At 48.0% G+C, this 288,358-nt stretch overlaps 1 protein-coding gene across 1 annotated transcript; it reads left to right on the top strand.

Moving 5' to 3' along the window:
• Positions 1-120,492: 120,492 nt before the first annotated feature.
• LOC147710136 (uncharacterized) lies at positions 120,493-269,335 on the top strand. Its single transcript, XM_086920832.1, has 9 exons — positions 120,493-120,687; positions 153,695-153,841; positions 219,071-219,745; positions 223,016-223,204; positions 226,573-226,639; positions 227,728-227,806; positions 233,296-233,375; positions 258,999-259,095; positions 264,346-269,335. Exons 1-9 carry the CDS (start codon positions 120,603-120,605, stop codon positions 264,421-264,423), a joined length of 1,497 nt encoding a protein of 498 aa, XP_086776958.1. The 5' UTR covers positions 120,493-120,602; the 3' UTR covers positions 264,424-269,335.
• The last annotated feature ends 19,023 nt before the right edge of the window (positions 269,336-288,358 follow it).

The raw sequence follows: 288,358 nt of genomic DNA, 5'->3' as shown, positions 1-288,358 counted from the left end.
CTCGAGTCACTGGAGAATCGGGTTCCATCACCACTAAGGTTCAGGAAGGGTCGTCATCTAACGTTTTATTCACATAACACATTATATATAGTAAAGCCATACAATTGCAATGAATAGAGAAGGCGGAACGCTCCAGGCGGAGCAAGTGAAAGAGAGAGATAAGAACACATGGGCGTGAAAGAAGGCGTGTAAGAGGCGTACACGTGGGTGTTTACTTGATGAGTCATAGGTGTGTCATAGATGGGTGGATGCATAGAGGAGGTCTGCAGGGTCAGCAGGAACCTTTACCCTACTTGTGCGCGCAAAACTGGTCATGACGTGAAATTGACGTGTAACTGGGGAGAGCTGGGGGAAGCTGACTTTAGCACTAGTAGAGGAGTCTGGGATGTCAGAACGACCTGCACCTTTGGCATATCTGATATCTTGTGTTTGGAGGATGTATTGTCTGAAGTAAAGGACTCTCGAGCAAAAGCTGTTCATCACTAAATGCTAATGTGTGCATATATTTCTTCGTGCATTACGTGGGGCCATGGGCCTTCTATAGCAACGGGATCAGTAAATCACTGGAATGGAGACAGGAAGGCTAGGCCCTATCCTCTGCAGGCGGAATATGTTTACCCTGTTCACTAGACTGGAATGTGTTTTTGCGGAGCTGAGCAGATAACCGTAGGCAAAATACCGTCTTGGCAGGCAGGCCAGGCCGGGCACCTCTCGGCTGAGCAGGGAGTAAGGGAGAGGTCAGGGATGCATACCTAAACTGCAGCTTTCAGAGTCAGAAGAGGCTCGGAGCCTGAATTCAGGGCCTGGCTCGGCTGGGCCACAAAAACGTGTGCTTCTCGACTTTTAAACGTGTACCATGTAAATGCATTGGCAACGTAGGCCTCAGTGCAGAATTAACGTCTCATTCATGGAAGGCCTAATAACTGACATGTTAACATTAGACGGAAATGCAGGAGCATTATTACTACAGGCACGAGAAAGGAATTACATGATAACATGGACATACATGGGGCATAGGTACATGGATAGGGGGCGAGTGGGGGACACACTGGCCACATAAAATTTCTATTTCCTCATTCCCTCCTTGTCCCCTACTGCGCCCTTTAGGACACATCTATATTCATGAGACCATCTATTTGTTCATATAACATCATTTGCTCGTCTTTTTTCATTTGTGCACGGGAACGTGAACGTGGACGGGGAATACAGGCAGTGGCACACAAGCCGCAAATCGCTGGGACACATTGCAGACAGAGACAGCAACTGAATACTACGAGCAGTATTATTCCTAGGAATGACAATACTTTCCATCCCCAGGCTGATATCACACTCCAGAGCCAACCGGACCAAGTCCAGGTGCCTGGGTTCTGGTGTATCTCGTGAGCTATCTTATGGAGCCTTGTGATTGCTGCATACACTGATGGTGCGTTATTAGGAATAAACACACAACAACTGGAGCCGATCACTCTACAAGCTCCGCCCCTATCGGCCAGGATGACGTCAAGAACAAGGCGGTTCTGAAGGACAACAAGTCTCATAGCAGACTGTTCCTCTGTCAAGTTACCTAAGGTAGAAGTAGTCTCATTCACTACTGCTTCCAATGTTCTGGTTAATCTACGTATTAATTTACTGTTTTGGATAGGACCTATGAAGAAAAAGAATCCTTTATTGAAATCTGTATATTGCTCCAATGCTGTCTCAGTCTGATCGACAACCGGGGACTCGGTCTCCCTCTTGTGTCTTACATGTACGAGTCGGGAGTCTCGGTTATAATGGGATGGGGCTAGAAAGACAGGTGGCAGTAGGAACGCAATATAACACGTTCCACCCCAGTCTAAGGGCAGACGTACATAGGCTGTCTGGCCGCAAATGAAATAGGAATGGCGGGAAGCTTTGAAAGTAGACTTTCCTTTATCATTGAATTCAACCACAGTATTACAATCACTGTGTCCCAAGTGCACTGAACCATTTTTTCTAACACATAATTCACCTCTTACTGGTAAGACTGTTATAAACGGTGAACCTGTATTGGTCTCGGACTGGACGTTCAGAATCATGAGGTTAAGGGAAACATTTCCTAATTCGTGCACTTAATTTTCTAGATCTGTTCCTTTCCTTTGGGGAAAACCATCTTTATCGGGAAAACATGCCTTATTCATGACTATATTCAGATCCCCCCAAATCCATTCGCTCTGGGAATTTGTGAACTGTCTGTCTTGTGTTGATGACATTAAAGCAAACCAAGCTCCGCACGAACCATTGTGCGAAAACGGATAAGGAAAGAGGGGCAGAACTCCCTTTATTTTCTGATAAGGTGGGAGTCGGCCACACACCCAGCAATTTGTTACATTGCTGGTCTGGTGAGAATGGTGTAACATACGAATAAAAGTATTGTTGCGCAGTGCTAGTCAATATGACAATTCATGGGGTGGCAGGTCACTAAATGTGTGCTCTACAGTGTCATTGAAGGAAGAATGTATTTGTGAACCAAGAGGGGGGAAGAAAACATGTAGCGTCAAGCTTATACATATAATCGATATACTTAGAAAAAACATAATGATCAGAGTTACTATGCATCTACTGCGTAAGGTTTTGCAGTACTTCTTTTTCATCTCTTTCTGCCTATCTCTCTGGCTATTTGGGTCTACGATCTTATACATGTCAGGAACCTGTCTAACCGCTTCACCCGAGGGGGACTTAAACAATTAAACGCTGTCTGACTTACTAGACCGTAGTTTCTGTCTATATTCTTGTTGCAGAGTCTTTTCTAGCAAAGGGAGTTTAGAGTCAATGTTTTCGGGGCAGTCCTTAGAGTCTTTTACTGAACCAAGTCCATGGAAGCGTTTCACGTGATGGGCATGGAGCCAGCCCTTCCTCCCCTCGACCTTGACGGCGGTTCTCGTTGTTAACAGGACCAGCTTGGGTGCGCGCCAGCGGGGCTCCAGAGGGCTTGAACGGTCGAAATTGCGGACAAACACCAGGTCTCCCGGAACAATTGAATGAGTCTTCACCTGGGTGTTGTCGGGGAAGGCAGCTGCAACCTGTGAACGACAAGAAAGGAGTGCAGACATCAAGGAAGCCAGGTAATCTGTCAGCATAGTACTGTCGACATTGGTTAGTTTTCTCGGCATAGGCGTACCCCACATATTCGGCGGTCTACCAAAAACCACCTCGTACGGGGATAGTCCGGTTCTGGAATGAGCTACCATACGCATGTAAAAGAGGGCAACCGGCAAGGCTACCATCCAATCCACGCCTTTGTCTGCACAGACCTTCGCTAACTTTGTTTTGAGTGTCTGATTGTGTCTCTCTACGAGACCTGCTGCCTCTGGGTGTCGTACGCAATGGAATTTCCACTGGTACCCTAACAGAAGAGATACTTGTTTCATTAGTTCAGAAGAGAATGGCTGACCATTATCTGAGTACACAACACGGGGCAAGCCGTATCGCGGGAAGAATTCTCGGACCAACTGCTTGGCAGTGGTCACAGCAGTGTAATCTGGGACTGGGTACGCTTCTGTCCATCTAGATAGTGCACATACAACTACGAGGACATACTTGAATCCTCGACATCTGTCCATCTGAATATAATCCATCTGGAGGACTTCAAAAGGGTGGTCAGGAGGATGAAATCCACCTTGTTCCACTGGAATGCCTTTGCCTGGATTGAACTGACAACAGATCATGCAGGTACGCACTTTCTGTTTCGCTGCTGCACGTAAATGTTTGTTGAACCAGATATTTTGTAAACTGTCTAACATGGCCTTTTCTCCTAAGTGTGCTGGACTATGTGTTGTATTAATGATAGCTTGAACCATGGAGTCATGGAGGAACCACGTGGCTTTGCCTTTTGTCATCCATCCCTGATCTGTCTGGACCCCTCCTTGTTCAGTCCATTTCTTGATTTCGTCTGGAGTGGCATGTGTCTGTATGTCGAGTACATCTTGTGAGGGATCCCTGACTGTCAGCAAATTCGTCAGTGATGGTACTTCTGTCTTTGTCGTGTCAGTTGGAATGTCTACTTGAGTCTGGGCTGTAAGTTTAGCTGTTCGATCTGCCAGGTTGTTACCCTGGGAAATGGTGTCTGTGACTTTAGTATGTCCTTTGCACTTCATGATAGCTACGGCTGTAGGCAAGTGTATTGCATCTAACAGTGCTTGAATGAGGGGACCATGCTGAATCTTGGCCCCATGAGAGGTCAGAAAACCTCTCTCTTGCCAAAGGACTCCAAAGTCGTGTACGACTCCGAATGCATACTGTGAATCTGTGTATATGTTTACTTTCAAGTTCTTGGCTCGTATACAGGCTTGGGTCAGAGCGATGAGCTCTGCTGCTTGGGCTGACAGGGTGTCAATTCGATGTGTCTCTATGACTGCAGTGTCAGTGGTCACTGCATATGCGGCCACTAACTCTCCTGTGCTTGTTCTCATGCATGAACCATCTACATAAAGTGTCAGGTCTGGGTCGGATAATGCAATGTCTGTCAGGTCTTGTCTTGGTTTCGTCACGGTATTAACTACTTCCACACAGTCATGTGGTGCAGGGTCTACTGTGCTCGAGGGCAAAAGTGTAGCAGGGTTTAACGTGTTGCATCGTCTGATCTCTATGTGTGGCTGGAACAATGTCAGTTCATATCCTGTCAGTCTTGCTATAGTCAGGTGCTGTGTCTGTGTCCTGTTCAAGAGAACTTCCACTGAGTGTGGAACCTGTACTGTCAGGGGATGTCCTAACACTATGGAATCGCTTTGTCTGATTGCTAGAGCTGTCGCTGCAACTGATTTTAGGCACGCAGGCAGAGCCTGGGCCACTGGATCCAATGTACCTTCGCGTTCAGTGACAAAAAGTGTAAAAGGTTTGCTGTAACATGGTGTCGCTAAAACTGGTGCTTGACATAGAGCTTTCTTCAATTCATCAAATGCAAGTGTAAGTTCCTGAGTCCAAGGGAGGACAGTCGAAGTCGCTGCCTCCTGTGTTGTCAACTGTATGAGTGGTTTGGCTAGATATGCGTACTGAGGAATCCATTGTCTGCAGTAAGAAGTGAGACCAATGAAGGCCCGTACTTCCTTTTGTGTCTTGGGCTGTGGAAGGTGTGCGATTAACTGAATGCGGTCAGGTGTCAACTGTCTACCCCTCTTGGACAGCAAGTGTCCAAGGTACACCACTTGCTGGGCACAGAATTGTAGCTTCGAAGGGGACACTTTGTGCCCCTTTTCTGCCAGGAAGTATAAGACTGTCAGTGACGCACGTTCGCAGTCTCGTTCTGTTCGTGCTGTGATCAAAAGATCGTCAACGTATTGGAGTAATGCAGTGTCAGTGGGCATGTGAATACTGTCTAGTTGTCTTTTCAATGCTTGACTGTAATATACTAGGACTTTCTGTGACTTTCTGTGAACCATTGAGGAGCCCTCGTAAATGTGAAGCTTCGTCCATTTAAACCGAATCCGAAGAGGTATTGGCTCTCTGGATGGATCAGGACACTAAAGAAGGCGTTCTTGAGATCTATGACAGTAAAGAACGTCGCTTCGGAATCAATTGCAGTCAGTAGTGAAGAAATGTCTGGGACCACTGGGTACTGGGGTATTATGCATTTGTTCAATTCTCGGAGGTCAATCACTAGTCTGTAGACCGGTGGTGCATTTGGGTCAGTTCGTTTAAGAATCGGCATGATAGGAGAATTACATACATTGGAGTCAGTTTCTACAACCACTCCCTGTGCAATGAGCTCGTCAACAATTTTCAGTAATGCTATAACAGCATCAGGTGGTAACTTGTATTGTCGGATTCGTGGCAGTACAACTCCTTGCTTGAGTGTGACACGGTATGGTGTAATGTGCATGTAACCTACATCAGTCGGACCTCGCGCCCATAAATGCTGTGGTACATTCTGGAGTCTGGGGTCAAAATCTCTCAACACATAATGTCCTTTAAAATCACGTAAAAACAATCTCACTCCTTCCGGAGAACAACAAATCACTGCTCCTAGTTCTTTCAATGTCTTTATACCAAGCAAGTTTTCTGGACATGATTTAGTAAGCAACAAGTCTGTAGTGTGGGACAATGGACCAACTCCTAGGGAAACTGGCTTTGACACTTTGTTAACAATAGGCTTTCCTGAAAATCCCAGGGAAATATTCTGTGAGCCTGAGAGGGGTGCTCCTGGAACCTCGTCATGACTGATGGTAGTTCTGCTCGCCCCTGTGTCAATCAGAAATTTTCTGTCTTTCCCCAATACATGACTATGTACATAGGGACCCTCTTGATCCACAGGAACCTCAATAAGGGGCAAGCCGACTTCCCTCTCTAGGCTGTTTCATGAGTACTGTTGATAGTCTGGGTTGTCTGACTGGGCATACTGGTACATTTGTTGCGTGACATGTTGTGTGGCAGCAATGGGTTGGGGTACAGCTACTGTCTGTTGCGTGTTCTGTGGAGTTTGCGTGTTCTGTGGGATGTTATCCTGTCTAGGAGGACGCGGTCTTTCTTTTGTCTTGCCTGTAGCTATATTGTGTTTCAGGACAGCACATTCATTTATATAGTGACCTGGCTGTTTGCAGTAATTACAGTTCCCTTTGACAGGTGCCACGCCCTTTTTCTGGCCATCAGCTGGAACAGATTAAGCAACTAGTACTTTCATTTTCGTATCTTTCATGCGTCTCTTTTCGTGTTCCTGTTCTTCTCTAATTCGGTTCTGGTGATACTGTAACATTTGTAACATTTGGGAAGGGCTATTTGCTTGCCAGGTACTTTCAACCTTCAGTACTCTTTTTTTGATCGAGGGTAAGGAATTCTCTACTAATTTGCTCACAAAAAGATGGGGGTACGATTCACTACTTGTCTTCAGGCCACTGTTAATAATAAAAAAAAAATCGAATCTAGAATAAAAATCACTAGTGTCTTCATCTTGTTTCTGTTTGCAGGCTGAAATAGCATCCCAATCTTCCTTTTTAGTAGTCAATAATCTCGGCAAAACCTGTATTTATAGTTCGGGTAGTTCTTTAGCTTTGTCCCCAAGACCAACACCCGGGCCTCGGAGTTTATCCTCGTCTTCTAATTCTGTCCAGCTGATCTTTTTCTCTCCCACCTCCCAATCTTTTTCTTTAAGCTTTTCGTAAATGCCTGCTGGTAACAGTACTTTCAATAATTTAATGGTATCAGCATATGTGTAATCCCCCATGCGGAGCATGTCTTTTAATTCACGGTGGAACCCCCCTGGGTCTTTATCGTGACAGGGCAGTAATTTTTTCATTTCCAATAATTCCATTTTCGTCAAGGGCGTGTAAACGTATACTCGTTGAAGCGCACCCCCTGCAGTTCTAACCGGATGAACCTCTCGTAGGGGATTGTGTCTGTCTATGTGAAAGGTCTTTCTTTCTCGATGTGGGGCAGGAATCAAGTGCGGAGTCAGAAAAGTCAAGTACTTATGTCGTTGATCTAGAATGACATTAATTAACTCGGTACCTAGACCTCTCCATCTCTCTAGGAGTAAATCGTCCAGTAATTTATACAAGGGACCTGGATCAGAATGCTGACTCTTGTACAATGTGATAAGATGTTGAATCATGTAAATACTAGCTAAACGCTGTTCTTCCGGAGGAAGGCTCAAAAATGTTTGCGCTACTATGTCATCCTTATATATGTTAGAATTACAAGCCCATTGAACTGCTGACCGGGATAGTTCCTGTTCATGCATAGTACAAAGTTCACTACTCCCTACTCGTTTTTTCAGTGCATGTTCAGTAGCTTGGAATAGGTGTTCGAGGGAATATCTTTCTGGTATTGGAGAGAGGGAACGTTTATTGTAATCTAGGCCTATGGGTCTGTCAAACGGTCTTGCCCTGCCTACGTAATTCATTTTATTTATTTCCTCTGTTACTGTATCATCCTCATCTGAGACTTCGTCGTCCCCTTTCTCAGCTTGTTCTTTCTTGTGTATATCCAGAATTTCTTTACAAATTTTCCTGTACATGCATTCTATTCTGTTTTGTGTATCATGTTTACCAACAGCTATATTGTCACTCCAAGTCATCATACCTTTAGTTACTTCTTTATCTGGCTGGTCTTGTTCCCTGATCAAACAATTAATCAAAAAATCGTAAAAGCATGCATTGAAGCTCCACCTTTCTATTTTCACCTGGTACTGGATCATATATACAATCGGAAAGTGATTGTCTAAGAGATGCTGGTGTCGTTGGTTTTGGCGTGCGTTGTAGTGCTAATTCTCGTAATGTTCGTGATAGTGGTGGTGGGGTGTGCGGTGTGTGTGGTATGTCTCTAGTGGGCCCCCCTCCCGATGCCCCTAGACTTGAGTCGCCTTGGCTTGAGTTGTCTTTCACTGTCAGTGCTGCTGCTAATGCGGGTTGATCTTGTGCTACGGGTGGTTGGCGAAAAGGATTGGTAGGGTTGACAGGAGGAGGAGGAGGAAAGTCTTCATTTACATACTCCGGAGCAGCGTCGTCTAAATAGGAGGAAAGAAAAATGTCCACTGCTGTCTGTTTATGACTATGGAGTTTAGTCGGAACCAGTGATGGCGGCAAGTTACTGGGTACTTCCGGGGTCACTTTAGGTAGGCCCTCGGCGAGGATGGGATACATGCCTTTAATAAGGGCATTTCTTTGTCTATCTACTTGTTCTGCCTTAACCCGTTCACCTTCTTCTTTTAGCTCTTTTTCTTTGGCTTTTTCTGATGCTTCCCTACTTCTCTCTGCTTTGTGGATTTCTTTCTCTGTTCTTCTATGCGCTTCTTTACGCCACAACTCTATGGCATCTTTCTGGGATTGTCTAGCTTTCTTTTTCCACAGTGCTTCCTCTACTCTCATGATGCAATCAGCATCCCATGTCCCTGAGACAGGCCATCTATATTTCTCTTCCAGATCCTTCGTGTAATCTGCCCATAAATCTAAATACAGTATGGCATCTAGGCCATGCTTCTGGTACATAAAATGACCAGGAGTGTCCCTAGGCGGGACGGGAACTGCCTCTTCGAGTATCCCTTTCCTGGTTCCTATCTGACGTAATTTCGGAAACAGCGGCATGTTTGAACTAACTTGAACAACAATACAATGAGCACAATAATAGACTGAAAACAATCATTCATACCAGGACATTAAAACATTTAGAAACAGATACTAACTAGTACATAGAAAGAACACAATCCTGAATTACTTGTTACTTTATGCACTGCTAAACAGTACAGTCATACCGGTCTCATGAAGAGACACGTCTTTACCGCATCCACCTAAATGGACGCATCTGTACCGGATCTGTGTACCCAGACCCGTCTTGACCGGGCTCAAATAAATGAACCCGTCTCTATGCGTTCCCAACAACGGTACTCACCGGGAAGCAAAACTGAAGGCCTCAGAAACTCGATACTGGACTGGACTGCTACGACTTCTTGCTGCTACTGCTGCTTGCTGCGCATGCGCCTCGGAACAGGTGGGCCTCGGGATACCTCGGACCTTGCTCTCTCGGCTTGGGCTCTGGTCGGGATGGTCCGCAATCCTCACCGCCTCGTGTGGATGCCTGGTCGCAGTCTCCGTCTCCTCCGTGGGCCTGAGGGAGTTGGCAGGAAATCCCGCTGACGTGTACACTTGAAGTCCGTCACGGCTATAGAAGGGGTCAGGGGGCTGAGCTTACATCGCCGGCGCGTGGGGAAGGGGACTAGTCCCTGTTCGGGCACCAGATTAATGTGGTAAATAAAACATTACCCTGTCATAATTTCTATACATTAATAAGGAATAAGGATAGCTCATAAAATGAGAGGCAGAGTCCGTGGTGTCCGAGTCAAAAGGGCTTTAATACAATGACTCGAGTCACTGGAGAATCGGGTTCCATCACCACTAAGGTTCAGGAAGGGTCGTCATCTAACGTTTTATTCACACAACACATTATATATAGTAAAGCCATACAATTGCAATGAATAGAGAAGGCGGAACGCTCCAGGCGGAGCAAGTGAAAGAGAGAGATAAGAACACATGGGCGTGAAAGAAGGCGTGTAAGAGGCGTACACGTGGGTGTTCACTTGATGAGTCATAGGTGTGTCATAGATGGGTGGATGCATAGAGGAGGTCTGCAGGGTCAGCAGGAACTTTTACCCTACTTGTGCGCGCAAAACTGGTCATGACGTGAAATTGACGTGTAACTGGGGAGAGCTGGGAGAAGCTGACTTTAGCACTAGTAGAGGAGTCTGGGATGTCAGAACGACCTGCACCTTTGGCATATCTGATATCTTGTGTTTGGAGGATGTATTGTCTGAAGTAAAGGTCTCTCGAGCAAAAGCTGTTCATCACTAAATGCTAATGTGTGCATATATTTCTTCGTGCATTACGTGGGGCCATGGGCCTTCTATAGCAACGGGATCAGTAAATCACTGGAATGGAGACAGGAAGGCTAGGCCCTATGCTCTGCAGGCGGAATATGTTTACCCTGTTCACTAGACTGGAATGTGTTTTTGCGGAGCTGAGCAGATAACCGTAGGCAAAATACCGTCTTTGCAGGCAGGCCAGGCCGGGCACCTCTCGGCTGAGCAGGGAGTAAGGGAGAAGTCAGGGATGCATACCTAAACTGCAGCTTTCAGAGTCAGAAGAGGCTCGGAGCCTGAATTCAGGGCCTGGCTCGGCTGGGCCACAAAAACGTGTGCTTCTCGACTTTTAAACGTGTACCATGTAAATGCATTGGCAACATAGGCCTCAGTGCAGAATTAACGTCTCATTCATGGAAGGCCTAATAACTGACATGTTAACATTAGACGGAAATGCAGGGGCATTATTACTACAGGCACGAGAAAGGAATTACGTGATAACATGGACATACATGGGGCATAGGTACATGGATAGGGTGCGAGTGGGGGACACACTGGCCACATAACATTTCTATTTCCTCAGCTATACTGCTGGAGATGGGTGCCCTGGCCTACCTGTGCCATCTGTCAAACATATGCACCAAGGCACATACGTAAGGGTGAGATATGGGAGGAGTGGGGAGCTGTCGGCTCCGTTCCTGGTGGAAAGCGGAGTGAGGCAGGGGTGTGTCTTGGCCCCCACGCTCTTCTCCCTTTTCCTTAATGGGCTGATAGACCACCTACTGGGAACAAGAGACCTGGACTCTCCAAGCTTAGCGTGGCTTAAGATACCTGCCCTAATGTTCGCTGATGATACCCTATTATCGTCAAAATCATCTACGGGCATACAGCGTACATTAGAGGCACTCTGCTCCTTCTGCAGATTGAGGAACTTGGAGATTAACCTCTCTAAAACCAAGTTCACGGTTTATAACACCAAACTAGCCAATTATCCCCATCCCCACTTGGATGGAGCGGCGTTGGATCCAGTGTCTACCTTCGACTATTTGGGGGTTACACTAAACGACAGAATGGATTGGGGGTCTCATATGGTTAAGGCTAACCTGAAGCTGGCCCAATTATCAGGCGGTATCTTAAAGGTTTTTAACGACACCTCTCTTAAACTGCCGGGTCCGCCCGTGGAAATTTATAAAGCCCAGGCGAGAGGGGGTGCACTTTATGGTGCAGATTTATGGGTTTATGTCAGTGCTGCCCCCTTATCCCTTACCGAGAATAGCTTTATTAGGCGTCTTCTGAGACTCCCCATGAGCACTCCCTTGACCCCCCTACGGCTGGATGTAGGGTTGGTACCTATCCAGGGGATTGTCTCAAATCTCCCCCTGCTGTACTGGAGACGTATTTGGTCCACCCCCAAGCTCTTGAGCTACAGGGAGGACCTGGGGGATCTTCTGTCCGGGGGGGGGGGGGGGGGGAAATCCCCTGGCTAAACCACATTAAGCAACTCTGCCACGCTCTAGGTAGGGGGCATATGTGGTCGTCCCCTGTGGAGACCTGTGCCCTGTATTCCAAGAAATTATTGAGTCTGGCACTCAAGCGCTACCGAATGGAACTTATAATAACAAACTCATCCATGGGTAGGCCGACCAATACCTTTCTGGATACCAAGGCCCATCCTCACTTTGAGAAATTTTTGGATGATATTCAGCCTCCCCTGGCTAAGAAACTATTTATCCAGTTGATGGTTCATTGCCTCTTAGGGCCGTAACACACAAGTGGTCAAATGCCCTTCATACCACGAGTTCTTGCCCAGGGTGTACGAGGAGCAGAGAGGCAGATCTGCACGTTCTGCTCTTCTGCCCCTTCTACTGTAAGGCAAGAGCTAAATGGATCATTCAACTCTGTAAGTCCAGGGTACTTACGACTACAGGGAGGTATTCAGAATCCTTAAATATGACACTACCCCCTGATAGTGTTTGCAACTGCTAGATTCCTGAAAGCACACAAATTACCACTCCTGCAGTAGCATTAACATTGTAACGAATGAGGTTCTCTACAAATATTATGGCCAGGAATTGTTCATTGGGAGTGCTATCTTATTTTAACACTTCTAAACAATTTGTATGATTGTTTTTTAACCATTCTATGAATTTACTGTGTGCTAGGATTGTTATGTACTATCTCTTAAATATCCAAACTTTTAGCTGTAATTGTGTATTTTTATCTGTAATTATGTACAGATGGCTTTTTATGGTTTTTAACCGATAATAAAAGCTTTTGACTGACTGACTGACTGACTTAATAAAGGATTTGTCCAGTCCGTGCTTTTTTAGAAAATGAAAAGTACATTTATTACACACACACAACCCAATTTATAAATATACATAAGGCTGATGGAAAACCCCTTTGATAACTTTGCATTTGACCCCTAAAGGGTCATGACTCCACAAATCACAGTAGCCCTCTCCCGTACAATGTAGCACAGAGCCCTGTAGAAGGGTGCCACTCAGGGGTTAGAGGCGGCAGACCCGGAAGCTGAGATCGGTCCTGGACAGGGTTCAATTCCCCGCCTCGGCGGGTCTTGGGCTAAAAATTCCACGGACTCGATAATTCTCGCTTCGGTGCCTTCTCGACTCACGGGTTCACACTCTGCGACTCTGGGCAATAGCTTGCTTAATCTCCACAACGGCCCCTCGCGGCGGGAAGCCTGACTTTCACCTTGTGGATACCCGCTGGGGCTATCACACAGGGGAATATCAGGACGGGTTCCCTAAGCAAGCGCCGGGACACCCACTGCGGGTAGCTGTGCGCTATATAAGCTCAACTACATTTACATTTACAATCCTGTCAGTGTTACCCCACTTAAAGACCAAAATCACGTCATTCTACATTATTCCGTCTCTGACCTCGGTAACCATAATCTATCGACAATCATTATAAGTAATAAAGCATTGCAAATGAGCACACATTATAAATAATAAAGCAGCGCAGCCTTTCAGGAACAATCATTACTGTCAGTAAGAACATCTTTAAATGAAGCACTGCATAAACAACACCTTTAAATAAAGCATTGCCAAACATAATACGTGTCTGTGTCTTTCTTAAACAAGTCTAGACTACAAAACGTGCAGCCATAAAACCAAACAAGAGATCCCTGCACTCCTAGACGGCACAACAAAGTTGCAGCCTTACTGTTATCATTTGTCATTTAGTAAAGCGCGTGGCTACCTGTAAAGGTTTCCCAGCGCTGGCATCATCGCACAATCTACCAAAGTTACTGAAGCCACAGGGAACTATTAATGTGGAGATGGGAACAGCCACGTTTTAAGCTGCTTATGAAAGGCAGTCAAAGATTTACAAGTTCTTAGCAATTCTGGCAAGGTGTGCCATAGTTTTGGTCCCCTAAAAGCAAATGCCTGACGACCACGTCGGGTGTTTTTTATTCTGGGCATTTCTGATTAGTCCAAATGACTGGAACGGAGCTGCAGTTTTGGTGTATACCAGAACACCAAGGATCTCTGATAGTATCGTCCTGCATTGAAGAGATATTTATGCATAAAGCTTTAAATTGAGCCAGAAATGGGTTTGTAACATACTGGCTGCAGCAGTGAAGTGGGGCGGATGGAAAAGGAGTCGTGTGGCTGTATTCTGAACCAACAGTTTGCAGCCGGTTAAGCAGAAAAGTCACAGCACCTAGATATAGAACAGTTCCGTAGTATAGTCTAGATCAGAGCTTTCCAAACTGTGTGTCCCGACACAGTACTGTGTCGCCTGCAAATGGCGAAGAGTGTCTCGGATTCTGCCGCAGCAGCGCGTACTCCGAGACACTCTGCTCTATGGGGCCGGGCGATTCACAACAAAGCCTCATTAATAAGTAAATGGTCTTTTAAAGACCTGCGAAGTACTCGGGTGCTGCTGTGGGTGTGTCCGGGCAGCTGGGGTGAGGTGACAGAGGGTGACAGACAGAGGGAGACAGACAGAGGGCGACAGGCAGAGGGAGGGAGACAGAGAGAGGGAGACAGAGAGGGAGAGAGGGAGGTAGATAGTGGGACAGAGACAGAGGGATGGAGACAGAGGGAAGGAGACAGGGAGGGAGACAGAGGTTAAGAGAGAGGGAGGAAGGGAGACAGGCAGAGGGAGACAGACAGAAGGAGGGAGGCAGAGGGAGGGAGACAGAGAGAGGGAGGCAGAGGGAGAGGGAGACAGAGGGAGAGAGAAGGAGGGAGGGAGACCGAGGGAGAGGGAGAGAGACAGAGGGAGACAGAGGGAGGGAGACAAAGAGAGGGATACAGAGTGACGTAGACAGAGAGAGTGAGACAGAGAGAGGGAGAAAGACAGAGGGAGACAGACAGAGGGAGGGAGACAGACAGAGGGAAGAGGGCGACAGAGAGATGGAGACAGAAGGATGGAGACAGAGGGAGGGATACAGATAGAAGGAGACCGATAAAGGAAAACAGATAGAGGGAGAGAGACAGAGGGAGGGAGACGGTGGGTGGGAGACAGACCAGAGGGAGACAGACAGAGGGAGGAAGACAGAGGGAGAGAGAGGGAGGGAGACAGAGGGGGAGAGAGAGAGAGAGGGAGGGAGACAGAGAGAGGTAGACAGAGGGAGGGTGACTGTGGGAGAGGGAGACAGACAGAGGGAGGGAGAGGGAGGGAGACAGAGGGACGCAGACAGAGGGAGACAGAGAGAGGGAGACACACAGAGGGAGACACACAGAGGGAGGTAGACCGACAGAGGGAGGGAGACAGACAGAGGGAGGGAGACAGACAGAGGGAGGAGGGCGACAGAGGGATGGAGACAGAGAGAGGGAGACAGATAGTGGGAGACAGACAGAGGGAGACAGATAGAGGGAGGAAGACAGAGGGAGAGAGACAGGAATGGAGATAGACAAGAGGGAGGGAGAGAGAGGGAGGGAGACAGAGGGAGAGAGAGAGAGAGAGAGATAGGGAGGGAGACAGAGAGAGGTAGACAGAGAGAGAGAGAGGAGACACGCAGAGTGAGTGAGACAGAGGGAGGGAGAGGGAGGGAGAGAGATAGAGAGAGGGAGGGAGACAGCAAGAGAGAGAGGGATACAGAGAGAGGGAGGGAGAGAGAGAGGGAGACAGAGGGAGGGAGGCAGATGGAGACAGTCGGGGGAGACAGAGGGAAGGAGAGGGAGACAGAGGGAGGGAGACAGAGAGAGACAGAGAGACATTGAGGGAGACAGAGGGAGAGAGACAGAGGGAGGAAGACATAGGGAGAGAGAGAGAGAGGGAGGTAGGGAGACAGACCGAGGGAGGGAGACAGAGGAACAGAGACAGAGGGAGGGAGACAGAGGGACGGAAACAGAGGGAGACAGAGAGCGGGAGACAGAGAGCGGGAGACAGAGGGCGACAGACAGAGGGAGGGAGACAAACAGAGGGAGACAGACAGAGGAAGGAGGGCTACAGAGGGAGGGAGACAGAGGGAGCGAGACAGACAGAGAGAGACATAGGGAGGTAGACAGACAGAGGAAGACAGAGAGAGACAGACAGAGGGAGACAGAGGGAGGGAGACAGAGGGAGACAGAGGGAGGGAGACAGAGAGAGGGAGACAGTTACAGAGAGAAAGAGAGAGAGAGAGAGAGAGAGAGGGGGGGAGACAGACAGAGTGAGTGAGAACCCCCCCAAACCGCCCTTAGGTAGTTCGGGCTCGCTACGCTACTCTCGCTACACTGCCTTACTGTGTCCCAAAATGATGCATCTCCAAAAAGTGTGTCCCCAACATGAAAAGTTTGGAAAGCTGTGGTCTAGATATTACAAGAGCCTGGACTACCGTTCTGTGGGCCGAGGTCAGAAGGCACACCAACATTTTTCTTAGCCACTTAAGAAGGCCAAAACCGGTGACTACTACATGGTTAATCGGGTGGCTCATCGACAACTGATTGTTGAGCCATACTCCTAGATTTTTTACTACCTGGACTGCTGAAGAAGTATACCCCATGGCAGATGGCCACAAAAGCGGGGCCCAGAGATGCTTGCCGACCAGCAGAACCCCGTCTTGTCTAAATTCAATTTTAGTGATCAGGCAACTTCAGCAAGAAAGCTGTTAAGAGATTCTGCCGTGCGGTTATCCTGAGATGACAAGGCTACCACAATTTGTGTATCATCTGCGTAGGCCTTAGAGTGCTTGACTCACCAGAAGTGAGCTGGGGGGGGGGGTAATTTTCTCTTAGACCCAACAAACTTAGAATCACCTTTAAAAATCTGTTGGGCTTCCTTTGGGGGGAGCTGCTGCACTCCAGCAGCCCCCATGTTCTATTTTTCTCGTTGGTGGGGCCCTGCCCACCACCACAAACAGCAGGAAAACGTGGTCACGATCAGCCGCACAGGGTATTGTGGGCCGCTCCCTCGCAGGAAGTGTGAATTTTGATTGAGCGCTGCAGCTTTTCTCTTTCATACTGTTGTGCGGCCTAGTGCAGCATGCCTTCCTTTGGCTTTTTTTTCTTTTATAAATTGTTAGGGAGGGGCTGCCCGGTCCCACACAGGCACCCCAGTGGCTCCCTTGGTTGAGGGCTGCTCGGGGAGCCCACCCCTTGGCTTCCCCATCCAACTCTCCGTCCACCCGGTAATCTCTGCCGACAACACTCTTGTTCCCTGCCGGCTATTGCGGGTAGGGTATCATCATTGTGGGGCCGCCCTGCTCCCGCCAGACATGGGCACAGAGAGTGGGGCCAAGCCTTGTTCTTGCCCAGGGTGTGCGAGGAGCAGAGAGATGGATCTGCATGTTCTGCTCTTCTGCCCCTTCTACTCTAAGGCAAGAGCTAAATGGATCATTCAACTCTGTAAGTCCAGGGTACTTAGGGACTACAGGGAGGTATTCAGAATCCTCAAATATGACACTACCCCCCTGATAGTGTTTGCAACTGCTAAATTCCTTCTGTCCATGTGGCACTTAAGGTGTGCAAAATTAAAAACTGAAAGCACACAAATTACCACTCCTGCAGTAGCATTAACATTGTAACGAATGAGGTTCTCTACAAATATTATGGCCAGGAATTGTTCATTGGGAGTGCTATCTCATTTTAACACTCCTAAACAATTTCTATGATTCTTTTTTAACCATTTTATGAATTTACTGTGTGCTAGGATTGTAATGTACTATCTCTTAAATATCCTAATTTTTAGCTGTAATTGTGTATTTTTATCTGTAATTATGTACATATGTCTTTTTATGGTTTTTAACCGAAAATAAAAGCTTTTGACTGACTGACTGACTTAATAAAGGATTTGTCCAGTCCGTGCTTTTTTAGAAAAGGAAAAGTACATTTATTACACACACACACAACCTAATTTATAAATATACATAAGGCTGATGGAAAACCCATTTGATAACATTGCATTTGACCCCTAAAGGGTCATGACTCCACAAATCACAGTAGCCCTCTCCCGTACAATGTAGCACAGAGCCATGTAGATGGGTGCCACTTCAAATCCTGTCAGTGTTACCCCACTTAAAGACCAAAATCACGTCATTCTACATTATTCCGTCTCTGACCTCGGTAACCATAATCCATCGACAATCATTTTAAGTAATAAAGCTTTGCAAATGAGCTCACCTGTGTCCCAACCCTCCTACCCAGCATGCTGGGAGAATTCAAAGATGGTGCCATCCAGGAATTACCGCTCCCATTTCCTCTGGTGGCCTTGGCTACTCCCCTCGCTGACATCACTGTGTTGACTCCAGAGGACTGGGCTCCCTTCTTTATTTTGTGAACCTGGGCTCTCCCATCCCTCATACAGTGAGACAAATAAATAGCGGATGCAGATTTTCTTCCCCACCCCATCCTCCTCAGGAGCTGAGTGAAGCGCTGTTAATGTTAATTGCTCCCTTTGTGTGGGGAGGCCGTTGTTCCTCCTGCTGGAGAGCAATTTAATTAACTTTACACACCAGGGTGACAAGAGACCTGGACGCTGATTCCGAACCGAGTCAGAGAAATATGACATTTCTGGAAGACCTATATAAGATGTACACATATCTATTTAGGACTTGCATTATCCGTCTTGTGACACAGTTCACCCCATTTTGATATATTGATGAACCAACGGAAAGGAACACTGCACTCTAAGGCAGATGTCCCCCTTTGTATATAATAAAGACTCACTGCAGAGAAAACAGTAAACCCCACTGACCTTCCCTATGAGTATTTACTCATTTGATATAGCGTACCCCAGGTCAGTGGTTAACCCTGCAGAGTCTCCTCGGCACCAGGTTTTCTCTACTCAGTTACCAGGCTTCGCACGACAGTAGTCTCAGACAAGCAAACCCCATAGATGTGCACGTGTTAACAAGTAACCAGCCATGGGCTCCTTATCCTTGCTGTGTTGCAGCGCCTTATCTTAAGAGGTGCACACTGGCGGTAAACATGCACAGTCCATTTGCCATGTGATTACTGTGGATGAGACACTGGTTGTGAGGCTCACCCACAGTAAAAAGACAAACAAGCATTTGCAATGCAATAGGTCTCGCATTATTAAAATTAGAGTTTTTGGCGTAGCAAATATTAATGCAACATTACTAGCTCGAATTTTGTTAATGTAGACCTATAGTGTGGTACAGTGAAGTGGTGTAGTACAGAGTACAGGAAATTGTTATACAGTGTAGTGGAGTTGAGTAGTTTAGCGTGGAGTGGTGTTGAGTAAAGTGGAAGATAGTTTATAGAGTGGGATTGTGTGTGCTTGTATTATAATAAAATATAGTAATATTATGTAGGAATGACCGTGTGAGAAATATAGGTTGGTGGTACTACATTTGCTGTACCCATTTATGTATAATGTGTTTTGTTGTGCAAGGTGACTACTTGGAACTGCTTGTTTAGGTGCCTGTTTAGGCTTTAAGCAGTGCATATAAAAAAATAGAATAATAAGGAATTTTCGATAAGCGGAAATAATAGGGAAACATTTTGTACAGCATGCATAAAGCTGGTAATGTAGTTGGAAAGAAATCTGTTTATAACATTTGAAGTGTATAAAGGTGCATAAAAGGCAAAAGGTTAGTAAGCAATGTTGAGCAAGCAAAAACTGTTGTGTAATAATGAGTACAGTATAAGGTTTTTGGCAGCCCCCAGGTAATAGGGAGTGTTTGTAGTGTGATAGGGGGGCCTTGGGGAAGCCTATTTAAGATATAGTAGAGCTAAAAAATACATGGGGAACAATAAAAAAAGGTGTAAAAGAAGTTGTGTATGGGTATAGAAGACATTAAGGCGTTATTGTATGCCGAAAAGATTAAAAAAATAATCATATTGAAGAGGGGGAAAAGATTAAAGGGTATTTGTGTGGGTATTGATATCTAAACCAGCTTTGAGAAAGGAAATGGGGCTTCGGTACTGGCTTGTACATGCTCTGGTTGTTTACACTGCAAATGCTGAAGAAGTTTCTGGGCCTCCTGCCAAAGGCAGAGGTGAAATGTATGCCAAGTTTGTATAACATTTGTTACTAAGGACATGTGATTGCGCACAAATCTCAAACACGTAGACAGAGAAAAAGCCGAGCAAGCTTGACTAACAGAGATTTGAGGACGTAACCAATCTAAAGGGAGAGAATGCAGCCAATGAGCAAAAAACTAAAGAAAGAGTACCAGCAGATGCAAGACACAAACAATAAACCGAGAGCGACAAGGTATAGACACATAAACAAATAATAGTCAAGAGGCAGAAAACAGCAAGGTTCTGCATATGGGAGTGGTCAGGGCCAGTCTCACTCCCAATGATCGTGTTGTGGAACAGCTGAAACACCACAAGACTTCAGAGCCATACATTCCTCCATATGGCTCCAAGCTTTGTAATCCGTCCCGCATTTACTCTCAATGTACACATGGAATATTGAATTTCAAGTCCGAACCTCTGAGAGCTGCAGAACAGGAGTTTTTATGCCCAAGCAGCGTTACACAACAGAGCAGTTTTGTTCGGCATGGACGCGTGACGAGCCAAGGATGACAGTTCATTCCTGTAACCCCTGTGGCTCCAGCGTGGACCGTCCCACTGCGGCGAGGACATGGCAGTGGAGCTTGATGCCATTCGTCATCTACGACAGATCTCGCATTTACAAAAGTTTGATCTAGTGGCATTGGAAACAACAATCAGGCACATGCATCAATATTGCAATTTGTGATTCCTTTATTGCGAAAAATAAGGAATTGCAGAATGCAATACATCAAGAAATTGTAAAAAAAATTGCGATTTCTTAATATTCCTTAATTACGACTCGCAATTTGAGACTCGCAATTAAGGAATACCTCCCCATTCATTCCTATGGGCCTAGAGGCCCATAGGAATGAATGGGAAGACATTCTCAATTTGCGATTAGCAATTAGCGAATCGCAAATTGAGAATGCGATTTCAAGGGTGCAGGGGTGTCCAAAGGACACCCTGTTGCACCCCTGAAATCAATCTGTGCACATATGTTGTGTTCACACATGCCCTTAGGGTGCACAACATGAAACTTTGAAAAATGCACAAAAGTGCATTTTTCAAAGTTTTCGCAAATTACCATGAGGTTCAACCTCATAGTAATTTGCTCCCCCTAATTGCGAAATCGCGATTTTTTAAAGTTTCATGCATTGCTGCCTCATTTGGACTTCCTGTGCTCCATAATTCCAGTGGCCCTGTTCATAGCCAATTCCGTAATCCATTTCAATGATGTAGGTCAGGGGAAAATGTGCGCCATTCTAGATCTATGTAGCGCCGAAGAGTGAATGTTTGACATCCTTATGATGGAAACTCCTAGAACTTACTTTGCCAGGCTAGACCAGCGCTTGAAATAAAAACATATGTACTTCTAGTAAAACGTGAGACGCCTGGCAGCACAGACCGGACAAAAGCAGCCTCAGCCACCAAGTTCAGGCATTACATTTAGAAAACCTTTTATAACAGTGGGCATTTCAGAAAGAACTAACATTTACTGATGTTAATAAAACAGTACTCACAACCGCCTCCTATTTAGTATCCGCAAATGTGACTGATAAGTTTCAACCAAATGACACTATGTGCAAAGCGGAATCCTGCGCTTCCGCCTGCCACATGCTGTAGAATACAGCCCGTACAAACGCAACGGTGCCCTGGCTAAAACACGCTTTAAAAGTAAGCTTTAGATTTACTACAGGAAACACATGAAGCAACGCAAATACGTGCCAGGCATACCTGCACAAAAGGCTCCTTGCCCACCCCTGCACAGTAGATAATTTTAAGGTTGAGGGGCATGGTCCGACTCCTCATGGCTGCAACGGAAGCATTCTTGGTTGCCTGCAGACTACAATTTGCCGTGCGCACAGTTTCATCACTTTCTGAAAGCACTTTATAGGATGCAAACCGTGTTTAAACAAGGAACATGACCGGCTAACGTTATTTTGCAAGGACTTGAAGCTACACAGCTATCTAAACAACAGGATTCTATCAATGTGTATAGGTGAATAATTTTAAATCAAGTGATAGTAGTCTAATTGTGAGACAAGGCGCTCTCTTGAGATGACAAAACGAGGGCACTATGTTACGTCTACACTTCCTCTACTGTTGTTTTGGAGCTACACAGCTATCAACACATTACCATTGACACGCAATGTTTCTAGAACATTGGCTGTGTAAAATCAAATGAAGGGGAGGGGGGGAGGGGTGGCGGGGGATCTCGGTGCGCTTGTGTGTGTGTGTGTGTGTGCGCACGTGTGTGCGTGTGTGTGTGTGTGTGTGTGTGTATGTGTGCGGCGGCGGGGGGGTGTCTCTGTATGTGTGCGTGTGTGTATGTGCGCTCGTGTGTGTGTCATTGTGTGTGCGCTCATGTGTGTGTGTGCACGCTCCTGGGAAGCTGAGCCGGTGACTATAGGTCTCTGGTGAGACCGCGCTTTTGTGCGGTAATCGCCACGAGACCTAAAAAACCAGGTGATCAAAACAGGAAAAATCCAGGCGGTTTAAATGGGCAGAACCCATTTCATTGGACTCTTGCTATAGCTCACGATAAACAGATCAAACCTATGGCATCTGATAAAACCTTTCCTAATGAAGCAATCAGGTCTATAGGACACAATCATAAATAAATAATGTGTGCATAATTACAACTGACAAAGCAACGTACAGTTGTGAAAAGGGCCTCAGAAGGATTATAACATTGCATATCTTCAACTCCCAGTGTTTGTCAGAGGGGTAACTACAACCAAACCCCTTGCCTACTATGGGGATGGTAATCTGTGAGATGATTCAATATAACAGCCTTTAACATAGTATAATGAAAAGTGACCACTAAAAACATATTGGTTTTAAAGATGCTTTTCACAATAAATGTGTCTGGCTCACTGCCTTTGTTGTAACCTTTCAAAATAAACGTATCAGACCTATGACATCTGACATAACTTTCCCCAATCAACCATTCAGGCCTGTAACCTTTATTATTGGTTTGTTACCATAACTAACCCAGACCTACTGATATATCAGGCTTACACTCAGAAAATGATAACTATACACAAAAGTGGCAAACTAATATTCAACCCCTCCTAGGCAGGTTCATAAGGATTATCAAAGTGCAGATCCTCCACCAGAAGTGTTTGTCTGTTGGGAAAGCCAGTGGGGGAAACAGCACCAAACCCTGCCTACTACAGTAGCCGCCGAGGAGCCATGCAAGACAGTACAGAGGGAGAGGTGTGGTGCAGCAGCCAGGACGGCTGACCTCGGAGCATGGGGTTTATGGTTCGATTCCCCGCTGCAGTCAGCCCAGCACACCATGTGACTCTGGGCAATAGTTCGCTCAATCTCCACGACGGCCCCCAGCGCCTTGAGACCCTTAGGGGTGATTAGTTTGTGCTTCATAAATACCGGGTTACTTACCTTTTATCTGTCTACATGCTTTAGCACAGTGAAGGGCATCCACACTAAAATGTCTATTGGCCATGACATGATTTTCACAATAAAATAAGTCAAGCTTACCGTTTTTGTCATAAATTTCCACACTTAGAAGATACAATCTGTGGCCTCTGTCATATTGAATGCTAGTAAACCATTCTGGCCTACTATCTTTACCACTGGCCTATCACCATTACCAACTCGGGCACACTGTATTGTGCATTCTTCCCCCATACCCCCCCCCCCCCCCCCCCCCCGGGCAACTATCAGTTTACGGTCAGAAAAATACAAATATAAACAAAATCATAGTTGATGAAACAATATACAACTCTTCTTAACCCCTTGGCCATAGTGGTAATTCCACCGCGGAGCTGGGGGGGAGGAGGTGGGGGCCGGGCGGCACCGCCATGCTTGTGACGGAACCACTCCGTCACGAGCCACGGGCACGCTGTGCTTGTGACAGAGTGGTTCCGTCACGGCCCAGGGAGCTCAATAGAACGTTCAGCGCAGGCGCGGAATTGATGCCACGCAGGCGCGGCGGCCGGGCGGTGACGGAACCACTCCGTCATTAGCACAGCGCATCCGAGGCTGGTGACGGAGTGGTTCCGTCACCAGCACGCAAAGGGTTAATAATACATTACAAAGATTCTCAAAATGAGAATCTGCTATCCCGAGGGTTTGTCACAAGGGCTAGCCGCCACCAAAACCTTTGCCTCTATGGTGATCGTTAAGATCTCCTGTAAATAAAATCCTCTCTTAGAGTCCTGTTGGCTTTAAGATATGCCTTTCAACGTAAAGTCAAGCTTAGGTCCTTTGTTGTAACTTTTCATAATAAAGAGACCGGGCCTACAGTCTTGATCATTGGTTTGTCACCGTAACCAACTCAACCTGCTGTGTTGAGCATAAGCTTTCCCACAAGGCAATTAGTGCAATAGAAGTGGAAGCACACGACATACCCAATCAGAATCTGTACTCAGGGCAAAGTACATTTGGGCAGAACCAAAGCCTCTCTCCCACTAGTGCTTCTTAAAGCTCTTTTTCTGTTGATCACATTAGTTCCATGGACAACTAAGATGCCACGCAAGGCATAAAACGAGAGAAGACCAGCTCCCATTGGGGGGTAGTTGAGTGTAAAAGACCATAAAATGAGCACTGAGCACAGCCAAAGTCGAAGGCATTAGGTCCAACATTATTCAATAACTTTCACTTCCTGGACGTGTCCATAAAGGACACATGTCCTTGTCTATATAGCTGCCTTTGAACCTTTGTTGGTTTTTGCCCTCATCTTCTTGCATCTTCATGGCCTTCGGGATTCAGAATCTTGGACCCAGGCCTGGTGGTCCCACGTCTCTCCAAATACCTCATTCTGTGTAGCCCAAAGTTTCTGATTGTTCTGGTTTTAGTGAAAAGCACCTAATCCAGCTTTTTACACTTCTTTCTCGAAGGACGTTACATTGGTTGGGCGAATTACACAATATCTTGAGCACCTCAGAGCCCAGTTCACTAATACAAATGGCTGAAAACTCTTTAAATGTCTGATGGAGGTAGGAAATGGCCAAGTGGTGCCCACACCTGCTCACCCACCCAGCTGCAGTACAAGACTCCCTCTGAAGTAGACATCTCTGGTCCATCCTTTCCCCAAGCACACAGAGCTGGGAGAGCAGCTGTTCAAAGGTCTCTACGTTCGAAGGAGCAGTGCACACTTTCTTCTCACAGAACAGGCACAGCACAGACAGCAGCAGTGAAAGGTTCCTTCACAGAGAAGAGCTGCACAGGAAACAGCAGTGAAAGGTTCCTTCACAGAGAAGAGCTGCACAGGAAGCAGCAGTGAAAGGTTCCTTCACAGAGAAGAACTGCACAGGAAGCAGCAGTGAAAGGTTCCTTCGCAGAGAAGAACTGCACAGGCAGCAGCAGTGAAAGGTTCCTTCACAGAGAAGAACTGCACAGGAAGCAGCAGTGAAAGGTTCCTTCACAGAGAAGAACTGCACAGGAAGCAGCAGTGAGTCCTTCACAAAAGGATACATAGACGCGGTGCATTAACCATTCACACTTTCCTGGGCAGAGGCTGGGAGACAGCAGGGAAACAGCAGTGGGGATCCGCAGTCATGTAAACAAGCATGTGTGCAGGGGGGGATGCTTGCCTGCTGGGGAAGGGGGGGGGGTCACCACTGGTAGGCAGGGTCTTATCAAGCCCACCTATGTCAGTGGTGGGGAGTTTGGAAGTCTTCCAGGCACTTTGAGCCTGCTCCTCTGGACTCCACTCTACACAGGCAGCCACAGGGTTTGGGATGGGTGCAATGTTTGGTTCTAGCCTGGAGGAGGCCGGCAGCGCCACAGCTTACACATCCTGGAATGGACTGCACAAGACCTTGCTAAGGTGAAGTTCCTCTGTGAGCTGGAAGGCAGATCCCTCTTTTACTTACAGTCGGTGGCAATTGATCAGCTGATTGAAGACAGTGAGGGCAACTGCAATGTTTGAAGTTTAAATTGCCTGCCACTTGTGATGGTGCTTCAGTTTCAGATGTGTGTGGCTCTGAGGCAGGGGGTTTGCTGGGCATAGGAGTGTTAGCTTCCTTGTAGCTTGCACGGTGGTTGCCACCTAACTGATAGAACTCCAGGGAGGCTTCTCTGGTCAGCTCTGAGACAGACACCAGAAACAGCCCTGAAGAAGGGAATAGAAGAAGAAATATGGGGTGGGCAAACCCTGCTTTTAAAGTGAGTAGTGCTTTGCTGCAGCCAGGGCTGGTGGCTTAGTGGATTAACGCGTCCACTATAGGGGCCAGTGTTTGACCTCATGGTAACAAGTTCAAATCCTGCTGAGTCCACTCAGCCTTTCATCCTTCTGGGGTCGATAAAATGAGTACCATTGAGTTGGATAACAATAAACATGTTATTCAGTGCCAAGATAACCTTGGGTGAACGTGCATTTACAAATACACGTTATTGTATTCACAATTTCTTGCTCAAAGAGATATTTACAGATCCAGAGCAAATAGCAGAGAAAGGGCCTCATTGGTGTTCTCCATCATCCATTCTTTCAGAGCCATTCTGGTGCCTATGATTGCTGTGTGGTTCACAATCATTCCTGCGCACTGACCTACCTTCTGGCGTTGGTTTGCACGCCCCTATCTCCATTTCTACCAGAGGTGGTCAGGGATTGTTGGTGCCAGGGGGGCCTTAGATCTGGAGGTCACGATGGGGCAGGTCAGAGGGCATCAGCTGGATAGCTCAGCCCGTAAGGGCAGCGGCGAGAACCTCTCAACACCTTCCATCTATGGAAGACCAGCAGCAGGTGACCCCAGAGATGGGCTTCTTGGGCCACGGTGCGCCCTGAAGTCACTCAGAGAAAGAGCGATCTACGGCGTCCAGAAAAAAAAAATTCAACATCCGGCATTGGCATGGCTCTTCCGGCAGACAGGCAGTCCCTGGATCTGGCTACGTCAGATCTGGGTAGAACCAGTGCTGAATTTGAGGCGGTGGTTTCCGGGGCTCGGCACTTAATTGTCAGCACTGCTCTAGTGACAGTTGACCACATGGTGGCGCTGTCTATTTAATTTTGAGATGAGCACAACGAACCGTTTATTAAGTCAATTTGCATTGAGAATGAATAATTCCAGCCTCTCACACCATTATTATAGCTTTGTATTGCCTGAAAGGGTGTGATTTGTCGCACTTGTACGAGTGCAATAGTTAGGTGTCATGTTGGTACGGTCTTTGGCAGCACTGGCCGAGGCAATGGTGGTGCAGGCTACAATGGTTTTTCGAGTAGGGTCCTGGCACTGAATGTTCTACAAATTAAGCACTGGGGAGAACAATGTCCTGAGAGCATTTGCATTTAAGGTGAAGAATTACATGGATAGTGCAGGATGAGGAAGCCTCGGAGTCAATGCTCTGTCGGTCCTCAAGGTGAACCTCCCCAGCACCTAGTAGGTTCGCCACTCGAGCCATTTCGCTGCTTCTCCACGTGACTTTCATTGAGCATCAGCTTGCATCAAGTCAGGCTGCTCAGCTGGGCCTTGGACACTGAGGTGGGGTCATATTGACCTTAGGGCGCCTTGTCCCTGGTTGTGCTGAGGTGAACCTTAAAGGAGCTGCGCCAGGAGCAAACAGGGACAGTGCACCTTATTACAAATAATGTGGTGCCCCAGGGTAGACGCACACTTGTGGCTGGACTGGGGGCAGTGCAATAGTGAAAGGTACAGCGGCTTTTTGAAGCACCCGCTCCATCAAACAGAGTGCAGGTGGCACCTAGCCTGCGCTTTAAAGAGGAAGAGATGTAGTGAGTGACCGCACTTCCTGCAGGGGGATGTCTGGGGTGCTCAAAGCACCTCCTTTCCCACTTGAAGCACTCGCCCTCAGGGCGCACTGAGTGCACCACCTTTTTGTGGCACACAATCAGTGTGCTTCCTGATGGCTTCCTTGCCCACACTGAGGTAAACACGAAGACCATTGCAACTTGGCGACGATTGGTTAAACTACAACCTCAACACGACGACAATTGACCAATTTTAACTCTCCTCCAGCGGCTGTATTTGAAAGAAAGGAAGCATTGTCTTCACGGCGGCTGTATATGTCTGAATAACTGTTTACTAAACTCGTTAAACTCACGGTGAGGAGAGCGGAGGGAGGATTGAATCGTTTTCAAAAGAAATGCTGGCTGTAATTTTAAAATAAAAGGTTTTGGGACTTTGCGCGTAGGTTATGCGCGAATAAGCTGATGACGTAAGCTTTCTCTGCGTGTCATCACACGCATCTCACGTTGCGCTTTCCTTGCGTTCCCACCTTACGTTGTCAGGAAGACGCTGTCTTGCGTTTCAACCTTACGCTACGTTCCAGTCATACGTCTCCCTCTTCATTATGACACATGTCTTTCTTCAAGCGTTCTGACTTGAAAGGAAAAAAGAACGTGTGCATTTCAGACTGACATTGTGACTTGAGAAAATAAAAAAGAACGTGTGCATTCAAGACCAGCATTGTCACGTAATAATAAATAAAGTCTGCCTCTCAACCTTTGCAAAGTCACACAACAAAGGATCTTTGTGACAAATACTCTTGTCAGGTTAAAAAAAAACTATTGACATACGATTAGTTTATAAAGAGAAAGTATCAGAGAAAAAGCATTTTTTAATAAATGAAGATTTGCAATCTTACTCACCTCAGTTTATAATTCAAGAAAATGCAAATAAATATTAACGGAATATATATATATTTTTAAAGAAAGATAATTTCTATTGAATATATATATAGAAATATTCTAAAAAAAACGAAGAACAATAAGTGCGAAAATAAAGATAAATAAATAAAAAAAATGCAGAATGCCTTTTTCTTAACGAGCCCAGGTGAACCAAATGTAAAATGGAAAAAATTGAAAATAATCTTTGCAAATTATGCAAGGGTTTGTGGAATGATTTTGAGTGCTGAAAGGAAACATTCACTACTTCTTCATTGTCTTGGTGGAGAAGGACAGGATGTTTTGGAGCATTTGCCTGATCTATCTGCGGCAGAACAAAGAATCTTAAATGAATATGAGATTGCTATTCTTCAGCTAGATCGACATTACTTGCTGAGACTCAGCACTATAATGGAGAGATATCACTTTGGATTAAGAGAACAAAAAAAAGATGAAACAGTGGAAGAATATGTGTCTTCTCTAAGGAAGTTAGCATCTTCATGCAATTTTGGTCAAACTTTGGATGAAAGAATTTGTGATCAATTTGTTTTAAGGTGTGCGCATGATGACATTAGAAAAGAACTCTGGCTAAAGGATGAACCTCCTCTCGAAGAAGTGTTGGTTATTGCAAAACAAGTTGAACATATGACGAAATGTGTTGGTGAATTGAAGAAGGAGAAAGGGAAACCATCTTGTTCTGATTCAAAAGAAGAAACAAAAGTAGAGGAAACTGTATGCCAAATTAAGAAACAGGAGGGTGCAGGATTACAGGAGAAACAAAATACTTTTCCTAACACCTCTAATGTCAGTTTGAGTAACAAGTTTTCCTGTTTTAGGTGTGGACAAAGTAGTAATCCAGCTAACTCCCCTATATGTCCTGCCTTAAAGTTGTATGTAACTTGTGTGGTAAGAGAGGGCATTATGCTAAATTTTGTAGAATGAAAATGTATAAGGGTGATAGTTCTAAGAAGAAGTGGTCTCAACCACAAGTAAGATCTGTATGTTTTGAGGTGTCTGCTGACAAGTCAGATCATCCCTCTCATTTAGTTAGTGTTGAAAATTCAATGATAAATTTCAAATTTGATTCATGTTCTAAAATAACGATAATTGATGAGAAGCTATTTAATGAATATTTTTCAAAAAAGGTGAAGTTGATGAAATGTGATATTTCCCCCTTGGGTATTAGCGAGAAACCTATTAGAATGTTAGGCTATTTCATGGCTGAGATAGAATTGGGAAGCCACATCATTGTTGGAAAAGTTTATGTTGCAAAAAAAGGTGATGCACTGTTGGGGTGGCTACATCAACGTCAACTTGGGGTAAAACTTTATCCTAATGCTTCACCACAGGTACAAATTCAAGAAGTCTCAGATTCGGTTCAAGTCAAAAGTAATGATAATTTGTCAAATGTCTTAGCTGAACAGTTTCCAAATGTTCTTAAAGAAAGTTTGGGGTGTTTACGAGGCTATAAACATTGCATTAAGATAAAAAATAATGCTGTCCCTGTTGTAGCAAAAGTAAGGAGGATTCCGTTAATGGAACAAGCAAAAGTTCAGGAAGAAATAGAGAAACTTGTAAAGAATGATATTATTGAGCCCGTCGAAGCAACAGAGTGGCTCGCTCCTGTTGTGATTGCTAAGAAACCTACACGAGAAATTCGTCTGTGCATAGATTTAAGATCTTTAAATAGAGAGGTTGTGGTGGATAGATTTACCCTTCCCAACATTGATGAGATGGTTAGTACTCTGGAAGGTGCGAAATATTTCACTACTCTTGATCTAGCTTCCGCTTACAACCAGGTGGAGCTAGATGAGTCCTCTCAGGATCTAACTGCCTTCATTACACCCATGGGCACTTTTAAGTTTAAGAGAATGCCCTTTGGTCTTGTTTCAGCGGCCTCAGTTTTTCAACAAATTATGTCTAGAATTTTGAAGGGGTTGATGGGTGTAAAATGTTATCAAGACGATCTTTTGATTTATGGTAAAGATATCCAGGAGCATGATAGACGTGTGCGTGCGGTGTTGAAACGCTTAGATGAGGCGGGGATGTCTCTTAAAAAGACTAAGTGCAAGTTTAGAGTAGAAGAGGTTAATTATTTAGGACATCGCATTACTGGTAAAGGTGTGTTTCCGAAAAAAGATTTAGTTGAATCTATAGACAAGGTAAAAGAACCACTTAATAAGGAGGAGTTACTCTCTTTTCTTGGAATGGTTGAGTTTTATGGGAAATTTATTGTCAATTTTGCAGATAAAACTCATAGTTTAAGAAGGTTGACGGCCAAAAATGTTGTTTTTGAATGGTCCCCTGAGTGCATGAGTGAATTTGAAAAGTATCAAGAAAGAGTTAAACAAGGCTCCCTCTCTTCATGCATTTGTTCCTGGTCTTCCTACTGTTTTATTTACGGATGCAAGTGATAAAGGTCTTGGTGCAGTTTTGGTACAGAAGAAAGATGGTAAAGATTCTCTTATCTGTTGTTCATCAAGGTGTCTTAAAGGGTCGGAGCTTAAGTACACTGTGATAGAGAAAGAATCTCTTGCAATTTTTTGGGCGTTAAGAAAATTTAAAAACTTGATTTGGGGTTCCAAAGTGTGCATTCTGTCTGATCACAAGCCTTTGAGAGAGGTTTTCTTGAAGAAAGGTTTGGATGCTATATCTTCAAGGATCAGAAGATGGGTTGTTTCTTTACAAGAATTCGATTTTGAAGTTGAATATATTCCAGGTGTGGCTAATAGGTCAGCTGATTGTTTATCTAGATTGGTTGATAAGGATAATTTTCATGAGGATGATACGTATTGTTTGGATGAATACATCAATGTATGTGAGGTCACTGATGGGGCAATAGAAGAATCTGAGTGGATGAAAGAGTTGGAGAAGGATGAAGAGATTGTTCGGGTTATTTCTTCTTTAAAGAGCAATTCTCGTTTGGAAAAACCATGGTTGTTGGTCTCTGATGAACTTTCTGTTACTGAAGGTTTGTTAACTCATGGAACTAAACTTGTTCCTCCTCTTGGTATAAGAAAGAAATTGTTGTCGCATGCTCATTGTGGTCATTTAGGTATTGTGAAAACAAAGGAGATTCTTCATATGCAATTCTGGTGGCCTGGCATGGATTTAGAAATAGAAAGGATGGTCAGGGAGTGTGTGGAGTGCTGTGCAAGTGACAAAATCTTAAAGACGAAACAAATGCCTATGGTTAAAAGAGTGTTGCCGTATCACCCTTGGGATGAGGTTGCAATTGATATCTGGAGTTTCAGATACTCCGTATTTGATTGTCCTCATTGACCTTTATTCCAGATGGATTGAAGTTTCTGCGGTTAGTGAGATTACTTCTGTATCTGTGATTACGTTTTTGGAAGGTCTGTTCAACAAGGAAAGTTTTCCCAATAGTTTGTTGTCTGGCAATGGGCCTCAATTCTGCTCTTCTCTGTTTGCTGAATTCTTAAAAACTTGTGGGATTGTACATAAGAAGTGTTCTTTATACCACCCTGAAACAAACGGTGCAGTTGAAAGAGTCAACAAGACTCTTAAGGAGTCAATATAGTTAGCTCGGTCTTCTGGTTTGAATTGGAGGACAACTCTTCAGGATAGGATAAATGCTTCTCGAGTTGCTCCTCATTCGTCTACTGGGAGGTCTCCATTTGAATTATTCAAGGGGAGGGTCCCTAATACTTTGTGGTGTCCTGGTTGGATGAAAAACAATAAAGGTCTGGTGGATAATGATATTGGTGAATGGAGAAGCCAAGAATTGGATAAACAATGTTCTCGTAAAGAATATTTTGATAACAGAAAGTGTGTAACATATCAGGAAGTCAAAGTGGGTGATTTTGTTAAGATTAAGACACCTGTTGGATGCAAGCTGTGGTCCAAATACACTGATGTTAGAGCTGTTATTAAGGTTTTTAGGAATGCCATTAAGACGGAAGATGGGAGGAAATGGAATAAGAGTCGTGTTGTTGTGATTGATCCTAGTTTATTTGTTTCTGATGCTCCTATGCACAATGATGTTTTTTCTAGCAAATTTCATCATGTTAACAACTGTTCTCCCAATGGGTCCAATATGTTATTAGCACACAAGAGGAGTCAAAGAGTACGTAGGGCTCCTACTTACTTGAAAGACTATGTCTGATTATTAATGCGTTGTTTCTTCACATGAAAGTTGTTTCTTTATTGTTTTGTTTCTTTTCTTTTTTTTGTGTTCTTTATCTTATTTCTGTTTTGTTAGGAAGGAAGGTGTGTAATAAGGTTGTACTTTTCCTTTAACACCTTAGCTGCCTGTAAACATTTCTCCCCAGTGCTGCGCTGTCCATTGGAACTAGTGCTGAATGGACGTTCAATGGTCGTGCGCAGCACTGGGGAGGTAGCGCTGCTGACGACCATTGGCCGTCAGCAGCACTTAAGGGGCTAAGTTTATAGAACCTATGTTCTGCATTCCTTCTTGGAACATGATATTTCTTCTGTCAGTTGATCTGTGTCTGTTGGTGGATGAGGTTAATAAACCCACTTACCTACTTCAAGTTATCCTGTTTCCTTTTTTTATGTGGAAGATACCACACTTTGTTTCCGCGCTCTGCTATCAACAAAACATTCATCAACTCAGAGATATGTTGCGTTCCAGTGTGTGCTCCAGATGCCAAACTCAGGCACACAACCCCTTCGGCCCCAGCATAGAACAGAAAGCGCCATCATGATCCGGCCCCAGGGGCTCTCTGCCTGGCAGGGGGGGTCTGATCTGACACAGTAGCTACCTTCTCATGGGGTCTGGTACAGCAGAGATGGGCAGCAGCAGCAGACACTCAGCCACCCCTCATCCTAATGGTGAGAAGCAGCAGGGCCCTGTCATGAACACCTGTTCTCTAATTAACCTTCAGAGTCTCTTTACAAGTCAAAGCCTGGCTCCATGTGCCAGCCCAGAGGCTCTCTGCCAGGTCTGATCTGCCATAGCAGCTCCTTCTGAATATGTCTCTTTACTACGAATACACTACAACGCTTTCCATTACAACACAGTTGTTACAAGACCGCGTTGTTTCAATGCATACCGTTACAATGACTTTCTGTAGGGGGCGCGCTGTACTTCGGAATAGTATTATTTCCTATTCCTACTCCAGTTTGTGTGACAGCAGGGAAATACAACACCAGTGCGCCCCCTACAGCAAGTCGTTGAAACGACTTGCGATGTAATGGTTTTTGTTGAAACAACGCAGTCATTGTAACAACCGCGTTGTAATGGAATGCCTTGTAGCGCATTCGTAGTAAACAATATCTCCCCTCCTTCTCATACAGTCTGGTACAGCAGGGAGGGACAGGCAGCAGCAGACACTCGCCGCCCCTCAGCCTCAAGGAGAGAAGCAGCAGGGCCCTGGCATGAACACCTGTTCTCTAATGAACCTTCAGAGTCTCTTTACAAGTCAAACCGTGGCTCCATGTGCCAGCCCAGGGCATCTGGCACTGGCATCCTCCAGGGCATTGACACAGAGCAGTGTTCCGGTAGTGTCAAAGGTCACCTTTACATTTCAGGCAGCTCCCAAGCAGCACAGGCGGTTGGTCGCCTTTGTAGGATGTTAGTTCACACGACAGAGGGGGCAGGTTGTTTGGTGTAAAGCTTGGAAAAGTCCCATCCACTGGTATTAGCTGGGAGACACGCCCCCGCTTTGCCCACTGTGCCACTCAGAGGTAGACCAGGTGTATGCAAGTTAGACGAGGTCCTGCTCCAATAGGAACGCTCCAGCCTGAACTGCCAGGCCATGTCACCTGACGATGGGAATACAAGCCCCCTCAGACCCTTGGTACCCTACTGGACCTCATCAGTGAGGCGGAGCTTGAGTCCAGTATGACTGTGAGCCGGTCCCAGTGTCTGTCAGGACATCACGCTTTGGGTGTGACACACTGGAAACATAAGGGGGTGGTGGGTGCTTGCAAAAGGGGAAACATCACTTACAACGCAACTTTTACCACGCAGTGCCTTTACGACGCAACTTTTACAACGCAAACCATTACAACGCATTGCGCTGGGGGGCGCTCTGGGATAGGGAATAGGTTTAATGTACTGTCCAACACCTTCCCTACTATCCACAGGGACTGGAGTTGGAATAGTAAATTAAACTATTCACTATCCAGCGCCCCAAAGCACTATAAGTTGTAATGGTATGCGTTGTAAAACCCACGTTGTAAAAGCATGCGATGTAAAAGCATGCGTTGTAATGTCGTACATCCTTGCAAAAGTCTCAGCCAGTGGCCACTGCTTGGGCAACATTTTTGTGGAACATTTATTTGCCCATTGGACCACTCCAGGGAGGGGGGGCAACCAGCCGATGCCATTGGTGCTTCTCCAAAAGGGACAATATCTACACAATCAGTACAGTGCAATGCACAAACTGGATATTATCACCTAAAGTAGCTTCATCAGAGAAAAGCGTAACACTCACAAGGCCAGTTTAATGGCATTTTATCATAGCGATCTGCTATCAAATACAAGATTAGGAAGGCATAATAATCTGTATAAACAGTTTTACAAAATGAAAAAAAATAATGGGGGAATGAAGTAATATTCTATTCCGCTGCATAGGTTCTAATGAAATACCTCTGTTTCTAACTTCTACACATAAAGAGCAGGGCGTAAACGGAACATGCTGATGAGCAGCAAGTAATATGCTGTGTATTACCATTGTTGTGCGAGGGTTTGGGGCATCATGACCCACCCAAGGCTCTGCCTCTTGTGAGTTATGGCCTCACAGTGTTCTAAGTGTTATTAGAACATTGGAATGTTGAGCGCTCCATTGAAGACAATGGAGTGCTCCGGGCTTCTAATGGATGTTAGAAGCCTGAATCATCAATATTCCAATGTTATTATTTCATAGCTGTTGCTGTGATCAAAGGCCTCACTGAGTTGGAGGGGATTTCAACCCCGGGGCTCTATGAGGCTTTTCTATAATTAATTAGAACATTCTGCCCTCTAGTGGCAGAATGTGCTAATAGCCCTTGCTAAAAGCCCTCGCCTCTGGCTCAGGCCTTTAACGTTGGAGCGGGCCTTTAATGGCCGGTATAGTCTGCTACAGTGGGCTATAAGCCTATATTAAAACATCATAATGTTCAGATAGCCACTGAAGACATTGGAATGGCTCTGAGCTAATAATGGCAGACATACGCCGTCTCCTACAACAATCAAATGTTTGTATATTTTGGGTCCTTTTTTAATTTAGAAAATTCTGCTCTCACCCAGGTTGAATGTTCTAATAGCCTTATGGTTTTTCTTCCTCTGGATATTCTGGTACTTAAAAACTCTGTAGCTCGAGTTCAGGGTATTTAACAACATGGTTAGCCCTTAGCATCTGTCTGTGATACATGGGGGCCATTCGATCCCTATATGAAAGCACATCTTTAATTTCCTTATTAGTGTTGAGTTCTTTTTAGTTCAATAAGTTTATTAGAATTAAACGAGCATACAAAAATTTGAATATCATAAAGGTGATACATAGGAGGAAAAATTGGAATAAAAAGAATAAAATAGCAATCCTGAGAAATGCTAATATGAATTCATCATGAGTTACTACTGAGATAATACTGTTGAGTTCTGACGTCTTTAGTCACCCAGAATAATTAATTGACATAGCTGCTTAACTGTAAAGTTTATTACAGTTGAGTTGTGATATCATAATATCTACCGCTAGCAGCCAAGATCAAAGGCACGTCTGACAGCATAATTACAGGTGCAGTTGAAATGAGAACAGGCTTTCCGTTCGTGTGATCTGTTGTTTACAAAAATAACAATGATCAGCAGAAAGGAAACCTATATAGCATGTTTATTTTCTACAACTGTAGGTCATTACAAGAAAGATAGAATTTCTCTGCATGCTTGTACTCATTCTGAGCAACATCATTTAAATCTGACTTAGATTAAACTAATTCTATTATATTTTTGCACCAAATTACTAACAGCTTGTTGATGTGTTTAATTTTGCACTACAGATCCTGCATTTATTCTTCATGTTTGCAACCATAATGTCTCAGTCATCTGAAAGAGCGAGGCACCTACGGCCTCATTTATGAAAAGTGACGCATTGTTGCATGAAAACAGAGATGCGTCACTTTTCACTGCGCCCTCCTTGCGACACCAATGATGCGTCATATTTACAGTTTGAAGCATTATTGCGCAAGGATTTACAGATACGTCAGTATTTCTGACAGGCGTAAGAAATTGATGCATTTGTGTCTTAGAAGTGGCGCAGTGAAATCTCATAGATTTCACTGCGTCACTTCTACGACCCTTTCTTGCGTCAATACACCCCCCTTGCATACATTATACCTGGCGCAGGTATAATGTGGCGCAGGGGTTTACAAAGTGACGCATCTACCTAGATGCGTCACTTTGTAAATATGGCACAACAAGGCGCATTTTTTACGCCACTGGTGTGTCACAAAAAGTGACGCACCAGTGGCGTAAAAGTGACGCAAGGGCTCATAAATGAGGCCCCTAGGATTTAAGCTGTTTGTGGGAAGAGTGATGTTTTGTCTATGTATTATAAGTAAATACCCCCAGCAGTACGCTAAAAGGATATTGCAAGTCATCTCAGAGTTGCATGACCTTATGACCTTATAAAAGAATTCAGCCTTCAGCCTCGTTCCTCTATTTAGTCATGGAACTTCTTAGTGACTTGAAATATCCTTATAATATATGGCAGGGGAACTTCACAGCATATATAATTCTATAGAACTTCAGAATCTTTAGAGCTGAATTGCCGACAACGGAGTAGCAGTTGGGCCTATAAATGGTGGCATAAACATCAGCACCAACAGGTCAGTGTTCCTCTTCTGTTCCTCCCGCTTAATCTTAAGCGGTGTCTCCTTTGCATGTTTGTGGATCATGTGTAACCCACCATCTGCTGTATCACCTGCAGAGGTTAACACCATTCCAGCTCCAACGGAACAAACGTTATTAAAAATATGATGTGATGTTCTCTCGCAGTTGCAGGTCTTTCGCAAACGTTGACTGGTCTCTTTCAGTTGCCTCTTGCTTTGTTTGGTTGTTTAATACTTACTAATGAGGTGACATTTTGGCCCAGACAGTGTTACCATGAGTACAAATAACAAAATAATGATTTATGCCTCATGATTTGTATTTTCTTGCTGCGTAATTTAGTTCAATCTGCCACATAACGCGGTGCTCCCTTGCTGCATACGTCCAGTGGCCCTGGATATTCTATACTGCACTTACTGCATCTGCATATACACTCTTTACATAATGCTTTCATGATTTTGGATGTTGTGCTGAGCCAGTTCCAATGCTTGTTTTATACTGCATCTCACAAATGAATGAGAGTTAATTCATTGAGGCGTTCGATTCTAAAAGCATCTAATTCGCTTATATGGGGGACAGGTGTCTTATAGTCACAACAAGCACCTGCTAGAGTCAGTGTTTGCCATGAGGGATGTTTCTTTCAATTATGTATTTTTAATGTGTTTGACATGTTGATGATACTTTACTTGGGAGCAGGTGCCAGTAGTGGTCGTAGTGACTTTGTTCCGTGGACCTTTCTGGTATCCGATGGTGCAGTGGCGGCTTGTCGTCGAGTCTGCGGTCTGCACAGAGTCCACGCATTGAGTCTGCCTGTCCTGAATGAATGAATGAATGAATGAATGAATGAATGAAAGTAAATTTCTATAGCGCAACTAAGCCCAATGGGCGTCAAGGCGCCTAACCAAAAAATACCAGCTATTAGAGTATACTCTTACTGTGGGTAGGCCTTGATAAAACACCAGGTTTTCAGCGCTTTTTTAAAAAGGAACAGGGATGGTTGAGTCTTAATCTCTTGGGGAAGCGAATTCCATAGTTTGGGAGCAACAATGGAAAATGCCCTATTGCCCCAGCGTACCCTTTTGGCACGAGGAACCACCAGCAAATTCATCTCCGAAGATCTAAGAGATCTACAGGGCAGGTAACGAATCAGCAGGGCGCCTAGAGGATCGAGTGGCCCATCTGTCAAAGCTCTGTAAGCTAGACATAGGATCTTAAAAGAGATCCTCAGATGTATGGGGAGCCAATGGAGACTCTTTCTGGTCATTGTAGCAGAGGATGCATTGGGAAGTGCAAGGACAAAACGAGCAGCCGCATTTTGCACCACCTGAAGTCGATGAATGAGTCCCTTGTTGGAGTCTGCATAGAGTGCATTGCAGTAGTCCAACCTGGAACCCACCAATGCCACCACCGTCTGCTTACGTACTGAGGGAGAGAGATAGTGAATGATTCTCTTGAGAATTTTTATGACCCCCCAGCAGGTAGCAACCGTTCGGTTGACCTGTAGAGTCATGGACAGAGAGGTGTCAAAAATTACGCCTAGATTTCTAGCTGACTGGGAGGGCGATGGACAGGTTCCCAGCGTTGACGGCCACCACTCATTAGACCAGATATCCTGGTCTTTGCCAAAGACCAGGATCTCAGTTTTGTCGCCATTCAACTTCAGGGAATTCTGGAGCATCCAGTCAGAGACTGTTTGCATACAGATCCTGAAGTTGGTGGCGGATGTAGAAACTGAGTGGGCCAGTGACACCATGATTTGTGTGTCATCGGCGTATGACACCACTTCCATCCCCTGAGATTTTACTAACCTAGCCAGGGGGGCAACATAAATGTTAAATAGGGTTGGACTAAGGGCCGACTCTTGTGGCACCCCACATTGCAAGGATTTGACAGGGGAAAGGAATTCGCCAAGTTTGACTCTCTGCTCTCTGTGCTGTAAAAAGGAGTGCAGAAGGTTCAAAGCCGAGCCGGCAATCCCTGCCTCCCTCAACCGAGATGTAAGAGTAGAGGGAGACAGGGTGTCAAAAGCTGCTGTGAGGTCCAATAAGACCAGCACCGTGGTTTGGCCTGAATCCACCTTCATACGGATGTTATTTACCACCATAGTCAAAGCTGACACCGTACTATGGGCCTTTCGGAATCCATGCTGGGAGCTGTCAAGAAACCCAGATGAATCCAGAAAGGTAGAAAGATGGAGATTGAGGTGAGATTCAAGCATTTTTGTGGGAGCGGGTAACAGTGAAATAGGTCTAAAATTTTTCAACTGTTCCGGGTCCAGCGTGGGCTTCTTTAGTAAAGGCTTCACTATCGCCCTCTTCCAGACTAAGGGGAAAGTACCTTGAGTTATGGAACCATTCATCACTTCCAGAAGAGGCAGGAGAAGTGTGGATCTACATTCCTTCAGGGTCTTCAGAGGGCAGGGATCCAGCGGGGAAGAGGATTTAGTTCTATCAAGCAGGAGCTCAAGTCCTTCGAGGGTAAGAAGCGGGAAATCCGTTAGACTATTAGAGTGATCTTTAGGCCAAGCTTCTAAGTTGACCAAAGTTTGGAGAGAGGAATCACCCAGGGTCTTTCTCTGGGTTTCCAAGGCAAGATAGATATCCTCGATTTTCTTGTAGAAAAACTCTGATATGTTGTCACAGAGCTCCTGCGAACCCACAACTGGGTCAGGCACCTGAAGGGAGCAAAGGGAGTCGACGATCTTGAAAAGCTCCCTCGAGGAGGTGAGGGAGGCAGTGAGATTCGCGAAATACTGCTGTTTTTCCCCAATAACACTAGATTTATAGTCTCTTTGCAGACCCTTATGGACCTCCCTTTCAGTAGGGTCCCACGTCTTCCTCCATTTTCTTTCCTGTCTTCTGCAGCCTTGTCTAAGAAGTCTTAGTGATTCCGTATACCACGGGGAAGTGGGCTTACGGCGGGCCGAATATCTAAAGGATAAAGGAGACAACTCATCAACCGCCTTGGTGATAGAGTCAGAATATCGTTCAGCTGCTTCATCCACATCTCCCAGGGAAGATTAACTACTCCTCTCTATATATGGAGCCAGGGCGTCATTAGTGATGTTCCTGAAACTCCTTTTCGGACCTCTGGTATTGGGAGGTGGTTCAGACATTAATTCCGAAGGATAGGCCATCAGGAGAGGGACAGCCAAATGATCTGACCAGACTAGGGGCACCGGAATATCGACAGAGAGTCTTTCGTCATTAGTAAAAACTCCGTCCAAGGTGTGGCCCGCCAGGTGTGTCGGGTTGTTAACAAGTTGGATACATTCACATGCTGCAAGTGCGTCCACCAACCTAATAGTGTCTGGATCCCTTAGGCTATCTAAATGAAAATTAAAATCCCCAAGTGTAGTCAAATGAGATTTGCCAAAATAGGGTTCAAGAATTCTAAGAAGGTCCTCAGAGAAAGTAGCTCTGGGTCCTGGAGAGGTCAATGCCCTCATCTGGGCAAGGCTGAACTCTGGGCCCACTGAAGGCCTTTTCTGTCGCAGACTGGTCATGCCACAGACTTTGTCCTCTGTTGTCAGCAGAAATCAGGGGTTCAGCTGTTGAGAAACACAGAAACATGCACAAGAGAGGGCTAGGCTTCCTGTGACTTTATTGTGAACAGTGACCAGCCCGTACCCCATTTGTGAGCAATCCCAGGTCACAAGAATGATGGCATCTGAGCTGCAAGTGTACATTTTCTCACACTCTGGAGAGAGTTTTTTGAACACTTGCCAGGGATACTGAAGAACGAACAAGGTAAACTGATACATTTCCACAGAATAAAAACATCTCTAGCTTACCCGACAATCATTTTCAATTCTATTCAGGACACGGAGGCGAGGTTCATGCTTCTCTGTCTTTACTGCATGTTTTCACAGCAGCCAATGACAGCCAAGTAATCTTAGCACTGCATTTCCCAAGAACAGTTTAATGACATCATTCATCATATGCTCTAAACACCATGAAGGTAGTCCTTAAGTGCTGTCAGCACCATTTTGATTCCTCTTTCTTCACCTTCATATGCAACTAGCAGCCGTCCCGACGTTGTCCGGGTATGAATTGCTGCCGGCCAGTAGTATATTGTTTTGTAGGATTTCGTTTTGATAGCATTTCTTATCTGTGACAGGCCTGTGAAACGCTCCGATTCACAGTGCACTGCTGATGCACTTAAGAGTGCGCGTTCAGTAGTGTGTGAACTCGAGTTTCCCTACTTTATTTTTCCTTGCAATATTATATAGCGCAAACTCGACAACATGGCATGAGCACAATTTACATTACAGAAGAACACATTCATTTGTGGGAGGCGCGGGGAGACAAAGCGATTTGCCTGGAATCACAGGATGTTGAGCTGATGCTGAGATTCAAACGTAGCTCCCCAGCTCTAAAGTTCTCAATTCTAGAACTTGTGGCGGGAGGTGTGTCTAAAAGTGTATGTCGGTGCTGGCCATCAATGAGAAAGACCTGTGCATTTTTCAAATCAGTGGTGAAAAAATAGGAGTATGTTGCTGGAGATGTGGGCCGCCGTGCCACCAATGTACTTACCGGGGGACGGTAAACACCCATTATTCCGCAACTTTCTTTCCGCATACCATCACTCCGCATACTTTCATTACGAAAGTACCATGACTCCGCAATGCCATTATAACGCATGGCATTACATTTTAAATGCTTTTACCACGCATACATTTACAACGAAATTCGTTGTAAATGCATGAATGGTAAAAGCATATTTTTTTATGTTTGGATAAGGTAAGTATGGGTATAGGGGTATATGTTTTGGGGTACTGAGGTATATGTTTTGGGGTGTTTGGGTATTTTAAGGGTTCAGATATCGTTTTGGGTTATTAGGTACAGGGGTAGTTTTAGGGTTTAGGGATAGGTATGGGTTTTGGGGTACTGGTGGAATTTTTAGGGTTCAGGGCTAGGTTTGGGTTTTGGGGTATAGGGGTATTTTTAGGGTTCAGGGGTAGGTTTGGGTTTTGGGGTACAGGGGTATTTTAAGGGTTCAGGGCTAGGGTTGGGTTTTGGGGTACAGGGGGTATTTTTAGGGTTCAGGGGTAGGTTTGGGTTTTGGGGTAGAGGGGTATTTTAAGGGTTCAGGGCTAGGTTTGGGTTTTGGGGTACAGGGGTATTTTAGGGTTCAAGGGTAGGTTTGGGTTTTGGGGTACAGGGGTATTTTTAGGGTTCAGGGCTAGGTTTGGGTTTTGGGGTACAGGGGTATTTTTAGGGTTCAGGGGTAGGTTTGGGTTTTGAGGTACAGGGGTATTTATAGGGTTCAGGGCTAGGTTTGGGTTTTGGGGTACAGGGGTATTTTTAGGGTTTAGGGATAGGTTTGGGTTTTGGGGTACAGGGTATATTTATAGGTTTAAGATGGGTTAGTGTTTAAGGGTGTTGGGGTATTTTAAGGAGTACGGGTGGGTTATGATTATGGGGTGCAGGGGTATTTAAAGGGAGCAGGGTGGAAACCCGGAGCTGGATTGTACAGAACCTGCGAAGAAAAAACAATGAAATATTGGGCACAACGCTCGCTTTTTTTTCCGTAATCCCGCACCCCGCACCCCGCACACGTCCACGCCCCCAGCACACGCTCACAGCACACGATATGAGACATGGCATGAAGAGCGGAATGTACCACACGCCCCCAGCGTTTATCACGTCCCCAGCACACGCCCACAGCACAACGCAGACACGCCCACAAGGGACTACTTTGCTGGCACGGTTCTTTTACCTTTTAAATGTATATGGTGTGCGTCTGCATAGCCTATGTCCTTCTGCTGCAACTGCCATTTCCAATGCTGTATTGGGTGTTGTGATTGGTGCTGTGGTTCCTGAGATTACCCGCCTCAAAGGTTTGGGCTCTCTCTTTATTATATTAGTATGGATAAGATATAGATAGATATACCGCCATCCTTTGCAAATATTAAGCCATCATTCAATTTACCTGACCCATGTCCACACTTCAAACCAGGACCAACTCGTCCCAACATCAAATGTGGCAAATTCGATATGGAACAGGAACGGACTCCTCCTCCTATACGCCGAGTCGTGGATCCATCGACAAGGAATGGACGTAATCTCTGTATCACATTCTTCAACCTGCTTCTGCATTGAGAAATTCTTTCTCAGCTGTGCTTCTGCTCGTTTCCTGAAGACGAAAAACAGAGAGCCTTAAACCCTGCGCCCCTGGGGTGTACACTCAAGTAACTTTACAATACAGAGTGGGTAGAAACATATCAATACAGCACAGCCTATGATATCTTATAACATAATAATCAAATTACATCCCTATGTAAACATGACAGGGTGGGATAATCCTCGTCTCCGTGGCCTTAATAGAATTGAAAATTCTCGTCACGTAAGCTATAATTTGTTTTATTCTATGTCAGGTCCAGAAGCTCTGATTATGCATTGTTAAAGCTGTGCTACAGCCACTGATGCGTCATTCACATTCAGTTTGTTATAGAAAGTTTTAAAAGTGGATTCTGAGGACCTATCTGCCACCCTCCTAAAGTCTTCTAGTCGGGACCCTAACAGTGGCGGTTCCTTATCTTGAGCACGTTGCCGCCCCCGCCTGCGAGGCCCCACAGGTGTATAATTTAAATAATCTCTAACTCCCGACACTCCATATGACTCGACTCGACCTTGCTGCTGGATTTGTATATTGAGAGTATACTGGGAGTGGGGGGCTGGGCGTGGCATATCTTGTTGCTTTGGAATAGTACCTGTCTGAAGTCCGGTGCGTGTGTCTGGTTGGACATGCTTCTAGCTCTGTCCAATCCGGCACGCGCACTATGGGCCTCTGAAATTCATGCTCTACTAGGGCGTCGAGGTAAACCCAGCACAGTCCCCTCGGTGCCCATAAGAGCGCTAGGCTCACCTGCCCAAACCAATCCTTGAGGTCCTCTCATGCAGTTTGAAATAATAGACGCATGGGAACAAAGTCCAGACTGGTTGTGGTCAGGTTGTTCTATCCCTGCGGGACACTCTTGAAGGTAGTGAGAGGGCGGGATGATTGAAGAGCATGACCAATCACTGTATGTCTTTATTCTAAAGCTGCACAATGATTAGTCATGTTTCTTTACGCGTGATGCAATGGTGTTACTTTTCCCTGTATGCACAGCGCCAGTGACGGCATAGCACAAGAGGGGGGTGGATGACTCCAGAGGCCATAGAGACCATATGAAGACAGGCCTGAGATGTAGTATCCTCTTTGGACCTGTTCTTTTGCCATCTCCACATCTGTGACTGACTATGGGTAACTCGACAAAGTCCATTGTCATGGTAAGAGTATTAAATAATTTATAATGAGGTTTCTCACTCCCCACTCCCTCTTCCTGCCCTCCCCTTAGCCTTCCAGGTGGATCCATCCACATGTTCTCCCTGAGGGTTTAGGGCCATCTGAAAGATATTTATGTGCAGTGTTGTCCAGAAAAATGTACACTTTGGTTTCAAAAATTGGAAAAATGCGTTCTCTGGATTGTGTTTTTGTTTAGAGTTTTTGCACCATGAAGCAGCCCAAGGGCATCTGCATGCTATACATCATGAACATTAATTGCATTGCACAAGGTCAGATGTATTCTTGAGGCAAAGCGGGAATCGAAACCCTGCTCCCCCAGCTCCTAAGCAAATATCCCAGGTCGTAAGTAAACCTGGGCAATGAACTCCGCTCCGCCAGCAGACGTTGCAGAGGTTTGGTAACTACACATTTCATTAAATACACGGAATTCATGTAAGAGCTATGCAATGGAATTACCTCCTGTACCCACAACCCTTTGGTAAATCAACTTTATCTTTACATGCTAAAAAAGCATACAACCAATTCCCAAAAGTGAACTTTGAAAAACATCAGGCAATGAGAGAGGTGATGATTTTGGGGCCACCCCTTACCTAGGGTGAGGGCAAGCAGATGCCTTGAACACAAAGAGCATATCATGCTGAACGATTCAGTGGTGGTCCAATCCTCCTAGGACCACCCCAAGCAAAGTTATGGGCAAAAATACAATGGCAACCAAAGACCCAGCAAAGCATTATGGGGTGAGATTCTAGAGTTTAGTGAATATTATAGTAATAGCTCCCAGCTGCGCCCAAGAGCCTTCCCCTTGAGGAATGTTTTGATATTGGATACTATAATATATTTACTGCACCCTAGAATATTGTCCCATAATGCTTTGCAGGGCCTTTGGTTGGGATTGTATTTGCCCATAACCGTGCTTGGGGTGGTCCTAGGAGGATGGAACCACCACCAATCGTTCAGCAAGATGTGCTCTTTGTGTTCAAGGCATCTGCTTGGTCTCTGCCTAGGTTAGTGAGGACATCAAAATCAGCACCTCTCTCACTGCTTACTATCTTTACATCTTCACTTCTGTGTGATGCTTATATGCTTTTTCATATGTAATAATTGAGTTACTTGACATCTTACCAGGGATATGTGAGGTTTCTGTTTGATTAATTGTGGTGAAACGGAATGGATTTGCGGAGCGGAATTCTCTGAGTTTTTGATCAATTCTGCAGAATTCCGTGTTGTGCTACTCCGCCAACTACGCCCACCTTTAGTAAGGCCACACCCCCTCCATATATGTCCACGGGAAAATGCTACATACAATAAATCTCGAATGCCCAGGTACAGCAGAGGAATTAAACTGCTTTTTAAATTGAGATACCAGTGTGAAAACCTGATTGAGATGTGTCATTGCTGTGTGCCAGTGCTTATGAAAACATGACGCAGTGGCCTCGCGTTCCTGATTCAGCTCCAGTAACCTGCCTTGCTTTGCCTCGGAGAGCATGTTTTTTACAGGAATCATGTGTATGCAGTTTTACAGGAATGATGGCCGGGACTAGCAATGATTAACTTTTAGTGCACGGCCTTCACGAGGCACTCAAAACGTGCAACTTTATGAAATTCAAATTGTGGGGAAGCTGCCGCTGTTTCACAACAATGTATTTTTGTGTGTTTTTTACAGAGTTTTATAAAGCGCAAACTTGACCAGAATCGGGTATCAGAGCGCTTTACCAGTTGCATTACATGAGGACCAATGCTTTAAATGGACCAGTACTATTTGGTACAGAGTACCGGCACTTTTATTTTTGAGAGGGAGAGTACCGGCGCTTCTCAGAAACAAGCAGGTACTCTGGTACAGAGTCCCTGCACTTCTATTTTTCCATTTCAAGCATTTCGGTTAGGCAGGGGAGATTAAGTGATTTGCCCAGATTCACAGGATGCCCAGCGTCATTGCCGAGACTCAAAACCAGTTCCCCAGATTCGAGGTCGACCGCCCTAGCCGTTAGGCCAACTCCTCTCCTCAGTTTATGAATAATATTATCTGGTGTTCCCTCCATGAGACAAGGTTCATTATGAAAAGGGACTGCACTGTGTTTTAGGACCCTTCTTCCTTATTTTTACTAGAATCTACATAGTTAACGGTAAAAAACCCTGGCTTCAAAACAAAGGCAGATTCAACAATAAAATGCCTGCTCTGCTTCGATAGCTAGACACACACCTCACTCCACCCCCAAAACGAGGGACAAGCTGATACGTTTCTGCGTTTGCTGGATACACGGTTCTCTATAACGAGACCCCTTTCTATCTGATCCCCGCTGACAGCAGAGGGCTGTGGACTGGAGAGAACACCAGAGGGGTATTTCCAGTGGCGACCTAAGAGTGCACAAAAGGGGCCTAATGTTTTTCATTGCTAATTATTTATTAATTGGAAATTATTTTTAATTAATTGGTAATCAAGGTTTCATAAAAAGTATTATTTGGTATGAAAAATAATTTTGTTGTTTAACATTTTTTAATTGTGAATTAATTTTAAATAATTACATTTTTATTGTAATGGAAAATATTTTATTGTTAAATATTTATTATTTGGTGACTAATATTTATTAATTAATATTTATTGGTATTTATTGTGAATTTGTTGTTAATTTATTATTAATTAATTATTCAATTGTAATTATGTTTTTAATAATTATTAATGGGTATTCGTAACTGATGTAGTTACGGAAAAATTAAATTATTTATTATTTTAAATACACATTTTTTTTATAAGTATGTTATATTTAAATTCTACGCTATCCAATGTTTTCCCTACTGTTTCACTCTCTGGAGTTAGAATAGTAATTTTTACTCGTACGCTATCCAACGCTTTCCCTATTGTTGCACTCTGTGGAGTTGAAATAGTAATTCTAACCCCTACGCTATCCAATGCTTTCCCTACTGTAGCACCCTTTGGAGTTGGAATAGTAATTTTTACCCCTACGCTATCCAACGTTTTCCCTACCGTTGCACCCTCTGGAGTTGCAATAGTAATTTTTACCCCTACGCTATGCAACGCTTTCCCTACTGTAGCGCCCTCTGGAGTTGGAATATACATTTTTACCCCTACGCTATCCAACACTTTCCCTACTGTTGCACTCTGTGGAGTTGAAATAGTAATTCTAACCCCTACGCTATCCAATGTGCTTTCCCTACTGTAGCACCCTTTGGAGTTGGAATAGGATTGTTTACCTCTACGCTATCCAACGTTTTCCCTACTGTTGCACCCTCTGGAGTTGGAATAGTAATTTTTACCCCTAAGCTATCCAACGCTTTCCCTACTGTAGCGCCCTCTGGAGTTGGAATATAAATTTTTACCCCTACGCTGTCCAACGCTTTCCCTACTGTAGCATCCTCTGGAGTTGGAATAGTAATTTTTACCCCTACGCTATCCAACACTTTCCCCACTGTAGCACCCTCTGGAGTTGGAATAGTAATTTTTACCCCTACGCTATCCAACGCTTTCCCTACTGTTACCTCCTCTGGAGTTGGAATAGGATTGTTTACCTCTACGCTATCCAACGCTTTCCCTACTTGCCCCCTCTGGAGTTGGAATAGTAATTTTTACCCCTACGCTATCCAACGCTTTCCCTACTGTTGCCCCCTCTGGAGTTGGAATAGTAATTTTTACCCCTACGCTATCCAACGCTTTCCCTACTGTAGCATCCTCTGGAGTTGGAATAGTAATTTTTACCCCTACGCTATCCAACGCTTTCCCTACTGTTGCCCCCTCTGGAGTTGGAATAGTAATTTTTATCCCTACGCTATCCAACGCTTTCCCCACTGTTGCATTTTCTGAAGTTGGAATAGTCATTTTAAGTGTTGCACTATCTAATGTTATCATCACTGTAGTTTTTTGGGGACTTTGAATAGTAGTTTTATTTATTTAGCTATTTAATATTTTTATTATTATTTTTGATAATGTAGTATATTATTAATTTTAAAAATATTGAAAGTATATTTAATTTTTTTAATGTATTAAATGTATTAAATATAATTATTTACTTTTTATTTATGTTATTGTTTGTAGATGTATTTGTAATTTATAATAGTTTTTAATAATTTATAAGTTATTAAAATAATTATTGAAACTTATTATTAGGTAAGTATGTATTATATATTTATGTATATGTTTAATTAATGTTATATTATTGTATATGTATTATTTATTAATTTTAAACATTATTAAATATTTTTAACTATGTTTATTTGGTTTATAAGTATTATTTACTTTATTATACACTTTTTTTATTTAAAAAAACAATATTTTTAATTACGATATTTTTAACTTCGATATTTTTGTTTCGATATTTTTGTACTTACCATGTTGTAGATAGGCTGTCGATATTCTTGCTTCCGATATTCCAACGTCGATTTTTGTGTAGGTCGATATTTTTTCAGTCGATATTGTGTCAGTGATCCGGTCTTGTGGACTCCTTGGATGCCGCGCACCAGACGGGCATTCCATGAGTGATGGTTGAGTGCAGACCAGAAAGGAGGGACCAGCTGACCTTCCAAAGGTGATGGACCCAGTGGACTCCTGGGAGGCCGCGCACCAGACGGGCATTCTATGAGTGATGGTTGAGTGCAGACCAGAGAGGCGGTACCAGACGGCCTTCCAAAGGTGATGGTCCAGTGGACTCCTGGGAAGCCGCGCACTAGACGGGCATTCCATGAGTGACCAGAGAGGTCACACAGGAGGGGCAATGTATGGTTGAATCCCCAATTCTGACCTAAGAGTGCACAAAAGAGCCTTCTGTGGGTGATGGTGAAGCCCAGAGAGGAGGTACCAGGCAGCCTTCCAAAGGTGATGGTCCAGTGGAATCCTGGGAGGCTGCGAACCAGATGGGCATTCCATGAGTGATGGTTGAGTGCAGACCAGAGAGGAGGGACCAGGCAGCCTTCCAAAGGTGATGGTCCAGTGGACTCCTGGGAGGCCGCGCACCAGAAGGGCATTGCATGAGTGATGGTTGAGTGCAGACCAGAGAGGAGGGACCAGGCGGCCTTCCAAAGTTGATGGTCCAGTGGACTCATGGGAGGCCTCGCAATAGATGGGCATTCCATGAGTGACCACAGAGGGCACACAGGAGGGGCAATGTATGGTTGAATGCCCAATGCTGACCCGAAATTACATGCCATAGGACATTCTAGGGTGTTTGTCCAGAGCATGCACTAAGAGTAACGTTTGTGGGTGATGGTCCAATCAAGATGGGAATTTTCGAGATGGTTGTGCCATGTACACCAGAGCGGAGATTCAAATGTGGCAATTCTAGTTTTGTGGAGTGGTAATTCCTCTGATTTTTTTCAATTGTTTTGTGCGGGAGGTCACTCCCAAATCTCCCTAACGTCCATCACCCTTACTCACTATGTTCGATCACTAAGTCTAACTTGCCCCCAACATTTACATCTCACCACTTTGAAAAGTCACCAGCCACCACTGGAGCTTAAGGCAGATGAATTGCACCGCTAGCCAAGTAAGCACCAAATTTACAAACATCTACACCTGCTTCTGCTAAAATCCAATGCATCCATCTGGCGAGCATAGTCGCTGCCACAGGTTTATGAGGTTTTTGTAAAGCAATAAGTAATTGTCCCCTAGAACCTGTCTCAACTCACTCGTACATGCTTTGCACTCCTCCTGACATTGTACCACACACCACTTTGTGGTATTTGGGAAGGATAGATATGAAATCGATCTGGAATTGGACAAATTACGAATCGGGCATACTTTTGCATACATACTCTCAGAAATGGGGCAGTTCAGTTCATTGTACTCTTCGATCAAGGGTAACACAGACCGTGGTCTAGGAACTCTCAATATATGCCTATTAGAACTTCATTAATTATCTTTAGTTCGTCCATGTTCTAAAATTCGGGTATCTATGTTCATTCAAGTGTAACATCTTCATGGGCCCATAGTTTATAAATATTTTTAGGGCGCCCCCTTGTGTCAGGCCCACTTTCCTGCACATTCACGTAATCTTCCATATCTCTATGTTCATCCCCCATCCCAGCTGCTCTGTGGTTCCTAGCACACATGATATGTCACTAGGCGCTACCATCAGGGCTAGCTCTATGTTGCTGTAACCATTTAAGGATAGTTTCCCTGCATCATGGAGGATGGTGGGGTTACCATTCCCCCCTCACCCACCATGGTGCAGATCCCAAGCATCTGCTCTGTATTCACATTTATAGAACTCTTTCTAGTTCAGTTCAAATTCCAGTCTTTGTTTTCACTTTATTCTGCCACGAAAAGTACAGCGATTAGATCCCATTTTGACAAACCTTCTATCATAGCTTCTTCCTCAAGTACTGTGTCCATTGTCACCTTGCACCCCAGCGGTACCTCCTTTGTCACCTTCTACCCCAGCGATGTTGCCTTTGTCACCTTCCACCCCATCTACATCTCCTTTGTCACCTTCCACCCCAGTGACATCTCCTTTGTCATCTTCCACCCCAGCGGTATCTCCCTTTTCACCTACCACCCCAGCTATGTCTACTTTCTCACGTTCCACACCAACAATGTTGCTTTTGTCACCTTCCACCCCAGCGGTGCCTCCTTTGTCTCCTTACACTCCAGCAGTACCTCACTTGTCACCGTCCACCCCAGCGGTGTCTCCATTGTCACCTTCCACCCCAGTGGCACCTTCTTTGTCACCTTCCACCCCAGCAGCTCTTCTTTTGTCACCTTCCACCCCAGCAGTACCTCCTTTGTTACCTTCCACCCCAGCGGTGTCTCTATTGTCACCTTCCACCCAGCAGTGTCCCCTTTGTCACCTTTCACCACAGCGACCTCTCCTCTGTCACCTTCCACCCCAGCGATGTCTCTATTGCCTCCTTCCACCCCAGCGGAGGCTCCATTGTCACCCTCCTCCCCAGCCGTACCTCCTTTGTCACCTTCTACCCCAGTGATGTTGCCTTTGTCACCTTCCACCCCATCTACATCTCCTTTGTCACCTTCCACCCCAGTGTCATCTCCTTTGTCACCCTCCACCCCAGCGGTATCTCCCTTTTCACCTTCCACCCCAGCTATGTCTCCTTCCTCACGTTCCACACCAACAATGTTGCTTTTGTCAAATTCCACCCCAGAGGTGCCTCCTTTGTCTCCTTCCACTCCAGCAGTCCCTCACTTGTCACCTTCCACCCCAGCGGTGTCTCTTTTGTCATCTTCCACCCCAGCGGTGTCTCCATTGTCACCTTCCACCCCAGTGGCACCTTCTTTGTCGCTTTCCACCCCAGCAGCTCTTCTTTTGTCACCTTCCACCCCAGCAGTACCTCCTTTGTTACCTTCCACCCCAGCGGTGTCTCTATTGTCACCTTCCACCCAGCATTGCCCCCTTTGTCACCTTTCACCACAGCGACCTCTCCTCTGTCACCTTCCACCCCAGCGATGTCTCTATTGTCTCCTTCCACCCCAGCGGAGTCTCCATTGTCACCTTCCACCCCAGCGGTACCTCCTTTGTCACCTTCCACCCCCGCGATGTTGCCTTTGTCACCTTCCACCCTATCTACATCTCCTTTGTCACCTTCCACCCCAGTGACATCTCCTTTGTCACCTTCCACCCATGCGGTATCTCCCTTTTCACCTTTCACCCCAGCTATGTCTTCTTTCTCACGTTCCACACCAACAATGTCACTTTTGTCACCTTCCACCCCAGCGGTGCCTCCTTTGTCTCCTTACACTCCAGCAGTACCTCACTTGTCACCTTCCACCCCAGAGTGTCTCTTTTCTCATCTTCCACCCCAGCGGTGTCTCCATTGTCACCTTCCACTCCAGTGGCACCTTCTTTGTCACCTTCCACCCCAGCAGCTCTTCTTTTGTCACCTTCCACTTCAGCAGTACCTCCTTTGTTACCTTCCACCCCAGCAGTGTCTCTATTGTCACCTTCCACCAAGCAGTGTCCCCTTTGTCACCTTTCACCACAGCAACCTCTCCTCTGTCACCTTCCACCCCAGCGATGTCTCCATTGTCTCCTTCCACCCCAGAGGACTCTCCATTGTCACCTTCCACCCCAGCGGTACCTCCTTTGTCACCTTCCACCCCAGCGGTGTCTCCTTTGTCACCTTCCACCCCAGCAGTACCTCCTTTGTCACCTTCCACCCCAGCAGTACCTCCTTTGTCACCTTCCACCCCAGCGGAGTCTCCACTGTCACCCTCCACCCCAGCTGTACCTCCTTTGTCACCTTCCTCCCCAGCGGTGCCCCATTTGTCACCTTCCACCCCAGCGGAGTCTCCATTGTCACCTTCCACCCCAGTGGTACCTCCTTTGTCACCTTCCACCCCAGTGGTACCCCCTTTGTCACCTTCCACCCCAGCAGTACCTCCTTTGTCACCTTCCACCCCAGAGGTACCTCCTTTGTCACCTTTCACCCTAGCTGTACCTCCTTTGTCACCTTCCACCCCAGCGGTACCTCCTTTGTCACCTTCCACCCCAACAGAGTCTCCATTGCCACCTTCCACCCCAGCGGTACCTCCTTTGTCACCTTCCACCCCAGCGGTGCCCCCTTTGTCACGTTCCACCCCAGCGGTGTCTCTTTTGTCATCTTCCACCCCAGCGGTGTCTCCATTGTCACCTTCCACCCCAGTGGCACCTTCTTTGTCACCTTCCACCCCAGCAGCTCTTCTTTTGTCACCTTCCACCCCAGCAGTACCTACTTTGTTACCTTCCACCCCAGCGGTGTCTCTATTGTCACCTTCCACCCAGCAGTGTCCCCTTTGTCACCTTTCACCACAGCGACCTCTCCTCTGTCACCTTCCACCCCAGCGATGTCTCTATTGCCTCCTTCCACCCCAGTGGAGTCTCCATTGTCACCTTCCACCCCAGCCGTACCTCCTTTGTCACCTTCTACCCCAGCGATGTTGCCTTTGTCACCTTCCACCCCATCTACATCTCCTTTGTCACCTTCCACCCCAGTGACATCTCCTTTGTCACCTTCCACCCCAGCGGTATCTCCCTTTTCACCTTCCACCCCAGCTATGTCTCCTTCCTCACGTTCCACACCAACAATATTGCTTTTGTCAAATTCCACCCCAGAGGTGCCTCCTTTTTCTCCTTCCACTCCAGCAGTACCTCACTTGTCACCTTCCACCCCAGCAGTGTCTCTTTTGTCATCTTCCTCCCCAGCGGTGTCTCCATTGTCACCTTCCACCCCAGTGGCACCTTCTTTGTCACTTTCCACCCCAGCAGCTCTTCTTTTGTCACCTTCCACCCCAGCAGTACCTCCTTTGTTACCTTCCACCCCAGCGGTGTCTCTATTGTCACCTTCCACCCAGCATTGTCCCCTTTGTCACCTTTCACCACAGCGACCTCTCCTCTGTCACCTTCCACCCCAGCGATGTCTCCATTGTCTCCTTCCACCCCAGCGGAGTCTCCATTGGCACCTTCCACCCCAGCGGTACCTCCTTTGTCACCTTCCACCCCGCGATGTTGCCTTTGTCACCTTCCACCCCATCTACATCTCCTTTGTCACCTTCCACCCCAGTGACATCTCCTTTGTCACCTTCCACCCATGCGGTATCTCCCTTTTCACCTTTCACCCCAGCTATGTCTCCTTTCTCACGTTCCACATCAAAAATGTCACTTTTGTCACCTTCCACCCCAGCGGTGCCTCCTTTGTCTCCTTACACTCCAGCAGTACCTCACTTGTCACCTTCCACCTCAGAGTGTCTCTTTTCTCATCTTCTACCCCAGCGGTGTCTCCATTGTCACCTTCCACTCCAGTGGCACCTTCTTTGTCACCTTCCACCCCAGCAGCTCTTCTTTTGTCACCTTCCACTTCAGCAGTACCTCCTTTGTTACCTTCCACCCCAGCAGTGTCTCTATTGTCACCTTCCACCAAGCAGTGTCCCCTTTGTCACCTTTCACCACAGCAACCTCTCCTCTGTCACCTTCCACCCCAGCGATGTCTCCATTGTCTCCTTCCACCCCAGCAGAGTCTCCATTGTCACCTTCCACCCCAGCGGTACCTCCTTTGTCACCTTCCACCCCAGCGGTGTCTCCTTTGTCACCTTCCACCCCAGCGGTACCTCCTTTGTCACCTTCCACCCCAGCAGTACCTCCTTTGTCACCTTCCACCCCAGCAGTACCTCCTTTGTCACCTTCCACCCCAGCGGTACCTCCTTTGTCACCTTCCACGCCAGCGGTACCTCCTTTGTCACCTTCCAGCCCAGCGGTACCTCCTTTATCACCTTCTACCCCAGCGGAGTCTCCATTGTCACCCTCCACCCCAGCTGTACCTCCTTTGTCACCTTCCTCCCCAGCGGTGCCCCATTTGTCACCTTCCACCCCAGCGGAGTCTCCATTGTCACCTTCCACCCCAGTGGTACCTCCTTTGTCACCTTCCACCCCAGTGGTACCCCCTTTGTCACCTTCCACCCCAGCAGTACCTCCTTTGTCACCTTCCAAACCAGAGGTACCTCCTTTGTCACCTTTCAACCCAGCTGTACCTCCTTTGTCACCTTCCAACCCAGCGGTACCTCCTTTGTCACCTTCCACCCCAACAGAGTCTCCATTGCCACCTTCCACCCCAGCGGTACCTCCTTTGTCACCTTCCATCCCAGCGGTGCCCCCTTTGTCACGTTCCACCCCAGCGGTACCTCATTTCTCACCTTCCACCCCAGCGGTACTTCCTTTGTCACCTTCCACCCCTGTGTAGTCTCCATTGTCTCCTTATACCCCAGCGGTACCTCCTTTGTCACCTTCCACCCCAGCGAAGCCTCCTTTGTCACTTTCCACCCCAGCAGAGTCTCCATTGTCACCTTCCACCCCAGTGGTGCCCCCTTTGTCACCTTCCACCCCAGCGGAGTCTCCATTGTCACCTTCCACCCCAGCGGTACCTCCTTTGTCACCTTCCACCCTAGCGGAGTCTCCATTGTCACCTTCCACCCCTGCGGTACCCCCTTTGTCACCTTCCACCCCAGTGGTGTCTCCTTTGTCACCTTCCACCCCAGCGGTGTCTCCTTTGTCACCTTCCACCATAGCGGAGTCTCCATTGTTACCTTCCACCCCAGCGGTGCCCCCTTAGTCACCTTCCACCCCAGTGGAGTCTCCATTGTCACCTTCCACCCCAGTGGTACCTCCTTTGTCACCTTTCACCCCAGCAGTACCTCCTTTCTCACCTTCCTTCCCAGCGGTACCTTCTTTGTCACCTTCCACCCCAGCGGAGTCTCCATTGTCACCTTTCACCCCAGCGGTACCTCCATTGTCACCTTCCACCCCAGTGGTGCCCCCTTTGTCACCTTCCACTCCAGCGGTGTCCCCTTTGTCACCTTCTACCCCAGCGGAGTCTACATTGTCACCTTCCACCCCAGGGGTGCCCCCTTTGTCACCTTCCAGTCCAGCGGACTCTCAATTGTCACCTTCCACCCCAGCGGTGCCCCCTTTGTCACCTTCCACCCCAGCAGTGTCTCCTTTGTCACCTTCCACCCCAGTGGCACCTTCTTTGTCACCTTCCACCCCAGCAGCTCTTCTTTTGTCACCTTCCACCCCAGCAGTACCTCCTTTCTTACCTTCCACCCCAGCGGTGTCGCCATTGTCACCTTCCACCCCAGTGGCACCATCTTTGTCACCTTCCACCCCAGCAGCTCTTCTTTTGTCACCTTCCACCCCAGCAGTACCTCCTTTGTTACCTTCTACCCCAGCGGTGTCTCTATTGTCACCTTCTACCCAGCATTGTCCCCTTTGTCACCTTTCACCACAGCGACCTCTCCTCTGTCACCTTCCACCCCAGCGATGTCTCCATTGTCTCCTTCCACCCCAGCGGAGTCTCCATTGTCACCTCCCACCCCAGCGGTACCTCCTTTGTCACCTTCCACCCCCGCGATGTTGCCTTTGTCACCTTCCACCCCATCTGCATCTCCTTTGTCACCTTCCACCCCAGTGACATCTCCTTTGTCACCTTCCACCCATGCGGTATCTCCCTTTGCACCTTCCACCCCAGCTATGTCTCCTTTCTCACGTTCCACACCAACAATGTCACTTTTGTCACCTTCCACCCCAGCGGTGCCTCCTTTGTCTCCTTACACTCCAGCAGTACCTCACTTGTCACCTTCCACCCCAGAGTGTCTCTTTTCTCATCTTCCACCCCAGCGGTGTCTCCATTGTCACTTTCCACTCCAGTGGCACCTTCTTTGTCACCTTCCACCCCAGCAGCTCTTCTTTTGTCACCTTCCACTTCAGCAGTACCTCCTTTGTTACCTTCCACCCCAGCAGTGTCTCTATTGTCACCTTCCACCAAGCAGTGTGCCCTTTGTCACCTTTCACCACAGCAACCTCTCCTCTGTCACCTTTCACCCCAGCGATGTCTCCATTGTCTCCTTCCACCCCAGCGGAGTCTCCATTGTCACCTTCCACCCCAGCGGTGTCTCCTTTGTCACCTTCCACCCCAGCCGTACCTCCTTTGTCACCTTCCACCCCAGCGGTACCTCCTTTGTCACCTTCCACCCCAGCGGTACCTCCTTTGTCACCTTCCAGCCCAGCGGTACCTCCTTTATCACCTTCCACCCCAGCAGAGTCTCCATTGTCACCCTCCACCCCAGCTGTACCTCCTTTGTCACCTTCCACCCCAGCGGTGCCCCATTTGTCACCTTCCACCCCAGCGGAGTCTCCATTGTCACCTTCCAACCCAGCGGTACCTCCTTTGTCACCTTCCACCCCAGTGGTACCCGCTTTGTCACCTTCCACCCCAGCAGTACCTCCTTTGTCACCTTCCACCCCAGAGGTACCTCCTTTGTCACCTTTCACCCCAGCTGTACCTCCTCTGTCACCTTCCACCCCAGCGGTACCTCCTTTGTCACCTTCCACCCCAACAGAGTCTCCATTGCCACCTTCCACCCCAGCGGTACCTCCTTTGTCACCTTCCACCCCAGCGGTGCCCCCTTTGTCACGTTCCACCCCAGCGGAGTCTCCTTTGTCACCTTCCATCCCAGCGGTACCTCCTTTCTCACCTTCCACCCCAGCGGTACTTCCTTTGTCACCTTCCACCCCAGTGTAGTCTCCATTGTCTCCTTATACCCCAGCGGTACCTCCTTTGTCACCTTCCACCCCAACAGAGTCTCCATTGCCACCTTCCACCCCAGCGGTACCTCCTTTGTCACCTTCCATCTCAGCGGTGCCCCCTTTGTGTCATTCGACCCCAGCGGAGTCTCCTTTGTCACCTTCCACCCCAGCGGTACCTCCTTTCTCACCTTCCACCCCAGCGGTACTTCCTTTCTCACCTTCCACCCCTGTGTAGTCTCCATTGTCTCCTTATACCCCAGCGGTACCTCCTTTGTCACCTTCCACCCCAGCGAAGTCTCCTTTGTCACTTTCCACCCCAGCAGAGTCTCCATTGTCACCTTCCACCCCAGTGGTGGCCCCTTTTTATCGCCTTTTACCCCAGCGGAGTCTCCATTGTCACCTTCCACCCCAGCGGTACCTCCTTTGTCACCTTCCACCCCAGCAGTACCTACTTTCTCACCTTCAACCCCAGCGGTACTTCCTTTGTCACCTTCCACCCCAGCGGAGTCTCCATTGTCACCTTCCACCCCAGCGGTACCTCCTTTGTCACCTTCCACCCTAGCGGAGTCTCCATTGTCACCTTCCACCCCTGCGGTACCCCCTTTGTCACCTTCCACCCCAGCGGTGTCTCCTTTGTCACCTTCCACCCCAGCGGTGTCTCCTTTGTCACCTTCCACCCCAGCTATGTTTCCTTTCTCACGTTCCACACCAACAATGTCACTTTTGTCACCTTCCACCCCAGCGGTGCCTCCTTTGTCTCCTTATACTCCAGCAGTACCTCACTTGTCACCTTCCACCCCAGAGTGTCTCTTTTCTCATCTTCTACCCCAGCGGTGTCTCCATTGCCACCTTCCACTCCAGTGGCACCTTCTTTGTCATCTTCCACCCCAGCAGCTCTTTTTTTGTCACCTTCCACTTCAGCAGTACCTCCTTTGTTACCTTCCACCCCAGCAGTGTCTCTATTGTCACCTTCCACCAAGCAGTGTGCCCTTTGTCACCTTTCACCACAGCAACCTCTCCTCTGTCACCTTTCACCCCAGCGATGTCTCCATTGTCTCCTTCCACCCCAGCGGAGTCTCCATTGTCACCTTCCACCCCAGCGGTACCTCCTTTGTCACCTTCCACCCCAGCGGTGTCTCCTTTGTCACCTTCCACCCCAGCCGTATCTCCTTTGTCTCCTTCCACCCCAGCAGTACCTCCTTTGTCACCTTCCACCCCAGCGGTACCTCCTTTGTCACCTTCCACCCCAGCGGTACCTCCTTTGTCACCTTCCAGCCCAGCGGTACCTCCTTTATCACCTTCCACCCCAGCGGAGTCTCCATTGTCACCCTCCACCCCAGCTGTACCTCCTTTGTCACCTTCCACCCCAGCGGTGCCCCATTTGTCACCATCCACCCCAGCGGAGTCTCCATTGTCACCTTCCAAACCAGCGGTACCTCCTTTGTCACCTTCCACCCCAGTGGTACCCGCTTTGTCACCTTCCACCCCAGCAGTACCTCCTGTCTCACCTTCCAGCCCAGAGGTTCCTCCTTTGTCACCTTTCACCCCAGCTGTACCTCCTTTGTCACCTTCCACCCCAGCGGTACCTCCTTTGTCACCTTCCACCCCAACAGAGTCTCCATTGCCACCTTCCACCCCAGCGGTACCTCCTTTGTCACCTTCCACCCCAGCGGTGCCCCCTTTGTCACGTTCCTCCCCAGCGTAGTCTCCTTTGTCACCTTCCACCATAGCGGTACCTCCTTTCTCACCTTCCACCCCAGCGGTACTTCCTTTGTCACCTTCCACCCCAGTGTAGTCTCCATTGTCTCCTTATACCCCAGCGGTACCTCCTTTGTCACCTTCCACCCCAACAGAGTCTCCATTGCCACCTTCCACCCCAGCGGTACCTCCTTTGTCACCTTCCATCCCAGCGGTGCCCCCTTTGTGTCATTCCACCCCAGCGGAGTCTCCTTTGTCACCTTCCACCCCAGCGGTACCTCCTTTCTCACCTTCCACCCCAGTGGTACTTCCTTTCTCACCTTCCACCCCTGTGTAGTCTCCATTGTCTCCTTATACCCCAGCGGTACCTCCTTTGTCACCTTCCACCCCAGCGAAGTCTCCTTTGTCACCTTCCACCCCAGCAGAGTCTCCATTGTCACCTTCCACCCCAGTGGTGCCCCCTTTTTATCACCTTTCACCCCAGCGGAGTCTCCATTGTCACCTTCCACCCCAGCGGTACCTCCTTTGTCACCTTCCACCCCAGCAGTACCTACTTTCTCACCTTCAACCCCAGCGGTACTTCCTTTGTCATCTTCCACCCCAGCGGAGTCTCCATTGTCACCTTCCACCCCAGCGGTACCTCCTTTGTCACCTTCCACCCTAGCAGTCTCCATTGTCACCTTCCACCCCTGCGGTACCCCCTTTGTCACCTTCCACCCCAGCGGTGTCTCCTTTGTCACCTTCCACCCCAGCGGTGTCTCCTTTGTCACCTTCCACCCCAGCAGTGTCTCCTTTGTCACCTTCCACCCCAGTGGTGTCTCCTTTGTCACCTTCTACCTCAGCGGAGTCTACATTGTCACCTTCCACCCCAGCGGTGCCCCCTTTGTCACCTTCCACCCCAGCAGTGTCTCCTTTGTCACCTTCCACCCCAGCGGTACCTCCTTTGTCACCTTCCACTCCAGCGTACCTCCTTTCTCACCTTCCACCCCAGCGGTACCTCCTTCGTCACCTTAAACTATCCATCTGTGAATTTGGAATCCTGAAGTAGAGGGATTACAGTAATCCAGGCAGAGCTCATAGTCGAAGAAATGACAAGTCTTCTGGAACCCTCTGGCAAGAGAGAGAATAGGCCTGAGTTTACATATGGTGGGGGTGGGGAGTGGGGGGGGGGGGCAAGGATCCAGCAGAGGAACTCTGGGGGCGCCTTTCTAAATGTGAGCATTCACATACGGAAGGCTGAGGCTCCAGGCACTGCTGAGGGAAGGTGGCCAGTTGGATCCATGCAGCAGGAGGGATCCTTTCCAACTCTTGGAGCCCTGTCTCCTCCACGGTTATTAATAGCCTCTTTGAGTCATCCAGGGTTTTGCATTGATAAGGCTTCATTCTGTTACCTACAAAGCAGGCGGCTCTGGCAGGCGAACATGAGCCATGTGTCCCCACAGCCCTCGCTCCTGATAAAGAATGAAAGAGGGTCTCAGTCTCCAGAGATGGTAAATAAAGGGAGCCCTGGCCCACAGTGGGAGGAGGTGAGAAGAGGAAGCAGTGGATGGGGTGACAGAGCCTTGACCAAGATGTGTGGGGGCCCTGGGGGCTCCTCGCTTCCAACTCAGGTGGATGGGGTCTCTGAGTCTGCTTGTTGTGGTTGGACCTAGTGTGGCCTCTGAAGGGTGATGCATCAGAGACACAGCACATACGCATCACAGACTCAGTACAGACGGGAAACAGCGTTTACAGCGCCGACATTACATCGCACTACCATTACAACGCGGCCGTTACAATGACTGTGTTATAAGCGATGCATTTACATCGCAAGTCAGGACGGGTTGTCATGAGACTGCTCCATTGCTTTGTAATCCAAGCCAGCATGCAGGTAAGGAGAAATAGTGCATTGTGGGACTTGTACCTAGAGGGGCTAAAACACCTATCAACAGCCTTAATAATAACAGCTTGGCACTACAACAGTCCTTTTTTGATTACTATAGTTCATCAACCAATGGGAGTAAGCTCATGGACATACAAATCTGTCAAGCAAATCATTTACTAAAAAGCCAACATTGAGAAAGACATTGCTTGTTGAAACACGTCTATTGGTCAGTAAACTTGGATTCCTGAAAACCCGTGGAGTGCCTTGTAGTTCTTTGTCAACTGTTGTTTAGAAATATATATATATATATATAGTTAAGAAAATATATATATATTATATTATGTTTGTACGATTAATGAGGTATACTGTTTCTACTATATGTCATCTGAGTGGCACTGTGACTGGATCAATGTGAAAGTGGGTGTCTGAGGGTTGTTCGGGTGTGTGATTGTGTGTGTGAGTGGCTGTATGGGTGAATATGTAGGTACGTGAATAGCTGTATGGGTAAGTGAGTGACTGTGTGAGTGGCTGTATGGGTGGGTGAGTCTGTGTGTGAGTGGCTATATTGGTGACTGTGGTGGCTGTGTGAGTGGCTCTATGGATGGAGGAATATGTGTGTGAATGATTGTATGGGTGACTACGTGGCTGTGTGAATGGCTCTATTGGTGAGTAACTGGGTGTGTAAATAGATGTTTGGCTAAGTGAGTCACTTTTGATTGGTGTGTTGGTTAGTGAGTGGAAGTGTGAGTGGCTGTTTTGCACAGTAATTATTTGTGTGAGTGACTGTATAGATGAGTGAACGGGCGTGTGAGTGAATATATTGTTGTGTGAATGTGTATGTAAGTGGTTTTGTGGAGGAGTGATTGGATGTGTTGATGACTGTATGGGTGAGTGAGGGGTTGTGTGAGTGGCTGGGTGGGTGTGGTAATGGTTATGTGAGTGGTGTTATGGCTGTGTGAGTGAATGGCTTTATGGGTCTGTAAGTGGTTTTGTGGGTTTGTGAGTAGCTATATGACTTTGTGAGTAGCAGTATGGGTGAGTGCATGGTGTTGTGAGTGGCTGTATGAGTGAGTGAGATTCTTGTCAGTGGTTGTATGGTTCTGTGAATGGGTATGTGAGTGGGTGTGTGAGAGGGTGTATGGGAGGTGTATGGAGTGGGTTTGTGGATGATATCATCAGTGATGTAATTTGAGATGCCATCTATGATGTCATGAGTGATGTCACTGGCCATGTCATGAGTGATGTAATATGTGAGGTTATAAGCAGTGCATAGCTGGGGCATACATTATAGTTAGCCCAGGTAACTGTAACTGCTGAATTTCAATAGTGTTGTATGAGTGAAATCTGAGCTTAACTATAATGTCTCTTTAACCTTAGGTTTTTTCTGTGAATTTCTAAGGTTTTTGTAATTTCAGTAGAAGACCGGAGACTACAATTATGAAATAACCTTTTATTGCTGCCCCACATGCAGCCCTTTACAGAACAAGCATTACATCATGAATAAAACATTTCATTAAGAACTTTAAAATAACATATACCGTCATGGTAACTTGGCATCATCCTCTTCAGTTAAGTATAGCACTTTTTGAATCTAACCCTTATTGTCCATTAACTGTTTGGTTTCACCTTTTCAATTTCTGGTTGGGTTCTTTAATGTAATGTTCTCCTTTTTAAGCAAAGTTTCCTTAAGAAAAGAAAAGTCTTTAAAATGGTAATATATCAATTAGACGAGAAACAGCGTTTACAACACTGTAAGCACAACGTGGTCATTTACAACGCGGTCATTACGATGACCGCGTTGTTACCACATGTGCCATTACATCGCAAGTCATAACAACAACTTGCTGTAGGGGGCGTGCAACACCAGGGAATGTGTTGGATTTTAAATCCAACACCTTCCCTGCTGTTGCACAAACTGGAGTAGGAATAGTAATTAATACTATTCGTAAGACCAGCCTGACCAGTCGTTGATACGACTTGCGATGTAATGGCACACAGGGTAACAACGCAGTCGATGTAATGACCGCGTTGTAAACTACCACGTTGTGAACGCAAACGTTGTAACGTGCTATATTCCTATTAGACAAGTAACCCGAACAAGAGCAGGGCTTGTCGGTTCAAACGCCGGAATCGGCACTGAAAGGTCACCTTAGAATAAGCTCTCCAACCCGCAGGGCTGCGAGAACAAGAATCTGGATAGCGACCCGCTGTCCATTGCTGTTTGGAGCCACGGACACAGGCCTGTCCTGGGACCCGCTTCAGGTTAAAGCCTGTGCCCTGCTTCAGGGTGTGCCCTATTTCAGTTTAAAGCATGTACCTGGCCTGTGCTCGGCACAGCAGCTCTAAGGGGACAGGGGCCAAGCGACTCGCTGCTTGACCCCCACTACTCAAAGGAGAAACCATAATCCCAAACGATCGGGCTTGGAGTTGGGAAAACCGGCACAGCCCCCTCCCCTGTGAAGCGATGATGCACTGAAGGGGGGCATTACAAATAATTAAAATAGAAAGAGGGCTAAGGGCTCTGAGCCAAATGAGATCAAAATGCCAAATGTTCCCATGACTGCAAGAGTAGCACAAGGAAATCACGGGTCAGATAATCAAACGGAGAATCAGGTTACCCAACGCTGGAGACAAAAGAAGTAATATTTAAACCCCCTTAAAAAAAGGAGGTTTAATGAGCCTCATGGTAGCCTCTGCGCTACAGAAAATGATAATGAAGACTATCTTTTCTAAATGAGTTTTGAAGACGAGACAGACTAATATGTTTTTGATCTCCTAGAGACCCTAGATAATAACCTTGATGAGGACTTGGGCCAGCCGTCTAATTCTAAGGCCATCAAAGACCCCTCAGGTGTGGAGATGTTTAACCCTACCTGTATCACACACCTGAAAGGGTCAGATTGGTGGGCCCTGGACCATGTAGTGAACTTTATAAAGTTCTAGATTCGCAAGCCCCTTCTGAGAGAACTGAATATGTTTCTAGTTTACAGGAATTCGAAGATGGGGGGTTTCCATTTTCTAAGGGACATTCTACAAAGGACGGACTGACTTGTGAAATTAGATCTCAAAGATGCTTATTTCACAATCCCTTTGGAACAACATTTTCAAAAATATCTACGGTTCACTTGGAAAAGGATGGTTTTACCAGTTTTGTTGTCTTCCCTTTGGCCTCTCTTTAGCCCCCTTGTGCTTCACCAAGGCTCTAAAACCAGCGGCTGCCTTTCTGAGAGGAAGGGGTGTACGGTTAGTGATTTATCTAGACGATAAGTTACCGATGTCACAAAACCAGGAGGAATTGCTAAAGCACATACTATTGACAGTGGATCTCTTAGAGGGCTTAGGATTTATTATCAATGTTGAGAGATCTGTAATGACTCCTTCTCAAAATCTAGAATTCCTAGGGATTCAGGTAGATACCATCACTGCTCAGCTACAATTACCTCTAAAGAAACTGTCCAAAATAAAGAGAGAGGCAGCTTATGTTTTGTCAAAAGAAGTGGTGACTTTAGGAGACCTAGCAAAAGTGGTTGGTCTTCTGTCCTCTTCTATTAAAGCAGTTTGCCCAGGCCCATTAAATTACAGGGCTTTACAGAGATTGAATTATTTAGGGTTGAGAAAAGGTCTGTGGTACACAAACATGATCCCTTTGGAGCAGTGGTTCCCAAACTTATTCAACCTGTGGCTCCCTTGATTTGATTGGCAGTTGACCGTGGCTCCCCATCATGTCACTTTTTTTTACTGGTGGGAGGATGTAAGCCAGACCTTGGGAGTACTTCCAATTTTTGCCCTGAGGTTAATTGGGATGAAGCCAATGAATAAACTGTCTTAGTGTCACTTTTAGTTTACAGGTATTTCTTCCATTCCTCTGTCACATTCCTCTTCCCAGAAATAAAACACACGTGGCCCAGTCTGGGGTGATTGAACAGCGTGCAATCCTTTAATTCCAGGTACATCTCGGTATATATTTTCCACTTGCTTTCAGCAATCGAAAATGTGAGTAGAAACACACTTTGTTTCATTGTTTTAACTCAACAATCAGTAAAAATGGTAATTGTGCAGCGGTAATCAACCCAAAACTAAATTAGAAATAACCAAGCCAGACCACTCAGAATACGCTCCAAAATCATTAGCCCAAGTTCAGGGGGAGCTTTTCGGAATCGGATAAAAGTGGATAAAATGTAAGCACGTCCAGTGGTTTCATAACACTACATTTGCTCTAGGTGAAATACAACTTCAGCTTTAAGAAATAGCTTCAGAGCAGTGGAAGTACCAGTTCCAGATAAATGCGCGGTGCATGTCTTATCTCACATTTCAACAGCCAGGCCAACAATCTATTCTACATATATTCTTTTTTCCTGTAATTAGTGCCCATCTAGATATTTGTTGTAGCAAAATAATACTCGTCCTGACATCACCTCAGTTTGTGACTGTAGATAAGGTTTGTAAATATCATTTTATTTGGGAGGCCTTACTCTTGCTTTGAAATAATAAGTAAATTAAACATCTGTAAGTTTGTACTTGCGGCGTTTTACCTGTTAGCGCCTGTGTCTCTTCCTGAGGCAGTGGGGAGCAAATCCATCAAAAGGGAACATTTGGGCATTAACTAACAGCAAAGCAGAATAGACGAGCACTCACTGTAGTGACAATATGTATGTCATATATAAACCTCTCCTGAGCACATGTGATGCTGGAGATAATGGCATCTTAAAAAATAATACTCTTATGTAAATGTTGATTTAGCAAGAAGTAGCACAAGTAAGGTATCCTTCACAGCGAGGGTGAACCTTGCCCAGGCCAAGGCCTCTATAGCCTCCCATCTGCTGCCACAGGCAAGCAGTCGACACTACTAGAAATGAAACATGCTAATGTCCTTCCCTGAAGCTGCCATCTTGATCCCTGACATCAGGGATACAGGGGCCATCCAATACGAGCCAAAAATGCACATTTTCCCCGATCTGCAATGGGGGTCGTCAGAGGCAGAACAAGTGTTCTCTTCTGGAAAGGAATGAGGGTCACACGAGGCAGCTGGGAGGAGGTGCTGTTTCTTAGAAAGGGAACGTGTGTTTATTTCTAGCAAGTCCGACCATAAAATTACTTCAGTGGCAAACTCCTGAAATATACGGAGGGAAGAAGGGGGAACTGCTTTCACTGAGCTGGAAGGAAAAGGGTTATTATTATTACACTAATAATGTTGATATGCTTTGTGCCTGGCCTTGGCTGAGGGTCAGACTGGGTCCGGGAAACTCATCCAGGCTCCAATTGTAGCCTATTTCGAACACCACAGCGAGTTTGCCCACTGGAAATTCTGTCTGGTAATTTCTGGCGCGGACACGAATAAAGTGCAGGAAAATCAGCCAGCATAAGTAGAGGGGCTTGGCAGGTCACAAGCTTGTCATGTTCCCCCTTTTTGCAGTAAGCAAGGAGTATTTTAGTCCGTGTGAAACCAACCTGTATAAATTGTGAAGGCTCCTCAAGAGCTGCGCAGCAGAACACGGGCTGCAATAACGCTCGACAGGCTGCTGTGCGTAAGCACGTCAGAAGCACGTATGGCGGCCGTGCGCTCCTTGGCCAAACCAAGATCGCAGATTACTCAGGTGGCACTTGCAACTCCCCCGTGTGTTACGCCGCAGCTGGGTGTCATTTGAATACCATTCACTGTCTTGCTGCCTTAAAGCTGACAGGTAGCGGGAGGACGTCTAAAGACGCATCACTTGTTAATTACGCATCTTCTCACCATTACAATACTACAAGATTAGAAACTTCCTCAGCGCAGCCTATCTTCCCACTTCGTGCGCGGCGCCCCTGGTGACTCCTAACGGCGCACCGGGGTGCCGCGGCGCACAGTTCAGGAACCACGGCTTTGGAGGCTCAAGAAGACTTCCTGTGGTTGTGGAACAACTTAGACCAGTGGTTCCCAAACTTTTGACTCCTGAGGACCCCCACTGAATCACTACTGGAAGCTGGGGACCCCCAAGCAATTTGTACAATTTAAATTAAAAAAAATTAAAACAGTAATCACCGCACTAAAATGCATAGACATACATTAGCACCCCTTCCACATGACCAGCTTGCTGCCTGATGGAGCCTGCCGGGAGGCTCGATGGACGATACTGAGTGAAAGCCAGAGAAAATAGCAGCGCAGTGACTCTGTGGGCTTAATCTAATGGCCTGGCAACAAATAAAAAGCAGCCTGTAAATGACAGCTACTGGCTCTATTCTAACCCGAGGCCGTGCTAATCAGATGACGTCACATGCACCCACCTCGGGAATCAGACTCAATGCCCAGCTGCCACTCTTGTTGAAAAGTAACCAAGAGGGGAAGGAAGGAACAAGAGTTTCACGCTTGCTTGTAGCAAATCCACAGCAAGCAGCAGCAGCAAAGTGTTTGAATCCTTTCAATTGAGCAGAAATGACAAGCAGGTTTGCACGCATACATGAAAAGAAGGAAAGGCCTCTGTTTTTACAGTGCATTTTCTTTAAAAGTGTCCTGCTCAATTGAAATGTAAAGAAAGTAAGTGTCCCATTTACTTTGAAGTCTTGCTGTGGTTCTGCAGACTCTGAACACAAAGACAAAACATGCCTCTTTCTCAGGTGCTTCTACGCCAGCGTCAAAGTGCTCTGTGTTGTGCTGCTGGGGGAGAGGGGGTTGAGCTGCAGCCTGGTGCACAAAAGGCACACAGGGACAAAAAAATCGGCTGCAGCGCAAATGGGCGGCATGTTATGAAATTTGCACTGCAGTGAGGAGCAATTATGGCACCAGGGCAGTTATGATCCGTGACTTTAAATTATGAAAATGTCACACAGCAGTCTGGAACCTTGGCAGCTATGGCAGCTATGTTACACGAGGCGCTGATGAAGGGAAACACGTTTGTAAAGCATGTGCGCGCTTTTACTGTAAATGCGTGCACAACAATTAAACATGCAGTTCCAGATGGAGAAGAGCCCTGCTGCCCGGTCAAGGTGCAATCTCGAAACACAACTGTCTGGGCCAGATTGTATTGTAGTGTTGCCTGCCGCCCGGCGCCAACATTCACACCTCTTATCTGCTGTGAGGGCGATTGGGCGTTTTGTTTTTTACTAAGAAGGTGGGCAGTCAAGTCCTGCGGACCCCCTGGGAATGTTTCACGGACCCCTGGGGGTCCGCGGACCACAGTTTGGGAAACGCTGACTTAGGCAATTAGAACGGCAAGGCAATATTTGGGAATACCCTGGATTATACAGTGGAGTCAGAAGCAAGAAACCTGGGTTGGGGTGCGAAGCTTGGCCAAGAAGAAACAGGGGAAAGTGGTCTCAGGAGGAACTCTCACTTCACATAAATTGTTTAGAAATGATGGTGGTTTGAAATCCACTCTAAGAAACATGTTGTCCTGATCAGCCTAGACAATTTTACAGCTGTCTCTTATATCAATCGCTTGAGGGGGTGCAAGGTCAAAGATACTTGCAGACCTCGCCGAGAAGATTTGCAATTGCTGTTGTCGTCAGAAAATTGTGTTGAAGGCAGAGTTTATTCCTGGCCATCAGAACAAAAGAGCCCATTGGAATGCAATGTTTTTAAGGGATTCAAGAGACGGGAAGCGGAACCCATTGTTTTTCGCAAGGATTCAGAATCAGTGGGGTTTGTTTCAGGTGGATCTGTTTGCAGCAGGCTGGCTTTTCAGGAACAGCGGTATTACAGTTGGAGACCAGACCCCAAGGCTTTGTCAGGAGATGCTTTGCTCCAAACCTGAAACAAAGAGAATTGTTATGCCTTCCCTCCATTTGCACTAATTCAGAGATTATTAATGAAGGTATGGACAGAGCGATTTAGCATTGTCTTAAATCCTCCATTTTAGAATACCCAAGTATGGGTTCCGGGAGTTATAGAACTGGCACTGCACATTCCACGTTTGATCCCATGGATCTTAGTCCTTCTATTAGGACAGGAAGGGGAAGAGCATTGTCTACTACTGGAAGGAAACATGAACCTTCTTTTTTGGAGGTTTTCAAAAGATCTAGCAGATACTCAGGCCTTTCAGGAGAGGCTAAAAGTCTACTGGACGAATCGTGGGAACCAGGAACAAGGGAGAGATACACAGGTGCATGGAGGAAGTGGTGTCGTTGGTGCATGGAAAGCGACTTGGATCCCATGGATGCTCCTGTAGTAGAGAAAGCAAACTACCGTACAGGTTTATTTAGATCAGGCTTAGGTTATAGGACAGTCAACCGTTACAGATTGGACATCTCAGCAGGACACTCTCTAAAGAACAGATACTCAGTTGGTAGTGACCCTTTAATCCAAAGAGTAATGAAAGGAATAAGGCTTAGACGCCCACCCGGGGATAGATATGAGTCTTTATGGGATGTTAATCTTATTTGTGGCCAATTTGGTCTGTGGCCTGATAATCCTGACCTTTATTTTGCCTCTTTCTGAACATTTCTGACCTTTATCCTGCTTCTTTCTGTTTGTTTCAGACCTCAATCTAACCTCTTTCTGTTAGTTTCTGACCTTTATTCTGCCTCTTGCTGCTCGTTTTTTACCTTTATTCTGGCTTTTTTCTGTTGGTTTCTGACCTTTATTCTTCTCTTTCTGCTCGTTTCTGACCTTTATTCTTCTCTTTCTGCTCGTTTCTGACCTTTATTCTGCCTCTTTCTGCTAGTTTCTGACCTTTATTCTGCCCCTTTCTGTTGCTTTCTGACCTTTACTCTGCCTCTTTCTGCTCATTTCTGACCTTTTTTTCTGTCTCTTGCTGCTTGTTTTTGACCATTATTCTGGTTCTTTCTCTTTGTTTCTGACCTGTCTTCTTCCTCTTTCTGCTCATTTCTTACCTTCATTCTGCCTCTTTCTGATCGTTTCTAACCTTTATTTTGCCTCTTTCTACTCGTTGATAACCTTTATTCTCTTTCTGCTTGTTTCTGACCTCTATCAAGCCTATTCTGCCTCTTTCTGCTCCCTTCTAACTTTCCCTGGGACCGTGAGGGGAGCCTCAAGGCCCGCAGTGTCAGACGGCTTCCTGCCTCCTGAGGGAGCTGGCATTGGTGCTGCACGCAGGGAGGTGCTAACAATGCAGCTTCCTGCTTTAATCCTACATTAATCTCTTTCTCTTCCTGCAAGTCTGTAGGCAGACAAGGAGATAAAACCTCTGCTTCCAGCGGGCGGGAGCACGTTGACAGCTCCCGCCCGCTGGAACTGGAGTGTTTGCTTTGGTCCTGCCAAGGAGACCTCAGGGAGGTGGGGGTCCCCGGGTCCTATGTGGCCATAGAAGGCGCCTCACAACCCCTCTCCCTTACTTCCCCCCAAAAATGTTTGATTGCCCTGGGGAGGTGGTGCACTCCCCTCCTTCATTCTGTGAATAAAGCCTGGGGGAAGTGGTGCCCCCGGGGCTTTAAGATCCTTTGGAGAGGGCCTTGTGTGCCCCACTCCTTTTTATAAATATTGCCCCCGGAAATTGGCTCACCCACTGGCTTTTTCCAAAACAAGCATGGGAGCCCACCCTTGTTTTTTTTCTTTTTTTGATTTCCACCAGATCCACCGCATTTTTCGCTGGAAATAAATAAAAATGCTTTATGACTCTGTTGGGGGCCAAGGGGGCCCCAGGACCAGAGCTCGGGGATCAGGGTAATCCTTCCCTGCCCCCTTTTTTTTTTTATAAACGTTTTATGTGGGACTCGGCTGAAGATGGCTGTCAACAATTCCTGGCTGAAGTGTTAGCAGCAAATCAGATTTCAGCACGGGACTGTCAAATCCTCAGAGTAAGCATTACCCTATATATGCAAAAACTACTGAAGAGATTTACGCCAAATAACAGAAAGGGTTCTTTCTGGACCATTCAGTGGTTTGGGCTATAGTCGTGTCTAAAATCTCAATGGGAATTAACATAGAAAAAACACACTTTTTTTAGCCCCCTTTTTCTCGGCCCTTGCTTGATGGATCGCCCCAAAACCTTCCATGCACAACAAGACCTAACCTGACACTAGTTTGGGAAAATTTGTGACGATTCGTCAAACGGTGCCAAAGATATAGACAAGTCAAAAATAGTTTTCCTATAAAAACATGGCCCTAACTATAACTACCTACTGGCAACCGCTGTAGGTTAATATATGTGTTTATAAAAATTGTATTAAACATATAAAAATATAAAAACATGTAACAAAACAGTACTATAAAAATGTGCATTGTATAAGAGATAAAGTACCTTCTGACATACATTATTGCGGGTCACCGAAGAGTTCAATAACCATATAGAGGAACGAGGCCGAAGACAGAGAAAGTTTATGAGGTTAAGGAACTCCCAGGTGACTTGCAATATCCTTATCATGTACACCAGGGGGTACTTTATCCAAATATAATTCATGGTCACACATCACCGTTCCCCAAAACCACTTAAAATCTTGGTGTGTAGTTCTTGGTGTGGAGTAAGCATGTTTGCAAACATGAAGAATAAAAATTAAACCTTTAGTGCAAAATTTAGCACATTGAAAACCTGTTAGGTATTTGTTGCAAACAGATATTAGACAGTGCAATAGAAGTCAGTTTTAAAAAGAATAAATAAAAGCTGACCTAGTTCATAAAAACATGCAGAAAGAGTCTAGCTTTTCTCTAAATATCTAAGGAGTAAAAAAAGCATGTTCACTCTGCTTGTCATTGTAAGCAAAAAAAATAGAGCAGAAGAAGGAACGTGCCTTGACCTGCCTTTTACCTTGATTGCTGGCTCTGGCAACAGGCATTGTGAGGTCAGAACTTGACTGTAATAACTTATAATAGTTGAGTTCTGGCGTATTTTCTTTCTAATCAGCGACTAGGTGCATTACAAGCCACTGATTATAAAGAAATTAGATGTTGCTGCTTATACAGGGACAGCAGAATCCCATGTATTATAAAACAATAGTACAAATTAAAATATATAAAAATACGTGTAAATATTATAAACCTATTTACATACAATGTTCTTCAGAAGAATACATATGTGAAGAAACAAATGTGTAATGGAAAAAAATGAAAGAAGTGTATATAACATAAAAATGTATAAATGAAAAGGATACTTCAAAATATTTATAATTTGTGTAACAATTTATACAAAACAAAAACGTTGTAACATATTGCTATAGATTAGGCTATACAAAATGTATGTGTAAATCATAAATTATGAAACAGTGTATGCAAACATAATAAAGGTTTTATTGAAATCTATTACAAACTTGTATTTTTTTCTACAAATGCAAAAGCTGCACTACAATCAACTACAACTACTACAGGAGTAATACACTACAGATATCTAACACACACACTCACATAACTTGAATATCACACAAACCAAAATGCTAACTAATTTTAATACACTTAAAACCCTGCAATGGAGTATAAGTTACTTAAGATACTTGCCACTAATTAAATATAATACACTGCTCAAAATGCAACTTAAACAATCTTCAGAATGTATGGACCAATAAGGGAAGTGGTTACAATGTATGATTCCCACTCCAAAGTAAGCCATTTTGAGGAAAGTATTACACACTACAGTACTTTTCCCACACTGAACTAAACCCTCTTTGAAGATATTGGACACTAAAAGGACCATATTTGCTATTACCACTCCATCCTAAAGCATATTGGGGAAGGTGTTGGACACTAAAGAAGTCGGATTTCCTATTCTCATTCAAACTAAATTATCTTGGTGGAATGTGTTTGACTGTAAAGTGATCAGATTTAATATTCTCACTCCAAATCAAACTATCTTGGAGAAAGGTATTTGACACTAAAAGAATGAGATTTACTATTTTCACTCCTGCCTGAACTACTTTGGGGAAGGTGTTGGACAATATAGAGGTCAGATTTACTATTTCCACTCCAAACTAAAACATACTGGGTAAGGTGCTGGGTACTACAAGGATTAGATTTACTATACCTACTCCAAACTAAACCATCTTGGGGAAGGTGTTGAAAACTAAAGGGGTCATATTTATGTTGCCCACTCTAAATAAAAAACATATACACAATACATAATCTTTATAATAAATATTAAAATCTGCAACCAACTCAAAATCAAATAAAATAGATCAAATAAAATGAAATGAGAATTAAAAACGAATAAATATTTATTTTATTCGCATCCACGGCCGCCATGCAGGAGGACGTTCCTTTCCCACCCTGCAGCCAAACCTTGAAACTCCCTCCACCCCCACCCTTCACCCCCACTGAACCACTTCAGGAAGGTGCTCAAGACCGAGCTCTTTAACTGATACCTGCTGCAAAGTGCCTGGATACCCCCGGGCTGCAGATTGTTGTAGAGTGGAGTGGCATATTGTGTTGTAGAGAGACGTTGTATAGAGTGGAGTATGTATGGTGTAGTTCACTGCCATTACAGACAACACATTTCCAAGTTAAATGACCATGCTTTGAATACTTTATTTCGATCAAATAGACCATAAAAGTGCAAGTGCAATTAACATACAATACATTAAAACAATCATAATAAAATGTACAGCCCAAGTAATAAATATACTGGGGCAGATTTACAAGCCCCTTGCAACATATTTACGTCACTGTTGCGTCACTTCTGTGACACAGCAGCGTTGTAAACAATGCACCACTATGCAACATATTTACAAAGTGACGCATCTAGTGAGATTCGTCACGTTGTAAAGACCTGCACCACATTATACCTGCATCAGGTATAATGTATGCAGGGTGGGCATTCCGACGTAGGAAGACCTCGTAAAGTGATGCAGTGAAATTTACAAGATGTCACGGAGTCACTTTTACAACGCCACTGCGTCAAAACCCTACGCCTCCTTGAAGCAGGAGTAAGGAGTGATGCAGCATGGTCGGAATTGGCATTCCTAACCATTGCTGGAGTTGCTTTGTGCTTGCAACATGACTGAAGCAACGCGCTGCTTATACGTCAGAAGATGCATCACACATCTTTCCATCCTTGCGACACGGTGCGCCACATTTTAAATATGGCGCAAGGCTATTTTTCTGTGACGCAAAATAACTGGTGCAGCTCGGCTAATATGCAGAGATGTGCCAGTTGTTGTAAATCTGTCCCATAGAGTTAAAAGTTTTGTCAAAGTGTACAGTCTATTAATCCCAAATGGTCCTTAGTTGGTTATATTATTTTTCCCACCACCAACAACAGCATCACCTGCCTGCTGCTACCCATGGACAACCTGCAGAATGAAAATAATACCCCTTATTAAATAGATTTAAGTTATAAGTCACTGATCCTCTAAAATTAAGAACAACTAGGAAACAATTAAAAATGATACATTAAGTAAAAATTGGAGCTATCCCAAATGAGAATAAAAAAGGGTATCAGCCTAGGACCGTAAGTAGGTATTTAAAAACATCCTGGGCCAGATTCACAGAATAAACCTAAGACTCAATCCTAAACTTACTACTGTTTTGGTATTCACAGATTGCACTTACTACTTTTGGTATTCACAGAATGAACTTACTCATTTCGGTATTCACAGAAGTTAGGACTCCTAAATGCCTTCTGTGAATACCGAAAGTCTTAAAATTAGTATTGTTCTCAATTTAGTAGTAGTAAAGTTAGGAATCCTAACTTTAGGACTCCTAAATGCCTTCTGTGAATACCGAAAGTCCTAAAATTAGGATTTTTCACAATTTAGCAGTAGTAAAGTTAGGACTACTAACTTTAGGACTCCTAAATGCCTTGTGTGAATACCGAAAGTCTTAAAATTAGGATTTTTCTCAATTTAGTAGTAGTAAAGTTAGGAGTCCTAACTTTACTACTACTAAATTGAGAAAAATCCTAATTTTAGGACTTTCGGTATTCACAGAAGGCATTTAGGAGTCCTAAAGTTAGGAGTCCTAACTTCTGTGAATACCGAAATGAGTAAGTTCATTCTGTGAATACCAAAAGTAGTAAGTGCAATCTGTGAATACCAAAACAGTAGTAAGTTTAGGATTGAGTCTTAAGTTCATTCTGTGAATCGGGCCCCTTGTGTGCACACCACATAGAAATTAAAAAGCGCAACACTGCATATACAATTGGCATGTGGGTGTTATTTTTTGGATCCTAAATACGTCTTCACAATGCTTGGACTCTAAGTTTCTGCACAATTGGATCAGCCATCACTTTCTTTTTTATAGCCTGGACAGAAGAAAAAACACATGATGCTCTCTCTCCACCTCGCAATTGCAGGCTGGACACCCTAAAAAGGTGCCGCCTGGCCATTTATTGGCGAATTCCCGCAGGGGAACAGAGCCATATCTGAATTGTATACATAGTTTCCTGGCTAGTGCCGGTTGAATATCATCCAGAAGAGACTCTAAAATATAATAGTCCTTGGTTCTCATAAAATTAACAGTTAAGGAACCAGTGGCTGAGCTCTCCTGTAATTGAGCAGATTTGCCCACCCTATAGCACCTAACCAGTTAATTTCTTGATACTACAGGACACACTTCCTCGGGATTACTCCATAAAGTCGTTCTACCTATTCTTCGGAGTACATCCCTGATATGTACAACCCATGCTGGTTTCTCTGTGCCTGGTAGACCCAGTACCTACCTTTAGCAATGGCCCATAAGCGGCCTGTTCCGAGGTTACCCACAGGTGACGCAAATGGGTTATAGGTCTAAGACCAATTTCCTCCTTGATTGGTCTGACCCCTAGATCCAAACTCAATGGGGTGAGTGGTGTACTCGGGAGTGACCAAAAACCTGCCTGATGAAGTTATTCTCAGATTTGTTGATATTTCTTAAAGAACCATGCCCCGAAAGTTCTGCCCCATACACCCCAATAGTGGAGCATTTTCTAGCTGCCAGCCATAAAGAAACGGACTTCAAATGGACGGTCTTGTCTGGATTAGATCCACAACATAGATCGCCCAATATAGAGCAAGCACTCTTGCGCAAAGAGGCGTACCTGATACTCCGCTTTGACACCATCAATACGGGCCTTAACTCAATGAGTGAAATCTCTAGACTTTGAAGTTCACTCACAGGTAATTCAACTACAGGTCCCACAATGCACCCACAATGCACCACGGATGGTTTCCAAAATTTTCCTCCCGTGATTGGCTACATAACAGCGAGCCTCTTAGAGAGACTGTTGGAGCTGTATGCCGCTCACACTAACTGATGGAATGAGGAAGTGGAACATGCTGACACATTAGCAGGTACGTGCTGTCAAAAGACGAGCCGCGCAACCCATAGACTACCGAACGGGTGTGTTTCTAAACAAGGGCACCCGGTCCTTCTTTTCTCACTTGCAGATAAAGATAAGGATCAGTTAAGGGAAACCGGTCCGCAGCAGGACCCTCCCTCGACAAAAAGGTTGCGAAGCGGATTAACGCCAAACACTGACCACAGAATTGAAGAATCCACTTGATTCCTCCCGAATCACGTATCCAGGTAGGGATTGTTTGGTTACTTCTACGGTCATAATGAGCTGGCTAATAATCATCAATAGCACATTTTCTGACACAACCACTTGTGTCTTTTTAGAAAACGCACAGACTCGAAAAATCCTGTCGTTACACTCCGGACACACTGATCTTACCTCACGTCCCCTGAGGTATGTTTCCCTAATTTTAAGTTGTACATAGGAGAGGGTACGAGTGGGCTTAGGAGAGCAATTTATAATAAGTGTCCGCAATTATTTGTGTTTTCACTAATAGGTTGAGAAACAGGGGAAAGAATTCATTTGGCCCTGAAGAGAGTTTGTGAAGATACCCTGCAAACTCGAAACGCGTAGGCGAACAGGATTACATCCTAAGTTTGGAAATACGCCAAAACACTTGGGAATCTATAACCTTACAAACATTGTTTCCGAGGGGTTATTTTGTTTTTCATGCAGATTCATTGAAAGGCTGCTCCTTGGGCAATAATTGCTTTATGGTTTGAAAAAGTTTGCTTAATTGCGTTTATTGATGTTTTTGAAAAAATAATTTGACATCTTTCCCTCCCCACGTTCATGATATATGTTCACTTTGTTGTATACAAAAAACTTTTTCACGCACTGTTTTTCATATTGTTTATGTTTGTAAATTTATGTTTTGTGTAGCTAAATTTGGTTGGTTATTATGTAAATGACAGTGTGATTTCTCTGTACACACAAACAATTTTTCTACAAAATTTGAAAAATAAAAACGGCGCAAATAATCGCCTTGATAAACATATTAAGTTTTGTTTATCTGTTCACCGTAAACAGAATGGTGTTAAACCATTAGAAGTGTGGGTTACCTTCTTTGTTGCAAAGTTAATTGGGCCCTTACCCCACTTCTGTCCGCGTGGGCCAAACTCCTTTTTGTTACATAGTTTAGGGCGGGTTGTTACCCGAGCGAGTAGGACTGAGACAATTCGTGTCTCTTGAACATTGTTGAATAGATTAATCCCTTAACAAGGACACCTTCCTTGTTAAAATATGTCAGAGAATGAAACATTGTCATTTTCAGAAAGCCACATAAAAAATCTAATTGCCTCCAAACCCTTCTCAGGTCTTTCTCTGGGTACTTCTGCGAAACATCAGAATGAAGCAGAGAAACTAACTCGTCTCCAGAAGAAACACATAAGGACAGAATTACACGGATATTTCCTTCTGCAACATTTGCAGGCCGGCACAATACCTTGGGGCCTACAAGTCAAAAACATACCAGTGATCTTTGTAGAAGACACTGAGTATAAAAAAGGTTTTAGCTATATTAACACCAAGTGTAGCAGGGACCTCATGGTCCATACAATAGAGACCGCTCAACGTTTATGCAGTGAGGTAGAGAAAGAAATCGAGGAACTCATAAAAGCAATCGCTGACAATAAAACTGAACTAGAGGCCAAAAATTTGTTGGAAAAAATTGAAAAAGAAATTCAAACTTTTAAAGATACCACCATTACCACCAAAACTGCTCAATTTGAAAAAGACTCTAAGTCGTTCAAAATAGAACAAGTTTACCCGTTCCTGAAAGAGGACTATTACACCACTATCGACTCCAAACGAGCCCTAAACTCATACCAGGGAAGGTCGAGGTCCAGATTCACCACTTTCTCTTCGACCTCTTCGTCAGGGTCCTCTAGTGATTCCAACCAAGGTCCACAAAACAAAAAGGGCTCAAACCAACCTTTTTTAGCAAGAGGCGGACAGCAAAACGTCCGCTTCAAAGAACCATGGGAAATGCGAACAAGGAACAGATACTACAAGAGCTAGACACATCCACAATAATTAACCTCTCAGACAGAACCCTCACTGCAGACGAGAGTACCATCCTAAACTTAGGTTTAAAATTTGTACCTAACCGACAAACAGATTTTACCAAACTCAAACTTGAGGCGCTGGACTTTTGTCGTAAGATTAGACTCAAAACCTATTTTGCGGGTGCAGAGGCCACTACAAGTAGCGAAACTACAGGTCTAAGAGTTAAATCTAAATTCCTGCCCACTACAAATATACCTAAACAGGTGTATGCTTTTGAACAGGCTGTCTTGTCATCTTTAACGAAATTGGAGAAGAGCAAAACATACATTCATCATAACATCAGTAAGGGTCAGCTTAAGGCTATAAAAGATTTGAAGTCAGATCCATCTATCATAATTAAACAGGCTGATAAGGGCGGTGCAGTGGTGGTTTGGCCTCGCCCCATGTATCTCTCAGAAGGAAGGACCCACGTGGATAACCGAGAATGGTACCGAGTGGTCAAAGATGACCCATTAATAGAAATTCAAGAAAAAATTGCCCGAATCACCACTGAGGCACTAGAGAATGGATTCCTTGGTCCAAAGGAGCATGAATTTCTAAACAAAAAGTCCCCCAGAACACCAGTCCTTTACTTCCTACCAAAGGTTCATAAAAACAGCACTACACCACCAGGGAGACCAATCGTCTCCGGCTGTGACTCAGCCCTGGAGCCTGCGTCAAAGTATATAGACTTCTTCTTGAAGCCTTTCTTGCCTGAAGTCAAATCGTATCTGAGAGATACTATTGACTTCATCAATAAAATCCAGGACATGACCTTTGACTCTGACACACAATTGATGGTGACGTTAGACGTCACTTCATTATATACTCAAATTCCTCAAGATGAGGCTCTTGAGGTGATGGAATTGTATTTAGAACAACGTGTTAGACCACATAGAGTCCCAACTGCCTTTGTCTTAGCTCTGGCCCACATCACTCTGAGAAACAACTATTTTAAATTTGAGAATGAATTCTTCATCCAAATCAAAGGTACAGCCATGGGATGTCCATACGCACCAGAAATGGCTGTGTTGTACATGTCCCAATACGAGGAAAAGTTCATTCATAAAGACAGCCCCTACAGCACAAACATCATACAATGGTTGAGGTATATTGACGATGTCTGGCTCCTGTGGCAGGGGAGCCAGACAGAGCTTATAGCCTTCCATGAATGGCTTAACTCAAGACACCCCGACATCAAATTTTCTATCAACCACAGTAATCAAAAAATGACGTTTCTTGATGTGGCCGTCTGCACTCAGGGAAATAGGTTAACCACTACTCTGTTTAAAAAGGCAACAGACAAAAACACCATTTTACACTACAAGAGTGCCCATCCACAGTGTTTAAAACAGAACCTCCCTTATGGCCAACTATTGCGAATCAGACGCAATTGCTCTGAACTGGAGGAGTTTGATACTCATGCGGACAATTTCTGCCAAGAACTTACCAAAAGGGGATATCCACACAAACTCTTAAAACACTCTAAGAAAAGAGCACGATACACTCCCAGAGAAGAATTACTAACAATCAAGGAGAAGAAAGAATTGGAGAAACTGGTCTGTGTGACTACCTATGGGGCGCACACGAACAAGTTTCGCCAAATCATTTTACGCAATTGGCATTTATTGGAGGGGATGGAATTCCCTTTGCAAAAACCTATTTTTGCAATGAGGAAAAATCCAAGCGTCGGACAACAAATCATCAGAGCTGATAGCTCTCTACACAAACCAAAGAGTGACCTCATTTCCAAATGGAACCTGAAACCTGTGACAGGCCATCATAAATGTGGTACTTGTGTGGCCTGCCATAATGTTGTAGAAGGAGATGAATTCTGCCACAATGGCATCAAATGGAGACACAGTTTACATACAAACTGTAAGAGTAAAAACGTAATCTACGGGATTTTGTGTGCGTGCAACAAATTGTACATAGGCAAAACTTGTCAACAAGTAAATGTCAGAATAACGCAACACCGCTCGAGACTAAAGAAAAAAGTCCAGAACGCCCCAATGGTGGAGCATTTTCTAGCTGCCAGCCATAAAGAAACGGACTTCAAATGGACGGTCTTGTCTGGATTAGATCCACAACATAGATCGCCCAATATAGAGCAAGCACTCTTGCGCAAAGAGGCGTACCTGATACTCCGCTTTGACACCATCAATACGGGCCTTAACTCAATGAGTGAAATCTCTAGACTTTGAAGTTCACTCACAGGTAATTCAACTACAGGTCCCACAATGCACCACGGATGGTTTCCAAAATTTTCCTCCCGTGATTGGCTACATAACAGCGAGCCTCTTAGAGAGACTGTTGGAGCTGTATGCCGCTCACACTAACTGATGGAATGAGGAAGTGGAACATGCTGACACATTAGCAGGTACGTGCTGTCAAAAGACGAGCCGCGCAACCCATAGACTACCGAACGGGTGTGTTTCTAAACAAGGGCGCCCGGTCCTTCTTTTCTCACTTGCAGATAAAGATAAGGATCAGTTAAGGGAAACCGGTCCGCAGCAGGACCCTCCCTCGACAAAAAGGTTGCGAAGCGGATTAACGCCAAACACTGACCACAGAATTGAAGAATCCACTTGATTCCTCCCGAATCACGTATCCAGGTAGGGATTGTTTGGTTACTTCTACGGTCATAATGAGCTGGCTAATAATCATCAATAGCACATTTTCTGACACAACCACTTGTGTCTTTTTAGAAAACGCACAGACTCGAAAAATCCTGTCGTTACACTCCGGACATACTGATCTTACCTCAAGTCCCCTGAGGTATGTTTCCCTAATTTTAAGTTGTACATAGGAGAGGGTACGAGTGGGCTTAGGAGAGCAATTTATAATAAGTGTCCGCAATTATTTGTGTTTTCACTAATAGGTTGAGAAACAGGGGAAAGAATTCATTTGGCCCTGAAGAGAGTTTGTGAAGATACCCTGCAAACTCGAAACGCGTAGGCGAACAGGATTACATCCTAAGTTTGGAAATACGCCAAAACACTTGGGAATCTATAACCTTACAAACATTGTTTCCGAGAGGTTATTTTGTTTTTCATGCAGATTCATTGAAAGGCTGCTCCTTGGGCAATAATTGCTTTATGGTTTGAAAAAGTTTGCTTAATTGCGTTTATTAATGTTTTTGAAAAAATAATTTGACATCTTTCCCTCCCCACGTTCATGATATATGTTCACTTTGTTGTATACAAAAAACTTTTTCACGCACTGTTTTTCATATTGTTTATGTTTGTAAATTTATGATTTGTGTAGCTAAATTTGGTTGGTTATTATGTAAATGACAGTGTGATTTCTCTGTACACACAAACAATTTTTCTACAAAATTTGAAAAATAAAAACGGCGCAAATAATCGCCTTGATAAACATATTAAGTTTTGTTTATCTGTTCACCGTAAACAGAATGGTGTTAAACCATTAGAAGTGTGGGTTACCTTCTTTGTTGCAAAGTTAATTGGGCCCTTACCCCACTTCTGTCCGCGTGGGCCAAACTCCTTTTTGTTACATAGCCCCATACATTGCAGCACCCCATGTTTGCGCTTTGTATACCTCTACTATTGGTGTATAAAGGAATGAGAGGTACCCCTTAACGTAATCAAGGGAAATGAGGTTCAAACACCTAAGAAAGCGCAATCCCCTTGATCTAAATATACAATTCAACACAAGAAAGGCAATTAATTAGTGACCACTTGTTAAACAAGCATTTGCAATGCAATAGGTCTCGCATTAGGAAAGTTTGAGCTATTGTAAATGACACATTTTTTATTTATGTTTTGTTTTTAAAAATAGCGAAATTAGGGGCGTGGCTTGCGCGCCGCTACAGTATGGCGTGTCGCGCTTGAGCTCCGGGGTGAGTTGGTCCCGTAGAGCGTTTCTTTCCGCTCCTTCGTGCCCTTCTGACCGGAAAAATCACTCGACAGCAGCGGAACATGTGGTGACCTTCACGACGCTGTTTTTTCCGCGCTTTCAGCCGCCGAAGAGATGCTTTCTGAATCATCCCCCACAGGCGCTCGCATTCCTGAAGAGAGACCGCCATTTTGTCGCGCATGACGTCCCTGTCATCGGACTTCTGAGGTGCCGCCGTGGATACAAACTTGCAGTGTTCAGCGCTCGGCTAAGGGTCTCTACACACGACGTCTGACATGGTAACATTTATGCTTTTTTCTTGATGTTACTTTCCTACTTCTTGGCTGGTTTTTGGAGCTGCTCGCTTTTATTTTTCTCTCACATTCTTCATGGAGGTGTCCATATCGCTTCATTGAGGAGATTGAACTCTGCTCATATTTAAACAACTACTTTAGCTCTGCGTATTTTGAGCGTGAACTGCCTTTTTTTTTTTTTTTTTACTAAATCTGCATACTTTGCGCAACTTTGGTGTTCTAGCCTATTCCTGTGGTATTCTCTTAGGCTCCTGCTACGACACTGTCATTATGAATCGGTCCTCGAACGGCAAAGACTCTAAGGACCTGGGCGCATCTTTAAAAAGACTTAAATCAGTCTCTCCGACGCCTGAATCTCCTCAGGCAGACACTGCTTCCACATTAGACACCATTTTGGCGCGCCTTAATGAAGTTCATGATATTGCGCAGTCCACTAAAACTAATACTGACCTACTACAAGTGGAAGTGTCTGCTATCAGGAATGACTTTAAAGCCCTTTCTCTTCGTGTATCAGCGACAGAAACACGAATAAGTTCCGCAGAGGATGGTATGCGAAACCAATCCAGGTCCCTTTCTCAACTGGAGGGTTCTATGGCGGCGATGCGCAGAGACCTCACGGAGCAGGAGGACCGTAATAGGAGATCTAATCTGCGTATTTTTGGCCTACCGGAGGACTCAGAGAAATCATCCTCCTCTATGATTGAGTTCCTATCTCATTGGATCCCGGATACACTCCAACTATCTTTCCACAGAGATTTTGAGATTGAAAGAGCACACCGTGTTCCAACGTTTCGTTCTAAGGCAGCCACCCAGCCAAGAGCAATTATTTTTAAGCCCTTACGACATCAACACACTGAGCTGATTCTGTCTCATATGCGCAAGATTAAACAACTCAACTGGGAGGGTCATCGCATATCCATTTCCCAAGACTTTGCCAGAGACACAGTCATAAGACAGAAAGGTTTCTTGAACCTTCGGAAACGTCTCACCGACTTGGGCATTCCTTTTTCCTTTTCAGGTCCATCCAAGTTTCGCATCACTTATAAAGGACGTTCCAGGATCTTCGATGAACCGGCAGACTTGACAACGTTCTTAGACAACCAGGAGGAAATAGAAATGGAGATTCAGAGAGCAACTTCGCAAGCTCATGGGGCCTCAGGAACCTGATTTGTTTCTCTCTATTTATGATTGTGCTGTTTTCAAGATAGATTCCTCTTCTTTCTTTCTAGTTATGCTTACATGCTGATTTGATCCACTGCTATTATACGTTCTGTCTCTTTTCTTTTCTCCATACTACTCTTGAATTTCTCCTTCTCTCTCATATCCGACCTTTCCGCCTCTTTCTCTTGTCTATCCTTCGAGAAGGCTTTTTTCAGCTCCTTTTGATTCTTTCTTATTTCTTTCATACCCGGCTTATCTGGCCTCTTTAGTTGTTTGTACCTCTTTCTTCTTTCCTTCTTTTCTTTCTCTTAACTATTTTAGTTACGGTGTGTTTCATTTATACTGTTGCTATTTCCAATTACATGGTACCTGCCTTGTTATAAGTTTTTGGTTGCAGATTTCTTGCGTGTAATTAATATATTTTTACTTCTTTCACTAGCACTTTCTCTCCTATTTACCTTATACTAGGTATCATTCTAGTATGGCGGGGTAGAATTCTCCTTATTCTTTCTGCTCCTTTTCATCTTCCCTCTCTGTTTCTTCCTCGTCTCTACATGCTCCTCTCGTGCACCTCTCTTTTTCCTTCTACGATTCCACTTTATAGTATAGTTATTTGCCAGTGTTGTTTATTATTAATATGCGGTTTCGGTGCATATTTGTCACTGTATTTATGAAATGTTACACATTATTTAGGTTGTTTCGTGCATACTTAAGCTTTTATTGCATTTTATACTATTGTTAGTCAATATATGATCTTGTTCACGCTGTGATATCGCGTCTACTTTGAAATGTATTTTTCCTCTTATAGCAACTTCATACTTCATTATCAAAATGTATTTCCATTAATTTGGTCTTTTTCTTCCTATTGTTATTTATCTTACTGATTGTTGTTTCTCCTAATAATGGGCTGTTTCTCAGTACCAACTTTTGCTCTTAATACGGATCTCCTACTCGCCTTTTCCACGTTCTCCCTTGCATGATATGGGTCTCTTTTAGACCTCCCCCTCTGCCTCTTCTCTTTCTCTTTTCTTGTCTTTCTTCTCTTCTGGCCTTTCTTTTTTCCTGGTTCTCCCACATGGATGTTCCCGTAACATCTATTCTGCTTAATGGTTGGTCTACTATATTTTTGATCCCCGCTCTTTGTCTGTCATCAATGTTGTCTCCGTTGGTATCCCCCTTTGTTATATGCCAGGTTTAAATGTATTATCCCTTAATGTTAAGGGTTTGAATCACCCAGTGAAACGATCTAAAATCTTAGATTACTGTAAGTCGCTCTCGGCAGACTTAGTCCTATTTCAAGAATCTAAGATTACTAGTAGAGAAGCTGTATTTTTAAAGAAAGAATGGGTGTCGGATGTGTCTTGTTCGGATGCTTCTGGTAAACGCAATGGTGTGCTCATGTTAGTTTCGAGGAATTCAGGTTTAGCAATTATCTCTTCTGAGCATGATTCTGAGGGTCGCTGGCTTTTATCTAAATTGTCGGATGGACAACATGATTTGTTTGTTATGAATATATATGCTCCGAATGTTGATGACCCAGCGTTTTGGAAATCCATCTCTAAAAAATTGCATGACACCCCACATGCTGGCAATCTCATTGTTGGTGGCGATTTTAACTTACCAATGGATCCTTTATTGGACAGAAATTCTGCATTTCAGTTTCGTCCGCCCAAAGCACACAAACAGATGGTTAACATGTGTTCCATTGCTCAATTGCATGATATTTGGCGTCTCCATAATCCCACTGGCAGTGACTTTTCTTTCTTTTCCTCCCCTCATTCCTCATTCTCTCGTATTGATTATCTCCTGGTTCACTCTTCTCTTGTCTCAGCTTCTTCTTCTCCACTTATACATCCCATTGTCATCTCTGATCATGCTGCGGTCACTTTTACGCTCTTGACCTTTGCGCCGAAACCACGTGGTCGTTCCTGGAGACTTAATACAGAAGTGTTACATGACTCTTCCCAGGTGGACAAATTTTCAACGGATATAAACACTTTTTTCCGTGAAAATGAGGATTCTGTATCGTCTCCAATAACTTTATGGGACTCTTTTAAGTGTACTTTCCGGGGCCAAGTTATTGCATGCATGTCCAAACGTAACTTGGCGATTAAAAGAGAACTTACTGACTTATCTTCTAAAATCAAAGCTCTGGAGGCCTCCTTTAGACATACCAAAGATCCGACTACCCTGCAACAAGTTAAACTCCTAAAATACAAATATAATACAATTGTCACTAAAAGAGCTCATATTGGTTTCCAGGCGCAAAAGTCCAAGAAGTTACTTTTAAAGAATCGGGCTGGGAAACTTTTGGCTGCCACCTTAAAATTCCAAGATTCTTCCTATAAGTCCTCACAGATCTCTTCTATTAAAGATCACACTGGCTCTAAAAAATTCCAAACTGAGGAAATTCTTGAAGTTTTTCGCGATTTCTATAACAAATTATACACCCCCTCTAACCAAGCTTCTTTTGACAAGTGCCAAGATTTTTTGAAATCAATTCCGATTCAATCAGTCTCAGAAGAAGATCGCTCTACTCTGAATGAACCTATCTCACCTGAGGAAATAGCAGATGCTATCAAGGCCACCCGTTCGGGGAAAGCACCCGGTCCAGACGGATACCCGATATTATTTTATAAAACCTTTCTACCGTTGCTTGTTCCTAAGTTACAAGCAGTCTTTGACGCTTTTGTTCGTAATGGTTCTGTTTCTGGTACGGCTGCTGAAGCAACCATAGTCGTGATCCCGAAAGAGGGGAAAGACCATTCGGACCCTAAGAATTTCCGCCCTATTTCGCTTCTTAATATGGAAGCGAAGATTTTTGCTAAAATCTTGGCTAAACGTCTAGAATCTTTTATTCCCAATCTAGTTCATCCCTCCCAAACTGGTTTTGTTAAGGGTAGATTGGCAAGAGACAATATCCGCACTTTCTGTCATATTATTGGGGCGGCTAAGCGATCCCAATTACCTGCTGCGGCCTTGGCCCTCGATGCGGAAAAGGCCTTCGATAAGGTCTCTTGGCCTTTCCTTCGAGCTGTCTTATGTGCACATAACCTCGGGGACTCTTTTATTAACATGGTAATGTCTTTATATTCCCAACCTAAAGCTAATATTAGGGTTAATGGTTCTACATCCTCTTCTTTTAATCTTTGCCAGGGCACGAGACAAGGGTGTCCCTTATCCCCTCTCTTGTTTCTGTTATCTATTGATCCTCTCCTTCGGCTGATTGATTTACATCCTGATATCAAAGGATTTTCTTTTGGCCCTCATTGTCTTAAAACTGCTGCCTACGCTGACGATGTTCTCATTTTCTCAGATGATATAGCGTTGGCCATCCCTGCTATCTCTGACACCATTTCTTTGTTCTCTAAGGTATCCGGATACACTCTAAACAAAGATAAGACAGAAATGTTCCCTTTAAATGCCTACTGTTTTCCTGCTCATATGGGTTCGGCTGGCTTTAAGTGGCAATCTACCCATCTAAAATATCTGGGCATCTATTTCTGTTCCACGCTACATGCCACGGTTGCCTATAATGAATCTCAAACTCTTACTAAAGTTCATCGTCTTCTGGATACATGGTCTCCGAAACATATTTCGTGGTGGGGTCGCCTTCAAACCCTTAAAATGATGATCACACCGATTATCAATTTTGTCTCATCCATGATTCCGATGAAATTTTCCGACTCTTTTTTTCGGGAAATCGATGGTATCACCACCAAATTTCTTTGGAACGGCAAACGCGCTCGGTTAGCATATAAATATTTACGTAGACCTTGTGATATGGGGGGTTGTAATTTCCCGGATTGGGAAAAATACCAGACTGCTTTTCTGGCCTCTCAAGGGGCCTTATGGTTTTCTCCCCCATCCCGTCATATTCCTTTATGGCTACTCATAGAACAGGATTTAGCTGCACCTCTACCACTTGCCTCTCTTTGTACTACTTCCACTCTGCACATTCTGTTTTCCCGCTCTATAATTATTGATACAATTGTCGCAATTAAGAAAGTAGACAGGAAGTTGGCATTTCCTCTGCACAAAACTAGATGGTCTTCCATTTGGCGTAATTCCAAAATTAAACTTAATATCACTCCCAACCTCATGTCTTACTGGGCTACGAAAGGTATCTCTCTTGTACAACATCTGTATAGTGACTCTGGTGAGCCCTTACCCTTTTCTACCTTAGCGCTCAAACACTCTTTAACTAATCTAGACTTCTATACCTTTCTTAAAATCAAGGTTGCCATCTCAAAAACTCGTCTTCACCCCTCCTCCCCCACCATCTCGCTGTTTTGTATGTGGCTCAAAACGGGTCATGTTGCCTCCCACATATATAAGTTTCTATCTTCTACTTCGCTTCCTGATCAGACGGTTGCAGAGCAAAAATGGTTGCGTCATTTTGATCACAATATTACGGATCACTTATCATCTGAAGCTTGGCAGTCCATTAGCAAATTTGCGCTCCGTAACAAAATAGCTCCTTCCCTAATTCAGTCCAAGTTTTTCTCGATCAACCTACTCCATTGGACACCTGTACGTCTTCATTCCCTCAACCTTAAAGAGGATGACCTCTGCTGGAGTTGTGGCCTAGAGGCGGGTGATTTCCCTCATATGTTCTATAACTGCTCATTACTTAAACCTTTCTGGGACCTTATTCAGCAACATTTGTCTCTTATCTTTAACATTGAGCTCCAGCTCTCTTTTCCTTTAGTTATATTAGGTCCCTGGGCTGCTCCTACGCCCCTTCCCCTTGATCTGTTGCAATTACAGCTGTTAGACCTTCTTTTATCTGTTGCGGTCAAGGTTATCCTTATGGAATGGAAATCTTTCTCGTCAGTCTCCTACCATACGTGGTGGGCATGGGTTTCCTTCCTACGCAGTGCTCACACCTCAGTAGATCTAGCACACCTGTCGCCTTCCATTTCGAATGGGGTTTGGGCATCCCTGGATGACTATATGGAACTCTCCTCGCAAGGTGTAGTCCCTCGATTTCCTGTTGTTCTGTCTACTTAATTTTTGTCTGCTAGTTACGTTACATTGGATTATTCCTGTGGGATTCCTTCTTTCTTTCTCCTTCTTTCCTGTCCTCTCCTCCCGTTCTTTCTTTCTGCTGCTATTTTCCTTTCTTTCCTTCTTTCTTCCCTTTGCTCTTATTATCTTCCCCTGCCCCTATCCTCCTCTCAGAGGCTGATACGTTCTGCGTTCTAACTGATATACTCCTTTATTGGCTCATATTATTAACTCCATATTGATTGCCTTTTTTCCAATTTTACCTACATCAAGTTTAGTTACTGATCAAATGATACCCATGCTTGTTTTCATGTTCTACTCATGTTGGAATGTATCACCTCTTTGTATTTTGACTGCTATTATTTGGAACCTTACTTCTCTCAATAAAATCTTGTTGAAATCAAAAAAAAAAAAATAGCGAAATTAATAGCTTTGTCATTTACAATGCCAATAGTTATAACTTTGGCAAATGTGACACCTATAGCATTTGTAATGCAATTTATGTGACTTACATTTATTGATATTACAAATAACAATGGCTTTTAATTTTTTTAAATAATTATTACTTACATAAAAGTTATTGTAATTTATAATGGCAATATCCTAAACTTTTGTAAATAACTTTTGTGAAGATTATGTTCAGTGTATTTTATTGTGACGAAAATCCAAGAACAGAAGTGAAATATTAACATCTTTTTGTGACATTTGTAATAAAGCTTGAAACATTGAGAGAACATATTTGAACCAGTTGTTGTTGAATGGTTGCAGAGATTGATGCGGTGGTGGCGCGGAGTGATATTGTGATGGCGAACGAGTGATGCTGTGGCGTTCAGGGATGCTGTGGTAGCGCATAGTGATGTTGTGGTAGCGCATAGTGATGTTGTGGTGCCCCTGAGTGATGCTGTGGTGGTGCTGAGGGATGCTGTATGCTATGCTATGTTTTGTTTTGCTATCCTATGTTTTGTTTTGTTATGCTATGCTATATTTTGCTATCCTATGCTTTGATTTGTTTTGCTATGCTGTGTTTTGTTATGCTATGTTTTGCTATGCTATGCTTTGTTATGCTATGTTTTGTTATGATATGCTATGTTTTGTTATGTTTTATTATGCTATGCTTTGTTTTGCTATGTTTGGTTTTGTTATGCTGTGCTATGTTTTGTTGTGTTTGGTATGCTATGCTATGTTTTGCTATGCTATGTGTTGTTGTGTTTTGTTAAGCTATGCTATGTTTTGTTTTGTTTTGCTATGTTTTGTTATGCTATGTGTTGTGTTATGCTATGTGTTGTGTTATGCTATGCTATGTTTTGTTATGTTATACTATGTTTTGTTTTGCTATGTTTTTGTTTTGCTATCCTATGCTTTGTTTTGTTATGCTATGCTATGTTGTGTTGTGTTTTGTTATGCTATGCTATGTTTTGTTTTGTTTTGTTATACTATGCTATGTTTTGTTGTGTATTGCTATGATATGCTTTGCTATGTTTTGTTATGCTATGCTATATTTTGTTGTGTTTTATTATGCTATGCTTTGTTTTGCTATGCTATGTTTTGTTATGCTATGCTATGCTATGCTTTGTTATGCTATGTTTTGTTATGTTATGCTAAGCTTTGTTTTGTTATGCTATGCTATGTTGTGTTGTGTAATGCTATGCTATGCTATGTTTTGTTATGTATGCTATGTTTTGTTGTGTTTTGTTATGCTATGCTTTGTTGTGTTTTGCTAGGTTTTATTATGCTAAGTTTTGTTATGCTATGCTTTGTTTTGTTATGTTATGCATTTTTCGTTCTGCTGTTTTGTTGTGTTTTGTTATGCTATGCTATGTTTTGTTATACTATGCTATGTTTTGTTTTGCTATGCCTTGTTATGTTATTATATGCTTTGTTTTGTTATGCTGTTTTGTTCTGCTATGCTATGTTTTGTTGTGTTTTGTTATGCTATGCTTTGTTGTGTTTTGCTATGTTTTGTTTTGTTATGCTATGTTTTGTTTTGCTATCCTATGATTTGTTTTGTTATGCTATGCTATGCTTTGCTATCCTATGCTTTTTTTGTTATGCTATGCTATGCTGTGTTTTGTTATGCTATGCTGCTGAGGGTGTGTGAAGGTGAGTGAGGGTGTATAAGGGTGTGTGAGGGTGAGGGGCTGTGAGGGTGGGGGGGTAAGGGTGTGAGGGGCTGTGAGGGTGAGGGGGTGTGAGGGTGTGTGAGGGTGAGAGGGTTGTGAGGGTGAGAGGTGTGAGGGTGTGTGAGGGTGTGTGGGGTGTGAGGGTGTGAGGATGAGGGGGTGTGAGGGTGAGGGTGTGTGTGAGGGTGAGGGTGTGAGGGTGAGTGAGGGTGTGTGAGGGTGGGGGGGTGAGGGGGGTGAGGGTGCGTGAGGGTGAGTGAGGGGGTATGACGGTGAGGGGGTGTGAGGGTGAGGGGGGTGAGGGGGTGTGAGGGTGAGGGGGTGTGAGGGTGAGGGGGTGTGAGGGTGTGAGGGTGAGGGGGTGTGTGAGGGTGAAGGGGTGTGAGGGTGAAGGGGTGAAGGGGTGTGAGGGTGAGGGGGTGTGAGGGTGAAGGGGGTGAGGAGGGTATGAGGGTGAGGGTGACGGGGTGAGGGTGGGGGTGTGAGGGTGTGTGAGGGTGTGAGGGTTAGGGGGTGTGAGGGGTGTGAGGGTGAGGGGGTGTAAGGGTGAGGGGGTGTGAGGGTGAGGGGGTGAGGGGGGTATACGACCAAGGTAACCCCCTTTGGAAACAACCGTTGCAATGCAGGCTTTACAACGTATGCTTTTACCCTGCTATTACAACAAAATGGCTTGCTGTAGGGGGTATAAGGTGTTGGATTTAACTCCAACACTTTTCCTACTGCTGCACAGACTGGAGTTGGAATAGTAAAATATACTATTCCAAACTGCAGGACACCCCAACACCAAGCTGTTGTAAAAACTTGCGTTTTAACGGCATGAGGGGTAAAAGCATGTGTTGTAACGTCTATTTGACCCCGCTTAAATGACAGAAAGATATTAAGTCTTGAAAAAGATGGTGTAATTTGCTGTATCCATCGAAACGCGTCGACGCACTTTCCATGTACAATTCAGGATTCTAGCATTTTTGTTGAAAATACAGATTAAATCTATGTATACAACTGAGTGAGCTCACATGATATTGAATGTACAAATTGTATTGAACAGATCTCATGTCTTACATGTTTCTGTCTGTTTCTGTGATTATGCGGGTCATAATCGACTATGTATTAGCCTTATTTTAACTGCATTTTTGTGTATTTCTCAAGGAGTTTTCATTTTATGTTGTATATTCTATTGTGTTTTTAATATTTTTGCAAAAACCTTTTCCATTGAATAAAAGTACTAGTTTTTTAACAGTTGGTCACTAATTAATTGCCTTACTTGTGTTGAATTGTATAATTAGATCAAGGGGATTGCGCTTTCTTAGGTATCTCTACTATTGGGCCGGCGGTTTTATGGAAAGAATTCCTGAATAACTCGGCCAGCCCCCCTATTGTCTGTGCTGGTTTTAGCTATTTGCGGCCCCCATTCAATTTTTCCCGTTAGGGTAACACCTAGATATTCAAATACTGATATCCTCTCAAGCAGGATGCCATTCAGACAAGGTTTGTGTAGTGTTGTACTAGCTCCAGCCCTCTGTTTTTTACAAAAAGCATCACAACTATTGAGGATCCTCTGGATGCCCATTGGTGTCTTAGAGAGCAAGAGGGTGTTGTCGGCAAACATCATTGCCGGCACTTTTCTGTGTGCTAACTTCGGGCATCAATGTCCTTTACCTCATTTAGTTGATTGACATATAAACAAAACAGGGTAGGTGCTAACACGCAACCCTGTCTTACTCCTCTGTTAACTGCAAGTGGGGTGGTAAGTTTGCCATATTTCCCAAAACCTAATTTGGGCATAATTGCCTTAACGCAGCTGTGAGAAGTTGGCCTGGCATATGATGTCCACTATTGTAGTGGGCACCTTGCACCAGTCTATTCGACCCTTATTGATGGTGGTTGTAAAGTCAACCTTATAGACAAGCTATCCTAGTGTTAGCATGGACCAGCAGTCTTAGGATAAAACTTCAGAGAGCATGTGAAGCAAGCTGTTTTACCATATATAATCCTTTGAATACCAAATGAAAGGACACGACACAAGGTATATATCAAATATATATGTATTTATTCTAAACACAACCCCTTTGCACTCTTTATGAGATCAGAGATCGAAGTACATCACAAGTTACTCAATTGACATACGATAAATTGCGCAAATACATTGCGCACATACAGTTATGCCCTAGGGGCCTCACAAACCATATACTAAAGAAGTGGTATAAGAACCATGTGAGAGTCAGTCAGTAGGCCTAGGGCCTGTAGAATCACTGGGGCTACACTAAACAACCAAAGGTTAGGAAGTAGGAGGCCCACGGGAGACTCGTGCAGTATCTAAACACAGTCACAAGTTACCATTGACTTATAATGGGAAACGAAGAAGTTACAAAGTTACTGTTTAAGGACACTTCCGGATGGACTACGGTAGAACCCCTTTAGACTAGGGCACTTCGAGGGTCAAGACCCACGGGAGCACCAGAGTACTCGCGTTACCTCACCCAGGGTTCACCGGGTGCATTGGTGCCTTATCGTGTCGGGTTTCGTCGTCGTTTTCTATGGAGAGCTGCAAAGAAGTGCTGCAGGCGGCCAGAGGAAAAGTGTCTGGGTGGATCCAAGGGTGGATCAGTGAAGAGAAGAACCTGAAAACAGAGGGGACAGAGTCTGGGTCATAGCCAGTGACCAGGAAGGAACCAGGAAGGAACGAGGCGATGTCGCGTGCTTGAAGGTGAAGAAGGTGAGTTTGTCTCTTCAGCCACGAGGATCTCGCATCTCTTTCACTTCACCACTTCCAAATATACACCACACTCACTCACATTTAAGCAGTTTGTTAACGTTTGCTTTTGCCCTGTACATTTTTTTCCATCTTTGCATCCCCTTCACCCTAATTTCCGCAGAATTGCAATTTCAACTGGAATACTTGTCCTTAGTTCTGTGTGCTCTGAAGGGAGGCCAGCCCACTGACAGGCACTTTGCTTAGGCTTCAGCATCAGCATCAGAACTCTTGATGAAAGCCCCTCATATGCACCTGGCATGGCTCAAAGAATGCACGGAAAAAAATACAGAAACACAACATGATTATATAGCTAACTCTTGAGGAATGCAAGATTAAGTAAAATGTGAAATAAGAGAGGAACTAAATCGCTGATATGCATTGCCTAACATTTCTAACACTCATTATTCGCAAATCAATCCAGATTTTTGGCATTAATGTTGTTAAGGGCATGAAGACACAGCCAATTTTAATGTCATACAGCAGATAACTGTCTACTGTAAGCAAAGACACAGCCAATTTTAATGTCATACAGCAGATAACTGTCTATTGTAAGCACATAGCTCTTGCTTCGCAATTGACTCAGATATTTGGATCAACTTCACTAGGGAACAAAACCCTTGCCTGCTCGTCTTTTGGATGAATGTCGCGAGGAATGACCTGGGGTCTCAGCACAATATACGTAATGGAAGATTAGCATTCAAATGCTTAGTTTTACCGAGAAAAAGGCATCAAAACACACCTGCTTGCATCCTCCCTACGTGTGACAAATGGGAAAGGGTGGGATCTATGCATGTAAATGGCAGACGGCTGCTCTGACGCTGGGACGGAGACTCCAATGACTGGCCTATAGTAGATAAATTGATCTATATATTATTGTACATGAATGTGTGGACATTTCAGGGGTACAGCCCCAGAGCCCTTATGGAGGTACTGCCCCTGAACTGCAATATTCCTGATAATGATATTTCCTGCATTACGATATTCTTCCCACAGTATTCTGTTATCACAAAATTAAAAACTCAATGTTTTGTCTCTCTCTGGCTCTATCAGTCTCCATTGTCCCCTCTCTCACTCCCTCTCTTTTCTCACTTTTTCTCTCTGCTGCCTCAGCTGTGCTTCAGATTAATCTTTGATATATCTAATACCTAATGCCCCCCTCCCATCTTAATACATACACAAGTCATGAGAAAGATCATTTCAAATAAGTTGTGCATGATATTCCTTCTTTGTGCAAACACAGCTCTCCTTTCTCATCTCTCTCTCATCTCTCTTCTTCCCTTGCTCCCTGCACTCTCACTCTGTCTCCATCTCTCGCTCTTTTTTACTATCTCTCTCTCCTCTTATTCACCGTTACTCTCTCCTCCCTCTCAGTCTCCATCTTGCTCTCCTCCCCCTCCCCAGCGGCGTAGCCAGTGAGTCATGAGCCCTAGTGCAAGGAAGGAAATGGACTCCGTAGCCGCTGTTTCAATTATAAAATACAGCAATAATCAGGGTTCAGTGGTCCCCTCTGGCCTCGGGATCCCGTTGCCACTGCTGCTGCTGCACCAATTAAACCTAAGCCATTGGCCTCCACCACCTCTCTCTCTATCTGTCTCTCTACCCCCATGTGTCTCTCTCTCTCCCTCCCTCCCTCCCTCTTTCATTCTGACTCCATTGTAGCATCCTCCCCAGCCTGGGTACATGTAAATGATCACGCCACACACAGAGCTTATAATTACATGTCCTTATTCCTCAGCGTGTAACCATTAACTGAACATTCTACATCATGAATTCCATCACCCACACTTGAGCACTTAGGTCACTGTTCTACAAAGTCCATCAGGAACTAAAAGGGCCCAGTCATCTCTAGCTCACAAGACACTACATCTCCCTATTTGTTAAATAAAAAGAATAAATAGTACATATATACATATACATCACAACTCTTCAAGAAGTCGTTTTGGTGCTCAAATAAATCGGCCAGATCTTGTCATCTGAGGCTGCGTAGATACAGGAGAAGTGTCCAAGACTGCCACTGGCGACAGAGACACTGGTACCGTTTTTGGGCTCTCTGGTTTCTCGGTTGGACAAGTCTCACTTCTGACATCTGGATCTGGCGAATGTCGAGGCAGGTGCTTGAAATATGAAGAATCTCACATAATGGACCTTCTAGGACGATAAGCAGTTGCCACATGTCCTTTACTATTCCCAGCCCTCAGTGGGTCAGCATCAAAAGGAGCATCAGACTTGTGTTTCCATTTCTGCCTGACAATGACTTGGTCTCTTCATTTAAACACAATACTCTGAGCACAACAGCCTCTATCCAGATAGGTCTTTCATATTGTGTTTATGAGACGAATCAGTAGTGCAAAGTTTATCAATGTCAATGGACCTTTCAGTGGTCCATTGTGGCAATTCGGTTCCCATGGCTCTCGCAAACATTAAGGCAGCAGGGCTTTCACCTGTAGTAGAATCATGAGTTGACCTGTATTCATGAATAAGTATGGGTGAATTTTTCGGATCTGCGGTCCGCGAAATCGCAAAAAAGTCTGCGAATTTGCTGATTTTCCAGCAAACTCGTTGATTTTGTTGCGATTTCCATCTACTCAACTGGAGTACTTTCTACTGGCTAATCAGTAAGTGCTACCTCGTTGGGTAAATGTATAGTGCTTTTCTTACACTGCAGCTGCGTAAAGGGCCAGAAGATTTGTCTCCACTGACCATGTGTGCCTGTAACTTTGCCACCGCGCCAAAAGGCGCCGCGGTCCCTTGAGTGAGCTGTCCATCATAGTTGGGAAAGGGCGGGAAGACGTTTGATACCGCTAGTGTGTGGTGCGGGGCTTCTAAGCGTGTCAACATGCCTCTTTTGTATAAAGGGTCAGAGAGCGAGCAGGGCAGCAGGTGAGGAGAAAGCATCCTCCTGGTCACAGGAGCTACATGGGGATTGCGCTCGAGAAACTCATGGATTCATAGACCTCCCTCGAGTATTACAGCTAATTTTCGACAGCAGATATGGGGTTAAAGCACACTTGCCCAGCCTCAACCGCGCTCACTAATGTTTTGGGCTGATAAAAACATTACTGAATTTGAGCTTCAACTCGGGCACCTGCTTTATTTATATCTGTAAGTGCTTCCTGTTGAGGTTTAATTTTTTACGACAGGAGCCTCGTGCCAGAATGAATCCTGCCCTGCATAGTTATCCACGAAGATGCCACCGTTTTGTGCAATACCTCTACTCAGCTGGAGTACTTTCTACTGGCTAATCCAGTAAGTGCTACCTTGTTGGGTAAAATATAGTTAGGCTTTCTTGTTTTCAGTTTCTATTTTTGGTAAATTCTGGTAGGGTTTTTTCAGTGTTTTTTATACCTTAAAAAAACAGTGGTTATCAGTGGTTACAGATTTTCAAGCCATTAAAAACAATAGAAACAGTGTTTTTCCGGTGTTTACGGAATGTTTTGCTTTTAGTTATTGCTTGCTTTCGGCACTGATAGTACATATGTATATACAGTGTGTGCAGGATATACGAGGTCCAAATAAATTATAAGTTAAACTTATTGTAGTACACCATACAATACTTCTTCAGTGAGTCTTTGGTCATGCACGCCCGCTCTTACCTTCCTATGTGAACATTTATCTGTGAAAAGGCCCTCTTAACGGTGGTACTTGAGACGGGTAAAGCCAAACAGCCACTACACAATTTGCTTACTCTGGCCAATGACATAGCTATCCATTCCAATACTGGCGCACCTGAAGATTGTGATTCTCTGAGACATGTTCTGCAACATATGTGTTGCTTTGGGTGCATATGGCCTCAGTTATTGAAGCAGCTAAAAACTAAGCAATACTTTTCAAAGTTTGGAGAAAATTCAGAATAGATCTAGAACTTGTGCAGAGTACCTCAGTGAGGCTTCATTAACTTCAAATGCCATGGTTGGTGAAGGGACATTTCTATGCATCATTGCAAGCAATTTCCTACAGACTATAAAATAAAATGTCCTAAATTGCTCATCAAACATTTCTTTCCTTACCAAGTGGCAATAATTCTAACATGGAGCATGCTGCAGTGCCAAAGTCACTAAAAGTGTCACCCAGCCTACTCTCAAGGACATGCTTCACATCTATACCAATTACACTGAACACTTGGTAGACAAGGGTGTTTTCAGACTCCAGTATTTTGATTATGTCCACTAGAGCAGTCATGTTTCCTGTAAAAACCTAAGCATGCAGTAGACTGTACTTTTTTCACATCACTATCAATATGTCACCAAAGATTATCAAATGTTTTGCCTTTGGCATTATCACTTAGTATAAATTCTGTAAATGGTCGCCACATGGATAATATAGCATTCACAGTCTCTAGGGCTGAGAACCACCGGCTAAATGACACAGTTAGGATGACTCTCTATTTGATGCCACACAAAGCACAAAATTAGAAATATTTGCATTTTAGCTCCTGGGCTTAACGGAACAGTGCACCAGAATAGACTACAAAGTCAATAGCATTCTTCATTCACTCTGAAGATTGTAAGCATACCATTTAGCAAGTGACAAGGATCTCTTACATGGAAGCACTTCAGCTCAGGTATCGATTTTGACAGGTCCTCATACAACTTTTACATATATCTAGGTAAATTTCTGCAAATACAAACAATATCACTCCAATCTTTATTGAACTTGGTAGGACCTTTTGCAGCAGCATTCCAAGTGACACTGTGTTCCATGTTTATTAAACGTTTGGTCTCCTGTTTTCACCACTATCTCAGATGCTTGGTGACAACACTATTTTCACATATACCGGTCACTACACCTTGCATTGATTGTGTAAAACCTCTGGTGTTTCGCAATTCACCTACAATCAATACTGACTAGCTAGGGAAAGGGGGCTGATGTGTCAAAGGATTTCACCCATTCTCTGTCCGTGGGTAAATGTGGTGTTACATATTGGGAAAGATTCTTATGAAACCAGCCAATTTACCTGTCAGTGAAATTAAATGTAGCCAAAATATCAAATATGATTGTGATATTTTCTGAGTCTCTACAGTTTATAAAATAACTAAATAAACCCTAAAACATGCTTCTAAACATTGCACATTTAGACAAAACACCACAAAACTGAAAAAAGCAGAAGGAAGAAGAAACAATAATTTAGTGACATCCCTAAACAACAAAACTCAAGCAGAATACTGTTAGTCCAGTCTTTCTTGCTGCTGCCTTGTATAACAAAGTTACATTGTATTGCCCCCTTCAGGAAAAAATAAAAATGACTCTTTCACTCATCTTGTCCTTTGTTTGAATGGCACTTAGTTTGTGGTTGTGAAGGTTTTTTTTCAGTGTTTATATGTTTACACTGGTGATGGCTATTTTCCTTTCAGTGGGGTTTTATCAGTTATTATAGGTTTAAACCTAAAACCAGATAGCCTAATTATAGTGCTTTTCCTACACTGCAGCTACGTAGCGCCAGAAGATTTGTTTCCACTGACCATGTGTGCCTATAATTTTGCCACAGCTCCAAAAGGCGCCGAGGTTCCTTGAGTGAGCTCTACATCATAGTTGGGAAAGGTCAGGAAGACGTTTGATACCGTTAGTGTGTGGTGCGGGGCTTCTATGTGTGTCAACATGCCTCTTCTGTATAAAGGGTCAGAGAGCGAGCAGGGCTGCAGGTGAGGAGAAAGCAGCCTCCTGGTCAAAGGAACTACATGGGGATTGCGCTTGAGAAACTCAGGGATGCAAAGACCTCCCTCGGGTATTACAGCTAATGTTCGACAGCAGATATGTGCCCAGCCTCGACCGTGCTCACTAATGTCAAATGTCAAATGTCAAATGTCAAACGTTTTTATATAGCGCACATATCACTGTGAGGTCTCATGGCGCTCGCAGCAAATAAAGAACGGTAGATCAAACCACACGACTGTAGGCTGCTAAGGAAATAACCAAGTTTTTAGTTTTATTACGGAAACATTTGTGATCCGTAGTGGAAGAGATGTGTTCGGGCAGTTTGTTCCACAGCAAGGGAGCCAGGTAAGAAAAGGCGCGATCTCCGTTACGTGAGGTTCGAATACAGGGCTGAACAAGGTATGGCTTGGAGCATGACCTTAAAGTTCTAACAGGCGCATACCATGTCAATTTGTTTTTCAAGTAGTGAGGACCAGCCCCATACATTGACTTATGAACAAGACTTAAAATTTTAAATTGACATCTCTGTCGAATTGGGAGCCAGTGGAGAGTCTGGAGATACTGGGCAGATGGAGCTCTCCGGGGAGTCCAAGACCAGCCTCGCCACTGAGTTCTGAAGGATCTGGAGCTTGGTCAACAGGTCATCATTCAGAGCTACAAGCAAGGCGTTACATAATCTAAACGGCTAATAACAAGCCCTTGCACCAGTGGTTTCCTTGCTTCAGTGGGTAGCCATTTAAAGATTTTGCGAAGAGTACGTAGAATGTTTAATGTTTAATGTTTAATGTTTAAGGATTTCTAAAGCGCATGGCTGCCCGTAAGCGTCCCAGCACTGATGATAAAACAAGGGAAAACAGAAGGGGGAGAGTTACGGGTACAGCCAAGTCTTTAGAAGTTTGCGTAAGGGAAGGAGGTTGGGTTGGGCACGTAGGTCCAAAGGGAGTGAGTTCCACAATTTGGAAGCGTTGTAAGAGAAACGCCGGCCTCCAGAACGCTCCCTCTTGATCCTGGGCGTCAGGGTCAAATGGAGGTTCGTGGATCGGAGGATTCTGGAAGTAGTATAGGGGACAATGAGGTCTTTGAGGATGGGTGGAGCTTTACCATGAAGTATTTTGTGTGTTAGGCAGAGGGAGTCCCATAACAGACCCCTAACACCTGATTGACATGAGGTTTCAAAGACAAGGAGTTGTCAATGGTGATCCCCAGGTTACTCACCACTGGTTTTGGAAGAGGACAAGTGCCCAGTTCAGAGGGCCACCAGTCGTGCGACCAAAATTCTGCGGCCTTTCCAAACAAAATAATTTCTGATTTACTACTGTTGAGTTGTAGCTTGTTGGCACTCATCCAATTGTTAATATGAACCAAGCATTTCTTAAAGCGGACTTGGGTGCTACCGAGTTCGGAGTCACAAGTAACCAGCAGTTGGGTATCATCGGCGTAAGATACGGTCTGAAAACCGTACGCTCTGTTGATACCCGCCAGAAGGGTAAGGTAAAGGTTGAATAACATGGGGCTGAGTATAGATCCCTGTGGGACCCCAACAGTTACCGGGTAGCTACAGGAAGTCATTGCGCCAGCAACCACGGTGGTGGACCTGCCAGCCAGATAGCTCTCAAACCAGGCAAGGGTTTTACCTCTGACACCCACCTCCCACAGCCGATGTTTCAAAATGCTGTGGGAGATGGTGTCAAAGGCGGCCGACAGATCCAAAATGTTTTGGGCTGATTTAAACGTTACTGAATTTGAGCTTCAACTCGTGCACCTGCTTTATTTATATCTGTAAGTGCTTCCTGTTGAGGTTTAATTTTTGGCCCATAGGAAGCACTTACAGAGTTAAGGCAGGTGCCCGAGTTGAAGCTAACTTTGTAACCATTTTAGAAAGGCGCCGGCAAGCTGCCAGAGTTGCTTACTTGCAAGTTGCAACTCTGGCATCTTGAAGGCGCCATTCTAAAATGGTTGCAAAGTTAGCTTTCTTCAACTCGAGCAAATGCCTTAACTGAAATCTGCCCGCGAATGGATTTGCGGATTTTTTGGCAATTTCACGAGATACGCGGATTGCAAAATTGCCGAAAGTCCGCAAATTCCACGAGCGGAACGGATTTTCCGCCCATAGGTATTCATGAATAGTTGAGTGAAGATCTGATTAGAGTTTAGGCTTTTCCAGCTCAGCACGCTGAACGGTTTTCTTGAGGTTGCTCATAAATCTCTCGTCAGGTAGGCCATTACTAGATTTCAAAATCAAAGGAACACCCCATGTTGTAAAAATACTTTCTAATCTCTCAATGACTCTGTGATGAGAAGTTGACGACAGATCTTCCACAAGGGAGTAGCGGGAATATTCATCAACAATTAACAGCAGATGATGTCCATTGTCAGTGGTCCAAAGAAACCAAGTGCAATCTTCTCTAGTGCATGCTTTGGGAGATCAGCCATGTTTAACGAATGCAGGGTTGTTTTGCATGACAAGTAGTTGCGCAAATGACATGTCCTTAACTCTTTTTCAGTTCGAGGGAACCACACTTGTAGAGCTCGTTTAGTAGCAACAACTTCACGATGTCCCTCAAAGACAAGTTCAATGACTTGTTGTCTTAGACTCTCAGGTATGACAGTTCCCGGCCCTCATAAGATGATGCCTTCTGGAGTAACTGAAAGTTTTGCTGCACATTATTCAATTTCTGATATTCAATGTCATCATGAAGAGGTTGAGTATGTTTTCGCCACAATTGATGGGTAATAATGTCTTTGAGTATTAGCAAATCTCTGTCTGTGCTTCTGCAGTAATGATTTGTTTCACTGATATGCCAGCAGGGGTACTGGATTTCACAATGAAGTAAACATAAGCATCAGCCCGCTTCAGAAGTGTTTCCATGACACAGTACTGGCACAGGTAAGAAGTATCTTCTAATCAAAAGTGGGGAGGTGGAAAATAGATCCATTCATTTTCCAAGTAGATATATGTTGATCAAAGGAGAAAGGATCACTTGTCCTGCTCAACCTTAAGTATACAGGACTGGCAAAGGGGGTGTCCCAGAAAAAAGACCCTCATGCACGTGATGGGTATGGTGGGTTCGAAGCGGTATATCTTGGTTCTCCTCTTATAGATCACGTGTGTGCATAATCATTAGGTCTATTTTTGTTATGCAGCCTCCACCCGGAGGTTCTTACCTAAGGTTAGTGCAGTAGTGAGCCAGAGATAAAAATTATTATAAAAAAACAAAAACTCAGAGATACGGAATTTTATTCTGTCTGGTTTTGGGTCTGGTAAACTCTATTGTAGTGCATCTTGTGAACTTGATAATGAGTAATAGTTGCACTTAGAGTAACAAAATTGGGAAAAAAGGGGGGTGGTTAAAAATTTGTCGACATGTTTCTGCCTTGGTTGCCTGGATTCTAGGGCTTACGGGCATTCATCAGGACCGTTAGTGAAATAACGTGAAGGACTAAGTAAATAAAGTGCTCAAAATGTGAAAGAAAAAGGTTATTGACCTGTTCCTATGTTTGGAGGTCTTATGGTACCTGTAACGAGTAAACACAAGTTTGCAACACGCATACAGGGAGGGGGGTGTGGGGGGACACACATAAAGCTGTGATTGCTTCTCATTTCTATCAATTGATAGACATTAAACAACTATAAAATGACAATACTTTACAAGACCGGTTTTCATTCATGGCAATGTCAACTCTCTCTTATACTTTCCTTACTCATGCAGTTGGCTATAGCATGCTTCTAGGTGAATCAGCATGCATGTGTTGGCAGACAAGCGTGAATATATCTCGGTTTGTGTAGCAATACCTGTGCAATTCAAAGGTTGCTATCGGCAGTGATTGTGTCTATTTCGTCACTTATTACGCTGTGAAGTTCACTCGGGTGGCGTAGTGAGTGGGGTAGGTCTCGCTTATTAGTGCGTATTCCCTTAGGTGAGGCACTCGACTTGATGTGGGATATACAACGTGATACAAGGTGTTTTATTAGTTTTAATGCGAGTGGAAAGATTGGCAGCATTGGTAACACCGCCGCTTCCCGGGTCATTTCTTTACCTCGCGCAATTATTATGCACACTCCCTTCGGTGGTAGAGCTCTTGGAATAGGCTACGGGGAGGAAAGGATAGGTCGGCAATTAGAAGGGGCATAGTTTAATACTTGCGGTTTTGTAGAATCTCTATTCTGGTTCCTAGCCCGTTTCTTACAGTGAAGTGTTACTGCAGTTGCGCCGTAACCTGAGGCTCAGGTTACGGCGCAGATGCTGTAACACTTCAGAATACAAATCACAAGCTAACGATCTCTGTAAAAAACTAGAAGCTCGAGACTACCCGAAAAAAATCATTGCCAACTGAAAGAAACGGGCTAGGAACCAGAATAGAGATGCACTTCTGGAGAGCATTCCAAAAACACCGCAAGAGGAAATCCTAACATGTGTCACCACATATAGTCCAATGACAAACGACATCAAGAAGATTGTCAATAAAAAATTGGCGCATAATGACATCAGGCAATCTCACCTGGCCAAAACCGAGGTTTGCAAATAAGAGGAGCAGGAATCTAAAAGACATTCTAGTCCATACTAGACCAGCCCCAAAAACACCAAGAGAAAATGTTTCTCTGTGGGGCAACCCAAAAGTGACAGGCCATTACCCATGCGGCTCGTGCTCTGTCTGTGGTCTCACAAGACCAACAAAAGAAATACAGCTCTTACCGAACTTTAAATGGACTTTGAACAACCACACCAACTGCAACACGACGCACGTTGTATACATGATCACATGCCCGTGCAGACTAAATTACATTGGGATGACATGCAGGAGAGCGAAGCAGAGAATATGTGAGCATAGGAGCAACATGAAATGTAAAAAAAGCACCACAAAAATGGCCACTCACTATCTGGAAAAGGGCCACACTGTATTTGATCTGCAATGGGTGATCCTTGAAACCTTATCGAACAAAGATCATAATGCTGAGAGAACCCTATTCGAAAAAGAACAAAGATGGGTACATAGACTCAAGACCGACAGCGAAGGATTGAATGACAATATACCCTGGCTGTCTTTAGCAAGAAAATAATTATCCTGTAAAGAGTCGTAACTCTCCCCCAACATTTCTAAGACCTGAGAACACCATGATCTATACCCCACATTTCTTCAATGCACCTTTGGTAGCTACATCAGGCCAGACATTAACATACTAATTACGAACAATATACCATCGTGGTGGTAAAAAACCTTCATGTTGGCTGTTACATTTTATTGTTCCCATGAAAACCTAACACAGAGGTTTGCCCCAGGGATAAGAATAACGATAAAAACAACAGGAGGAAACAGCCCACAAATGCTATAACGCATCTGTTTACAACCTGCTGAACCCAGTTCCCCCCGCCACCCCCCCCATTTTCTACAACCAACTAGGCGGCGATTTAAGAACTAATCTGTCTAAACCGGCGCCTTACTCAATCTCCTTTGCTTAACCGTAGAGCATGCCGAGAACAACGCTTGATCACTATGGTTACATAAACAAAAGGTTCAGACCAATAGGAGATCACCAGCTATACAGCTAACGCCCATTAATGCGAAGCAACACCAACTGCTTCCGGTTCGGTAAGAGCAGCACAGCGCGCACACAGGGAAGCTGAGGAACGGGCGCAATAGGTAAGGTGAGGATACACCACGCAAACACCCTCTACAAAACCGCAAGCATTAAACTATGCCCCTTCTAATTGCCGACATATCCTTTCCTCCCCGTAGCCTATTCCAAGAGCTATACCACCGAAGGGAGTGTGCATAATAATTGCGCGAGGTAAAGAAATGATCCGGGAAGCGGCGGTGTTACCAATGCTGCCAATCTTTCCACTCGCATTAAAACTAATAAAACACCTTGTATCACGTTGCATATCCCACATCAAGTCGAGTGCCTCACCTAAGGGAATACGCACTAATAAGCGAGACCTACCCCACTCACTACGCCACCCGAGTGAACTTCACAGCGCAATAAGTGACGAAATAGACACAATCACTGCCGATAGCAACCTTTGAATTGCACAGGTATTGCTACACAAACCGAGATATATTCACGCTCGTCTGCCAACACATGCATGCTGATTCACCTAGAAGCATGCTATAGCCAACTGCATTAGTAAGGAAAGTATAAGAGAGAGTTGACATTGCCATGAATGAAAACCGGTCTTGTAAAGTATTGTCATTTTATAGTTGTTTAATGTCTATCAATTGATAGAAATGAGAAGCAATCACTGCTTTATGTGTGTCCCCCCACACCCCCCTCCCTGTATGCGTGTTGCAAACTTGTGTTTACTCGTTACAGGTACCATAAGACCTCCAAACATAGGAACAGGTCAATAACCTTTTTCTTTCACATTTTGAGCACTTTATTTACTTAGTCCTTCACGTTATTTCACTAACGGTCCTGATGAATGCCCGTAAGCCCTAGAATCCAGGCAGCCAAGGCAGAAACATGTCGACCAATTTTTAACCACCCCCCTTTTTTCCCAATTTTGTTACTCTAAGTGCAACTATTACTCATTATCAAGTTCACAAGATGCACTACAATAGAGTTTACCAGACCCAAAACCAGACAGAATAAAATTCCGTATCTCTGAGTTTTTGTTTTTTTATAATAATTTTTATCTCTGGCTCACTACTGCACTAACCTTGGGTAAGAACCTCCGGGTGGAGGCTGCATAACAAAAATAGACCTAATGATTATGCACACACGTGATCTATAAGCGGAGAACCAAGATATACCGCTTCGAACCCACCATACCCATCACGTGCATGAGGGTCTTTTTTCTGGGACACCCTTTGCCAGTCCTGTATACTTAAGGTTGAGCAGGACAAGTGATCCTTTCTCCTTTGATCAACACAGGTAAGAAGTAGTCAGCAGGGTTTTGACTTTTTTCCTAGATGATTCACAATCGTATAATCACACTCCTGCAGTCGCAACACCCACTTTTCTATCCAAGGGGGCATCTTGGCTTTAGGGTTGCGGAAAACGGTGAGCAATGCTTGGTGGTTGGTGACAACCGTTAAATGCTTCCCATAGAGGAACACATGAAAATGATAACAAGCCCACACCATGTTGAGACTTTCTTTTTCATGTTGTGAATAGGCATGTTTCATTAATGACAAACCCTGCTAGAATAAGCGACAATGTGTCCTGGTGCATTGGGATGTCCAGTGTGCTGGACAAGGATGGCACCCAAAACCACTGGGCTTGCATCAACAAAACCCCCGTCTGCAATTTTGGAACAAAGTATGTAATTTTAGTGGCATTCTTAATTGCATACTTGATTTTCTTGAAGCTTTGTTCACATTCACATGACCATCAAAATGGAACATTTTGTTTAGTTAAGTCTCTCAATGGGGCACTCACAGTGGCAAAGTCATATATATACCTTGAACAGTAACTGGCCATACCAAGGAAGGATCGCAGCATAGTTACATCTCGTGAGGGAGAAGTGGATGACAAAGCTTGTACTTTACTTGGATTTGGAGTCATTCCCCAATCAGAACAAGGGAGGTGGCCAAGCGCAAGAGGCTTACAGGAGAGGCACACTGGGCCATCCAGCCATGGTCACAAAAAATATGACCAAAGATCTTGAGTATAGTTTTGTGAAGCCCCCAGTTTGCAGCATTTAAAGTGGAACATCGAACAGCAAGTATAAGACACACTTGTGTAAGAGCTTAATCGTGTTCCTTCCTTGTTGCCCCAAAAACTAGTATGTCATCACTGTAATTGAAAGCATTTGGAACCGGCTGTATTATGCGATGAATTACATCCTAAAAGAGGTCTGAAGCTGATGACACCCTGAAACTTAGCCTTATATATCTAAATAACCCAACATGAGTCGAAAAGGTAGTAATGTACCTGCAATTTTCTTCCTCTTCTTGTTGGTGATACCCTTTGTTCAAATCAAGACAGGAAAAGACTTTATCTCCATTCAGCTGCGTAATCATGTCAGTAATATGTGAATCTGGATGTCATTCTCTTTCAATCGCCTTGTTACCTTGGCACATATCAACGCAGATGCACACAGCTTCTCCACTAACCTTCTTCAGTACTACCAATATGAGTGACACCCATGGCGCAAACCAGTGGTTCGCTCAGTGATGTCATGTTTTAATAATTCCTCAATATCTTTCTCAATAGCTTCTTGTAAATGAAACGCAATACGACAATGTCGTTGAGCAACTGACAGATTTCCTCATTTATGTTAAGTTGCACTTTCATTGTCTTAAATGTTCCTAGTCCATGAAACAAAGATGGAAACTGATTCACTATCTAATGATAGGCATTGACATTGCGGTTTACAGAAATTAGTCCCATGTCAGCAGCAGTGCTGAAACTGAGTAAACATGCACTCGATGAAGAGCCTTGCAGGACATGAATTGATGCTTGTACTTTCGTCTTTTTATGCTTCACAGTTGCTATGAATAAACCTTGACTATGCAGTGGTATTTAGGCAGACCATGCTTTGGTTTTCAACTGGGCTAAGCAGGGCACTAGAGACAGTTCATTGTACTTTTCCACTGGCATAATGTTTATCAATGCACCACTGTCTATGATAAAAGGTATGGAGCACCCATTCGCTTTCAGTGTCCAAATTAATTTTGCACTTTCACTTGTCGATCTAGCTTTGATCAGCATTCTTTCTTGGAGAAGCTAAACCTACATGCGTATGATGGCCAGTGGTTAACATTGACAACATATAGCCATCTTCCTCACTATCGCTTGACAATGACAAACTTTTAGACGAGGAATTCAATGACAATAAACGATGTTCAGTTTCTACTTGCTTCAACTGATTTGACGCTTGGCATTATGGGCTTCGGTGGAACATCTCTCTGGACTTTCTGGCATTCATGTTGTTTTCTCAAGATGACGCACTTGATCTTTCCCTCGCTTTGCAAACCATTACAAAATGGTTCTCTTTCCCACTGTCTAATAGCGGGACATTTACCTTCATGAGGAAAGAAAATCTACTTAGAAAACACAACTTCTATTTCTTTGAGACTTTACTTTATGGCCTTCTACCTTGTATTTTGGATTATTTTTCACACTCAGCGCTGATTAATTCTGGGCTGTTCAGGCCTGTTAGCTGCTTGTCTGCCCGCTCTAGCAGCCATGAATACTCATTCCGATCTGAGTGTCTCTTTCACCATTCGCCATATGAAGGATTCGGACAGACAACTATCTATTACTCTGATGTGCATGGCCTCTTGAGCCTTTGAACTTGTTAAACTTGCAAATAATGAGCGAATCAAGTCTTTCTACAAACTCATCCATTGTTTCATCAGCTTTTTGCCTTTCTTGGTTGAAAATGTACCTTTCATAGGCGACATTTGGCATTGGATTGAACTTGTTGTTTAGCACCTTGTAACTTCACCACTCTGTGGTATTTTCTTTATCACTTCTTTGACTCCTTCACCCATCGAATTCTTCAGATATTTAATGATATTTTGATATTTACTGCTTCCAGCACATCAGTGCAATCATTGAATGTTCCGATTCAGGCAGTCCATCTGTCGCCATAATGTGCTTTTTGGCGTTATCGAAAGGAAGTGGTTGGTTTCAAGAATGTGGATGTGCCGTATTTGATGCTTTTTCATAAGCCATTGAAAAAAAACGTAACTATTCCGACCGCCGATCACAGCCTTTCAGTCGGTCTGACGGAATCTACCAGCCTTGTAATCACAACCCTTGTGCTGCTGCATGGCTTGTGGTGCCTGGTGCCGAGGTCAGTTAGGTTCTGTATGCGTGATAATATTCTCAATATATCTGGTTATCGCCACCTCTAATATTTCTCTGCATTTTGTCTGCTTCTACTCACAGCCTTATCTTGCACCTGGCTGTCTTTGCTCATTGCTCGTTCCGTACCTGTTTGTTGCTGCCTTTAACATTTCTTTGTGTTAGAAATGTTTTCCGCCGTTAGCGCTTATTGTACTCAGCTGCCTTCAACGCTTCCCTGTACCTGGTGGTCGCTGCCTTTAGCCTTGTAGTAATGTATGAATGACAGCTCTGTGTTATGCTGTAGCTCATTATCCCTTGTATCGACTTTACCAGTAAATTTGTAGCCGACGGCAAACAAACTCTCTGTGAGTTCTTCACTTTCTTCATAGGCCTTGCACTTGCTGGAGTGGCTCTTTGACTCCACATCTGCCAACCGCAGATTTTCACTTTAACTGAGGCACACATGCATGCACCATCAGTCTTCTGGACTGTGGCAAACTCTCCAGGAGAGCACTCTTGGTTCATCAGATTGTGAGGTTTACATAATCCCCTATGTCGTCACCAGTTGTAGCGTCCTCCCCAGACCGGGTACATATAAACGATCCCGCCACATACGGAGCTTGGTATTACACGTCTTTATTCCTCAGTGTGCAACTGTTAACTAAACATTCTACATCATGAATTCCATCACTCACACCCAAGCACTTCCATCAATGTTCCGTCAGGGACTAGAAGGGTCCCGTTGTCTCTAACTCACAAGACTCTACATCCATCTCTCACTATTTCTCACTGTGTCTTGCATCTCATTTATCTTATTTCTCTCCTCCCTCTCTCTGTCTCCATCTCTCTCCCTTCTCCCTCCACCCCACTCTCCTTCAGTCACTCTCTACCTATCTTTTCTCTCTCTCACATCTCACTCTTTTCTACCCCTCTCTCTCTAAAACTCAACCTCCTTCTCTCTGTTTCTCTCGCTCTCTCTCTTCCTCTATCCTTTTGTCTCCTTCTCTTTTTCTCACTCTCTTCCTACGTCTCTACTCTCTCAACTGGGTCTGAGGGTCACTTTAGATGCATCTAATACCTGTTTCCACGTCTCTCTCTCTCCCTCTCTCTCTTTTTCTCACCCTCTCTCTCTCTAAGTCTCTACTCTCTCAACTGGGTCTGAGGGTCACTTTAGATGCATCTAATACCACACTCTCTCTCTTCCTCCTCCTCTCCCCCATTCCCCTCCACCCACCCCCTGCTGGGCCTGAGGTCTCCCTCCCCTCGCTGGGCCTAAGGTTTACTTTTGATGCATCTAATACCACTCTCTCTCTCTCTCTCTCTCTCTGTCTTCTTCCTTCTCCCTCCCCCCTCACGCTCTCTCCCTGCGTCTCTCTGCCTCTCTCTCCCTCTATCTCCCCCCCCCCCACTAGGTCTGAGGATCACATTTGATGCATCTAATACATGATTCCACCTCTCACTCTCTCTTCCTCTATCCTTTTGTCTCTTCCTCTCTTTCTCTCACTCTCTTCCTACGTCTCTGCTCTCTCAGCTGGGACTGAGGGTCACTTTTGATGTATCTAATACTTGATTCCACTTCCCTCCCTCTCTCTCTCTCTCCCTCTCTTTTTCTCACCCTCTCTCTCTCCTTCTCTCTCTCTCTAAGTCTCTACTCTCTCAACTGGGTCTGAGGGTCCCTTTTGATGCATCTAATACCACACTCTCTCTCTCTTGCTCCTCCCTTACCCCCCCTTCCCCTCCCCCCACCCCTCACTGGGCCTGAGGTTTGCTTTTGAGGCATCTAATTCCTGAGTCCTAAACTCTTACTCTCTGCACAAGCCATGAGTAAGGGCTGGCCCTGCTTCAGACAGACGCCCCCCCCCTTTCTCCGCCTGCACTGCCTGCTATATTAAAAATACAGCTGTCATTCCAAGCACTTCCCACCCACCTCCCATCCAGCCCCGGCCCACTGCCCCTGACTCACTCCACCTTCTGCGAGCTGCACGTTGTTGACTGTGAGTCCTCTGCATTTATTCCATTTACTGCCTCATCAAATCAGTCTATCTCACTCCCAGCAACTTCATTCACACACACAAATCTCTCGCTCCTCTCCATCCACAGCGTGAGTGTGTTATCACACCCAAGTCCCCTCAAGGATAGTAACACTAACACCCACGCACGCACTCAAGCACACGCGCACACACACACATACACTCTCTTCCTACATACATCTGGCCCTGGGCTAAAATACATTTCAGTTACTTGTAATTCCTCTAACCCACATTCCAGTGCATCATTTTGTTGTCTATTCTGCCATTCCAGACAGGGAGTGGCTAAGCCTTTGATCTTGCTCCAATAGGAACAGCCCAGCCTGCACTGCCACTCCCTGTCACTCTCTGAACGTGAGCACAACCTCAGGCCAGTGTCGGTCTGAGAAGAGCTCCTCTGTGAGGGACAGCTTGATTCCTGAGGCACAGGGTGGCCATGGGACCCACGTCACACTGAAGACAACACGATTGGGATGGGCAGAGTCAATGAACACCACATTCCCCTCCTCCATTTGTTTGTTCAGTGTGCCACTTCAGACAAGGAGCGCCATATGCAAATCAACGTTGGTCCGGATCCAATGGGAACCGTTCGTTCTGGCTTCCAGGCAAGGAAACAGGAGGTTTCGCCCTGCTGGGGCTCTTCAGAGAGGGCTTGATTCCTGTGGTGAGCTGTGGGGGGCGTATGCCTGGGGCTACCCTTGCACTTGGAGACTCACACTGAGAACAAGCATTTGCAATGCAATAGTTCTCGCATTAGGACAGTTTGAGCTATTGGTATTGTAAATGACAGATTTTATATTTATGTGTTGGTTTTGAAAATAGCGAAATTAATAGCTTTGTCATTTACAATGCCAATACTTTTAACTTTCGCAAATGTGACACCTATAGCATTTGTAATGCAATATGTGTTGTATTTACTTGACTTAGATGTATTGATATTACAAATAACAATTGCTTTTACTTCTTTTTAATAATTATTAGTTAAATAAAAGTTATTGTAATTTATAATGACAATAGCTTAAACTTTTGTAAATAACTTTTGTGAAGATTATGTTCAGTGTATTTTATTGTGACGAAAATCCAAGAACAGAAGTGAAATATTAACCTCTTTTTGTGACATTTGTAATAAAGCTTGAAACATTGAGAGATCATATTTGAACCAGTTGTTGTTGAATGGTTGCACAGATTGATGCTGTGGTGACGCTGCGTGATGTTGTGGTTGCGTTGAATATTGCTGTGGCGTTCAGTGATGCTGTGGTAGCGCATAGTGATGTTGTGGTGCCCCTGAGTGATGCTGTGGTGGTGCTGAGTGATGCTGTGGTGATGAGATAGATAGATAGAGTGTAATTATGTGGCATGTAACTATGTGGCACTGAGTGGTATTTGGAGTGTATGTTGCATTGAGTGCAGTGTAATTGTGTGGCGTGTAATTATGTGGCACTGAGTGGTATTTGGAGTGTATGTCGCATTGAGTGCAGTGTCATTGTGTGGCGTGTAATTATGTGGCACTGAGTGGTATTTGGAGTGTATGTCGCATTGAGTGCAGTGTCATTATGCGGCGTGCAATTATGTGGCACTGAGTGGTATTTGGAGTATTTGTTGCGTTGAGCGCAGTGTAAATATGTAGCATATAATTATGTGGAACTGAGTGGTTTTGTCTGGAGTATATGTTGTATTCAGTAGAGTGTAATTATGTGTCGTGTATTTATGTGGCACTGAGTGGTATTGTTTGGAGTGTATGTTGCATTGAGTGCAGTGTAATTATGTGTTGTGTAATTATGTGGCACTGAGTGGTATTTGGAGTGTATGTTGCATTGAGTGCAGTGTAATTATGTGGCTTGTAATTATGTGGCACTGAGTGGTATTTGGAGTGTATGTTGCATTGAGTGCAGTGTAATTATGTGGCGTGTAATTACGTGGTACTGAGTGGTATTGTTTGGAATGTATGTTGCATTGTAATTATGTAGCATATAATTATGTGGCAATGAGTGGTATTTGGAGTGTATGTTGCATTGAGTGCAGTGCAATTGTGTGGTGTGTAATTATGTGGCACTGAGTGGTATTGTGTGGAGTGTGTGTTGCATTCAGTAGAGTGTAATTATGTGGTGTGTAATTATGTGGCACTGAGTGGTATTTGGAGTGTATGTTGCGTTGAGCGCAGTGTAATTATGTAGCATATAATTATGTGGCACTGAGTGGTATTGTGTGGAGTGTATGTTGTATTCAGTAGAGTGTAATTGTGAGTCAGGGTGCGGAGTGTGTGAGGTTGCGGAGTGTGTGAGGGTGCGGAGTGTGTGTGAGGGTGCAGAGTATGTGAGGGTGCAGAGTATGTGAGGGTGCAGAGTGTGTGAGGGTGCAGAGTGTGTGAGGGTGCGGAGTGTGTGAAGAGGGAGCTGTTTTATGGGTACTGTAGAGGAAGAACAGCAGAGGGAGCTGTTTTGGGGGCACTGGAGAGGAAGAGCAGCAGCGGGAGCTGTTTTGGGGGCACTGGAGAGGAAGAGCAGCAGCGGGAGCTGTTTTGGGGGCACTGGAGAGGAAGAGCAGCAGCGGGAGCTGTTTTGAGGGCACTGGAGAGGAAGAGCAGCAGCGGGAGCTGTTTTGGGGGCACTGGAGAGGAAGAGCAGCAGTAGACGCTGTTTTGAGGGCACTGGAGAGGAAGAGCAGCAGCGGGAGCTGTTTTGGGGGCACTGGAGAGGAAGAGCAGCAGTAGGAGCTGTAGTGAGGGCACTGGAGAGGAAGAGCAGCAGAGGGAGCTGTAGTGAGGGCACTAGAGAGGAAGAGCAGCAGAGGGAGCTGTAGTGAGGGCACTGGAGAGGAAGAGCAGCAGTAGGAGCTGTAGTGAGGGCACTGGAGAGGAAGAGCAGCAGAGGGAGCTGTAGTGAGGGCACTAGAGAGGAAGAGCAGCAGAGGGAGCTGTAGTGAGGGCACTGGAGAGGAAGAGCAGCAGTAGGAGCTGTAGTGGGGGCACTGGAGAGGAAGAGCAGCAGTAGGAGCTGTAGTGAGGGCACTGGAGAGGAAGAGCAGCAGTAGGAGCTGTAGTGAGGGCACTGGAGAGGAAGAGCAGCAGAGGGAGCTGTAGTGAGGGCACTGGAGAGGAAGAGCAGCAGTAGGAGCTGTAGTGAGGGCACTGGAGAGGAAGAGCAGCAGAGGGAGCTGTAGTGAGGGCACTGGAGAGGAAGAGCAGCAGTAGGAGCTGTAGTGAGGGCACTGGAGAGGAAGAGCAGCAGTAGGAGCTGTAGTGAGGGCACTGGAGAGGAAGAGCAGCAGAGGGAGCTGTAGTGAGGGCACTGGAGAGGAAGAGCAGCAGTAGGAGCTGTAGTGAGGGCACTGGAGAGGAAGAGCAGCAGTAGGAGCTGTAGTGAGGGCACTGGAGAGGAAGAGCAGCAGTAGGAGCTGTAGTGAGGGCACTGGAGAGGAAGAGCAGCAGAGGGATTTGTAGTGAGGGCACTGGAGAGGAAGAGCAGCAGTAGGAGCTGCAGTGAGGGCACTGGAGAGGAAGAGCAGCAGAGGGAGCTGTTTTGGGGGCACTGGAGAGGAAGAGCAGCAGTAGGAGCTGTAGTGAGGGCACTGGAGAGGAAGAGCAGCAGTAGGAGCTGTAGTGAGGGCACTGGAGAGGAAGAGCAGCAGAGGGAGCTGTTTTGAGGGCACTGGAGAGGAAGAGCAGCAGAGGGAGCTGTTTTGGGGGCTCTAGAGAGGAAGAGCAGCAGTAGGAGCTGTAGTGAGGGCACTGGAGAGGAAGAGCAGCAGAGGGAGCTGTTTTGGGGGCACTGGAGAGGAAGAGCAGCAGTAGGAGCCGTAGTGAGGGCACTGGAGAGGAAGAGCAGCAGAGGGAGCTGTAGTGAGGGCACTGGAGAGGAAGAGCAGCAGTAGGAGCTGTAGTGAGGGCACTGGTGTGGAAGAGCAGCAGAGGGAGCTGTTTTGGGGGCACTGGAGAGGAAGAGCAGCAGAGGGAGCTGTAGTGAGGGCACTGGAGAGGAAGAGCAATAGTAGGTGTTTCTAGTGGAGATAGTACAGAGGAAAAGGAGAACAGGAGTTTGTACTAAGAGTACATTGTTTAGGGAGGGTATCAAGGAGGGTTGGAGTTTGTAATGAGGGTGCTGAGAAGGGGTAGAATATGTGGCGAGTACTGTAGACAAGGAGAGGTAGCAGTTTTGTAGTGATGGTAATGAGGAGGGGTGGACTTTTGTAATGATGGTACCGCAGAGAAAACAGAAGACTTGTAGTTTTTAGGGAGGGTACTTAGGAGGCGTAGGAGTCTGTAAGATTAAAAGGAGGGATAGGAGTCCTCCAGCCTACACACCCTCACAGGCAGGCCCTCCTCCAGCCTGTGGGGGTATTAATAATGTGCATTCATCAGAAATGTGTTCTAAAAATAGTGTCGATGTATAACTCAGTAGCAAGTAAAATTGCACCCACATGCCTTACTTCCACCTTCCACACCATCCACAGTCCTGGCTTCTAACCACATCGAACAACAAAACAAGCATCGCAAATGGGAAGAATACACAAAAGCCATATTTTGCGCTTCATTTTTGCATGATGACATATGGTTCTGTGCTGAAGTGCTATAGAAAGTTTACTTAATTCCCACACATTCTCCAGCTGTTAATTCGGGGGAAATGTTTGCAATGTAGATAGGCCCTGGGCACACCTGGTGCATGTTATTAGGGACTTACTAGTAAATCAAATATGTCCATCATAGATAAACCAATCACCAGTACAATTTAGACCGAGAGCATATGCACTTTAGCACTGGTTAGTAGTGGTGAAGTGCCCAGAGTCTTAACCCCAGCAAAAGCAGGTCAGACAAAAAGTTTGGGAATAACCTTGCAAAAATGGTCAGGTCCAACATGTACCAATGTGGGTGCATGTCATCTTGGAGGGTGGGTGTGTGTGTGTGATGCCTGGCTTGACATATGTCTTTTGAGGTTATTGAGGGGTAGGTACAGTGCCCTAATACGGTCCACTGTATCTCTTAAATCAATCAAAGCCGATCAGCTGGTAGTTGACCATGATGTGTGTCTGTTTCTTAAGAAGAGGTATGGATATTGCATATTTTAATGCACTGGTCACATGAACATGTGTGTGGGATTTATTTATCGGTTTGGTAGTGTATGTATGACGTTGGCACTGAAATTCTTTGCTTAATTGGAGAAGCATGGCAAATGTTTTCTTTGTTGTTGAATGCAAAATTCCAAGCAGATTCCTACTCCTGTTCAAAAACGTGTTCTGGTATATTGACGCAGTTACATTTGAAAATGGAGCTAATGTACAGATTCATTCTTTTGTGGCTCTGGGAATAGCACCAGGCTGGTGAATGTGAGTGGGTGCTTGAATGTCTGCCTGCTGAAGGAGTAGGATAATTATAAGAAGGAACAGCAGTGATCAAACATCTCCCTTGCTGTAGTGCCACCTTGGCATCATTGATCTGAAAAACATGAACTCGAGCCAGAACAAATAAACTTGAATGTATTGCATCGTAATATTGTAGATTTTGGACGTCCTAAATGTCCTCCATTTAAAATGAAGATCTTTTGTATTCCCGTTCTTTCACATAGTTTCCAGCAGGCTGCACATTTGCCTGATTTGACTTTCTAATGTGCCTGTAATTAATCTTCTGCGAAGGCAAGTGATGGAACACGGTCTCTGTGGCTTATTGAAAAATATTCTGTCAGTGCCGTTGATGCTGCTGATTAAAGGGGGAAAAGCGTGGCATATATTACAGCATAAAGGCAAACAAATCTTCCAAGGGGTGCGGGCACTAATAGACACCGTGGTCTGCAAAAGTACCTCGTTTACTGCTTTTTCTTATCCTTGCATCAATAAAAGTGGGCAGGTCGTTGAAGGGTTCATCAAGATGGACTTGGAGAATAAACAACAAGTGAGAAACAAAGTCAAATGGAACAGATAAAGGATATGTATTGATCGTTTGGCCATATAAAAATTACTGCAGCAGTTCAAGTGGAATATTATGGCTAGGCCGCCTTGGTTTAGGACTGAAAAGGGAAAGCATGGAAAATTATTTGTTGTGTATAAAATGTCCATAGTCTATAAGTTTACATCTCTTATTATGCAAACACTTTACTAAATACAGTCAGGCGACCTCGTTTTCATTTTTCTAGGTTTCCTATGGACTAAATTTGGTACCATCAATTAATAATAAAGTCTAAGCGTTTGTGGAAAAAAATGCTTGCAATGTAGATAGAAGCATGTCATGTAAAACTTGCTTGCAAAGTATGGCCTGGGTAAAAAGAAAGAAAACACTCCACTTTAACAACACATTCCCTAAAATATTTGAGAATGGAAAAGTGTATGTGCGTGGGGGGAGTTAAAAAAAGGGATGAGTAAAAAAGTTACCCAAAAACAGATCTTCGACAGCAAGTACAAATAACTAGGAAAGCAGGCAAGATAAACCTGTTAATGAGGGGAAAGAGAACGATGTAAGCGTGAGCGTCAGCCTTTGATGTCTGATGCGATGTTGCGAGGCACAGCAAATGGTGGTTTGGGATGTGGCCGGTGTGGCGGGGCGGGGTAAGCGCGTGCACGTCCACATGCACTGTCCAGAATCTGCCTGCCAAAGCCCTCTCGGTCAGCTTTCCTGGTGCACCTCTATATCTCTCGCCATAGCGATTGCTTAACAGCAATAGCTAGGCGGGACCTAAAAAAACATTGTCATTATTTACAACGCCAATAGCCTACTGGCGTTGTAAACGACAAGAGAACGCGTAGGCGCTAAGAGCGGAGTTGAAGGGGTGTGACAGCATGAAAGGGGCAGAGAGGGAGGTGGGGGACAGAGAGAGTATTAGAGGTGACAGAGTGCATGTCTTCCCATGCACAGGGTGTTTGGACTCTTGTCTTCCACGCCCAGCCCTAGAGGCGGCATCCGCACTTCCCACAGTGTAATTGAAGTGGTTTCCTGCTGCGATTGTGCGGTTTTCACACAAGAAATGCCCCTGGGAGCAAGATCACTGTGCTCCTGGCTCACAGCGGGAAACATCCTTTACAACTGAACTTTTACCACGCAGTGCCTTTACGACGCAACTATTACAACGCAAACCATTACAACGTATTGCGCTGGGGGGCGCTCTAGGATAGGGAATAGATTTAATTTACTATCCAACACCTTCCCTAGTGTCCACCGGGACTGGAGTTGGAATAGTAAATTAAACTATTCACTATCCAGCACCCCAAAGCACTATGCGTTGTAAAGGTTTGCGTTGTAATACTTACGTTGTAAAAGCACGCGTGGTAAAAGCATGCGTTGTAATGTCATACACCCGCTCACAGCAGGTGTTTTACACAAATTAAAACAGCCGGAGGAGGCCAGGATCTTTGGTGGGGCTGAGGGAGCATATTATACATCAAATACCGGTGGGGTGGGCAGGTTGTAGAGTGAAAATGTGTTTTTACTGGACACCGAAATACAATACAATATTTTTTTAAGGAAAACTACTCAGTTAAAGTAATGAGGTGGTGAAAAAAGTGACACATCCTGAACTGTACCACGCAATGAAGCAAAATAAATTTGGTGATAATAATGAGATCTTTGCTGCGTCTACCAAGCTTTCAAAGCATCTGAAATTGAAACTTTTGCTGATGTGATAGTTTAACAGGAAACTGATTTACACACCAATTTTTGTGTGTCTGTGATGTTACGTGTCTAGTCGGGCTGCGCAGAGACAGTAGATCACCTGAGCCCTCTATAAAACTATGAAAATGAAAGTGTTTTATCCAGGGCACAAGTCCTATAACAAGGTGTGAGCAGGGGGCGGGGGAGCGGATCCCTTTGAAGTAAGGCTCTCGGCATAATGAGCTAGAGCACGGCCTCGCAGCCGTGAAAGTGAAACAGCAGGGATGTAATTAGGGGGGAGGAGAAGTCAGGCCGAGCGCGCGCTGGGGTGAATGCCTGAGGCCGAGCGCACGCTGGGGAAGCTTCAGATGCCTGTGGGAGGGAGGCTGATGGGTTTGATGTGGACGCGTGTTCCACACGAGTGCACCACATGAACTGGACGCAATCCGCGATGGTTTCAGAGCTTAGTTTGCCCTCTATACTCTTGTCTATTTATCCCTTACGGGATAGAATAGTCGAGACCTAAAAACAAACAAGTGATGTGTGGCATGCTTGAATCAATCTCCACCCTGGAGATTATGCTGGCCCACATTCCAGTCCATCGTTTTGTTGCTTTACTCCTGTGGTACTCCATACAGGTAGTGCCTTGTGCAAAGCAGCTTTAATGCAGCTACAACGGGGACAACCTAGTGTGAACTGCCACGGCGCGGTCCTTATTCACAACAACAAGGGGACCCCAGAGCGCGTTCAGCCAGTGAGGGGCGGGGTAAATCTTATTGCTCAGTGAGCTGTCGGCCCGTGCAAGCCCCAGAGCAGCTTTAACCGTGGTGGGCCTCATCAGTGGGGTGCACCTTGAGTCATGTGACGTAGTGAGGTGCGGGTTCCGCATCTGGGGCGAGACTTTGGGGCGAGCCTTTGTACTTGAGTCACACTGATAAAAACACAGAATGTGTTGAGTGGAATGCTTGAATGAATCTCAGCAACTGATCCGTTCATCCTTCGGTTTCATCTTGTGACACTACACTCTCTCTCTCTCTCTTTCTCTCTCTCTCTTCTCTCTCTCTCTCACTCTCTCTTTCTCTCTCCTCTCTTCTCTCTCTCTCTCCCTCTCTCTCTCTCTCCTCTCTTCTCTCTCTCTTCTCTCTCTCTCTCCCTCTCTCTCCCTCTCCCTCTCTTTCTCTATCTATCTCTCTCTTCTCTCTTCTCTGTATCTCTCTCCTTTCTTCTCTCTCTCTATCTCTCTCTCCTCTCTCTCTATCTCTCTCTCTCTCTCTCTCTCTCTCCCTCTCTCCCTCTCTCTCTTTCTCTCTCTATATATATCTCTCTCCTCTCTTCTCTCTCTCTCCCTCTTCTTCTAACTCTCTCCCTTTCACTCCCTTCTCTCTGTCTGTCACCACTCCTCTCCCTCTCTCTCTTGCGCGCTCTCGCTCTCTCTCTCTCTCTTTCTCTCTCTCTCGCTCTCTCTCTCTCTCTTTCTCTCTCTCTCGCCTCTCTCTCTTTCTGTCACCTCTCACTGCTCTCTATCTTCTCTCACCTGTCTGTCACCTCTCCTTCCCCTCTTTCTCTCCCTCTGTCTTTCTCTCTCTCTTTTGCTATCTCTCTTCTCTCTGTCTGTTATCTCTCTCTCTCTCTTTCTGTCACTTACTCTCTTCCTATCACTCTCTTTCTCCCTCTTTCTCTCTCTCCCTCTCTGGCTCTCTCTCTGTCACTCACTCTCCCACCCTCTCTCTCTGTCACCTCTCGCTCTCCCTCTTCCTCTCTCTCTCCCTCTCTCTCTCTCCCCCTTCTCTCTCTCCTCGCTGTCTATCACCTCTCCTTCGCCTCTCTCTCTCTCTCCTTCTCTCTCACCACCCTCTCTCATTCTCTTCCCTCTGTCTGTCACCTCCTCTCTCTCTCTCTCTCTCTCTCTCTCCTCTCTCCCTCTCTCTTTGTCACTCATTCTCTCTCTCTCACCCCTAGCCTTATCTTTACCCCGCGGTCTCTCCTCCCATCTCTCTCCCGCGCACACACTCCCCGCCCCCGCCCAGTGTGTGCTCATCGCCCCCTCTCACTATGTCTCCTCCATTCATGAAGAAGTCGGGCCCGCCCCCTGCCTGTCATCACCCCCCCCCCCCCTCCGCCCCCGCACATCAATGAGCAGGGAGAGGTCTGTGTTTACTGGCATTAAGCAGCGGGAGGACCCTGCCTCTCAGAGCCAGCATCCCTGGGGGGCCACACTGACAGCTCCAAGGTGGTGGGGGCTCCCAGACAGAGAGACATGCAGCTGGGGCGGGGGCCCCTCGACTGCCTGGGGCCCGCCTGTCTCCTGGCGTTGATGATGCTGATGGACGGCAGCGCCGCAGGTGAGGGGGGCACGGACCGAGGGGGGGGGGGGCGGGGGGGGGGGTCTGATCCGGGGGAGGGGGGTCCTAATGTGAGTCAGCCAGTGACCAGCGCCAGGACAGAAGGACACCAGTGTGGCGACAGGAGGGAGGGAGATTGATACTTAGGTTGGTGGGGGTAGATGGGTAATGGGCTGGGGAGTGGGGATGTCAATGCGCAAAGGGGGCTTTTCTGAAGGGGGCCCTCGGGGTAAGAACACGGATGTGTAGCGGACGGAAGGTACCAATGTGTAAAGCGCCAGGGGGAGGGGCCGGTGGGCGCTAGAGTGCGGATGAGGTAGGTGATTCCAGGAGAACTCGGTATGCTTGTGTCTGGTGTCTTCATGCGAGCAGCCTGTCTGTCTCTCACTGTTGGTGCGTCTGTCTCTCAGTGTGCCTCTCTGTCAGTGTGTTTGTCTCTCAATGTCTGCCTCTTTGTTAGTGTGTCTAACTGCGGGTAAGTCAGTGATGTAGTGTCTTTCACTGTGCCTCCCTCTTAGTATATCAGTGCACCTGTCTCTCAGTGTGCATCTGTCAGTGTGTCTGTCTCTTAGGTGTCTCTCTGTCAGTGCCTGACAGTTTACAAATCTGTCAATGTGTCTGTCACTCAGCGTGTCTCTCTGTCAGTGTATCTGTCTTTGTCGGTGTGCATCTGTCAGTGAGTCTGTCTCTCAGTGTGCAGCTGCCAGTATCTCTGTCTCTCAGTGTGCATCTCTGTCAATGTGTCAGTCTCTGTCAATGTGTCTGTCTCTGTCAGTGTATCTGTCTCTGTCAGTGTGCATCTGTCAGCGTGTCTGTCTCCCAGTGTGCATCTCTGTCAGTGTGTCTCCCTGCTGTATTTGTCTCCCTGTGTCTCCATGTCAGTGTGTCAGTGCAACTGTCTCTCAGTGTGTGTCCTTGTCACTGTGTCGGTGCACCTGTCATTCACGGTGTTTCCATGTCAGTGTGTCAGTGCACCTGTCTTTCACTGCGTTTCCATGTCAGTGTGTCAGTGCACCTGTCTTTCACGGTGTTTCCATGTCAGTGTACCAGTGCACCTGTCATTCACGGTGTTTCCATGTCAGTGTGTCAGTGCACCTGTCTTTCACTGTGTTTCCATGTCAGTGTGTCATTGCACCTGTCATTCACGGTGTTTCCATGTCAGTGTGTCATTGCACCTGTCTTTCACTGTGTCTCCATGTCAGTGTGTCAGTGCACCTGTCTTTCACTGTGTCTCCATGTCAGTGTGTCAGTGCACCTGTCTTTCAGTGTGTCTCCATGTCAGTGTGTCAGTGCACCTGTCTTTCACTGTGTCTCCATGTCAGTGTGTCAGTCCACCTGTCTTTCACTGTGTCTCCATGTCAGTGTGTCAGTGCACCTGTCTTTCACGGTGTTTCCATGTCAGTGTGTCATTGCACCTGTCATTCACGGTGTTTCCATGTCAGTGTGTCAGTGCACCTGTCATTCACGGTGTTTCCATGTCAGTGTGTCATTGCACCTGTCTTTCACTGTGTCTCCATGTCAGTGTGTCAGTGCACCTGTCTTTAACTGTGTCTCCATGTCAGTGTGTCAGTGCACTTGTCTTTCACGGTGTTTCCATGTCAGTGTGTCAGTGCACCTGTCTTTCACAATGATTCCATGTCAGTGTACCAGTGCACCTGTCTTTCACGGTGTTTCCATGTCAGTGTACCAGTGCACCTGTCATTCATGGTGTCTGCATGTCAGTGTGTCAGTGCACCTGTCTTTCACTGTGTCTCCATGTCACTGTGTCAGTGCACCTGTCTTTCATGGTGATTCCATGTCAGTGTACCAGTGCACCTGTCTTTCACGGTGATTCCATGTCAGTGTACAAGTGCACCTGTCATTCATGGTGTCTCCATGTCAGTGTGTCAGTGCACCTGTCTTTCACTGTGTCTCCATGTCACTGTGTCAGTGCACCTGTCTTTCATGGTGTCTCCATGTCAGTGTACCAGTGCACCTGTCTTTCACGGTGTTTCCATGTCAGTGTGTCAGTGCACCTGTCTTTCACGGTGTTTCCATGTCACTGTGTCAGTGCACCTGTCTTTCATGGTGTCTTCATGTCAGTGTGTCAGTGCGCCTGTCTTTCACAGTGTTTCCATGTCAGTGTGTCAGTGCACCTGTCTTTCACGGTGTTTCCATGTCAGTGCACCTGTCTTTCACGGTGTTTCAATGTCAGTGTACTAGTGCACCTGTCATTCATGGTGTCTGCATGTCAGTGTGTAAGTGCACCTGTCTTTCACTGTGTCTCCATGTCACTGTGTCAGTGCACCTGTCTTTCACGGTGATTCCATGTCAGTGTACCAGTGCACCTGTCTTTCACTGTGTTTCCATGTCAGTGTACCAGTGCACCTGTCATTCATGGTGTCTCCATGTCAGTGTGTCAGTGCACCTGTCTTTCACTGTGTCTCCATGTCACTGTGTCAGTGCACCTGTCTTTCATGGTGTCTCCATGTCAGTGTGTCAGTGCACCTGTCTTTCACGGTGTTTCCATTTCAGTGTGTCAGTGCACCTGTCATTCACGGTGTTTCCATGTCAGTGTGTCAGTGCACCTGTCTTTCACGGTGTTTCCATGTCAGTGTGTCAGTGCACCTGTCATTCATGGTGTCTCCATGTCAGTGTGTCAGTGCACCTGTCTTTCAGTGTGTCTCCATGTCAGTGTGTCAGTGCACATGTGTTTCAGTGTGTCTCCATGTCAGTGTGTCAGTGCACATGTGTTTCAGTGTGTCTCCATGTCAGTGTGTCAGTGCACCTGTCTTTCAGTGTGTCTCCATGTCAGTGTGTCAGTGCACATGTCTTTCAGTGTGTTTCCCTGTCGGTGTGTCAGTGCACCTGTCTTTCAGTGTGTTTCCTTGTCGGTGTGTCAGTACACCTGTCTTTCTGTGTACTTCCTTGTCAGTGTGCCGGTGCTGTAGTTCCCTGGGAGTGTGTCTCCTATCAGTGTGACTCTGTATGTCTCTACCTATCAGTGTGCCTGTAATGTGTCTGTCACTCTGTCTGTCAGTGTGTCTCTCTCTCAGTGTGTCTGTCTGTCAGTCTGTCTCTCTGTCCGTTTGTCTCGGTGTGTGCTCGCTCTCAGTGTGCCCTTTGGCTCGTCTATGCTACGTCACTCTATTTTCTCGTCAGTGTATCTGAGGCGTCTCTCTCTCCCACCGTGCATGTTTCACAGTGTCACTGTGTCAGTCTGTCTCTATCTCGCTCTCTCTCAACGTCAATGTCAGCCCGTGTCTGTCTCTGACTCACAGCGTGTCTGCCTCTCTGTGTGTCTGCCTCTCAGTGTGTCTGCCTCTGGGTGTGTCTGTCTCTCAGTCTGTCTGTCTCTCAGAGTGTCTGCCTCTCGGTGTGGCTGCCTCTCAGTGTGTCTGCCTCTCAGTGTGCCTGCCTCTCAGTGTGCCTGCCTCTCAGTGTGTCTGTCTCTCAGTCTGTCTGTCTCTCAGTCTGTCTGTCTCTCAGTCTGTCTGTCTCTCAGTCTGTCTGCCTCTCAGTGTGTCTGCCTCTCAGTGTGTCTGCCTCTCAGTGTGTCTGTCTCTCAGAGTCTCTGCCTCTCAGAGTGCCTGCCTCTCAGAGTGCCTGCCTCTCAGTGTGTCTGCCTCTCAGTGTGTCTGCCTCTCAGTGTTTCTGCCTCTCAGTGTTTCTGCCTCTTAGTGTGTCTGCCTCTCAGTGTTTCTGCCTCTCAGTGTTTCTGCCTCTTAGTGTGTCTGCCTCTCTGTGTGTCTGCCTCTCTGCGTGCCTGTCTATCAGTGTGTCTGCCTCTCAGTGTGTCTGCCTCTCAGAGTGTCTGCCTCTCAGTGTGTCTGCCTCTCAGTGTGTCTGCCTCTCAGTGTGTCTGCCTCTCAGTGTGTCTGCCTCTCAGTGTGTCTGCCTCTCAGTGTGCCTGCCTCTCAGTGTGTCTGTCTCTCAGTCTGTCTCTTAGTCTGTCTGTCTCTCAGTGTGTCTGCCTCTCTGTGTGTCTGCCTCTCTGTGTGTCTGCCTCTCTGTGTGTCTGCCTCTCAGTGTGCCTGCCTCTCAGTGTGTCTGTCTCTCAGTCTGTCTGTCTCTCAGTCTGTCTGTCTCTCAGTCTGTCTGTCTCTCAGTCTGTCTGCCTCTCAGTGTGTCTGCCTCTCAGTGTGTCTGCCTCTCAGTGTGTCTGTCTCTCAGAGTCTCTGCCTCTCAGAGTGCCTGCCTCTCAGTGTGTCTGCCTCTCAGTGTGTCTGCCTCTCAGTGTTTCTGCCTCTCAGTGTTTCTGCCTCTTAGTGTGTCTGCCTCTCAGTGTTTCTGCCTCTCAGTGTTTCTGCTTCTTAGTGTGTCTGCCTCTCTGTGTGTCTGCCTCTCTGCGTGCCTGTCTATCAGTGTGTCTGCCTCTCAGTGTGTCTGCCTCTCAGAGTGTCTGCCTCTCAGTGTGTCTGCCTCTCAGTGTGTCTGCCTCTCAGTGTGTCTGCCTCTCAGTGTGCCTGCCTCTCAGTGTGTCTGTCTCTTAGTCTGTCTGTCTCTCAGTGTGTCTGCCTCTCTGTGTGTCTGCCTCTCTGTGTGTCTGCCTCTCAGTGTGTCTGTCTCTTAGTCTGTCTGTCTCTCAGTGTGTCTGCCTCTCCGTGTGTCTGCCTTTCCGTGTGTCTGCCTTTCCGTGTGTCTGCCTCTCAGTGTTTCTGCCTCTCAGTGTTTCTGCCTCTTAGTGTGTCTGCTCTCAGTGTGTCTGCCTCTCAGTGTTTCTGCCTCTCAGTGTTTCTGCCTCTCAGTGTGTCTGCCTTTCGGTGTGTCTGCCTCTCTGTGTGTCTACCTCTCTGCGTGCCTGTCTATCGGTGTGTCTGCCTCTCAGTGTGTCTGCCTCTCAGAGTGTCTGCTCTCAGTGTGTCTGCCTCTCAGTGTGTCTGTCTCTCAGAGTCTCTGCCTCTCAGTGTGCCTGCCTCTCAGAGTGCCTGCCTCTCAGTGTTTCTGCCTCTCAGTGTTTCTGCCTCTCAGTGTTTCTGCCTCTCAGTGTTTCTGCCTCTTAGTGTTTCTGCCTCTCAGTGTTTCTGCCTCTCAGTGTGTCTGCCTCTCTGTGTGTCTGCCTCTCTGTGTGTCTGCCTCTCTGTGTGTCTGCCTCTCTGCGTGCCTGTCTATCAATGTGTCTGCCTCTCAGTGTGTCTGCCTCTCAGAGTGTCTGCTCTCAGTGTGTCTGCCTCTCAGTGTGTCTGCCTCTCCGTGTGTCTGCCTTTCCGTGTGTCTGCCTCTCAGTGTTTCTGCCTCTCAGTGTTTCTGCCTCTTAGTGTGTCTGCTCTCAGTGTGTCTGCCTCTCAGTGTTTCTGCCTCTCAGTGTTTCTGCCTCTCAGTGTGTCTGCCTTTCGGTGTGTCTGCCTCTCTGCGTGCCTGTCTATCGGTGTGTCTGCCTCTCAGTGTGTCTGCCTCTCAGAGTGTCTGCTCTCAGTGTGTCTGCCTCTCAGTGTGCCTGTCTCTCAGAGTCTCTGCCTCTCAGTGTGCCTGCCTCTCAGAGTGCCTGCCTCTCAGTGTTTCTGCCTCTCAGTGTTTCTGCCTCTCAGTGTTTCTGCCTCTCAGTGTTTCTGCCTCTTAGTGTTTCTGCCTCTCAGTGTTTCTGCCTCTCAGTGTGTCTGCCTCTCTGTGTGTCTGCCTCTCTGTGTGTCTGCCTCTCTGTGTGTCTGCCTCTCTGCGTGCCTGTCTATCAATGTGTCTGCCTCTCAGTGTGTCTGCCTCTCAGAGTGTCTGCTCTCAGTGTGTCTGCCTCTCAGTGTGTCTGTCTCTCAGAGTCTCTGCCTCTCAGTGTGCCTGCCTCTCAGAGTGCCTGCCTCTCAGTGTGTCTTCCTCTCAGTGTGTCTGTCTCTCAGAGTGTCTGCCTCTCGGTGTGTCTGCCTCTCGGTGTGTCTGTCTCTCGGTGTGTCTGTCTCTCAGAGTGTCTGCCTCTCGGTGTGTCTGCCTCTCGGTGTGTCTGTCTCTCAGAGTGTCTGCCTCTCGGTGTGTCTGCCTCTCAGTGTGTCTGCCTCTCAGTGTGTCTGCCTCTCAGTGTGTCTGTCTCTCAGGGTGTCTGCCTCTCTGTGTGTCTGTCTCTCAAGGTGTCTGCCTCTCAGTGTGTCTGCCTCTCAGTGTGCCTGTCTCTCAGTGTGCTTGCCTCTCAGTGTGCCTGCCTCTCAGTGTGTCTGCCTCTCAGTGTGTCTGTCTCTGAAAGGGGCTGCCTCTTTGCTGTGTTCCGCGTAGCTGAAATCTGCCCAGGCTTTGTCAAGAGCCCTTTAAAGATGGCTGCCACATGTGGAGAGACCCATTGTGTCTGTAGCAGCAGAACTGTACTGGCTGTAGGAGCTGACCCATTGTGGTTGTAGTAGCAGATCCGTTGTGGCTGTAGTAGCAGACCCATTGTGGTTGTATCTGCTGACCCGTTGTGGATGTAGTAGCTGACCCGTTGTGGTTGTAGTAGCTGACCCGTTGTGGTTGTAGTAGCTGGCCCATTATGATTGTAGTAGCTGACCCGTTGTGGTTGTAGTAGCTGACCCGTTGTGGTTGTAGTAGCTGACCCGTTGTGGATGTAGTAGCTGACCCATTGTGGTTGTATCAGCTGACCCATTGTGGATGTAGTAGCTGACCCGTTTTGGTTGTAGTAGCTGACCCGTTGTGGATGTAGTAGCTGACCCGTTGTGGATGTAGTAGCTGACCCGTTGTGGTTGTAGTAGCTGACCGTCTGTGGTTGTAGCAACTGACCCATCGTGGTTGCAGCAGCTGACCTGTTGAGGTTGTAGTAGCTGATCCGTTGTGGCTGTAGTAGCTGCCCAGTTGTGGCTGTACAAGCTGGCAAATTATGATTGTAGTTGCTGACCCATATTGGTTGTAGTAGCTGACCCGCTGTGGCTGTAGTAACTGGCCCATTATGATTGTAGTAGCTGACACGTTGTGGCTGTAGCAGCTGACTCATTGTGGCTTTAGTAGCTGACCCATCATGATTGTAGTAGCTGACCCGTTGTGGCTGTAGTAGCTGACTCATTGTGGCTTTAGTAGCTGACCTGTTGTGGCTGTAGTGACAACAAAGATTTGGTAGTGGTGTTCCCTGAAAGGGAATGACCGCACCTTCACACACGAGTTAAATGGAGTAGTAGTTAGGGACACAGAGTTATTAGGGATATATTGAATCCAGTCGGAGTGCTACGTAGACCACAGTCACTCACTACCAAGAGTGACTAAAAGCAGATCTGGAAGACAAGTAAATACAACAATGTAAAATTGGGTCACTTGAGTACTATCCTATCATCAATGTCAAAAATTGATCTATTAGTCAAAACAATTTTATGTTCCAAATATCAACAACATTACACAGTTTATCAACAATATTGTCCTTGAGTTAAGATTGCCAAGTCAAAGTCCTTTTGAGTGTGTTATTTCCTTTATTCATAAATATTAGAAGAAACAGCCAACACGTGTTTCGTTGATACCAGTTTGTACCAAGACTTTCTCAAGGTTCAAAGATGACTGAAAAAATACAAGTTGAAAGAATAATGATGATGAACAAGTGGATAAATCGTCCCGGACCCGAGCAAAAGTTGTGCCCTGATGAAACAATCTCAAATGGTCGTATGATAGGAAAATGTAAACGGTAGCAACAAATGTTGTCATAGACTGACTCTCTTGATTCTCAACCAGGATAAGGATGTGATATCATCAATTCGTATGATCACCAATTACCTCTAATAGGGTTGAAAGTGTAAATCCCACTATTTGTTCAAAGTATGTCTGTTCAAAAAACTCAAAATATCGAGGATGTAAGTTAATCGATTAATAGGAACGTGGAGAATCCCAGCGAGAGCAGGATCTCGAATTGTCGCAAACGAACATCACTTTCACGATCCGGAGTGTCCAGAATCCAAACGCTTGATAACGCGACCAAGGCTGACTCATTGTGGCTTTAGTAGCTGCCCCGTTGTGGTTGTAGTAGCTGACCTTATGTGGCTGTAGTATCTGACCAGTTGTGGCTGTAGTAGCTGACCATCATTTATAATAGTAGCTGACCCATTGTGGTTGCAGTAGCTGACCATTTGTGGCTGTAGCAGCGAACCCGTTGAAGTTGTAGTAACATTGTGGCAGCAGTAGCTGACCCCCTATGGTTGTAGTAGCTGACCCGTTGTGGCTGCAGTAGCTGTCCCATTATGATTGTAGCAGCTGACCCGTTGTGGTTGTAGTAGCTGGCCCATTATGATTGTAGTAGCTGACCCGTTGTGGTTGTAGTAGCTGGCCATTATGATTGTAGTAGCTGACCCATTGTGGTTGTAGTAGCTGGCCCATTATGATTGTAGTAGCTGACCCGTTGTGGTTGTAGTAGCTGACCCGTTGTGGCTGCAGTAGCTGTCCCATTATGATTGTAGCAGCTGACCTGTTGTGGCTGTAGTAGCTGGCCCATTATGATTGTAGTAGCTGACCCATTGTGGCTGCAGTAGCTGTCCCATTATGATTGTAGTAGCTGACCCGCTGTGGCTGTAGTAGCTGACCAGTTGCGTCTGTAGTAGGTAGCCTGTTGTGACTGTAGTAGCTGGCCCATTATGATTGTAGTAGCTAACCCACTGTGGCTGTAGTAGCTGACCATTTGTGTCTGTAGTAACATTGTGGCTGTGATAGCTGGTCCATTATGGCTGTTGTAACTGACCCATTGCGGCTGAATTAGCTTACCTGTTGAGGTTGTAGTAGCTGACTCGTTGTGGCTGTAGTAGGTGACTGTTTGTGGTTGCAGTAGCTGATCCGTTGTGGGTGTAGTAGCTGACCAATTGTAGTTGTAGTAGATGGTCCATTCTGGCTGTAGTAGCCAACCCAATGTGGTTATAATAGCTGCCCCTTTGTGGTTGCAGTAGCTGACCCATTGTGGCTGTAGTAGCTGGCCCATTATGATTGTAGTAGCTGACCCGCTGTGGCTGTAGTAGCTGACCAGTTGTGGCTGTAGAAGCTGGCCCATTATGATTGTAGTAGCTGACCCGTTGTGGTTGTAGTAGCTGGCCCATTATGATTGTAGTAGCTGACCCGTTGTGGTTGTAGTAGCTGTCCCATTATGATTGTAGTAGCTGACCCGTTGTGGTTGTAGTAGCTGTCCCATTATGATTGTAGTAGCTGACCAGTTGTGGCTGTAGTAGCTGGCCCATTATGATTGTAGTAGCTGACCTGTTGTGGTTGTAGTAACTGGCCCATTATGATTGTAGTAGCTGACCCATTGAGGTTGTAGTAGCTGGCTCATTATAATTGTAGTAGCTGACCCGTTGTGGTTGTAGTAGCTGGCCCATTATGATTGTAGCAGCTGACCCGTTGTGGTTTAGTAGCTGGCCCATTATGATTGTAGTAGCTGACCAGTTGTGGCTGTAATAGCTGGCCCATTATGATTGCAGTAGCTGCCCTGTTGCGGTTGCAGTAGCTGACCCATTGTGGCTGTAGTAGCTGGCCCATTATGATTGTAGCAGCTGACCCGCTGTGGCTGTAGTAGCTGACCCGTTGTGGCTGTAGTAGCTGACCAGTTGTGGCTGTAGTAGCTGGCCCATTATGATTGTAGTAGCTGACCCGCTGTGGCTGTAGTAGCTGACCAGTTGTGGCTGTAGAAGCTGGCCCATTATGATTGTAGTAGCTGACCCTTTGTGGTTGTAGTGGCTGGCCCATTATGATTGTAGCAGCTGACCCGTTGTGGTTGTAGTAGCTGGCCCATTATGATTGTAGTAGCTGACCCGTTGTGGTTGTAGTAGCTGGCCCATTATGATTGTAGTAGCTGACCCGTTGTGGTTGTAGTAGCTGGCCCATTATGATTGTAGTAGCTGACCCGTTGTGGTTGCAGTAGCTGACCAATTGTGTCTGTAGTAGCTGGCCCATTATGATTGTAGTAGCTGTCCCGTTGTGGTTGTAGTAGCTGGCCCATTATGATTGTAGTAGCTGACCCGTTGTGGTTGTAGTAGCTGGCCCATTGTGGCTTTAGTAGCTGACCCGTTGTGGCTGTAGTAGCTGACCAGTTGTGGTTGTAGTAGCTGGCCCATTATGATTGTAGTAGCTGACCCGTTGTGGTTGTAGTAGCTGGCCCATTGTGGCTTTAGTAGCTGACCCGTTGTGGCTGTAGTAGCTGACCAGTTGTGGCTGTAGAAGCTGGCCAATTATGATTGTAGTAGCTGACCCTTTGTGGTTGTAGTAGCTGGCCCATTATGATTGTAGCAGCTGACCTGTTGTGGTTGTAGTAGCTGGCCCATTATGATTGTAGTAGCTGACCCGTTGAGGTTGTAGTAGTTGGCCCATTATGATTGTAGTAGTTGACCCATTGAGGTTGTAGTAGCTGGCTCATTATTATTGTAGTAGCTGACCCGTTGTGGTTGTAGTAGCTGGCCCATTATGATTGTAGCAGCTGACCCGTTGTGGTTTAGTAGCTGGCCCATTATGATTGCAGTAGCTGCCCTGTTGCGGTTGCAGTAGCTGACCCATTGTGGCTGTAGTAGCTGGCCCATTATGATTGTAGCAGCTGACCTGCTGTGGCTGTAGTAGCTGACCCGTTGTGGCTGTAGTAGCTGACCAGTTGTGGCTGTAGTAGCTGGCCCATTATGATTGTAGTAGCTGACCCGCTGTGGCTGTAGTAGCGAACCAGTTGTGGCTGTAGAAGCTGGCCCATTATGATTGTAGTAGCTGACCCTTTGTGGTTGTAGTAGCTGGCCCATTATGATTGTAGCAGCTGACCCGTTGTGGTTGTAGTAGCTGGCCCATTATGATTGTAGTAGCTGACCCGTTGTGGTTGTAGTAGCTGGCCCATTATGATTGTAGTAGCTGACCCGTTGTGGTTGTAGTAGCTGGCCCATTATGATTGTAGTAGCTGACCCGTTGTGGTTGCAGTAGCTGACCAATTGTGGCTGTAGTAGCTGGCCCATTATGATTGTAGTAGCTGACCCGTTGTGGTTGTAGTAGCTGGCCCATTATGATTGTAGTAGCTGACCCGTTGTGGTTGTAGTAGCTGGCCCATTATGATTGTAGTAGCTGGCCCGTTGTGGTTGTAGTAGCTGGCCCATTATGATTGTAGTAGCTGACCCGTTGTGGTTGTAGTAGCTGGCCCATTATGATTGTAGTAGCTGACCCGTTAGTGGTTGTTGTAGCTGGCCCATTATGATTGTAGTAGCTGACCCGCTGTGGCTGTAGTAGCTGACCCGCTGTGGCTGTAGTAGCTGACCCGTTGTGGTTGTAGTAGCTGGCCCATTATGATTGTAGTAGCTGACCCGTTGTGGTTGTTGTAGCTGTCCCATTATGGTTGTAGCAGCTGACCCGTTGTGGTTGTAGTAGCTGTCCCATTATGATTGTAGTAGCTGACCAGTTGTGGCTGTAGTAGCTGGCCCATTATGATTGTAGTAGCTGACCTGTTGTGGTTGTAGTAACTGGCTCATTATAATTGTAGTAGCTGACCCGTTGTGGTTGTAGTAGCTGGCCCATTATGATTGTAGCAGCTGACCCGTTGTGGTTTAGTAGCTGGCCCATTATGATTGTAGTAGCTGACCCGTTGTGGCTGTAGTAGCTGACCAGTTGTGGCTGTAATAGCTGGCCCATTATGATTGCAGTAGCTGCCCTGTTGCGGTTGCAGTAGCTGACCCATTGTGGCTGTAGTAGCTGGCCCATTATGATTGTAGCAGCTGACCCGCTGTGGCTGTAGTAGCTGACCCGTTGTGGCTGTAGTAGCTGACCAGTTGTGGCTGTAGTAGCTGGCCCATTATGATTGTAGTAGCTGACCCGCTGTGGCTGTAGTAGCTGACCAGTTGTGGCTGTAGAAGCTGGCCCATTATGATTGTAGTAGCTGACCCTTTGTGGTTGTAGTGGCTGGCCCATTATGATTGTAGCAGCTGACCCGTTGTGGTTGTAGTAGCTGGCCCATTATGATTGTAGTAGCTGACCCGTTGTGGTTGTAGTAGCTGGCCCATTATGATTGTAGTAGCTGACCCGTTGTGGTTGTAGTAGCTGGCCCATTATGATTGTAGTAGCTGACCCGTTGTGGTTGCAGTAGCTGACCAATTGTGTCTGTAGTAGCTGGCCCATTATGATTGTAGTAGCTGTCCCGTTGTGGTTGTAGTAGCTGGCCCATTATGATTGTAGTAGCTGACCCGTTGTGGTTGTAGTAGCTGGCCCATTGTGGCTTTAGTAGCTGACCCGTTGTGGCTGTAGTAGCTGACCAGTTGTGGCTGTAGTAGCTGGCCCATTATGATTGTAGTAGCTGACCCGTTGTGGCTGTAGAAGCTGGCCCATTATGATTGCAGTAGCTGACCCGTTGTGGTTGTAGTAGCTGGCCCATTATGATTGTAGTAGCTGACCCGTTGTGGCTGTAGTAGCTGACCCGTTATGGCTGTAGTAGCTGCCCATTATGATTGTAGTAGCTGACCAGTTGTGGCTGTAGTAGCTGGCCATTATGATTGTAGCACCTGGCCCTCTGTGGCTGTAGTAGCTGACCAGTTGTGGCTGTAGTAGCTTACCAGTTATGGCTGTAGTAGCTGGCCATTATGATTGTAGCACCTGGCCCTCTGTGGCTGTAGTAGCTGACCAGTTGTGGCTGTAGTAGCTTACCAGTTATGGCTGCAGTAGCTGGTCATTATGATTGTAGCACCTGGCCCTCTGTGGCTGTAGTAGCTGACCAGTTGTGGCTGTAGTAGCTTACCAGTTATGGCTGTAGTAGCTGGCCATTATGATTGCAGTAGCTGACCCGCTGTGGCTGTAATAGCTGACCAGTTATGGCTGTAGTAGCTGGCCATTATGATTGTAGTAGCTGACCCGCTGTGGCTGTAATAGCTGACCAGTTATGGCTGTAGTAGCTGGCCATTATGATTGTAGTAGCTGACCAGCTGTGGCTGTAATAGCTGACCAGTTATGGCTGTAGTAGCTGGCCATTATGATTGTAGTAGCTGACCCGCTGTGGCTGTAATAGCTGACCAGTTATGGCTGTAGTAGCTGGCCATTATGATTGTAGTAGCTGACCAGCTGTGACTGTAGTAGCTGACCCATTATGATTGTAGTAGCTGACCCGCCTTGGCTGTAGTAGCCCGCCCGCTGTGGCTATAGTAGCTGACCCGCTGTGGCTGTGTAGCTGACCAGCTGTGACTGTAGTAGCTGACCCATTATGATTGTAGTAGACGACCCGCTGTGGCTGTAGTAGCCCGCCCGCTATGGCTGTAGTAGCTGACCCGCTGTGGCTGTAGTAGCTGACTAGTTGTGGCTGTAGTAGCTGACCAGTTGTGGCTGTAGTAGCTGACTAGTTGTGGCTGTAGTAGCTGGTCCATTATGATTGTAGTAGCTGACCCGCTGTGGCTGTAGTAGCTGACCCTTCACTTTTGAAACTTTATTTCGATTCATAGAAACAGAATTATAAAAGTATAACATAACATATTATACAATTTAAAAGAACCATGCAATAGTATTCCAGACATTATAAATTTCAATACATGATTTATAAATCGATTTAAAAGAATTCATGTATATTAAAAGAAACACTTTACCAGTACAGATACAATAAATGAATATTGGTGCCCAACTCTAAACTAATCGCATTTGAGGGAATCAACAATCCATGACAATTATTAATATCGGTTTCTAATGCTAAGTGCTACTCTGATAAAACTAAGAACAGCATTGCATATTGCTGGAGTTGATAGTGAGAGTAGGTGTTCATATCCCTCTTTATAATAACGGGATCCAAGAGATAACAGAATTGGTCTAATAAATCTACTCCTTGGATCTTTGTACAGGGAACAAAAAAGTATTAAATGGAGAGTGTTTTGAGAAACTTTGTTGTTACAAGCACACAAGGGTAAACTCTCACACCAGCCCACCTGTTGTGGAAATGCAAACAGAAAATGTAATGTATTCAAACGGAACCTAGTTAAGTAAAAACGCCATTGTGTCTGCCCTATATATGAAAGGTAAGGTTGATGGTACAACCTCCCCCTACGGTAGACCGCATTCTCGCTGGTTCGCAACATACCTAAGTCTGAGCGATAGGCCTCTTTAGTTAGTTGCTTTGTTTCAGCGCCAATAGTCTCAACTTCCGAGAAGATATGGCCCAAACCTATCCTAAGGAAGGTATCCTTGACATATGATAGCCATGGGATCTTATCATAATGCTCAAGCTTAAGACAGTCTAGTAGCATTTCCTTAGTTAGTTTCAGGTCATCTGAGCGCCAAACCTTAATCCAAAGCAGTAAGGGGGAAACATGGATGATGTCACTCACAAATTTTAAGCCTGCCTCAGTGTCACAAAATATGTTAGAGGTACTTTTTGGAACACATAAGAGGCGTTTTATGAACTTGTTTTCCATTACTTGGATATTGTTGCAGGATTGCGTACCCCATACACCCGCACCGTATGTTACAACCGGGATGCATTTTGCTTTGTATAGGGATTTCAATTCTACAACCGGTTTTTGCCCCAGTTTGCTAGAGAAACGAAAAATAGCCTCAATAGATTGGGTAGCTTTTTGTACACGCGTTGATGTTAACGGATCACAGCTTAAGGTTTTATGGAATAGATTCCCCAGGTAGTTGAAGCTATCAACTTTTGCAATAATCGAGTCCCTTACCACAAGCCTGCGGGTTTTTACCCCTTTCAGGCCACAGACCATGGCAAAGGACGTGGCAAAATTGACCCTTAGATCTAACCCCTGCATGAAGGTTTCAAAAGCATTTAAACAAGTTTGCATGCTATTTGCAGTTAGGGTCATTAAGACTGTGTCATCCGCATAAGATAACATCGATATACGTTTGCCATTTACCTGTGGAAAATCAGCACAGGTTTCCAACAGAAAGGCTTCCAACCCATTGGTGTAGACCAGGAACAAAAAAGGAGCCAGTATACACCCCTGGCGGACACCCTCAGTCGATGGTATGGGCTTTGTCATCTCACCTGTAGGACTGATTCTAACCTTTACTGTAGTTGCAGCGTGGAGTCTACGAAGTAAGGTAACCAATGGCTCCTCAAACCCAATGAATTCCATCATCTGCCATAATTTTCCCCTGCAAACAGTATCAAAGGCACTGGATAAGTCCATGAAAGCCAAGTGGACACAGCCACGCTTGGCTCTCATGTACTTACCCATGATCAGCGCCAGATTTAGGCACTGCTCATTAGTGCCCTTTCCCCTCCTAAACCCATATTGGGACTCAACAATAATACCATTAGATTTGGCCCAAGTTTCTAAACGGGCCAGAATCACTCTACCCATTAATTTACAGGACGCATCTATTAGCGATATTGGTCTATAGCAGTTAGGGTCACATTTGTTACCTTTTTTAATTATCGGGACCAATACCGCTTCTTGCCATGAAGTCGAGATGCGGCCGACCACAACTGCTTTAAACAGAAGTAATAAAAGGGGTGCCCACACATCTGTGTTATATTTAAACAAGGCCAATGGCACTGCATCCGGCCCTGGAGCTTTCAAAGCTATCCCCCTTCTAAGTGCGGCCTGTACCTCAGAAAGAGTCAGTCAATCAATCAATCAATCAGTGACACTTATAAAGCGCGCTACATACCCGTAGGGTCTCAAGGCGCTGGGGGGGGGGGGGGGGGGGGAGCCGCTACTGCTCGAACAGCCAGGTCTTCCGCTTCTTCCTGAAGGAGAGGTGGTCTTGGGTCAGGCGCAGGTCGGGAGGGAGGGAGTTCCAGGTCTTGGCGGCCAGGTAGGAGAAGGACCTTCCTCCTGTAGTCGCTCTTCGGATGCGGGGGACGGCGGCGAGGGCGTGGTTGGCTGATCGGAGGTGGCGTTTGGGAGCGTAGAAGTTGACTCGGCTGTTGAGGTAGCTCGGGCCTTGGTCGTGTAGGGCTTTGTGTGCGTGGGTGAGGAGGCGGAAGGTGATTCTTTTGTTGACGGGGAGCCAGTGAAGGTCTCTCAGATGTCCGGAGATGTGGCTGGTTCGTGGGATGTCGAGGATGAGTCTGGCTGAGGCGTTCTGGATCCGCTGGAGTCTCTTCTGGAGCTTGGCGGTGGTACCGGCGTAGAGGGCGTTGCCGTAGTCCAGTCGGCTGGTGACGAGGGCCTGGGTGACGGTCTTCCTGGTCTCGGTGGGGATCCACCAGAAGATCTTCCGTAGCATGCGTAGGATGTTGAAGCATGCCGAGGAGACGTTGTTGACTTGCCTGGTCATGGAGAGGGAGGAGTCCAGGATGAAGCCCAGGTTGCGTGCATGGTCTGTCGGTTTGGGTGCGGTGCCCAGGGCGGGAGGCCACCAGGAGTCGTCCCAGGCGGAGGGAGAGGAGCCCAGGATGAGGACCTCCGTCTTGTCCGAGTTCAGTTTCAGGCGGCTGGTCGTCATCCACTCGGCTACCTCTTTCATCCCTTCGTGTAGGTTGGCTCTGGCGGCGGCGGGGTCGTTGGTCAGGGAGAGGATCAGCTGGGTGTCGTCGGCGTAGAAGATTATGCTGAGGTTGTGTTTGCGTACGATGGCCGCGAGGGGGCTCATGTAGACGTTGAAGAGGGTGGGGCTCAGAGATGATCCTTGGGGGACGCCGCAGATGACTTCGGTGGCCTCTGACTTGTACGGTGGTAGGCGGACTCTCTGTGTTCTTCCGTCGAGGAAGGAGATGATCCATTCCAGCGCCTTGTCCTGGATTCCGACGTTGCTGAGGCGCCGTACTAGGGTGCGGTGGCAGACCGTGTCGAATGCCGCGGAGAGGTCTAGGAGGATGAGGGCCGCTGTTTCTCCGTTGTCCATCAGGGCTCGGATGTCATCGGTGGCGGCGATGAGGGCGGTCTCGGTGCTGTGGTTGGCTCGGAAGCCGGACTGTGAGGGGTCGAGGGATCCGTTCGTCTCGAGGAAAGCGGCCATCTGCTTGTTGACGGTCTTCTCGATGACTTTGGCTGGAAACGGGAGGAGCGAGATGGGGCGGTAATTCTTGAGGTCGGTGGGGTCCGCTGTTGGTTTCTTGAGTAGAGCGCTGAGTTCGGCGTGTTTCCAGCTCTCAGGGAAGGTGGCGGTGTCGAAGGATGTGTTGATGATGTCTCGCAGGTGGGGTGCGATGACAGCGTCGGCCTTGTTGAAGACGTGGTGAGGGCAGGGGTCGGTCGGTGATCCGGAGTGGATGGAGTTCATCGTGCGGATGGTGTCTTCGGTGCTGATCGGGGTCCAGGCGTGGAGGGTGGTGGTGGGGGGTGGTTGTTCGGTCATGGTGTGCGTTGGTTGGTTGTTGAAGCTGTTGTGTATGTCCGCGATCTTGTTGTGGAAGTATGAAGCGAGGGAGTTGCAGAGGTCTTGCGATGGGGTGATGTCGTTGTTTCCTGCGCTGGGGTTGGAAAGCTCTTTCACGATGTTGAAGAGTTCCTTGCAGTTGTGTGCATTGTTGTCCAACCGGTCCTTGAATGCTGTTTTCTTGGCGGCGCGGATCAGCTGGTGGTGTTTCCGGGTGGCAAGTTTGAAGGAGGTCCTGTTGTCCGGTGTTGGTTCCCTTCTCCAGACTTTCTCGAGGGCTCGGCAGTTCTTCTTGGAGCTCTTGAGTTCGTCGGTGAACCATGGGGCTTTCTTGCTGCCGGGTCTGCTGGGCGGGGTCCTCAGTGGGGCGAGTTCGTCCGCGCAGTTGCTGATCCACTTCGTGAGGTTGAGAGGCTGAGTGTGACTGCTGATTCCCTCCTTATATCGGGGAGCCCTTCAGGACAGGTTACGAGAGGAGCCCCCTTTGGGTTAAAAATTCCCCCGTAATGAGCCTCCCATATGCTCCCTGGAATATGAATCTGCAAGGTATCCTTTTCGTCGCTTTTTAAGAAAGGACGACTTATGACCTCCCAAAATAGTCGACTATCCTTTAAATCTGAGGCTCTACCCAAATCGTCCCATGCTTGTCTTTTTAATTCAGTTTTACGTTTGGTGATTGCATCTCTATAAGTTTTCCTTGCTACTCTAGCCAAACCCCTATCGCGAGGCACTTGACGTAAAGCTTTCGTTAGACTAGATGGCGCTTTAGAGCATTCGGAGTCGAACCATTTATGGGTATTACCCTTTTTTCCCCCATAGGTTTCAAGAGATGGGAGGCCACATTTGTTAAAAGAGCCTCAAAGTTATCGATTATTACATCTGGCTCATTTGAGGGCGTTAGACAGGCTTCAAACCTTTGTTTGTTTTTCTTAAAGATCTCCATCTCTAAGAGTTTTGCGTCTACCTTATCCCATCTTAAAGTAACCCCCTTGTTCTGACTAAACTTAATTGGGTGTTCTACAACCAGCATTCTCTTAAACACAGGGCACAGACTCAGGACGAGTGGGTTATGATCACTTGCTGGATTAACCTGAATCTGAAAATCGTTAATAAGATGAATGTATTTTCTAGAGACTAATACAAAATCTATAACACTCATCTAACCTCCCACTCCATGGAAGGTAGGAATACTCAAAGGTCTTGAGAAACTGGGCATATCTAGAGCGCAGAGGTCGTTAATAATTATAATATTATTTAGGGCCTCACCTTGCTTTGAATGCTTAAAATGTGCAAACGGCTGCTCATTTGAATCTACCAGGCCACAGACTCTCGAACCACTACGCTTACACAAACAACAATTAAAATCGCCTACCCACATGATGAAAAGAGGAGATATACTATTTGTTACTTTAACAATCTCGTCCTGTAATTTTTGTATAACCACTGTGATTTGAGGGTCAAATATATTGTAATACCAATTAATTAAGAGTAAGGGAATCAGAAATAAATCCTTAATCAAAAGTAATTGAAACCAAGGGCACGACACCAATGTGTCAATTCTTAAACTATCATGTTTTACAGAGATGGCTGTCATAAGGCCACCCTTAGCTCTTCAGGATTGTGAGGGTTCTGCGGCAACATTAGAACATTGGTAGCCATCCAAACCAGGGGACCCCTTGCACCATGTCTCCTGGACACAGGCTATATCGAAAGATTCTACAAATCTTAACCATACCGGGTCCTCTAGTCTCCTTGACAGACCAGCTATATTCCACGAAATCAGGCGGAATAAGTGGCCATCAATCATACTATCTGGATCCTCCATATGTGTAGAAGTTTGTGACTAAGTTATCTCGTCAGCTCCCAGGGTTGCTACCAATGGGCTACTACCTGAAGCCAATGGGATAGATTCTACCTGGCGGGGGCTATTTCTTTCACCCTCTGGTGAAATACCAGCAGACTGCATCCAAATACCTGTCTGGCACCCACATGGAGTTGGTGGTCAGTCCACCATCTCAAACAACTATATCTGTTCGAAGTAGGAATTACTCTCCAGTGGCCCCTAAAGGATGGATCCTGTATGGGATATCTATTGGGATTTCCTCCCCAATCTGCCCTAGTAGTGTATCTAATGGGGTTACTGCCCCAAACCTCCCACTCTCTATCCAAAGCTCGGTGGCCTACTCTTTGCCAGTGTTGATCATAGCCTAAGTCATTGTTGGTCCCTGGGGGATAAAAAAAATGAAAGACGTTTTATACCTATCCCTTCAATAGTGTATCGGGGACCCCATGAGCAAATATGGTTCACTGTACAGGGGTCCTTAAAATTAACCAGTATGCAGTCTCCCTCAATCAATTTCTTTCCATGGCCCACCCAGGGGACTCTACGAACTGTTAAAATCTGGCTAGACCGATAAGATGATAAAGGACGATTCTTATTGAGCCAGTGTTGGACCTTATTCATTAATGCCCAAGGAGGTTCATCTGTGGTATCTGACAGCTCGGGAACACCGGTCAACACTACCACAAAGGGACAAGCCTTTGGGGGGAGATTAGCGGGAAATCTATTATAAGACATTTTCCTATATTGGTCCCTAGTATCATTCTTTGTAGGTGCTATGGGGGTATTGCTGATCACCTTATCCTGAACAACAGGGTCTTTGGATTTTTCAGTGGTTTTCTTCTCTGCCACTGCTGCTGTAGCAGGAGATTTCGATATTGTTTGCCCTGCAGCCACTACTTTTGTTACCTGTGAAACAACAGGTTTATTTGTTGACAGTTTACTTCCCCCTAGTTTTGATATCCCAGATGTTAATGGATCTTTCCTTTTGGAGACACTGACTAATTCGGCTAATTGTTTTTCAATACGTAGCAAAACAATTTCTAAAGGAGAGATGTAGGATTTAATTAACTCACCCACTCTTATTAGAAGTTGGTTATCTACCCCTCTTTCGATTTCAATTTCTTTTCCCTTTTCACCCCCTACCGGGATAGTTAAAATATCAGTGGGCATATTTCCCGGTGACTCACTTGTAGCAGGATTTAGTGAATTTTTATTTCTGTTACCCCCCTTCTTCTGTACAAAATTATTTAAATTATTTCCCTGGTGCTTTGCGGACTCATGTATCTTTTTTGACCTTTTAGTTTTCTGTTGGTTCCTTCTTTTCTTAACAGCCCCCTCCCTCTTTCCTCTCAACTCTCTTGTTACCTCTGGTGTGGTATGCAGTGATAGGTCTGGGGTTTTTTCCAGCTCCAGGCTAATTTGGGAATCTGTCAGGCATACCGATGCCGATAAGTCCACCACGTTTGGGAGGCTATGTACGTCAGCGTAAACCTCTATCAGAGAGGATTTTCTGGTCTGATCAGGGGTTTTGGCAGTAGCTATATTGCCCAAAGAAGATCGTTTTTGGAGGGCAGCAGCTAGGTCTTGAGAAACTCTGCGTTCAAGATCAGCAATGCCTTGGTCAATAAAGGAATTCGCCTTTATCAGAAAATTATCTATGGGTCCTACTATCTGACCCCCTTCAGCCGCAGTTTTGCTCCTGCTACCTCGTGTGGTCATTATCACTAGATAGAAGGTAATAAACCAACCAGTTAGCTGTATAAAAGCAATATACAAGAGTTTTATACTGGAGGTAGGAAGACATGCACACAAGGCTTTATAACATAATATCAACGAACTTAGGGGGGGCCCGGTCCGGTCTTACTCGGTCTCTAACTGCCTCAAACGGCCCGCCCTTTGCCCGGGCTTCTCCCAGGACGCTCCCGCGCGCTCCCGCGCAGCGGTATGCTATGCCTGCTATAAGGGGTGGGAGAAGGTCAAGGGGCGGGGCAGGCAGGGAGAGCGGACCAGGTGGTGCAAATTGGTCGTGCAGGGACTCCTGGGAGATGGAGTCCCTGCGTCAGCGCTCGCAGCCATGCTGCCAATCTGCCCCTCGCCTCTCGAGCCCTCAGCGCCTCAAGCGCTAGTTGGAAATCAGGCTCTTCCCCTCCTAGGTCCGCGAAGCGGGACCCGCGAAGCGGGTCCGGCGAGCAGCAGGCAGAACCCCAGGGAAAGAACCCCAAGCGAAAAGAACATCAGACGATGATCCCAGCGAACAGCTCCTCTTCTTTAGGCAAAGTCAGTAGATGGCAGTAGCTGGCCCATTATGATTGTAGTAGCTTATCCACTGTGGCTGTAGTAGCTGACCAGTTGTGGCTGTAGTAGCTGACCAGTTATCGCTGTAGTAGCTGGCCATTATGATTGTAGTAGCTGACCAGTTGTGGCTGTAGTAGCTGACCAGCTGTGGCTGTAGTAGCTGACCAGCTGTGACTGTAGTAGCTGACCTATTATGATTGTAGTAGCGGACCCGCTGTGGCTGTAGTAGCTGACCCGCTGTGGCTGTAGTAGCTGACCCGCTGTGGCTGTACTAGCTGACTAGTTGTGGCTGTAGTTGCTGATCAATTGTGGTTGTAGCAGCTGACCCATTTTAGTTGTATTAGCTGGTGCAATCTGGTTGTACTAGCTGATGCATTGTAGCTGGAATAGCCCGCGAAGCGGATCCGGCGAGCAGCAGGCAGAACCCCAAGGGAAAAGAACAGCAGACGATGATCCCAGCGAACAGCTCCTCCTCTTTAGGCAAAGTCAGTAGATGGCAGTATCCCACGAAGGAAGGAAACTCAGCAGTTTTAAATCCTATGTGGTCAAGGGGCGGGGCAGGCAGGGAGAGCGGACCAGGTGGTGCAAATTGGTCGTGCAGGGACTCCTGGGAGATGGAGTCCCTGCGTCAGCGCTCGCAGCCCTGCTGCCAATCTGCCCCTCGCCTCTCGAGACCTCAGCACCTCAAGCGCTAGTTGGAAATCAGGCTCTTCCCCTCCTAGGTCCACGAAAGCGGGACCCGCGAAGCGGGTCCGGGGAGCAGCAGGCAGAACCCCAAGGGAAAAGAACAGCAGACGATGATCCCAGCGAACAGCTCCTCCTCTTTAGGCAAAGTCAGTAGATGGCAGTAGCTGGCCCATTATGATTGTAGTAGCTTATCCACTGTGGCTGTAGTAGCTGACCAGTTGTGGCTGTAGTAGCTGACCAGTTATCGCTGTAGTAGCTGGCCATTATGATTGTAGTAGCTGACCAGTTGTGGCTGTAGTAGCTGACCAGCTGTGACTGTAGTAGCTGACCTATTATGATTGTAGTAGCTGACCCGCTGTGGCTGTAGTAGCTGACCCGCTGTGGCTGTAGTAGCTGACCCGCTGTGTCTGTAGTAGCTGACCCGCTGTGGCTGTAGTAGCTGACCCGCTGTGGCTGTAGTAGCTGACCCGCTGTGGCTGTAGTAGCTGACTAGTTGTGGCTGTAGTTGCTGATCAATTGTGGTTGTAGCAGCTGATCCATTTTGGTTGTATTAGCTGGTGCAATCTGGTTGTACTAGCTGATGCATTGTAGCTGGAATAGCCTATCAGCTGTGATTGTAGTAGCTGACCCATTGAGGCTTTTGCTGACCTGCTGTGGTTGTAGTAGTTGGCCTGCTGTGGTTGTAGTAGCCGACCCATTGTGGTTGTAGTAGCTGACCCGTTCCATGTGTGACTAGATTGGCCAGTTCTTTTTTCTTAGAATTCTGGGACTTGTCATTTTATATGATCCCACTGGAAAACCAGGAGTACAAATCCCAGAATGCTAAGGACTGGATTACCTAGCCTGGCATGGAACTGGGAAGTTTGCAGCTTTGCACTGGCAGTCGTCCATGACTACCTTGCTGTGTTCTTTTGGGGCAATCATTTGCCAGCAACAGATCTGAGCCTTCAATTAATTTCTTGTCCTTTTTGCTGTTATCTTCTGATGGGCAAGGTGTTGGACAATTAGGAAATATTTGATCTATTTATTTCGAAGGAGCTCTATGTGTAGTCAGTTCAGCTTGGGGATCTTTTTGTTTGCCATACTTTTACCTCACTCTGTGGGTGTTTTTGGCTCTTCAGTGACAGTTCCTGCCCCTGAATGAGGTAGAGTATTAGTGGGAGTAGCTCAGGAAGCTCTAATTCTAATCTCATTGCTTTAGACAGATGAGTTGTTTCCTATTCCGAATGAGGTATTCGTTTTGGAGATGGGAACTCAAAGTTTAGATGTTGTTACTGATTTGTTGTAGTTAGCTCCATTCCCTCTCTAGTGAGGTACTCTCCAAGGTTGTGGTTCCAGATTGGAGTTCCATTCCTTGTCATGTGGAGAATTAGTAAGAGGGTAAGTTTGAGGTCTTCTAAGAATAGAATCTGTGATGAGAGCAGGGTAAGGGGTGTTAGGAAAACCATTCTTAGTAAATCATACTTGTTTTCCTTGTAGGATTGAGTAATTACTTCTCATACAAGGCTTAATTCCTTCCTCAGAGAACGTTTAGGTCAGTACCCCTATATTATTACATTGAGAGAGACTTTCCCCCTCGAAGGAAGAGGGGAGCTAAAGATTCTTACTTTTCTGGATTGGTGTTCTGACTACAAGACCCAAAGACGCATCCTGTCTAGACCCTCGTTCTGCCCAGTTGAAGGAACGTCGAGACTGTACACCTTGCTTGCTATCAGAAAGTCCCATAATTATGAGATAATAACTTTGATTACAGTAAAAGGAGGAAAACCCCAAATGAGGAATGATGAGCTTTGTTATAGGCAAACTCAGCCAGCAACAGAATGGATTTAAATCCACAGCATCTTGTAAGAGTTGACAACATAAATACTATTGTAAAATCTAGTTTCTCCTCTCAGTTTGGCCATGTGTCTGGGGATGATAAGTGGGTCTCTGCCCTAGTCTCAACAGAAAGGTGTTTCCAAAACTGAGAGATATATTTTGCCCCTCTATCGGTAATTATACAGGAGGGTATGGCGTAAAGTGAGACTATTTCTGGAGCAAAGGTAGCAGCTAGTTGACTTGCTAAGGGTTAGGGCGGGCCAGTGTAGTGGAATGGCCTACCACTACTAAAATGGTGTTAAAACCTATCCTGAACCTAGGTAAATCTTCAGTGAAGTAGAAAGAGACAGTGCAACAAGTTCCTGGTGGTACCAGAACAGATCGGAGTAAACTTACCACTTGAGCCAACAAGCCTTTTAACTCTACTTATAGCCCATCGCAGAACAGTGTGGCTCGCTTCTCCTCAGGTCAGCTTGCCGCAGCACACAACTGATAGGATGAAGAAAGATAAGACACTATGGCTGGACTTATCTGTTTCAGGGTTAGTAACTTATTGTCCTCCGACCTAGGCAAGGTACTTTTTGGAATTAATGTTATCAACGTATCTTTAAAAGAGTTATGTTCACAGAGTAACGAATCACCCCTCTCGACCAAGGAAACTGACCATGAGGCAGCTTCCCTCCAAAACAGGATAGCACAAACACCACAACTAACCACTCGCCACTCAAGGCACAATGTTGACTCAAAAAATGAAGTTGCAATTATTGAAAAACATGGCAACCTTATTGGAATCTCCATAAATCCTTTCAGGGGTTACCAGCGGAGTCAGAGCATAACTTGAGTAGGGGAGGCCCTGGACACTCGAGGGCGAGGAACTGGAACTGGTACTTGTGTCAGGCTGGAAGCTCCGGAAGGTAGAAAAAGGTTGGTGGCGGAAGAATGGATCTGGGTCTGGGTTCCACCAGAGGTGAACCCCAAGGATGGATGTGAGTCTGACCCTGAGACAAGGCTCTTGTAAAGGTTTGATTCTGCATCAGTTGGCTCTGTGTTTCTTGGTTTCTAACACTGTAGCACTATCAGCTAACACAATGTTCTTGGATTTAATGCCTCTCGGGCAAGAGAATTCTTGCCTTCCTGTGAGAGCTGCCCCTTGTGAACACTGTGGACAGCACCTGACACGGACCTGATTTCACCAGTTCTCGGAAGCACCACGGTTCCTCCTTGTCCAGTACTGTCCTTGTCCCTCACTGCAGGGGATGCCTGGACAGGCCCATGAGGGTCTGACGGACCCGCAGCTGGAGGGGGCCAGAGAGGGGGTGTCTTCGGGGGTCTTGTGGTCGGAGCCCCTGTTAAGAAGGATACGATTCTTGAGGTCCACTCCCAGCAGGGTGATCTCTCAGGTCAGGCAGAGGTGTGACGTCACGATTTAGACGTAAACAACAAAGAAGCCGGGCAGTGTGATTTCTTACTCTAAATGCACCACCTAGTGAAATAAGCTACTAGGCTGAACAACCATTTGTGTTGAATTAATGCATTTTTTTATATAAAGATATTTTGCAAAAAAAGTTTTTGGCATCAAAATGAAACACAGTATTTACACCAATACACAAATACATTCAGTCAAAATACAACATATACAACTCAGTGAAAAAACAAAGCAATTGTCACAGTAATGTTAAAAAAGACAACTAAAGAATGCCTCAAATGACTCAGTTGTTGAGGCACCAGTCCTAAATGCAAAAACACAAGTGGGCTAGCTACTTCTTACAATGGCCTACTTGTAAACATCTCCACAAGATACACATACAGATTTGTATTGAAGTGCTGTGACAGGAAATAACACCTAAACTACTACGTAGTTTCCTAGTGTATTAGTTGGTTCCTATCAGGCCTATAATGTTTTGTATCTTGGAGGTGAAAAACGCCGACGCGTTTCGAACCCAAAGCAAATCTGCGGGTTCTCCTCAGGACAGGGACTGGAGGGTCGTTGTCGCTGTGAAATGATAATTAAAAATGATATCAGTAACGAAACTACCTCTCAGAAACCACTCTCTCAGACTCAGACTATAATTCAAATAAATGAACCTTGTCGGTGAAGGGTAAAAGATGCTCCCTGTGAACAAATGAGGTGGAGACAATTGTTAGGGAACTTGTGAGGCTGCGCCCAACACAGTGAATAAACTTGTGCACCCCTATTGTCAAAAACATACCTAGTCAGTATGCTTGTGATGCAGAAGCGGATGCCGGCACACGATGGAGACTCACAGTAGAATCCTACGGGGGCTCCCTGGAAGACAGTGGGGGACCTGAATTAATGTCCGTAACGTGTCTGCCTAAATAGCTGAACTGTTTAGTGAAAAACAAAGTCCTACCTTGTTTACGGGACGGACGCTTGTTTGTGCTGCGCGCGTGTGTGGCAGCAGCCGCCGCCGCACGGGTTAGTCAGCTGCAAGAGCAATGAGCATGTAATTACAGGTCTGTTATATCTGGCATTATCTCCGCTAAAGGATGAGGGCCGCACAATGGCACTTACTGAGCGGGGGCAGAAGACGTTTCAGTCCGACACCTCACTGCTTCTGAAAGGACAGGCACGTGAACCTGAAGGGGCGTGTCTGCGAGTATTTAATCTGACCGTCATCCTGATGTATACTGGGAGACGTAGTTCGCTCATGCGAGCCAAGTCAAAACGCTAAGTAATATGGGCTGCTAGTCAGCAGGGGTTCTGTTTGTCTAAAGGGAACGTGCCGATGTGTCTGGCAGCGTAGTGTACTGCAACGAATTTATTTATAGGGTATGAACTACACCAGTCATGTGAGCAGCAGGGACAACCAGCAGCGGCACGCTGCGCAGATAAGAGTTCGTTAAAAAGTCATTAAAGATTGCTGAATTCATTAAGATCATTCAGTCCAGACATGGCAGTCTGTTCCTTCTTTATGAAGTGAGACACCAGTGGTGTTGAATTATGCGTTGACGCACTTCCTGCGTGGTTTTGCCTATGTACACTTTCCCGCAGGGACAGGTTATTGCGTAGACTGCATATTTCGTGCAGCCTCACAGTGGAAGGAACACACTTCACAGATGGAAACAAACATTGGCGACATGACGACTTCACAAATTGTAAAACGAAATATGCAGTCTACGCAATAACCTGTCCCTGCGGGAAAGTGTACATAGGCAAAACCACGCAGGAAGTGCGTCAACGCATAATTCAACACAGATCCCGGATCAATAACAAAGTGTTGACAGCACCACTGGTGTCTCACTTCATAAAGAAGGAACATTTGACCAGCGACCTCAGATGGACAATCTTGGCAAGTATTAAAAACATCACAGGCGCCGGTGGTGATCCAGATGACCGATTGGCACAAAAAGAGGCGTACCTCATTTTGAAATTTGACACTGCCATGTCTGGACTGAATGATCTTAATGAATTCAGCAATCTTTAATGACTTTTTAACGAACTCTTATCTGCGCAGCGTGCCGCTGCTGGTTGTCCCTGCTGCTCACATGACTGGTGTAGTTCATACCCTATAAATAAATTTGTTGCAGTACACTACGCTGCCAGACACATCGGCACGTTCCCTTTAGACAAACAGAACCCCTGCTGACTAGCAGCCCATATTACTTAGCGTTTTGACTTGGCTCGCATGAGCGAACTACGTCTCCCAGTATACATCAGGATGACGGTCAGATTAAATACTCGCAGACACGCCCCTTCAGGTTCACGTGCCTGTCCTTTCAGAAGCAGTGAGGTGTCGGACTGAAACGTCTTCTGCCCCCGCTCAGTAAGTGCCATTGTGCGGCCCTCATCCTTTAGCGGAGATAATGCCAGATATAACAGACCTGTAATTACATGCTCATTGCTCTTGCAGCTGACTAACCCGTGCGGCGGCGGCTGCTGCCACACACGCGCGCAGCACAAACAAGCGTCCGTCCCGTAAACAAGGTAGGACTTTGTTTTTCACTAAACAGTTCAGCTATTTAGGCAGACACGTTACGGACATTAATTCAGGTCCCCCACTGTCTTCCAGGGAGCCCCCGTAGGATTCTACTGTGAGTCTCCATCGTGTGCCGGCATCCGCTTCTGCATCACAAGCATACTGACTAGGTATGTTTTTGACAATAGGGGTGCACAAGTTTATTCACTGTGTTGGGCGCAGCCTCACAAGTTCCCTAACAATTGTCTCCACCTCATTTGTTCACAGGGAGCATCTTTTACCCTTCACCGACAAGGTACATTTATTTGAATTATAGTCTGAGTCTGAGAGAGTGGTTTCTGAGAGGTAGTTTCGTTACTGATATCATTTTTAATTATCATTTCACAGCGACAACGACCCTCCAGTCCCTGTCCTGAGGAGAACCCGCAGATTTGCTTTGGGTTCGAAACACGTCGGCGTTTTTCACCTCCAAGATACAAAACATTATAGGCCTGATAGGAACCAACTAATACACTAGGAAACTACGTAGTAGTTTAGGTGTTATTTCCTGTCACAGCACTTCAATACAAATCTGTATGTGTATCTTGTGGAGGTGTTTACAAGTAGGCCATTGTAAGAAGTAGCTAGCCCACTTGTGTTTTTGCATTTAGGACTGGTGCCTCAACAACTGAGTCGTTTGAGGCATTCTTTAGTTGTCTTTTTTAACATTACTGTGACAATTGCTTTGTTTTTTCACTGAGTTGTATATGTTGTATTTTGACTGAATGTATTTGTGTATTGGTGTAAATACTGTGTTTCATTTTGATGCCAAAAACTTTTTTTGCAAAATAATCTTTTTTTGCAAAATATCTTTATATCAAAAAATGCATTAATTCAACACAAATGGTTGTTCAGCCTAGTAGTTTATTTCACTAGGTGGTGCATTTAGAGTAAGAAATCACACTGCCCGGCTTCTTTGTTGTTTACTTCATGATAGTGGTCCAGGCCGGACAGAGACAGGACCCAAGCCTTTCTTTGCTCTCCCGTCACGATTTAGACAGCAGAGCTATCTTCAAGTTATATACATCTATAGTATGGGAACTCAGGCAATACGGCCGGGTATACCTTATATTGTCCCGGCTCAGAGAGCAGAGCTATCTCTCAGCTTTCACAGATCTTATGCTGTCAGAGTGCAGACAGCAGAGCTACCCTTCATGTCGCATAATTGTTATATGAGCAGGGCTAAGGCAGCAGCGCTCTCTCACTGCATGCACAGATCTTATAGCATGAGGGCTCAGACAATGCGTCTATATGAACAGGGCTCAGACAGCAGAGCTATCACTCTTTTTACTTTGCCATTTGTGTCTTTAATTATATATATGTGTTCTTGAGTGAGATTATATCTATAGGTGGATCTATTAGTTTTTTGTGATGCTCACTGTACATTAATGAGTATCACCCATTTTTTCAATTGTAGTGCAATAGACGGTTACCTGATGAAGGCTGACAAGCCGAAACGCGCGTAGTCCCTATCTACCGCTTTGCCTCCATTGTCTTTCTTGTCTAAGGCCATGTCTATGTTTGTCATGTTTTTTATGAATTTCTATGTAGCTGTTGTATTCATAACTGATTATTTTTAAAAAATCTAACAGCATGAAATCTAAAATTATATAACAAAAATACTGATTTATATTAAAAAAAATTAAAGAATTTTTCTATCAATTTGGTGATTAGTCTTCTCCATGTGGGTTTCTTCCATTATTCTTTAGGTTATTCATTTAGTTCATTCACTGTTATTTGTTTACTTAGCTGTAGACCTTTTCCAAACTGATTGTACTTCCCTATGTATAGCAGGTTCATTCAATATATAGGGGTCCCCTACTTCTAAAACTATCCCTCTAGTTACCCAAATCTCACAGCACCAGTGCTCAGACAGCAGAGCTATCCCTCGAGCTTCACAGGTCTCACAGTATCAGGACTCAGACAGCAGCGCTACCCCTCTTGTTACACAGATCTCACAGTACAAGGGCTCAGACAGCAGAGCTATCCCTCTAGTTACCCAGATCACACAGTGCCAGGGCTCGGACACCAGAGCTATCCCTCTAGTTACCCAGATCACACAGTATCAAGGCTCAGACAGCAGAGCTATCCCTCTAGTTACCCAGATCTCCCGGTACAAAGGCTCAGGCAGCAGAGCTATCCCTCTAGTTACCCAGATCTCCCAGTACCAAGGCTCAGACAGCAGAGCTATCCCTCTAGTTACAAATACCTACAGTACCAAGGCTCAGACAGCAGAGCTATCCCTCTAGTTACAAATACCTGCAGTACCAAGGCTCAGACAGCAGAGCTATCCCTCTAGTTACGAATACCTACAGAACCAAGGCTCAAACAGCAGTGCTACCTGTCTAGTTACCCAGATCTCCCAGTACCAAGGCTCAGACAGCAGAGCTATCCCTCTAGTTACACAGATCACACAGTATCAAGGCTCAGACAGCAGAGCTATCCCTCTAGTTACCCAGCTCTCCCAGTACCAAGGCTCAGGAAGCAGAGCTATCCCTCTAGTTACACAGATCACACAGTATCAAGGCTCAGACAGCAGAGCTATCCCTCTAGTTACAAATACCCACAGTACCAAGGCTCAGGCAGCAGAGCTATCCCTCTAGTTACACAGATCCCACAGTATCAAGGCTCAGGCAGCAGAGCTATCCCTCTAGTTACCCAGCTCTCCCAGTACCAAGGCTCAGACAACAAAGCTATCCCTCTAGTTGCCCAGATCTCCCAGTACCAAGGCTCAGACAGCAGAGCTATCCCTCTAGTTAGAAATACCTACAGTACCAAGGCTCAGACAGCAGAGCTATCCCTCTAGTTAGAAATACCTACAGTACCAAGGCTCAGACAGCAGAGCTATCCCTCTAGTTAGAAATACCTACAGTACCAAGGCTCAGACAGCAGAGCTATCCCTCTAGTTACCCAGATCACACAGTACCAAGGCTCAGACAGCAGAGCTATCCCTCTAGTTACCCAGCTCTCCCAGTACCAAGGCTCAGGCAGCAGAGCTATCCCTCTAGTTACACAGATCACACAGTATATGGGCTGAGACAGCAGAGCTATCCCTCTAGTTACCCAGCTCTCCCAGTACCAAGGCTCAGACAACAAAGCTATCCCTCTAGTTGCCCAGATCTCCCAGTACCAAAGCTCAGACAGCAGAGCTATCCATCTAGTTAGAAATACCTACAGTACCAAGGCTCAGACAGCAGAGCTATCCCTCTAGTTAGAAATACCTACAGTACCAAGAATCAGACAGCAGAGCTATCCCTCTAGTTACCCAGATCACACAGTACCAAGGCTTAGACAGCAGAGCTATCCCTCTAGTTACCCAGATCACACAGTACCAAGGCTCAGACAGCAGAGCTATCCCTCTAGTTACCCAGCTCTCCCAGTACCAAGGCTCAGGCAGCAGAGCTATCCCTCTAGTTACACAGATCACACAGTATCAAGGCTGAGACAGCAGAGCTATCCCTCTAGTTACCCAGCTCTCCCAGTACCAAGGCTCAGACAACAAAGCTATCCCTCTAGTTGCCCAGATCTCCCAGTACCGAGGCTCAGACAGCAGAGCTATCTATCTAGTTAGAAATACCTACAGTGCCAAGGCTCAGACAGCAGAGCTATCCCTCTAGTTACCCAGATCACACAGTACCAAGGCTCAGACAGCAGAGCTATCCCTCTAGTTACACAGATCACACAGTACCAAGGCTCAGGCAGCAGAGCTATCCCTCTAGTTACCCAGCTCTCCCAGTACCAAGGCTCAGACAGCAGAGCTATCCATCTAGTTAGAAATACCTACAGTACCAAGGCTCAGACAGCAGAGCTATCCCTGTAGTTAGAAATACCTACAGTACCAAGGCTCGGACAGCAGAGCTATCCCTCTAGTTACAAATACCTACAGTACCAAGGCTCAGACAGCAGAGCTATCCCTGTAGTTAGAAATACCTACAGTACCAAGGCTCAGACAGCAGAGCTATCCCTGTAGTTAGAAATACCTACAGTACCAAGGCTCAGACAGCAGAGCTATCCATCTAGTTAGAAATACCTACAGTACCAAGGCTCAGACAGCAGAGCTATCCATCTAGTTAGAAATACCTACAGTACCAAGGCTCAGACAGCAGAGCTATCCCTGTAGTTAGAAATACCTACAGTACCAAGGCTCAGACAGCAGAGCTATCCCTGTAGTTAGAAATACCTACAGTACCAAGGCTCAGACAGCAGAGCTATCCATCTAGTTAGAAATACCTACAGTACCAAGGCTCAGACAGCAGAGCTATCCCTGTAGTTAGAAATACCTACAGTACCAAGGCTCAGGCAGCAGAGCTATCCCTCTAGTTACCCAGCTCTCCCAGTACCAAGGCTCAGACAGCAGAGCTATCCATCTAGTTAGAAATACCTACAGTACCAAGGCTCAGACAGCAGAGCTATCCCTGTAGTTAGAAATACCTACAGTACCAAGGCTCAGACAGCAGAGCTATCCCTCTAGTTACCCAGATCTCTCAGTACCAAGGCTCAGACAGCAGAGCTATCCCTCTAGTTACCCTGATCACACAGTATCAAGGCTCAGACAGCAGAGCTATCCCTCTAGTTACCCAGATCTCACAGCACCAGGGCTCAGGCAGCAGAGCTATCCCTCTAGTTACCCTGATCACACAGTATCAAGGCTCAGACAGCAGAGCTATCCCTCTAGTTACCCAGATCTCACAGCACCAGGGCTGAGACAGCAGAGCTATCCCTCTAGCTACCCAGATCTCACAGCACCAGGGCTGAGACAGCAGAGCTATCCCTCTAGCTACCCAGATCTCACAGCACCAGGGCTGAGACAGCAGAGCTATCCCTCTAGCTACCCAGATCTCACAGCACCAGGGCTGAGACAGCAGAGCTATCCCTCTAGCTACCCAGATCTCACAGCACCAGGGCTAAGACAGCAGAGCTATCCCTCTAGTTACCCAGATCTCACAGCACCAGGGCTAAGACAGCAGAGCTATCCCTCTAGTTACTCAGATCTCCCAGTACAAGGGCTCAGACAGCAGCGCTGTCCCTCTAGTTACCCAGATCTCCCAGTACAAGGGCTCAGACAGCGGAGCTATCCCTCTAGTTACCCAGATCTCACAGCACCAGGGCTCAGACAGCAGAGCTATCCCTCTAGATACACAGATCTCCCAGTGCCAGGGCTTGGACAGCAGAGCTATCCCTCTAGATACCCAGATCTCCCAGTGCCATGGCCCCGTCTTCTGTCTGCACCTGTGACCACCCTGTGTTTTTGTCTCCTTGCACCCAGACGTGTCTCCGTGCCCCAGCCGGCTCTCCTGTCTCCTGGACCGGCGCTACCCCTGCGCCCCCGGATCCCGGGAATGCGGACCCTGCCTCGCCAAGTACCAGGAAGACCCGGGCGGGAAGTGCACCCTGAGGACGCCGCGGACACAGGGTAAGATGTATCGTCGTACATCCATTACAAACGACTACATAGCTCAGAGCCGTGCCGAATGCCTCCCACTTGATAGTGTGTGTACATCCTGCGGTCAAGCCAGAATCCACAGTGCAGCCCCACGGGTGCCACAGATCTCACGGGCGAGAAACAGCAGAGCTATCTCTCACAGGCTCAGGCCAGGAACAGCAGGGCTATCTCTCACAGGCTCAGGGCAGGAACAGCAGGGCTATCTGTCAGGTTACTCAGCTCTCACAGGCTCAGGCCAGGAACAGCAGAGCTATCTCTCACAGGCTCAGGCCAGGAACAGCAGAGCTATCTGTCAGGTTACACAGATCTCACAGGCTCAGGCCAGAAACAGCAGAGCTATACGTCAGGTTACACAGATCTCACTGGCTCATCCCAGGAACAACAGAGCTATCTGTCAGGTTACACAGATCTCACAGGCTCAGCCAGGAACAGCAGAGCTATCTGTCAGGTTACACAGATCTCACAGGCTCAGCCAGGAACAGCAGGGCTATCTGTCAGGTTACACAGATCTCACAGGCTCAGCCCAGGAACAACAGAGCTATCTGTCAGGTTACACAGATCTCACAGGCTCAGCCAGGAACAGCAGAGCTATCTGTCAGGTTACACAGATCTCACAGGCTCAGCCCAGGAACAACAGAGCTATCTGTCAGGTTACACAGATCTCACAGGCTCAGGCCAGAAACAGCAGAGCTATCTGTCAGGTTACACAGATCTCACAGGCTCAGTCAGGAACAGCAGGGCTATCTGTAAGGTTACACAGGTCTGACAGACTCAGCCAGAAACAGCAGAGCTATCCGTCAGGTTACACAGAACTCGCCTGCTCAGGCCAGAAACAGCAGGGCTATCTGTCAGGTTACACAGATCTCACAGGCTCAGCCAGGAACAGCAGAGCTATCTGTCAGGTTACACAGATCTCACCTGCTCAGGCCAGAAACAGCAGGGCTATCTGTCAGGTTACACAGATCTCACAGGCTCAGCCAGGAACAGCAGAGCTATCTGTCCGGTTACACAGATCTCACCTGCTCAGGCCAGGAACAGCAGGGCTATCTGTCAGGTTACACAGCTCTGACAGACTCAGCCAGAAACAGCAGAGCTATCCGTCAGGTTACACAGCACTCGCCTGCTCAGGCCAGAAACAGCAGGGCTATCTGTCAGGTTACACAGCTCTGACAGACTCAGCCAGAAACAGCAGAGCTATCTGTCAGGTTACACAGATCTCACAGGCTCAGCCAGAAACAGCAGAGCTATCTGTCAGGTTACACAGATCTCACCTGCTCAGGCCAGAAACAGCAGAGCTATCTGTCAGGTTACACAGATCTCACAGGCTCAGGCCAGGAACCGCAGAGCTACCTGTCAGGTTACACAAATCTCACCTGCTCAGGCCAGAAACAGCAGAGCTATCTGTCAGGTTACTCAGCTCTGACAGGCTCAGCCAGAAACAGCAGAGCTATCTGTCAGGTTACACAGATCTCACCTGCTCAGGGCAGAAACAGCAGGGCTATCTGTCAGGTTACACAGATCTCACAGGCTCAGCCAGGAACAGCAGAGCTATCTGTCAGGTTACACAGATCTCACAGGCTCAGCCAGGAACAGCAGAGCTATCTGTCAGGTTAGACAGATCTCACAGGCTCAGGCCAGGAACAGCAGAGCTATCTGTCAGGTTACACAGATCTCACCTGCTCAGGCCAGGAACAGCAGAGCTATCTGTCAGGTTACACAAATCTCACAGGCTCAGGCCAGGAACAGCAGAGCTATCTGTCAGGTTACACAGATCTCACAGGCTCAGCCCAGGAACAACAGAGCTATCTGTCAGGTTACACAGATCTCTCAGGCTCAGGCCAGAAACAGCAGGGCTATCCGTCAGCTTACACAGATCTCACAGGCTCAGGCCACGAACAGCAGAGCTATCTGTCAGGTTACACAGCTCTGACAGGCTCAGCCAGAAACAGCAGAGCTATCTGTCAGGTTACACATATCTCACCTGCTCAGGCCAGAAACAGCAGGGCTATCTGTCAGGTTACACAGATCTCACAGGCTCAGCCAGGAACAGCAGAGCTATCTGTCAGGTTACACAGATCTCACCTGCTCAGGCCAGGAACAGCAGGGCTATCTGTCAGGTTACACAGATCTCACAGGCTCAGCCAGGAACAGCAGAGCTATCTGTCAGGTTACACAGATCTCACCTGCTCAGGCCAGAAACAGCAGGGCTATCTGTCAGGTTACACAGATCTCACAGGCTCAGCCAGGAACAGCAGAGCTATCTGTCAGGTTACACAGATCTCACCTGCTCAGGCCAGGAACAGCAGGGCTATCTGTCAGGTTACACAGCTCTGACAGACTCAGCCAGAAACAGCAGAGCTGTCCGTCACGTTACACAGCACTCGCCTGCTCAGGCCAGAAACAGCAGGGCTATCTGTCAGGTTACACAGCTCTGACAGACTCAGCCAGAAACAGCAGAGCTATCTGTCAGGTTACACAGATCTCACAGGCTCAGCCAGAAACAGCAGAGCTATCTGTCAGGTTACACAGATCTCACCTGCTCAGGCCAGAAACAGCAGAGCTATCTGTCAGGTTACACAGATCTCACAGGCTCAGGCCAGGAACCGCAGAGCTACCTGTCAGGTTACACAAATCTCACCTGCTCAGGCCAGAAACAGCAGAGCTATCTGTCAGGTTACACAGCTCTGACAGGCTCAGCCAGAAACAGCAGAGCTATCTGTCAGGTTACACAGATCTCACCTGCTCAGGGCAGAAACAGCAGGGCTATCTGTTAGGTTACACAGATCTCACAGGCTCAGCCAGGAACAGCAGAGCTATCTGTCAGGTTACACAGATCTCACAGGCTCAGCCAGGAACAGCAGAGCTATCTGTCAGGTTACACAGATCTCACAGGCTCAGGCCAGGAACAGCAGAGCTATCTGTCAGGTTACACGGATCTCACCTGCTCAGGCCAGGAACAGCAGAGCTATCTGTCAGGTTACACAAATCTCACAGGCTCAGGCCAGGAACAGCAGAGCTATCTGTCAGGTTACACAGATCTCACAGGCTCAGCCCAGGAACAACAGAGCTATCTGTCAGGTTACACAGATCTCTCAGGCTCAGGCCAGAAACAGCAGGGCTATCCGTCAGGTTACACAGATCTCACAGGCTCAGGCCACGAACAGCAGAGCTATCTGTCAGGTTACACAGCTCTGACAGGCTCAGCCAGAAACAGCAGAGCTATCTGTCAGGTTACACATATCTCACCTGCTCAGGCCAGAAACAGCAGGGCTATCTGTCAGGTTACACAGATCTCACCTGCTCAGGCCAGAAACAGCAGGGCTATCTGCCAGGTTACACGGATCTCACCTTCTCAAGCCAGGAACAGCAGAGCTATCCGTCAAGTTACACAGATATCACAGGCTCAGGCCAGGAACAGCAGAGCTATCTGTCAGGTTACACAGATCTCACCTGCTCAGGCCAGAAACAGCAGGGCTATCTGTCAGGTTACACAGATCTCACAGGCTCAGGCCAGGAACAGCAGGGCTATTTGTCAGGTTACACAAATCTCACAGGCTCAGGCCAGGAACAGCAGGGCTATCGGCCAGGTTACACAGATCTCACCTTCTCAAGCCAGGAACAGAAGAGCTATCCGTCAAGTTACACAGATCTCACAGGCTCAGGCCAGGAACAGCAGAGCTATCTGTCAGGTTACACAGATCTCACCTTCTCAGGCCAGAAACAGCAGGGCTATCTGTCAGGTTACACAGATCTCACTGGCTCAGGCCAGGAACAGCAGGGCTATCGGTCAGGTTACACAAATCTCACAGGCTCAGGCCAGGAACAGCAGAGCTATCTGTCAGGTTACACAGATCTCACAGGCTCAGGCCAGAAACAGCAGGGCTATCTGTCAGGTTACACAGCTCTGACAGGCTCCGCCAGAAACAGCAGAGCTATCTGCCAGGTTACACAGATCTCACCTGCTCAGGCCAGAAACAGCAGGGCTATCTGTCAGGTTACACAGATCTCACAGGCTCAGGCCAGGAACAGCAGGGCTATCTGTCAGGTTACACAGCTCTGACAGACTCAGCTAGAAACAGCAGAGCTATCCGTCAGGTTACACAGATCTCACTGGCTCAGCCCAGGAACAACAGAGCTATCTGTCAGGTTACACAGATCTCACAGGCTCAGGCCAGGAACAACAGAGCTATCTGTCAGGTTACACAGATCTCAGAGGCTCAGGCCAGAAACAGCAGAGCTATCTGTCAGGTTGCACAGATCTCACAGGCTCAGGCCAGGAACAACAGAGCTATCTGTCAGGTTACACAGATCTCACAGGCTTAGGCCAGGAACAACAGAGCTATCTGTCAGGTTACACAGATCTCACAGGCTCAGCCAGGAACAGCAGAGCTATCTGTCAGGTTACACAGCTCTGACAGGCTCAGGCCAGAAACAGCAGAGCTATCCGTCAGGTTACACAGATCTCACTGGCTCCGCCCAGGAACAACAGAGCTATCTGTCAGGTTACACAGATCTCACAGGCTCAGGCCAGAAACAGCAGAGCTATCTGTCAGGTTACACAGCTCGGACAGGCTCAGGCCAGAAACAGCAGAGCTATCCGTCAGGTTACACAGATCTCACTGGCTCAGCCCAGGAACAACAGAGCTATCTGTCAGGTTACACAGATCTCACAGGCTCAGGCCAGAAACAGCAGAGCTATCTGTCAGGTTATACAGATCTCACAGGCTCAGGCCAGAAACAGCAGAGCTATCTGTCAGGTTACACAGATCTCAAAGGCTCAGCCAGAAACAGCAAGGCTATCTGTCAGGTTACACAGCTCGGACAGGCTCAGGCCAGGAACAGCAGGGCTATCGGTCAGGTTGCACAAATCTCACAGGCTCAGGCCAGGAACAGCAGAGCTATCTGTCAGGTTACACAGATCTCACAGGCTCAGGCCAGAAACAGCAGGGCTATCTGTCAGGTTACACAGATCTCACAGGCTCAGGCCAGAAACAGCAGAGCTATCTGTCAGGTTACACAGCTCTGACAGGCTCAGCCAGAAACAGCAGAGCTATCTGTCAGGTTACACAGATCTCACCTGCTCAGGCCAGAAACAGCAGGGCTATCTGTCAGGTTACGCAGATGTCACCTGCTCAGGCCAGAAACAGCAGAGCTATCTGTCAGGTTACACAGATCTCACCTGCTCAGGCCAGAAACAGCAGGGCTATCTGTCAGGTTACACAGATCTCACAGGCTCAGGCCAGGAACAGCAGGGCTATCGGTCAGGTTGCACAAATCTCACAGGCTCAGCCAGAAACAGCAGGGCTATCTGTCAGGTTACTTAGATCTCACAGGCTCAGGCCAGGACCAGCAGAGCTATCTGTCAGGTTACACAGATCTCACAGGCTCAGGCCAGAAACAGCAGAGCTATCCGTCAGGTTACACAGATCTCACAGGCTCAGGCCAGAAACAGCAGAGCTATCTGTCAGGTTACACAGATCTCACAGGCTTAGGCCAGGAACAACATAGCTATCTGTCAGGTTACACAGATCTCACAGGCTCAGGCCAGAAACAGCAGAGCTATCCGTCAGGTTACACAGATCTCACTGGCTCAGCCCATGAACAACAGAGCTATCTGTCAGGTTACACAGATCTCACAGGCTCAGCCAGAAACAGCAAGGCTATCTGTCAGGTTACACAGCTCTGACAGGCTCAGGCCAGAAACAGCAGAGCTATCTGTCAGGTTACACAGATCTCACAGGCTTAGGCCAGAAACAGCAGAGCTATCTGTCAGGTTACACAGATCTCACAGGCTCAGGCCAGAAACAGCAGAGCTATCTGTCAGGTTACACAGATCTCACAGGCTCAGGCCAGAAACAGCAGAGCTATCTGTCAGGTTACACAGATCTCACAGGCTCAGGCCAGAAACAGCAGGGCTATCCGTCAGGTTACACAGATCTCACAGGCTCAGGCCAGAAACAGTAGGGCTATCTGTAAGGTTACACAGGTGTCACAGGCTCAGCCAGAAACAGCAGAGCTATCTGTCAGTTGACACAAATCTCACAGGCTCAGGCCAGAAACAGCAGAGCTATCCGTCAGGTTACACATTTCTCACAGGCTCAGGCCAGAAACAGCAGAGCTATCCGTCAGGTTACACAGATCTCACTGGCTCAGCCCAGGAACAACAGAGCTATCTGTCCGGTTACACAGATCTCACAGGCTCAGGCCAGAAACAGCAGAGCTATCTGTCAAGTTACACAGATCTCACAGGCTCAGCCAGCAACAGCAGGGCTATCTGTCCGGTTACACAGCTCTCACAGGCTCAGGCCAGAAACAGCAGGGCTATCTGTCAGATTACACAGCTCTGACAGGCTCAGCCAGAAACAGCAGAGCTATCTGTCAGATTACACAGGTCTTACAGGGTCTGGCCAGAAACAGCAGAGCTATCTGTCAGGGTTACACAGGTCTTACAGTGTCAGGCCAGAAACAGCAGAGCTATCTGTCAGGTTACACAGATCTCACAGGCTCAGGCCAGAAACAGCAGAGCTATCTGTTGGGTTGTACAGATCTCACAGGCAACGGATGCAAGCAGCAAACACGCCCATAGGAAGCATTCATCTAATAGGCTCAGTCTTCAGACAGCAGAGCTACCCTTTTGGGCCCAGGTTTTTTAAACTCAGACAGCAGAACTATTGTAAGGTTCTACATATCTCACAGGCAAGGCTGCAAGCAGCAGTCTCAAACCTTAGGCAGAATTAATCTAATAAACTCAGGTTACAGACAGCAGAGCTATACCTCTGGGACACAGATGTTTTACACTCAGGCCTCCTCAGTAGACCTTTCTGTTATGCCACACTCCTCCTTTTACTTGGATTACATAAATCTTGCAGTTTCAGGATGCGAACACCAGACCTGTCATTCACGGTGCGCAGTTCTTGTTGTCTCACGAAGCAAACAGCAGACATATCACTCACGGTGCACAGATCTTGTCTTCTCAGGAAGCAAACAGCAGACCTATCCCTCATGGTGCACAGATCTTGTTGTTTCAGGAAGCAAACAGCAGACCTTTCGCTCACGGCGCACAGATCTTGTCATCTCGGGAAGCAAATACCAGACCTATCGCTCACGGCGCACAGATCTTGTCATCTTAGGAAGGGAACACCAGTCCTATCGCTCACGGCGCGCAGATCTTGTTGTCTCAGGAGGCAAACACCAGACCTATCGCTCACGGCGCACAGATCTTGTCATCTCAGGAAGCAAACACCAGACCTATCGCTCACGGCGCACAGATCTTGTTGTCTCAGGAAGCATACACCAGACCTGTCACTCACGGTGCACAGATCTTGTCGTCTTAGGAAGCAAATGGCAGAAAGCAAACACCACACTTATCGCTCACGGCACGCAGATCTTGTAGTCTCAGGAAGCAAACACCAGACCTGTTGGTCGCGGTGCACAGATCTTGTTGTCTCAGGAAGCAAACACCACACCTATCGCTCACGACCTATCGCTCACGGCGCGCAGATCTTGTCGTCTCAGGAAGCAAACACCAGACCTATTGCTCGCGGCTCACAGATTTTGTCATCTCAGGAAGCAAACACCAGACCTATCGCTCTCGGCGCACAGATCTTGTCATCTCAGGAAGCAAACACCAGAGCTATCGCTCACGGCGCGCAGATCTTGTAGTTTCAGGAAGCAAACACCAGACCTTTTGCTCACGGCGCGCAGACCTTGTCGTCTCAGGAAGCAAACTCCAGACCTATCGCTCACGGCACGCAGATCTTGTCGTCTCAGGAAGCAAACACCAGACCTATCGCTCACAGCGTGCAAATCTTGTCATCTCAGGAAGCAAACACCAGACCTATCGCTCACGGCGCGTAGATCTTGTCGTCTCAGGAAGCAAACACCAGACCTATCGCTCACGGCGCGCAGATCTTGTCGTCCCAGGAAGCAAACACCAAACCTTTCGCTCACAGCGCGTAGATCTTGTCGTCTCAGGAAGCAAACGGCAGACCTATCGCTCACGGCGCGCAGATCATGTCGTCTCAGGAAGCAAACACCAGACCTATTGCTCACGGCGCGCAGAACTTGTCATCTCAGGAAGCAAACAGCAGACCTATCGCTCACGGCTCGCAGATCATGTCGTCTCAGGAAGCAAACACCAGACCTATCGCTCATGGCGCGCAGATCATGTGGTCTCAGGAAGCAAACACCAGACCTATCGCTCGCGGCACGCAGATCATGTTGTCTCAGGAAGCAAACACCAGACCTATCGCTCCCGGCGCGCAGATCATGTCGTCTCAGGAAGAAAACACCAGACCTGTTGCTCACGGCGCACAGATCATGTTGTCTCAGGAGGCAAACACCAGACCTATCGCTCACGGCGCGCAGATCTTGTAGTATCAGGAAGCAAACACCAGGCCTATCGCTCACGGCGCCCAGATCTTGTAGTCTCAGGAAGCAAACACCAGACCTATCGCTCATGGCGTACAGATCTTGTCATCTTAGGAAGCAAACACCAGTCCTATCACTCACAGCGAGCAGATCTTGTCGTCTCAGGAAGCAAACACCAGACCTATCGCTCACAGCGCACAGATCTTGTCATCTCAGGAAGCAAACACCAGACCTATCGCTCATGGCGCACAGATCTTGTCATCTCAGGAAGCAACCACCAGACCTGTCACGCACAGTGCACAGATCTTGTCGTCTTAGGAAGCAAACGGCAGAAAGCAAACACCACACTTATCGCTCACGGCACGCAGATCTTTTAGTCTCAGGAAGCAAGCACCAGACCTGTCGGTCGCAGTGCACAGATCTTGTTGTCTCAGGAAACAAACACCAGACCTATCGCTCACGGCGCGCAGATCTTGTCGTCTCAGGAAGCAAACAGCGGACCTATCGCTCACGACCTATCGCTCACGGCGCGCAGATCTTGTCGTCTCAGGAAGCAAACACCAGACCTATTGCTCGCGGCTCACAGATCTTGTCATCTCAGGAAGCAAACACCAGACCTATCGCTCTCGGCGCGCAGATCTTGTAGTTTCAGGAAGCAAACACCAGACCTTTTGCTCACGGCGCGCAGGCCTTGTCGTCTCAGGAAGCAAACTCCAGACCTATCGCTCACGGCGCGCAGATCTTGTCGTCTCAGGAAGCAAACACCAGACCTATCGCTCACGGCGCGCAAATCTTGTCGTCTCAGGAAGCAAACACCAGACCTATCGCTCACGGCGCGCAAATCTTGTCGTCTCAGGAAGCAAACACCAGACCTATCGCTCACGGCGCGCAGATCTTGTCGTCTCAGGAAGCAAACACCAAACCTGTCGCTCACAGCGCGTAGATCTTGTCGTCTCAGGAAGCAAACGTCAGACTTATCGTTCACGGCGCGCAGATCATGTCGTCTCAGGAAGCAAACACCAGACCTATTGCTCACAGCGCGCAGAACTTGTTGTCTCAGGAAGCAAACAGCAGACCTATCGCTCACGGCGCGCAGATCATGTTGTCTCAGGAAGCAAACACCAGACCTATCGCTCATGGCGCGCAGATCATGTGGTCTCAGGAAGCAAACACCAGACCTATCGCTCGCTGCACGCAGATCATGTTGTCTCAGGAAGCAAACACCAGACCTATCGCTCCCGGCGCGCAGATCATGTCGTCTCAGGAAGAAAACACCAGACCTGTTGCTTACGGCGCACAGATCATGTTGTCTCAGGAGGCAAACACCAGACCTATCGCTCACAGCGCTCAGATCTTGTAGTATCAGGAAGCAAACACCAGGCCTATCGCTCACGGCGCCCAGATCTTGTAGAGTCAGGAAGCAAACACCAGACCTATCGCTCATGGCGTACAGATCTTGTAGTCTCAGGAAGGAAACACCAGACCTATCGCTCACGGCGCGCAGATCTTGTAGTGTCAGGAAGCAAACACCAGACCTATCGCTCACAGCGCACAGATCTTGTAGTCTCAGGAAGCAAACACCAGACCTATCGCTCACGGCGCGCAGATCTTGTAGTGTCACAAAGCAAACACCAGACCTATGGCTCTTGGCGCGCAGATTTTGTAGTGTCAGGAAGCAAACACCAGACCTATCGCTCACGGCACGCATATCTTGTCACCTCAGGAAGCAAACACCAGACCTATCGCTCAACGCACGCAGATCTTATTGTGTCCAGAAGCAAACAGCAGACCTATCGTCTCAGGAAGCAAACACCAGACCTATCGCTCATGGCACGAAGATCTTGTTGTCTCAGGAAGCAAACACCAGACCTATCGCTTACGGCGCGCAGATCTTGTCATCTCAGGAAGCAAACAGCAGACCCATCACTCTTGGCGTGCAGATCTGGTCGTCTCAGGAAGCAAACACCAGACCAATCGCTCACTGCGCACAGATCTTGTCATCTCAGGAAGCAAACTCCAGACCTATCACTCACGGCGCACAGATCTTGTCATCTCAGGAAGCAAACACCAGACCTATCGGTCACAGCGTGCAGATCTTGTAGTTTCAGGATGCAAACACCAGATCTATCGCTCAAGGCGCGCAGATCTTGTCGTTTCAGGAAGCAAACACCAGACCTATCGCTCACGGCGCACAGATCTTGTCATCTCAGGAAGCAAACACCAGACCTATTGTTCACGGCACACAGATCTTGTAGTTTCAGGAAGCAAACACCAGACCTTTTGCTCACGGCGCGCAGATCTTGTCGTCTCAGGAAGCAAACACCAGGCCTATCGCTCACGGCGCGCAGATCTTGTCGTCTCAGGAAGCAAACACCAGACCTATCGCTCATGGCGTGCAGATCTTGTCGTCTCAGGAAGCAAACAGACCTGTCGCTCAAGGCGCGGAGATCTTGTCGTCTCAGGAAGCAAACAGCCGACCAATCGCTCACGGCGCACAGATCATGTTGTCTCAGGAAGCAAACACCAGACCTATCGCTCACGGCGTGCAGATCATGTTGTCTCAGGAAGCAAACACCAGACCTATCGCTCCCGGAGCGCAGATCATGTCATCTCAGGAAGCAAACATCAGACCTGTCGCTCACAGTGCGCAGATCTTGTTGTCTCAGGAAGCAAACACCAGACCTGTTGCTCACGGCACGCAGATCATGTTGTCTCAGGAAGCAAACACCAGACCTATCGCTCACGGCGCGCAAATCTTGTAGTGCCAGGAAGCAAACACCAGACCTATCGCTCACGCCGCGCAGATCTTGTAGTTGCAGGAAGCAAACACCAGACCTATCGCTCATGGCGCGCAGATCTTGTAGTGTCAGGAAGCAAACACCAGACCTATCGCTCATGGTGCGCAGATCTTGTAGTGTCAGGAAGCAAACACCAGTCCTATCGCTCACAGCGCACAGATCTTGTAGTCTCAGGAAGCAAACACCAGACCTATCGCTCATGGCACGCAGATCTTGTAGTGTCAGGAAGCAAACACCAGACCTATCGCTCTTGGCGCGCAGATCCTGTAGTGTCAGGAAGCAAACGCCAGACCTATCGCTCAACGCACGCAGATCTTATTGTGTCCGGAAGCAAACAGCAGACCTATCATTTCAGGAAGCAAACAGCTGACCTATCACTCTTGGCATGCAGATCTGGTCGTCTCAGGAAGCAAACACCAGACCTATCGCTCACGGCGCACAGATCTTGTCATCTCAGGAAGCAAACACCAGACCTATCGGTCACGGCGCACAGATCTTGTAGTTTCAGGAAGCAAACACCAGATCTATCACTCAAGGCGCGCAGATCTTGTCGTTTCAGGAAGCAAACACCAGACCTATCGCTCACGGCGCACAGATCTTGTTGTCTCAGGAAGCATACACCAGACCTGTCACTCACGGTGCACAGATCTTGTCGTCTTAGGAAGCAAATGGCAGAAAGCAAACACCACACTTATCGCTCACGGCACGCAGATCTTGTAGTCTCAGGAAGCAAACACCAGACCTGTTGGTCGCGGTGCACAGATCTTGTTGTCTCAGGAAGCAAACACCAGACCTATCGCTCACGACCTATCGCTCACGGCGCGCAGATCTTGTCGTCTCAGGAAGCAAACACCAGACCTATTGCTCGCGGCTCACAGATTTTGTCATCTCAGGAAGCAAACACCAGACCTATCGCTCTCGGCGCACAGATCTTGTCATCTCAGGAAGCAAACACCAGAGCTATCGCTCACGGCGCGCAGATCTTGTAGTTTATGGAAGCAAACACCAGACCTTTTGCTCACGGCGCGCAGACCTTGTCGTCTCAGGAAGCAAACTCCAGACCTATCGCTCACGGCACGCAGATCTTGTCGTCTCAGGAAGCAAACACCAGACCTATCGCTCACAGCGTGCAAATCTTGTCGTCTCAGGAAGCAAACACCAGACCTATCGCTCACGGCGCGTAGATCTTGTCGTCTCAGGAAGCAAACACCAGACCTATCGCTCACGGCGCGCAGATCTTGTCGTCCCAGGAAGCAAACACCAAACCTTTCGCTCACAGCGCGTAGATCTTGTCGTCTCAGGAAGCAAACGGCAGACCTATCGCTCACGGCGCGCAGATCATGTCGTCTCAGGAAGCAAACACCAGACCTATTGCTCACGGCGAGCAGAACTTGTCATCTCAGGAAGCAAACAGCAGACCTATCGCTCACGGCTCGCAGATCATGTTGTCTCAGGAAGCAAACACCAGACCTATCGCTCATGGCGCGCAGATCATGTGGTCTCAGGAAGCAAACACCAGACCTATCGCTCGCGGCACGCAGATCATGTTGTCTCAGGAAGCAAACACCAGACCTATCGCTCCCGGCGCGCAGATCATGTCGTCTCAGGAAGAAAACACCAGACCTGTTGCTCACGGCGCACAGATCATGTTGTCTCAGGAGGCAAACACCAGACCTATCGCTCACAGCGCACAGATCTTGTCATCTCAGGAAGCAAACACCAGACCTATCGCTCACGGCGCACAGATCTTGTAGTCTCAGGAAGCAACCACCAGACCTGTCATTCACGGTGCGCAGTTCTTGTTGTCTCACGAAGCAAACAGCAGACATATCACTCACGGTGCACAGATCTTGTCTTCTCAGGAAGCAAACAGCAGACCTATCCCTCATGGTGCACAGATCTTGTTGTTTCAGGAAGCAAACAGCAGACCTTTCGCTCACGGCGCACAGATCTTGTCATCTCGGGAAGCAAATACCAGACCTATCGCTCACGGCGCACAGATCTTGTCATCTTAGGAAGGGAACACCAGTCCTATCGCTCACGGCGCGCAGATCTTGTTGTCTCAGGAGGCAAACACCAGACCTATCGCTCACGGCGCACAGATCTTGTCATCTCAGGAAGCAAACACCAGACCTATCGCTCACGGCGCACAGATCTTGTTGTCTCAGGAAGCATACACCAGACCTGTCACTCACGGTGCACAGATCTTGTCGTCTTAGGAAGCAAATGGCAGAAAGCAAACACCACACTTATCGCTCACGGCACGCAGATCTTGTAGTCTCAGGAAGCAAACACCAGACCTGTTGGTCGCGGTGCACAGATCTTGTTGTCTCAGGAAGCAAACACCACACCTATCGCTCACGACCTATCGCTCACGGCGCGCAGATCTTGTCGTCTCAGGAAGCAAACACCAGACCTATTGCTCGCGGCTCACAGATTTTGTCATCTCAGGAAGCAAACACCAGACCTATCGCTCTCGGCGCACAGATCTTGTCATCTCAGGAAGCAAACACCAGAGCTATCGCTCACGGCGCGCAGATCTTGTAGTTTCAGGAAGCAAACACCAGACCTTTTGCTCACGGCGCGCAGACCTTGTCGTCTCAGGAAGCAAACTCCAGACCTATCGCTCACGGCACGCAGATCTTGTCGTCTCAGGAAGCAAACACCAGACCTATCGCTCACAGCGTGCAAATCTTGTCATCTCAGGAAGCAAACACCAGACCTATCGCTCACGGCGCGTAGATCTTGTCGTCTCAGGAAGCAAACACCAGACCTATCGCTCACGGCGCGCAGATCTTGTCGTCCCAGGAAGCAAACACCAAACCTTTCGCTCACAGCGCGTAGATCTTGTCGTCTCAGGAAGCAAACGGCAGACCTATCGCTCACGGCGCGCAGATCATGTCGTCTCAGGAAGCAAACACCAGACCTATTGCTCACGGCGCGCAGAACTTGTCATCTCAGGAAGCAAACAGCAGACCTATCGCTCACGGCTCGCAGATCATGTCGTCTCAGGAAGCAAACACCAGACCTATCGCTCATGGCGCGCAGATCATGTGGTCTCAGGAAGCAAACACCAGACCTATCGCTCGCGGCACGCAGATCATGTTGTCTCAGGAAGCAAACACCAGACCTATCGCTCCCGGCGCGCAGATCATGTCGTCTCAGGAAGAAAACACCAGACCTGTTGCTCACGGCGCACAGATCATGTTGTCTCAGGAGGCAAACACCAGACCTATCGCTCACGGCGCGCAGATCTTGTAGTATCAGGAAGCAAACACCAGGCCTATCGCTCACGGCGCCCAGATCTTGTAGTCTCAGGAAGCAAACACCAGACCTATCGCTCATGGCGTACAGATCTTGTCATCTTAGGAAGCAAACACCAGTCCTATCACTCACAGCGAGCAGATCTTGTCGTCTCAGGAAGCAAACACCAGACCTATCGCTCACAGCGCACAGATCTTGTCATCTCAGGAAGCAAACACCAGACCTATCGCTCATGGCGCACAGATCTTGTCATCTCAGGAAGCAACCACCAGACCTGTCACGCACAGTGCACAGATCTTGTCGTCTTAGGAAGCAAACGGCAGAAAGCAAACACCACACTTATCGCTCACGGCACGCAGATCTTTTAGTCTCAGGAAGCAAGCACCAGACCTGTCGGTCGCAGTGCACAGATCTTGTTGTCTCAGGAAACAAACACCAGACCTATCGCTCACGGCGCGCAGATCTTGTCGTCTCAGGAAGCAAACAGCGGACCTATCGCTCACGACCTATCGCTCACGGCGCGCAGATCTTGTCGTCTCAGGAAGCAAACACCAGACCTATTGCTCGCGGCTCACAGATCTTGTCATCTCAGGAAGCAAACACCAGACCTATCGCTCTCGGCGCGCAGATCTTGTAGTTTCAGGAAGCAAACACCAGACCTTTTGCTCACGGCGCGCAGGCCTTGTCGTCTCAGGAAGCAAACTCCAGACCTATCGCTCACGGCGCGCAGATCTTGTCGTCTCAGGAAGCAAACACCAGACCTATCGCTCACGGCGCGCAAATCTTGTCGTCTCAGGAAGCAAACACCAGACCTATCGCTCACGGCGCGCAAATCTTGTCGTCTCAGGAAGCAAACACCAGACCTATCGCTCACGGCGCGCAGATCTTGTCGTCTCAGGAAGCAAACACCAAACCTGTCGCTCACAGCGCGTAGATCTTGTCGTCTCAGGAAGCAAACGTCAGACTTATCGTTCACGGCGCGCAGATCATGTCGTCTCAGGAAGCAAACACCAGACCTATTGCTCACAGCGCGCAGAACTTGTTGTCTCAGGAAGCAAACAGCAGACCTATCGCTCACGGCGCGCAGATCATGTTGTCTCAGGAAGCAAACACCAGACCTATCGCTCATGGCGCGCAGATCATGTGGTCTCAGGAAGCAAACACCAGACCTATCGCTCGCTGCACGCAGATCATGTTGTCTCAGGAAGCAAACACCAGACCTATCGCTCCCGGCGCGCAGATCATGTCGTCTCAGGAAGAAAACACCAGACCTGTTGCTTACGGCGCACAGATCATGTTGTCTCAGGAGGCAAACACCAGACCTATCGCTCACGGCGCTCAGATCTTGTAGTATCAGGAAGCAAACACCAGGCCTATCGCTCACGGCGCCCAGATCTTGTAGAGTCAGGAAGCAAACACCAGACCTATCGCTCATGGCGTACAGATCTTGTAGTCTCAGGAAGGAAACACCAGACCTATCGCTCACGGCGCGCAGATCTTGTAGTGTCAGGAAGCAAACACCAGACCTATCGCTCACAGCGCACAGATCTTGTAGTCTCAGGAAGCAAACACCAGACCTATCGCTCACGGCGCGCAGATCTTGTAGTGTCACAAAGCAAACACCAGACCTATGGCTCTTGGCGCGCAGATTTTGTAGTGTCAGGAAGCAAACACCAGACCTATCGCTCACGGCACGCATATCTTGTCACCTCAGGAAGCAAACACCAGACCTATCGCTCAACGCACGCAGATCTTATTGTGTCCAGAAGCAAACAGCAGACCTATCGTCTCAGGAAGCAAACACCAGACCTATCGCTCATGGCACGCAGATCTTGTTGTCTCAGGAAGCAAACACCAGACCTATCGCTTACGGCGCGCAGATCTTGTCATCTCAGGAAGCAAACAGCAGACCCATCACTCTTGGCGTGCAGATCTGGTCGTCTCAGGAAGCAAACACCAGACCAATCGCTCACTGCGCACAGATCTTGTCATCTCAGGAAGCAAACTCCAGACCTATCACTCACGGCGCACAGATCTTGTCATCTCAGGAAGCAAACACCAGACCTATCGGTCACAGCGTGCAGATCTTGTAGTTTCAGGATGCAAACACCAGATCTATCGCTCAAGGCGCGCAGATCTTGTCGTTTCAGGAAGCAAACACCAGACCTATCGCTCACGGCGCACAGATCTTGTCATCTCAGGAAGCAAACACCAGACCTATTGTTCACGGCACACAGATCTTGTAGTTTCAGGAAGCAAACACCAGACCTTTTGCTCACGGCGCGCAGATCTTGTCGTCTCAGGAAGCAAACACCAGGCCTATCGCTCACGGCGCGCAGATCTTGTCGTCTCAGGAAGCAAACACCAGACCTATCGCTCATGGCGTGCAGATCTTGTCGTCTCAGGAAGCAAACAACAGACCTGTCGCTCAAGGCGCGGAGATCTTGTCGTCTCAGGAAGCAAACAGCCGACCAATCGCTCACGGCGCACAGATCATGTTGTCTCAGGAAGCAAACACCAGACCTATCGCTCACGGCGTGCAGATCATGTTGTCTCAGGAAGCAAACACCAGACCTATCGCTCCCGGAGCGCAGATCATGTCATCTCAGGAAGCAAACATCAGACCTGTCGCTCACAGTGCGCAGATCTTGTTGTCTCAGGAAGCAAACACCAGACCTGTTGCTCACGGCACGCAGATCATGTTGTCTCAGGAAGCAAACACCAGACCTATCGCTCACGGCGCGCAAATCTTGTAGTGCCAGGAAGCAAACACCAGACCTATCGCTCACGCCGCGCAGATCTTGTAGTTGCAGGAAGCAAACACCAGACCTATCGCTCATGGCGCGCAGATCTTGTAGTGTCAGGAAGCAAACACCAGACCTATCGCTCATGGTGCGCAGATCTTGTAGTGTCAGGAAGCAAACACCAGACCTATCGCTCACAGCGCACAGATCTTGTAGTCTCAGGAAGCAAACACCAGACCTATCGCTCATGGCACGCAGATCTTGTAGTGTCAGGAAGCAAACACCAGACCTATCGCTCTTGGCGCGCAGATCCTGTAGTGTCAGGAAGCAAACGCCAGACCTATCGCTCAACGCACGCAGATCTTATTGTGTCCGGAAGCAAACAGCAGACCTATCATCTCAGGAAGCAAACAGCTGACCTATCACTCTTGGCATGCAGATCTGGTCGTCTCAGGAAGCAAACACCAGACCTATCGCTCACGGCGCACAGATCTTGTCATCTCAGGAAGCAAACACCAGACCTATCGGTCACGGCGCACAGATCTTGTAGTTTCAGGAAGCAAACACCAGATCTATCACTCAAGGCGCGCAGATCTTGTCGTTTCAGGAAGCAAACACCAGACCTATCGCTCACGGCGCACAGATCTTGTTGTCTCAGGAAGCATACACCAGACCTGTCACTCACGGTGCACAGATCTTGTCGTCTTAGGAAGCAAATGGCAGAAAGCAAACACCACACTTATCGCTCACGGCACGCAGATCTTGTAGTCTCAGGAAGCAAACACCAGACCTGTTGGTCGCGGTGCACAGATCTTGTTGTCTCAGGAAGCAAACACCAGACCTATCGCTCACGACCTATCGCTCACGGCGCGCAGATCTTGTCGTCTCAGGAAGCAAACACCAGACCTATTGCTCGCGGCTCACAGATTTTGTCATCTCAGGAAGCAAACACCAGACCTATCGCTCTCGGCGCACAGATCTTGTCATCTCAGGAAGCAAACACCAGAGCTATCGCTCACGGCGCGCAGATCTTGTAGTTTATGGAAGCAAACACCAGACCTTTTGCTCACGGCGCGCAGACCTTGTCGTCTCAGGAAGCAAACTCCAGACCTATCGCTCACGGCACGCAGATCTTGTCGTCTCAGGAAGCAAACACCAGACCTATCGCTCACAGCGTGCAAATCTTGTCGTCTCAGGAAGCAAACACCAGACCTATCGCTCACGGCGCGTAGATCTTGTCGTCTCAGGAAGCAAACACCAGACCTATCGCTCACGGCGCGCAGATCTTGTCGTCCCAGGAAGCAAACACCAAACCTTTCGCTCACAGCGCGTAGATCTTGTCGTCTCAGGAAGCAAACGGCAGACCTATCGCTCACGGCGCGCAGATCATGTCGTCTCAGGAAGCAAACACCAGACCTATTGCTCACGGCGAGCAGAACTTGTCATCTCAGGAAGCAAACAGCAGACCTATCGCTCACGGCTCGCAGATCATGTTGTCTCAGGAAGCAAACACCAGACCTATCGCTCATGGCGCGCAGATCATGTGGTCTCAGGAAGCAAACACCAGACCTATCGCTCGCGGCACGCAGATCATGTTGTCTCAGGAAGCAAACACCAGACCTATCGCTCCCTGCGCGCAGATCATGTCGTCTCAGGAAGAAAACACCAGACCTGTTGCTCACGGCGCACAGATCATGTTGTCTCAGGAGGCAAACACCAGACCTATCGCTCACAGCGCACAGATCTTGTCATCTCAGGAAGCAAACACCAGACCTATCGCTCACGGCGCACAGATCTTGTAGTCTCAGGAAGCAACCACCAGACCTGTCACGCACAGTGCACAGATCTTGTCGTCTTAGGAAGCAAACGGCAGAAAGCAAACACCACACTTATCGCTCACGGCACGCAGATCTTTTAGTCTCAGGAAGCAAGCACCAGACCTGTCGGTCGCAGTGCACAGATCTTGTTGTCTCAGGAAGCAAACACCAGACCTATCACTCACGGCGTGCAGATCTTGTCGTCTCAGGAAGCAAACAGCGGACCTATCGCTCACGACCTATCGCTCACGGCGCGCAGATCTTGTCGTCTCAGGAAGCAAACACCAGACCTATTGCTCGCGGCTCACAGATCTTGTCATCTCAGGAAGCAAACACCAGACCTATCGCTCTCGGCGCACAGATCTTGTCATCTCAGGAAGCAAACACCAGAGCTATCGCTCACGGCGCGCAGATCTTGTAGTTTCAGGAAGCAAACACCAGATCTTTTGCTCACGGCGCGCAGACCTTGTCGTCTCAGGAAGCAAACTCCAGACCTATCGCTCACGGCGCGCAGATCTTGTCGTCTCAGGAAGCAAACACCAGACCTATCGCTCACGGCGCGCAAATATTGTCGTCTCAGGAAGCAAACACCAGACATATCGCTCACGGCGCGCAAATCTTGTCGTCTCAGGAAGCAAACACCAGACCTATCGCTCACGGCGCGCAGATCTTGTCGTCTCAGGAAGCAAACACCAAACCTGTCGCTCACAGCGCGTAGATCTTGTCGTCTCAGGAAGCAAACGTCAGACTTATCGTTCACGGCGCGCAGATCATGTCGTCTCAGGAAGCAAACACCAGACCTATTGCTCACAGCGCGCAGAACTTGTTGTCTCAGGAAGCAAACAGCAGACCTATCGCTCACGGCGCGCAGATCATGTTGTCTCAGGAAGCAAACACCAGACCTATCGCTCATGGCGCGCAGATCATGTGGTCTCAGGAAGCAAACACCAGACCTATCGCTCGCTGCACGCAGATCATGTTGTCTCAGGAAGCAAACAGCAGACCTATCGCTCACGGCGCGCAGATCATGTTGTCTCAGGAAGCAAACACCAGACCTATCGCTCACGGCGCTCAGATCTTGTAGTATCAGGAAGCAAACACCAGGCCTATCGCTCACGGCGCCCAGATCTTGTAGAGTCAGGAAGCAAACACCAGACCTATCGCTCATGGCGTACAGATCTTGTAGTCTCAGGAAGGAAACACCAGACCTATCGCTCACGGCGTGCAGATCTTGTAGTGTCAGTAAGCAAACACCAGACCAATCGCTCACGGCGCACAGATCTTGTAGTCTCAGGAAGCAAACACCAGACCTATCGCTCACGGCGCGCAGATCTTGTAGTGTCACGAAGCAAACACCAGACCTATGGCTCTTGGCGCGCAGATCTTGTAGTGTCAGGAAGCAAACACCAGACCTATCGCTTACGGCACGCATATCTTGTCACCTCAGGAAGCAAACAGCAGACCTATCGCTCAACGCACGCAGATCTTATTGTGTCCAGAAGCAAACAGCAGACCTATCGTCTCAGGAAGCAAACACCAGACCTATCGCTCATGGCACGCAGATCTTGTTGTCTCAGGAAGCAAACACCAGACCTATCGCTTACGGCGCGCAGATCTTGTCATCTCAGGAAGCAAACAGCAGACCCATCACTCTTGGCGTGCAGATCTGGTCGTCTCAGGAAGCAAACACCAGACCAATCGCTCACTGCGCACAGATCTTGTCATCTCAGGAAGCAAACTCCAGACCTATCACTCACGGCGCACAGATCTTGTCATCTCAGGAAGCAAACACCAGACCTATCGGTCACAGCGTGCAGATCTTGTAGTTTCAGGATGCAAACACCAGATCTATCGCTCAAGGCGCGCAGATCTTGTCGTTTCAGGAAGCAAACACCAGACCTATCGCTCACGGCGCACAGATCTTGTCATCTCAGGAAGCAAACACCAGACCTATTGTTCACGGCACACAGATCTTGTAGTTTCAGGAAGCAAACACCAGACCTTTTGCTCACGGCGCGCAGATCTTGTCGTCTCAGGAAGCAAACACCAGGCCTATCGCTCACGGCGCGCAGATCTTGTCGTCTCAGGAAGCAAACACCAGACCTATCGCTCATGGCGTGCAGATCTTGTCGTCTCAGGAAGCAAACAACAGACCTGTCGCTCAAGGCGCGGAGATCTTGTCGTCTCAGGAAGCAAACAGCAGACCAATCGCTCACGGCGCGCAGATCATGTTGTGTCAGGAAGCAAACACCAGACCTATCGCTCACGGCGTGCAGATCATGTTGTCTCAGGAAGCAAACACCAGACCTATCGCTCCCGGCGCGCAGATCATGTCATCTCAGGAAGCAAACATCAGACCTGTCGCTCACAGTGCGCAGATCTTGTTGTCTCAGGAAGCAAACACCAGACCTATCGCTCACGGCGCGCAAATCTTGTCGTCTCAGGAAGCAAACACCAGACCTATCGCTCACGGCGCGCAGATCTTGTCGTCTCAGGAAGCAAACACCAAACCTGTCGCTCACAGCGCGTAGATCTTGTCGTCTCAGGAAGCAAACGTCAGACTTATCGTTCACGGCGCGCAGATCATGTCGTCTCAGGAAGCAAACACCAGACCTATTGCTCACAGCGCGCAGAACTTGTTGTCTCAGGAAGCAAACAGCAGACCTATCGCTCACGGCGCGCAGATCATGTTGTCTCAGGAAGCAAACACCAGACCTATCGCTCATGGCGCGCAGATCATGTGGTCTCAGGAAGCAAACACCAGACCTATCGCTCGCTGCACGCAGATCATGTTGTCTCAGGAAGCAAACAGCAGACCTATCGCTCACGGCGCGCAGATCATGTTGTCTCAGGAAGCAAACACCAGACCTATCGCTCACGGCGCTCAGATCTTGTAGTATCAGGAAGCAAACACCAGGCCTATCGCTCACGGCGCCCAGATCTTGTAGAGTCAGGAAGCAAACACCAGACCTATCGCTCATGGCGTACAGATATTGTAGTCTCAGGAAGGAAACACCAGACCTATCGCTCACGGCGTGCAGATCTTGTAGTGTCAGTAAGCAAACACCAGACCTATCGCTCACGGCGCACAGATCTTGTAGTCTCAGGAAGCAAACACCAGACCTATCGCTCACGGCGCGCAGATCTTGTAGTGTCACGAAGCAAACACCAGACCTATGGCTCTTGGCGCGCAGATCTTGTAGTGTCAGTAAGCAAACACCAGACCTATCGCTTACGGCATGCATATCTTGTCACCTCAGGAAGCAAACAGCAGACCTATCGCTCAACGCACGCAGATCTTATTGTGTCCAGAAGCAAACAGCAGACCTATCGTCTCAGGAAGCAAACACCAGACCTATCGCTCATGGCACGCAGATCTTGTTGTCTCAGGAAGCAAACACCAGACCTATCGCTTACGGCGCGCAGATCTTGTCATCTCAGGAAGCAAACAGCAGACCCATCACTCTTGGCGTGCAGATCTGGTCGTCTCAGGAAGCAAACACCAGACCAATCGCTCACTGCGCACAGATCTTGTCATCTCAGGAAGCAAACTCCAGACCTATCACTCACGGCGCACAGATCTTGTCATCTCAGGAAGCAAACACCAGACCTATCGGTCACAGCGTGCAGATCTTGTAGTTTCAGGATGCAAACACCAGATCTATCGCTCAAGGCGCGCAGATCTTGTCGTTTCAGGAAGCAAACACCAGACCTATCGCTCACGGCGCACAGATCTTGTCATCTCAGGAAGCAAACACCAGACCTATTGTTCACGGCACACAGATCTTGTAGTTTCAGGAAGCAAACACCAGACCTTTTGCTCACGGCGCGCAGATCTTGTCGTCTCAGGAAGCAAACACCAGGCCTATCGCTCACGGCGCGCAGATCTTGTCGTCTCAGGAAGCAAACACCAGACCTATCGCTCATGGCGTGCAGATCTTGTCGTCTCAGGAAGCAAACAACAGACCTGTCGCTCAAGGCGCGGAGATCTTGTCGTCTCAGGAAGCAAACAGCAGACCAATCGCTCACGGCGCGCAGATCATGTTGTGTCAGGAAGCAAACACCAGACCTATCGCTCACGGCGTGCAGATCATGTTGTCTCAGGAAGCAAACACCAGACCTATCGCTCCCGGCGCGCAGATCATGTCATCTCAGGAAGCAAACATCAGACCTGTCGCTCACAGTGCGCAGATCTTGTTGTCTCAGGAAGCAAACACCAGACCTGTTGCTCATGGCACGCAGATCATGTTGTCTCAGGAAGCAAACACCAGACCTATCGCTCACGGCGCGCAAATCTTGTAGTGCCAGGAAGCAAACACCAGACCTATCGCTCACGCCGCGCAGATCTTGTAGTTGCAGGAAGAAAACACCAGACCTATCGCTCACGGCGCACAGATCTTGTAGTCTCAGGAAGCAAACACCAGACCTATCGCTCACGGCACGCAGATCTTGTAGTGTCAGGAAGCAAACACCAGGCCTATCGCTCTTGGCGCGCAGATCTTGTAGTGTCAGGAAGCAAACGCAAGACCTATCGCTCAACGCACGCAGATCTTATTGTGTCCGGAAGCAAACAGCAGACCCATCACTCTTGGCGTGCAGATCTTGTCATCTCACGAAGCAAACACCAGACCTATCACTCACGGCATGCAGATCTTGTAGTGCCAGGAAGCAAACACCAGACCTATCACTCACGGCGCGCAGATCTTGTAGTGTCAGGAAGCAAAGACCAGACCTATTGCTCACGGCGCGCAGATCTTGTCGTCTCAGGAAGCATACACCAGACCTATCGTTCACGGCGCGCAGGTCATGTCGTCTCAGGAAGCAAACACCAGACCTATCGCTCAAGGCACGCAGATCATGTTGTCTCAGGAAGCAAACACCAGACCTAACGCTCACGGTGCACAGATCATGTCGTCTCAGGAAGCAAACACCAGACCTATCGCTCACGGCACGCAGATCTTGTAGTGTCAGGAAGCAAACATCAGACCTATCGCTCACGGCACGCAGATCTTGTAGTATCAGGAAGCAAACACCAGACCTATCACTCACGGTGCGCAGATCTTGTAGTGTCAGGATGCAAGCACCAGACCTATCGCTCACGGCGCGCAGATCTTGTAGTGTCAGGTGAGGTTCCGTGACGGTTCCGTGACGACTTGAACCCGTGTTTTCAAGTTTGTCGGAAATACATAAAATTAGTATCAGCGAACCGCAAATGATCCATTTAGTATATCCTAGTGTTTTCGCTACGCTACGAGCAAGAGCACTCCTTCCATTGACACATTTCTGATATACCCACGGCATCCATCTTAGATCGTGGCCGCCATTTTGTGGTTCCTTGCCCTCACATATGCAATAGCCTCTGATCATTTCATTCACTTCACTTTGATTAAGGACACGTAGCCTTAGCCGGAGATTCACCTCTTACATGACACGTGCACCTTAAACCAGATCACGCTGAAGCTGCATGACTCGACAAAGGCTGCCTCCTCTGCCCGAGGCCAGCCCACCTGAACTGGTTTTCCTGTCCATTGTACCTGATCATGATTAGGCGGCCGAAGCCGGTAGCCTTGCCCATTTACAACCCACAAACATCTCTTATCCCGCTTTTCTATCTTCTGCACCTGGCTCTGCTCCTTTCCTTCTGGGCCTTTATTAGGGGGAGGTAACGAACTTTACGATGAGGCGGTCCGGGTCTTGAATGCAATATTGACAAGGGATTGTGATGGACTGGTGGGAACCCCTCTTCGTGATGTTTGGTATCAGATATTATCGACAGTTCCTGTGTAACGTCAAATATTTATTGTTTAGAGACACAAAGGTTTGGGAATGTACCGACATGTGAAATATTTGCCTAGAGCACAATTTTTGGTATATAAGGAGCAACCCACTTTGTACAAATCGAACAGTCTCCTAGATTCTGCCCGTGTGTAGATTCTGTGACTTCTGTGTCCCTGCAGTAATAAACCTTTGGTCTTTGACGCCACCATCGAGAAGCCCGTGTTTCTGTTCATTTGTGCACCAAGGCAGGTGGGACTCCGGGGTCTTTGGGTGTTGTACCCTGACACCTCTGGACGGAACCAAAAAAGTCCAGAACTCCAATTGGCGCCCAACGTGGGGCGACGTCATTCGGTACCGGTCCAAAAGCCTGAAGAGTTCGAGAAGCTTCGTGTGAAGATTCCTGAGGGAGGCGCCCCACTTCATCGATCCCGGCATATCGCAAAAGTGGCCCTGAAGTTCTCTTCCACGAGGGTTCCCGTTCAGGACGGCTGCAGTGGGCCGTTGCCTTGACCGTCGCCCTGTCTTGGACCCGAAGTGGTGCAGTCCTTAGTACGGCGAAACGTGACGGGTTTCTCCTTGGTGACGTCTTCAGTGCCTCAGTTAAGTATTTAGTGATAGCTAGCTGGTTACTTTTGTGAGGATTGTTAAAAATCCTTGATCGGTTCTTGGTTTGGTTTGGTTTTGTAAGATTATCACTAGTTGTTCTGGTTACGATAATCTATTTGGTTCAGTTTTGGGTATCGATACATCAGTTCGTTTTGGTAGGCCTAAGTTCTTGGTTCAAGTGCACAATTTGTTTCGTGTTTTGTTTGTTTTGTGTTCCGGACTGAGAATGGTAAGTCGGAAAATGTTGTCTTGTTTTAGTTGCAACAGTGACTCACAATTAGAGGACTCTTGTCTGGTTCCTCCGATTGGGACTCCCCTATATGACCTATATTGTAAGTATGGTGTGGGTCCTATAACTTATAATGAGATATGGGTCCGTTATTGTAAGAAGGATGGTGTCCTTAGTTGGCCACTGCATGGTAGTTTTGAACAAGAGATTCTCGACAATTTAGAAGCGAAATTGTTTAGGAAGAAAGCCCGGCCGGCAATGTTTGACTCTTTTCGTTATTGGCGGAAAGAATCCAAACAGAGAGAAATGAAAAGGTTGAAAAAAGAGCAAAAAGAACTAGAAGAGTTAACTCTAGAGCAAGCGACTAAGCAGTTGCAGGCTAACGAGTGTGAGAAAGCCATAGATGTAGCCATTAGAGAGCGTAACTTAGCGATTGACAAGTGCTATCCTGCCTTGCCATCGAAAATGGCTAAGATACTGGAGGATTCCGAAAACGATCCTCTGCTATCTTATCTGTTACGGTCGCCTCCACCGTATGCACAAGGTGCTACGGCTCCACTGATCCCGAATGTTCAATTGCCGGTTGCTGGACAACCTGGTGTTCTTGTTCCTCAGAATCAAGTTCCTATACCTCCTGTGGTGAATGTAAATGTTCCTACAGCTCCTCCTCTTCCTGCACTGCCCGCTCCTATACCTACCACTGTACCTATTGGTCCTCAAACTATTTTCCTCGATACTCCTACTGTTTCGTCATCTATTCCTACCTCTACTGCGTTCTCTATGTCTGCGAGTGTACTAACTCCACTTTCTGTTCGTCGAAGAATTACTGATTCTGTTACTAATATGCTGTCTCCTATATATAAAACCTTGATTAAGACTCCTACTCCTGACTCTGTTCAGAGACGGAGTCAGCTTCCAAGTACTGAGGAACGGGGAGTTTTAGACTCCACAGCTCTCAGATGGATTACAAAAGTTAGAAGATATAGTACGAAAGATGTGTTAGAGACATTTATGCAATGGGGAGAGCCAACACAGCGATACGTCTTCGACGAGATGTGCTCGTTGTTGCGTGAGGAAATAGAAGAAGACGATGTCGAATCAGATTTGGAAGATTTAATTAAGATTCAAAAAGAGTTTGCTGCTGGAATGATAGTGGGCGATAATATAAAGGAAGCGATGGAACTCATTTTGAGTTTTAGGAATGATCCATCTCTTCGTTCGCCGAGAGATTTAGAGAAAGGTAGAATGAAGCTAAGTCGCCAATATCCTATGAGGGAAGTTCCTCCAATTTGGCGCGAAGCAGTACAACGTGATGATAATGCGGGTATTGCAGCTGCTCCAGCACAGTTCCAAAGAGTATGGATACATATTCCGTGGAAGCGAGCAGAAGTGTTAGCAGTGAAACAGGCCTTGCCAGATCCACGTAAGAATCCAGCCGGATATTACAAGGAATTGACACAGACAGTTGAGGCTTGTATAATGAACTTAGCCGACATTGATATGTTGTTTGGTAATGTAGTTCCACAACCAGTGTGGGCTAAAATTCGTAGAGAGGATCATCAGGCTGCTTTAGGTGGTGATTGGGCAGCTATCACTGCAGCAGATGCTCAACAAATAGGTGGTGCGAAACCCGAACCCCTAATTGCTAATCTTCCTGGTAGAATAATAGATTTAATGAAGACTCTGATGCCAGCATTGCGTGTTAATTGGGATAAATTATCCGCATGCAAGCAGAAGAAAGACGAAAGTGTCTCCGACTTCTTCACGAGGTTCGAAGAGACTTTTGTAGACCATAGTGGTCAGGATATGAGCACTGAAGGAGGACAGAGATTGTTTGTCGATAAATTTGTGCATAATTTGTTACCCGAATTATGCAATAAATTGAAAGACTCAGAAAGTGCGTGGGCTGTATCTACGACAGCGCAAATACTTGCGACTGCACAGTACTATGAAAATAGGGATAAAGAGGAAAAGGAGAAATCAGAGAAGAAAACGAAAGATTTAAAGACTAAAGTTCTTTTACAGCAGGCGTATCCGCCTCGCACGAATCAGACTAATATGCAACAGAATTCGTATCAAAAGACAGATTATAATTCGACCAGGCCTCAATACCAGTGGAATCAGTGTGCGTACTGTAAGAAAGAGGGTCACTATAAAAATGATTGTCAGATTTTAGCGCAAAATAATGCGGCAGCAGCTCAGAGAGGTCGTGGTGGTTTTGCACAGAATTCTAGAGGTCGGGGACGAGGTGCTATGCCTCCACAAACTAATGATCGTCCTTCTAATCACTTTGATCAGCGAAATGTACAGTCAGCTCAACAGAATAGATCTCAGCAATATCTTGTTGAGGATTATTGTGAAGTTGAAGAGGGATTTCAACAAAATGGGTACTAGGACAGCCATAGACAGAGAGAGGGAGTAGTATCAGTTCCAGTGGATCAGAGTGGGCCTTATGTCGCAGTAGCAACATCAGGTGTAGTCGAACCGTTTCTGTTGGATACTGGTGCCGCAAAAAGTTCTATCATGCATGCGAAACTCCCTGGCGCACCTTTGTCTGGCTCAACAAATGTTTCCGTAGGTTTTTCAGGCGCCCCTGTGTACAACCCGATATCTGGTCCTTTGTCTATTTCTGTTGGACCGTGTCAATTGAAAGCACCCTTAATTTTGACGACAGGTTGTAATGCAAATCTGCTTGGTTTAGATTTGTTAAAACGACTATATGCGACATTGTACTGTTCTCCGGAAGGAGTACAGCTTACTTTGGGTAAAAGACTCACCTCTCCGATGTACTTGTCAATGGACAAACTCCCGCCGGAGCTACGTTCACTCCCTGATTCTCTTTGGGCGACTGGTCCCAATGATGTAGGTCTACTAGAGATTCCACCGTATGTAGTAACTTTGAAAGCGAATGTGAAATTTCCAAGAATTCCTCAATATAAAATATCGAATGAAGGTGAGCGTGCACTCTTATTGATTGTGCAAGATTTGATTAAAAAAGGTGTGGTTGAAGAAACGCGAGGAAATGTTTGTAATAGTCCTGTATTGCCGATTTTGAAACGAACAGATCCTACAAAACCTCCAGTCTATAGGTTTGTCATAGACCTTAGAGAAGTTAATAAGATTGTAATTCCGCAGTTTCCTGTAGTGCCAGACATTACTGCTTTGTTAACATTGATTCCTGCTACAGCTACATGGTTCTCAGTCATCGACTTGAAGAATGCCTTTTTCAGCATTCCGATAGCCGAGGAAAGCAGAGATATTTTTGGCTTCTGTTTAGGAGGTCGCAGTTTCAGATTTAAACGCGCTCCACAAGGCTACTGTGAAAGTCCATCTATTTACAGTCAAGCTTTAAAAAGCCAGTTAGATTCTTTTGTCCTTCCTCCAGGTTCTGCCCTAGTACAATACGTAGATGATCTTTTGGTGGCTGCCGATGACAAGGAAACTTGCAAAGCAGCTACAATTTCACTATTGCATCATTTGTCTAATTTGAATCATAAGGTGTCACCTTCCAAAATGCAATATTGCTGCCAAGAAGTAACCTATTTAGGTCATCTCTTGTCAAAGGAGGGAAGGAAGTTGACCCCAGAAAGAATAAAAGCAATTACGCAGATGAGTGTTCCACGCACACAGAGGGAAGTACGTGCCTTTCTAGGTATTACCTCTTACTGTAGGCAATGGATCCCAAATTTTTCACTTTTAGCAAAGCCATTGGTAGCTTTGACTGGGAAAAATGTTCCGAGTCCGGTGCCATGGTCTGATGAATGTCAAGAGAGTTTTGCTGAATTACGAAAAGCTTTGTGTTCAGCTCCTGTATTGGGCACACCTGATTACAGTAAGCCATTCACGCTCTACGTTCACGAAAGAGAAGGTTGCGCGTTGAGTGTCTTGACACAGAAGTTTGGTGATAAACAACGCCCTTGTGCGTATTTCTCATCAACATTAGATCCGGTAGCTAGAGCATTGCCTAGTTGTTTGAGGGCTACAGCGGCAGCTGCAGCTTCCATTCGACAATCTGCTGGTTTGGTGATGAACAATATGCTAGTGGTCATGGTTCCTCATGCAGTGGACACACTCATGAACCGAACGAAGACACAACACCTTACTAGTGCGAGATTATCTGGTTACGAGCTGACGTTATTAGCGAGTCATATTCAGATCAAAAGATGCAATGTATTGAACCCAGCAACATTGTTGCCGACTGATCAAGAGTCGAGTGATTCTGAGCCACATGACTGTTATTTCAAAACGGAAGAAGAGACAAAAGGTCGTATCGACTTGAGAGATACTCCTCTATCCGACCCAGATGGTACGCTGTATGTGGACGGGTCATGTTTTAAATTGGAGAATGGTGATGTGACTGCTGCCTACGCGGTAACGACTTTGAAGACGATTGTGGAGACTGCAAGAGTGAGTCAGAATTCTGCCCAAGCTGCAGAGTTAATAGCTCTTACGAGAGCGTGTGTTTTAGCTGAGGGAAAGAGAGTGAATGTGTTTACAGATAGTCAGTACGCATTTGGCGTGGCCCATAGTTTTGGCCGGTTGTGGAGAGAAAGGGGTTTCATTACGTCCCATGGGACTAAGATTCAACATGGTCAGCTAGTTAACGACTTGTTAGAATCTCTAACCTTACCGACTGAAGTTGCGATTGTGAAGTGCAGTGCTCATAAAGCAATCACGGATGATGTTGGTCGGGGAAATGCCTTTGCTGATGAAACCGCTAAACAGACAGCTAGAGACATGATGAGTAGAATGTATGTTGCTACGTCTGCAAGATGGATTGCTGAGTCTGGAATGTGTGAGGACACAATGGAAAGTGTGAAAGAGATTCAGAAAGAAGCGACTGAGGAAGAGAAACGCGTATGGAGAGAAAGTACGGGCAAATTGGACTCGAATGGATGTTGGATCGATTTGACAGAACAGCAGCGTTGGATGTTGCCTGATGCGTATGTGCTTGCAGTAGTGACGATGGCGCATGGAGTGGCGCACATAAGTTCTAAAGGGATATGTAAGATGTTAGCTCCGGTTTGGAAGAATGAGGGAATCAGTAAGTGTGCAGAGAGAGTGGTGAAAAATTGTATGGTGTGCTTGATGCATAATCCTGGCAAGGGAACTCCAACTCCAGCTGGTCATTTTGCTCCTCCTTCCTGTCCCTTTGAAGTAATACAGTTAGACTTCATTCACATGGAACGCTGCAACAATTTAAAATACGTCCTGGTGGTGGTTTGTGCTTTTTCCAGGTGGATAGAAGCATACCCACTAAAGGACAACACTGCTTTATCAACTGCCAAAATTCTTCTCAAAGAATTTTTCCCTAGGTTTGGAATGCCACGGATTGTATGGTCAGATAACGGAAGTGAGTTTATAGGGAAAGTTATGCAGAGTGTGTGTGCTGGTCTAGGATTGAAACAAAAATTTCATAGTGCGAACCATCCCCAGTCTGCTGGTTTAGTCGAGGGTTACAATGGCACCCTCAAGCTTAAAATAGCCAAAATTCAAGCATCCACAGGTTTGGCTTGGCCAGACGCACTTCCTTTGGCCTTGTTATCAACGAGAGCAACAGTGCATTCTAGAATAGGGCTTTCTCCATATGAGATTGTATTTGGCCGCCCGGCAAATGTCTGGGGTGTGCCAAGGCCTAAACAATTCTGCTCCATTGAATATCCTATGTTGATAGACTATCTTTACGACTTGACTGCTAAATTAAGTCTTATTCATCAACAGGTCTTTGATGCTTTGCCAAAACCTCCGGAGAGTCCAGGGCATCAGCTGAAACCCGGCGACCACGTGGTGGTCAGAAATTTTGCGAGGACAAAGAATCTTCAGCCTCGCTACATCGGCCCCTTCCAAATCCTGCTGGCGACGAGGACAGCTGTACGTGTTGCTGGTCGCAAGCACTGGATCCACGCTTCTCACGTAAAGCGTGTTCCACTGCCGCTGCCCTACGACGACTGGGTGAAGAAGGGAATTGGTGCCTCCGAATCTGAAATAACTCCAAAATTTGTCCCTTTCAGCGATGCCGATTTGATTTCTGACACTTTGAAACGTGACTCTCCTCTTGAAAAGACTGCTTTGAACATTGAAAATTTGTCTCCAGCATCAGAAGAAACTTTGCCATCTGCGAACGTAAACTCTGCAACAGCTGCTAGTGATACACTATTCTCCGATCAGACAGTACCAGCGAAGCAGAAATACAACCTTAGAAGCCATAAAAAGGACAAATAAAGCAGGCAACTGCATATTGTGATTTTGATATTTATATACATTGGACTTTTTGCTTTTCAGCCAGGAAGTTTGCTATTGTTTATTGTTTTTAATAAATTGCCTTGCCGTCTGGGTAGCCGTAGGGTCGTGGCTGTGTGCCTAGTTTGAATTTGCAGGGGTCTGACACAAGGTCGATCTTTCTGTTGGTTCTGGGAACTCCCAGGGCTGACAGAGGCATTTTCATCTACGTACACATCATCAGTGGTCGCGAGCGGATTGTAGAAGATGGAGCTTCCTGCGCTGCAACGAAAGAATGTGATTTACGTTCGCAGAAACAGACTAAATAGAATTCTTCACAGCAAATGTTTCTTGATGCAATGTGCCATTACATTTTTGATTGTTTTAGCAACATTGGTGGGTGGAATTGTCTTTAGCATAAATTTGATTTTTGTGCCAGTATCTACAGTACCTCCCCTTGATCCTGCTATTTCTACTGTTTCTTCTATACACTCTTTTCACTCGTTTCCGGAACATGAGCAAGCTCGACGCTCAGAATTCATTAATAATACTTTTGTACAGCTCTTGCACCAACACCAACTGGTAGTTAACACGACAGACTGTTGGGTGTGTGGCTTGATACCCCACACTATGGATAAAGGTATTCCCTATCTGGTTTTGCCTTTCAGCTACAATGGATCATTTCAGGCCCTTCAAACCATCTTTGCTTATGCTCTTGAGACCTATCCTCCACGTCCACCACGTTCCACTAAATATAACTCTGCCAACAAAGCTTTAGTCCAGGGAATTATTGACATGGTCAAAGACGTCAATAATACTCCATCATACCCTAGAGACGAATTGCGAGTATATTTAAGTTGGAATACTTCAGAGTATCGCCTTAGTTTAGGAGAAAGCAAGCGTAAAAGCTCAACTCCAATCTGGGTCGTACCTCACCGAGGTCAGGTCTGTTTGCAAGGTAATGGGAGAAATCCGAGAGCTCAGCTAGGGAGGAGTGAGTGCGTAGAGACTTATGTGTTTCCGGCTAACTCTTCCCCTGCCTTTCTTACTGCTAGGGGTACCTATTTCATTTGTCGAGACAGAGCTTATACATGGTTGCCTGCCGACTTCTCAGGATCATGTTATATTGCTCGATTATTGCCTCCGACATACACTGCTTCACCTGATTACCACAGAACAAGAGTAGCGAGAGGTGTCTTCAGCAAGGAAGATACAGCTGGTCAGGAAGCTGGAGACTTCTTCAAAGGCTTCCTTCCGTTCTGGGGGCCTATGGCCAATAGTAGAAACATACGTCAGCTAACACGGGTAGTTGAATCTACTATTACCGAAACTGCTGGTGCCCTTAGCAATCTGACAGCTGAGCTTCAGGCGGATAGGCTCATGACATTGCAGAACCGTATGGTTCTAGATGTTATACTTGCAGATCGAGGTGGGGTATGCAGAATGATCCAATCGAGCTGCTGTGTCTTTATTCCTAATAATGCTCCAACAGTTTACGAGGCGATCTCTAAGTTGCACAAGATTTCGGACTCCATACATGTAGATGAGGGAAACTGGTCCTTTATGGAGTGGGTTTGGACTCTGATCTCAGCGTGGGGATGGAAGGTTCTAATGGTCATTGGTGTCATCTTAATATTACTATTCTCATGTTGTCTGATTATCCAGTGTGGTCCTGCTCTGTGTAGTCTTTGTGCTACAACCTGTTTTAGGAAACCACCTGCATTTGGAGAAAAGACACGAGAAAGGATGATGATACAACAGCATGTCACTGACCTGATGAGCATAGAACTAGATTCAGACATAGATTGAGTAATTGCCTATGTAAGGGCAAAAGGAGGGTCTGAGGTTCCGTGACGGTTCCGTGACGACTTGAACCCGTGTTTTCAAGTTTGTCGGAAATACATAAAATTAGTATCAGCGAACCGCAAATGATCCATTTAGTATATCCTAGTGTTTTCGCTACGCTACGAGCAAGAGCACTCCTTCCATTGACACATTTCTGATATACCCACGGCATCCATCTTAGATCGTGGCCGCCATTTTGTGGTTCCTTGCCCTCACATATGCAATAGCCTCTGATCATTTCATTCACTTCACTTTGATTAAGGACACGTAGCCTTAGCCGGAGATTCACCTCTTACATGACACGTGCACCTTAAACCAGATCACGCTGAAGCTGCATGACTCGACAAAGGCTGCCTCCTCTGCCCGAGGCCAGCCCACCTGAACTGGTTTTCCTGTCCATTGTACCTGATCATGATTAGGCGGCCGAAGCCGGTAGCCTTGCCCATTTACAACCCACAAACATCTCTTATCCCGCTTTTCTATCTTCTGCACCTGGCTCTGCTCCTTTCCTTCTGGGCCTTTATTAGGGGGAGGTAACGAACTTTACGATGAGGCGGTCCGGGTCTTGAATGCAATATTGACAAGGGATTGTGATGGACTGGTGGGAACCCCTCTTCGTGATGTTTGGTATCAGATATTATCGACAGTTCCTGTGTAACGTCAAATATTTATTGTTTAGAGACACAAAGGTTTGGGAATGTACCGACATGTGAAATATTTGCCTAGAGCACAATTTTTGGTATATAAGGAGCAACCCACTTTGTACAAATCGAACAGTCTCCTAGATTCTGCCCGTGTGTAGATTCTGTGACTTCTGTGTCCCTGCAGTAATAAACCTTTGGTCTTTGACGCCACCATCGAGAAGCCCGTGTTTCTGTTCATTTGTGCACCAAGGCAGGTGGGACTCCGGGGTCTTTGGGTGTTGTACCCTGACACCTCTGGACGGAACCAAAAAAGTCCAGAACTCCACAGGAAGCAAACACCAGACCTATCGCTTACGGCGCGCAGATCTTGTCGTCTCAGGAAGCAAACACCAGACCTATCGCTCATGGTGCGCAGATTTTGTAGTATCAGGAAGCAAACACCAGACCTATCGCTCACGGCGCGCAAATCTTGTCGCCTCAGGAAGCAAACACCAGACCTATCGCTCACCGCACGCAGATCTTGTAGTGTCAGGAAGCAAACACCAGACCTATCGCTCACGGCGCGCAGATCTTGTAGTGTCAGTAAGCAAACACCAGACCTATCGCTCACGGCGCACAGATCTTGTAGTCTCAGGAAGCAAACACCAGACCTATCGCTCACGGTGCGCAGATCTTGTAGTGTCAGGAAGCAAACAATAGACCTATTGCTCACGGCACGCAGATCTTGTCGTCTCAGGAAGCAAATAACGCATGGTTTCCGGCCTCAGGCAGGACACATGCCGGTCCACAGCTCCCTGCGGCCTCAGGCAGGACACATGTGTGTCCACAGCTCCCCGCGGCCTTAGGCAGGACCCATACGGGTCCACAGCTCCCCGCGGCCTCGGGCAGGACACATGGTTGCACAGCTCCCTGGGGCCTTAGGCAGGACACATGCGGTCACACAGCTCCCGGTGGCCTCGGGCAGGACACATGCGAGTCCACAGCTCCCCGCGGCCTCAGGCAGGACACATGCAGTTGCACAGCTCCCGGAGGCCTCAGACAGGACACATGCGGGTCCACAGCTCCCTGCGGACTCAGGCAGGACACATGCGTGTCCACAGCTTCCCGCGGCCTTAGGCAGGGCACACGTGGGTCCACAGCTCCCCGCGGCCTCGGGCAGGACACATGCAGTTGCACAGCTCCCCGAGGCCTCAGACAGGACACATGCGGGTCCTCAGCTCCCTGAGGCCTCAGGCAGGACACATGCGGGTCCACAGCTTCCTGTGGCCTCAGGCAGGACACATGCGGGTCCACAGCTCCCCGCAGCCTCAGGCAGGACACATGCGTGTCCACAGCTCCCCGAGGCCTCAGGCAGGACACATGTGGTCCACAGCTCCCCGCAGCCTCAAGCAGGACACATGCGTGTCCACAGCTCCCCGCAGCCTCAAGCAGGACACATACGGGTCCACAGCTCTCCTTCAGCCTCAGGCAAGACACCTGCGGTTGCACTACTCCCTGTGGCCTCAAGCAGGACACATGGTTGCACAGCTCCCTGGGGCCTTAGGCAGGACACATGCGGTCGCACAGCTCCCGGTGGCCTTAGGCAGGACACATGCGGTCGCACAGCTCCCGGTGGCCTCGGGCAGGACACATGCGGTCGCACAGCTCCCGGTGGCCTCGGGCAGGACACATGCGGTCGCACAGCTCCCGGTGGCCTCGGGCAGGACACATGCGGTCTCACAGCTCCCGAGGCCTCAGGCAGGACACATGCGGTTGCATAGCTCCCTGGGGCCTTAGGCAGGACACATGCGGTCTCACAGCTCCCCGAAGCCACGACAGTGCCAGGATTGAAACATGCAGGTTACATCTATATATTTTACATTTCATAAGTGCAAATAGCTAACCCGAAAAAGGTGACCTTGTACAAAACATGTTAAAGCGATCGAGAAAACGAACACAAATTGAAAAAAAAACATGGCGAAATACACCATAAAAAACCCTACAGGAAGCGAGGTGACGGAAGCTGCATAGTTCAAGGGATACGTAGGTATGTGACTTCCGGCCAGGGCACCCCGTCAAAAGGCTCACCGCTGCAGAGGCCAGGACATGAAGCCCCTTCGTCACCAGGCGAAGAATCACCACATGTAAGAACAGAAGAAGGACACCCAGAATCAGTGGGGCAAATAAGCAGAATGAGCCTCCCCTTATGTATGGGCCTGGATAGGCGCTATACAGCCGCCTGAAACTGAACTCAGATAAGACGGAAGTCCTCATCCTGGGACCATCACCCTCCACCTGGGACGACTCCTGGTGGCCCCCAGCCCTGGGCACTGTCCCCAAGCCAACAGACCACGCACGCAACCTGGGCTTCATCCTGGACTCCTCCCTCTCGATGACCAGACAAGTCAACGCCGTCTCCTCATCATGCTTTCACGCCCTTCGCATGCTTCGCAAGATCTTCCGATGGATCCCGACCGAAACCAGGAAGACGGTCACCCAGGCCCTCGTCACCAGCCGACTGGACTACGGAAACACCCTCTACGCCGGAACCACAGCCAAGCTACAGAAAAGACTCCAACGGATCCAGAACGCCTCCGCCTGACTCATCCTGGACATCCCCCGACGCAGCCACATCTCCGGCCACCTGAGGGACCTGCACTGGCTCCCTGTCAACAATAGGATCACGTTCAGGCTCCTCACCCACGCACACAAGTCTCTCCACGACCTGGGCCCCAAATACCTCAACGACCGCATGACCTTCTACACGCCCACCCGCCAGCTACGGTCTACTAGCCTCGCCCTCGCCGCCGTACCACGCATCCGAAGAGCCACCGCCGGAGGCAGATCCTTCTCCTACCTGTCGGCCAATACATGGAACTCCCTCCCCATCCACCTTCGGCTGACCAAGGACCACCTCGCCTTCAGGAGACAACTCAAGACCTGGCTGTTCGAGCAGTAGCGGACCCCTTCCCCCAAGCGCCTTGAGACCCTTCCGGGTGAGTAGCGCGCTATACAAGTGTTATGATTGATTGATTGATTGATTGATATGGTGTTTCTCTGTGCTCCGAGCAGGAAAGTGTTATCTGAGTAATAGAGGGTTATATTAACTGCTATTATTCGCAGCTCCAGAGTGTGAAATGAAGCGCTATATAAAAATAAACAACCTCAGATCCCTGACCCTGCAGGCCCAAAGTCTGAGAGATTACTTGTACTGGTTAAGTTCCACCAGGATTTCCAGGCACAGAAGGTCGTGGCTTAGAGCGCGTGGACATCTCCCAGAATACGGTAGTTTGTCAGTCGGACAGGACTTTAAGTGGGGGAGGTCCAGCCAGTGCTCAGATCCGGAAGAAATTAAAAACTCACTTTCATAGGGATCTCTAACTTTACAGGTAAAACGCAGATCTGTTTCTCAACAATGATCGTAAATATAAATTAAACAGCAATCCCTGTTTATACGTCATGTTTTACTTCATCTTGCATTCTCTAAGAGTATTTGCTTTTTCCAGATGTTGGACATCTGTAACGTTTTTCCTTGTATTAGCACTCAGTGTGAACGGAGTCACCCAGTGCTCAGGTAAAAAAAAAAGAAGTGCAGGGACTAACCAGGTTAGGCAGTATGCAAGGGAAATCATGACGCGAGCCATCCCAGCACATTATGTCACGATGCGCCACATTGCACGTGACATCACTGGAAGTGACATCACAAGACGTGACATCAGATATTCACACATATGTTTATCAGGTAGATCATGAGTACATTTAAGCACATTATGAGATTTAAAAAATGAGATTTGGCGTCGGGCTGTGCCAAAAAAGTGGCTCGATCCTGACTCAAAATCTGGTCCTCAATTATTACATTTATGTTTTTTAAGCCCTGCCACAAAGATATTGTCAACAAGGAGAAGCATGGCAGTAGATCTGTTCTGCTTATTTGGTTGCAAATTCTGCATTTCAAAATATTTGATTGGGTTATGACACCTGCTATGAAAGTGCCCAGTTAATCTCAGGGAATAATACCATTGGTGAGATAACTCTGTAGGTTAACGCATTTGTTGGAGAGATCTGTGATTTCTGAAGTTCCAGATTTGAATCAAAGTAGTATACAAGGTTAATGTGTCACCTTCAAAGCACCTAATGTAACATGCAGATGACGGATATTTAGGTCGAGGCTAGCTGTAGTGCGCATGCGCTGCTCGCTCTGCGAGGCATACTGTATTAGGGTATGCACTGGAAGCCCTGCTCTCTCTCCACCCATATTTTTAATTGGCTTGTATCATTGTCCTTCGTAAACGCTGGCTTCCGATTCATTATGAGGCTTGTTAGTGCCGCCGTGTCTCCTTTAGTTACCGCCCATAAGGACTGGACCTTTTACTGGTGTGGTTACATGCTCTGCTTTATAAGTTGGTGAGCACTATTTTCCTTAATGCTTTTCCCCTGTTCCAAACACGACATCCAGCACGCCTGCTACTGTATTTTTTTTAATTGCTAAGCGCAGTCCACTTTAAATATAGCGGCCGCACTTATTCACTTATTTAATTTACGGCAGGGTCCGCTTTCAGTTTAGCGGCGTGCTTATTTAATTAATTATTTTACAGGTGGCCGCTTGCACAGTAGCAGCTGTGCTTATTTATTTTATTAATTAATACCGCGGGCCACTTTCTCTTCAGCGGCCACGCGCAATGTTTCTAAATTAATTTATTTCAACTTTGTGTGAAAGCGCACCATATGTGCTTTCACTTTAATATTGTCCGTGCCCCTTTATTTAGACGCTGCTCATAACCTGAATTCCGCGAGCAGCGTGAAAATAAATGGGTGTGGCCAACATTAAAATGCTCTCGCATTTGCGAGAGTTTGAGCTATTGGCTTTAAAAATAACAATACATTTTATAAATGTGCTTGGTTTAAAACACATAAATAAAAGGCATTGTTATTTACAATGCCAATAACTTAAACGCTCGCAAAAGCCAGACATATTGCATTTACAATGCTTGTTAAAGATACTCCTGCATCACATGTATAGGTAGGCGCTGTGGTGTTCCCGCAATAAAAGCAGCACATCATGTAACGTGTCAGTGAAGAGGTCCAAAATGAAATCCTACGTTTTTATTTCGAATTAAATCAGCTGATCACTGTAATTCACTTCAACCGCTGGCATTGGTTACCGCCCGTATCCACTCATAGAATTGCACCTATGACGAGTTAAACCCCTCGGAATGGTGAATAACTGTGTGGACAAGGCATTACTGGGTTTAATGCAAATATTTAGGGACTCATTTATGAGAAGTGAAGCATCGCTGCGTGAAAACAGCGATGCGTCACTTCTCAGTGCGCCCTGCTTGCGACATGATTGATGCATCATATTTACTGTATGACGCATCATGTCACAAGGAGTAACAGATACGGCAGTATTTCTGACGTATCTGTATGGCGCAAAAGTGGCGCATTGCTGGAGTGTGTCACAAAAGTGACGCAACTCCAGCAATGTGTCCTTTCACATGGGGCAAGCCCTATGTGAAAGGGCCTGCGTCAGTCTTACGCCTGCTGTGAGGCAGGCGTAAGATATTGACGCATTTGTGTCCTAGAAGTGGCGCAGTGAAATCTCATAGATTTCACTGCGTCACTTCTACGACCCTTTGTTGCGTCAATACGCCCCCCTTGCAGACATTATACCTGGCGCAGGTATAGTGTGGCGCAGGAGTTTACAAGTGACGCATCTACCTATATGTGTCACTTTGTAAATATGATTCAAAAAAGGGGGTGGTGATGAACAGAGTGTCTGAATTAAGCAGACCACTCTTACCAAGACCAAAGATCAGGACTTGATCCATCACTGTTATTTAGCTCACTGCACCATCCCAGCTCAGAACCTGGCTATATGCAAATTAGTCTGTCCCTGGCCCAGTGCATCATGGGAACAGGGCAGACCAAACTACCAAGCCAATTCTTCACCAGAAAGGAGACAAGCTTCCGGGGACCGGTTTCTGGCATTTCAGCTGTCGTCGGCCCGGCTTGCTTGAATCCTAATGATGCAGTGAGCAAGGGACTCATGTCTGAGTATACCCTGCCACACCTATAGTGGCCAAAAACGATTCAAAAAAGGGGGTGGTGATGAACAGAGTGTCTGAATTAAGCAGACCACTCTTACCCAGTCCAAAGATCAGGGCTTGATCCATCACCGTTATTTAGCTCACTGCACCATCCCAGCTCAGAACCTGGCTATATGCAAATTAGTCTGTCCCTGTCCCAGTGCATCATGGGAACAGGGCAGACCAAACTACCAAGCCAATTCTTCACCAGAAAGGAGACAAGCTTCCGGGGACCGGTTTCTGGCAATTCAGCCGTCGTCGGCCCGGCTTGCTTGAATCCTGATGATGCAGTGAGCAAGGGACTCATGTCTGAGTATACCCTGCCACACCTATAGTGGCCAAAAACGATTCAAAAAAGGGGGTGGTGATGAACAGAGTGTCTGAATTAAGCAGACCACTCTTACCCAGTCCAAAGATCAGGGCTTGATCCATCACCGTTATTTAGCTCACTGCACCATCCCAGCTCAGAACCTGGCTATATGCAAATTAGTCTGTCCCTGGCCCAGTGCATCATGGGAACAGGGCAGACCAAACTATCAAGCCAATTCTTCACCAGAAAGGAGACAAGCTTCCGGGGACCGGTTTCTGGCATTTCAGCCGTCGTCGGCCCGGCTTGCTTGAATCCTGATGATGCAGTGAGCAAGGGACTCATGTCTGAGTATACCCTGCCACACCTATAGTGGCCAAAAACGATTCAAAAAAGGGGGTGGTGATGAACAGAGTGTCTGAATTAAGCAGACCACTCTTACCCAGTCCAAAGATCAGGGCTTGATCCATCACCATTATTTAGCTCACTGCACCATCCCAGCTCAGAACCTGGCTATATGCAAATTAGTCTGTCCCTGGCCCAGTGCATCATGGGAACAGGGCAGACCAAACTACCAAGCCAATTCTTCACCAGAAAGGAGACAAGCTTCCGGGGACCGGTTTCTGGCATTTCAGCCGTCGTCGGCCCGGCTTGCTTGAATCCTGATGATGCAGTGAGCAAGGGACTCATGTCTGAGTATACCCTGTCACACCTATAGTGGCCAAAAACGATTCAAAAAAGGGGGTGGTGATGAACAGAGTGTCTGAATTAAGCAGACCACTCTTACCCAGTCCAAAGATCAGGGCTTGATCCATCACCGTTATTTAGCTCACTGCACCATCCCAGCTCAGAACCTGGCTATATGCAAATTAGTCTGTCCCTGCCCCAGTGCATCATGGGAACAGGGCAGACCAAACTACCAAGCCAATTCTTCACCAGAAAGGAGACAAGCTTCCTGGGACCGGTTTCTGGCATTTCAGCCGTCGTCGGCCCGGCTTGCTTGAATCCTGATGATGCAGTGAGCAAGCGACTCATGTCTGAGTATACCCTGCCACACCTATAGTGGCCAAAAACGATTAAAAAAAGGGGGTGGTGATGAACATTGCACCATCAGGATTCAAGCAAGCCGGGCCGACGACGGCTGAAATGCCAGAAACCGGTCCCCGGTAGCTTGTTTCCTTCCCAGTGTAAGAATTGGCTTGGTAGTTTGGTTTGCCCTGTTCCCATCATGCACTGGGACAGGAACAGACTAATTTGCATATAGCCAGGTTCTGAGCTGGGATGGTGCAGTGAGCTAAAAAACGGTGTTGGATCTAGCCCTGATCTCTTGACTGGGTGAGAGTATTCTGCTTAATTCAGAAACTCTGTCCATCACCACCCCTTGTTGTTAAATATTTTGTCCACCCTAAGCGTGGAAGGGTATACTCAGATGTGAGTCCCTTGCTCATTGCACCATCAGGATTCAAGCAAGCTGGGCCGACAACGGCTGAAATGCCAGAAACCGGTCCCCGGTAGCTTGTTTCCTTCCCAGTGTAAGAATTGGCTTGGTAGTTTGGTTTGCCCTGTTCCCATCATGCACTGGGACAGGAACAGACTAATTTGCATATAGCCAGGTTCTGAGCTGGGATGGTGCAGTGAGCTAAAAAACGGTGTTGGATCTAGCCCTGATCTCTTGGCTGGGTGAGAGTATTCTGCTTAATTCAGAAACTCTGTCCATCACCACCCCTTGTTGTTAAATATTTTGTCCACCCTAAGCGTGGAAGGGTATACTCAGATGTGAGTCCCTTGCTCATTGCACCATCAGGATTCAAGCAAGCCGGGCCGACAACGGCTGAAATGCAAGAAACCGGTCCCCGGTAGCTTGTTTCCTTCCCAGTGTAAGAATTGGCTTGGTAGTTTGGTTTACCCTGTTCCCATCATGCACTGGGACAGGAACAGACTAATTTGCATATAGCCAGGTTCTGAGCTGGGATGGTGCAGTGAGCTAAAAAACGGTGTTGGATCTAGCCCTGATCTCTTGACTGGGTGAGAGTATTCTGCTTAATTCAGAAACTCTGTCCATCACCACCCCTTGTTGTTAAATATTTTGTCCACCCTAAGCGTGGAAGGGTATACTCAGATGTGAGTCCCTTGCTCATTGCACCATCAGGATTCAAGCAAGCCGGGCCGAAGACGGCTGAAATGCCAGAAACCGGTCCCCGGTTGCTTGTTTCCTTCCCAGTGTAAGAATTGGCTTGGTAGTTTGGTTTGCCCTGTTCCCATCATGCACTGGGACAGGAACAGACTAATTTGCATATAGCCAGGTTCTGAGCTGGGATGGTGCAGTGAGCTAAAAAACGGTGTTGGATCTAGCCCTGATCTCTTAACTGGGTGAGAGTATTCTGCTTAATTCAGAAACTCTGTCCATCACCACCCCTTGTTGTTAAATATTTTGTCCACCCTAAGCGTGGAAGGGTATACTCAGATGTGAGTCCCTTGCTCATTGCACCATCAGGATTCAAGCAAGCCCGGCCGACGACGGCTGAAATGCCAGAAACCGGTCCCCCGTACCTTGTTTCCTTCCCAGTGTAAGAATTGGCTTGGTAGTTTGGTTTGCCCTGTTCCTATCATGCACTGGGACAGGAACAGACTAATTTGCATATAGCCAGGTTCTGAGCTGGGATGGTGCAGTGAGCTAAAAAACTGTGTTGGATCTAGCCCTGATCTCTTGACTGGGTGAGAGTATTCTGCTTAATTCAGAAACTCTGTCCATCACCACCCCTTGTTGTTAAATATTTTGTCCACCCTAAGCGTGGAAGGGTATACTCAGATGTGAGTCCCTTGCTCATTGCACCATCAGGATTCAAGCAAGCCGGGCCGACGACGGCTTAAATGCCAGAAACCGGTCCCCGGTAGCTTGTTTCCTTCCCAGTGTAAGAATTGGCTTGGTAGTTTGGTTTGCCCTGTTCCCATCATGCACTGGGACAGGAACAGACTAATTTGCATATAGCCAGGTTCTGAGCTGGGATGGTGCAGTGAGCTAAAAAACGGTGTTGGATCTAGCCCTGATCTCTTGACTGGGTGGGAGTATTCTGCTTAATTCAGAAACTCTGTCCATCACCACCCCTTGTTGTTAAATATTTTGTTCACCCTAAGCGTGGAAGGGTATACTCAGATGTGAGTCCCTTGCTCATTGCACCATCAGGATTCAAGCAAGCCGGGCCGACGACGGCTGAAATGCCAGAAACCGGTCCCCGGTAGCTTGTTTCCTTCCCAGTGTAAGAATTGGCTTGGTAGTTTGGTTTGCCCTGTTCCCATCATGCACTGGGACAGGAACAGACTAATTTGCATATAGCCAGGTTCTGAGCTGGGATGGTGCAGTGAGCTAAAAAACGGTGTTGGATCTAGCCCTGATCTCTTGACTGGGTGAGAGTATTCTGCTTAATTCAGAAACTCTGTCCATCACCACCCCTTGTTGTTAAATATTTTGTCCACCCTAAGCGTGGAAGGGTATACTCAGATGTGAGTCCCTTGCTCATTGCACCATCAGGATTCAAGCAAGCCGGGCCGACGACGGCTGAAATGCCAGAAACCGGTCCCCGGTAGCTTGTTTCCTTCCCAGTGTAAGAATTGGCTTGGTAGTTTGGTTTGCCCTGTTCCCATCATGCACTGGGACAGGAACAGACTAATTTGCATATAGCCAGGTTCTGAGCTGGGATGGTGCAGTGAGCTAAAAAACGGTGTTGGATCTAGCCCTGATCTCTTGACTGGGTGAGAGTATTCTGCTTAATTCAGAAACTCTGTCCATCACCACCCCTTGTTGTTAAATATTTTGTCCACCCTAAGCGTGGAAGGGTATACTCAGATGTGAGTCCCTTGCTCATTGCACCATCAGGATTCAAGCAAGACGGGCCGACGACGGCTGAAATGCCAGAAACCGGTCCCCGGTAGCTTGTTTCCTTCCCAGTGTAAGAATTGGCTTGGTAGTTTGGTTTGCCCTGTTCCCATCATGCACTGGGACAGGAACAGACTAATTTGCATATAGCCAGGTTCTGAGCTGGGATGGTGCAGTGAGCTAAAAAACGGTGTTGGATCTAGCCCTGATCTCTTGACTGGGTGAGAGTATTCTGCTTAATTCAGAAACTCTGTCCATCACCCCTTGTTGTTAAATATTTTGTCCACCCTAAGCGTGGAAGGGTATACTCAGATGTGAGTCCCTTGCTCATTGCACCATCAGGATTCAAGCAAGCCGGGCCGACGACGGCTGAAATGCCAGAAACCAGTCCCCCGTAGCTTGTTTCCTTCCCAGTGTAAGAATTGGCTTGTTAGTTTGGTTTGCCCTGTTCCCATCATGCACTGGGACAGGAACAGACTAATTTGCATATAGCCAGATTCTGAGCTGGGATGGTGCAGTGAGCTAAAAAACGGCGTTGGATCTAGCCCTGATCTCTTGACTGGGTGAGAGTATTCTGCTTAATTCAGAAACTCTGTCCATCACCACCCCTTGTTGTTAAATACTTTGTAAATATGGCGCAACAAGGCACATTTTTTACGCCACTGGTGTGTCACAAAAAGTGACGCACCGGCGGCGTAAAAGTGATGTACAGCCTCATAAACGAGGCCCTTACTATCTGGTCTGAGCAGGCGGTGAATACTCGCAGGTGCTTCTGTTCTGTTCTGGGCGGGGGTGGGGCAGGAAGGAAAGGAGAAAGGTCGTTTTGATGAGGGGTCATGCAAGCAAAAGAAAAGGGTGGCAGTGACTGGAGAACTCGGCGTGGTTACTGTTATAACAAAATTAAAGAAAGGTGCACGAGTCTGAAGAGCAGTCACCTTAACCTTCATAACAGGTCTGAAACATCCTCTCCAATCCCTGCCCTCCTTATCCAATCCATCCCACTCACAGGCGCACGTGTCCACCGCTCCTAATAACACCTCACGCCTTCCCTTTACTAATCCACTTCAGTCATTTCACCCCTTTCAAAGCAATGCAGGAAATGCACGAACTGAACACACAACTAATCAACAAGGACACTAAAAAGCACCTTTACCACTAATCTTCTACCTTTTTACCTCTAACCTTGGGTTCCGGAGTAGCATGCAACTCACCACAAGGCGCTTCAATGCCTCATCAGGGGTACTAAACACTATATAAATAGGATTTTCGATAACAATTACAACAGGTTTTGGGCAGAATGAGGATGAGCAAGAACAGGACAGATGCAGACCAACACATAATCATGTGCATTACTGAGCGCCCCCTACTGCCAGTCCCTGTGATCACACCCAAACATAGACAACCTAGACACTCACATAATTGCCACACAATGCACAGACCCAACCTCATTCACATCCCACTAACTACCAATCACCCTCAAACTACAGAACACACATTCCAACTCATGCTCAGTAATGCTCGTACTGCGGTGCGCTACGCACCAGGCATCACAGACCTCATCACCTATTACAAGCTGATGCCCTCTTCCTCACAGAAAGATGGTTCATCCCCACAACTTCTCACATTCCAGACATCCTACTTCTCACAGGCTACATCTTCGCGGCCCGTGCAGCTAAGAGTGGTGAGGTGGTGGGGCCACGTTTGAGGGGATTCGACAGACGACCACGAGGGTCAATTAAATTAATAATTAATTTTCCATCGTCGTCATCTGTCGAAATATCTCCCCACCACTGCTCTAACCTGCACTGCCCGTGGCTGGAGTCCACCCTCTTAAACCTCTCAGACAACGCAAGCTCAAAAACACACAATACACACCTTCATCAATACACTGAACATGGTGTAGCATGTCACACAATCAACACACTTCAAAGGCCACATCCTTAGCCTTGACATCACAACAACACCAACAATCCAATGTAATCCACCCAAACCCTCCAAATGCAGTGACCGCTCTCATCCCCCTGTCATCTGTATCTCCCTGCTCCACGTACTGAAAACAAACCAGGGCCAACACAAAAGAGATCCAAACTATCGAAACCCTTAAAGACTTCTCCATGGACAACCTAATGCTGGAGCTTCTCTCTCACCCTAAGAACTCCATATCTGAATACAACTCCCTTCTAAACAACTGCAACAATGCTTTGGAAAGATACGTTAACATCCACACCCCAATTACAACATGCAAGTGCAAGATAAAGCCATCAGCACCCTGATAATCAAAAGACCAGGGTGCTGAAAAGATAAAATGATCCATTCACAGGCAGGAAAGAAAATGCAAGAAAACTGGAACTTAAGGGACTTCTGGATACTGAAGTCCATTCCACTCACCACCTAGGCAACTGATCACATTGGCTAGAATGCTAGAATAACACCATCAAGAAAACCACTAACAGAAGCAAAACGTTCTTCAAAACAGTCAAGCACTGAAACAACTCCCTTCTAGCTCGTACTGTTCCAGACTCCACAGAAAAGTGCAATGACACCAACCTCATCTTCAGTGAAAAAATACAGAAGATGCAACAGCACATCAATGGCACAAGGCCGGCTTCGTCTCTCATCCCCGCCCCTTCCCACAGAATCCTGCAATGGTCAACCTTCAAAGCCAAATCTCTCCCAGATCTGACTGACAACCTCATGTCCCTCAAAGCCACTTCTTGAAGCTCTCAATACAGACCAGATCCTCCCATTCCTAACCAACCCAACACTACACCCTGATGACCTCGCCAACTACCAGCTCTTCACTCACCTACCATTCATCAGCAAGATCAGTGGAACAGCAGTGTATGTTCAAATACAATATCACATCAGTGATAACCATCGCCGGCACGGCTCTAAGTCTGGCTTCAGATCGCGCTCCAGCACGGAAACCACCACCGGACACATCGTAGATAACCCCACCCAGACTACAGATGGAGACGACCCCGCCTCCTGATAATGCTGGACCTCTCAGCCGGCCTTTGACACAGTCGACCATCCCACCCACAAAAGCACCGTAGCTTCACCAATGGGATTTACCAGCAATGCCCTTCACTGGTTCTCCTCCTGCTTTTCCATTCAACGCCAGTTTGCTCGCATGGGCACCTCCACATCACAAAAGATCTCATGTGGTTTCCCAGAGGGTTCCATATTGTCTCATGTCATCATCAACCTGTACATGGAGCCACATGGTGTTTTACTAGCTAGGACCATCCAGTCACGGCTGGTGTCGTGGCAAAATGTTAGGGCTGGGGGACTTGGGGGGGGGGACAACAATAACACCAGGGCTGGCCAAACCCACACGGCCACTGATAGCATTGCACCTACCACTCCTCCTCCTTTTATTTATTTGATTTAATTTTATTTGAAAGGTTTTATAAAGCATGAACATGACCCATCAGAGTATCAGAGCGCTGTACACAAAGCATGCAAGATGAACGGGGAAAGCTAGTAAATTAGAATGTGTAGGTAGTCCGGTAAGTAGTGACGCCAGAAGGATCATCCAAGGTGATAGAAGGTATCATGCTTCAATGAACATTAAAAACAAAGCTGTAGACAAAAAGTTAAAGTTAGTTTGGGCGGCTTCCAGTCTATCGTTGCAGGTAGCTATTCAGGAGCAACTCTGACTTCTTTTTTTAATGTGGCAATTGAGGGGTTAGATCGGGAGGAATAGTGTTCCAAATTCTCTGAGCAAGACCAGGGAAGACTCAGTTATCAGTTCTCTTCTTACTGAATTTTTGTGGTTTCCACAATAAATTCTTAGAACTTCTTAGGGATTGATTGAGGCCGGATAGTTCAAGTTTTTTTGCCAGGTAAGCTGGAGTGTTATTGTAAAGCGGCTTTTGCTCAAGCAGGCTATCTTGAAACGAATCCTTGTTTCGAAGGGGAGCCACTTGAGATTAATTAAGTCTGGTGTGATGTTCACATGTTTTCTTGAGCCTGTGATGAGTCTGGCTGCAGAGTTTAGAGTAGCCCTTAAAGGGGCCACTTTGACTTTGGGCAGTCCAGCCAGGATAACAATTCCGTAATCTTAGAAGGAGATAACTAAGGATTGGACTGCAAGCTTCATGCCATCAGGAGGAACGAAGGGTTTGATTTCCCTTAACATGTTGATTTGGTGATTATCTCCTCTTGTTGTTGCGCTGATGTGGTCTTGTATAATAAGGTGTTTGTCCAGAGTTATGCCTAATGATCTAATGGAATCCACAACACAAGGAGTAAAATTGAGGACCGTTAGTTGTTTGAGACAGTCCTGAATGGGTGTAGAATGATTGTGAGGGGAAATCAGGAGGAATTCGGTTTTCAAAGTATTTAGCATAAGGTGATTGTGAGTTAACCAAAGGTGAGCTTTCACAAGTGCCGAATTGAGAGTTATGATGTCATCCGGTGTAGAAAGTTTCATGTACAATTGGGTATCATCTGCGTACATGTGCTAATGTATGTTTGATTGGTTCAGAAGTTAGGTGAGAGGTTCCATGAACAGGTTGAAGAGCGTGGGTGATAGTGCAGATCATGAGGCACTCCAATTGAGACTGGGATGCTGTTAAAGAGGGAATAATGGACTTTAACTCTTTGAGTTCTAGTATGTAGGAACAAGGCAAACCAATTTAAGACTAGGCGCCTGATAACCCCATCCTTTTTTCAAGAAGATCAATCATGTTGTCATGTTTGACCATGTCAAACACCGAGGGCAGATCAAGAAGTGTAAGTAGACAACTTTCATTCTTTTCCAGGAGTCTCAGGGTGTCGTCAACGACGTGTGCCAGAGCAGTTTCAGTAATATGTCCCGTTCTGAAGCGTGATTAATATTGGTCAAGGAGTTAAAATTGTTTGATGTGATTAGATAGTTGTGTGTGTACGCATTTCTCAAGTACTTTGGCTAAAGTCACGATACTGAAAATAAGTCCTAGTTGTTAGGATCAGTTAGGTCTGCATTTGGCTTTTCGGGGATGGGGAGACTTGACCCATCTTGAGGCAATCAGGAATGAGTCGTTGCCGTAGAGATTCATGGACAGTTTTAGACCAGAGTGCGAGCACGGAGCATATAAGTTGTTTGAAGAGATTGGCGGGCAGAGGATCAGTCAAATGATTTGAAGGTTTTAATTAAGTTATAGATTTGAGTAGCTCAACATCATCTTGTAGTATAAAGGTATTACACGATGCCTGATTTTTTGGAGAGTAATAAATAGAGCCAGAAAGAGAAGAACTCATCTGGGTTAGCAGAGAGGCAGTGGGCTGGGACAGAGAGTGCTTATTTTAGACTTTTTCCTATATTTTTAACCAATGTATTTTAATGATATCTGTTGTACAGAAAAACTTTTCAAAGCTGATTCATGGTTTAATATCCCTTTTAATTATTGCACTGTATAGTTGATTGTTAGCTCTAAACTTTTTTTTACTGTTGGAAGGACATGTACTTTTTAATTGTGATGTGCTTTTTAAGATATTTTATATCGAAATAAAGCTTTGTTCAAGTCAAGCTTATTTGGTGTGATGCGTAGTAGCACTAGTTCGATCTTTCTTGTCTTTTCAATGTAGTGGGCAGAAAACTCCTGGATTAGGCCCTGCCCCAAGACTCGGCCAGGAAAGAAAAAAAAATGATCATAAACCTGCTTCATTATCATTTTACTTTTCAAGTTTTCAGCGTAGTCGGCAGACGTTGACGAGGTAAAAAAGAAAAACACCTTGTGGTGGAGTCGGCGATGCAGCGAGCGGAAGGTTCTCTTTTTCTTTTTAATTTACCTCGTCGACATTTGTCGACTCCCACCCCACCCAGACCCATAGCCCCACCACTCTTACCTGCACGACCGCTCCTGAGAAAGACATTGCCAAAAAGCAGATGGCCTGTTACCAGTTTTTTCTAAAGAAAATGAAGCAGTGTCTTCCACAAAGCAACTTCGGACGTGCTGTTCAAGCCCTCGTACTCTCGTATCTGGATGGTGAAATGCTCTGCCTGTTGAAGTCCGAGACTCAACACTCACATCACGTAGAGGCTTCATACACACTGCAGCACCTCTCGTGCAGGGTCTGAAGAAATATGATTATATCACCCCCACCCTGATGGAACTTCGTTGGCTCCTATTACCAGCCTGCACCATCTTCAAAACCAGCTGCATCATTTACAAAGCCAAGACAACCAGCACTCTGCTAATCTTACAAACTCACCAAATCTCATGGTTCTGGGCACACCCGCAGCCAAAAGACACCACCAGACTGCAGACTGAGGCCCTGATTACGAGTTTGTTGTAATATTCCAAGCCATGCTTAAACAGGGGTTTACTTTCAAAATTATGAGATTGAAGGTATTTAATGCATCCGATAATTATCAGTTGTGTTAAATGGTAAACTACCATTACTATGCGGCCTCTACTTCGAATTACCATTTGTTAGCATCTATTTCTTAGCAGATAACATTGCTACGCATGCTTTAAGTACGCAGGCTTCTTCTACGGTATAATAAAATAGAGGCAAAATGCCTAGTAAATGTATTCGATATATTTTTTTGCCAAGAAAAAGCATTTTAATCAGATTTGTATGCATTTGCGAAGTAAATGCATGCAAAATTAAAATTTTCATAGTGATAGTATTTGCGAAGTAAAAACTTCGTACTAAAAGCATGTTAACTATTGCTTTGCGAAGTAATGACACATATTCGTGTTAAATACCTCACCTTTCGTTAAATTTCGGCAGGTCAATTCTGTCTAAATTTAACAGGGAAAAACCAATCTGTGTTTACCATATCATGTGGATTTTGGTGCATTAAACACCAAAATCTGCATGCTATTTACGAAAACCTTGCAATAGGTGCTATTTATTGCACCCAACGAATAATGTACCCCATGGTATCATTACTTATCAGGTGCATTAAATAGCCCTTAACCTCATATTTCGGCCCTTAGAAGTGTTCAAAAAATAACAAGAAAACAGGCCAATTCCTTCTATGCATCCTAGATACGGAAATATGGAACAGCATCCCTGTGTCCATGAGGACAACCCCAACGCTGCTCCACTTTAGGAAAGAGTTGAAGATGCACCTCTTGTAAAAACACTACATTACAAGGCCGTCCACAATTCGGCTTTCTCTCCTATTATTCACAGACTGTGTGACGCTATATAGAGCGCGCCCCTGCCTTTTGGCTAGGTACACGCTATAGAGATACCATATACATGCATACATACACACCCGTTAGAGCATGGGCAGCTGCAGCTTCCATTGCAAACACTGTGCAATGGAAACCCTTCCCTCCAAGCTTGCATGGAGGGAAGGGTTCAAGTGCATAGTGCCAATATATGCAACACCTGCCATCCCCCCATACAGCAATCTCCTAGAGAAATAACCAGACAAGACACCTTCTTTGTGGAGAAAACTGCTGCAGGTTTATTAGCATTGCAAATATGCCAACATGGTGAGTTATCTTACGGGTGAACCCAAGGCAGGCAGCCCCTCGCCGCCTGCCACCTGTTGAGCCAAATTACTCTGTTGGCCTATCCAAAGTGTGTTTGCCATATTTTGGGGGAGGGAAGTCTCTTCCACCAGTGAACCAACAGCCCACCCCCTTGCTCATGCCCAATAAAGGGGTGGAGCCTGCCAGGCAACCCCCGATTGCTCAGGCCCATAACCACCTGTAGGACTAACAGGGCTCCGTCGCTCCTCCAGGGTCCAATGCGAGGACCTCCCTTTGGAAGTTTGGCCTTTGCACCCTTGTTGTGCTCCTGCAGAGGGTACCCGTATGTACCTTGTAGTGGGCAAAGAGGGTGCCCAGTGGGTGGTGAGAGGTATATGTACCTCACCCCCGCCTCCTCTACCCGGAAGTGACGCGGCACACTGGACCCCTGAGGGTCCCAAACACTGGGAGGCTGCCTCCTGTGCCATCTTGTGGCACTAAGGCGGCCGCTCTCTTAGCGGGTCTCCTTTGTGGACCCCAGGCAGCCTGCAGAGCACTAGCAACCGGTCTGGGTAACGGGAAAGAATGGTCTCAGAATAGGCGCCGTTGTGACACAGTGTGAGAGGGCGGAGGCCTTGAAGCGGAGGCTGACGGGCTGGTGTGTCAAGGCCGTAGCTGCATCAGAGCCTTTGTCTCCCAACTGTGCGAACGCAATGACGCAGAGTGTCTCTAAACCTGGAAAATGGAGGTATTTAAATGTTCTGTAAATGTGAATTTTAAAGTGTAATTTCATTTTAAATGATAAACTAGGTAGATATCCTTAGCTTGATTCGAGGGAGCAGCGCAAGTGCAGCAAACAGAATCTAGTAGGGAGGACTGGGACGACTGGGCCCCCCATGGAAGCAGCGCTGGCGCGTGCTGTTGGAGAGCGGGCCTGCACCAGCAGCAAAAAAGACAAAGTGACATCCCAGAGTCTAGCTCACTGCTTTGTCTTTTAGAAACTAATCCATATTTTAGAGAGCCCTAACCTTCAAATTAACCGCATCGCTGCAGCGGCTTTTCCCGCTGTGTGCGGCGTTTTTCAAAATACCGCGTTACATGACGAGCTCAGCTCGTCATCAGCATCGAAGGGGTTAAAATATCTATTACATATTTATTTGTTTGTGAATTAAATAAAATATTTCATATTTAAGTATTTATGTGATGTATGCTTTTTTCTGTATTTTTATATATTTTTTGTTAAAATTGTAGAAATTGTTTATAGTGTAGTGCAGTGATACTCATAGTACAGTCCAGTGACCGCATGCGGCCCTCCTGACGGGTACATGCAGCCCCCTGGGCAGCAGCAGCACTGGGCTGCTATTTAAACGGCTTAGCACTAACATGGGAAAAATATATATATACATTAATCACTTATTTAAAGGTTAATTGCAGTTAGGGAAAGGAATTAGCTAGGCCCTTAACTTTAGGAACACCTTCAGTTGTAAATACAGCCACTAGGTATACATGCTTTGTTTCCCCTACCCCCCGCTGGCATCAGTGCGGCCCTCTGTCTCGCCATAGACCAAACGTTGTGGTCCCCGGGGAGATGCTTGTGAGTACCCATGATGCAGTGGTTATAAAGCATAAGTGGTGGAAGGTGGATGTGTGTTATGGGCTATGTCATGTAGAATGTTGGAGGTGTAAGTTGTAAGTTGACCTGGGTGGAACTTGCAGAGTTTTATTAGATGGAATTCTGTGGAGTTACAAAAGAAATCAATAAGACTTCATGGAAATCTGCGAACAGTTGGAAAAATGCACATCCGGCCATTCGCGCAGCTTTTTTAGGCCAGTAGCGCGTTCCGCACTGAACAATCTGTGCATACGGCACCGCGCGGTGCAGCAGAGGGCGCGGCTTCACGACTGTCTTGATTTTGCTGCTACTCAACTAGACTTTCTACTTGAAGGGCAGCTTCGGACCGCAAACAGTCTCGACCGCCCGCTTTGCAGAGATCTCACAGGATGCCTTCCTAGCGACCGAAAACCACACTAGAAGACACCAAATCTCGCTCGCCAACTCACTATTTTCTATCCGCATATGAAAAAACTCTGTCACGAGGTGGATGGCATCATTTGACCGGAACTCTGTATTACAAGCATAACACGGCCAACATGCTACCAATGCCGCCTGCAGAGAGGAATGTACCAGACTCCACTAGTTGTATGCAGTGGACATGGTGGAGCAGACTGTAGGGAGTGATGTAGAGTGGAAGATGTATGTGGCCGCGTAGGGTGCCGCGGTTGTTCAGTCTATGCGGTCAGGTCAAAAAAGGGCAGATTTACAAGAAGCTGACACATCTGTAGAGATGCGTCAGTATCCCTGTGCCAGCCAGCGAAACCATGGTGCAAGGATTGACAGATGTGTCAGTTGGCACAAAAGTAATGCATTGCTTGAGTTGTGTCGCAAGCACGACGCAACTCCAGCAATGCAATGCATGTTGAGGCCTACTCTCACTATGCTGCGTCACTCCTTATGCTTCAAGCAGGCATAAGGTTTATACACAGTGGGGTCCTAGAAGTGACACAGTGAAATCTTGTAGATTTCAGTGAGTCACTTTTACGAGGCTTTACTGTGTATGAACGCCCACCCTGCATACATTATACTTGACACAGGTATAATGTGACTCAGGTCTTCACAACGTGACACATCTCCCTAGATGCGTCACGTCGTAAATCGGCCGCATTTTGTAAGCAGCTGTTGCGCCACAAAAATTGATGCTACGGCATCGCAAAAGTGTCACATGAGGTTTGTAAATCTGCCCCGTAAAGTGTAGGTGGATAGGCTATGGTACTCTAAGAAGTATGTGGTGAATGTATTGAGGTGTAGGTAGGGGTGTATGTGATGATGTAGAGTGCTAGTGATTTAGGCCATAGATGGTGTAATTGATGGCTCTAGTGTGCAGGTGGTGGTGTATTGTACGTGACAAAGACACGTCTGCCAGCTCACATGGTGCCACAGTGCGTTACAGGGTATCAGCACCCTTCACACAACTCGATGAAGAGAAATTATCACACAGCGACCACTAGGGTGCGCTGGGACTCCTACACAGAGTAGGCTGCTGTCACGTCCACTGGGTCTCCACTCTGGTGGTACAAACTTCCCAAGGAGATCGTCTCACTCCTGCTCTCCGCACCCCGGCTCACACTGAGGGAATCACACCAGGGCTTGTAGGTCTGCAGATGCCGTTGAGTGGGGAGTAGGGTGTGGGGTCTCCGGTGTAGGCTGTAGAGCACAGATACTGGTGTGGGGTATAAAGCTTGTGTGGTGGTAATTATGGCGGTGTAGGCTGTGGTGGGGCAGGACGCAGGGACTTGTGTAGGGGTTAGTGTGGGTGGTGAGCTGGTGGGTAGATGATTGTGCAGTGAAATAGTGCCGTCAGTAGGTGCAGTTCGTGGACAGTGTAGGCCCGGGCTTTAAGTGGGCCGGGTCTCAAGGGGTCTGAGCACGGCAGTTTTTTTCTGGGGGCCTCGAAACGGGTCTCTTTCGGGCTCTGTTTTGAGCCCTGACACAGGCAGCCCGTTTTTATCCCAGACTGCAGTGACAGCTGTTTGCTGTCACTGCAGTCTCGAAAAAAGTGCCAGAGCGCAAAACAAAGCCTGATAGAGACCCGTTTCGAGACAGCACCAGGCACATAATGCGCTGCTCACGCTGCTCACTTCTCAGTAGTGGAGAAGTTACAGCATGACGTTATGCCAGGGGAGCGTTGTGGGGGAAGGGAAATCCTTTAAGAGTCATTTTCTTTCTGGATGTCCCTTCTCTTTCTGAAACTCAGGAACAGTAACATTGTGGTAGGGTCACCAGGGATTTATTTGGAAGCTTTGTCAATCTTATATACAAGTCATAGTTGCAGCTTATTTATCTTATGCAAGTAATAACCATTGACAAAGCCAATATCCCTTACTTAATGTAGGTATGATGTTACTTGTATCAAATATCTGGATGCAATGACAGAAACAGCAAAATACAAGTCGGGCGGCATACTAGCTAAGCACAGATTTTTTGCGTAAGTGATTTAAAGCCACGCCCCTAATTACACTGACCACGCCCCTTTGAGAGACCCCCCCCCCCAGTTTTTTCATCCCACTTAAAGCCCTGGTGTAGGCAGAGCCCTTCCCTCAGCCCAGCCACAGACACGTTACCCCCTGAACAGCCATGTGCCACTGAAACAAAACTTCAATATCCCACCCTCCCGGGGGTGCATGATGGCTCAGCGATCACAACATTCACCTCCAGGCTCAGGTACGACTAGCAGCTCATTCGTGTGTAAGGAAGTAGACACAGAGTCCCGGCTCACCCTCTGACACCACGAGGACCTTGTTTGCATATACTCCACAAAAGAAGGGGATGTCTGTTGGATCTATTCAATCTGTCTTGTTTCGTGGGTCCAGTGAGGAGATTACCTTACATCCCAAAGAGAGCTGGCCCGTCCCCAGAGAGAGGTTAAGAAGTGTGACCTTCTGCAACCATCTGTCGTGCACGCGCACGGCTTAGCAGTAAATAGTTGTGCTGCTCAAAATAATAGAGTCCACACAAGTTTTTGTTGGGAAATGTTTGCTGCACGATTATTACATGCAAGGAGTATGCCAACTTGGTGGGTTAACTTCCGGGTGATCCAAGGTCAGGCAGCGGTGACTCACCTAACTGGCCCTGCCCACCTGATTTGCCAGCTGCACCGTGGTCAATCCAATCGGTGCTGCCATTTGTGTGGGGGTTATCCCCCTCACATGTCATGGACCACTGGTCCATAACTTTTACTCACGCCCTTTTAGGGGCGGAGCGTAACCAGGTGGCCCCCGGTTGCTCAGGCTTGCAACCGCCCGAGAGACTAGCGGGGTACCGTTGTTCTCAACCAGGGTCCTGCGGTAAAGACTCCTGGGATTTTGGCACCATGCACCCTTACTGGGCTCCTGAAAGGGTACCCTGCATACCAACCAGGCTCAGGATCGCCTTGTAAGTCTGCCACAGCCTTGGATGTGGCCCCCGTCACATCCAGGGCCCCCACCCACCCTGGCAGACTCCATAACCTCCTGCAACGTGTGGTTACCAGTCCTTCTAGCTGGACATTTCCCATCTACCTCTGCAGGTGGTCCCCGTCCCTGTCGGGGAAACCTTGTAGTGTATCCACTCAAGGAACCATGCCTTATTTACAAGCGCCTCTTATTTTATTTGATTCTGAATTAAAGTTGGATCAAGCTCTCCTGCTTGGTTTGCTGGCGCATGGCTTATTTACCCCATCTTAGGCAGGTTTGCTGGCCTCCACTTAAATTGGGAACTACTGCTCTGTTTAACCACAGCTTCATTTACCCATCCACTGAAAAGGTTTGCCGGCCTGCCCGAAATTAAAGCAACTACTCTCTACTTTAACCGCAGTTCAGGGTGAAATCCGTATGGTGCACTGTGCCAATACAGGCCTAATTGTTAGGTGTTGCCGGGTTGTGCATTACCCATCACCGCCCGGCCACTGATTTCATCATACGCTGGAAAACATAAAGGAGTTCGCCTCCCAGGCCCACGGTATATTGTATTTTTTTTTTAACTAGTTATTGTTTGTGGCCAAGACCATACCGTTATCTCTGCCAGCCGGCCTCCTCCTGTCCAGAAGTACCACGCCAGCCAGAATTCTTACCCAAACGGGAATGCAAAACTACTGCTCTTCGTAACCCTGGTTATGTCTGATTCAATCCATTGTGCACTGTGTTCAATTTGTGCCTTTCATTTGGGGTTGACTAAGCCCTTGTTTACCCAGTACTTGATTATTCTCATAAATGGGGGTTCAAACTGATCACAGTGTACCGCACCAGCACTCGAAATTTACCTGCTCCTTCCAAATGTGAAAGCAGCTGTGTTCTAATAAATGCATCTAACCCTTCTTTCTCCCCCTCGTTGGAGTTGCAGCAGACACTTTTTTGGAAAGGCAAACTTACACAACCCTTTTCTAAAACCCCACTATCTGCGGGTTCCTGGCACTGTACCCTTATGCCCATATATGGCCAATGTAGTGTCTATAGCCTCGCGCCTGCCTCCCATAGTCTGCTTCATTACATGACTGTATTGCCTTCCAGCCCTTCACCTTCTGACTGCGATATATAGCTGCTGCGACGCCATGCGGATGTCCCCTCCCAGCGCAATTTGTGCACTTCCCATCTTCTGCTAATGTGTACCATGGAGCAGACAAGTGGGTGGGGACGGGGGGGGGGGGGAACAATTTGTACAGAAACCTGCCTTTTCATGAACAATGACATGCCAAATGTTCTTAATACATTGTAGCTCTTTAGTGTTTTAACACCTTGTTTCCCCAACTTTTGAGACAGCAGCACACTTGTTAGATGACAGCTACTATAGCTATCAGGGCGGGAATTTTATGCATAACTGAAGCAACCTGTGACATGCCCTCAGGCCCAAGTGCATATACTTTGATGAACTTAACCATACAACTGCACAGACCTTTTTGATTGCTAAACCATGGCGAACACATTAATGGTGTCAAATCTGATTTGAGGGAATGTTTGTATTGTGCACACTATTGCAGCCACCGCACCCTTTTTGGAGTGACAAATCACGCAGCCCACCAGGCTTCTTAACTGCAGTCCGATCACAGATACACACTACCTGCTGACCAGTTGTGACCCTTGATGCTTAATCCAGCTAAAGACCTAGTTCACTTCGTTGATTGATTGCCCCCCACAGAATCCAAGTTGAGTTTGGCTTACCTTCTTGTCACCTTGTGATTCATGTTGGAACATTTCTACCCCGCATAGCCAGAGAGTCTTGCGTATTATTAAACCAATGATAATCTAAGATTCCCAGTTTCATGTTTTGCCGCAGCTCACCTTTTGTGGGTCCGCTGGGACCCCTCTGCCTCTCTGCAAGTAACCTTGTTACTTAATACAGCTCCCTTAATGCACCTGCCTGTCACTCAAAGACACCTGGCAACAACATGACGCACTGCTGCTTGGAGAAGTGGGATTTTTGAGCCAAATGTACCCAGTCCATGTTCTCAGCATCTATCCTTTATAGAGGCTCCAGGTCGGATGACGTCTGTGTCAATGTCCTGGCAAGGCATACCCAATAGCCTGTTCCACATTGGTGACTATCCTACTATAATAGCAAAGGCTCAACCATCCGATGTGACATTAAGCAAGAGTGTCCTCATGTACTTGCCATGTATCCCTCCTTTCTTACAGGAATGTTGCCTGTTCATTTTAATCTGTGGTGTTTGCACCCAGACTCCCCTGGCTGTTTAACTGATAGCAATGTGAACAGTTGCTGACATTAATGGGGGAATCTCCCGGTTGCAACTTGAGATTTTACACTGCCCACCTTAATGTGCTATGTTATAAGCAGTTAGGTCCTAACATATATCTCTTCTCCTTGAAAAAAACCCGCTTTTTAATGAGAACCAAAATAAGTGCAAAATTTACCAGGGAACTTACCTCTAAATATCTCCGAGGTGGGGTGGCCGAAGAACCCAAGACACAGGCAGTGCCCAGATGAGAATGGCTCTACACAGCCGTAAGACCAGAGATACACATACATTAACCCACAGATACACCTCTGAGGTATGCTAACCTGCCCCAAATTCTGCCTCACCCTGCTCCTGAACTGTGAACATATTGCATGGGGGTGCAACCCCTCAGCCTCTGAAACTCTCAATGATATCAACTGGCTGAAGCTGCGACTAAATGCATTACATTTGTTTGCCCAGGCCTTTTGAAAGTATGTTTTATTCCATTACTCAGAGTCTGAGTGTTCTTGAGGTGGATGGAGGGACTAATACCTGCCTTCAAAGAACCAGACTTATTGTTTTAACAACATTTTTTGGACACATGCTGCAGAAAATGGCCATTCAGATCTCTGGTTCTAGCCAGTTGAAACATAAACTTGTGGCAATTGCCTGAGAAACCTCCGGATTTAATGCCTGAAGCCATATGACACCTTTACGGGAACCTGGAAGAGTAGGAAAATGGAGGACCCATGTGCCTCTGCTATGCCCATTTGGACTTTTGCATTCAAGGCCAACGTGATACACCCTGTTATGAAACCCCCCTGAAGAACAGCCAGCTGCTGCTCAACACAGGTGAAATCGTATCCAAAGCCTCTGCATGGAAATCAGGTGAATGTGCTACAGTCAGGTGATCAATGAAAGGGGCCCTTGCCCGAACCTCTGTGGCTTGAACGCTTGACTTGGAGAGGGCCCCGACACCAGGTGCGAAAGACCTTGCCTCAGAGCTACAGGTCATGGGTGCCAGGGTAGAGGGGGTTGAGGGGGGATGAAGTGGGCCTTAATCAGAGTTTACCTGTGCGCACACCTGTTTACAGTTGTTTGAGTGATAGGGTTCCTGGGCAACCTGAAAGCACGCCCCTGAAGCAGAGTGTACGTGTACGCACACCTGTTTACATTTATTTGGGTGTTAGGCTGACTGGTACACCATGGAAGCGCCCTCATGAAACAGGGTGTACGTACACCCGTTTACAGTTGTTTGGGTGATAGGGAGAAGGTGTGTCTGGGACACCCTGTGCATCCTTGGACAGAGCACACCAGTTTGTTGTTGGCAGCTGCTGCCTCTGCTGAGACACTGTTGTTATCCAGAGTGCGCAGGTACCGATGGAGGGTGCCAGATGGGCTGGGGAGAGAAGGGATGTCCAGACTGGAAGCTTTGGGCTCGTCGGTGGGTAGGTTCTCAGACATGGCACAGGGTCCTCCATCTGGGTGCCTGAAGGTTACACGCCCGAGCCTGCCACGGTGGGGCAGCATATTGCCAACAGTTATGTGGCACGGTGCCTGTAGGTCCTACGCCAGAGCCTGCCTTGGTGGGCGCTGCTTGATGCTGCCAGCGGTGACTCATGGATGCAGGCCTGAGGCGGGCTGCTCTGATTCAATAAACCAGAGGTGTTTAGCTCCGAGTATCAGCACTTGCCTGGCTATGCCAGTGTGTCTGTGAGGGGCAGGGTGAGCCAGAGCCCCCTGCCCATTCTCTTCACACACACACACACACACACACACACACACCAAGACATGACAGTCCTCTACCGCAACTAGCCATGCCATTGTGTCTGTGCGGGCCAACCAGAGCCTCCACCCCCCCCCACACACACACCAAGACCTGCGGGGACCTGCAGCACTCCAGCTGTGCAGGTGTGTCTGTGCGGGGCCAGCCAGAGCCCCCACACTAACACACTTTCAAACTTGACACAGAAGCCTTGGGCCACCTTGGCCATTCCTACCCTAATCTCGATTACACCCCACCCTGACATTAAATAGGCCACCGACAAATACAACTCCTGCATGGAATCCCTGATCAACAAATAGGCACCCCGAAGTGCAAATTATCTACACCATAACCCTCCAATCCTTGGTTCTCAAAAGAACTTTACGAAGAAAGAAAGCTTATCAGAAAGTGTGAGAAAGAATGGAGATTAGCACCCTCTGGCCTGAATATGACTAAGCTTCGGATAGTGTGAAAACAGTACAAAGACTGAATCCTTTGAGCCAAATCCTCTCACTTCAGATCACTCATGAATTCTGCAAAGAACAGACCAAAGCGCCTGTTCGAGGTTCTAGCACAAACTACAAACCCCCCCACCACTTCAGCTCTTGAGCCAACAGTGGCCCGCTGAAGCAAGCTTGTGGATTTCTTTGATAGAAAAGTCAGAGACATTCATATCCTGCTACACAACAGTGAACCTCAAGAAACTGAGATACTACTGTGCAAGGCACTTCATTTGTGGTCCTCTTTCTACCCATTTCCAAATGAGACCAACAGCGAATAATCTGCAAAGTTAAACCCTCGAACCACCCTCAGGACGCCATTCCAGGGCCTCTCAGCAAATCTCTTGCCACGCACCTACTCCACCTATGGACCAACATGGTCAACTCCTCTCTTCAACAGGGCCTTTTTCCAGAACAACTAAAAGTGGGTTAAGTCTCTCATCTCTTTAGGAAACAATCTCTCGACCCAGAGAACATGAACAACTACCACCCAGTCACCACACTTCCATTCTTAGGCAAAGTCATTGAAAGTTGCTTTGCTTCCAGCTTACTTCACACATTCGAACAAACAACCTCCTAGGTTGGCTCCACAGTACAGAAACTGTGATCCTACAAATAATCGACGACTCCCTTAGAATCCTCGACTCCGGAACTCCTACCTCCTGGTCCTCCTGGACTTGTCCGCTCCATTTGATGTCAACCATCTGGACCTCCTTCGCAGTCTTGAACAACGCACGGGCTGCGGAGGCACAGCCCTCAATTGATTCTCCTCTTACCTAACCAACTGCTTCAAAATATGAAAATGGGCAACGCGTTCCCGAGACCAGGCAATGCACATCAAGTGGTACCTCAAGGCTTGATCCTCTCCCCGACCCTCTTTAACCTGTACCTAGAACCACCATGTGTGAGTCTCAGAAATGCTGGGATTCTCTTCCACCTCTAAGCTGACGACACTCAAATATACATGAAACTTTCTTCCCCTAAACAACTTGCCCTCCTTTAAACCCCGCTCCTAAAGAGTCAAAACTGGATTTCTAACCATGATCTAAAACTCAACCCAACTAAACAGAATTTCTTTTGATCTCACCTCCGAAAGCAAAACTCCCAGTACAGGAATGGATGGCTAATCTTCCTGCCCTGCATGGCTGCCCTGCCATTGTCCAGAGTGCTAGATCCCTTGGTATCACACTTGACCATCATCTAAATCTCCACAGCCGCATCACAGCCAGAGCTAAATGCGCATGACACCAAATCAGGCAACTGTGGAGTGTCAGACAACTAATCGCGGCACAAGACCTCAAAACAGTGGTGCAATCTCTCGTCCTCTCAAGACTATACTGTGGAATTGCCCTTCTCTCAGACATTTGCAACGTTCATTGTGGCCCACTTAGGGCAACACTGCAGGCTGCAGCTGTGCGTTTCTTCTTAGGTCTCAAGAAATGTGACCACATGTCCCTGGCCCTGCTAACCCTCCAATAGCTTCCCATTGAAGCTCGGGCCCAGATGTATGATGTTACAACGTGATCATTTAGATTGCGGTACATTACATCGCTGTTTTTACAACGCAAGTCGTTACAACGACTTGCGCTGCAGGGCGCTGGACTTAGGAATTGTATGACTTACTATTCCAATTCCAGCCTACATACAGTAGGAGTAGTTGGAATAGTAAATCACACTATTCCTTAGTCTAGAGCGCCCTCCAGTGCAAGTCGTGGTAACGACTTGCGTTGTAAAAGCAGCCATGTAAATGTACTGCAGTGTTTTGACCGCGTTGTTAGGGTCGTTTCCCTCGGGCCCAATTCAAAACCGCCTGCTTTACCCACAGAGTGATGCACTCCTCTTCACCCTCCTCTCTAAATGAGAAACTGAAAATCTCTGGAGCAAATAAGGGTTCCAGAAGTGTCTAGACTCTGGCCCCTGCTCTTGGAACTCCCACCTTCAGTCGAGAACGGTACATGAGCCAGTCATTCTCTAGTAGTGCCACAGGAATCTGGAACTCCTTACCTCACTCCCTTCACCTAACATCCTGCATAGTCACCTTCAAAAAAGACCCCAAGCTCCTCCTATTTGACTGACACCTGCGTTAATCACCCTCGACCATCCCCAAGTACTCTATCCCGGAGACAAACTACCTTCACTGTGTTTCCCCACCATCTTAATCGATGCTTGAACCATGTACATCCCTTGTCCAATGGCTACTTTTGTCCTGGCCACAGCTACTGATGCAATATGTCTGAAGGTAATTATTGTAACTTACTGTACCCTTGTATCTTTCTACTGTTGTAAAGTGCTCTGATGCCTTCGGGTCATGTCCACCCTATTAAAAATAGCAAATAAATAAATAAGACCTGACCGTGATATGCCAGTGTGTCTGTCTGGGGCCAGGCAGAGCCCCGCCCCCCACATACACCCCACGGTCTGACAGTGACCGGCAGCAGCCAGCCCTGCCAGCGGGTCGTCTCATAGGAGGTCCTGATCCAAAAAGTCATGGCCTCAAACTTAAATAAATCCCACCAAGTCCTTGAGTATATTTCAGGGTCTATTATTCAACACTTTTTAAAAGATCATCGGTACGTCTGCAGAAACAGCCAACACGTGTTTTGAGGAGAACACTCTTTATCAAGGCTGTAAATCAAATGAAAAGATGAAAACATTTTTCAGGCATTCATTTTTAAGGCTATAAATCTATTAGATAAGAAACCCATAATACATCCAATATATCTAACCTTGATACAGCATGTATACCTAATGCAATGCTTCCAGCACCACTGAATGTTTTTTTGCAGATCATTAGATTCCGTATATATGCTCGATATAATTCTATAAATGCAAGGTTAGACTATACCATACATAAGACTATTCTAGAATATATAGGTTATACTAAGCAGTAAGCAGTGTCTCCAGCCCCACTTCCTGACAGATTGTATGTCTGCTTCACACAGGGTACAGTAAGTTGTCTTAATCTTTGCAATCAGAGTGTGTCTGTAGTGGGGTGTGAGGATGTCTGTCTGTCATGGAATTGATGTCTTTCAGAATGTTGCCTCCACAGGTGTAGGGTGTGGGGGGATGTAGGTAAGGAAGCAGTTGCTTGTCTGGTTTTGTGTATTTTTCTTTTATCGCACCTTGCACCCTGATGGTGGGGAGTGCGGCTCTGGTATGGGCGTGTTTCATTTCATATTCAAATCATATGAAGGTGTAAGGAGATGTGCTTTTTTATTTTTATTTTTTATAGGGTTTTATATAGCCAGAACTAGACCCGAGAAATAGGGTATCAGAGCGCTTTACATGAGCACCAATTTCGTTACAGATGGACACATTCATTTTTTGTTCGGCACGGGGAGATTACGTGATTTGCCCAGAATCACAGGATGTTGAGCATCGTTGCCGAGACTCGAACCCGGTTCCCCAGGTTCAAAGTCGACCCTCTAGCCGCTTGTGGTCACCTATTTCAGCTGGCATCATGCTGAGGTTTAGCACCAAACACTTGAGCTCCTGGCAGGGCCTGTTTCTTTGGTGCCTCATGCATCTATTAGCAGTCTTGGTCAGTCTAGCAACACATCTCACCTTTGTCCTGTATTTAAAGTTTTTGGATGATTCAGAGCTCACTCTTGGGGATTTTTCCATGAGTCTAACAAATGTATAACACCTGGTTTCTCTTTTCTTTCCCTGACCCTTTGTGTACGTATAGCTTCTAAGGAGAATCCCAAAGACCCAGATCCGGAGAAGGTGATTGACCTCATCGGAAACCTTCTGAAGAGTTCCAAAGACTCCCAGCCAGGGGGGCTCAAGACATCTAGGGTGGGATGGGCAGGCTACGTGGAGGAGGTAAAGACTCCAACAGGACGGCTCAAGACAACTGTGGGAAGTATGAAGGCCAGTCGCGAGCATCTGAGGACCCACCCGGAGGATCTCAAGACCTCCGTGGCAGGTATGAAGGCCAGTCGCGAGCATCTGAGGACCCACCCGGAGGATCTCAAGACCTCCGTGGCAGGTATGAAGGCCAGCCTCGAGCATCGGCGACCACAGCTGGAGGGGCTTACCACATCCATGGGAGGTGATAAGACCAACCTGCCTCTCCAGAGGACACACTCTGAAAGACTCAAGTCATTGGTAGGAGCGTTGAAGACTCCTCTGGATCGTCCGAGAACCCAGCCTGAGGGGCTCAGGTCATCCGTGCCGGGCAGGAAGACCTCCCTGGAACAACTGAGGGCCACCCTGATAGGGATGAGGACCTCAGGAAGGGGGTTCAAGACCCCACTGGTGCAGCAGCAGAACATTTCAGAAGAAACAAAGGCCTCTGTGGAAGGGAGGAAGGTTTATCTGGAGGGCCCTAACCAGACCACAGATGTTGCACTGCTGCTCGGTAAGTTCTTGTCCCTCATTTTGCAAAGTTAGAGATAAGGTGATCTCTCCTCCACAGGTATTTAGGTACCAGTCTAATATGGGTACGTTGCTTTCATGACTGTCTCTTCATGGTGGAGGTCCTGGAGAAGTGTCTCCGGTAAATAGGTCACTGGTGAAATGTATCTTAAGGTAAGTGACAACAGATGTCTCTGGTAACTTGTTTCTTGGATGATGTGTCTCTTACAGGTTGTTGTCTTAGGAGATCTATCTAGCTAGCTGTCTGTATCTATCCATCCATCTATCTATCTATCTATCTATCTATCTATCTATCTATCTATCTATCCATCCATCCTTCTATCCATCCATCCTTCTATCCATCCATCCATACATCCATCTAGCCTTCTATCTATCTATCTATCTATCTATCTATCTATCTATCTATCTATCCTTCTATCCATCAATCCTTCTATCTAGCCATCTATCTATCTATCTATCCTTCTATCCATCAATCCATCCATCCATCCATCCATCCATCTATCTATCTATCTATCCATCCATCCATCCTTCTATCCATCCATCCTTCTATCTAGCCATCTATCTATCCTTCTATCCATCAATCCATCCATCCATCCATCCATCCATCCATCCATCCATCTATCCTTCTATCTAGCCTTCTATCTATCTATCTATCTATCTATCTATCTATCTATCTATCCATCCTTCTATCCATCAATCCATCCATCCATCCATCCATCCATCCATCTATCCTTCTATCTAGCCTTCTATCTATCTATCTATCTATCTATCTATCTATCTATCTATCTATCTATCTATCTTTTTGTGCAATTGAATTATCTCTTATGTTCAATACATCAATAAAGAGATATTGATTCTAATCCAAATAATTTAAAAAAAAGGTTAGCTTTCTGTGATCATTTGTTTACCGGGTACCGTAGATTCAAGATAATATGGACTCAGGGAATCTTGATTGTTAATATGGACTCAGGGAATCTTGATTGTTAACATGGACTCAGAGGCTCTTGATTGTTAGCAGATACAGAAAAAGCTTTCGATTGGGTGGAATGGGGCTGTCTCTGAATTGCTTCCGAGAAACTTGGATTTAGCAGCGATTTTATTTAAAAACTTTCAAACTTTGTACAGCGACTCTTCCACAGATTTACATGTGAACCAGAAACAAGTGACATGACAGAGATGTCTCCTGGCATTTTTTTCCCCTTATTTGTCTAGCTATTAGCTATTAGGACTGGGCAAAAGGGAGCATTGAACAGATGTAGAATAAGGTGCATTTTTAATATGACAATTACACTTGTATCTCAAAATGATGAGGAGGGATCACTCTACTTACAAGCTAGCATTATTATTATGTTTACAATGGTGCCAGGGTCGACAAGAAAGATAGGAAAAGTCACATGAATTTGCAAGACAGAGAACCAGATGAAGGTGCGTCCACTGACACACATCTCATCACGTTTGCTGATAAGACATATTGGTGTTTTAATCTAACTTAATCACAAACAGTTTCGGGCTTGTCATTTCAAAAAGTAATTTACTCAGTTGACTAGAGATCTGAAAAGATGACGTTAGATATATGTGTCAATAAGTGAAATTGCGTTAATTTAACGAAAACCATGGGTCAGCAAGAGTTGTATGGCGAGCTATTTCTTTGAAAGTGGCTGGTATAGATGGTCAATCAAACCAAACAATCAGGATTTGGAGAGAGCATAGTGAGTCTAAAAACTGCTATAACCCACCTTTTTTGGGACACTTTTACAGGAACATTGATTACCTTGGAAAATGTGGTGTATCTCCGAAGTTAGGGAGGACGGGCACATCCTAGTATCAAGTGTTAGTAGCTAGGAATTTAGTTAATTTAAAAGGCTGCTTTTTGGAATTTATGGATTAGAATCTTCTCAAAGGCATTGCTTTCTCATTTTAATAGCAAAATTTAATATTTTGCTTCAAATAACCCAGATGATTTACTGGATTTGGTTCAAAAGTGTTATGGTCTATTTTCAAATCCGATATTTAAAATCTAAGGCATTCCATTTTCCAACTTGCATTTTTTTTTCACTCCTCCTTGGGAAAATACCTTATTTCATGTTATTTCTAGGTTTAAATAAGGGGAAATATTTTAGGTGGAATCCCGAACTTTATATGATGTGATGTTAAACGGACACTACTTTTAGAGGATTTTAGTTATTTAATCAAAACATTTTTGAACTTTGCCATTTTTTGGCTTATTGTGGGCTACTGGTAATAATTGAAAATTAAGTGAAGAAAAGTTTCAATTCTTGATTAGATTTCTTTTTGAATTATTAATTTATCTTTTGGCTACCTTAGCCCAAAATTCGGAATGTTTGTAAATGGAGACTTGGATTGTACAATGGTTAGAAAATGGATAGAAGAAACAGGAAATATAAAAGGATTCATAGTTTATTGTTGGCAGGTAAAACTTTATAGGCTGAATATTTTATTATCAACATGTTATATTATCCCATGTTCTACCCCATATCCAAATGTGTCATATAGAGTAAATATAAACCTTTTCAATGTCATCTGGCCACAGCCCTAATATATATTACAGATATGTGCTCCCTGGAGCAAAACGTTGTCTCAAATCTCATTAACTACCAATAGAGACGTAAAACTAAAGATTGGCTTTAATATGCTGGGCGCGCACATGGAAAGGGAGGCAGCTATTTCATTGGGAAGTATTATCAATTATCAAACGCATTTGCTAGATTCATTGTTAAATAGATAGAAGTTACTCACCCCCAAGTCTTTTTAATTAATTAATTAAAGTGGAGTTAACACAAAATGTACATTTTCTAATAGAATGATATGTTTTAAAAATAGTTGGAAATGCTTTCCATGAATGATAAATTGAAGCATTGTAAGGTTCTTTATTTCTCTGAGTCAGTTATACTGTTTCATTATGAATGGGTAAATGATTATTTCTGAAGCACTGAAAAATAATTCAAATATAGAAAGGTGTCCATGGCAAGATTTCTCTCAGGTGGACTCTCGGTGACATCGCGAGACACGAGGTTTGAGATAAGACTTGTTGCATGGGGTTTGGTGATGTTTGACTCTGTAGCAAACGTTTGGTGGGGCTATTTGAGTTACACACCACCTTCTGTAATACCCCTACTCCTGCAAGGTCCGCCCCTTACCAAGCCCACACAGGTTCAGCGGCCGGACCATGGACCGTGCCCTGATGTTAGTCATTCATCTCTTCTCAATGACTTTCACATCTCCTTTCCTTCAGTCAGTGTCAAGGCTACAGACGGACTACCCACACGGCAGCCCACCGCAGAGGCAATGACCACGCTCAATACTACCACGGCATCAGGTGCCACCCACCCACCGGAGATCCTGCCACCTGCACGCCTGGAGGGGGAGGTGAACGCGCCGCAGAAGAAGGATCCGGAAAACCTCAACGAGGCCGTCTCCTTAAGTAAGCTCTCATACCACTGCCCTCTACCACAGGCCATGAGGTCCACACTTGCGTCATCTTTGAAAGGGTCTGCCCAGCTTCAGAGTGACCGAACACAACCAGGCATCTTCTGCCTTATCGCTGAAGTACATATGTGCCCCAACAAAAGGGGCCCGGGGTCATTCACTACACACCTTGATGAGTCTGTTTCAAAATCCCTTAGTTTAAGACAGAGCCACAGAGCTGATGTCACACCCAGCCTCTCTTTCTCCATGTGAACCCTCAGGGCGTGTACATTTACAGATTTCCCCTGAAAACCTTGCGTAGTCCTTTATTTTAACACTCATGATTAGAAATTTAGCTACATTAATATACAATTTGATCTTCAGAATTTCAAATGTTCTGTTTGTGTTGCCAGGGCTGCCATACAAACCCAGTGGAAGTAAATTCTCATGATTAACCAGACATAAGGAGACATCTGTGCGCGGACACGTATCCTCCGGGGACCGGTATCCTCTGTGTGGGGACATATATCCTCTGTGTGGAGACAGGTGTCCTCTTTGTGGGGACAAGTATCCTCTCTGTGGGGACAGGTATTCTCTGTATGGGGATGGGTATCCTCTGTGTGGGGACAGGTATCCTCTGTGTGGGGACAGGTATCTTCTTTGTGGGGACAGATATCTTCTGTGTGGGGTCAAGTATCTTCTTTGTGGGGACAGGTATACTCTATGTGGGGACAGGTATCCTGTGGTTGGGAACAGGTATCCTCTGTGTGGGGACAGGTATCCTCTTTGTGGGGACAGGTATCTTCTGTGTGGGGACAGGTGTCTTCATTGTGGGGACAGGTAACCTCTGTGTGGGGACAGGTATCTTCTTTGTGGGGACAGGTATCCTCTGTATGGGGACAGGTATCCTCTTTGTGGGGACAGGTATCCTCTGTGTGGGGACAGGTATCCTCTTTGTGGGGACAGGTATCCTCTGTGTGGGGATAGGTATCTTCTTTTTGGGGACGGGTATCCTCTGTGTGGGGACAGGTATCCTCTGTGTGGGGACAGGTATCTTCTTTGTGGGGACAGGTATCCTCTGTGTAGGGACAGCTATCTTCTGTGTGGGGACAGGTATCCTCTGTGTGGAGACAGGTGTCCTCTTTGTGGGGACAAGTATCCTCTCTGTGGGCACAGGTATTCTCTGTATGGGGATGGGTATCCTCTGTGTGGGGACAGGTATCCTCTGTGTGGCGACAGGTATCTTCTTTGTGGGGACAGATATCTTCTGTGTGGGGTCAAGTATCTTCTTTGTGGGGACAGGTATACTCTATGTGGGGACAGGTATCCTGTGGTTGGGAACAGGTATCCTCTGTGTGGGGACAGGTATCATCTTTGTGGGGACAGGTATCTTCTGTGTGGGGACAGGTGTCTTCATTGTGGGGACAGGTAACCTCTGTGTGGGGACAGATATCTTCTTTGTGGGGACAGGTATCCTCTGTGTGGGTACAGATATCCTCTTTGTGTGGACAGGTATCCTCTGTGTGGGGACAGGTATCCTCTGTGTGGGGACAGGTATCTTCTTTTTGGGGACAGGTATCCTCTGTGTGGGGACAGGTATCCTCTGTGTGGGGACAGGTATCTTCTTTGTGGGGACAGGTATCCTCTGTGTGGGGACAGCTATCTTCTGTGTGGGGACAGGTATCCTCTGTGTGGGGATATTTATCCTCTGTGTGGGGACAGGTATCTTCTTTGTGGGGACAGGTATCTTCTTTGTGGGGACAGGTATCCTCTTTGTGTGGACAGGTATCCTCTTTGTGCGGACTGGTATCCTCTGTGTGGGGACAGGTATCTTCTTTTTGGGGACAGATATCCTCATAGAGTCCAGTTCACGTGGGTACTGGCAGCAGGTTTTATTTCCAGCGTTATGGACGCCGTAGAGCGGCAGCGTTCATTACTGTTCTGGTACTGACTGCATTTCCGGCCAGGGGGCGTTTTATGGGTCCTTTGCATCCAGTGAGTAGGGCATCCTTTGGGGGGCGGCTGACCTGCATGAGCTGGAGGCAGAGACCCTCATATAATGAGGGTGGTCGTGGCCTGCTACCCCGGGCTGCAGCCACTGAAGGCCCGGCGAGGAGGTGGCCGTGAGTAAGGGGAACCTTCCACAGCATGAGCTCTGGGAGGATGTGGCACAGCTGACAGAGTTGCAGACACCGGAGCTAGGGATCCGGGTTCAAGGCTCGGCGTCATCTCCACAACTTGTGATTCCGGGATAATCACTTAGGGGCAGATTTATAATAGAATGGTGGACAGAGTGTGGCGTTAAGCCAAAATTGTTAGCACCGCGCTCCGCAATTCTGAAAACAGAGGGATGTGCTGTCTTTACAATGATACGGCACACCCCTGTGTTTGCGCTGGTGCTAAATTCAGCTGCCTAGCCCCAACGTATGCACCCTTGAACCGTAGTGCAAGGGTGCCTGCATTGCAGGAAACGATGGTTTATGAGCAGGTCAGTGTCCCTTCCTGCTCATAAACAATCACTAAGGTGATTTGCAACTCCCATGTGTGCTGCATTGTAAAGTTGCAAATCATACTTTTTTAAAGATTGTTTATGGCAGGGAGGGACACTTTCCTGCCCACAAAAAAATAATTCATGGCGATTTGCTGTTTTTATGTGTGCTGAAACAGCAAATACCAGGGGAAGAGCAGGTTTTCCCTGGTCTTAACTTACCCCCTGCCCCATATTTACGCTACCCTTGTAATGGGGCAGCGTCAAAATCAATGGTTGTTGCGGCGGAACGCCCACCGCAACACTCATTGCCCGCCCCTTTCACGCTAACTGCTTACAGCAATGGGTTGTGCGGTGGGTGTTTAACGTTAAGTGGTAAAACACTGCCATGTTTGACAATGAGGCGGAACGTTCGCAGGAAGTGACGTAATGGGCCACTGCCAGCCTGAATGCTCAGTGTGTGGAATTCCAGTCTTTACAGGAAACGCAGCCCTGAAGTTGAAACGTAACAGTGTAAAAATAATGAACAGAATCACACAACATGGACATTTGGCTATTTCTGGAGGTAAAACGCAGGCCCTCCGTAGGTCACCAGGGGGCACTGTGCACAATGGTTACACACCTATGACTTTACAGGCAGGTATGACACAACTAGTGAACAGTGATGTTAGGGCACCTGGATATAGAGGTGTTTGTCCTGAATATTGTAACTCAAGCTGCAGAAAGTAGTATGGGCTCTGAGCGCCCCTCAAACCCAGGCGCTTGGGAGGTCTCAAAGTAGGGTCTGAAGGTGGTGCTAGAGAAAAGTACCAATGGAACTGCGCGCCATGCACCCAGGTGTGCTAACAGGTACCATTTGGCCTCCGTCTCACCCTCGTCTGTCCTCTCTCTTGCAGCGCTGGTGGTGATTTGTACGATGACGGGGATCTCAGGGCTGCTGGTGGCGGGGCTTTGCTGGTACAGGTAGGTCCCCTGCTCACCTTGCAATACTCTGGACCACCGTCCATCCCTTCCAGTGACACCAGGGCAGGCCTTTGGTAATGTGCTTCAAGCTACTGTCATCACTTGATTCCCTTCTCTCCTTTCTCTCAACCACTCAGTGTGTTTGTTTGTTCTCATTGTCGAAGGAGCTATCTCTGGAGCATTCCATTTCATTGGCAGAGCGGGGAGATATGTGTATTCCTCTTTGTTCCCATGGACGAAGGAGCCATCTCTGGATTATTCCATTTCATTGGTAAAGTGGGGAGATGTGTATTCCTCTTTGTTCCCATGGACGAAGGAGCCATCTCTGGATCATTCCATTTCATTGGTAGAGTGGGGAGATGTGTGTATTCCTCTTTGTTCCCATGGACGAAGGAGCCATCTCTGGATCATTCCATTTCATTGGTAGAGTGGGGAGATGTGTGTATTCCTCTTTGTTCCCATGGACGAAGGAGCCATCTCTGGATTATTCCATTTCATTGGTAGAGTGGGGAGATGTGTATTCCTCTTTGTTCCCATGGACGAAGGAGCCATCTCTGGATCATTCCATTTCATTGGTAGAGTGGGGAGATGTGTGTATTCCTCTTTGTTCCCATGAACGAAGGAGCCATCTCTGGATCATTCCATTTCATTGGTAGAGTGGGGAGATGTGTGTATTCCTCTTTGTTCCCATGGACGAAGGAGCCATCTCTGGATCATTCCATTTCATTGGTAGAGTGGGGAGATGTGTGTATTCCTCTTTGTTCCCATGGACGAAGGAGCCATCTCTGGATTATTCCATTTCATTGGTAGAGTGGGGAGATGTGTATTCCTCTTTGTTCCCATGGACGAAGGAGCCATCTCTGGATCATTCCATTTCATTGGTAGAGTGGGGAGATGTGTGTATTCCTCTTTGTTCCCATGTGCGATGGACAGGTGTGCGTGGTGAAGGAAGGCGTGATTATGTCATACAACCGAGTAAAAGTTGTCTTACCTCGATCTGTCAAACTCTAAATCAGCCCCTATGTGTCAAAACTGTTCTCAACTCGTGTTCCCACCATTGACAAAGCTTTGCCTGCTCTTTCGTCCAGGTTACAGAAAGAGGTGCGGCTGGCACAGAAGATGGCATACACAGCTTACCGTGGGAGCCAACGGTACCCAGGGAAGCAGGTAAGTGATAGACACAGCCGGAACATTGTGTTGGAACATTCCTTCAGACACACAGGGCAGTGTTACCTGTGACAGCACTTGATACACAAAGAGCGTTGTTAGTTGTGGCAACTTTTCAGATACATCGACACTGTTAGTTGTGGCAATGGTTCAGACACTGTTGGGTGAAGCCCCTGTTCAGACACAGGGGGTGAAATTTGAAGTTTGAAGTTTAAAAGTTCTTAATAGAGCGCACTGTGACCAAGCGGCTTCCTGGTGCCGGCAGTTGTGTTTACGGTGAGACAAAAAGGGTGTTTTTTTGTAATTCCATGCAAATTATTGAATGGTATTAGGCTACATAAACCTGGAAAAGTCCAGGTTCAACCACCTTAACAATTAGAGACAGGCGACCTAGAAGACTGTAACCCACAATGCCCTGCGCGGTACACCAGTAAGGTGAGCTTTGGGCAGCGATCAGTCCTGTGAGACTTGCAGGATTATCTGTGGTTAGCGAGCTCCAAATCTTTCACCAAGATTGGACACACAAGAACCCGCACGATGGATGTTTGTTAAAACTTTATTAAACTCAACGACCTAATCATGTGCAGATAATTTGCATAGATAGATGTAAGTATGAAAACAAACAAAATAGTGGCAATAAATGCAGAATATTAAAAAGGAATTTCAACATTGTGAGGGTATTTCATATGTTCATTGACTTGAAAGGGAATCAGTCTCTGTTTCACTTCCTAGCCCTTAGCTAAGATGTCTTAGCACAAGATGGCCCTTCGGAGTTTCCTGAGGTGACTCCAGCCCACGTACCTCAACCAAGCAAGAGCTGTGCTGTTCTCGCCTTCAATAAGGCCGCTTTCAGTCTCTGCATTCTAGACTCTGAGAAGCCCATGGCCTATGGCCTTTGCAGAGGATGTTTACATCACCAGCTTACACAAACCCAGGCTCCTTGGAAGGCAAAGATTCCTCTCTGCCTAATACATGGATGCGCCAAGATTCACATTGAGGCGCGGAGTGCACCATTAGTTGTGGCACGGTTCGGACACTGTGGGCACTGTTAGTGTGACAGCTCTTCAGAACAGTGGGCACTTGGCTGGCACAGCAGTTCAGGCACAGAGGGCACGGTTAGTTGTGGCACTGTTCAGGCGCAGAGGGCACGGTTAGTGTGCCAGGTCTACGGGCATCGTTTCCATAGGAAAAAATGATACTGGCCCAGGGCTTAGATTTCATGACTGCATGCTGGCGGTCCATGATTGGATGGACAGTAACTGCCTTAAATTGAACGCAGGAAAAACAGAAGTCCTACTTTTTGGACCCCAATCGTCTCTTTGGGGTCCATCCGCATGGCCAGCTGTCATGGGTCCCACCCACCCTCCAGTGGAAAAGGCTCACAACCTGGGAGTGATGATTGATAAAAAACTTAACTTCACAGATCAGGTAAATAAGCTCACTTCATCCACGTTTCACACCCTTAGAATCATTTTAAAGGTTCGGCCTCTTATACCTGCCAAATTGCAAAAGACGTCAGTCACCTCTCTAATTCTATCTAAAATAGACCATTGCAAGAGTCTGCTTCTGACCACTCACAAGTACAATATTAATAAACTCCAGGTCCTGCAAAGCGCCGCTGCTGGGCTGTATTTAAAGATTCACACATTTCACTCGATGTCTCAAGACATTAAACATGGCATTGGCTTCCTATTGAACAGTGAAGCGTCTTTAAGGTGTTCTGTCTCGTTTATAAAGCATTCCATAAACTCGGTCCTGACTCTTTGAACCAGAGCTGTACACGGGATCTCCCTGTCAGAAATCTTCGCTCAGTAAATGCGAGATTAGCGGCACTTCCAAGATTCAGACAAGTACGACGGGGCGGAAAGAGCACTGAGCTCAGGGCCGGACTGGGAACAGAAACCAGCCCTGGCAAACTGCTCAGCCGCCCCCCCCATGGGGTGAGGGGGAGTGAGGCTGAGCAGTTTGTGAGGGCCGGTTTCGGATGATTTTGTTACAGGGGGGCGATACTGCTGGCCCCGGTAACAAAAACGGCCCCCCAGGGAAACGCCCGGTGCCCGCGATGGCCAGTGCGGCCGGATTGTGCTGGCAGCATCCAAAGCATGGAACGGACTGCCCCTCTGCATGAAACCAGCCCCAGCCTCCTTGCCTCAGGGAAGTTGCAATTGCAAAGACCTGGTTGTTCAGGTTTTTGCGGTTCTGTGACACTATTGAGCTGGAACTGAATAGCTCTTATAAACCTCTGGGCAGTAACGCGCTCTACAAATCCCGCTAACATAACATAGTGGGCACTATTGATTGGCAGAGCACTTCAGGGGTGGAGGGCACTGTTAGTTGTGGCATTGTTCAAACTCAGAGGGTACGGTTGGCTGGCACAGTGGTTCCGACACAGAGGGTACGGTTGGCTGGCACAGTGGTTCCGACACAGAGGGTACGGTTGGCTGGCACATTGGTTCCGACACAGAGGGTACGGTTGGCTGGCACATTGGTTCCGACACAGAGGGTACGGTTGGCTGGCACATTGGTTCCGACACAGAGGGTACGGTTGGCTGGCACATTGGTTCCGACACAGAGGGTACGGTTGGCTGACACATTGGTTCCGACACAGAGGGTACGGTTGGCTGGCACAGTGGTTCCGACACAGAGGGTACGGTTGGCTGGCACAGTGGTTCCGACACAGAGGGTACGGTTGGCTGGCACAGTGGTTCCGACACAGAGGGTACGCACAGTGGTTCCGACACAGAGGGTACGGTTGGCTGGCACAGTGGTTCCGGCACAGAGGGTACGGTTGGCTGGCACAGTGGTTCCGGCACAGAGGGTACGGTTGGCTGGCACAGTGGTTCCGGCACAGAGGGTACGGTTGGCTGGCACAGTGGTTCCGACACAGAGGGTACGGTTGGCTGGCACAGTGGTTCCGACACAGAGGGTACGGTTGGCTGGCACAGTGGTTCCGACACAGAGGGTACGGTTGGCTGGCACAGTGGTTCCGGCACAGAGGGTACGGTTGGCTGGCACAGTGGTTCCGACACAGAGGGTACGGTTGGCTGGCACAGTGGTTCCGACACAGAGGGTACGGTTGGCTGGCACAGTGGTTCCGACACAGAGGGTACGGTTGGCTGGCACAGTGGTTTCGACACAGAGGGTACGGTTGGCTGGCACAGTGGTTCCGACACAGAGGGTACGGTTGGCTGGCACAGTGGTTCCGACACGGAGGGTACGGTTGGCTGGCACAGTGGTTCCGGCACAGGGGCCGCTCTTGTTGTGCCAGATCTTGAGCGATGAGGGCTCTGTTAGTGGGAGCTGTTGCTCTGGTGCAGGGAGCTGCACCATGAGACATATTCCTTTATGTTTTAGTTATGCATGCATGATTCCTTACTTCCTAAGTAGGTCACAGAAGTCTAATTCATTTTTTTGCTTTGATATCTCTTGCCTCTAACCTGTTTTCCTCTCCCTTGCTCTCTCTCACTTTCTTTCTCTGTCTCTTTGACAACTTCTCTTATGGTTGCTCTCTTTATTTCTCACTTCCCACTGCTTTCTGTTTTTCTCTCTTTCTCTACTTTTCTCTGTCTCTTGGTCTCTGTCTACCTCTACCTTCCTTGCTGTGCTGTCTGGTCTACCTTGCTTCCCCTCTGTTTCTCTGCGCTCACTCTTTTCCCCATTTATTGCCACAATCTCTCCTTCCTCTTCCTCTCTAACTCCATCTTTTTTCTCAATCCACCTCATCTTTCTTTCTTTCTTTCATTCTTTCTTTCCCCTTCTCTCTCTCGCCCCTCGCCCTTCTCCCCATTCCTACCCCTATGTATCCTTCTACTGCCTTCTTCTGTGTTTGTCTGCTTGTCTCTCCTCCCTCTCTCTCTCTTGCTCCCCTCTGTCTCCTCCTGCCGCCTTCCTCTGTGTTTGTCTGCTTGTCTCTCCTCTCTCTCTCTCTCTTGCTCCCCTCTGTCTCCTCCTGCCGCCTTCCTCTGTGTTTGTCTGCTTGTCTCTCCTCCCTCTCTCTCTCTTGCTCCCCTCTGTCTCCTCCTGCCGCCTTCCTCTGTGTTTGTCTGCTTGTCTCTCCTCCCTTCCTCTCTCTCTCCCCTTCTCCTGCCTTCCTCTGTGTTTGTCTGCTTGTCTCTCCTCCCTTCCTCTCTCTCTTGCTCCCCTCTGTCTCCTCCTGCTACCTTTCTCTATGTTTGTCTGCCTGTCTCTCCTCTCTCTCTCTCTCTCTCTCTCCTTCTCCTACCTTTCTCTGTGTTTGTCTGCCTGTCTCTCCTCCCTTCCTCTCTCTCTCCCCTTCTCCTGCCTTCCTCTGTGTTTGTCTGCTTGTCTCTCCTCCCTTCCTCTCTCTCTTGCTCCCCTCTGTCTCCTCCTGCTACCTTTCTCTATGTTTGTCTGCCTGTCTCTCCTCTCTCTCTCTCGCTCCCCTCTGTCTCCTCCTGCCTCCTTCCTCTGTGTTTGTCTGCTTGTCTCTCCTCCCTCTCTCTCTCTTGCTCCCCTCTGTCTCCTCCTGCCGCCTTCCTCTGTGTTTGTCTGCCTGTCTCTCCTCCCTTCCTCTCTCTCTCCCCTTCTCCTGCCTTCCTCTGTGTTTGTCTGCTTGTCTCTCCTCCCTTCCTCTCTCTCTTGCTCCCCTCTGTCTCCTCCTGCTACCTTTCTCTATGTTTGTCTGCCTGTCTCTCCTCTCTCTCTCCCCTTCTCCTACCTTTCTCTGTGTTTGTCTGCCTGTCTCTCCTCCCTTCCTCTCTCTCTCCCCTTCTCCTGCCTTCCTCTGTGTTTGTCTGCTTGTCTCTCCTCCCTTCCTCTCTCTCTTGCTCCCCTCTGTCTCCTCCTGCTACCTTTCTCTATGTTTGTCTGCCTGTCTCTCCTCTCTCTCTCTCTCTCTCTCCCCTTCTCCTACCTTTCTCTGTGTTTGTCTGCCTGTCTCTCCTCCCTTCCTCTCTCTCTCCCCTTCTCCTGCCTTCCTCTGTGTTTGTCTGCTTGTCTCTCCTCCCTTCCTCTCTCTCTTGCTCCCCTCTGTCTCCTCCTGCTACCTTTCTCTATGTTTGTCTGCCTGTCTCTCCTCTCTCTCTCTCGCTCCCCTCTGTCTCCTCCTGCCTCCTTCCTCTGTGTTTGTCTGCTTGTCTCTCCTCCCTCTCTCTCTCTTGCTCCCCTCTGTCTCCTCCTGCCGCCTTCCTCTGTGTTTGTCTGCCTGTCTCTCCTCCCTTCCTCTCTCTCTCCCCTTCTCCTGCCTTCCTCTGTGTTTGTCTGCTTGTCTCTCCTCCCTTCCTCTCTCTCTTGCTCCCCTCTGTCTCCTCCTGCTACCTTTCTCTGTGTTTGTCTGCCTGTCTCTCCTCCCTTCCTCTCTCTCTCCCCTTCTCCTGCCTTCCTCTTTGTTTGTCTTTCTGTCTCTCTCCTTCTTTCCCTCTCTCTATGTCTCCGTCTCCTGCCCTCCTCCGTCCCTCCCTCTCTTCCTTTCCTTTCCTGTGTCTTTGTCTGTCTGTCTGTCCTTCCTCTCCTGCCCCTCTTCTCTCCAGCCCGGGGATGCCCGCCTGGCACAGTCGGTGCAGGTTCACCACTACCAGCATCAGAAGAAGCATCTACAGCACCAGGACGAGTGAGTGACGGGCTGGGGGTGACACGTTTCAATCACTTGTAACAGCCTTAATAAAACACATTACAGAGGCAGCGTGCGTGAGTCTGTAGGTAAATGATGTTGTGATGTGAATACCAGCGGAAGAGTCCCCTTCACCAATCCCCTTTCCAAAACAGTAATTCAGTGCCCTCAGTCTAATTTTGCTCAATTGCTAAAGGGCTGTTTCCCCACAAAAGAATGATGCAGCCTTCAAAAATGGTGGTGTAAATGTGGCATGTTCGTTTTCTAGGGAGTATTCCTTTCTACTTAAAAATATATTCTACTAGTCATAATGTGGTGTGTGGACACGTGTCGGCTTTTGGGGGCATATTTACATGTTCTGACGCATCTCTGCAAATCAGCAGGGATGCGCCTGAACAGATGCATCATGCAATCCTCTCCTTCCACCATCACAAATGCGCCGCATTTACAATGCGATTCAGAAAAGGGGGTGGTGATGAACAGAGTGTCTGAATTAAGCAGACCACTCTTACCCAGTCAAGAGATCAGGGCTGAATCCATCACCATTATTTAGCTCACTGCATCACCCCAGTTCAGAACCTGACTATATGCAAATTAGTCTGACCCAGTGCCTCATGGGAACAGGGCAGACCAAACTACCAAGCCAATTCTTCACCGGAAAGGAGACAAGCTTCCGGGGACCAGTTTCTGGCATTTCAGCCGTCGTCGGCCCGGCTTGCTTGAATCCTGGTGGTGCAGTGAGCAAGGGACTCATGTCTGAGTATACCCTGCCACACCTATAGTGGCCAAAAACGATTCAGAAAAGGGGGTGGTGATGAACAGAGTATCTGAATTAAACAGACCACTCTTACCCAGTCAAGAGATCGGGGTTGAATCCATCACCGTTATTTAGCTCACTGCATCACCCCAGTTCAGAACCTGACTATATGCAAATTAGTCTGACCCAGTGCCTCATGGGAACAGGGCAGACCAAACTACCAAGCCAATTCTTCACCGGAAAGGAGACAAGCTTCCGGGGACCGGTTTCTGGCATTTCAGCCGTCGTCGGCCCGGCTTGCTTGAATCCTGGTGGTGCAGTGAGCAAGGGACTCTTGTCTGAGTATACCCTGCCACACCTATAGTGGCCAAAAACGATTCAGAAAAGGGGGTGGTGATGAACAGAGTGTCTGAATTAAACAGACCACTCTTACCCAGTCAAGAGATCAGGGTTGAATCCATCACCGTTATTTAGCTCACTGCATCACCCCAGTTCAGAACCTGACTATATGCAAATTAGTCTGACCCAGTGCCTCATGGGAACAGGGCAGACCAAACTACCAAGCCAATTCTTCACCGGAAAGGAGACAAGCTTCCGGGGACCGGTTTATGGCATTTCAGCCATCGTCGGCCCGGCTTGCTTGAATCCTGGTGGTGCAGTGAGCAAGGGACTCATGTCTGAGTATACCCTGCCACACCTATAGTGGCCAAAAACGATTCAGAAAAGGGGTGGTGATGAACAGAGTGTCTGAATTAAGCAGACCACTCTTACCCAGTCAAGAGATCAGGGTTGAATCCATCACCGTTATTTAGCTCACTGCATCACCCCAGTTCAGAACCTGGCTATATGCAAATTAGTCTGACCCAGTGCCTCATGGGAACAGGGCAGACCAAACTACCAAGCCAATTCTTCACCGGAAAGGAGACAAGCTTCCGGGGACCGGTTTCTGGCATTTCAGCCGTCGTCGGCCCGGCTTGCTTGAATCCTGGTGGTGCAGTGAGCAAGGAACTCATGTCTGAGTATACCCTGCCACACCTATAGTGGCCAAAAACGATTCAGAAAAGGGGGCGGTGATGGACAGAGTATCTGAATTAAGCAGACCACTCTTACCCAGTCAAGAGATCAGGGCTGAATCCATCACCGTTATTTAGCTCACTGCATCACCCCAGTTCAGAACCTGGCTATATGCAAATTAGTCTGACCCAGTGCCTCATGGGAACAGGGCAGACCAAACTACCAAGCCAATTCTTCACCAGAAAGGAGACAAGCTTCCGGGGACCGGTTTCTGGCATTTCAGTCGTATATTTGCCTATAGCCAGGTTCTGAGCTGGGATGGTGCAGTGAGCTAAAAAAACGGTGATGGATCAAGCCCTGATCTCTTGACTGGGTATGAGTGTTCTGTTTATTTCAGATACTCTGTCCATCACCACCCCCTTTTCTGAATCGTTTTGTCCACCATAAGCGTGGAAGGGTATACTCAAATGTGAGTCCCTTGCTCATTGCACCATCAGGATTCAAGCAAGCCGGACCGAAGATGGCTGTAATGCCAGAAACCGGTCCCCGGAAGCTTGTTTCCTTCCCAGTATAAGAATTGGCTTGGTAGTTTGGTCTGCCCTGTTCCCATGATGCACTGGGCCAGGGACAGACTAATTTGCATATAGCCAGGTTCTGAGCTGGGATGGTGCAGTGAGCTAAAAAACGGTGATGGATCAAGCCCTGATCTCTTGACTGGGTATGAGTGTTCTGTTTAATTCAGATACTCTGTCCATCACCACCCCCTTTTCTGAATAGTTTTGTCAACCATAAGCGTGGAAGGGTATACTCAGATGTGAGTCCCTTGCTCATTGCACCATCAGGATTCAAGCAAGCCGGGCCGAAGACGGCTGTAATGCCAGAAACCGGTCCCCGGAAGCTTGTTTCCTTCCCAGTATAAGAACTGGCTTGGTAGTTTGGTCTGCCCTGTTCCCATGATGCACTGGGCCAGGGACAGACTCATTTGCATATAGCCAGGTTCTGAGCTGGGATGGTGCAGTGAGCTAAAAAACGGTGATGGATCAAGCCCTGATCTGCCTAGATGCGTCACGTTGTAAATAAGTCGCTACGTGGCGTATTATTTATGCCGCCGCTGCATCACAAAAGTGACACAACAGCAGCGTAAAAGTGTCGCAAGGGGCTTGTAAATCTGCCCCTTAGTGTTTAGTTCAACATCAGGGGCTGTACTCTCAGCCTCGTGGACTACCTAAGAACCTGGTGGTTTCCAAGAACAGTGTTGAACTTTCCAAACCCCGGGGACTTTAACCAACTCTTGCCTGTACTACGGCAACTCTCTTTATTCAGGTCCGCGCATCTCTCTCGGCACCTGAGGATCATGCGAAATTCAGCATCCGTCTTCATCTAGAATCTTCTCTCTTATGACGCTGCATCGTCTCAGCTTATAAACTTAAGGGAGAGGCTGTGGCGTAACAACCAGAGCTACCTAATTTGGAACTGAAGAACCGGGTACCCGTCTCAGCTTCGGCTCAACATCCTGTGATTCTGGAGAAATCACTCAGTGCATATCTATGAGCCCCTTGTGCCACTGAACCATAACTTTTTCTGATGCTCTGGCGGTGGAAACTACAAAATCATATTTATGAGGTCAAGTAAAGCCACTTTGCGTGGCTTTGCGTGGCCTCATAGACAGAGTAAGCAGGGTAAGGCAGCGCAAATTGCTGCGTTGCCTTACTCGGCGCTAGGGAGGTATTTCATAGAGGTTGCAGTGGTTGTTCTGACGCAACACTCATGGATTTTGGGGCATATGTAGGAAGGCGTTTGCGATTCGCAAACAGTCATTTGGTATGTAGGTGCCACATAGCAAAATAAGGAATCGCAAAAATTGCGATTCCTTATTTTGCTCAAGCATTTAAGGAAACGCAATTTTGCGATTCTTTAAATGCTATGTAGGGGTGCTTTTAAAATGCGATTTTGGCTTAAGGAATCGCAAAATGCCACCTACTCCAAGTAGATGGTATTTTGCGATTTCCTGTCAAAATGCATTTTTAAAAAAAATTTAAAGTGCCATGTGGCGCACAGACATGCCCTTAAAGGCATGTGTGTGCGCCACATGTACTTACAGGCACATTCCAGGGGTGCAACAGGTGTCCTTTGGACACCCCGGCACCCTTGGAATTGCGATTCTCAAATTGCGATTTTCTCATAGAAAATCGCAATTTGAGAATGTATCCCCATTCATTCCTATGGGCCTCTTGGCCCATAGGAATGAATGGGACACTCATTCCTTAATTGCGATTTGCAATTTGCTAATTGCTAATCGATTTTTTACCTACATTCCATTTTTCAATTCTCAAATAGCGATTCCTTAAAAATCGCTATTTGAGAATCGCAAAATGGAAATTACCTACATATGCCCCCTTGACTCTCGCCCAGATTTGCCAAGCCATGTGAACCTGGGGGATGCAGCAAAACCCTGCGCCTCCCTAGGGGAGGTACAACCAGAAGTCATAACTTTTGTTCTCCTTGTTTTAAATGGAAAGAGGAAAAAGGCTCCCAGGGTAGTTTTTGTGCAGGAAGGAGCCCCATCCATCCTGCACAAAGATAATCTTGCCGAGTACACAGGTACCCTTGCACCATGGTGCAACGGTGCCTGCGTTGGCACTAGGCTGCCAAAATAGCGCCAGAGCAGGGGGAAAGGCCAGCAATGCGCCGTATTGGATAAATAAAGTGCGTACTGCCCTTTCACTCTAACATAGTGCAGCTCAGAAAGGTGACCCGCTGCGCTGCATTTTTTTGCTCTGTAAATCCTGGATCGACCCCGTAAACTGAATGGGGCCCTGCAACAAACGCCGCTCCCCTGGGACATATGAGGACAGGATGTGACCTCACTGCCAGAGCTGCCGACTTTGGAGCTGGGGTACCAGGTTCGAGCCTCGGCGTCCCCGTGCCTACCAAAAATGAATGTGTCCTTGTGTAATATAACTGGTGCTCACGTAAAGCACTCCAGTACTTCCGGGTCGAGTTTGCGCTATATTAATCTACGCACCAAAAAAAATAATGTGTAACAGATTTGGAGATTTACTAAGGCCCGATGAGGGGGGGGGGGCATTCATTATTCCCGTTTCTCTGATGATGCCAAAAGATGGCGCCAGATGCTCAGAGTTTGCTGACCCGGGCGCAGTAGAAACTTCAGACCTACCTGGGTGTACTCATAGTATGCAAATATCGTATGTAAATGAGCTGGATTTGCTAGAACCTGATCCATAGGTGGGTGGTAACGGATGGTGTGCTCAGTGTAGGGGAGAGCGCATTGTGGGTTAGATGGAGCTTCAGCGCCCCCCGGTGGCGAGGATCTGTATGTGCAGCTGCTTCTGATGCCACACTCACCCTCACTCTGCAGCTTCTCTCTCGCCCCAGCCCCTCACCCTCACCCTCACTCTGCTTCTCTCTCGCAGGAGCCCCTCACCCTCACTCTGCTTCTCTCTCGCAGGAGCCCTTCACCCTCACTCTGCTTCTCTCTCTCTGGAGCCCCTCACCCTCACTCTGCTTCTCTCTCGCACGAGCCCGTTAAACTCACATTTCTTCTCTCTCGCACCAGCACCTCACACTCATGCTTCTTCTTTCTTGCACAAGCCCCTCACCCTCACTCTGCTTCTCTCTTGCACCATCCCCTCACACTTCATCTCTCGCACCAGCCCCTTACCCTCATGCTTCTTTCTCGCACAAGCCCCTCACACTCAAGCTCCTTCTCTCTCGCACCAGCCCCTCACACTCACCCTCACGCTTCTCTATCGCAGGAGCCCCTCACCCTCACTCTGCTTCTCTCTCGGACCAGCCCCTTAAACTCACATTTCTTCTTTCTTGCACAAGCCCCTTGCACTCTGCATCTCTCTCGCACCATCCACTCACACTTCTTCTCTCTCACACTCACCCTTCTCTCTCGCACCAGCCCCTCACACTCGCGCTTCTTCTCTCTCGCACCAGCCCATCACCCTTCTCTTTCGCACTAGCCCCTCACACTCACCCTCACCCTTCTCTCTCACACCAGCCCCTCACACTCACCCTCACTCTTCCCTCTCGCAGGAGCTCCTCACATTCACTCTGCTTCTCTCTCGCACCAGCCCCTCACCCTCACGCTTCTCTCTTGCACCAGCCCCTCACACTCACCCTCATGCTTCTTGTTTCTTGCAGGAGCCCCTCACCCTCACTCTTCTTTTCTCTCGCACCAGCCCCTCGACTCACCCTCAAGCTTCTTTTCTCTCGCACCAGCCCCTCACACTCACCCTCAAGCTTCTTTTCTCTCGCACAGCCCCTCACACTCACCCTCATTCTTCTTCTCTCTTGCACCAGCCCCTCACACTCACCCTCAACCTCAAACTTCTTCTCTCTCACACCAACCCCTCACACTCCCCCTCAAGCTTCTTCTCTTTCACACCAGCCCCTCACACTCACCCTCAACCTCAAACTTCTTCTCTCTCACACCAGCCCCTGACACTCCCTCTCAAGCTTCTTCTCTCTCAAACCAGCCCCTCACACTCCCCCTCAAGCTTCTTCTCTCTCACCCCAGCCCCTCACACTCCCTCAAGCTTCTTCTCTCTCACACCAGCCCCTCACACTCCCCCTCAAGCTTCGTCTCTCTCCCACCAGCCCCTCACACTCCCCTCAAGCTTCTTCTCTCTCACACAAGCCCCTCACACTCCCTCTCAAGCTTCTTCTCTCTCACACCAGCCCCTAACACTCCCCCTCAAGCTTCTTCTCTCTCACACCAGCCCTTCACACTCCCCCTCAACCTTCTTCTCTCTCGCACCAGCCCCTCACACTCCCACCAGCCCCTCACACTCCCCCTCAAGCTTCTTCTCTCTCACACCAGCCCTTCACACACCCCCTCAACCTTCTTCTCTCTCACACCAGCCCCTCACACTCCCCTCAAGCTTCTTCTCTCTTGCACCAGCCCCTCACACTCCCCCTCAAGCTTCTTCTCTCTTGCACCAGCCCCTCACACTCCCTCTCAAGCTTCTTCTCTCTCACACCAGCCCCTCACACTCCCCCTCAAGCTTCTTCTCTCTCACACCAGCCCCTCACACTCCCCCTCAAGCTTCTTCTCTCTTGCACCAGCCCCTCACACTCCCCCTCAAGCTTCTTCTCTCTCACACCAGCCCCTCACACTCCCACCAGCCCCTCACACTCCCCCTCAAGCTTCTTCTCTTTTGCACCAGCCCCTCACACTCCCCCTCAAGATTCTTCTCTCTCACACCAGCCCCTCACACTCCCCCTCAAGCTTCTTCTCTCTTGCACCAGCCCCTCACACTCCCCCCCCCCCAGCTTCTTCTCTCTAACACCAGCCCCTCACACTCACCCTCAAGCGTCTTCTCTCTCACACCAGCCCCTCACACTCCCACCAGCCCCTCACACTCCCCCTCAAGCTTCTTCTCTCTTGCATCAGCCCCTCACACTCCCCCTCAAGCTTCTTCTCTCTCACACCAGCCCCTCACACTCCCACCAGCCCCTCACACTCCCCCTCAAGCTTCTTCTCTCTTGCATCAGCCCCTCACACTCCCTCTCAAGCTTCTTCTCTCTCACACCAGCCCCTCACACTCCCCCTCAAGCTTCTTCTCTCTCACACCAGCCCCTCACACTCCCACCAGCCCCTCACACTCCCCCTCAAGCTTCTTCTCTCTTGCATCAGCCCCTCACACTCCCTCTCAAGCTTCTTCTCTCTCACACCAGCCCCTCACACTCCCCCCAAGCTTCTTCTCTCTCACACCAGCCCCTCACACTCCCCCTCAAGCTTCTTCTCTCTCCCATCAGCCCCTCACACTCCCCCTCAAGCTTCTTCTCTCTCACCCCAGCCCCTCACACTCCCCCTCAAGCTTCTTCTCTCTCACACCAGCCCCTCACACTCCCCCTCAAGCTTCTTCTCTCTCACACCAGCCCCTCACACTCCCCCTCAAGCTTCTTCTCTCTTGCAACAGCCCCTCAAACTCACCCTCAAGCTTCTTCTTTCTCACACCAGCCCCTCACACTCCCCCTCAAGCTTCTTCTCTCTCCCATCAGCCCCTCACACTCCCCCTCAAGATTCTTCTCTCTCACCCCAGCCCCTCACACTCCCTCTCAAGCTTCTTTTCTCTCACACCAGCCCCTCACACTCCCCCTCAAGCTTCGTCTCTCTCCCACCAGCCCCTCACACTCCCCCTCAAGCTTCTTCTCTCTCACACAAGCCCCTCACACTCCCTCTCAAGCTTCTTCTCTCTCACACCAGCCCCTAACACTCCCCCTCAAGCTTCTTCTCTCTCACACCAGCCCTTCACACTCCCCCTCAACCGTCTTCTCTCTCACACCAGCCCCTCACACTCCCACCAGCCCCTCACACTCCCCCTCAAGCTTCTTCTCTCTCACACCAGCCCTTCACACCCCCCCCCCTCAACCTTCTTCTCTCTCACACCAACCCCTCACACTCCCCTCAAGCTTCTTCTCTCTTGCACCAGCCCCTCACACTCCCCCTCAAGCCTCTTCTCTCTTGCACCAGCCCCTCACACTCCCTCTCAAGCTTCTTCTCTCTCACACCAGCCCCTCACACTCCCCCTCAAGCTTCTTCTCTCTCACACCAGCCCCTCACACTCCCCCTCAAGCTTCTTCTCTCTCACACCAGCCCCTCACACTCCCCCTCAAGCTTCTTCTCTCTCACACCAGCCCCTCACACTCCCCCTCAAGCTTCTTCTCTCTCACACCAGCCCCTCACACTCCCCTCAAGCTTCTTCTCTCTTGCACCAGCCCCTTACACTCCCCCTCAAGCTTCTTCTCTCTCACACCAGCCTCTCACACTCCCCCTCAAGCTTCTTCTCTCTCACACCAGCCCCTCACACTCCCCCTCAAGCTTCTTCTCTCTCACACCAGCCCCTCACACTTCCCCTCAAGCTTCTTCTTTCTCACACCAGCCCCTAACACTCCCCCTTAAGCTTCTTCTCTCTCACACGCCCCTCACACTCCCCCTCAAGCTTCTTCTCTCTTGCAACAGCCCCTCACACTCCCCCTCAAGCTTATTCTCTCTTGCAACAGCCCCTCACACTCACCCTCAAGCTTCTTCTCTCTAACGCCAGCCCCTCACACTCCCCCTCAAGCTTCTTCTCTCTCACACCAGCCCATCACACTCCCCCTCAACCTTCTTCTCTCTCACACCAGCCCCTCACACTCCCCTCAAGCTTCTTCTCTCTTGCACCAGCCCCTCACACTCCCCCTCAAGCTTCTTCTCTCTTGCACCAGCCCCTCACACTCCCTCTCAAGCTTCTTCTCTCTCACACCAGCCCCTCACACTCCCCCTCAACCTTCTTCTCTCTCACACCAACCCCTCACACTCCCCTCAAGCTTCTTCTCTCTTGCACCAGCCCCTCACACTCCCCCTCAAGCCTCTTCTCTCTTGCACCAGCCCCTCACACTCCCCCTCAAGCTTCTTCTCTCTCACACCAGCCCCTCACACTCCCCCTCAAGCTTCTTCTCTCTCACACCAGCCCCTCACACTCCCCTCAAGCTTCTTCTCTCTTGCACCAGCCCCTCACACTCCCCCTCAAGCTTCTTCTCTCTCACACCAGCCCCTCACACTCCCCCTCAAGCTTCTTCTCTCTCACACCAGCCCCTCACACTCCCCCTCAAGCTTCTTCTCTCTCACACCAGCCCCTCACACTTCCCCTCAAGCTTCTTCTTTCTCACACCAGCCCCTAACACTCCCCCTTAAGCTTCTTCTCTCTCACACGCCCCTCACACTCCCCCTCAAGCTTCTTCTCTCTTGCAACAGCCCCTCACACTCCCCCTCAAGCTTATTCTCTCTTGCAACAGCCCCTCACACTCACCCTTAACCTTCTTCTCTCTAACACCAGCCCCTCACACTCACCCTCAAGCTTCTTCTCTCTCACACCAGCCCCTCACACTCCCCCTCAAGCTTCTTCTCTCTTGCACCAGCCCCTCACACTCCCCCTCAAGCTTCTTCTCTCTCACACCAGCCCCTCACACTCCCACCAGCCCCTCACACTCCCCCTCAAGCTTCTTCTCTCTTGCACCAGCCCCTCACACTCCCCCTCAAGCTTCTTCTCTCTCACACCAGCCCCTCACACTCCCCCTCAAGCTTCTTCTCTCTTGCACCAGCCCCTCACACTCCCCCCCAAGCTTCTTCTCTCTAACACCAGCCCCTCACACTCACCCTCAAGCGTCTTCTCTCTCACACCAGCCCCTCACACTCCCCCTCAAGCTTCTTCTCTCTTGCACCAACCCCTCACAATCCCCCTCAAGCTTCTTCTCTCTCACACCAGCCCCTCACACTCCCACCAGCCCCTCACACTCCCCCTCAAGCTTCTTCTCTCTTGCATCAGCCCCTCACACTCCCTCTCAAGCTTCTTCTCTCTCACACCAGCCCCTCACACTCCCCCCAAGCTTCTTCTCTCTCACACCAGCCCCTCACACTCCCCCTCAAGCTTCTTCTCTCTCACACCAGCCCCTCACACTCCCCCTCAAGCTTCTTCTCTCTTGCAACAGCCCCTCAAACTCACCCTCAAGCTTCTTCTTTCTCACACCAGCCCCTCACACTCCCCCTCAAGCTTCTTCTCTCTTGCAACAGCCCCTCAAACTCACCCTCAAGCTTCTTCTTTCTCACACCAGCCCCTCACACTCCCCCTCAAGCTTCTTCTCTCTCACACCAGCCCCTCACACTCCCCCTCAAGCTTCTTCTCTCTCCCATCAGCCCCTCACACTCCCCCTCAAGCTTCTTCTCTCTCACCCCAGCCCCTCACACTCCCCCTCAAGCTTCTTCTCTCTCACACCAGCCCCTCACACTCCCCCTCAAGCTTCTTCTCTCTCACACCAGCCCCTCACACTCCCCCTCAAGCTTCTTCTCTCTTGCAACAGCCCCTCAAACTCACCCTCAAGCTTCTTCTTTCTCACACCAGCCCCTCACACTCCCCCTCAAGCTTCTTCTCTCTAACACCAGCCCCTCACACTCCCCCTCTAGCTTCTTCTCTCTCCCATCAGCCCCTCACACTCCCCCTCAAGCTTCTTCTCTCTCACACCAGCCCCTCACACTCCCCCTCAAGCTTCGTCTCTCTCCCACCAGCCCCTCACACTCCCCCTCAAGCTTCTTCTCTCTCACACAAGCCCCTCACACTCCCTCTCAAGCTTCTTCTCTCTCACACCAGCCCCTAACACTCCCCCTCAAGCTTCTTCTCTCTCACACCAGCCCTTCACACTCCCCCTCAACCTTCTTCTCTCTCACACCAGCCCCTCACACTCCCACCAGCCCTTCACACCACCCCTCAAGCTTCTTCTCTCTCACACCAGCCCTTCACACCCCCCTCAACCTTCTTCTCTCTCACACCAGCCCCTCACGCTCCCCTCAAGCTTCTTCTCTCTTGCACCAGCCCCTCACACTCCCCCTCAAGCTTCTTCTCTCTTGCACCAGCCCCTCACACTCCCTCCCAAGCTTCTTCTCTCTCACACCAGCCCCTCACACTCCCCCTCAAGCTTCTTCTCTCTCACACCAGCCCCTCACACTCCCCCTCAAGCTTCTTCTCTCTCACACCAGCCCCTCACACTCCCCCTCAAGCTTCTTCTCTCTCACACCAGCCCCTCACACTCCCCCTCAAGCTTCTTCTCTCTCACACCAGCCCCTCACACTCCCCTCAAGCTTCTTCTCTCTTGCAGCAGCCCCTCACACTCCCCCTCAAGCTTCTTCTCTCTCACACCAGCCCCTCACACTCCCCCTCAAGCTTCTAATCTCTCACACCAGCCCCTCACACTCCCCCTCATGCTTCTTCTCTCTCACACCAGCCCCTCACACTTCCCCTCAAGCTTCTTCTTTCTCACACCACCCCCTAACACTCCCCCTTAAGCTTCTTCTCTCTCACACGCCCCTCACACTCCCCCTCAAGCTTCTTCTCTCTTGCAACAGCCCCTCACACTCCCCCTCAAGCTTATTCTCTCTTGCAACAGCCCCTCACACTCACCCTCAAGCTTCTTCTCTCTAACGCCAGCCCCTCACACTCCCCCTCAAGCTTCTTCTCTCTCACACCAGCCCTTCACACTCCCCCTCAACCTTCTTCTCTCTCACACCAGCCCCTCACACTCCCCTCAAGCTTCTTCTCTCTTGCACCAGCCCCTCACACTCCCCCTCAAGCTTCTTTTCTCTTGCACCAGCCCCTCACACTCCCTCTCAAGCTTCTTCTCTCTCACACCAGCCCCTCACACTCCCCCTCAAGCTTCTTCTCTCTCACACCAGCCCCTCACACTCCCCCTCAAGCTTCTTTTCTCTCACACCAGCCCCTCACACTCCCCCTCAAGCTTCTTCTCTCTCACACCAGCCCCTCACACTCCCCCTCAAGCTTCTTCTCTCTCACACCAGCCCCTCACACTCCCCTCAAGCTTATTCTCTCTTGCACCAGCCCCTAACACTCCCCCTTAAGCTACTTCTCTCTCACAAGCCCCTCATACTCCCCCTCAAGCTTCTTCTCTCTTGCAACAGCCCCTCACACTCCCCCTCAAGCTTATTCTCTCTTGCAACAGCCCCTCACACTCACCCTCAAGCTTCTTCTCTCTAACACCAGCCCCTCACACTCACCCTCAAGCTTCTTCTCTCTCACACCAGCCCCTCACACTCCCCCTCAAGCTTCTTCTCTCTTGCACCAGCCCCTCACACTCCCCCTCAAGCTTCTTCTCTCTCACACCAGCCCCTCACACTCCCACCAGCCCCTCACACTCCCCCTCAAGCTTCTTCTCTCTTGCACCAGCCCCTCACACTCCCCCTCAAGCTTCTTCTCTCTCGCACCAGCCCCTCACACTCCCCCTCAAGCTTCTTCTCTCTTGCACCAGCCCCTCACATTCCCCCCAAGCTTCTTCTCTCTAACACCAGCCCCTCACACTCACCCTCAAGCGTCTTCTCTCTCACACCAGCCCCTCACACTCCCCCTCAAGCTTCTTCTCTCTTGCACCAACCCCTCACACTCCCCCTCAAGCTTCTTCTCTCTCACACCAGCCTCTCACACTCCCACCAGCCCCTCACACTCCCCCTCAAGCTTCTTCTCTCTTGCATCAGCCCCTCACACTCCCTCTCAAGCTTCTTCTCTCTCACACCAGCCCCTCACACTCCCCCCCAAGCTTCTTCTCTCTCACACCAGCCCCTCACACTCCCCCTCAAGCTTCTTCTCTCTCACACCAGCCCCTCACACTCCCCCTCAAGCTTCTTCTCTCTTGCAACAGCCCCTCAAACTCACCCTCACGCTTCTTCTCTCTCGCAACAGCCCCTCAAACTCACCCTCAAGCTTCTTCTCTCTCACACCAGCCCCTCACACTCCCCCTCAAGCTTCTTCTCTCTCCCATCAGCCCCTCACACTCCCCCTCAAGCTTCTTCTCTCTCACCCCAGCCCCTCACACTCCCCCTCAAGCTTCTTCTCTCTCACACCAGCCCCTCACACTCCCCCTCAAGCTTCTTCTCTCTCACCCCAGCCCCTCACACTCCCCCTCAAGCTTCATCTCTCTTGCACCAGCCCCTCACACTCACCCTCAAGCTTCTTCTCTCTCACACCAGCCCCTCACACTCCCCCTCAAGCTTCTTCTCTCTTGCACCAGCCCCTCACACTCCCTCTCAAGCTTCTTCTCTCCCACACCAGCCCCTCACACTCCCCCTCAAGCTTCTTCTCTCTTGCAACAGCCACTCACACTCCCCCTCAAGCTTATTCTCTCTTGCACCAGACCCTCACACTCCCCCTCAAGCTTCTTCTCTCTAACACCAGCCCCTCACACTCCCACCAGCCCCTCACACTCCCCCTCAAGCTTCTTCTCTCTTGCACCAGCCCCTCACACTCCCCCTCAAGCTTCTTCTCTCTTGCGCCAGCCCCTCACACTCCCCCTCAAGCATCTTCTCTCACACCAGCCCCTCACTCTTCTCTCTCGCACCAGCCCCTCACACTCCCCCTCAAGCTTCTTCTCTCTAACACCAGCCCCTCACACTCACCCTCAAGCTTCTTCTCTCTCACACCAGCCCCTCACACTCCCCCTCAAGCTTCTTCTAACTCACACCAGCCCCTCACACTCCCCCTCAAGCTTCTTCTCTCTTGCACCAGCCCCTCACACTCCCCCTCAAGCTTCTTCTCTCACACCAGCCCCTCACTCTTCTCTCTCGCACCAGCCCCTCACACTCCCCCTCAAGCTTCTTCTCTCTAACACCAGCCCCTCACACTCACCCTCAAGCTTCTTCTCTCTCACACCAGCCCCTCACACTCCCCCTCAAGCTTCTTCTCTCTCACACCAGCCCCTCACACTCCCACCAGCCCCTCACACTCCCCCTCAAGCTTCTTCTCTCTTGCACCAGCCCCTCACACTCCCTCTCAAGCTTCTTCTCTCTCACACCAGCCCCTCACACTCCCCCCAAGCTTCTTCTCTCTCACACCAGCCCCTCACACTCCCCCTCAAGCTTCTTCTCTCTTGCAACAGCCCCTCACACTCACCCTCAAGCTTCTTCTTTCTCACACCAGCCCCTCACACTCCCCCTCAAGCTTCTTCTCTCTCACACCAGCCCCTCACACTCCCCCTCAAGCTTCTTCTCTCTCCCATCAGCCCCTGACACTCCCCCTCAAGCTTCTTCTCTCTCACCCCAGCCCCTCACACTCCCCCTCAAGCTTCTTCCCTCTTGCAACAGCCCCTCACACTCACCCTCAAGCTTCTTCTTTCTCACACCAGCCCCTCACACTCCCCCTCAAGCTTCTTCTCTCTCACCCCAGCCCCTCACACTCCCCCTCAAGCTTCTTCTCTCTCACACCAGCCCCTCACACTCCCCCTCAAGCTTCTTCTCTCTCACCCCAGCCCCTCACACTCCCCCTCAAGCTTCTTCTCTCTCGCACCAGCCCCTCACCCTCAAGCTTCTTCTCTCTCACACCAGCCCCTCACACTCCCTCTCAAGCTTCTTCTCCCTAGCACCAGCCCCTCACACTCCCTCTCAAGCTTCTTCTCTCTCACACCAGCCCCTCACACTCCCCCTCAAGCTTCTTCTCTCTCACACCAGCCCATCACACTCCCCCTCAAGCTTCTTCTCTCTCCCACCAGCCCCTCACACTCCCCCTCAAGCTTCTTCTCTCTCACACCAGCCCCTCACACTCCCCCTCAAGCTTCTTCTCTCTTGCACCAGCCCCTCACACTCCCCCTCAAGCTTATTCTCTCTCACACCAGCCCCTCACACTCCCCCTCAAGCTTCTTCTCTCTTGCAACAGCCCCTCACACTCACCCTCAAGCTTCTTCTCTCTCACACCAGCCCCTCACACTCCCCCTCAAGCTTCTTCTCTCTCACACCAGCCCCTCACACTCCCACTCAAGCTTCTTCTCTCTCACACCAGCCCCTCACACTCCCCCTCAAGCTTCTTCTCTCTCACACCAGCCCCTCACACTCCCCCTCAAGCTTCTTCTCTCTCACACCAGCCCCTCACACTCCCCCTCAAGCTTCTTCTCTCTTGCACCAGCCCCTCACACTCACCCTCAAGCTTCTTCTCTCTCACACCAGCCCCTCACACTCCCCCTCAAGTTCCTCTCTCTCACACCAGCCCCTCACACTCCCCCTCAAGCTTCTTCTCTCTTGCACCAGCCCCTCACACTCACCCTCAAGCTTCTTTTCTCTCGCACCAGCCCCTCACACTCACCCTCCAGCTTCTTTTCTCTCGCTCCAGCCCCTCACACTCACCCTCATTCTTCTTCTCTCTTGCACCAGCCCCTCACACTCACCCTCAAACATCTCTCTCACACCAGCCCCTCACACTCCCCCTCAAGCTTCTTCTCTTTCACACCAGCCCCTCACACTCACCCTCAACCTCAAACTTCTTCTCTCTCACACCAGCCCCTGACACTCCCTCTCAAGCTTCTTCTCTCTCACACCAGCCCCTCACACTCCCCCTCAAGCTTCTTCTCTCTCACACCAGCCCCTCACACTCCCCCCTCAAGCTTCTTCTTTCTCACACCAGCCCCTCACACTCCCCCTTAAGCTTCTTCTCTCTCACACGCCCCTCACACTCCCCCTCAAGATTCTTCTCTCTTGCAACAGCCCCTCACACTCCCCCTCAAGCTTATTCTCTCTTGCACCAGCCCCTCACACTCCCCCTCAAGCTTCTTCTCTCTCACACCAGCCCCTCACACTCCCCCTCAAGCTTCTTCCCTTTTGCACCAGCCCCTCACACTCCCTCTCAAGCTTCTTCTCTCTCACACCAGCCCCTCACACTCCACGCCCAAGCTTCTTCTCTCTCACACCAGCCCCTCACACTCCCCCTCAAGCTTCTTCTCTCTTGCAACAGCCCCTCACACTCACCCTCAAGCTTCTTCTTTCTCACACCAGCCCCTCACACTCCCCCTCAAGCTTCTTCTCTCTCACACCAGCCCCTCACACTCCCCCTCAAGCTTCTTCTCTCTCCCATCAGCCCCTCACACTTCCCCTCAAGCTTCTTCTTTCTCACACCAGCCCCTAACACTCCCCCTTAAGCTTCTTCTCTCTCACACGCCCCTCACACTCCCCCTCAAGCTTCTTCTCTCTTGCAACAGCCCCTCACACTCCCCCTCAAGCTTATTCTCTCTTGCAACAGCCCCTCACACTCACCCTCAACCTTCTTCTCTCTAACACCAGCCCCTCACACTCACCCTCAAGCTTCTTCTCTCTCACACCAGCCCCTCACACTCCCCCTCAAGCTTCTTCTCTCTTGCACCAGCCCCTCACACTCCCCCTCAAGCTTCTTCTCTCTCACACCAGCCCCTCACACTCCCACCAGCCCCTCACACTCCCCCTCAAGCTTCTTCTCTCTTGCACCAGCCCCTCACACTCCCCCTCAAGCTTCTTCTCTCTCACACCAGCCCCTCACACTCCCCCTCAAGCTTCTTCTCTCTTGCACCAGCCCCTCACACTCCCCCCCCAAGCTTCTTCTCTCTAACACCAGCCCCTCACACTCACCCTCAAGCGTCTTCTCTCTCACACCAGCCCCTCACACTCCCCCTCAAGCTTCTTCTCTCCTGCACCAACCCCTCACAATCCCCCTCAAGCTTCTTCTCTCTCACACCAGCCCCTCACACTCCCACCAGCCCCTCACACTCCCCCTCAAGCTTCTTCTCTCTTGCATCAGCCCCTCACACTCCCTCTCAAGCTTCTTCTCTCTCACACCAGCCCCTCACACTCCCCCCAAGCTTCTTCTCTCTCACACCAGCCCCTCACACTCCCCCTCAAGCTTCTTCTCTCTCACACCAGCCCCTCACACTCCCCCTCAAGCTTCTTCTCTCTTGCAACAGCCCCTCAAACTCACCCTCAAGCTTCTTCTTTCTCACACCAGCCCCTCACACTCCCCCTCAAGCTTCTTCTCTCTCACACCAGCCCCTCACACTCCCCCTCAAGCTTCTGCTCTCTCCCATCAGCCCCTCACACTCCCCCTCAAGCTTCTTCTCTCTCACCCCAGCCCCTCACACTCCCCCTCAAGCTTCTTCTCTCTCACACCAGCCCCTCACACTCGCCCTCAAGCTTCTTCTCTCTCACACCAGCCCCTCACACTCCCCCTCAAGCTTCTTCTCTCTTGCAACAGCCCCTCAAACTCACCCTCAAGCTTCTTCTTTCTCACACCAGCCCCTCACACTCCCCCTCAAGCTTCTTCTCTCTCACACCAGCCCCTCACACCCCCCCTCTAGCTTCTTCTCTCTCCCATCAGCCCCTCACACTCCCCCTCAAGCTTCTTCTCTCTCACACCAGCCCCTCACACTCCCCCTCAAGCTTCGTCTCTCTCCCACCAGCCCCTCACACTCCCCCTCAAGCTTCTTCTCTCTCACACAAGCCCCTCACACTCCCTCTCAAGCTTCTTCTCTCTCACACCAGCCCCTCACACTCCCCCTCAAGCTTCTTCTCTCTCACACCAGCCCCTCACACTCCCCCTCAAGCTTCTTCTCTCTCACACCAGCCCCTCACACTCCCCCTCAAGCTTCTTCTCTCTCACACCAGCCCCTCACACTCCCCCTCAAGCTTCTTCTCTCTTGCACCAGCCCCTCACACTCCCCCTCAAGCTTCTTCTCTCTCACACCAGCCCCTCACACTCCCCCTCAAGCTTCTTCTCTCTCACACCAGCCCCTCACACTCCCCCTCAAGCTTCTTCTCTCTCACACCAGCCCCTCACACTTCCCCTCAAGCTTCTTCTTTCTCACACCACCCCCTAACACTCCCCCTTAAGCTTCTTCTCTCTCACACGCCCCTCACACTCCCCCTCAAGCTTCTTCTCTCTTGCAACAGCCCCTCACACTCCCCCTCAAGCTTATTCTCTCTTGCAACAGCCCCTCACACTCCCCCTCAAGCTTCTTCTCTCTAATGCCAGCCCCTCACACTCCCCCTCAAGCTTCTTCTCTCTCACACCAGCCCTTCACACTCCCCCTCAACCTTCTTCTCTCTCACACCAGCCCCTCACACTCCCCTCAAGCTTCTTCTCTCTTGCACCAGCCCCTCACACTCCCCCTCAAGCTTCTTTTCTCTTGCACCAGCCCCTCACACTCCCTCTCAAGCTTCTTCTCTCTCACACCAGCCCCTCACACTCCCCCTCAAGCTTCTTCTCTCTCACACCAGCCCCTCACACTCCCCCTCAAGCTTCTTCTCTCTCACACCAGCCCCTCACACTCCCCCTCAAGCTTCTTCTCTCTCACACCAGCCCCTCACACTCCCCCTCAAGCTTCTTCTCTCTCACACCAGCCCCTCACACTCCCCTCAAGCTTATTCTCTCTTGCACCAGCCCCTCACACTCCCCCTCAAGCTTCTTCTCTCTTGCACCAGCCCCTCACACTCCCTCTCAAGCTTCTTCTCTCTCACACCAGCCCCTCACATTCCCCCTAAAGCTTCTTCTCTCTCACACCAGCCCCTCACACTCCCCCTCAAGCTTCTTCTCTCTCACACCAGCCCCTCACACTTCCCCTCAAGCTTCTTCTTTCTCACACCAGCCCCTAACACTCCCCCTTAAGCTTCTTCTCTCTCACACGCCCCTCATACTCCCCCTCAAGCTTCTTCTCTCTTGCAACAGCCCCTCACACTCCCCCTCAAGCTTATTCTCTCTTGCAACAGCCCCTCACACTCACCCTCAAGCTTCTTCTCTCTAACACCAGCCCCTCACACTCACCCTCAAGCTTCTTCTCTCTCACACCAGCCCCTCACACTCCCCCTCAAGCTTCTTCTCTCTTGCACCAGCCCCTCACACTCCCCCTCAAGCTTCTTCTCTCTCACACCAGCCCCTCACACTCCCACCAGCCCCTCACACTCCCCCTCAAGCTTCTTCTCTCTTGCACCAGCCCCTCACACTCCCCCTCAAGCTTCTTCTCTCTCGCACCAGCCCCTCACACTCCCCCTCAAGCTTCTTCTCTCTTGCACCAGCCCCTCACACTCCCCCCAAGCTTCTTCTCTCTAACACCAGCCCCTCACACTCACCCTCAAGCGTCTTCTCTCTCACACCAGCCCCTCACACTCCCCCTCAAGCTTCTTCTCTCTTGCACCAACTCCTCACACTCCCCCTCAAGCTTCTTCTCTCTCACACCAGCCCCTCACACTCCCACCAGCCCCTCACACTCCCCCTCAAGCTTCTTCTCTCTTGCATCAGCCCCTCACACTCCCTCTCAAGCTTCTTCTCTCTCACACCAGCCCCTCACACTCCCCCCCACGCTTCTTCTCTCTCACACCAGCCCCTCACACTCCCCCTCAAGCTTCTTCTCTCTCACACCAGCCCCTCACACTCCCCCTCAAGCTTCTTCTCTCTTGCAACAGCCCCTCAAACTCACCCTCAAGCTTCTTCTCTCTCGCAACAGCCCCTCAAACTCACCCTCAAGCTTCTTCTCTCTCACACCAGCCCCTCACACTCCCCCTCAAGCTTCTTCTCTCTCACACCAGCCCCTCACACTCCCCCTCAAGCTTCTTCTCTCTCCCATCAGCCCCTAACACTCCCCCTCAAGCTTCTTCTCTCTCACCCCAGCCCCTCACACTCCCCCTCAAGCGTCTTCTCTCTCACACCAGCCCCTCACACTCCCCCTCAAGCTTCTTCTCTCTCACCCCAGCCCCTCACACTCCCCCTCAAGCTTCATCTCTCTTGCAACAGCCCCTCACACTCACCCTCAAGCTTCTTCTCTCTCACACCAGCTCCTCACACTCCCCCTCAAGCTTCTTCTCTCTTGCACCAGCCCCTCACACTCCCTCTCAAGCTTCTTCTCTCCCACACCAGCCCCTCACACTCCCCCTCAAGCTTCTTCTCTCTTGCAACAGCCACTCACACTCCCCCTCAAGCTTATTCTCTCTTGCACCAGCCCCTCACACTCCCCCTCAAGCTTCTTCTCTCTCACACCAGCCCCTCACACTCCCACCAGCCCCTCACACTCCCCCTCAAGCTTCTTCTCTCTTGCACCAGCCCCTCACACTCCCCCTCAAGCTTCTTCTCTCTTGCGCCAGCCCCTCACACTCCCCCTCAAGCATCTTCTCTCACACCAGCCCCTCACTCTTCTCTCTCGCACCAGCCCCTCACACTCCTCCTCAAGCTTCTTCTCTCTAACACCAGCCCCTCACACTCACCCTCAAGCTTCTTCTCTCTCACACCAGCCCCTCACACTCCCCCTCAAGCTTCTTCTAACTCACACCAGCCCCTCACACTCCCCCTCAAGCTTCTTCTCTCTTGCACCAGCCCCTCACACTCCCCCTCAAGCTTCTTCTCTCACACCAGCCCCTCACTCTTCTCTCTCGCACCAGCCCCTCACACTCCCCCTCAAGCTTCTTCTCTCTAACACCAGCCCCTCACACTCACCCTCAAGCTTCTTCTCTCTCACACCAGCCCCTCACACTCCCCCTCAAGCTTCTTCTCTCTCACACCAGCCCCTCACACTCCCACCAGCCCCTCACACTCCCCCTCAAGCTTCTTCTCTCTTGCACCAGCCCCTCACACTCCCTCTCAAGCTTCTTCTCTCTCTCACACCAGCCCCTCACACTCCCCCCAAGCTTCTTCTCTCTCACACCAGCCCCTCACACTCCCCCTCAAGCTTCTTCTCTCTTGCAACAGCCCCTCACACTCACCCTCAAGCTTCTTCTTTCTCACACCAGCCCCTCACACTCCCCCTCAAGCTTCTTCTCTCTCACACCAGCCCCTCACACTCCCCCTCAAGCTTCTTCTCTCTCCCATCAGCCCCTGACACTCCCCCTCAAGCTTCTTCTCTCTCACCCCAGCCCCTCACACTCCCCCTCAAGCTTCTTCCCTCTTGCAACAGCCCCTCACACTCACCCTCAAGCTTCTTCTTTCTCACACCAGCCCCTCACACTCCCCCTCAAGCTTCTTCTCTCTCACCCCAGCCCCTCACACTCCCCCTCAAGCTTCTTCTCTCTCACACCAGCCCCTCACACTCCCCCTCAAGCTTCTTCTCTCTCACCCCAGCCCCTCACACTCCCCCTCAAGCTTCTTCTCTCTTGCACCAGCCCCTCACCCTCAAGCTTCTTCTCTCTCACACCAGCCCCTCACACTCCCTCTCAAGCTTCTTCTCCCTAGCACCAGCCCCTCACACTCCCTCTCAAGCTTCTTCTCTCTCACACCAGCCCCTCACACTCCCCCTCAAGCTTCTGCTCTCTCACACCAGCCCATCACACTCCCCCTCAAGCTTCTTCTCTCTCCCACCAGCCCCTCACACTCCCCCTCAAGCTTCTTCTCTCTCACACCAGCCCCTCACACTCCCCCTCAAGCTTCTTCTCTCTTGCACCAGCCCCTCACACTCCCCCTCAAGCTTATTCTCTCTCACACCAGCCCCTCACACTCCCCCTCAAGCTTCTTCTCTCTTGCAACAGCCCCTCACACTCACCCTCAAGCTTCTTCTCTCTCACACCAGCCCCTCACACTCCCCCTCAAGCTTCTTCTCTCTCACACCAGCCTCTCACACTCCCACTCAAGCTTCTTCTCTCTCACACCAGCCCCTCACACTCCCACTCAAGCTTCTTCTCTCTCACACCAGCCCCTCACACTCCCCCTCAAGCTTCTTCTCTCTCACACCAGCCCCTCACACTCCCCCTCAAGCTTCTTCTCTCTCACACCAGCCCCTCACACTCCCCCTCAAGCTTCTTCTCTCTTGCACCAGCCCCTCACACTCACCCTCAAGCTTCTTCTCTCTCACACCAGCCCCTCACACTCCCCCTCAAGTTCCTCTCTCTCACACCAGCCCCTCACACTCCCCCTCAAGCTTCTTCTCTCTTGCACCAGCCCCTCACACTCACCCTCAAGCTTCTTTTCTCTCGCACCAGCCCCTCACACTCACCCTCAAGCTTCTTTTCTCTCGCTCCAGCCCCTCACACTCACCCTCATTCTTCTTCTCTCTTGCACCAGCCCCTCACACTCACCCTCAACCTCAAACTTCTCTCTCACACCAGCCCCTCACACTCCCCCTCAAGCTTCTTCTCTTTCACACCAGCCCCTCACACTCACCCTCAACCTCAAACTTCTTCTCTCTCACACCAGCCCCTGACACTCCCTCTCAAGCTTCTTCTCTCTCACACCAGCCCCTCACACTCCCCCTCAAGCTTCTTCTCTCTCACACCAGCCCCTCACACTCCCCCTCAAGCTTCTTCTTTCTCACACCAGCCCCTCACACTCCCCCTTAAGCTTCTTCTCTCTCACACGCCCCTCACACTCCCCCTCAAGATTCTTCTCTCTTGCAACAGCCCCTCAAACTCCCCCTCAAGCTTATTCTCTCTTGCACCAGCCCCTCACACTCCCCCTCAAGCTTCTTCTCTCTCACACCAGCCCCTCACACTCCCACCAGCCCCTCACACTCCCCCTCAAGCTTCTTCTCTCTCACACCAGCCCCTCACACTCCACCCCAAGCTTCTTCTCTCTCACACCAGCCCCTCACACTCCCCCTCAAGCTTCTTCTCTCTTGCAACAGCCCCTCACACTCACCCTCAAGCTTCTTCTTTCTCACACCAGCCCCTCACACTCCCCCTCAAGCTTCTTCTCTCTCACACCAGCCCCTCACACTCCCCCTCAAGCTTCTTCTCTCTCCCATCAGCCCCTCACACTCCCCCTCAAGCTTCTTCTCTCTCACCCCAGCCCCTCACACTCCCCCTCAAGCTTCTTCTCTCTTGCAACAGCCCCTCACACTCCCCCTCAAGCTTATTCTCTCTTGCACCAGCCCCTCACACTCCCCCTCAAGCTTCTTCTCTCTCACACCAGCCCCTCACACTCCCACCAGCCCCTCACACTCCCCCTCAAGCTTCTTCTCTCTTGCACCAGCCCCTCACACTCCCCCTCAAGCTTCTTCTCTCTCACACCAGCCCCTCACACTCACCCTCAAGCTTCTTCTTTCTCACACCAGCCCCTCACACTCCCCCTCAAGCTTCTTCTCTCTCACACCAGCCCCTCACACTCCCCCTCAAGCTACTTCTCTCTCACATCAGCCCCTCACACTCCCCCTCAAGCTTCTGCTCTCTCACCCCAGCCCCTCACACTCCCCCTCAAGCTTCTTCTCTCTCCCATCAGCCCCTCACACTCCCCCTCAAGCTTCTTCTCTCTCACCCCAGCCCCTCACACTCCCTCTCAAGCTTCTTCTCTCTCACACCAGCCCCTCACACTCCCCCTCAAGCTTCTTCTCTCTCACACCAGCCCCTCACACTCCCCCTCAAGCTTCTTCTCTCTTGCACCAGCCCCTCACACTCCCCCTCAAGCTTCTTCTCTCTCACACCAGCCCCTCACACTCCCCCTCAAGCTTCTTCTCTCTTGCAACAGCCCCTCACACTCACCCTCAAGCTTCTTCTTTCTCACACCAGCCCCACACACTCCCCCTCAAGCTTCTTCTCTCTCACACCAGCCCCTCACACTCCCCCTCAAGCTTCTTCTCTCTCACACCAGCCCCTCACACTCCCCCTCAAGCTTCTTCTCTCTTGCAACAGCCCCTCACACTCACGCTCAAGCTTCTTCTTTCTCACACCAGCCCCTCACACTCCCCCTCAAGCTTCTTCTCTCTTGCAACAGCCCCTCACACTCACGCTCAAGCTTCTTCTTTCTCACACCAGCCCCTCACACTCCACCTCAAGCTTCTTCTCTCTCACACCAGCCCCTCACACTCCCCCTCAAGCTTCTTCTCTCTCACACCAGCCCCTCACACTCCCCCTCAAGCTTCTTCTCTCTTGCAACAGCCCCTCACACTCCCCCTCAAGCTTCTTCTTTCTCACACCAGCCCCTCACACTCCCCATCAAGCTTCTTCTCTCTCACACCAGCCCCTCACACTCCCCCTCAAGCTTCTTCTCTCTCACACCAGCCCCTCACACTCCCCCTCAAGCTTATTCTCTCTTGCAACAGCCCCTCACACTCACCCTCAAGCTTCTTCTCTCTCACACCAGCCCCTCACACTCCCCCTCAAGCTTCTTCTCTCTCACACCAGCCCCTCACACTCCCCCTCAAGCTTCTTCTCTCTTGCACCAGCCCCTCACACTCACCCTCAAGCTTCTTCTTTCTCACACCAGCCCCTCACACTCCCCCTCAAGCTTCTTCTCTCTCACACCAGCCCCTCACACTCCCCCTCAAGCTTCTTCTCCCTCACACCAGCCCCTCACACTCCCACCAGCCCCTCACACTCCCCCTCAAGCTTCTTCTCTCTTGCACCAGCCCCTCACACTCACCCTCAAGCTTCTTCTCTCTCACCCCAGCCCCTCACACTCCCCCTCAAGCTTCTTCTCTCTCACACCAGCCCTCACACTTCCCTCAAGCTTCTTCTCTCTCCCACCAGCCCCTCACACTCCCCCTCAAGCTTCTTCTCTCTTGCACCAGCCCCTCACACTCACCCTCAAGCTTCTTCTCTCTTGCAACAGCCCCTCACACTCACCCTCAAGCTTCTTCTTTCTCACACCAGCCCCTCACACTCACCCTCAAGCTTCTTCTCTCTCACACCAGCCCCTCACACTCCCTCTCAAGCTTCTTCTCTCTTGCAACAGCCCCTCACACTCACCCTCAAGCTTCTTCTTTCTCACACCAGCCCCTCACACTCACCCTCAAGCTTCTCTCTCTCACACCAGCCCCTCACACTCCCCCTCAAGCTTCTTCTCTCTCACACCAGCCCATCACACTCCCCCTCAAGCTTCTTCTCTCTCACACCAGCCCCTCACACTCAAGCTTCTTCTCTCTCACACCAGCCCCTCACACTCACGCTCAAGCTTCTTCTCTCTCACACCAGCCCATCACACTCCCTCTCAAGCTTCTTCTCTCACACCAGCCCCTCACACTCACGCTCAAGCTTCTTCTCTCTCACACCAGCCCCTCACACTCACCCTCAAGCTTCTTCTCTCTCACACCAGCCCCTCACACTCACGCTCAAGCTTCTTCTCTCTCACACCAGCCCCTCACACTCACCCTCAAGCTTCTTCTCTTTCACACCAGCCCATCACACTCCCCCTCAAGCTTCTTCTCTCTCACACCAGCCCCTCACACTCAAGCTTCTTCTCTCTCACACCAGCCCCTCACACTCACGCTCAAGCTTCTTCACTCTCACACCAGCCCCTCACACTCCCCCTCAAGCTTCTTCTCTCTCACACCAGCCCCTCACACTCCCCCTCAAGCTTCTTCTCTCTCACACCAGCCCCTCACACTCCCCCCTCAAGCTTCTTCTCTCTCACACCAGCCCCTCACACTCCCCCCTCAAGCTTCTTCTCTCTCGCACCAGCCCCTCACTCTTCTCTCTCGCACCAGCCCCTCACACTCACACTCCCCCTCAAGCTTCTTTTCTCTCACACCAGCCCCTCACACTCCCCCTCAAGCTTCTTTTCTCTCACACCAGCCCCTCACTCTTCTCTCTCGCACCAACCCACCACACTCACACTCACCCTCCTGCTTCTTGTCTCTCGCAGGAGCGCCCTGAAGGCGCAGCAGCAGCTGTCCACGGAGTCTGAGGCCGAGAACGAGGGCGGGGAGTACACGGTCTATGAGTGCCCGGGCCTGGCACCGGTAGGTACCCGCAGCAAGACGCACAGTCACAGAGCAGGCACAAGGAGGGGGTCACAGACCAGGCAGCCGCGGGCAATCACAGAGCAGACAATCACAAGCCATTAAAAAGCAGGCAAGCGCAGGTGACCACAGAGCAGACAACCACAGGCGACCACGGCACAGACAAGCAAAGACAATAATAGAGCAAGCAGAAGCTCACAGACCAGGCAAACACAGGCCGTCACAAAGCAGACAAGCAAGCACACATGGGCACAGAGCAAGCAAGCACAGCTGACCAGGACACAGACAAGCAAAGGCAATTACAGACCAGGCAACCATGGGCCATCATAAAGCAGACAATCACAAGCGCAGGAGAGCACAAAGCAGGCAAGCGCAGAAGAGCACAGAGCAGGCAATCACAGGCAACCACAGCACAGACAAGCAAAGGCAGTCACAGAGCAGGCACAAACAGGAGTTCACAGACCAGGCAAACACAGGCCGTCACAAAGCAGGCAAGCACAGATGGTCACAGAGCAGGCAAACACAGGCAATAACAGAGCAGGCAAACACAAGCCATCACAAAGCAGGTGAGCGCAAGCAATTAAAAAGCATACACAAACAGGAGCTCACAGAACAGGCAAGCACGCAATCCCTTACAAATTCGGAAGCATAAGCCAATAAAAATCAAGCAACCGCAGGAGAGCACAGAGCAGGCAAGCCCAGGAAATGGTAAGCAGGTCAGCAATGGCGATCACAGCACAGAAAACAGACGATCAAGACAATCACAGAGCAGGACAGCACAGGTGATCAAGGAGCAGGGCAGCACAAGTGATCACAGAGCAGACAAGAACAGACAATCACAGAGCAGGGCAGCACAGGTGATCACAGAGCAGACAATCACAGAGCAGGGCAGCACAGGTGATCACAGAGCAGACAAGAACAGAGCAGGGCAGTTCAGGTGATCACAGAGCAGGCTAGAACAGACAATGACGGAGCAGGGCAGAACAGGTGATCACAGAGCAGACAAGAACAGACAATCACAGAGCAGGGCAGCACAGGGGATCACAGAGCAGACAAGAACAGACAATCACAGAGCAGGGCAGCACAGGGGATCACAGAGCAGACAAGAACAGACAATCACAGAGCAGAGCAGCACAGGTGATCACAGAGCAGACAAGAACAGACAATCACAGAGCAGGGCAGCACAGGTGATCACAGAGCAGACAAGAACATACAATCACAGAGCAGGGCAGCACTGGTGATCACAGAGCAGACAATCACAGAGCAGGACAGCACAGGTGATCACAGAGCAGACAAGAACAGACATTCACAGAGCAGGACAGCACAGGTGATCACAGAGCAGACAAGAACAGACAATCACAGAGCATGGCAGCACAGGTGATCACAGAGCAGACAATCACAGAGAAGGGCAGCACGGGTGATCACAGAGCAGACAAGAACAGACATTCACAGAGCAGGACAGCACAGGTGATCACAGAGCAGACAAGAACAGACAATCACAGAGCATGGCAGCACAGGTGATCACAGAGCAGACAAGAACAGACAATCACAGAGCATGGCAGCACAGGTGATCACAGAGCAGACAATCACAGAGAAGGGCAGCACGGGTGATCGCAGAGCAGACAAGAACAGAGCAGGGCAGCACAGAGGATCACAGAGCAGACAAGAACAGACAATCACAGAGCATGGCAGCACAGGTGATCACAGAGCAGACAATCACAGAGCAGGGCAGCACGGGTGATCACAGAGCAGACAAGAACAGAGCAGGGCAGGGCAGAGGATCACAGAGCAGACAAGAACAGACAATCACAGAGCATGGCAGCACAGATGATCACAGAGAAGACAATCACAGAGCAGGGCAGCACAAGTGATCACAGAGCAGACAAGAACAGACAATCACAGAGCAGGGCAGAACAGGTGATCACAGAGCAGACAAGAACAGACAATCACAGAGCAGGGCAGCACAGGGGATCACAGAGCAGACAAGAACAGACAATCACAGAGCAGGGCAGCACAGTGGATCACAGAGCAGACAAGAACAGACAATCACAGAGCAGGGCAGCACAGGGGATCACAGAGCAGACAAGAACAGACAATCACAGAGCAGGGCAGCACAGGGGATCACAGAGCAGACAAGAACTGACAATCACAGAGCAGGGCAGCACAGAGGATCACAGAGCAGACAAGAACAGACAATCACAGAGCAGGGCAGCACAGGGGATCACAGAGCAGACAAGAACAGACAATCACAGAGCAGGGCAGCACAGGGGATCACAGAGCAGACAAGAACTGACAATCACAGAGCAGGGCAGCACAGAGGATCACAGAGCAGACAAGAACAGACAATCCCAGAGCATGGCAGCACAGGTGATCACGGAGCAGACAATCACAGAGCAGGGCAGCACGGGTGATCACAGAGTAGACAAGAACAGAGCAGGGCACCACAGGTGATCACAGAGAAGGCTAGAACAGACAATGACAGAGCATGGCAGAACAGGTGATCACGGAGCAGACAAGAACAGACAATCACAGAGCAGGGAAGCACTAGGGTTGGAGTGCAGATGAGCCCAGACAAGTGCAGCGAACGCAGGAAAGCACAAGCCTGCAAACAGCAGGCAATCATAAGCAATCAAAGTGCATGTGACCACAGGAGTGGGAAGTACAGTCCATTAGAGAGCAAAAAAGTTTATATGATCAGCGTACAGGCAAGCACAGACAGTCACAGTAGAAACAAGCACAGACAATCGGAGCACAGATAATAGTGCTGGCAAGCAAGGCAACCACAGAACAGGCAAGCACAAGTGGTCATAGAGCAGGCAAGCACAGGTATATTGTCAAAGAGCAGGTGAGCACAGACAGCTCTGTAGCTGGCAACACAAGCAGCTACAAAACCAGCAGTGCATGAGGTCACAGAGTACTTCAGCCCAGGTAGGCACAAAGCAGACACAGCACAGAGATGGCAGAACAGGCAACCACAGCCAGCCACAGGGGCCACAAGCACAGTCTGTCGTAGAGCAGATAGACAAGGACAGGCACAGTCCTGGCAAGCTCTGCAGCCACATGGGAGACACAGACACAGATGAGCAGAGGCAGCACTGCGCCAGCAAGCATAGGTCTGAACGCACTAGTGATCACAGACGAAAAACACCAGAAGGCTGCAACCATTCAGAACTCGGCAGCCAGGATCACACTCACATCAGACCACACCTGAAGGAGCTCCACTGCCCCCCCCCCCCCATACAAAAACAAGGACAATTCAAGCTCAGCACCTCCCCTTTCAAGGCACTACATAACACTGGTCCAGCACACCTCAACAATAGCTGGGCCTGGGACAAGGGGGTATATAGCAGGCACACACAGACAGTATAGCAGGTGCATACAGTAGAGCAGGCACACACAGGTAGTTATAGAGCATGCATACACAGACACTAGAGCAGGCACACAGAGTAGAGCAGGCACAGACAGTATAGCAGGTGCATACAGTAGAGCAGGCACACACAGGTAGTTATAGAGCATGCATACACAGACACTAGAGCAGGCAGATAGAGTAGAGCAGGCACAGACAGTATAGCAGGTGCATACATTAGAGAAGGCACACACAGGTAGTTATAGAGCATGCATACACAGACACTAGAGCAGGCACAGACAGTAGAGCAGGCACAGACAGGTAGTTACAGGCATACACAGACAGTAGAGCAGATACACATAGACAGTAGGGCAGGCACAGCGAGTAGAGCAGGCACACACGATCAGTAGAGCAGGCACGCACAAGCAGTAAAGCAGCTACACACTGACAGTAGAGCAGGTACACACAGACAGTAGAGTAGATACACACAGGCAGTAAAGCAGCTACACACTGACAGTAGAGCAGGTACACACAGACAGTAGAGTAGATACACACAGGCAGTAAAGCAGGTACACACATAGCTAGTAGAGCGGACACCCACAGACCGAAGTGCAGGTACACACAGACAGTCGAGCACACACACACAGACAGTAGAGCAGGCACACAGGTAGTTATAGAGCAGGCACACACAAACAGTTGAACAGATACACACAGATACTAAAGAAGGTACACACAGGAAGTCATAGAGCAGGCACACAAAGAATAAAGCAGGTACACACAGACAGTAAAGCAGGTACACACACTCACAGTACAGCAGGTGCACACAGACAGGAGAGCAAGCACACACAGACAGTAGAAAAGTTACACATAGGCTGTAGAGCAGGCACAGAGAGTAGAGCAGACACACACAAACAGGCAGTAAAGCAGCTACACACAGACAGTAGAGTAAATACACACAGGCAGTAAAGTAGGTACACACAGACAGTCGAGCAGGCACACACAGATGGTAGAAGAGGTACACACAGATAGTAGAGCAGGCACACACTGACAGTTGAGCAGGCACACACAGACGGTAGAAGAGGTACACACAGATAGTAGAGCAGGCACACACAGACAGTAGAGCAGGCGCACACAGACAGTAGAGCAGGCATACACAGAAGGTAGAGCAGGCACACACAGACAGTAGAAGAGGTACGCACAGGCTGTAGAGCAGGTACGCACAGGCTGTAGAACAGGTACGCACAGGCTGTAGAGCAGGTACACGCGGACTGTAGAGCAGGCACACGCAGACAGTAGAAGAGGTACACACAGGCTGTAGAGCAGGTACACAGAGGCTGTAGAGCAGGCACACACAGACAGTAGAAGAGGTAGACACAGGCTGTAGAGCAGGCACACACAGACAGTAAAGCAGCCATACACAGACGGTAGAGCAGGCACACACAGACAGTGGAATAGGTACACACAGGCTGTAGAGCAGGCACACAGAGACAGTAGAGCAGGCATACACAGACGGTAGAGCAGGCACACACAGACAGTGGAAGAGGTACACACAGGCTGTAGAGCAGATACACACTGACAGTAGAGCAGGCACACACAGACAGTAGACCAGGCACACACAGATGGTAGAGCAGGCACACGCAGATGGTAGAGCAGGCACACACAGACAGTAGAGCAGGCACACACAGACAGTAAAAGAGGTACACACAGGCCGTAGAGCAGGTACACACAGGCTGTAGAGCAGGTATACACAGAGGGTAGAGCAGGCACACACAGACGGTAGAGCAGGCACACACAGACAGTAGAAGAGATAGAAACAGGCTGTAGAGCAGGCACACACAAACAGTTATAGAGCAGAGACACAAGCAGTCAGCACTGTAATTACCTCTTTCTCCTTCTCCCCACAGACTGGTGAGATGGAGATTCACAACCCCCTCTTCTTCGACTCGTCGGCGCTGCACTCAGCCCCAGGACGCCTCAAGTAGTGATGCGGTGACCACCGCCTGTCACTGGGCATGGAGGCACGTGGACCCACCTTTCATCCTCAGCCATGGCGGCCTTGCATGCGGCGGCGGGGCGCTGCGTTCCAGTGAAGCGCTGTATTCTTCGTGAGCTCTTGTCCTGTGGGTGCTGTGTGAGCGGGGCCGGAGGACAGTGGTAGTCATGGGTCCCTCTCGGTGCTGTTCTGTGGTTCTTGTTCGGGGTGCCGTACCTGCTGCGCACACCTCTCTGCTCTCCCCAACTGTGGCCCTCAGAGGCCCCTGTGGTGCATGTGGCCCTGTCCCTTGATGGCTAAGATGGCTGCCTTGAGCTCCTGGGGCCTACCAACACACCCAGGACTCACCTCTTGTCTGCGAGCCTCACTCACCTTCAACTGCCTTGTACCTTCTGTTCATCGACCGGCAATGGAGGGCACGCCTGGGCCAGTCTGAGTTCCACCCGTCTTAAGTGACCTCAAAGACTGCATTGGATACAACGCCCAGGCCCAGTCTGAGTTCTACCCATCTTCAGTGACCTCAAAGACTGGCATTGGAGGCCACACCCGGGCCAGTCTGAGTTCTACCCGTCTTCAGTGACCTCAAAGACTGCATTGGATGCAACGCCCAGGCCCAGTCTGAGTTCCACCCATCTTCAGTGACCTCAAAGACTGGCATTGGAGGCCACACCCGGGCCAGTCTGAGTTCTACCCGTCTTCAGTGACCTCAAAGACTGCATTGGATACAACGCCCAGGCCCAGTCTGAGTTCTACCCATCTTCAGTGACATAAAAGACTGCATTGGATGCAACGCCCAGGCCCAGCCTGAGTTCTACCCATCTTCAGTGACCTCAAAGACTGGCATTGGAGGCCACACCCGGGCCAGTCTGAGTTCCACCCGTCTTCAGTGACCTCAAAGACTGCATTGGATACAACGCCCAGGCCCAGTCTGAGTTCTACCCATCTTCAGTGACATAAAAGACTGCATTGGATACAACGCCCAGGCCCAGTCTGAGTTCTACCCATCTTCAGTGACATAAAAGACTGCATTGGATGCAACGCCCAGGCCCAGTCTGAGTTCTACCCATCTTCAGTGACCTCAAAGACTGGCATTGGAGGCCACACCCGGGCCAGTCTGAGTTCCACCCGTCTTCAGTGACCTCAAAGACTGCATTGGGTGCCACGCCCGGGTCCAGCCTGAGTTCCACCCGTCTTCAGTGACCTCAAAGACTGGCATTTGAGGCCACACCTGCACCAGTCTAAGTTCTACCCATCTTCAGTGACCTCAAAGACTACATTGGATGCCACGCCCAGGCCCAGTCTGCGTTCTACCCATCTTCAGTGACCTCAAAGACTGGCATTGGACCCATTCCTTTGACTGCAGAAAGTTCTACCCATCTTCCATGACCCATAAACTGGTATTGCATCTCTCCCCTGGGCCCAGTCTGAGTTCTGCCCATCTTCACTGACTCCAATAGACTGGCATTGGACCCATTCCTTGGACTGCAGAAAGTTCTACCCATATCCATTAACCCCCTAGACTGGATCTCTTCCTTGGGCTGCCGTCTCTGTTCTACCCATCTTCAGTGACCCTGTAGACTGGCAATGGATCCCACGCCGGGACTCAGGTTGAGTACTACCCGTCTTTAGAGAACCCAAAGACTGTGTTGGATTCCTTCCCTGGAATTCAGGCTACATTCTACCCATCTTCAGTGACTCTAATAGGCTGGACAGCAGAAAGTTCTGCCCATCTCCATTAACCCCATAGACTTGCATTGGATCCCTCCCTGGGGCTGCAGTCAGACTTCTGCCCATCTTCAGTGACTCCATAGCCTGGCATTGGAACCCTCGCCTGGGCTGCAGCTGGAGGTCTGCGCACCAGGAGTCTGGCATCAGAGCTCACCCATGAGCTGCCATTTAAATTCTACCCACCCTGAATGGACTATTAGAGAATTTGTAAATGTTTGCACCTGTGACTGTTCAGTTGCAAAGCATGGGGAGCCTCATTGGCCGAAAGGCACGCCTGAGCGGTGGTGAAAGGGATGCTCAGGTTTAGGAACATGGGTGCTCTCCGACCAGCTGTCGGGGACCCTCTGAGGCTCACGTTCACCAGAGGAGAGAGGGTTCATGCCCATTTAAAAGTAACCTTCAAGTTGCCGAAAACCCTAAAAAAGTCAGTGGAAAAAGGTAAGGTTAGGGGTCACAAGGACCACCCAATGGCTCCAAGAAAGCTCCCTGTGGTGGTAGGCAGGCTCGCTCGCAGTTAGCCAGCACTCACGTGTAACATATCCCCGTCTCACCGTGAGGTTACCATGTCTCATGGAAAGCTGGGCTTCCTTGAACATGTCAAAGTCTCACTGAGTAGAGGGTTCTCCTGAACGCGGCCAGGTCTCACAGAGAGGTGGGTCCCCTTGAACATGCCCATGTCCCACAGAGAGGTGGGTCCCCTTGAAATGCCCAGGTCTCACAGAGAGGTGGGTCCCCTTGAACATGCCCATGTCTCACAGAGAGGTGGGTCCCTTGAACATGCCCATGTCTCACAGAGAGGTGGGTCCCTTGAACATGCCCATGTCTCACAGAGAGGTGTGTGCGAGGTGGGTCCCTTGAACATGCTCATGTCTCACAGAGAGGTGGGTCCCTTGAACATGCCCATGTCTCACAGAGAGGTGGGTCCCCTTGAACATGCCCATGTCTCACAGAGAGGTGGGTCCCTTGAACATGCCCATGTCTCACAGAGAGGTGGGTCCCCTTGAACATGCCCATGTCTCACAGAGAAGTGGGTCCCCTTGAACATGCCCATGTCTCACAGAGAGGTGGGTCCCTTGAACATGCCCATGTCTCACAGAGAGGTGGGTCCCTTGAACATGCCCATGTCTCACAGAGAGGTGGGTCCCCTTGAGCATGCCCATGTCTCATTCAAATATATGTTCTTTGAACATGTCCATCTCTCAAAATGAGAAAGTGGCTCGCTTTGTCACGTGTAATGACCGCCTAACGTTATGGCGCAAACTATCTGCACCATGCCATGCGTGGTGCATGTTGCACACCAATGTGATTTTCTGAATGGTGTCAGCAAGCAGAAGGAAGTGCACATTGAATGACGCATCACATGGGTCTCAGCTGCAGCCTTGCACAGTAAGTGCCCAGTTGCATCCACTGGTGGCACCCTGTAAAGTTACCTACTTGGTAAAGGCATGCTGTTTGTCTGCAGGGTGTGCGCGGTCTGTTTCCACCTCACATGTCCACATTGCCTGTAGATAAAATGCTGCTTTCCCTGAGCATGTTGTGGTATGCTGCAAGCCTCCTCCAATCCTGCTGCAAGCCTCCTCCAGATACGTAGATGGTGCACCATTTCCACCTACAGTGTGACTGCAACACCTCATTGTAGGATGCTGTCAGCCTCTGAGAACCAGGGCTGGACTGGGACAGAAAATTGTCCCAGGTATCAAAATAAAAGTGCCCCCCATTAGCAAATCAGAAAACAAAAAAAAAGTGTCTGAGGTTTGCAAATCGTCGCAGTTTTGAACCTGTGCAGACACGTTGTATAGGTGTTTTGCAAGGTATGGAAGTCTGCATGGATGTGAGCTTGCTACAGGCAGTTTATGGTAATATTAGGGAAATAAACCGTAAAAACTATTCTACCAGGTCATAAAACAGGCCCACAAACAGTTAAAAACCATCCCAGATACTGACCTCTCAGACCAGCCCTTCTGGCACTGCCAGCCTGCCCGATAGGCCGTCCCACTCTCTGAGAACTGCTGCATGCTGCCAGGACGGTCCTACACGCCTGTCGTGCTTACGTGTAGAATGTGCAATCGGAGTGCCTTAAGCATTTTGGTCTATCATTGACACAGGTAGAAGTGTGTTTGTCAGCAGTCTGCAAAGTATAGGTATCAAATGTACAACGTGAGCCTGTGTTTTTGTTTGCACTATGATTGGTGTCCTGTGTGCACCATATGTCAGAGAGTATATGCCTACAGCTTCCGGTGTGTGGCTGGGTGTACAGTGTAATGCAGGCTTCTGTGCTCGGTGTGTGGAGAACTGGATCTGCTTACAGCTTGCTGAGTGTAACTGTGTTTGCCGCTGTTGTGTTGCTCCTTTGCAAGGAGTGTGAGCCTAGAATGTGCATTCTGAGCTGTGTTTAGGGACCGAGTGCTGGTAGCGTATGTGCCTAAAGCTTACCGAGTGTGAATGTGCTTATAGACCGCCGAATGCTCCTTTTTATTAAGTTTGAGTTGTGTGTTTGGAGCATCATGTGTGCCGCATACTCGCAGAGAAAGTGCCTAAAGTTTGCATCATTTGACTTTGTTTACAGATAGCGTGCGGCCTCTTTGAAAGGTGAGTGGGGCATTGTTGGGGCCATTCACAAAGGTGACCTACACTTATGAGTAAATTACACATGTAATTTACACTTACACTTTCGAGTAAAACCACTACTTTTGCCTGGTGACAAAATCGGAGTGTAAAGTTACTCAAAAGTGCAGGCTTACATATCTCCACCCCCTGAAGAGATGGGTGGAGCCAAATGACAAAATTACATTACTAATGCCAAAAAAGAAACAGTAGTACGCCCAGCCCCACTGATGGCCAACCACTGACGATGCTACACCCTCCCATAAAAAGTAATCACAGTCGTGAGAGCTCAACTTCAACTGTGTGAAGTATGGGGGAAAGTGAAAAAAGTGTATTTAACTAGTTAAATATTAATGTAAATTAATTTTGGATATGTATTTTAAATATAGAACAACATTAAAAAAGTTATACAGCAATATTAACTTCATTTTGAATTAAATCTTTAATTAATTTAAGTATATTAAATTAAATAAAAAATATTTTTCTGAAATTTAATTCGAAAGATAAATTCCTACCTAATGAAAAACATAATTTTTTGTATGCATTAATAATTATTAAAAGTGATATATGGAAAGAATTTAAAGTAATTAAATTATATTTTAATAAAAAGTTAAAGTTACATGGATTTATAAAATATAAAAGATTGTTAAAATATTTTATAATTAAATAAATATGTTCTATTTTTACATATTTTTAACATTAAATTGTATTTATTTATATTTTTACTATTATAATAATTTAATTTAACATTATTTCCTAATGGGTTTTATTTTAAGTCCCTACTGTCATTATTTCCCTTGGAGGATGTTGCAGTACCAATGGTTGGCCATATGTGATGCTGGATTTAGAAATTTCAGAAGTGCAGTTTTTAGTTGCCAGTGTCCTTCCTCTAAGTGATACGCTTACATGTGTGACAATCTCCACCAAAAAAGATAGGAGAGGTGGAGATTTAAACGTGTACGTTTGTGAATAGGCCCCTGTGTGTGCCTCGTGCTTGCTAAATGGCGCTGTGTTTACAGACGGAGTACTTCTTCTTTACAAGGCTTGCGGTTCACTGTGTGTGCCTCATGCTTTCAGAGTGTGGTTGGGTTTACAGATGGCATACTTCTTGTTTACTAGGCTAGCGGTTCACTGTGCGTGCCTCGTGCTTGCAGAGTGTGGCTGTGTTTACAGACATTGTGCTTCTTCTTTACAAGGCTTGCGGTTCACTGTGCGTGCCTCGTGCTTGCAGAGTGCGGCTGTGTTTACAGACACTGTGGTTCTTCTTTACAAGGCTTGCAGCTCACTGCATGTGCCTCGTGCTTGCAGAGTGTGTCTGTGTTTACAGACACTGTGGTTCTTCTTTACAAGGCTTGCAGCTCACTGTACGTGCCTCGTGCTTGCAGAGTGTGGTTGTGTTTACAGACGGTGTACTTCTTCTTTACAAGGCTTGCGTTTCACTGTGCGTGCTTGCAGAGTGCGAATGTGTTTACAGACACTGTGCTTCTTCTTTACAAGGCTTGCAGCTCAGTGTGTGTGGCTGTTGCTTGCAGAGCATGGCTATGTTTACAGACGGTGTACTTCTTATTTACAAGGCTTGCGGTTCACTATGCGTGCTTGCAGAGTGTGGCAGTGTTCACACACAGTGTGCTTCTTCTTTACAAGGCATGCGGTTAACTGTGTGTGTGACCTCATGCTTTCAGAGTGTGGCTGCGTTTACAGATGGCATACTTCCTTTTTACTAGGCTTGCGGTTCATTGTGCATGCCTCATGCTTGCAGAGTGTAGCTGTGTTTACAAACAGCGTGCTTCTTGTTTACAAGGCTTGCATTTCACTGTGTGTGCTTGCCGAGTGTGGCTGTGTTTACAGACAGTGTGCTTCTTCTTTTTAAGGCTTGTTGTTCACTGTGTGTGCCTCATACTTTCAGAGTGTGGCTGTGTTTACAGATGGCATACTTCTTATTTACTAGGCTTGCGGTTCACTGTGCGTGCCTCATGCTTGCAGAGGGCAGCTGAGTTTACAGACAGTGTGCTTCTTGTTTACAAGGCTTGCAGCTCACTCTGTGTGCCTCATGCTTGCAGAGTGAGGCTATGTTTACAGACGGTGGGCTTCTTCTTTACAAGGCTTGTGGTTCACTGTACGTGCCTCATGCTTGCAGAGAGCGGCTGAGTGTGCTTCTTGTTTACAAGGCTTTCAGTTCACTGTGTGTGCCTCGTGCTTGCAGAGTGGGCTGTGTTTACAGATGGCATACTTCTTATTTACTAGGCTTGCGGTTCACTGTGCGTGCCTTGTACTTGCAGAGAGCGGCTGAGTTTACAGACAGTGTGCTTGTTGTTTACAAGGCTTGCAGCTCACTCTGTGTGCCTCATGCTTGCAGAGTGAGGATATGTTTACAGACTGTGGGCTTCTTCTTTACAAGGCTTGTGGTTCACTGTATGTGCCTCGAGCTTGCAGAGAGCGGCTGAGTTTACAGACAGTGTGCTTCTTGTTTACAAGGCTTGCAGCTCACTCTGTGTGCCTCATGCTTGCAGAGTGAGGATATGTTTACAGACTGTGGGCTTCTTCTTTACAAGGCTTGTGGTTCACTGTATGTGCCTCGAGCTTGCAGAGAGCGGCTGAGTTTACAGACAGTGTGCTTCTTGTTTACAAGGCTTGCAGCTCACTCTGTGTGCCTCATGCTTGCAGAGTGAGGATATGTTTACAGACGGTGGGCTTCTTCTTTACAAGGCTTGTGGTTCACTGTATGTGCCCGGAGCTTGCAGAGAGCGGCTGAGTTTACAGACAGTGTGCTTCTTGTTTACAAGGCTTGCAGCTCACTCTGTGTGCCTCATGCTTGCAGAGTGAGGATATGTTTACAGACGGTGGGCTTCTTCTTTACAAGGCTTGTGGTTCACTGTATGTGCCTCGAGCTTGCAGAGAGCGGCTGAATTTACAGACAGTGTGCTTCTTGTTTACAAGGCTTGCAGCTCACTTTGTGTGCCTCATGCTTGCAGAGTAAGGCTATGTTTACCGGTGGTGTGCTTCTTCTTTACAAGGCTTGCGGTTCACTGTACGTGCCTCGTACTTGCAGACTGCGGCTGTGTTTACAGACGGTGTGCTTCTTCTTTACAAGGCTTGCGGTTCACTGTACATGCCTCGTACTTGCAGAGTGCGGCTGTGTTTATAGACGGTGTGCTTCTTCTTTACAAGGCTTTCGGTTCACTGTGTGTGCCTCGTGCTTGCAGAGTGGGCTGTGTTTACAGACTGCATACTTCTTATTTGCTAGGTTTGTGGTTCACTGTGCGTGCCTCGTGTGTGCAGAGGGCAGCTGAGTTTACAGTGTGCTTCTTGTTTACAAGGCTTGCATTTCACTGTGCGGACCTCGTGCTTGCAGAGTGCAGCTATGTTTACAGATGATGTGCTTCCTATTTACAAGGCTTGCAGTTCTCCTCATTACTCCTGCTTTTGGAAGGTGTTAGTTTTGGCGCTGCCCGGATTGACGCTATGTTGTAAATCTGGGGCAGTGTCAAAAACCATGGATGTTGCGTGGGGACACCCACAGCAACGCCCATGGTTCCATGCAGATAAAAGCATTTCCTTACTCCATATTTACAAAGCCATGAAAAGCCACGCATGGTGGCTTTGTGTGGCCTTGTAAATATGGAACGGCACACTGCGCCTTTGGCGGGTCAGAAAAGTGACACTCCGGCGGTGTGAAAGTGCGGCAGGGGCATTGTAAATATGCCCCTCTGAGTTTACAGGGTGGATCTTGCACACTTTATTATGTTCGCTTGTATAGATAGCCTGTCTTCTTATGCTGTTTACTGTGCATTTCTTGCACTGTGTGCCACTTGCCTGTAGTTTACATGCTTCTTGTGTCCATGGTGGTTCTTCATATTGCGTTATGCTTGCTTGTATTGTGAGCTTGTTGCCATAGACTGCATGTTGCTGGGTCACAGAATCGTTCTTGTGTGACGCTTATTTTTTAGAATTAAGCTGTGTTTGTAGATTACATACTTCTTGTGTACATGGTGGTTCTTCCACACTCTGTGGTGAGTGCTTGTATACATGCATTGTATGCTGCTTGTTTACAGAGTGGTTCTTACACTGTGTGTACCGTTGCTTTGCACAATGAGTGCCCGTTGCTTCTTAAGAGGGTGGGTGTTATGCCACCTGTGCCCCATACTTGTTGCACATTCCTGTGCTTACAGACTACACATCAAGTATTAAGTATCGACTGCAGTGCTAGATTTTTGGAAGTTTATAGAGAGAGTGTCTGTAAAATTTGCAAGCTTATGGTTACATGGTGTTTGGTAATTATATGTGCCAGGTTCTTGCAGGTGAATTGTTTTCAGTCTGATGGTTGATCCAGTGTTTACGGGACATGTGACATGATTACAAGCTGGTTCTTGCATGGTGTATGTAACTTGCATGCATGCTATAGGGCATAAAACGTACAAAGTGAGCATGCGCTTAGAGATGGTGTCCGGCTTCTTTACAGAATGGAAGACATTGTCTGTGCCAGGTGCCTAAAGTATAAGGTGTGTTAACGGGTTGTGCAAGTCTTGTCTACAAACGAATGGTTGGACTGTGTACGTTGTGTACTTATAGGATGAAACTGAGTTTACAAATGCTGTGAGTCTTGCATTGAGTGTGACACAGGCTTGCAGAGCAATGTAAGTTTACAAATGCTGTGAGTCTTGCATTGAGTCTGACAGGCTTGCAGAGCAATGTAAGTTTACAGGTGCTGTGCTTCTTGTGTACAAGTCATTGATACTGTTGTGTCTGGCACAGACTTGCAAAGTGAGCAGGAGTTTTCAGGCGGTGTGCTTCTTGCATACAAGACATCGACCCTATTGTACGCCACATGTTTGCAGAGTGAGCAGGAGTTTAGAGCTGGTGTGCTACTAGCACACTAGACATTGATTTACAAGCTGTCTGCTTGTACGTACAAGACAATGATTCTAATGTGCCTACCACATTGTTGCAGAGTGAGCGGGAGTTTAGAGCTGGTGTGCTACTAGCACACTAGACATTGATTTACAAGCTGTCTGCTTGTACGTACAAGACAATGATTCTAATGTGCCTACCACATTGTAGCAGAGTGAGCGGGAGTTTACAGGCGGTGTGCTTCTTGCGTACAAGAAATTGATTCCATTGTGTCTGTCACATGCTTGCAGAGTGAGCGGGAGTTTACAGGCGGTGTTCTTCTTGCATGCAAAACATTGATTTACAAGCTGTCTGCTTCTTTTGTGTACAAGACATTGATCCCACTGTGTCTGTTGCATGCTTGCAGAGTGAGCGGGAGTTTACAGGCGGTGTGCTTCCTTAATACAAAACATTGATTCCATTGTGTCACTCACACACTTGCAGAGTGAGAAGGAGTTTACAGCCAGTGTGCTTCTTGCATGCAAAACATTGATTCCATTGTATGCCACATGTTTGAAGAGTGAGCGGGAGTTTACAGTCAGTGTGCTTCTTTCATAAAAGACATTGATTCTGTTGTGTCCGTCACATGCTTGCAGAGTGAGCGGGAGTTTACAGTCAGTGTGCTTCTTTCATAAAAGACATTGATTCTGTGGTGTCACTCACACACTTGCAGAGTGAGAAGGAGTTTACAGGTTGTGTGTTTCTTCCATACATGACATTGATTCCGATCTTCCTACCACATGCTTGCAGAGTGAGCGGGAGTTTACAAGCAGTGTGCTTCTTTCATAAAAGACATTGATTCTGTTGTGTCTGTCACATGCTTGCAGAGTGAGCGGGAGTTTACAGGCAGTGTGCTTCTTTCATAAAAGACATTGATTCTGTTGTGTCTGTCACATGCTTGCAGAGTGAGCGGGAGTTTACAGGCAGTGTGCTTCTTTCATAAAAGACATTGATTCAGTGGTGTCTGTCACATGCTTGCAGAGTGAGCGGGAGTTTACAGGCAGTGTGCTTCTTTCATAAAAGACATTGATTCCGTTGTGTCTGTCACATGCTTGCAGAGTGAGCGGGAGTTTACAGTCAGTGTGCTTCTTTCATAAAAGACATTGATTCCATTGTGTCTGTCACATGCTTGCAGAGTGAGCGGGAGTTTACAGTCAGTGTGCTTCTTTCATAAAAGACATTGATTCAGTGGTGTCTGTCACATGCTTGCAGAGTGAGCGGGAGTTTACAGTCAGTGTGCTTCTTTCATAAAAGACATTGATTCTGTGGTGTCACTCACACACTTGCAGAGTGAGAAGGAGTTTACAGGTTGTGTGTTTCTTCCATACATGACATTGATTCCGATCTTCCTACCACATGCTTGCAGAGTGAGCGGGAGTTTACAAGCAGTGTGCTTCTTTCATAAAAGACATTGATTCAGTGGTGTCTGTCACATGCTTGCAGAGTGAGCGGGAGTTTACAGTCAGTGTGCTTCTTTCATAAAAGACATTGATTCAGTGGTGTCTGTCACATGCTTGCAGAGTGAGCGGGAGTTTACAGTCAGTGTGCTTCTTTCATAAAAGACATTGATTCAGTGGTGTCTGTCACATGCTTGCAGAGTGAGCGGGAGTTTACAGTCAGTGTGCTTCTTTCATAAAAGACATTGATTCAGTGGTGTCTGTCACATGCTTGCAGAGTGAGCGGGAGTTTACAGTCAGTGTGCTTCTTTCATAAAAGACATTGATTCAGTGGTGTCTGTCACATGCTTGCAGAGTGAGCGGGAGTTTACAGTCAGTGTGCTTCTTTCATAAAAGACATTGATTCCGTGGTGTCTGTCACATGCTTGCAGAGTGAGCGGGAGTTTACAGCCAGAGTGTTTCTTCCATACATGACATTGATTTCAATGTTCCCAACATATGCTTGCAGAATGAACAGGTGTTTACAGCCTGTGAGATTCTTGCATGTAAGACTTTGAATGTGGGCCGCTTGTCCACAGGATGCCAGGTGCACGCTGTGTCTTGCTGACCTGCAGGGTAAAGGTCTAAATCATGTCCAGTGATACATCGTGGATTGCGCTATCTCTTTACAGTGTTGCGTTTGCAGAGTGTGTGCGGCAGAGATCATGACAAACCTATACTGCATGACCCTTGCTTACATGATACTCGGCGGCAGCCCTGCGGGTGATTGCAGCAGATTGCAGGCATGTCACACCAGTTAGCAATTGGTCCATAGTGCGGGCTCTGAGACCCAATGGGTACTCTGCAAGGAACAACTGGGTGTACATCCCATGTAGCAAGCCTTGTACATACGTGCCCATTAATGAACCGCTGTGGGGTCTGCCCTGTGCTGCACCACATCACGCTTTTTGTATTACAGACTAGAAATCTCTCCACCCCTCGAAGCCCTTAGCGCTTACCTGGCCCTCCAGAAGGTATCGGATAGGGCTAACATGTAGAGAAAGACGCCCCCCGCCCTCCATGTAAGGCTTGGGTCTCCAAAGAGACGGTGGGCAGCCAATCTCAGGACCCTGCTCCTGGTTCTAGGTCCCCCAGTCCTAAATCTCTTATTTTTTATGCGGATGTCTGGTCTCTTGGGATAGCTCCTGGGAAGGTGGAAGCTGCCCAAAGAATTGCAAAGCGCTTCCCTGGAACCCGGGTTCCGTCTGTACCGTGCAGGCTCCTCTTTGCCAGGCGAGTGTATATTATAAATCCGACATAACACGTGCCAATATTGCTTAAACTGATTCTAGTGCTCCGAAGTTTCCTTGGGCCACATCAGCGCCATACAAGAAAGCTGCAAAATGTGATCTGATGCTAGTAGCAGCCAGATGGCAACACATCTCTCTCTAGATTTACATACAGTACCCAAACATGGCCACAGGGTGGCGATACTGCCTCAAGAAAGCACCCCTGGAGCCCTGTCCACCCGCTACTCTAAGCCCAGAGAAGGCCAAGCCTGCAGAGGGCACATGCATTCATGTATTCATTTCAGATAGAATCACTGGGGACCTCAGAGCCTGGGGCGGCACAGCGCTTTACAGAAGAAAGGCACACATGTGAGCATACACAATTATTTTAGGAGGGCATATTCTTTGGGGACAAAAATTCAATAACCAGACATAGGAGGATTGCTGAGACCCTGCATGAAGCCGCCGAAGGGCACACAGTTAGAGACAGCGCTCCCTTCAGAACTAAAGATTCAAATAATGGATTTGTGCCTAATGCGTGAGGGAGCGGTGTCCGAACACGAGCGAGCGACGCCCAGAGGTCTCCTAGCCTGCAGCCCTTTGCAGGGGGCGGCTGACCTCTGGGGCTCGTGGCTGGAGAGCATGTGTGATAGGTCGCCTCACCGCATGTCTGAGATACCGCTCTTCACCGCATGTCCGAAGACGCACCCCATCACCACGTCTGAGATACCTCTTCGCCGCATGTCTGAACTACCTCTGTTTACCGCACGTCTGAAGACACGCCCCTTCACCGCATGTCCCGCACACACGGCTCTACCACATGCTTTGGGCCCATGCCTTCTCACCGCACATATCTTGACCGGTGCCCATCAGATTCAGTGCACTTCATTAGAACACCTAGGGGGGGGCAATGGTCAGGGTCCATAGGAAGAGGCCTGCCCACACACTTGCGCCAGGAAGCCCAACCCTCCAACCCCTTGAAAGCGGCATAAGAGAACTGACAGGCATTACCCACTGCCGGCTGCCGCCGGATCTTCTTTAGTCTCGTCCATTGGCCACTGTGAGACCCGCGCCAGGCCTCTCCAGGCTCTTCACACCCCTGCCAGCGCCCTCACATGGGCAGAGCGCCTAGAAGCCAGTGGATTGACGACGGGTGGCACAATGGCTGTCTGTGCAAGGTGCCCAGAGAGGTGATACCTCATAGGGAGGCAGCGTGGCCGCATAGAATGAGCACCCTCTTGGTCCACAGAGTTATCCAGGGCACAGAGAGGCCACGGACTGAATTCAACAAGAAACCAACCAAATCACTTCCAGAGAGAGGTCAGTGACTGAATGGGCACATCAAGTAACCAGAGGTTCCCTGCCAGAGATGGGAGGGGGTGAACGGACAGACTGACTGACTTCACAGCTCCCCCCTCCGAGAGTCCCTGCCAGGTGGAGGCCAAGGCTTGGATGGGCACTGAGGCCTCTTCTCCAGTCCCCGGTGAGCCTGGGTCCAGCGGCGGCCCAGGAGAGCGGGGAGGTGTGCAGGTGGGACCCGCGGGCCTCTCTCAGCAGTGGGCGCTTCGAAGCCCCAGTGCTGGGAGGAGGGGGCTGACCCGCCTCTTTCTGTTGGGTGTGACTCTGTGACCTGTAATTAAAAAAATAAACATATGAATGATCGAAAGACTCGAGTGTATTTATTAAAGGCGACGAAGGAAGTGACGTGCTAACTCCAGAGTGTGATTGCAGACAGGCGCCTCCTGCTCTAGAGACGCACTCCTGCCTCTAGAAGTATGAACAGTCTCAAGGTTGACTCCTGCCTAGGCCCCCCTGGCCTTAACATGACCCCCCCCCATGGCCAGCAGCAGCACTGGGCTGGTGTGACCCCGACATGGCATTGATGCGAAAAACATGTTCAATAAATGGGTAAGCGTTTATTTAAAGGTTAATTACTGTAAAAGAGAGGGAGTAACTGGGATTTCCTGCACAGCTTTGCTTCTGGAACACCTTCATTTATAAATACAGTTTGCAGCAACCTCTTCGAAATTCTAAAGTGTATTTCATTAACACGCAGAGCTGTCTCACCAAAGTAAATCAGAGTATATCAGTGCATCGAGAAGTTTTTAAAAGTGATCGTTTTTCAAACATGCATTTAGAAACCTTCATGCTTTCCCCTCCCCCACCCTGGCTTCAATGCCAACAGTGAAGTAAGAGGCAAGTCAGTTGTTGTGTGGACTCTGGGTGACCAGGGCCGCTGGTACACACGGACATTACAGCCTATTATATCAAACACGGAGGATTGTGTACAGCGCACAGACTGGAGTCATGTATATCGAGGCCCTCTTACATGTGGTAATAAAAGGAAAGTTAAATAAAACAATTGCCTAAGAGCCCACATCTTGGTCAAGTGGGGAAGCCAGGACTGGTTCCACATCGTGAAATTCAATTCAGAGTAAATGTACATGTGTCGCCTGCACCAACCTTTATTCTTCCCCCAACAATCCCCTGCTGGCCTCGGTGCGGCCTCCGTCACACCACCAATACGTGTTGGCCCCCCTAGCAAGTGCTTTGTGAGTGCCCATGGTGTGTACCTATGTACAGTCTCCAGATGTACCCTGCATGGCCCAGTCTTTATCTATGTATTGAAAAGTAGCCTTCCCCAAGGGGGGGTCGCCCCCTTAGCACTGCCAGCATCCCTCTCACCTGGGGATAACCTTATTCATGTAAATCAAATATTCATCACACTGAGTTGCAATACTCCTTTTCAGTGTCCATCATCCCACCTGATTTGAAGTTGTAATACTTTGTATCATGTTTATCAACAATGAAAGTGTTGTTTTACCTCACCCCATCCCAACACAGCTCGGGCCGGTGTCACCCTTCGTCAGGGGATGGCGTTCTCTTCTTTGTAACCCATATCGAGAACTTTATAAAAAAAAACAGCATTCAAGCTTCCGGTTTCCTTCTAAAAATAATATATATATATATATATATATATATATATATATATATATATATATATATATATATATATATATATATATATATATATATATATATATATATATATATATATTGCAACTTCAGTTTGATGAATATTTGATTATCCCCAGGTGAGCGGGATACTGGCAGTGCCAAAGGGGACGAGGCCCCGTGGGGAACGCTGCTTTTCATCTCTGTGTGTCTACACCCAGTGATCAGAGAGTGGAACCCTTTACGCTACAAACTGAATACTATTTTATGCAAGATTGGGAGCGCGTGATCCCTTTTATGGTGTCTTTTAATCCATGTATTGTCACCAGCCGTCCTCTGCGTTGTTTCCAGCTTTACCCCCACTCGCGCTCCTGCTACCCCCTACCCTGGACTCATGCTGGGCCTCAGGTTTACTCCTCTGCTGTGTCTCCAACTTTATCATCGCCTTATCTCTATGCTTCTTTCAAACTTTAACCTGCATCGTGTCTATGTGTACTTTGGCACAGTGTCCACCTTTACCCTACATCTGGTCTGTTGTTACCCTTGCTTGGTTCTCCGGCTTTCCCTACTTTTTGCCTACCTTTACTCCTGCGTGGCCTTCTGCTGTACCCTACCTCTCGTCTGTCTTTACTCCTGCGTGGCCTTCTGCTGTACCCTACCTCTCGTCTGTCTTTACTCCTGCGTGGCCTTCTGCTGTACCCTACCTCTTGTCTGTCTTTACTCCTGCGTGGCCTTCTGCTGTACCCTACCTCTCGTCTGTCTTTACTCCTGCGTGGCCTTCTGCTGTACCCTACCTCTCGTCTGTCTTTACTCCTGCGTGGCCTTCTGCTGTACCCTACCTCTTGTCTGTCTTTACTCCTGCGTGGCCTTCTGCTGTACCCTACCTCTCGTCTGTCTTTACTCCTGCGTGGCCTTCTGCTGTACCCTACCTCTCGTCTGTCTTTACCCCTGCGTGGCCTTCTGCTGTACCCTACCTCTTGTCTGTCTTTACTCCTGCAGGGGTTCAGTTTTGGAGCTCATTCTCTCCCGTGTGGTCTCAAACTTTGCCCCGCGTGGCAGCCGCTTCCAGCATGTAGTGTCTTCGTCCATGTCTCAGCTCGGCCCCTTCTTTCAGGGACATGCTAAGGATTTGGGGGGCTCTGGGTTACACTTGTTGTGGGCCCCAGTACAGACCAGCTTTGGATTTGTGATCCAGTTTGAGCTCTTTCAACATTAATTGCCAGGTCACTGACAGTGCACAGGCACACTCTTCCAAAAACAAACCGAGCTTGCTCCAAAGGCTGGGGGCGACCCTCTGAAGAACAGAGCCGACTCTATCCGGGGCCCCTGGAGGGATGGCGCCCTGGGCCAGAGTCCACGTTGCCCATGCCTTCGGAGGTCTCTGGTTGCTCTGGATAGAGGTCTCCTGATTTACACCCCTTAGTTTCTCGTTTACGCCTCTATGACCCCCCTCCCCCCACTCCACCCCCTTGTGTTTACACCAGCCTCTGCAACCGAAGTGTGCGCACTAAACACTCACCCCGAGGCGGCCCCAACACGACCCCGCGTTCTCATCCTACTGTCCCCCAGTTTCTGTCACCCCTGGCAGGGGCGCCCCTCTCAAAAGCAGGTAGGATAGCTCAGTGGGTAATGTTCCTGCAGGAGAGAGGCGTGGTTCACGTACATTCCACAGCTCGGAGTCACTAAGATATGCCACAGGTTAAGACGCCTGAAACAGGCCACACGTGTGCATTTGGGTGTACACCTCAGGGGGTTCATGTGCCTGCTGCAGAGACCCGCCTGTAAGCTACAGATCACAGGTTCCTCTCCGGTTGGACAGCTCAGCTTGTCTATGTGTGAACACCATGCTGGTGACGTGTTTCAGTCATTCAGAGGGTTAATGCGCCTGCTGCTGAGATGTGGGAGCACAAATGTTTCAACCAGGAGGGGACGACGCATCCTTCTGAAGTGGATGAAATTCGTGCCTCGGAGGAAAACCGAAATCAAGAAAGCGCCAAGAGGCACAGGGTGTGCGCTTAAGCCGCAGTTCCTGAGAGGTGGTTTTCCAGCTGAGGAAAGGCCGCAGAGTTGGTTATGTTTTCTGTTTGTTTTCTGTGGAATGTGGAGGGGGGGGGGTCCTTGGGCGCCAAGGGGGCGGCAGAGGGGTGTCGAGGAAGACGCTGCTGAGGAAGAACTAATGGCCGCAGTGGCCGGGATGTTTGCACCTGCGGGTGAATGACAAAGGCCCCGCTGGGGGCCTCCGCTCCTCTGATGGCCGGGCTGGGGGGCCGTCATTCACCGAGCCTGTGTTGCGCCCCTGCACACATCACGGGGGGAAGGGGGGTGTACATTGCACGACCTCGGCCCGGGTCCGAGGGCCACTTCTAAGGCTTAAGTGGGATGGAATTTCCCAAGGTGTCGTGGCCGGTGTCTTTAAGGGCGTGTCTTCAAAACACGTAAGCTAAAAATCTGTGCTTAGCATAGTTTGCACCATCCCCCCCCCCCACCGACCCCCCATCGGAATTTTTCTGCTTCAGTCATTGCATCGATACATATATTACAACAAACATTTGCAACGCAATAGGTCTTGTATTATTGAACGTTTGAGCTATTGTGATTGCAAATAATGCAGCAGCAATAGTTACAACTTTCAACAGGTATTTATAGTTCGAAAGTTTGACAGGTACATTCATGAGAAGAGATGATGGAGGACGCAAGGACAGGTGGGTAAACTGGTGGCCGTGTAAACACATAATGAACCTACGTGTTCTTGGCAAGAAAGGAGGTGAAAGATTTCTTGTAGGCGAGAGGATTACGATTGGGAGGGGACAGTGGAAGCAGAGATTAACAACTGGGTGAGGCATCAAAAGACCGGACAATAGACGCCTGGTTACGCGGATGGATTGAAAAGTAAAAAGATGCTGGACGAATGAGTCATTGGTTATATTAGCAGAGTAAGAAGTGACTATACCGATTTAAGGACTTGGGGCCATATATATCAAGCCTAAATGAGTTCGCAAACACTGAAATTCGCAGACGCTTTCGCAAACGCTGAATTTCGCAGAAATTACAAAATGCCCCTAGGAATCGCGAATTACCACCAACTTCTAGTTGGTGGTTAGTTGCGAATTCCTTGAAAAATGCACATTTTTGCATTTTTTAGAGTGCCATGTGACGCACATACATGCCCCTAGGGCATGTATGTGCGCCACATGTGCACTCATGCATATTTCAGGGGTGCAACAGGGTGTCCTTTGGACACCCCTGCACCCTTGAAATTATTCTCAATTTACGATTAGCAAATTGCGAATCGCAAATTGAGAATAACTTCCCATTCATTCCTATGGGCCTCCTGGCCCATCATGGGCCCTCGTCTCCTCATTGGCAGGTGAAATGCATGCACCACTGACAGCCCCTCCCCATTGGCTGTCGCCCTCCCCCCCGGCTGTGATACTGTCCACTCACAAGGCCTGAAAGCATCGAGCATTTGGGTAACAGTTCTCCTCAATATTAAAAAAAACATGTTTTGTATTCAATAATCCTTTAAACCGCCCAGCAACATGAGCACAACAGTGTTCCCCAATGAAACACATGTACATCCACAATTCTAACTCCCTGGAAGGTTGTGACCGCATACAAGAGGTTGTTTTTTTTCAGGGATATGTACGTCAATTAGAATTAGAAAGTGGCACAAGGCTCGACAACTCGGCTACATTACAAGGAAATGAATCCTAGATAAGTGTCTGACTAAAGAATCGTCGATAAAATGCCCTCTTGTGCCAGAAAATGATAACAGGCTGAGCCTGAAGTAAGATGCCGTGCCCACAATAAATAATATTAATAATCCACATTTGTAAAGCGCGAACAATCACCCGTAAGAGTCTCTAGGCCCTAGGGCCGTCGGGAAGATTAAGCAAGCTATTGCCCAGAGTCTCATGGTGCTGGGCTAATCTGCCGCCGGAGCCGGGGATCAAACCGTGATCCCCAGATTCCAGCGTCAGTCGCCCTGGCGCCACACCTCTTCCTCTCGTTGATGCCCTGCTGACTAGCTGTCGCACCCGCAAGCACAGGGTTAACCTCACCTTCCTGCCCCCACCGCGCCACTGGTTCCCACACTCGGATCTCCCTGTGGCCTAGCACAGACTCAGGCAGCTTCTGTAGCAGCGCGAACCCGCCCGGCCCCCATCATTTCAACCAGCTAAGGCCTATTAACACTGAAACAAGGATAAAATAATAATAGACTACATGAAAGCTAAAGTAGTCCTCGGTTTAGATGAGCCTGATGGAGGAGATGGTTATTCAGAGTTGTAATGAGCTGTCTCTTGAGTTGTGCAACACTGACTAACAATTAAGAATCCTGAAAATACTTATTTCCTGTTCGCCACACCCAGATTTCCTTTCAGTGTCAGTCACCTTGCACTACACACACGTTCAGTAAGTGTGTGCTTTATATACGCTTTAAAATTAATAACAGCAAATACACTGCTCATGAGCGACACATATGAATTGCTACAGAACACTTACATGCACCGCAAATGGAGACTTCACAATATAGGTAACGAGAGATGCAGGGCAGAGACGGTCTCCGGGGCATCTTCCCACTGCCGTATTAGGTGCTGGAGGTCTCCCCCAGAGACTCGCAGCTGGACCTCCTGCGGGCCGGAATACAGATACCTTTTCTTCTGCCGGAGCTGGCCGAAAAGGTACTAGTTGAGGGCCAGGAGGGAGCCCACCAGCCCAGCCAGAAAGGCGCAGAGGGGACGGGCGGCAGAAGACAGGGAGCCCAGACCCGTGTTAGGGCAACAGCAACACCGCAGGTCATAACCGGAGACCAAGGGACAGGGCAAGGAAAGCCCGCTGAAGACCGACCTGGGAGGGGTTTGCTAGTGCTGCTGTACGGAGGGCCACGCATCCCAGCGCCGTGAGCAACTGGCCTGGCTCAACAGCAGCCTCGGATAACAGCGCGTCCGCCTTTGACCTATTGCGTGCTGGCTTTAAAAAAACCACGCACGCAAAGGCCAATAACGTGCCACAGAAGGAAAGGCACATGCTCCTGCGTGTGCTATTCCTAGGGCAGCCTCACATCCCCGTTTTTCACCTCCTAAATGTCTCACGCTGCACGTGCACTGCCACGCAGTGCAACGCTAGGACGCTAGGCGCGAGACCTAAAAAGTAACAATGCACCTACAACAAACCAGGAGGACTATTGGTTTTGTCAATGGTTGTTAGTTGCATAAGATAAATAAACAACAACTATGGATTCTTGTATATAACAATGACAACGCCTCAGTTCTGACACGATGAGACTGTGAAATAACTATAGTGAGTCTCTCTGAAGTTCCATCACTGGCAGTGAAGGGGGCACTGACGCAGAAGTAAGATCTTTTCTTCACCCTGAGGGTGAGGGCAAAAATGGAGAGCAGGATAAGGACCGGCTCAGCCAGAAGCATTGCTTCAGTGGGGGGTGTCACCCAGTGGTGGCTGCCATCGAGTAGTATGGAGGGGAGGGGGGCAGAAAAATAAATGAAAAAGTTACTTACCTTAGTGCCGGCCACCGCCTTCATCCTCTTCATTCATTTTTTTTAACAGAGTTTTATATACCGCCAACTTGACCAGGTATCGCCAACTTGACCCGGTATCGGGTATCAGAGTGCTTTACATAATACCAGTTACACATGAAGACACATTCATTTTTGTTAGGCACAGAGAGATTTAATGATTTGCCCAGAATCACAGGATAATCAATCATCATTGCCAGACTCGAACCCGGTTTCTCAGATTCGAGGTCGACCTCCCTAGCCGTTAGGCCAACTCCTCTTCTGTTCCTGCTTGAAGCAAGAAGCACACAGAGGCTCCCCATAGCCAATCACGATGCTGCTGTCACCATGACAGCAGCGCTGTGATTGGTCTGAGCGCTGTGGTTCGGCGCTCAGAGAGGGATTGGGAGGCTGTGCATGTTCTCCACCCAGGCTGTACAGTACAGCCAGTGGGGAACATGCAAAGTGTGATTGACTGTTAGGCCGGCCTAAGAGGACCAACCAAGCCATCATGCTCACTTAGGTGCCACAACCACTCCTTCCCTTGCTGGCTGTGACACGCCGCCCCTTGAAACCTGCTCCACAACAAAAACATAACATGATAATAACAGTGTTATTATCGTTGTATTTTTATTTTTTCTACTGCTCAAAGAGCAGTGAGGCGGTGCACCTCCTCCTTAGTGGAGAAGCCGCCACTGGTGTTACACCTGCCCCCTCCCAATAAAGGTATTTTTGAATGAATAGTTGTGTACAGATGCTTTCAGTCTGGTATGATGAGGCGTCTGTCAGATTTCACCTGTGAGTTTTGCAAGCACACAAAGAGAAAAAAGCACACACTCTCTCCCATCTCTGTTTTGAAAGCCCCAAAAAAGGTTTATTTGAAAAAATATTGTGTTTCTCTCATGTAGTACTGCTATTATCTGTATTCCTCTCCCTTTCCACTGCCTCTGAAGCTCCTCTCATGCGTCCTGCTTGTCATATAATGTATTATAACATAATATGCCAGCGGGATGGAGGGGAAATCTGATGCTCGCATCCCCCAATCTTACAGACCAAGCTACGCCCCTGGTCCCAGCACCTGGCCACATCTGGAATACTGCATCGGTTCTGGAAGTCACATCTTAAGAATGTATCTATAAAACAGGGCCGCCCGCACCTAGAATATTGTGCGCTGCTCTAAAGAGCACGTTTTGGGCATTGCGTCCAATCCCATCGCAGGGCCACTAGAATTATGTGACGGGAGAGGGCCAGATTCTGCAGCAGGGTTGAGCCACAATTGAACCATGGTGTCCAGGTCTGGGGGCTAGTATGGACCCTGAAGCCATGAGTGGGACATGAAGCCCAGTTCTGGAGTGCTTACATGGACCATGGTGCCCAGTTCTGAAGCCTCGCGTGGACCATGGTGTCCAGTTCTGGAAGCCACGCATGGACCATGGTGCCCAGTTCTGAACCAACGCGTGGGCCATGGTGCCCAGTTCTGAACCAACGCGTGGACCATGGTGCCCAGTTCTGAAGTCACGCGTGGACCATGGTGTCCAGTTCTGGAAGCCACACGCGGACCATGGTGTCCAGTTCTGGAAGCCACGCGTGGACCATGGTGTCCAGTTCTGGAAGCCACGCGTGGACCATGGTGTCCAGTTCTGGAAGCCACGCGTAGACCATGGTGTCCAGTTCTGGAAGCCACGCGTAGACCATGGTGTCCAGTTCTGGAAGCCACGCGTGGACCATGGTGCCCAGTTCTGAACCAACGCGTGGACCATGGTGCCCAGTTCTGAAGTCATGCGTGGACCATGGTGTCCAGTTCTGGAAGCCACGCGTGGACCATGGTGTCCAGTTCTGGAAGCCACGCGTAGACCATGGTGTCCAGTTCTGGAAGCCACGCGTAGACCATGGTGTCCAGTTCTGGAAGCCACGCGTAGACCATGGTGCCCAGTTCTGAACCAACGCGTGGACCATGGTGCCCAGTTCTGAAGACACGCGTGGACCATGGTGCCCAGTTCTGAAGACACGCGTGCACCATGCTGCCAAGGTCTTGAAGGAAATGACCCAAAAAAACAGGTCACTCGGGACCACCTCCATGCCTTCCAAAAAATGAAGAGTAGGCCAGACAGAGGAGAATACAAACCATGCTTTTATTAGGAATTGCGTTGCAACGGAGCCCAGTCTGACCTGTCTCTTGGGAAGACAGCCGAGGTACTGACTCCCCCAACGCGGGGGTAACAATCATACCAAACTTGCACCTTCAAGGGTCTGCCCAGGCAGGAACATTCCAGTTCAGGCTAGAATGTACAAAGGAGGCACACAAGGATGAGTCATGTTACAGAGCTAGACCCCAAGGCCCACTATTCTAAGATGTGGGAACAAACATATCCAAAGGCAGAGGTATGCAAAACAGATAATACATTCACTAGGCAACAAGATTTCAGACTTGGAAATAGGCGGTGGAGGGGGTGCCGGAGCAGCGGCTCCACTGAGGTAAGCACCATGAGACAGAAAGCTCGATCTTCAGTCATAGTACAGTATGGCACGAATATAAATGTCGCCATCAATGTTAACATAAGAAGGTACACTGCTTACATGTGCAAGGAAGGAGCATTTCGGGCCTAAGCAACACAGCCACGCCTGGACCATGGTGCCCAGTTCTGGCAGCCACGCGTGGACCATGGTGCCCGGTTCTGGAGGACTTACATGGGTCGTGGTGTCCAGTTCTGGAGGGCTTATATGGGCTGTGGGGCCCACTTCCGGAGGGCTTACATGGGCTGTGGGGCCCAGTTCTGGAGGGCTTACATGAGCCGTGGGCCCAGTTCTGGAGGGCTTACATGGACTGTGGTGTCCAGTTCAGGAGGGCTTACATGAGCCGTGGGCCCAGTTCTGGAGGGCTTACATGGGCCGTGGTGTCCAGTTCAAGGGAGGGCTTACATGGACCGTGGTGTCCAGTTCTGGAGGGCTTATATGGGCTGTGGGGCCCACTTCCGGAGGGCTTACATGGGCTGTGGGGCCCAGTTCTGGAGGGCTTACATGAGCCGTGGGCCCAGTTCTGGAGGGCTTACATGGACTGTGGTGTCCAGTTCAGGAGGGCTTACATGAGCCGTGGGCCCAGTTCTGGAGGGCTTGCATGGGCCGTGGGGCCCAGTTCTGGAGGGCTTACATGGACTGTGGTGTCCAGTTCTGGAGGGCTTACATGGGCCGTGGGGCCCAGTTCTGGAGGGCTTACATGGGCCGTGGGGCCCAGTTCTGGAGGGCTTACATGGGCCGTGGGGCCCAGTTCTGGAGGGCTTACATGGGCCGTGGTGTCCAGTTCAAGGGAGGGCTTACATGGACCGTGGTGTCCAGTTCTGGAGGGCTTACATGGGCAGTGGGGACCAGTTCTGGAGGGCTTGCATGGGCCGTGGTGTCCAGTTCTGGAGGGCTTACATGGGCCGTGGGGCCCAGTTCTGGAGGGCTTACATGGGCCGTGGGGCCCAGTTCTGGAGGGCTTACATGGGCCGTGGTGTCCAGTTCTGGAGGTCTTACATGAGCCGTGGGCCCAGTTCTGGAGGGCTTACATGGGCCGTGGTGTCCAGTTCTGA

This window comes from Lissotriton vulgaris, chromosome 5, assembly GCF_964263255.1.
Source record: "Lissotriton vulgaris chromosome 5, aLisVul1.2, whole genome shotgun sequence".
NCBI lineage: Eukaryota > Metazoa > Chordata > Amphibia > Caudata > Salamandridae > Lissotriton > Lissotriton vulgaris.
The sequence above is the reverse complement of the archived record's forward strand: the minus strand, read 5'-3'. Positions and strand labels throughout refer to the sequence as shown.

Coding starts and splice junctions, on each gene's coding strand:
- LOC147710136 (XM_086920832.1), top strand. CDS start 120,603: ATGCAGCTGGGGCGGGGGCCCCTCGACTGCCTGGGGCCCGCCTGTCTC. Junction 226,640..227,727: donor GCGGGGCTTTGCTGGTACAG/GTAGGTCCCCTG, acceptor TCTTTCGTCCAG/GTTACAGAAAGAGGTGCGGC. Junction 233,376..258,998: donor CATCTACAGCACCAGGACGA/GTGAGTGACGGG, acceptor TGTCTCTCGCAG/GAGCGCCCTGAAGGCGCAGC.